Source organism: Pelophylax lessonae (genome assembly GCF_965119305.1).
Source record: "Pelophylax lessonae genome assembly, chromosome: 3".
NCBI classification, from domain to species: domain Eukaryota; kingdom Metazoa; phylum Chordata; class Amphibia; order Anura; family Ranidae; genus Pelophylax; species Pelophylax lessonae.
Genome location: NC_138770.1, coordinates 142,057,679 through 142,337,704, shown reverse-complemented (window position 1 = coordinate 142,337,704; position 280,026 = coordinate 142,057,679). Strand labels below are relative to the sequence as shown.

At 43.0% G+C, this 280,026-nt stretch overlaps 1 protein-coding gene and 1 pseudogene across 2 annotated transcripts; both read left to right on the top strand.

Annotated features, from left to right (window-relative positions):
- Window positions 1-12,998: 12,998 nt before the first annotated feature.
- Window positions 12,999-14,235, top strand: LOC309550409 (protein arginine N-methyltransferase 1-A-like; annotated as a pseudogene). The gene is made up of 2 exons: window positions 12,999-13,008; window positions 13,417-14,235. The product of its transcript is annotated as a protein arginine N-methyltransferase 1-A-like (transcript).
- Window positions 14,236-51,985: 37,750 nt separating this feature from the next.
- On the top strand, window positions 51,986-279,425 carry GREB1 (growth regulating estrogen receptor binding 1). The gene is made up of 33 exons (XM_082252227.1): window positions 51,986-52,123; window positions 124,252-124,408; window positions 143,408-143,521; window positions 144,946-145,122; window positions 163,178-163,360; window positions 164,091-164,222; window positions 165,365-165,478; window positions 170,784-170,900; window positions 172,478-172,615; window positions 178,539-178,724; window positions 179,464-179,814; window positions 183,823-183,951; window positions 184,286-184,390; window positions 189,571-189,768; window positions 192,390-192,570; window positions 205,556-205,748; window positions 207,749-207,885; window positions 208,706-209,045; window positions 213,296-213,411; window positions 213,563-213,765; window positions 214,983-215,072; window positions 218,431-219,008; window positions 232,279-232,381; window positions 234,880-235,038; window positions 246,790-246,932; window positions 250,075-250,236; window positions 250,513-250,717; window positions 266,615-266,789; window positions 271,010-271,228; window positions 272,565-272,700; window positions 274,845-275,045; window positions 277,031-277,169; window positions 279,100-279,425. Exons 2-33 carry the CDS (start codon window positions 124,252-124,254, stop codon window positions 279,261-279,263), a joined length of 5,745 nt encoding a protein of 1,914 aa, XP_082108353.1. The 5' UTR covers window positions 51,986-52,123; the 3' UTR covers window positions 279,264-279,425.
- Window positions 279,426-280,026: the final 601 nt, after the last annotated feature.

Genomic DNA, 280,026 nt, shown 5'->3' with positions numbered 1-280,026 from the left:
GACATAAAGTGTAAAGCATTTTTATGACAGATTCTCTTTAATGAGACATCAGGCTGTCTAAAAGATCCCTGATGTCTTATGTGTCCTCCAATGAAGCTGATGGAATGTAGATTGCGTTCTATTAGCTTCTTTCCTGGCCATATTGGCTGGGGAATGTGACACAGGGACCTGGAAGTGACATTTTACATGTCACTTCCAGGTCAGCAATATAAAGGGGAGGCCAGCAAATTGACGTTTGCTAGTCTCTGTCCCTTCTACCTGGTGACACCCACTGTGTTCATGCTAGGTCCACCGATAGGCACATGCATTTGTAGCGCCCTACAGATAGGTGCTAGGTAAATGTATATTGGGCTTTGTCTGCCTTACAGCAGGGCCATGATTGCTTTTTGGCTAGGGTGTCATGGCTTCCAGGTGTGTCTGCTGAGGGGAAGTCTCCCCACTGGCTCTCTGGGATGCTCCTCATAGGGAAGTGGAGGAAACCCAATCAGGGACACATTCAGGCTTGTAACTACCCCAGTTGGCAGTTTCTGCTGCAAAGTATTCTGGGAGTGGGTATAAGTCTGAGGGGAGTGCGTGACTCAGCGTCTTTGGCGGGAAGCAGAGTCCCAGGAGGTAGAGTACAGCTGTCTATCCTCTTGTTTGAGGAAGTGGATGTCTCGGGGTGCTGACTGAGAATCCAGAGAGTGCTGAGTTGAGCTGAGGAGGATCGGGTGTGCCTAGAACCAGCAGGGGGAAAGAGGGGTCCAGTCCCAGGAAAGCCTACACAGGTCATGAGTACTGAGGATTGCCCTTGGGGGTCTGCCTAGTGTCAGTGGGGACCAATCCGGAGGAAGTTCTAGGATCCGAGTGTCAGCTAGCTGTAAAGAGGGGAACCTAGTCAGAGGACCCTGAAGTGACAGAGGGGGTACCTAGTCAGGGGACCCTAAAGAGTTAAAGGGGGCGCCTGCAGTTTGGGCCCTGAAGAGTCAGTGCACAGTGTGAGTGCATCAGTTGAGAGTTGCAGCCATACAGGAATTCACAACAAGCTACCTCAAGCCAGTGCAAGGCAGGATGGAGTAGTCAGTGACTTGTGAGTGCCAGCTACATAGTTACATAGTTAGTGAGGTTGAAAAAAGACATCAGTCCATCCAGTTCAACCTATGATGTGTGTGTGTGTGTTTGCTGTTAACCATACATTGTATGCCCCTGTATGTTGTGGTCTTTAAGGTGCCCATCTAATAGTTTTTTGAAACTATCAATGCTCCCTGCTGATACGACTGCTTGTGGAAGAGAATTCCACATCCTTACTGCTCTGAGAGTGAAGAACCCCCTGCCTATTTTAAGGTTAAACCGCCTTTCCTCTAGTTTTAGTGAGTGGCCACGTGTCTTATTGTATTTCCTTTCTCTGAATAGGTTTTTCCATATGCTAGGGTTGCCAGTACAGTATTTGTACATTGATATCATATCCCCCCTCAATTGTCTCTTCTCCAGAGAGAATAGGTTCAGTGCTTGTAGTCTTTCCTCATAGCTGATGTCCTCCATTCCCCTAATTATTTTTGTTGCCCTTCTCTGGACTTTCTCCAGTTCCAGCACATCCTTCCTGAGGACCGGTGCCCAGAACTGGACAGCATACTCCAGATGTGGCCGGACCAGAGTCTTGTAGAGTGGGAGAATAATCTCTTTATTTCTGGAGTGAATTCCCTTTTTTATACATGCCAGTATTCTGTTGGCTTTGCTTGCCGCGGCTTGGCATTGCATGCCACTGCCAAGCCTGTTGTCTACCAGTACCCCCAGGTCTTTTTCCATCTTAGATTCACCCAGAGGTTCCCCCCCTAGTGAGTAGCTTGCTTTCTGGTTTCTGGCACCCAAGTGCATTACTTTACATTTTTCAACATTAAACCTCATCTGCCATGTAGTTGCCCACCCCATTATTTTGTTCAGGTCCGCTTGTAAGGTTTCCACATCCTGCCCAGAAGATATTGGCCTGCTTAGTTTAGTATCATCCACAAATACTGAGATTTTACTCGATATCCCCTCCTTTAGATCATTTATGAATAAATTAAACAGGATTGGTCCCAGGACAGAACCCTGGGGGACCCCGCTTTCCACACCCGCCCAATCTGAGTACTCCCCATTAATCACCACCCTTTGCAACCTCCCCTGGAGCCAGTTCTCTATCCAGGTACTCACCTTATGGTCCATACCTACCTTCCTTAGTTTGAACAGTAAGCGTTTGTGGGGAACGGTGTCAAAGGCCTTTGCAAAATCCAGGTACACCACATCCACATGCTTACCTTTATCTAGGTGGCAGCTCACTTCATCATAGAAGGTTAATAGATTGGTTTGGCAAGAACGATTTTTCATGAATCCATGCTGATTACTACTAATAATACAGTTTTCATTACTAAAGTCTTGTATGTGGTCCCTTAACATCCCCTCAAAAATTTTGAAGACTACTGATGTTAGGCTAACCGGCCTATAGTTAACCCGGGATATATCTCAGCCCCTTTTTAAATATTGGTACCACGTTGGCTTTTTTACAATCAGCTGGCACCATACCCGTCTGTAAACTATCCTTAAAGATCAAGAATAATGGTCTGGCAATCACCTGGCTGAGCTCTTTAAGAACCCTCGGGTGCAAGCCATCCGGTCCCGGTGATTTATTTATGTTAAGTTTTTCTAGTTTAGTTCTAAGTCTATCTTCTGTTAGCCATGGCGGTATTTCCTGAGGTGTGTTGTTTAGTTTGGCCTTACAAGCTGGGTTAGTGTAGCCCCCCAATTATTTTGTTAAGACTGAAGAGAAGAAATTATGTAACACTACCGCCTTTTCCCTGTCCTCTGTGGCCAAAACTCCCTTATCGTCTTTTATGGGGCCAATGTGTTCTGGCCTCACTTTCTTACTGTTTATATACTTAAAGAACTTCTTGGGGTTCTTTTTACTCTCCTCCGCTATATGTCTCTCGTGTTCTATTTTAGCCGCCCTGATTTCGTCTTTACATTTCTTATTACACTCTTTGTAATGCTTGAATGCTGCCAATGACCCCTCAGTCTTGTATTTTTTGAAGGCCTTTCCTTCAGCATTAATATGCATTTTTATGTTGGAGTTTAGCCACCCAGGGTTTAATTTTGCTCTTTTAAATTTATTTCCCTTTGGAATGCACTGGCCAATCCCTTTGTTAATTTTGCTCTTGAGGCACTCCCATTTTTCCTCCGTGTTATTTGTTCCCAGGGTTCTATCCCATTTGATATTTTCTAGCAGAGAGCGCAGTTTTGGGAAATTGGCTCTTTTGAAATTCAGTGTCCTTATATTACCCTTCTGTTTCCTATTACTATAATTAATACTGAAACTAATTGACCTATGGTCACTATTTCCTAAGCTGTCCCGTATTTCTATATCCGTGAGCAGGTCTGTATTGTTGGTAATCAGTAGGTCAAGTACCACATTGTTTCTTGTTGGTGCATTCACCATCTGACCCATGAAATTGTCCTACAAAACATTTAGGAACTGCCGAGCCTTGGCTAAATGTGCGGTTCCTTCTGCCCAGTCTATATCTGGATAATTAAAGTCCCCCATTATAATGACATTTCCCATCCTTGCTGCCAATCCTGTCTGTAAAAGGAGGTCCGCCTCCCCCTCCTCCTTCTGGTTGGGGGGCCTATAGCATACGCCCAATATTACCTTCCCCACAGTGCCTTCCCTTTGAAGTTCTACCCATAGGGATTCTGCCTCGTCCATAGCGCCATTATAAATATCATCCCTCATATTTACCTGTACACTGTTCTTAATATACAGACATACCCCTCCCCCTTTTTTACCTTCTCTATCTCTGCAATAAAGGGAATACCCCTGAATGGTCGCCATCCAGTCATGAGAGCTGTCAAACCACGTCTCTGTTATCCCCACAAAATCTAAGTCCTCCTCAAACATCAGTAGCTCCAGCTCTCCCATCTCCCACGTCAGAAGTACAATGTTCTACAGTCCTGGATCTTCTGGACTTAAGTTGGATTTCCAGCACAGCTTTCAGAGATACAGTGTATTCAAAGCGCCAGTAAACGTTGGCTAGCGTCGGCTGGTGTCAAGACAGCGCTAATGGACATTTTTTCTATAAAAGGTCCAGAATTGTACATAGTCGAGCCAAAGGAGTATCCCACTCATTTCCTTCTCCCATCACCTAAAACTACAATAAAACAACCAAACAAAGATGCCGGAGTTGTCGATGTCTCAGTTCTCACACCCAGGGTCGCAGCTCACATGGGCTGGAGAGGTAACCGGTAACAATGGCAGACCCACATCAGGCCCAATGCCTGGAAAACCTGCTACACATTGCTCCAAACTGTCCCTGATTTGGAGGGACTGTCCCTGATTCGGAACAAAGTCCCTCTTTCTTCCTTATTTTTGTCTGATCTATATAGTTGTATATAAAATGCACCTTTTTTTTTTTTTTCAAAAAGTGTTTCCCAGTGCTAAACCTTTTATCTGATTTCTAAATTGCTACGTTTGTTAGTTTCAAAAGCCAGTATAAAGGAAAAGTACTGGTAAAATTAAAAGTACTTGTGGGTTTATTTAATCTTTTTTTTGTTTATTTCTCCTTCAAAGAGGGCGTGGGAGGGGGTGTGTCCTATGCCTACATACTTTTGTTAATAGGTGTCCCTCTTTCCCATCTCAAAAAAGATAGGAGGTATGCTCATGGAGCCCAGAAAGCATGATTGGGGTGCACAGAGGGGGCAGCTGTTACCAGGGTGTCTAGAAGTGATTCAGCAGCTGCACAGCCGCTGGATCGCTTATGTCTGGCAGTCAACAGTTGGCTTGTCAGATTTACACACAATGCAGCAGCTAGGAATGTGTGTAAACCCCCACTGCTGCAGTAGAAGGGTTAATGGACATTTACTGTGTTTCCCCGAAAATAAGACCTACCCTGAAAGTAAGACCCACTGTTATTTTCGGGGAGGGCTGCAATATAAGCCCTACCCGGAAAATAAGCCCTAATTTAAAGTAGATGTAAAATTGTAAAATCCTAGAATCCACTCTATTACTGTTTTATATAATGTTCAATGTGTGTTTCTGTTTTACAACAGTGTGAAATGCCTTCGGTACAGTCACTCTTCCCCCGCTGACAGCTGGGGGAAGAGAAGAAGAGCAGCGGGAGATCAGCTGAGTGCCCAGCGGCGCTGTACTGAAGGTATTTCACACAATTATAATACAGGCACTGGACATTATATTAAACAGTATTAGAGTGGATTCTAGGATTTTACGAACACTTAGGCTACGTTCACATTTTGGCGTTGCTATTACAGGTTTTTTTATGGGCATTTTTTCAGGCGTTTTTATGGGTGTTTTTGCAGGCGTTTTACATGCGTTTTTACAGGCGTTTTTAGATTGACTAGAGACCAATGGAAAACGCCTGTAATCTGCCCAAAAAGAAGCTCATGTACTTTTTTGAGCGTTGGGCGTTTTGCTCACGGCGTCAAAACGCTCAGATGTGAACAGGGGCCATTGAAATGAATAGGATTTGTCTTGTTGGGCGTTTTGAGAGCTGATCCTAGAGCAGAAAAACGCCCCCAAAACGCCTACATGTGAACGGAGCCTTATACTAGGTTCACAAAGGGGATTCCTGACAGGCAGGGAGGGAGAGAAGATAGCACATTACACAATAAGACCTACCCCAAAAATAAACCCTACTATGTCTTTTGGTGCCAAAATGAATGTAAGACCCGGTCTTATTTTCGGGGGAAACACGGTACTGCTGCGTACCTGTGTACCACCTGCCATACAAATGAAAGGCTGTACACTGCCTGACTCTTGTAATCACCAATGCTTCCTTGCATTGCCATTTACCTGAGCATGTACGTCCAACATGTAGCACTGTCCCCATAGGGCTTGCTGTGTGATGCCTTTTTGGGCCCCCTCTGATTACCAGCACACAGTCACTTAGGAACAGTTCACACATTCACCCTTACTCCTGATGGCTCGTCACTCAATAAACAGTCCAGGGGCTTTGGTTTTTGATATTTATTGTGGAACTTGGATGGGAGAAGGGAATAGTGGGATACTCTAACTGGAACTATATACATTGTATAAGGACAACTCTCACTTGCCCTCACCAGGTTGCTTGTGGAAGTAGTCTGCAGGAGGAGGCAGCGGGCATGGTACAGGAGATGCAGAGGCTGCGGACATGGTACAGGAGGAGGCAGCGGGCATGGTACAGAAGATGCATGGGCTGCGGGCATGGTACAGGAGGAGGCAGCGAGCATGGCGCAGGAGATCCATGGGTTTAAGGCATTGTACAGGAGATGCAGGGGCTGCGGGCATGGTACAGGAGATGCAGGGGCTGCAGGCATGGTACAGGAGATGCAGGGGCAGCAGACATGGTACAGAAGGAGGCAGAGGTTGCGGACATGGTACTGGAGGAGGCAGCGGGCATGGTACAGGAGATGCGGGCATGGTACAGGAGATGTCAGAGGCTGCAGAGGTGTCTTATTGGGCTGTGATGAGCCGTACGCCTCCGCTGGATGGAACACCACTGCTGCCTTACATTTAAAAATGGCACCGCCCTGTGCCATTATGTCACTGCGCATGCGCCCGCATGTCCGAGAATGGCCGAGCATGTACGGGCTTTCCCAAGCAGCGGTGCATGTGCAGTTGACATGTCAGCCTGAGTCTGGCCTAAGCCATATTTTTTATGGGCACTGTTGCCCTCAAATCAGCCCCAGGGCAGGTGGCCATGCTGGCCTACTGGGAAATTTACCAGTATCCCAGTAGGCCAGTCCGGCCCTGGGTCTCCTTGCTCTTTCTCCAGCAATAGACTTGGTGATCTTTGTACTTTATCTTCAGGACACTCACTAGCATCCCCTTTACTGACGCCTGTTCACTTACTCTTCTAGCTGCAGGAATGGCCCCCCTCAGTTCAGGTCCCTTGACACAGATCTGTACTCATTGTATGTAGAATCAGATCCTTCCAGTGTCTCCCCTCCTAGTCCGCTTTACAGAACCTCCAGGTTCAGTTCCTCTCTAGCTCTTTAGGCCCTCAGGTCAACCACCTGAGGCCGCATGGCACGTCTAGAGAGGAGGAGGCAGCCGCCCCCTCCCTCCGGGACTCTGATATCCAGCTGAAAGTCCCTGAGCACATGTGCTCCTGGCATTTATACAGTATCCCAACATTCACCGAGGCATTTTCCTCTGCCAAATCACCAGGGCTGTAATAAACGCCTGTGCACTCATTTGTCAGGTTTCCTCCCACTGTCCAATATGCCTCCCTTTTGGACCAGTGTGAAACACTCTGCAGACAGACCGACAGTTGCACCTGAGCACATTAAGAAGACCTCACTAGCAGATCCTGCTCTCTGGTAGGCAGAGAACAATATAGATTTACCTGCAATCCCTCTGATAAGCAGAAAGGATACAAAGCTATACTCTCTCTCTAGCACCTACCTAGCAGGGTGCTGCAAACATATTTTCTGAGCGCAAAAGTTACACAATCAGAAAAGAAGTTGGATACATGGGTAAATGAAGATGCAAAGAAGCATCAAAGTTTACAAGAGCACAGCCATTCACATGTATGGCAGGCTGTAGGTGGCATGTGTGTCTCCCCAGGGGCAAGAGCTGGGAAATTACGCTATGCGTATAAAATGTGCATGCACCTTGCAACAGGGGAGAAGAGGAAAAATCTCTAGTTTTTGGCCAGTGACATTACAAGAGTATTAGTTGTAGAATGTTGTGTAGATGGTCTTTAGACTTTTGGGACCATGATGGATCAATTGTCTATTTTCTGCTCTGTATTGGCCACATGTGTCCCGGAAGAGCAGTCTCAACAGGGACACAACAATCTAATTTCTTATACAGGAAAGCGAACGCCGCACAAAAGTCAAAGCCTATCTAAAGCTAGAAAATTTTTCCTCAGTTTGGATAGAGTAGAGGAGGGTTACAACCGCTGTCAGTTTTTTGTTTTCCATCTGTATCTTTTTAAAGTGGAACTAATGGTAACTTTTGTAACAAGCTTACTTCCAGCTTGCAATTTTTTCAGATAGTGGAAAAACCCGCAGCACACTCAGTGCTGCACCCAGTCACCTGAAGAAAAGAAAAAAAAACTTTGAATCTGCTGTCAAGTTTATGGTGCATTATGTACAGAGGTGAACAGATGTGCAGGAGGGGGGTTTGGGGGTACAGAGGGGAACAGATGTGCAGGAGGCGGGTTTGGAGGTACAGAGGGTAAAAGATGTGTGGGGGGGAGTTGGGGGGTGCAGAGGAGAACAGATGTGCAGGGGTTTGGGGGTACAGAGGGGAACAGATGTGCAGAGGGGGTTGAGGGGTACAGAGGGGAACAGATGTGCAGCGGGGTTGGGGGGTACAGAGGGTAACAGATGTGCAGGGGGGGTTGATGGGTACAGAGGGGAACAGATGTGCCGGGGGGGTTGGGCGGTACAAAGAGGAACAGATGTGCGGGGGGTTGAGAGGGAACAGAGGGTACCAGATGTGCAGAAGGGGGTTTGGGGGTCTTTAATATTGATTGGACCCTGGGCAAACATTTTCTTGGGCCCTCCCAAATGCACTTATCAACTATTTGCAGGCAGTGCGGGCTCAAGAGGCAGCCGCTTCAGGCCCCACAACAATGACTGGTCCCAGGGCAGCTGCCCCTTTTGCCCTGTGTTAAAGGGGTACAGAGGGTAACAGATGTGCAGGGGGGGTTGGGGGTACAGAGAACAGATTTGTGGGGGGGGGTACAGAGGGGAACAGATGTGTGGGTGGGATACAGTGGGGAACAGAGATGTGGGGGGGATACAGAGGGAAACAGGGGTGCGAGGAGGGGGAGGGTACAGAGGTGCAGGTACAGGCTGAAGAAATAAATGGAGAGGTGCTGCAAAAATCTCCACCCCCGCCACTGGAGTCAGGGGCGAAGCCAAAGGGGGAGGGGGGGGGGAAATTAGGTTTTGCCCAGGGTGTCAACAATCCTTGCACCAGTCCTGCATGCAAAGTATCAAGTGGGTTATACAGAGAGCACTATCAATCTTTTATGCTTCTTTCATATATGACCCGTGAGTGTGCCTGCTTTCTTGGACCAGACTCCATTGAGCATTTATACCCCGGGGACGACGACAAGCCTGTTAGTTCTTTCTGTTCACTCAGGGGTCATAAGTCTGAGGTGAGCAGCCAATCCTTACCTTGGTGTTGGTAGTGTGTCACCTTAGATATTTAGTTATAATTAGACATTAATTGGATCCTGTATAAAATTGGCCCTACTATGTATGTATGAATGTGAGTTAGGGACCTTAGAGTGTACGCTCCTCGAGGGCAGGGACTGATGTTAATGTATATGTAAAGCGCTGCGTAAATTGACAGCGCTATATAAGTACCTGAAATAATAATAATAAGGTGAATTATGATGATATTTCAAATAAACATGTGCTATGTAATCCTCCACCGCTTGTGCAATGATCCACCACCGCATGCAAATCTGCTTACCAGATAGCATAGGTAATGGAGCCAAACAGCCAATATGATGGTATGCCGATGTTCAATGGGCTCAAAAGGACTACCAACAAGATGGAGATATAGGGATTTACCCAGAGGAGTACCACTATCAGAGGAAGGAGGCTGTATGTGTTACCAGTAAGCCAGCACTCATCCCACGCTCATGGATCCAGAGGGCTCCAGACATCCGCCATAAAAGGAAACAATAGGGGCTCCATAGTGTAAATCAATAAAAACATTTATTGGAAATGAAAAGAAATCCACCTACAAAAATGCAGATCAATGAACGCTAAAAGAAACAAGCTGGCTGGCTTAACGCTTTGCCCATCCTTCCAGGTAACGCTGGTGACGTCAGCACGCACCCCATAGCCTGACGCGTTTTGTCACAAATGACGTCTTCCTGGGGTGCAGGTGGCGTGCTGACTCCACCATACTTATACAGATGCAACACAATGGCCCCCGCCTCGGTCTGAGCCATGGAGACACTCCAGTATCGCCATTTTAAAGATGGGAATAGTGCAAGTTATCAAATAACCGCCAATTAAAAAGTAAGAATCAAGCAAATTCATACAGTAACTTGCCCATACAGAATATGGAACTTAAAGCAAATGATGTAAGAATACATATATAGAGAGGCTACGCAAACTCAATGATCAAAAAGCGTAGCACAGTGGCCCAGCGGTAAACTAAACATGGAGAATTAACTCTTAAGCTGTCATTTGAATAAAGGCCACTATAACAATAGCTCTCATAAATAAAAATAAGAATAAAGCCACGAAAAAATTGGCTCAGATAAATGTTCACATATTTAAGAAAAATCAACAAATTTAATAGAAAATTACATAGATATACAGTATAATGAAAAATATATGAATAAAATTGGTGAAAAAAACAAAAAACAAAACAAAAGAAAAAACAAAAAGAGGATGATATCAATTATATATGAAGTATCAATTCACCTATAATGATGAATAAAAAACTAGAGTTCCGTGGCTCAAACAGAGTTCACACTAGGCAAAAATAAACCACATACTAAAAAAGACAGAATATCTGAAACAGTATATAAAACACCAGGGTCACTATCATGAATTATCAATAAATGCACTGACATTGACATCAATATTTACACCAAAAGGTGCAAAAGTCTTAACCCTATGTATCCAGGACATCTCCAACCTGGATAGTCCTCTCACTAAGGGTTTCCCTCTCCAATGATCGCTAAATTTGTCAATGGCCAAGAAAATGGGGTAATAGGATCCTTATTATGAGCTACAAAGTAGTGTTTGGAAACATAATGCTGTCTAAAGCCCTTTCTGATGTTAGTTATATGTTCATTCAAGCACACCTGTAGGGGGCGCTTGGTCCTACCTATATATTGTAACATTGTGTTGCGTCTGTATAAGTATGGTGGAGTCAGCACGCCGCCCTCACCCAAGGAAGCGATGAAACGCGCAGGGTTACGGCGTGCTGACGTCACCAGCGTTACCCGAAAGGACATTCAGAGCATTAAGCCGGCCGGCTTGTTTCCTGTTAGTGTTCATTGATCTACATTTTTGTAAGTGGATTTCATTTTACAGTAAAACCTTGGATTGCGAGCATAATTCGTTCTGGAAACATGCTTGTAATCCAAAGCACTCTTATATCAAAGCAAATTTCCCCATAAGAAATAATGGAAACTCAGATGATTCGTTCCACAAGTCCTTTAGTTTATAGTCTATATACAAAGATTATAGCAATGTGATAGGTTGTGTAACCATAAAATGTCCATCCACAATATGCAGCCTTCCCAAGGGGATTAGAAGCAAAATCTAGCAGAGCTGCAGAATATAAGAGAGATGAGAGGCGCATCTAAGTGTAGCAATATGGTTACATTTAATGAAGGTTCAACATTTAGCAACTCACATGGTTGATGATTAAAATAGGCACATCTAAGTATGCAGGCATCTGGGGTAAAGCTGTCCACATAGACCATCTTCTGAACCACCGGCTCTCACCACTGTCAGTCTGCAATCGTGACCGGGAAGAATAGCCTGCAGTAGAGTGATCTGAAAGTGAGGCTTTGAATCACTCGTGGAGTGCAGCGGAGAAGGGATGATGAAGATGGCTGTGTAGAGGATGGTCTATGTGGACAGCTTTACCCCGGATGCCTGCATACTTAGATGTTCCTGTTTTAATCATCAACCATGTGAGTTGCTAAATATTGAACCTTCATTAAATGTAACCATATTGCTACACTTTAAAGGCTCCGCTTTTCTTTTTTTATACATGACGCTACTTGTATATCAAGACATCGCTTGTATATCAAGTCAAAATGTATTTAAAAAATGTGCTTGTCTTGCAAAGCGCTCTCAAGCCAAGGTTTTACTGTATTTCCAATAAATGTTTTTATTGATTTACACTATGGAGCCCCTATTGTTTCCTTTTATGGCGGATGTCTGGAGCCCTCTGGATCTCTGGTGACACATACCGCCTCCTTCCTCTGACAGTGGTACTCCTCTGGGTAAATCCCTATATCTCCTATCGTATCCCCCTGATATTCTCTCCTTCCTCCCTTCCTAGCTAAGCAAAGACATACTGTACAATCAAGGCTGGAAATGCACACATTTTAAATACAGAGATTGGCAAATAGGTTTAGAGACCAAGGAGAGGGGGACAGTTCTCAGTAAGGAAGTGACTGCTCTGGGCTTCAACAAAATGGTGGCCTCTGGCAGGAAGAAACAGAGCCAGTTCCAGAGGCAATTTACAACACATGCTAATTTTGCTAACATAATTATGAAGGTGGAGACTATGTTCTTTTGTTAAAGAACACAAATTGCTATTAAACTGTTATGGTTAAAGTTCCATTTTAAGCAAAACATTGTTTGTGTCCTCCTTTAGTTGCCCATTGGGCTACCTATCTGCTAGACCATATAGTTCTAACATTCTCACAAAACCCCAGGCGTTAAAGTAATGTGTGATAAAACTTGTGTTTCACCTGCTGTTACCATGACGTGTGTGTGTTGAGGGGTCCTCACACTTATACAGTAACTGACATTTTTTATGCTTATATTTTGCCTTCCTTGGTCCTCTTTGCATCAACATGCTAATGACATTTAGAAAAAACCTTTCTGTTTTCATTACCTTTTTTTTTTAGACCCTTTGACATAATCACTGGGTCTCTATGTCTATACAATGGAAGCAGATAATGGTTGTTGGAAGGGACTGCCAGGGTGTTGTTTACACCTTCCTGACAACATCACAGCACCCTGCCTAAGTACACCTCTCAAGAACCCTCAGTCCTAATGCAAGCAGTAGGTCGGCTCTTGTAAGAGATTATGCAAATATCAAAATGATTTGATGGGTGGATTTCAGTCCAGGGCAGAAGTAAGCATCTGTGGCCCTTGAGCTGTTGTAGCAGCATTGCAAGACTGACAGTTACACGCATGACTCCCAGAGGCACAGTCATGATGGGACCTGAAGTTCCGCACCAGTTAGTGGGTCGCAGTTGCCCACTCCTCAGGAATGGGTGTTCCATATGCATGCAGACCTTTCTAGGTAATGCCCACATGCAATGATGAGTCCCGGTAAATGTAAGAAGGAAAGGGATAGATGGGGCTGGACTATCATCCAGCCAGGAAATGAGGCAGGCTCCATCTGACTTGCTGCAGTGGTGGGCGGAGCTCTCTGAGGATATAGAGCGAGGCCTTGACGCATGTCGCAGTTCTCTCACAGGAATCCTGTTTTCCATTTATAGGCCCCAGACTGTGTGGAGTGCAGAAGGCAAGGGAGACTTGGTACTGGCAACATGGTGGAAGCAAGCACCTGTAGCATGGAGGTTCTCTGTACCCAACCAGAGAGCAGCGTCAAACCATCAGCTGAAGAGATGACTTCTACAGACCACTACTTTTTTTTTTTTTTTTCTTTTTTTTTCAGACCACTACTTTTAATCATTTGAAAACTTTGGTATCCACAAGTAATCATTGAAGCGTAAGTTCGGACCTATTTGACCTATCAAAACTCAATGTTTCACAATAGACACATGTTCAAGGACAAAGTTGTTTACAGCTAACGCTGGGACAAAAAAGTAAGATTAGGTGCTCAAGTATTTCGGACTACGTCATCAAGATTGTAAAGGCAAACAATCTAGGTCGTGTTGTAACAATCATCAAGGGCAAGGTGGAGGAATTGGAGCTGCCAGTCAAAATAGTTGACATAATAATCAGTGAATGGATGGGATGTTCTCTGCTCTATGAATCAATGATCAACACTGTTACTGAGCAAATGGCTGACTCCTGATGGTCTCATATTTTCTGATCATGCAACACTTTATGCGGCTACTGAAGAAGATAGACCGTACAAAGACTGCAAGGTTGTGGGAGAATGTGTATCAAGGATGTAGCCATCAAGGAACCTCTTGTTGGCGTGGTTGATCACAAGCAATAGTCACAAACTCCTGTCACATTAGGAAGGTGGATATCTACACTGTTAAGGTTGATAACCTCAGCTTCAACTCTCCATTTTGTCTCCAAGTAAAACGATTACCATGCCCTGGTGGCTTATTTCAACATAAAATTCACACGCTACCATAGGAGGACAGGCTTATCTACAAGTCCAGAGTGTCCATACACTCATTGGAAACAGTCAGACTTTTACATGGAAGATTGACTGACTGGTAAAACTGGGGAGGAGATTTTTGCAACAGTAGGCATGATGCCAAATATCATGAATAATTGTGACTTGGACTTTACCACTTTGACTTCAAAAGCCAGCTCTGTGAGCTTTCATGTACTACAGACTACAGAATGCACTGATACAAAGAACTGACCGGCCCGATGAAACCCATTACGTATTCATTTAGCTGTGTGGTTCTATTTACATATAACATACACCATTTTAGCCTTTTCTGCAAGCCTGTGAGCAGATGGGTCTTTTAGAATCCATGACTAGTCCTGAATGTCACAGCTGCACTGATGATGTGGACTCAAGCCTCGTAAATACTAGTCGTTTTTTTTTATTCAACCCAGTAGCATTATAAATATGATAATTTTCTGCACCTAGCTAAAATAAATCAAACATCAATAAAAGCGAAAAAACACAAGATCTTGAATGTAGCAAGAGATCGTTCAAACAGTAAAAATAGGTGTAGCGCTAATCAATAAGTAAAGTCAGTGTCCACATCCAAGGGGAAAAAAAGGGAACCAAACAAAGGGTGTAGGATTGAACCCAGTAGGACTGAAAAAAAAAATCTGACAGCTCGGGAAGAGCCGCTGTACTAACTATGCAACGTTAGTACAGCAATCTCCCCTGCTGTTCTTTTGTGTTCTGACAGGAGGATGCTCCTCCCCCACCTGCCAGAACACTTTAGTCAGTGCTCTCAGCTGAGAGTGCTGATTGGGAGCAGATCGGCAGAACTTTTTCTATCATGCTTCTTTGACAGTAGCCAGCCAAATGACCGACTTCTGTCGGGCCGACTACAGTACACATGGGCCGAATGTCAGCTGGTTTCTTTTGAACTAGCTGATGCTGCCCAACATTCGGCCCAAGTGTACGAGGCTTTAAGCCCCATACACACTAGTAGTTTCTTCTCCATTCAACCCAGCAGGGCTGAATGAAAGAAAAACTGACAGCTCAGGAAGAGCCGCTGTACTAACTATCTGACATTAGTACAGCAATCTCCCCTACTGTTCTGTTGTGTTCTGACCCCCCCCCCCCCCGCCAGAACACTCTGGTTAGTGCTCTCAGCCATTGGCTGAGGGCACTGATCGGGAGCTGATCGGCAGACCTTTTTTGGTCATGCCTCTTCGATAGAAGCTGGACAAAAGGCCTGCGTGTACTCGGCTTTACCCGTCAGAAAACGTCTGCAAGATTTACAGGGAACCTCGGTCAACCACCGAATCTATAAACAAATAAGCTTTTAACGCACAGTGTGAGAAGCTCATAGTGTGCAGTGAAATCAGAGTAAGCAATTTCAGTACAGGAGGGGAGCCTGTAAAACTGCAAGACTGGAGGGAAGGCTGGAGTCCATATTTAAAGCTCAACTCTATCTAAACTGTTTTATTTTTGGATGGAGTGGTGAAGGGTTAGGAGTCGGACATCTGTCAAGTTTTAAATGTGCTCTCAGTTTAATTTAGATTTTTCTATCAGATTGCAAATGTCTCTAGCATTCACTTCCTGCAGCTGCTGCAAGGGAAGTTAACCTCTTAATATGAGCCCCTTCCATCATAACTACTGTTGCCATCATCCGGTAATATACACATTACCACATCAAAGCATGCATGTTGACTGTGCTTGTGAGTGATTAGGGAAAATTACCATTATTTACTTCAAGCCTCTTAAAATAAAGGAAGACATTATAATTGTAATATAAGATAGATTGGATTTTACTTCCCAACATTCCATGCAATATAACCCATGTAGCATTGTCAGTTAGCTTTATTTCCAGTAGAGGGCAGTAAAGACCAGTATAACTGATTTAACATACTTCTATACAGTAATAGCTCCAGTTTTCTTTAATTCAGTTCCCTGGCCCCAACACATTGGAATGTTTTATCTTATTTGAAAGTATTTTCTTTCATTGCTACATGTGTTTGTTGTTTTGTTTTCATTCCCGTCAAAAGCTAAAGCATGTACACTATCAGGTTTTTACTATCAGGGTCATCAATAGACAAGTTCCCCTTATTTACTGTCACTAGGCAAGAACTGACAGAAAGTATTCAACAGAAGCAAAGACAGCAAAAAAAAAAAAAAAAAAGCTGACAGGGGTTCTTAACTTCCCCTTAGCTTAGTCAAAGAGGGGCGAAACATGTTGGGGTGTGTGGCCTGGATGGAGTTAGGTTGAGGCTGCTTTCATTTATTACACGCTGGGCTTGTATGATGTGTAGTGGCTGAGATTTTTCTCTGTTTGTCTGTGAATTACATGGAGTCAGGGAGGACTCCTAGCTGACCTAGACCCTCAGTGGAACACACCAAATGGGGGACATAGATGCCGGAGCGGAGACCTTAAAGTTGGTTTCGGTGCACCATATGTGATACATTTTTATAGCTGGATTTCTGTGTTCCTGCTCCTCCAAAAGTTGTTGCAGTCAGCAACTATCAGAATCCCAGAAACAGCGGCTGCGTCTGATTGGATGCAGCCACTGTTCAACCAAAACATTTCTGTCTGGCTCTTTGAGTTTTCATTTGAAGAATGTCAGGTGGGAGGCAAGTGACAGTTTGGGCAGGCCACTTGCCCTGCACGTGGGGGTACCTTTTACTGTGCACGTGCTCATCAATTCCCGGGATCAGGTGGGGACTGTGATCATGTAAGATTCAAGAATTAAGTAGTTCCCCAACGTAGAGATGAACCATGTCAATGTGTGCAGTACTAAAAGTACAGAGTTCCTCTAAAAAGTGCACCTCCATGTCACTACACACTGTTGCCTGGTGTATGTTGCATTAGGAGGGATGTGCTGAGCCAGCGTACCTCTGTTACCCCAATCCCAGTAAGAGAATTGGGTCCTGCCGTGCACATAGCCTGGACCTCATATGTCCACATGTTAACTCCTTCCTTTCCGTGCCATGTCACGGGTCTCCATAAGGCAGGTTCGATCCCGGTTGCTACAGGAGACTGCCAGTTGGGGAGGGAGCAAGATCACTGACCCCCTCGCTACCGGTTGACCCATTACCTACACAGGTACCACGCTTCATGACTGGCTGTGATGTGCCTTGCGCTCGTTTTTGGTTATCTATAGCAACTGCATTACTCCTCATGCTTGTCTTGCCGAATAGACCTTTGTAGAAGCTTTGCTTCATACCCCACAAGTGCATTACTTACTCAAGTTCTTTTGATATGCCAGAAACAACATGCACTCCTTTGAATGATTTGGGACCAGACTTAGAACAGTTGATGCAACTTTACTTAAAAGTCTCTTGGCATAACAGTTCAACATTAGCATTAGAAAGTCCCTATCTAATTCTAGTTGGCTGCCCAGGCATACCTCCAAAAGGTAGTAGTCCATTGCTGGCATTCTGCTAGTCTTGGCTGGATCCCTGGTGCCTCAGACGGACTGCAAGGTGCAGCAGTCCTCCTCCACAGCAATCACAGCATGTCCTGCTCAATGCAGCCCAAAAGCCCATTAATCCATTCCTCCCACATATTAATATCACCGGTGGGTAAGCTAGATCCAAAAAGCCCAGGAACAGCAGCACAGACATTATTACTATATACGTACACATGGTCCAAAAACAGGAACCGGCTGACTTTGGGCCTGTGTGTACAGCTCCTCGTCCAACAGAAGCTAGCCTCACAACCGGCTTCTGTTGAACAAGCATGCTGGAATACCTGTGTCCGATCAGTGTGTTCTGGGGGGGGGGGGGGCAGGGGGGCAGAACACAAAAGCTCAGCAGGGGAGATTGCTGCACTAACATCGGATGTGTGAGTACGGTGATCTGTAAGTTTTTTTTTCCTTCAGGCTTGAACAAAATAAATGTATAGGGTGTACCAGGCTTAAAGGGAAACTGAATTTTTCCTGTTAATAGTATGTTAAATATCTTTATCTTTGATATTATTCATTTTCTGGCTAGCTGCTTGCGTAGCTTAGAAAGTCTTATCTAAACTGGACAATCAGCTTCTTCCTGTTCTTCACCGACAACGCTATCTCCCCTTATCTGAATTTGCTAAGCTGTATTTAATTTCCTGAAAAGGTTGTCGTTCTTTCTTAGACAGACATGCCAAGACCTACCCAGCCCCACCCCCATCCCTCCTATCCCTCCCATCCCTCTTATCCCTCCATCCCTCCTATCCCTCCCATCCCTCCCCTCCCTCCCACCTGTCCCATCCCTCCCATCATCCCTCTTATCCTTCACCATGATCTTCTCCTGTCTTCATTGCCTCGTTCGTTTAGGCCAGCAGCTTCTCCAGAGAAAGAGAGAGGGGGGCGGGGGGGGGGGGGGGGTCGCACAATATATGTATTTATATATCCATTTACAAATCCATTTATATTGCTCATTACATGTGAGTAATGAGTTTTAGGCTCCATTTCCACTAGTGCGACTTGTCATGCGACTTTGGACACACAGTCGCATGACAAGTCACAGCCCATTGATTTCAATGGCACTCGTTCCCATCTATGCGACTTTGAAAATCAGTGACTTTGAAAAGGTACTTTTGATGTGACTTTTTTAATGCAACTTTTGATGCGACATTGATCCAGAGTGTAAAGTTGGATCAAAATCACATGACAAGTCACACTATTGTTCTCTATGTCAAGAACAATATAAAGGTGCTAGAAAGGAGTGACATTACGGATGGGATGAGCATGGATTTAGAATCTGTGTGGGTTGAACTCGATAGGGAAGAAGATAAGGGAAAAGTAGTTGTGGGGGTTTGCTATAGGCCACCTAACCAAGGGGAGGAGGTAGAGCTGGAATTTTTAGCACTAATAGGTAAAGCGGCAAAACTAGGATCAGTCATCATATTGGGGGACTTCAATTATCCCGACATTGACTGGGAAGAGGGGACTGCACACTCGCATAAGGCCCGGCTATTCACGGAAACCTTACAGGATAACTACATGTCGCAGTTGGTGGATTCCCCTACTAGAGAGAATGCTATCCTGGATCTATTGATCACTAATGACCCAGACATAATCTCGGAGGTAGGAGTCCAGGACAACCTGGGCTCTAGCGATCACAGGATGATCACATTTAGTATAAATAACAATATAAAAAGGCAAGTGGGGAACATAAGAACCCTAAACTTCAGAAGGGCAGACTTTCCAAAATTGTACTCATTGATGGAAAGGGTAAACTGGGACCAAACCCTGGGATCACTGACCACAGAGGAAAAATGGGAATGCTTTAGAACAATATTAAGCAAAGGCATCTTGCAGTGCATTCCTATGGGGAATAAATTTAGAAGAGACAAAGCCAAACCTGGCTGGCTAAACCGTAGCGTTAAAAAACTTATTAGGGGAAAAAAAATTGGCCTTCAAGAAATATAAATCAGAGGGCACCGTATCGGCCTTCCAGCAATACAAGGAGGAAAATAAGAAGTGTAAACACGAAATCAAGATGGCTAAAATCAACTTTGAGAGACAAATAGCGGAGGATAGTAAAAAAAACCCAAAGAAATTCTTTAAATATATCAACAGCAAAAAAACTAGGGCAGAGCATATTGCACACATAATTAGCGATGATGGGAGGATGGTTACAGAGGACACTGAAAAAGCAACCGTGCTGAATTCTTTTTTCTCGTCAGTCTTTACGCAGGAAAAGGAAGGGTACACTGACCATGACTGTATGGTTAGTAGTAATACACAGGACTTGCCACTATGGCTAACAGAGGGGGAAATCAGGGAAAGACTGGATAAACTTAACACAAACAAATCACCAGGCCCGGATGGCGTACATCCGAGAGTGCTCAAGGAACTCAGTATGGTTATATCTAGACCACTGTTCCTGATCTTTGCTGACAGTATTAGGACAGGAGATGTACCAGGGGATTGGAGGAAGGCTAACGTGATTCCGATATTCAAAAAGGGCCAGAGACATATCCCGGGAAATTATAGGCCTGTCAGTCTGACATCAATAATATGTAAACTTTTGGAGGGGATGATAAGGGACTATATCGTAGAGTATGCTAAAGACAACAACATCATCAGTAGTAACCAGCACGGGTTTACAAATGGGCGATCTTGTCAAACAAATCTCTTAGCATTCTACGAGGAAGTGAGCTGTGAGCTAGATAGGGGGAGACCAGTGGATGTGGTGTACTTGGATTTCGCTAAGGCGTTTGATACAGTTCCCCACAAGCGCTTAATTTATAAAATAAGGTCTGCAGGTATCGACAGCAGGGTTTGCTCTTGGATACGGAATTGGCTAAAAGGCCGTGTCCAAAGGGTAGTAATAAACAGCGCATACTCAGACTGGTCTGAGGTAGTAAGCGGGGTGCCCCAGGGCTCAGTCCTGGGACCAACCTTGTTCAATTTATTCATAAACAGCATTGAGGAAGGGATCAGTAGTTCGTTATCAGTTTTTGCAGATGACACAAAATTGGCCAGGGCAATAACTGCACAGCATGAAGCAGATATCCTACAGAATGACCTGGACAAAATTACGGAGTGGGCAACGACATGGCAAATGAGGTTTAACGTGGAGAAGTGTAAGGTTTTGCACTTGGGGACCAAAAACATAAAAACACAATACACGTTAGGAGGGGAACCCTTGGGGGAATCAAAAATGGAGAAAGATCTGGGAGTCTTAGTTGATGATAGATTAGGCAACAGCATGCAATGCCAAGCGGCAGCTTCCAAAGCCAACAGAATATTAGCATGCATAAAGAAAGGGATGTATTCCAGAGATAAGACTATAATCCTTCCACTTTATAAAACTCTGGTCCGACCGCATCTGGAGTATTCTGTCCAGTTCTGGTCGCCAGTCCTCAGGAGGGATGTGTTGGAGCTGGAGAAAGTCCAGAGAAGGGCAACTAAACTGATTAGGGGGTTGGAGGACCTTACCTATGAAGAGCGGCTGCAATCGCTCGATTTATTTTCCCTGGAGAAAAGACGTCTGAGAGGGGACATGATAGCAATTTATAAATATCTTAATGGGGATCTCAGCTTAGAAGAAAAGCTGTTCATTCGAAGGAATTACATGAGGACTCGAGGACATACAATGCGATTAGAGGAGAAGCGTTTTAACCTCAGGCAACGTGGGGGGTTCTTTACTGTTAGGGCTACAAGATTGTGGAATTGTCTACCACAAGAGGTGGTTTCTGCGGGTAGTATGGTGACTTTCAAAAGACTCTTAGACTTACATCTCAAGGATCAGGAGATTGAGGGCTATGTTAGATGATTACAGTCACACACACCTACACAGGTTGAACTGGATGGACTATTGTCTTTATTCAACCTCACCTACTATGTAACTATGTAACTATGTAACTAGTGAAAATGGAGCTTTAGTCTACATTTCCACTATTGCCATATAGAGTGCGACTTTGAAGCAACTCTGATCCAACTTTTCACTCTCTGGATCAAAGTCGCATAAAAGTTGCGTCAAAGTAGTGCAGGTACCTTTTCAAAGGCCCTGATTTTAAAAATCGCATAGATGGGAATGGGTGCCATTGAAATCAATGGGCTATGACTTGTTATGCGACTTTGTGTGTGGAAACTGAGCTTTAGTCTACAAGTCCACTATTGTGACCCCAAAGTCACATGATTTAGAGTGTGACTTTGATCCAACTTTACACTCTGGATCAAAGTCGCATCAAAAGTTGCATGAAAAAGTCACATCAAAAGCACCTTTTCACTGATTTTCAAAGTCACTGATTTTCTCGGGATCAAAGTCGCATCAAAGTAGTGCAGGCACCTTTCCAAAGTCGCTAATTTTCAAAGTGGCATAGATGGGAACGGGTGCCATTGAAATCAATGGGCTGTGACCTGTCATGCTACTTTGTGTGTCCAAAGTCTCATGACAAGTCGCTCTAGTGGAAACGTAGACTAAAGGCCCGTACACACGATAAGAAAAGCTGTAGGGAAAATTCATCCGACGACCGATCTGTTGATTTTCGGATTGTTAGTATGGTGCTTTCGACAGCCAACTCCGTCTTTTCGGCTGACAAAATCCTGATGTGCAGGCTATATAATTTTTATCGTCCTTCAACACAACGTCCGATTTTCGTCTCATTGGTACAGTTTTCAATGGAAAAAAATCTTAAGAGCAACACTAGGCATGCTCAGAGACGAAAGAATACATACAAAGCAATCCAGCACATGACATCACTTCTGAAGTAGAATTCTGTCGTACGGGAAAATTCGTATGAAAATAACCTCTTCACTTTCCACATCAGACTAGCATGCCACAAAAAACAGACGACAGATCGTTCGATAATCTGATCGTGTGTACGGGGCTTTAGTGTGGTTGCCTGTACTATGATCATTTATATTAAAAAAGAATAGCGCAACCATGCAAAAGAAATGACTATTAAATATGGAGACAATCCATAAATAAAAAATTTTTTGCTTGTTTACTATGATCATTGTAGACTGTGAGCGGAGACCCCCGAACACTTCCAGCTACACTGACAGTCCCCCCCTCCCCGTGTCCTGTGTGAATTATTTCTTCATTTTCTCATTAATTAGGATGTACAATGCACCGTCACTGATGAGAGAACACTGGGCGGGAACCTATGATTAGCTCCTCCCATCCTGTATATGCCCACTGGCTCCACAGGAACAGTGCCCCTCCCTGGAAGTGATGTCACTAGCTTTCAGTAACCACACCCACTTGCTACTCTTGGACTCAGGAAGAGGAATTGAAGTCATGTGACAGCACTGAATACTGCAAAATAAAGGTAGAAAAAACTGTGATTTTTTTCATTTTGACACATAAGGCTGAATTCCGCTCACATTAATGATTGCAGGGGAGAATTTAAAGTATTAGGCTGTACTTCCGCTTTAACTGTTTCCCCCCCAGCCTGGGCCAGCCTCCAACTAAACCAACACTTCTGTCGGCAACCAGCCTACAGACAGGCTCACCCACAGAGCTAATATTGGCCAGTTGATGAGGAACTGACTGAAACTTTACTAGTCTAGTGTTCCCTAGTAGTGGATGATAATAAGGAAATTATTAAGGAAATGACCACACAAAATCTACATATGCAGACATTGAAGAGTGTTTACCCACCCTTTGCAGCTATAACAGCTTCAACTCTTCTGGGAAGGCTGTCCACAAGGTTTAGGAGTGTGTCTATGGGAGTGTTTGACCATTCTTCCAGAAGCGCATTTGTGAGGTCAGGCACCGATGTTGGAGAGAAGGCCTGGCTCGCAATCTGCGCTCTAATTCATCCCAAAGGTGTTTTATCAGGTTGAGGTCAGGGCTCTGTGCAGTCCAGTCAAGTTCCTCCACCCCAAACTCACTCATCCATGTCCATGAACCATAGATAGGAGCACAGTGGCGAAGTGGTAGCACCTTTGCCTTGCAGAACTAGTGTCCCAACCATGGCACTACCTGCCTAGAGTTTGCATTTTCTCCCTGTGCCTGTGTGGGTTTCCTCCCACACTCCAAAGACATACTGGTAGGTTAATTGGATCCTGTCTAAATTGGCCCTAGTATGTGTGTGTATGAATGTGAGTTAGGGACCTGCGATTGTAAGCACTTTGAGGGCAGGGACTGATGTCAATGAACAATATATACACTGTTAAAAAGAATTAAAGGAACACTTTTAAAACACAGCAGATTTCAATGGGTAACATAAAATCATGCCAGATATCTATACTGATATGGACTGGGTAATGTGTTAGGAGTGAAAGGATGCCACATCGTTTGATGGAAATGAAAATTTTCACCCTACAGTGGACTGAATTCAAAGAGACACCCTGAAAATCAAAGTGAAAAAATGATGCAGCAGGGCATGCCTGACATGCGTGACAACTTCAGGGCATGCTCCTAATAAGACAACAGATGGTATCCTGGGGAATTTCCTCCCAGGTCTGGACCAGGGCAACACTGAGCTCCTGAACAGACTGAGGTGCAACCTAGCGGTGTCAGATGGCCCAAAACATAATGTCCCAGAGGAGTTCTGTTGGATTAAGGTCAGGCGAGCGTGGGGGGGGGGGGGGCATTCAGTGGTATCAATTCCATCGTCCTCCAGGAACTGGCTGTACACTCTCACCACATGAGACCAGACATTGTCGTGCACCAGACATTGTCGAGGAACCCAGGACCCACTGCACCAGTGTAGGGCCTGACAACGGGCCCAAGGATTTCATCCTGATTCCTAATGGCAGTCAGGGTGCCATTGTCTAGCCTGTAGAGGTCTGTGCATCCCTCCATGGATATGCCTCCCCAGCAGTGGCGGCCCGTGCATAGGGGGCGCCAGGGCGCCGCCCCCCTTAAAAAAAGGAAAAAAAAATGACAAAAAAGAACAATAAAGCTAGGAAAAAAAAATCGGTTCGTCTGCCTGACCGGCCTATGTGGTGGCTAAAGGGGGGGTGGGGTTTACGACCCAGAAAGGCGCCGATTGGCTGCCTTCTGGGGGCGTAACCTGGGCGCAGGAAAGAGCGCTTGGCCTCCCCCACCTTCGTGATGTCCTGGCTGTGATTGGTCCAGTCTCCAGCCTGGACCAATCATCATCCAGGACATCCGATCACTGACGTCACAATGGGGGCGGTGCCGGCGCGTGCGTCAGTCACTCACCGTCACCGCCGCTCAGAGGACGTGGGAGAAGCCGCTCACCTTCCCGCCGCAGAAGAGGACGAACTGGATCGAGGAGGGGAGAACCCGCCGCCGCCAGGTAAGTGCATTAAATTGAAGGGAGCATGCACGCTGGTCTCTGCATTGATTGGGGGACAATGCTGTGGGCACTCTGCAATCATTGGGGTACGATGCTGTGGCACTCTGCAATCATTGGGGTACAATTCTGTGGCACTCTGCAATCATTGGGGTACAATGCTGTGGCACTCTGCAATCATTGGGGTACAATGCTGTGGGCACTCTGCAATCATTGGGGTACAATGCTGTGGCACTCTGCAATCATTGGGGTACAATTCTGTGGCACTCTGCAATCATTGGGGTACAATGCTGTGGCACTCTGCAATCATTGGGGTACAATTCTGTGGCACTCTGCAATCATTGGGGTACAATGGTGTGGGCACTCTGCAATCATTGGGGTACAATGCTGTGGGCACTCTGCAATCATTAAGGTACAATGCTGTGGCACTCTGCAATCATTGGGGTACAATTCTGTGGCACTCTGCAATCATTGGGGTACAATTCTGTGGGCACTCTGCAATCATTGGGGTACAATGCTGTGGCACTCTGCAATCATTGGGGACAATGCTGTGGGCACTCTGCAATCATTGGGGTACAATGCTGTGGCGCTCTGCAGTGATTGGGGACAATGCTGTGGCGCTCTGCAGTGATTGGGTGACAATGCTGTGGAGCTCTGCATTGAAAGGGGCTCGCACGCTGAACTCTGCATTGATGGGGGCACGGAACAGTGTTCATTGCATTGAAGGGGTCACAGCACAGTGTTCATTGCATTGAAGGGGTCACAGCACAGTGTTAATTGCATTGAAGGGGGCACAGCACAGTGTTTATTGCATTGAAGGGGGCACAGCACAGTGTTCATTGCATTGAAGGGGGAACGCACGCTGATCTCTGCATTAAAGGGGGCACGCACGCTGGTCTCTGCATTGAAAGGGGGCATGTACGCTGGTCTCTGCATTGAAAGGGGGCATGTACGCTGGTCTCTGCATTGAAAGGGGGCATGTACGCTGGTCTCTGCATTGAAAGGGGGCATATACCATCTCCTGTACCATGACCTGTGACATGCCTATACCATATCTGTGCCATGCCTATACCATATCTGTGCCATGCCTATACCATATCTGTGCCATGCCTATACCATCTCCTGTACCATCACCTATGCCATGCCTATACCATCACCTGTGCCATGCCTGTACCATGACTTCAAAGTCACGCAATTTTTTACTGCGTTTTTTGGCGCGAAGCAATACCTATTACATTTTTCTTTTTGCGCCCCCCCAAAAATTTTGAGCACCAGCCGCCACTGCTCCCCAGACCATCACTGACCCACCACCAAACAGGTCATGCTGAACGATGTTACAGGCAGAATAACATTCTCCCCGGCTTCTTCAGACCCTTTCACATCTGTCACATGTGCTCAGGGTGAACCTGCTCTCATCTGTGAAAAACACAGGGTGCCAGTGGCAGACCTACAAATTCTGATGTTTAATGGCAAATGCCAATTGAGCTCCACTGTACCGGGCAGTGAGCACAGGGCCCACTAGAGGATGTAGGGCCCTCAGGCCACCCTCATGAAGTCTGTTTCTGATTGTCTGGTCAGAGACATTCACACCAGTGGCCTTCTGGAGTTAATTTTGTAGGGCTCTGGCAGTGCTCCTCCTGTTCCTCTTTGCGCAAAGGAGCAGATACCGGTCCTGCTGATGGGTTAAGTACCTTCTATGGCCTCGTCCAGCTCTCCTAGAGTAACTGACTGTCTCTTGGAATCTCCGCTATGCTCTTGAGACGGTGCTGGGAGACAGAGCATACCTTCTGGTAATGACACATATTGATCTGCCATCCTGGAGGAGTTGGACTGACTGTGCAACCTCTATAGGGTCCAGGTATCGCCTCATGCTACCAGTAGTAACACTGACCCTAGCCAAAAGCAAACCTAATGAAAAACAGAAAAAATTAGTCGGGTAAAAAAATTTCAGTGGCCTCCACCTGTAAAACCATTCCTGTTTCGGAGGTTGTCTCATTGTTGCCCATCTAGTAAACATTTTGTTAATTTCATTAATACCAAAGAAACTGAAACTGATTAACCATTTACCTATTGGGCACTTAAACCCTCTTCCTAACCAGACCAATTTTCAGCTTTCAGTGCTCTCACACTTTGAATGACAATTACTCAGTCATGCAACACTGTACCCATATGATATTATTTTTTTGCGCTATAAATTAAAAAAGACCAAAAATTTTGCAAATCTAGTCATTTTTCTCTATAAATTTTGGTCGAAATGTATACTGCTACATATCTTTAGTAAAAATAACCCAAATAAGTATACATTTTCTGGTCTTTTGTGAAGGTTATAGAGCTATGGTGCCAATCATTGAAAATTGATCACACCTAATGAGCTGATGGCCTATCTAATTTCTTGAGACCCTAACAAGCCAATAAAGTACAAATATCCCCCCAAATGACCCCTTTTTTTGGAAAGTAGACATTCCAAGGTATTTAGTAAGAGGCATGGTGAGTTTTTTTAAATTGTATTTTTTTTTGTCCAATTTGGTCATATTACCAAGGTATTTCTTACACACTTTATTGACATACTTGCAACTACAACCCAAAATACATTCTGCTACTCCTCCTGAGTATGGCGATACCACATGTGTGGGACTTTTTCACAGCCTGACCACATACGGAGGCCCAACATCCAAGTAGCACCTTAAGGCGTTCTAGGAGCATAAATTACACATACTGTATAATTTCCTGACAACCTATTACTCTTTTGAAGGCCCTGGAGCACCAGGACAATGGAAACGCCCACAAAATGACCCCATTTTGTAAAATAAACACCTCAACACATAATCTAGGAGGCATAATGAGTCTTTTGAACACGTCATTTTTTTCTACAAGTTTTTGGAAAATGTGAAAAGAAAATGAAAACGCATTTTCTTTTTTTACACAAAGTTGTCAATTTATAGGATATTTCTAACACATAGCATGTACATTGCAACAATTACATCCCAAAATACATTCTGCTACTCCACCTGAGTATAGCGATACCACATGTTTGACACTTTTCCACAGCCTGACCACATACGGAGGCCCAACATGCAGGGAGCACCGTCATTTCCTGAATTCCCATTACAATTTTGTGAGGCACTGTCGGGCATCTACAGTTCTTATCACTAAGCACTGTAGTGGCCCTGATGTGGCACGGATGAGCACTGATGTGGCATAGATGTGGCATGGATGAGCACTGATGTGGCATGGATGTGGCTCAGATGAGCATTGACATGGCACGGATGAGCACTGATGTGGCACAGATGAGCACTGACGTGGCATGGATGTGGCACGGATGAGCACTGACATGGCATGGATATGGCACAGATGAGCACTGATGTGGCGTGGATGGGGCACGAATGAGCACTGATATGGCATGGATGCGGCACGGATGAGCACTGACATAGCATGGATGTGGCACGGATGAGCACTGATGTGGTACTGATGAGCACTGATGTGGCACGAAGGTGGCATTGATGTGGCACGGATGAGCACTGACTTGGCATGGATGTGGCACAGATGAGCACTGACGTGGTATGAATGTGGCACGGATTAACACTGAAGTGGCATGGATGAGCACTGACGTGGCATGGATGTGGTACGGATAAGCACTGACGTGGCATCGATGAGCACTGACGTGGCATGGATGAGAAATGTGGTATGGATGAGCACTGGCGTGGCATGTATGAGCACTGATGTGGCATGGATGAGCCCTGAGGTGGCATGGGTGGGCACAGATGTGGCACGGATGGACATGGATGAGGCATGGATGTGGCGTGAATAAGGCACGGATGGGCAAAATTTGGGTATGGAGGTATGGAGGAGGCAGAGGAGGGCTGCAGTTTCTCTCCTCTCCTTGCGCACCGCATACTAGCTTATTATGAAATACTTACCTTAGAACGAGCCCCCGCCGTGCCGCCCGCTCACCTGTATAACAGGCGACATGTCCAGTCGCCTGTCTTCCGGGATCGCGGCATCCGGCATCTGATTGGCCGGAGCCGCGGTGACGTCTCTCCCGCGCACGCTGACCATCCTTCTCTCTCAGCGGGGAGCGATCGCGGGTGTCAAGTGGCAATCGGAGCCGCCTGACACACGCATCGGCTTCCCCACTGCCAAGTGGGGGCTGGAGCAAACCGGCGGCGGCCCCCTAGCTTCACTTACCCCTACGTCGGTTTGCGCAGGAGAGCCAGCCTGCCGCAGTATATATGCGGTAAACGGTCGGCAAGTTGTTAACTGATCAGATCAATATCCCAGGAGTTTAATTGACTTGATGCTATACTCTGATTAAAAAGTATAGGGGGTAGGGTTAATACCAGCGCTATGGAGTTTCAGTACCTTGATTGGACTAGGATAAACAATGTGATGTAAGCTGCCACCAACCTACCTCTGAGGTAGTGAAAAGTGAAAAAGTGCAGGGTTGTTGGGGTCGGCGCTATCACATATAAAATATTCAAAGATAAAAAATTCAAAGATAAAAAAATTCAAAGATAAAAAGATAAAAAAATCCAACCGGGGCCCATGTCACACCTCAACTCCGAACACAGGATATAATAGAGAGCATCCCATACACCCCTCATCATCACTACTACTACCACCATCATCCGATCTGATCCCAGCACACAGCACGGCCAACCCTGTGCCGGCCGATATGTGACCGAAGAACTTTGAGTCATCTGCCTAAGTGTGCGGTAAGCAGTGGTTGTACTTGGTGGGGACCCACAAGCGCCATGTTTATTATTTAAAGGCACACAACCACACACGTGGTGCAATATAACACAGGTGTATAAATCAGCACTCAGCACTTTTTGTGTATATATGGCATATGATATGGTTTATTAAGCACAATTTATGCACTTTATTGATGTTTTAAAGATATCAGCACCAAGCACTTTGCATCTAAGTGGCGATAGTACCAAACGCACTATATGCACTATATGCACTTTCCTAAAGACGTATGGTTTTATATATTTTATCTTCACCAATACGCACATCACACAATTTTTTATCTTTGAATATTTTATATGTGATAGCGCCGACCCCAACAACCCTGCACTTTTTCACTTCTCTGATTAAAAAGTGTTCCTTTAATTTTTGGAGCAGTGTATATATAAGGACCTGTAATAAAAAAGAAAATGGGAAGTGTTGGGAATAGAAATAAAACTGCAGCGAAGCTGGGAATAAATAGAAGGGTGCAAAAATAAAATAAAGGAAGGATGCTGAATGATGGAGCAAAGGGAATAGAAAAAAAGGGGAAAAGAAGAAAGGTAAAGTAATGGCCAACTGTCTTGTGCTGATCAACTCCTAGCCATTTGTCATAGCTACTGTATATAGGGCAGATTCAGGCTGTAAGAGACAGTTTTCCCATGTTTTGGAACTAATAACTATAAGAATACCTCACCCTTCTCTGCTAGTATTTGGGTTTTGAGTCTACTGACCCAAAGTGTGTGATTGTAAGCACAGAATACACTCCTCCACCAAAACAAATACACAAACTTTGCAGGGACAGCAACAATGAGGATCAGTCCTAACAAAGAATAGACACTGTGTCCACTAAAAACTTCTTTCCTTTATTCCAAATCAGCACAGGTCAGAGGACACAGTGCTTTATCTTGTACTGTGCTAATGAGCAGTGAGGCAATCACATGAGCAGGGAGTTATAGTACAGGGGGGCTGTTGTACACAGTGTACAGAACATCCCCAGTATTGCCATGGAGGCAAGCGGGTTGCAGATTTAAAAAAGAAAGGTCATTTTTACTGTTTAATTGCAAAACTGCTTGTGTAGCAATTATGTACGTTATACCATTTTTTATTTTCATGCTTTAAAAATAATAGCTATGCAAAGTAATGCAGACTTATTTACAAAGATTAGTATATATGTCAAATCACATGTCAAATCTGAGCCAGTTGCCAGCAAAGGCACCGTTTCAATCAGAACGACGCCAACTTTGTGGTGCCGCACCAATTCCCACAAGTAGTTTTTGTACTACTTTTGGCAACTTGGGGGGGGGGGGGCAATTTCCAGCTGAACTCACTCGATTTTAAAACGGCCTCAGTGTGAATCTGGGCACAAACTAGTAATAAAATCTAAGACCCCTTTCACACTTGTGCGACTTGTCCTGTGACTTTGGGCTGCAAAGTCACATGAAAAGTCATACTTCATGATTTCCAATGAGTACTATTCGTATCTGTGCGACTTCAAGTCACAACGACTTCAAAGTAGTCCCTGCACTACTTTGGTCAAACTTTGATGCGTTTTGAGGTCCGACCTCAAGATTACACAGGCATTGGTTCAAGTCCAGGCAAAATCGGGCGAAAAAGTGTGAAAGAACCCCAAAGGCTCGATTCACACCTATGCATGTTGCTTTTGAGCATTTCTGTAGTGCTTTGTGCTGTGCTTTCTATGTTTTTTAATCATGATTTTACCATGATTTTGCTGCGATCTTTCCATGATTTGCGTTTTTTATGCTTTTTTTGGGAAATTTGTTGAGCAGATTTAAAAATGCAAATCATGGCAAAAATCACGGTAAAATTGCGGAAAAAAAACGCAATACTTGCATTTCAGATGCAGGTCCATTAAAGTATAATACATGCAAAACGCTGCATTTTGCAGGAAAGAAAGTCCCCGACCCTTTCCAAAAACGAGGAGCCACAAAAATGCATTGATGTGAACGTGTTCCATACAAACCCATGTTTAAAAAAATGAAATGCATTTCTGTAAAAAGCATGAACATACGCATTAGTGTGAATAGAGCCAGATGGCAGATTCATCCACGTGCAAGATTAGACCTGTTTGCATCTGGTGTATATTAAGGAGTGTCTAATGGACCTGAACCAGCGACAGTGCTAAGTGATGGGAAGACTTAAGAAAGCAATGTTTGGTCCATTTTCTCCACATTCTGTCCAGATGCTTTTTTGAGACTGTAGCCATTTAGGAGAGGCAGGGAGCGCTAGGGAAACAATGTATTTTCTATTTCAGCTAGGTCAGCAGGGATAGCTGGCCTGGAAAGGGAGGCAGAAAAGTAATTGATCCCATGGGCTGACACCAAATGGCTGTGCAGGCCTCCCTCAAGGCAGCCAATGCACATAATGAGTTTTCTTACATCAGATCCATGTGTCTAGTGTGTTAGAATTTATATTGCATATGTTGCAAAGAAGATGACAAAATGTCAACAAACCAAAAAAAAGCACAACATGCAGGACTCATTCCTAACGTTTCCTAAAGAATAAACAGTATATATAGTGTAGCACGACCCCCTTGGGGGCTGCTTGGTAATAGAACCTCCTCTGCACTCCCTGGACCCTGAGGAACCTCCGACCCGCTTGGCACTACAGGTTCAGTCATTTTTCTAGATAGTAATACTCTTGACACTTAAATACCAGTGTAACTGTTTACTGGAACAAAGTAATGGCAACAGGTACAAGAATAACACACCAGAGTAGGCAATCAAGATCAATAGGGTGTTAGTCTCCCAAATCTCAGTAAGGCCCCTTTCACACATACTAACCGTTTGTCCGTTTTTCATCCATCCGTTGATGGATGAAAAACGGACATCAATGCATCTCTATGTAAAAACGGATGACAACGGATGATCATCCTTTAACATCCGTTTTCATCTGCTTCCGTCAATGTCCGTTTTTTTGAACGGATGAATGCCCTATTTGGCCCCTTTCACACAGGGGGATCGTTCAGATCCGCCTGTTCGTTTTTTTGGCGGATCTGAACGGTCCCCCCATGCATTCCTATGGGGCATCGGATGGCAGCAGAGACATGTCTGCTGACATCCGACCCGATCCGTCAAATCTGGACGGATGGAAACCCTATTTTCCATCCGTCCAGCGGATCGGATGGGATCGGATGAGAACGGACAGACGGTCCGTTCCCATCCGATTTCCCCCATAGAGATGCATGGGGAACTGACAGCTGTGTCTCCGCACACAGCGCGGAGACACAGCTGTCCTCCTGCTGCTCATCCGACGGACGGATAGTGTGAAAGGGGCCTTTTTCATCCGTCAAAAAAACGGATCGGACGAAAAACGGATTACAACGGATGAAAAACGGATGAAAAGGGATGAAAATGGATGACAACGGATGAAAAACGGATGACAACGGATGAAAAACAGATAACTACTGACGAAAAACGGATGAAAAACGGATAACAACTGACGAAAAACGGATGAAAAACGGATGAAAAACTGATACATTTTGACGTGACTGAACTGATGAACTGAACGGACCGTATGTGTGAAAGGGGCCTTAATCACGTGGAACCTGAGGGACAAACACCAGTTTAGATCAAACACTTAACAATATATATATTTATAGTAAATGGGAATGACTGTAAAGTAATACTATAATATCCACTACAAGGCAACTCAGACTAAAATATCCTCAGCTAATAACTGTTACTTCCTTTCTAGCTATAAGAATCAGTCTAGTTAACTGGCATAGACACTCTAGAACTGGGGGCCCCCTTTAGGATTAACCAATGTAGTCACTAAACTAGCAAGGCCTTGCGTTTCTTCGCCACCAGTTGGAGCTCTTAATGACTTATTTAAGTGATATTTGTAATCCACAGAGGGGGTAGGTGTTATAAGGATCCTAATGGCAGATGTATGCTGTGTACAGTTATGTGTATACTTGCGGATTCCCAAAGATCAACAGGCACTTTACTGCAGCGTCAGTGTCCAGCAGTGTTCTTCTTATCCTCCTGCAATTCTGCTCTCTCTCCGGTGCTGCGTCACAGGCAATGATCTCAGCACTCTCAGTACTAGGCCGCTCTCTCAGCGCCACTCACTGTCTTTCCAACCTCCACACTGGACTGGTCACCGCTCCGTGACTCCCGCTGTCCTCCTCAGTCAGGAATGTGCTCTCCGCACTCTAGGACTCGATTCCAGGCCTCTCTCCTGTCACCCTGCCCATGGCCCACACTTAAAACATCCATTTTCTTGCACATGCTCAGTTTCTCAAATTTGGGTGATGCTCGGATCTCGGGACATAGCATCATCAGGACAGAGCACCTGTGCTGTAAAATCCAGGAAGTTGGCATATACAGGTGCATCTAATAAAAATAGAATATCATCCAAAAGTTAATTTATTTTCAGTAATTAAATTCTAAAAGTGAAACCCATATATTTTATATAGATGCGTTACTCACAGAGTGATATATTTCAAGCATTTCTTTCTTTTAATTTTGATGATTATGGAGTACAGCTAATGAAAACCTAAATATCAGTATCTCAGAAAATTAGAATATTTCATAAGACCAAAAAAAAAAAAATGTAATACAGAAATGTTGGCTTACTGAAAAGTATGTCCATGTACAGTATAGTATGCACTAAATACTTGGGTGGGACTCCTTTTGCATGAATTACTGCATCAATGCGGCGTGGCATGGAGGCGATCAGCCTGTGGCACTGCAGAGGTTTTATGGAAGCCCAGGTGTCTTTGATAGTGGCTTTCAGCTCATCTGCATTGTTGGGTCTGGTGTCTCATCTTCCTCTTGATAATACCCCACAGATTCTCTATGGGGTTTAGGTCAGGCGAGTTTGCTGGTCAATCAAGCACAGTGATACCATGATCATTAAAGCAGTTATTGGTACTTTTGGCAGTGTGGGCAGGTGCCAAGTACTGCTGGAAAATTAAATCAGCATCTCCAAAAAGCTGGTCAGCAGAGGGAAGGATGAAGTGCTCTAGAATTTCCTGGTAGAGGGCTGCGCTGACTTTGGACTTGATAAAACACAGTGGACCAACACCAGCAGATAACATGGCTCCCCAAATCATCATGGACTGAGTGCATACTATACTGTACATGGACACATTTTTCAGAAAGCCAACATTTCTGTATAAAAATCCTTTTTTTTTAAATTGGTCTTATGTAATATTCTTTTTTTTTTCTTTATGATAATATAATCTTTATTTATTTTAGATTCAAACATATATATCACATAAAAAAAACTAAAGCCAGGTAATCTAGGGCATACACCCTTCATCGTATTTCAAAACATATGATACACTTTGTAAATCAACGAAACAGTACAAAGAGATGTACGAGGAACAAATGCAAAATAACAACAATTAGATGAGTACACAAGAGGAGGAGAGGGGAAGAAAAGAAAGGAAAATAAAAAGGGAATGTTATCATTCGCATTTCAGGTTAGCACATAGAGCTAGTCAGTATAAGGGAGCTCTCCTCGGTCATGGGCATTCGAACCCTATAAACACAACTCCTACTCAAACTGGGGGAGGAGTGGAAAGCCCACACATTTGGACATAGTCTTACTTGGCTGTATAGCTCATAAGACAAACAAGGCTCCAACATAATTAAACCACTTAGTGATTGGGCTCTTGTCTCCTGGTGAGGCCATAGTCATAGTGCTCAAACCTGGTTCACAGCTGGTTTAGTTCAGTAACTGAAAGATTGTCAACCATGAGATTTCGGTCTGCTTGTACCAGATGTTTATAGGTATGGTCTGCCAAGGCTCGTAGGGCTATATCTAAGCTGGAAGATACTGAGGTCAAGCCTGATGTGGGCTTTTTCCATTGTTCCCAAGTGGAGCCAAATCTTTTTGGAGTATCCCTTCAAGTGGCGAGTCACTCCCCTGCTTCCATAATTTCACCCACCTTCCCGAGCCATTCTGCTTCACTCGGGATATGTGAACTTTTCCAGTAGATAGGTATGAGACGCTTGATGGCACTAAGAAGGTGGGGGAGAGCACTACATTTATAGTGAGAAAGAGGCATATGGGGGATTGCAGGAGAAAAGGTTTTGGAGAGTTGGGAAGGTCTATCCCAAGGCCATCCAACACATTTTTATGAACCATTACCCAAAAAGGTTGAACTAATGGGCAGTCCCACCATATGTGAAGGAACGTTCCCCTCTGTCCACATCCCCTCCAACACTGATCGGAGATCGAGGGGCAAATTCTGACAAGAGTCATGGCTACACTATACCATCTGGATAGTAACATATAATTATTTTCCTGCGCTTTGGACTCCACTGAGCTAGAGTCATATGATACAAATGCTGCGGCTGTCCTTTAGTTAACTCGCACTGTAGGTCTGATGAAGTTTGGGGGTAGATTTGGCTGCATTTAATAGTTTGTATAGGGCCGAGATCATATGAAGCAGGGGATCTTGTGCTGCCCGAAAGCATTCAAACTCCATAAGACTGGATCTAATCTGCGATTCATGATGTTTTGAAGCAGTAAAATTTGCTAGCTGGCGGTCCCTCCAGAAATCAAAGGGGTAGCTGTCATAACGTTCCCTAAGGGTGACCAGATGGACTATGGTATGGCCTTCTACGAAGCGCACCAAGCTGACAATCCCGTCGCTCGCCCAAGTTCCAAGAGCCAAGAGAGGTCAGCCGCTCACTGGGGGTAAACCAGGGGAATTCCCCCACTGGGGCTAGCAAGGATGTTGGGGGAGCCAAGGTCAAAGACCTGTTCAGTCTATCCCAAAGTCGCAAAGAGTGAGTGGTCTACGGTGACACCCAATCAGATAGACTTCTGTCCTCTGATGGAACCCAGGGAGCATACGACAAGTTACGGCCTGAGATAGTCTTTTCCAGTGATACCCATAATTTAAAGGAAACATGGAATTTCCAATCGAGTACATGTTGCAAAGCTATTGCTTGGTAATATTGAAGAACGTAAGGCAGACCCAGGCCTCCGTTTTGCTTAGGCCGCTGTAGCTGTAGCAACATTATAGCTAGTCGTGGTTTCTTGCCTCTCCACACAAATCCTATAAAAATACTCCGGAGATCGGTAAAGAAGCGCCTAGGTAAGGAGACGGGTACCATCTGCAGGAGAAACAGTATGGGGGGGGGGGGGGGGGGAGAATTGACATCTTTAGGAATTAGGATGTTCATACGACCAACCCATGTGAAAGTCACCTTATCCCAAGATTGTAGGTCTAGTCTAATCTTCTTAAGTAAGGGAGTATAATTATGTGTGTACAGAGCGTCTAAGCTCCCAGTGAGTTGGATGTCTAGGTATCGCATGGAGGAGGATGCCCAAGTAAAAAGAAAGCCTCTTTCAAATCTGAGGACAGGGTCGGAGGTATAGTATGGGGTAAGATTTTGGATTTGGCAAAGTTGATCTTAAAATGTTATACCCGGCTATAAGCCGCTAGTTCCTTCGTCAGGTTAGGCAACAAAACAGTGGGGTTCACCACATAAAAAAGAACATCATTCACGTAAGCAGAGATCTTTTATTCCACAGAGCCCACGAGGACCCCTCTAATGTTTTGATTAGCTCGTATCTTTCTGAGCAGAGGTTCCAAGACCAACGCAAACAAGAGGGGCGAAAGTGGACACCCCTGCCTCGTGCCGTTCCCGATAGGGAACATGGAATATAAGCAACCGTTCACTTTAACCTGAGCGGTCGGGGATGTATACAACACAGAAATCCAACGCAACATATGTGGGCCTAAGCCTAGCTTCACCAGTACCGCATTAAGGAACTCCCAGTCCACGTGATTGAACATCTTCTTGGCATCTGTGAAAAGGATCTGGTAGGGAGGCTGAGGCTTGCGTGCACGGACCCAATGCAGTAGTTGTCTTCGAGGAAACTGACAGGAGAGCCGCCTGCCTATGTAAATAAGGCAGGCGGCTCTCCTGTCAGACAGGCACAGTGAGGTTGTGTGTCTCAGCTAAGCTGAAACACCGATCTCTGTGTGCCTGTCACAGAGCCCTACCCCCCCCCCCCCCCCCACAGTTAGCAAGCACAATTAGGCTCACACTTAACCCCTTGATCACCCCCAGTATTAACCACTTCCGTGCCAGTGTCATTTATACATTAACAGTGCATATTATTTAGCACTGATCACTTTAATGGTGTCACTGGTCCTCAAAAAGTGATTTGTCCGCCGCAATGTCGCAGTTCTGCTAAAAATCGCTGATCCCCGCCATTACTAATAAAAACAACAACAAAAAATAAAAAGTCCAAAAATCTATCCCATAGTTTGTAAACGCTATAACTTTTGCGTAAACCAACTAATATACGCTTTTTTTTATTTTTTTTACCAAAAACATGTAGCAGAATGCAAATTGGCCTAAACTGATAAGAAAATTAGATTTTTATTTTTTTTTTATTGGGAATGTTTTATACCAGAAAGTAAAACATAATTTGTTTTTTTCTCTTTTTTTTGTTTATAGCGCAAAATCTAAAAACCGAAAATGCATGAAAATGCAATTGTTAAAGTAACGCAGTGCAGAATCGCAAAAAATCACCTGGTCATTAAGGGGGTAAAACCTTCCGTAGCTGAAGTTTTTCTTTCTGTCAGTGTTCCAACCTCCTGTAGGTGGCAGTATAATCCAAATGCATTAGAATTTACAACTTCCTGTGCCCCTGAATGGACTTCAAGAAAAAGATTGTATGGTAAGATTTTTTTATTTTTTCTAATATTTGGTCCAATACATTAAATTAGAACTATAAGCAAAACATTTTTATTTTATTTTGGATAGACAAATGAAGGGTTATCCCCTGTCAGATGTTTGCCATCTTTGTCCCATTGAGATAATGGCTAAACAGGAAGAGAGGAAATCCCTGCAAATTAAGGGAATTCCTTGGGGACTCCAAAGTCACAAGAACTAGTGTCCCCATTGAAAGATTTCCACCTTTATTACTTTTCTGGGGACAACCCAAAATGTGGGATTTTTTTTTACTTTCACTTTTTAATGATAATGATATTGGTAAACAGGACAAAAGGGGGGGGGGGATCTCCCAATGAAGGCACAGACAGCAATAAAAACTGACAAGTGTTCTAATCCTTCTCCATTCCATCCAAAACCTAAAAAAAAAGTTTTGCCTTTAGTTATACTTTAACCACTTGCCGACTGCTGCACGACTATATACGGCGGTAGTCAGCCCCTCACAGGCAAAGTGACGAAGGGGTACGTCATTAGCCTGTGAGGCTCTAGGGGGCGAGCGTGTGCCGCCGGAGGCGTGCTCCCGCCCCTGCTCATACGCGGACCCCCCCACTCGTGTGACCGGCGGACCCGATGTCCGCCAGTCACTCGTGAACGTCGGATGGAGAAGGAGAAAGGCAGGCGGCTAATGTAAACAAAGCTGCCTGTCATTCTCCCCTGTGTAAGAACAGAGATCATACGGTCCTGCTATGTAGGATTGTATTTCTCTGTTGTTACACAAACAGCCACATCCCTTCACAGTTAGAAGCACTCCCCTAGGGACACACTTAACCCCTCCTTCTCCAATAAAGTTAACTGCTTCCCTGCCAGTGTCATTTTTACAGTAACAGTGCATATTTTTAGCACTGATTACTGTAGCAATTTCACTGGTACTCCCAAAAGTGTCAAAAATGTCAGTCAAGGGTCCAATCTGTCCACCGCAATGTCGCAGTCCCGCAAAAAAAATCGCAGATCGCCGCCATTACTCGTTAAAAAAAAAAATAAATAAAAATGACAAAAATCTTTCCCTTAGTTAGTAAATGCAGTAACTTTTGCGAAACCAATCAAAATACGCTTATTGCGATTTTTTTTACCAAACATAGGTAGCAGAAAACAAAAATGTTAAAAAATTTTGATTATTAAATTTTTTTTTTTCGGGAATTTCATATAAAGAAATGTGAAAAATATTGTTATTTTTTTCAAAATTGTCGCTCTTTTTTTGTTTATAGCGCATGATCAAAAAATCGCACAGGTGATCAAATACCACCAAAAGAAAGCTCTGTTTATGGGGAAAAAAGGGACGTCAATTTAATTTGGGTATAGAGTCGCATGACCGTGCAATTGTCCATTAACTTCACGCAGTGCTGAACCACAAAATAGGCCCTGGTCAGGAAGGGGGTAAAATCTTCCGGGGCTTAAGTGTTTAACCTCCCTGGCGGTATGATTCTTTCCGATTTTAGGTGCTGAAAGCGGTACAATTATTTTGCATGTAATTAAGAATGAGCAGCCCAAACCAACTATTTACATATGATTTTTTCTTTACTGTGCGTTCTTCTTCATAACATCTCGGGTATGATAAAGTTTGAAACACAAAATCATAAATTATAATATAATAAATGACTATAAATAAGTTAAAGTATATATATATATATATATATATATATATATTTACGTATACATATTATATATATATATATATATATATATATATATATATGTGTGTGTATGTATATATATATATATATATATATATATATATGAAGTATAGTAAAACTTTAGGAAAGGGCACTGGGGGGCAATCTAATGTGAATTTATTTCAATGTATCAGTGTGTTTGGTGTGTTTTACTTTTGAATTTGCCGCCGGTTCCACCCCCCTGCGAACGTCACGTCGCAGGAGAGGGAAGCCGTGGCACAGAGAGCATCGGGAGGAATATCCGCCGCCGTACACCGCCCACATATATCGCTGGATCCCGGTGACAAGGTAAGTAACCTCTCTACCATGATCCAGCGATGCTTCTGGCGGTACCCCTAGTGTGGCTCGGGGTTACCGCTTTTTGCACTGAAATGTAACCCTGAGCCACACTCGGGAATACCGCTAGGAAGGTTAACATGTTCAATTTAGCAAGAATAAAATACCCTTCATACATTTTGAAATAATTTGCATGGCCAGTTTGATCTATGTACCATCAAGGGTAGTATTTGTTACATATATGGTTTTCTTGTGTCCCCACTGACAGCAACATATGCCTCGTTTCCACTGAGCGGAACGGTTCGGATCGGTTCGGTACGGTACGCTATTTTTGGTGTTTCCATTATGAAAGTGGCCCATACAACCGAACCAAACCGCACCATTCGTGGTCCTCCTTCAGATGTAGGGCCATAGGAAATGGTACGGTACGGTTAGGGCGGAGCTACTGGTGTCACACGATACATTCCACTGATTGGTGGACAGGAAAACGTCACTGCTGTCGTCAAACGGAAGCGCAGCTCAGTCCAGATATAGGAGAAGGATGCCTGCAAATAACAGCAGGGTCTGGTCAACTCAGGAACTATCCACTTTCCTTACTATAATTGCGGACAGTGTTATTCAGAGTGAGCTTGATGGATCAGTGAGGAATGAAAAGGTGTATAAAGATATTTCCCAGCGGATGGCAGCCGAGGGATTTGAACGGACGTCGGGTCAGTGTAGGGCAAAGCTTAAGAAGCTTAAAGGCCAATATAAAAAAATTAAGGATGCCAACAGCTGTAGTGGAAACAGTCGAAGTACTTGGAAGTGGTACGATGCCATGGACGCCATTTACGGGCATAGGCCAGCAAACCAAGGCAGGGAAGGAGGTCTGGACTCTGCATCTTCATCTGCATCTGCACTTCTCGAATCCATGATAGATCCTGTTGGTAAGTTTTATTTTTTTTCCTGCTTGGCATTGGCTTTCCCTATGCTAACCATTTAAAAAAAATAACTGCACAAAACCATTAACTCTGCACCAAAAATGTAATTGTATTTGTGCAGTGGACTGAAAGAAAATGGTAGGGAGTAGCGCTGCACTGTTTTGTATAATTAATGAAAAATGCGTGACTGGTGTTTTGCTTAATTAGTATGGGCTTGATAATATCAATGGGGGCTGAATATGCATAAAAATACTATTAAAGGCTATCATGCATGATTTCAAGCAGCCACAGTGCACTTTAACCAAGTAAAGTTAATTTCAGAATGGATAGGGAAATGTACTGTCTGTATAAACCAGCCCCTATTTTTGAGAAAAAAGACAACTGTAGAAAAGATAATGGAGATTTCTGATGCTCTCATTGTACCTTAGCCTTTAAACTGATATAGTTCCATTATTTTTTATTTAAATACCTGTACAGAAGAGTATAGGCATCTCATTTTTTTACCCACTCTGCATCCCATTGTTTACTACCTGATGATAACTGCCATAAGATAGTACACTGTGTCTTCTTCTCGTTTGTGTATAAAACCCTTGATATGTGCATTTTCAGATACTGTGGATGGACTCTCCAATGATACCTCTAACTTTTCAGACGATGGTCCATCGACATCTTTCAGCAGCACCAGTACGATTGTGTCAACACCAAGCCTACCACAGAGTACGCCAAATGCACCACGTCACACAGGTAAGACATTATGATCAGAGTGAAAGTTATAATTGTGCATTTTCTTAAATCAATATTCTGGTATTTTGTATATTCCAGGTGAAAGGAGACGGTTGCAGCTGGATCTGCGCACAGTTATTGATGATATGAGGGCAGTAGAGGAAAGACAACAGGAAAGGATGGAGACCCTTTCTGAGCGGTGGTTTCAGGCACTGCGTCAGGATGCCCAGGAAGCTATGCGCCAGGAGGCTGAGATTGCCCGGCAGCAGATGGAGCAGTTGTCTACCTTCAACCAGGCCTTCCTTGGTGTCCTAGGGCAGCTTGTTCAAGTGCTGGGAGCCAGTCGTGATCCCAGGCCACCGCCAAGGCAATAGTGCCTGTCAGCCAGCACAGGACCTGTACCCTTTGTTTTTTGGTAATTTTTCAGTTTTGTTTTGTAAAAATGTTTTATTTTTTTGAATTCTTACTTGTAAGAAAATATAGAAAGAATATTTTTGTTGCTGAATAAAAGAGATTTTATAAGAGACTTTGGGTGTGTCTGATTCATTAATGTAAAACTTTATTAAAACTTTAAAACAATCATGGTAAAAAATTAGGTGTTGAGGTGACGCATCAGAGCCTGACGTATTTCATTGCACTCATCTTCAATATCCTGTGCTATTACCCTTACTGGCTCTTCTGCAGACGTATTCCAATCCTGGTGGAAGTCTTCTCCATGACTTTCACAAAGATTGTGAAGAGCACAGCAAGTAAGCACCATGGATTTGACAAGTTGAATGTCACTGTCATTCCTCTTCATAAGACACCGCCACCTACCTTTAAGTCTTCCAAAAGCATTTTCAACTACGACCCGTGCCCTGGATGTTTTCTTGTTGTAGGTTTGTTGTTCTGGTGTCAGGCGGCCATTGTCAGGAAATGGTTTCAGGAGCCAATTTTGTAAAGGGTAGGCAGAGTCCCCGAGCACATAATAGCCAACATTCACCCCCCAAATGTTCTTAGTGGAAAGAGGGTACAGCCCTCCCTGCCCAACCCAATCCCAAAATGTGGACAATCGTAGAACCCGAGCATCATGCAAACTCCCAGGTTTTCCAACATTCACACTCCAGAATAGTCCTTTTCCATCCACCACTCCCTGGAGGATGATGGAATGCCAGCCCTTTCTGTTGAAGTAGTCAGTGTGGTATTCTTGTGGTGCTATTATTGGTATGTGTGACCCATCAATAGCACCAACACACTGTGGAAGACCCCACCTGTTTTCAAAGTAGTCAGCCATGTCTTTAAGCTTTTCCCTGTCTGGAAAATGAACAATTTCAGGAGCTAGCGATGTGCAGACAGCCTTACAGAAGTCCTGCACACAACGGCACACTGATGATTTACTGACACCAAAAAGATGACCTATACTTCTGTATTCACTGTTGGTAGCCAGCTTCCACAGTGCAATGGCTACTCTTTTCCTCACTGGCAAACTGGCTCGGAAGTTTGTGCTTTGCTTCTCCATCGCTGGACGTAGCCTTGCACAAAGGTATGAAAAGGTTTCCTCCGACATTCGGAAATTGTGCACCCACTGTGTGTGTGTGAATCCTGGGACGGTCACATCCCACCACTCATTGGCACGGGGGAGAGCCCAAATGACTGGTCGGCGGCGCTGCTTTGACAAAAGGAGAAGCATCTTTAAAAGAAGAAAACGCAGATGTTACCATATCACAAATAATAAAAACATATTAATACAACATACTATATTTTACAAGGTCAGATAGCATCATGTATAAAAGTGAGCAATGAGTACACATTGCAAGTATTACACCTTATACATAAATAAAAAAATACAGAATCTGCAAAGATCTAATATAAGATGGGAAGGATATACAGTACATTATGTATTCAACAACATACATGTTGCACACGTATGTAAACATGCACATTTGAAGTATTACACCTCATACATAAATACTCATTATACTACTAATGATTTGTTATGCATTTGATTTAATACTTCAAATGTGCATGTTTACATACGTGTGCAACATGAATGTTGTTAAGTACATATGTACTGTATATCCTTCCCATCTTATATTAGATTTTGTCATATTCTGTATTATTTTACTTTTTAATACGGGTAGAAATAAATGACAATTGGCATAATGTTGCTTACCCTATAACGCTGCCGTCTTTGTCTTTGCCGCACAAAGGTGTACTTCTCCTCCTGACTCAAGACCCAAGCCAAAAGTTTTCTTCTCTTTTCTGCTGTGTTTCGCTTTGCCGCTCGTAACCTTCTCTCACACTGTGTGGCATGTATTTTGATTACTAAGAACCAAAAGCCAAGTAGAGCAAAGACGAGCTGCTGGATGACCTCCATTGTTGTTGTTGTTGTAGCGTCACGTCTGTTGTCGCACTAGTGTGACGCCACGCCGCAACGCTAGGCATTTGGTGTACGCCCCGCATGGACCCTAGAGGTCCGACTTCCAGTGGAAACGCTCAACTGAATAGACCGGACCATTATCAGCCTGCCGATCTGTCCCGATCCGAACCGTTCCGCTCAGTGGAAACGAGGCAATAGTCTCTTCTTACAATGACTAGTGTAACAATCTTATTGTGCTAGGGCTGTAATTACAGCACTTCTAACTTTGGCTTCTATTATAGTACTACATTTTAACTGGAAAAAATGCTGTATAATAAGTGAAAAGAAAAATTACAGTACAAAGTTAGACAGTGTTTACCACTACTATTTTTCAGACAGTGTTAATTTTGGCAGCAAATTTTGATTTCGTTTTAATCATAGTCCTTTGACTAAAATGCCATTTTAGTTTTAGTCGTATTTAGTCTTTTGACTAAAATGCTATCTTAGTTTTAGTCGTATTTTAGTCATCTGAATTGTTTTAGTTTTAGTCATATTTTAGTCGACTAAAATCTCCAGTGCATTTTAGTCAACTAAAATCTCATACATTTTAGTCAACTACAAATCTAATGGGTTTAAGTAAATTGTAATGCATTATTTAAACATTTCTCTAGAATTTCCAAACTAATTATATACTCCTGGAGTAAAAATCCATATCCAATAATATGTTATTATTTATGGTATTAAGGTTGGAACATGCACTACAGACACAGATTTAGCAATTGTGATATATAACATCTTTATAAATTAAACCAAATTTCATAAACAAAAATATTGCTTTTTGACAAACAGAAGTACAACTGTAAAATACAAAAAAAAAACTGTAAACTCTATTGGCTATAATGTCATTGCACATATTACCTGAATATATTACCATCATTAAATATTAAGAAAAAATATAAGCAAAGCCTTTTTCTTATTTTTCTTTTCAGCAGCTTAGTAGATGCCCCTTCCTTTTGCCATGTGCGGTAGTGCAATACATGTTTAGACTTTAATATGCTATTATTACAGGCTCTGGATGGAATTGCGTTGCCAATTTAGAAATGGCCAGCAGAGTATTGTTCATTTTTATGTCAATTTTCAATTTCGTTTTAGTCATAGTCTTTTGACTAAAATGCCATTTTTATTTTAGTCGTATTTTAGTCTTATGACAAAAATGCCATTTTAGTTTTAGTCATATTTTAGTCATCTGAGTTGTTTTTGTTTTAGTCATATTTTAGTAGACTAAAATAGTGGTATCTAAGTAAATTATTTTGGTCAATGAAATTAACACTTTTTGCAGAACTGGGTCCTGGATTCAGTTTAAACCAGGAAATTATCTGCATTGAGTTTTTATGTTTTTCAGATATTTGTGTATAGAGCATACTTCAAATTAAAATATTCCAACATTTCTGTTATTGTTAGGTTGACCTCTGTTGAACTGGAATGTTGGGAAATTTTTATTTCGATCAGCGTCTGCAGCCAATCAGGTATCCAGGGCCGGTGCTTCCACTAGGCAAACTAGGCAGCCGCCTAGGGCGCATTGCCACCTAGGGGCGCAGCCAGGAGTCGGCACTCTCTCTCCATCATGAATGATTATTGTGAGCTGAGGGGAGAGGTGGCGGTAGGGGAGGAAGAAGGGACAGAGAAAGATGCCAGGTGTCTTGGGCAGTGGCGGAACTATCAGGCCCTGGCTTTCCACCACTGTAGGATGGGCCCCAAGAGGCAGGAATGGAGCCCACCAGAGTGCTGCCTGCATTATGATCCTCTTCAGCTGGAGCTTAACGGCCTTAACCCCAGGCAGGAAGTGACTCTCTGCACTGAGCTGGTAGGCAGCCGTTCATTTCCCTGTGTTGGTATTAAGCAGGGAGCGGAGGAGAGCTGAACCTGAGCCAGAGCTTGGCACTGGAGGGCGGAACCTTTACTGGGGCAGAAGCGACGAGCTGCCGGAATGGTCTGAGGAGGTTGGTGATGAAGGACATGCGGAGCTCTCTGACTGCTGCTTTTCCCTCCACCAGGAGACAGCTGGAGCTGTGGTGAGCACTGTGGTCCAGGAGAGGAGCGTCCTGGGAGAAGGAATCAGCAGGATCACCGTGAAGGAGGGCAGAGTGGGGGCCACTCTCTTCATACCGCCCAGTTAGCGTCCCCAGAACAGGGGATCAGGGTCCCTGGGTGTTACATGGAGCATCACTGTTATGAAAGGGAATCGGGATCACCAGGTGTGCCATGGGGAATCAGAGTCACCAGGTGTGACATGGAGGATAGGGGTCAATGGGTGTAACAGGAGTTCGGGGTCACCAGGTGTGCCATGAGGAATTGGGGTCCCTGGGTGTGCCATGTGGGATTGGGGTCCCCAAGTGTGACACGGAGGAACATCAGGGTCCCCAGGTGTGACATGGAGGAACATCAGGGTCCCCAACTGTGACATGGAAAAACATCAGGGTCTGACAAAGAGGAACATTGGGGTCACTGAGTATGACAGCATGACATGGAGGAACACATGGGTCCCTGGGTGTGACATGGAGGAACATCAGGGTCAGTGGGTATGACAGCATGACATGGAGGAATATTGGGGTCCAAGGGTGTGACATGGAAAAACATCAAAGTCCCTGGGTGTGACACGGAGGGACATTAGGGTCCCAGAGTGTGACATGGAGGAATATGGGGGGTCACTGGGTATGAAAGCATAACATGGAGGAACCATCGGATCAGGGTCACTGGGTATGACATAGATGAGTTTTTAACCCTTTCCCTTTTTTTTTTGGGGGGGGGGGTGCAAGTAGCTGGCCTTGCCTAGGGCGTAAAATAGTCTAGTACCGGCCCTGGGTACAGCACTGATCAGTGTATTTTGACAGCATAGGAATTCCAGCTGTCAGCATACAATAGCAGAGTGGGGGAGGTTTCCTCCATCCACCTCATTTGTGTGGATAGGGGAAACCGTTCGTTTTTTTATGCTCAGCCTAACATTAAACTCCAGACAGATATAAAACATACAAATAATGTAGCTCTGTATTCATACAAGCACCTGAATTTGACTTGGTGTGTTATTAGGTGATAGGTTGTTTACCACTTGCCGACCAGCCGCCGTAGTTTTACTGCGGCAGGTTGGCTCTATTAGGCGAAACGACGTACCTGTATGTCGCTTCGTGTAACAGACAGTGGGGGCTCGCCGATTGGCCAGAGGGGGAGCCAATCAGTGGGTCTGGCAGACGCGATGTCTGCGGGCCACGCGCGATCGCTCCCCATGGAGACAGAACAGCGGTCTGCCAATATAAACAAGGCAGACCGCTGTTCTGTCAGTGATGAACACAGGGATCCTGTGTTCCTCCTATTTAGGAACACAGGTCTCTGTGCTCATCCAGTGAGTCAATTCCCCACACAGTAAGAAAGCATCTCCTAGGGACACATTTAACCCTTTGATCCCCTCTGGTGTTTACCCCTTCCCTGCCAGTGTCATTAGTACAGTAACAGTGCATATCTTTAGCACTGATTAGTGTCACTGGTCCACCCAAAAGTGTCAGGTGTCTGATCTGTCTCCCGCATTGTCACAGTCCCTCTAAAAATTGTATATAAATTCTTTTTTTTCTCACCAGCGGGGGGGGGGGGGGGGGGTAGGTGGATGGGTGATGCACGGGGCAGGCGGCTCCGATTGCTGCCTGACACCCGCGATCTTTCCCTGCTGAGAGAGAAGGACAGTCGGCTGTTGTAAACACAGTTGACCGTTCTTCTCCCTGAAATGATCACAGAGCTCATGTGATCCTTCTATATAGGAACACATGTCTCTATGGTCATTTCACAAACCACGCCCCCCCCCCCCACAGTTAGAATCACTCCCCTGGGCTCACAATTAACCCCTTGATCCCCCATAATGCTAACCCCATTCCCTGCCAGTGTCATTATTACAGTAACTGCAAATTTTTAGCACTGATTACTGCAGTAATGTCACTGGTACCCCCAAAAGTGTCAAAAATGTCAGGGGTCTGATGTGTCCGCCGCAATGTCGCAGTCCCCCAAAAAATCACACATTGCCGCCATTACTAGTAAAAAGAAAAAAAAAAACAATAAAAATGACATAAATCTTTCCCGTAGATAGTAGACGTGATAGCTTTTGCGCAAACCAATCAAAATACGCTTATTGCGATTTTTTTTTGACAAAAATATGTAGCAGAAAACAAATTGGGCTAAAATGTTAAAAAATTTTGATTTTTACATTTTTTTTTTGAGAATGTTATATAGCAGAATGTGAAAAATATTGTTTTTTTTTTTCAAAATCGTCACTCTTTTTATGTTTAATAGTGCAAAAAATAAAAATCGCACAGGGGATCAAATACCACCAAAAGAAAGCTCTTTTTGTGGGGAAAAAGGACGTTAATTTTATTTCGGTACAGCGTCGCACAATTGCGCAATTGTCTGTTAAAGTAACGCGGTGGCGAATCGCAAAATAGGGCCTGGTCATTAACCACCTCCCACCCGGGCCATTGTACATATACGGCCGGGTGGGAGTCTCGTCCTTCTGATCGGATGTTCCGGAACGTCCTTCAGAAGGAGAGAGATTGCGCCGCCGCGGGCACGCGCAGCGGCGCGATCCCGATGTGCCTGTGTCCCTAGGACACAGAGCAACAAGACTCGGTAGGAGGGCCCTGTGATTGGCCCTCCTGATCACATGACGGCTGTGTCCAATCACAGCCGTCATGTAATGTCAATACAGCCGTTGTAACGGCTTCGATCTCTTCTCCTCCTGACAGATCCTGTCAGTGAGGAGAAGAGGAGAGGATCGATTCTGCAGCCGGGGTGATCAGTGAGTATTTCTAATTACTCACTGATCACAGGGGGGGGTCTGTGCTGGTAATCAGATGATTGATTACCAGTGCAGCCCTGGGGGGAGGGGGTGCCACTAGAGCCACCAGGGATGCCCACCCATAACCACCAGGGATGCCCACCATGGCCACCAGGGATGGCAAACAGGGCTCAGAGAGCCTGCCAGTGGTGCCCCCTTATCAGTGCTGCCCACCAATGCCATCTATCAGTGCTGCCCACCAGTGCCCGTTATTGCCATCTATCAGTGCCGCCCACCAGTGCCCATTATTGCCCACCAGTGCTGCCTATATGTGCCCATCAGTGCCCCCCATCAGTGCCGATCAGTGCCGCCCATCAGTGCCACCTATCAGTGGCCATCAGTGCCGCCTATCAGTGCCCATCAGTGCCGCCAATCAGTCCCCATCAGTGCTGCCTATCAGTGCCCATCAGCGCTGCCTATCAGTGCCCACCAATGCTGCATATCAGTGCTATCTATCAGTGCCACATATCAGTGCCCATCAGTGCTGCATATCAGTGCTACCTATCAGTGCCCATCAGTGCTGCATATCAGTGCCACCCCATCAGTGCCACCCAATCAGTGCCACCCCATCAGTGTCTCCTCATCAGTGCCTGTCAGTGCGGCATCATCAGTGCAGGAAAAAACGTATCTATTTACAAAATTTTATAACCTAAACAAAAAAACTTTTTTTTTTTTCAAACTTTTTGGTCTTCTTTTATTTGTGCACCAAAAAAGAAAAAAACCTGGCGGTGATCAAATACCACCAAAAGAAAGCTCTATTTGTGGGGAAAAAATGACACAAATTTGGTTTAGGTACAGTGTTGCATGACCGCGCAATTGTCATTCAAAATGCAACAACGCTAAAAGCTGAAAATTGGTCTGGGAAGGAAGGGGGTTTAAGTGCCCAGTATTGAGGTGGTTAAGGGGGAAAATCCTTCCGGTTTTAAAGTGGTTAAGTGGTTGAGAGAGGGAGTAAGAGTAGTAGCACAGGTAGCCAGTCAGGTCTGCTGCAGTGCGAGGAGAATGCTGATAGGAGGGGGGAGCAGAGTGAAAGAGAGCTGATCTTATCGGTATGGCTCAAAACATGGGTATTAGGGATAAGCGTTACTTTGTTTTTTACTACCTCATTTTTAAACTACAGCAAAAGCTAATCTTTTTTTTTTTTAACTGGTTGCTGGTGTGAAATATTTCTTTCCTTTTCACCAGGCATTGCTCAAAGTGTGCGCTCAAGAGTTACAAGTATTTCAATGACAAGGGGTGCAGAGACCAGGGGAGAATGGTATGAAATGGTATTATTGGAATGAAAGTTGAAGATACAATGACTAGAAAGAAATGGTATGGAAGCTGAAGATGTATAGACTAGGGGGTTATTGTATGGAAGTGTAGAATGCAAGGACTTGGAGAGAATGGCATGAAAATTGAGGATGAAGGAAACAGTGGAAAGTGGAACAGAAGACTGATGTGAATGTATAATACATACAGTATGTAAAGCGCTGTGTAAATTGACGTTGCTATACAAGTACCTTAAATAAATAATTACAAATAAGTTGTAGCTATAAGGACTGTGGAGGGAGGATATAGAAGCTAATGATCAGGGACTAGGGAAGAATGATATGGAAACTGAGGATCCAAATTCCAGGGGAGAATGTTATGGTCATTAAGGATAAAAGGACCAGGGGAGAATGGAATGGGAACTGAGGATGCAAGGACTAGGGGAAAATGATACAGGAGATGTGGATTCAAAGACTAGGGGGAAATCATATAGGAGTTGTGGATGCAGGGACTAGAGAAGAATAGTATAAAACTCTGGGTGCAAAGACTATGGTAGAATGGGGTATAAGCTGAGGGTTCAGGGATTAGGGGGAGTTTGTATTGAAGCAAAGGATGCAAGGACTAGGAAAGAATGGTATAAAAAATGGGGGTGCAGGGACAGGGGGGAATGTTATGAAGCTAAAACTGCAAAGGCGAAGGGACCATGTCATAAGGATGCAATGATAGGGGTAGAATGGTGTAGCAATGTCCCCGTAGGGCTTTCTGTATGATGACTTGTTGGGCCTCCTCTGATTACCAGCATACAGTCACTTAGGGTACAGTTCACACATTCATCCTTACTCCCAATGGCTCATTGCTCAATAAACAGTCCAGGGGTTTTGGTTGTTGGTGTTTATTTTGGAACTTGGATGGGAGAAGGAAATAGTGGGATACTCCAACTGTAACTATGTACATTGGATAAGGATAACTCTCACTTGGCCTCACCAGGTTGCTTGTGAAAGCAGCTGCACTGCTTGAACCATACATATGTATGGCCAGCTTAAGACTTATACACAATTTAACTCCCAGCAGTTCCATAACGTATCCAGTGCCCCTCTTTCTGATGCCCTCTGTGACTTCCAGTGTGCCCAGTGTTGACCATAGAGCATCTTTACATGTCTTGACTTACTCAAGTGATGCTCCCAATTTGAGCATCGTTTTCAAACATTTTGGGGATTTTATAGGGGATAATAACGTTCTTCTGACCATCAGATAGTCATTAGAAAATGAGTACAGTTAAGGGGTAAAATGATGAGAGAAAGTGAGGGCAGACCATGGTGACCTATCTATATGAATGAGAGAGGGCAGATGTCTCATTACCTGTCATAAGACATCTGCACCATGCCTATGGTCAGCCTAGTAATCCCTAGTAATGTGGAGCCAGGTGGTCATTCAATATTCCTTCTCTTTATTTCCATGACATCCTCTTGTCAGATCTTTTCTTTCCTTGGCTGGCCTAATGGTGGGAATATGTGTTAGTGCACATTTCTGGTCTGTGAGCTATTGTCATCCGGTGATGGGACTAGCCAGGTTCTGTCACTGCCTCCCTGACCCCTGGCTGTAAGGTCTCAGCCTGCCCCTGGGGGCAGCCCTCCTTCATCACTCTCTACACCTTTCTCCCTAATGTCCAGCATCCCCCACCCCCTCCTCCTCTACTCCCCCCTCCTGAGAAGTCCTGCATCTTTCCCAGCAAACAAGAACAGCTAGTTCTAGAGGAGGTGGGGGAGCAAGAGGGCAGGGGGGGAGGGGAGCAGCAGCAACAGGAGGCTTTCACATGCAGCATCTATGAGCCTTCCATGGGCTCTCTGGCCAGCACTGTAAACTTTGCTCCTGTGTACCCTGTTCTTCTACTGAGGAGCCAGACTAGCAGGGGAGACCCCAGAGGTGAGTGCCCTCCATATTATTATAGGAGAGCTATCAGGTGTATTATGTCCGGATCACTGCAATGGTGAAAGTCTCTGCACTGTGCTATATAGTTCAGCATGTCTGTGCTGGTAGCAGCCTGCAGGGCTAGGGGAGTTACAAAGTGGACTGACTGCTGGTCATTTCATAAAAGTGACCCCTTGCCGTGATCACCACTCTTTGTGTGGACAAAGTGCTGGGTAAAATATGTACAGTAACTGGTTAACAACTAACTGCTGCCTTCTGGGCTCCGCTGGCCAATCACAACTTTTAAAGAAACCCACATTTTCTAAATGTGGTGACAGAGGTGTTAACAAACCTTGTATGAATCATGTCACTGTTGTCACAGCTTGCCAACATGTTCACCCTTAAAATGTGTTAGCATTAGTCATCTATTTTTTTATTTTTTGCTAAATCTTTTTTTTTGTGTGAATTTCATTTTTTTGGTTTTAATGTGTTTTGTAAATAATATTTTTAAAAAATGTTTTTTAAAATAGCTCAATCATAGCACTCTACTGCAGAGTGTAAAATAAGCATACACTACCAGCAAATACTTAATATATACAATATATAAATATATGCAATATATACTGCAGGTAAGTATATTGAGAGTCTTTTTGTTTTTTAAATCTTACACTACTACTAATATTATTATTGTTGTCATTCTGACAGTTTTATTGTCTGCATAGATTGCTTGCACACATTAACATCTACAAAACTGGAAAATTATAACAAGTAAAACAAACTAAGTTGAGTAGTGAGTTACTGTTGATAAACCTATACAAAAGCTAAATAATGTCATATAATAATCATAAACTATTGGTATTATTATCTATATATAGTATATATGTGCATATATATATATAAATGACAGTTATGACAAGTAAAACAATCTAAAATAAGTGAGTTACTGTTGATAAACCTATTCAAAAGCTAAAGAAATGTAAAAACAAATGATACTAATATTATTATTATTATTATTATTATTATAATTTTTATTATTATATGTATATATAGTGTTATATATATATATATATATATATATATATATATATATATATATATATGCACACAAATATATAATTTTTTTTTTGGTCATTCTTATTAACAGCATAGTTTGCTTGTACACCTTAACATCAACAAATCTTGGACCACAATAATGATAAGTACAACAAACTAAGGCTGGCCATACATTGGCCGAATTTAGAAATACTTTTCTTTCGAAAATCTTATCTAATAATTTTCGTTTGAATTTCGCACCATTAGTGGGCCACGGCAACAGCCGATTTTCATGCAGTCATCAAATTTGAGTGATCGGGCATGTTGGAAATTTTTTTGAAAAATGAACGATTTTCTAATTAATGATGGCAGAATTGTGCGAAAAAATATAATTGAAAAAGAAATGCGCATGAGTGCAAGAAAAGAAGATTCCCAGCCACGAAAATTACTTTCTGTAGCAATATGAGGTGAAATTGAAGGCTTGGTTGGTCAAATTTCGAAATCAATGGTGGCACCATCGAATTACAAAACTCCCAAAATTTCTGATTTTCGAAAGAATATTCTTTCGAAATTCGACCCATGTATGGGCAGCCTAAGAACAGTAAAGAATTGCAGTTGATAAACATTCACATAAGCTGAACAATGTAATCTCTTTTTCATTTATTGCACTTCCAATTTTTCTTTATAGGAAAAAAAGAAAAAAGTGCTGCCTTAAGAATCAGGATATAAAGTGACTTATACCAACTAAAACTGTTAAAGTGACGTATAACAATTGAATGAAATATTGTGGCACGTCACATAAATAGATCCAAGTTAAAAAGTCTACACATGTATAGTGTAAACAATGAAAGTCTATAAGTGACAATAAACAAATCAGTCCATGTAGGTGAAAACCACAGGTGTTTTAGAGCCCATTCACATTAGCGCGACTTGTCAGGCGACTTGTCAGCCTGACAAGTTGCGGTATGTCGCGGTCCATTGAGTAGTACAGGACCCGTTCTAATAGGGGCGACCTCGGAGCGACTTGCATAGACTTCCATTATGTGAAGTCTCTGCAAGTCGCGCTGAAGTCGCGGTGCACAGTGGTGCACGCGACTTCACAGGTCACCCCCCAAAGTCGTGTCGCGCTAGTCTGAATGGGCTCTTAGACTTCAGTGTTGATAGAAGGTGACCTTGCAAATCAAACCCAGAAATCACCCTGGTGTAGATAGCCGCCACCAATGCAGATGGTTAAATGCCCTTACCAGACTACGTGGATTCCAATGTTATTGGCACTGAGTCAAGTAGGCATCATGAGAATAAGCTCTCCCAAATGTAATTCTCTGGGACAGGACAACCCTTCCGATTCCACAACAGTCAGGGGAAAGTTCTCTTTCAATCCAGTAGGTCAATCATCATAACAACAAAGGAAATTTCCACATAGTATAAAATCTCATACGAAAAAAAACAGGCATTTCATCTCATAATCCAAAAGGCTGGGTTGCAGATATGTGGAACGCAGTGTTTGAATAAGCCTCAACCCAACATGTTTCGTCCTTAGCATCTACAAATCTTGGACCACAGTTGTGATAAGTAAAACAAACTAAGATCAGTAATGAATTGCTGTTAATAAACATACACATAAGCTGAAAGATGTCATCTAGTTTTCATTCATTGCACTACCAATATTTAATTATAGCTGTCATTATATTGATATTTGTGGAAAAAAAAGTGTTTAGTAGCTGTCAGAATGTATAATTATAAAATATGCCCCTCTTTACTAGTGTCAATGTTACAATATTTTATTTCCCATGTTTCTATAGCGGGCAATGCTAGACAGTGGAGTTGATTTACTAAAGGCAAATAGACTGTGGTCTTTACAAGTGCAGTTGCACTTTGCAATTGCATTTGCTCCAGAGCTAAGTAAATGAGGTGAAGCTTCACTTGGCAAAGTAAATACCCAATCGTATGCAAAGAAAATAAAAAACAAAAATGTGTTCCCCTCATTTACTATGCTCAGAGGCAAATTCCTTTGCAGAGTGTAGCTGCACCTGCAAGGTGCACAGTCTATTTGCCTTTAGTAAATCAACCCCTGTGTTTTCCAGAATACTTTTTACGATTCTGATAATGAAAGTGGTATTTAAGATTATAGCACACTTGGGAAACTTGGTCGATATGTGTCAGGTCTGGCACAGTTGTGCAGTTCTGTTAGCTCTAATGTTGGTACGTTATGTCACAGGGCTAAGAAAACCAGCTGTGGTTTATCTATAGGCTTTAAGAGTGTTTTATGTCTCCTGTGTCCAGGGACTGTTGTTATTTAGCTAGAGGAATGCGAAAGTTGGTTTTATAACCCTAATGACAGGCTGTCTGGCTGGAGATCTCAGCATTCATGCCGGTAGCCATCAATAGGATGACGCACTGGGAGTCTTCCTAAATATAACATGTCTATAGCCCTTTACAGGAAATAAGAGACCTATTCTGATTTCTGATTACTATTTAGGGTGTGTACTGTTGTGTGTTTTTGTGTGTGTGTGTGTGTGTATAATATAAAAATACTATATATATATATATATATACACAGTATCTCACAGTACACCCCTCACATTTTTGTAAATATTTTATTATATCTTTTCATGTGACAACACTGAAGAAATTGCACTTTGCTGCAATGTAAAGTAGTGAGTGTACAGCTTGTATAATAGTGTAAATTTGCTGTCCCCTCAAAATAACTCAACACACAGTTGTTATGGTCTAATCCGCTGGCAACAAAAGTGAGTACACCCCTAAGTGACAATGTCCAAATTGGGTCCAAAGTGTCAATACTTTGTGTGGCCACCATTGATTTCCAGCACTGCCTTAACCCTCTTGGGCATGAAGTTCACCAGAGATTCATAGGTTGCCACTGGAGTCCTCTTCCACTCCTCCATGACGATATCATGGAGCTGGTGGATGTTAGAGACCTTGTGCTCCTCCACCTTCCGTTTGAGGATGCCCCAAAGATGCTCAATAGGGTTTAGGTCTGGAGACATGCTTGGCCAATCTATCAACTTTACCACTACTTTACATTGTAGCAAAGTGTAATTTATTCAGTGTTGCCACATGAAAAGATATAATAAAATAGTTACAAAACTGTGAGGGTTGTACTCACTTTTGTGAATACTGTATGTGTGTGTATATATATATATATATATATATATATATGCTTTTATAGATACACATTACAATTCTGTTATCCAGCACAGTTGAAAATTGTAGTATGGTATGTATGATCAAACTTATGAAAACTTTGGATGCCCAAGTACGATGAAATGCCACTCAGACTGTTTGTCTAATAGTGTACAGCCCTATACCTTCAGCTCATAGACAATTTAATGGTTGCAGTAGCTTAAGCTGGCCATACACAAAGATAATTTTGGCTGGTTAATAATGAAAATTGTTGAGTATAAAATTGTAGGCCAAAAAGCAACTGCATCCAGCCAGATACAGCCACGGATTGAGTATTCTGACAGTCATGAGTGACAACTTTCAGAATAAAAAAGCTAGCAGGGGATATTCCTCCAGTCCATGCTGTTTAGTGTTGATGGGGGAATCAAACAGAATGTCACAGACAGAAATCCTACAGTTTATGGTTTAGCTTTAGTAAGTACATGTGGGCAAAATTCTCATTCCTAGTTGTTCCAGCACGCATGCATGTTTTGGCATAGTTACAGCTTCATATACAGTATATGTGCTTTCCCCGGGTTTAAATCAATCATATTGCTCCTGAAACTGCCCTGTGTGTGGCTGACCTTTTATATTCCTTTAAATTATTGCAGCTGTACCTGAAATAAGGTTGAAGCATAGCATGGTTGAAGGAACAGATTGATTGTTCTCATTCAGAGAAATCTAAAAGTGTATAACATTAAATTGCCGAAGAACATGTTGGAAGATTTTCCTTGATAATCAGCTGCAGCCAATCAGCAGGTGCCGTTGTCCCCCCCCCCCCCCCCCGGGTGCTGATTGGTGTGTTCTGATGGGGGGGCATCTCCCTGTCAGAACACAACAGCTCAGTTGGGGAGATCGCTATTCTAACGTTGGATCATTAGTACAGTGGCTCTGACCGGAGCTGACAGTTTTTTTTGTTCAAGCTGCTGGTTGAACGAAAATATCTTCATAGTGTGTACTAGGCTTTAGTGTATAAGGATTCAAGTCACCAAAGTGTTGGGAGATTAAGTGTCGAGAATTCCCCCTTTAACAGGGCACAAAGAATAATTTCTTAAAGGCTATTGAATTCAACAAAATGCAAAGACAAAATGCTGCAAAGGATTTGGTACGTGTGATGTAAATTAGCACTTTGGGCTGTAGTTACAGATGGGTTGGGGATGCCAAAGTTTAGGTTTACCACAACATTTTGGTTCCCCTAAATTGTAGAGTTGTAAAGTTCTGTACTTGCCCCATATAAGCTACTAAAGTGAAAATATAAATAAAATGCAAGCCCCCTAAAACATTTTCTCAAATGACTCCAAGAACCCTGAAAGCCAGGAAGACTAATATGTCAATTCTGACCTTTCAAGGTAAAACAGAGCATTTACCTCTCCCCTTTCATCTTCCACACCTTTATTTTGGTCAGTTGAGCCACCATATTGGATAAAAATCTCACAGTCAGGTTAGCACCATAAAAAGAGAGAATCTCATCTAGGTTCATTGGTAAATTGTTATAGTCTTTAATTAGGAGAAGGGGTTTTCTTGGTTATCAACACAAAGGGTGTCCCTAGTGAGAATTAAACTCAGGATCTCGGTGGTGCAAGTCAAGAGTGCTTCTAAGGCAAAGTATATTATGCAGTAGGAAGTCATCATATGCCAAGGTTTTTTACTCTGTGTTATTGTACAAATCAAGCAAAGATGAGGAGGAACTAAAGGGCAATACACACTATACAATTTTCTTTAGATTTTTTCCTTCAGACTTACCAAAACCATACAATATGAGGTCAAACCTAAACACTTTCAATTTGAATGCAATCAGGCAGGCCCTTGTACTACATAGAAAAGGTAAATCTGAAGTAAATCTGACAACAAAAGTTGTATAGTGTGTATCCAGCTTTAGTGTTAATCAGGCAGCCTATTGAAAGGTTGGATGGAAATCGCTGATACGGCACAGGTATTACCTCTCTAGAGGCACATTTGAAAGAAATAACTTTTTTACAACATTCTGGATAACAGTTTTCACACCAGTCTGTATCCAGCTGCATAGACTGTTCTATTAAACTGTGTACTTAGAGGTATAGAGCTTTCTATTGGTTCTCAACAGTTAGAAACTTCTTCTGTAAAATTCATCATGCCAAGAATCTGATTTATCTATGGTGGCTCTTTTAACCCGGATAAGCTGAAACGGTATGTCTTCAACACTTAATAACAATCCAGGCAGCTTTTCATTTCCTGTTACTGACGCTATATATTCACACCCCGTTCTTTCTTATGTAGTACATTTGGTGGCTTGTCCATGTATATGGAAGTTATAGACATAGTTCAAGTGGATCTAAATCTGGCCATAGATGGATTGAAATTCAGTCAGTTTAGCAGATTCATCTTTGACTATTCCCACTCCATAGAAGTCGATCTAATTAACCAGAATGATGGTTTTTGGCAATTTTTTTTTGATCAGTGTATTCTAAGAGTGGAGAAGCCTCATGGTCAAAATACGACGGCACAGTTGTGTAAATGGGGAAATGTATTTTTTTTCATAAATAAATAAATAGAAGCCTCATGGTCAAAATACAACGGCACAGTTGTGTAAGGCTCGGTTTCCACTAGTGTGACTTGCGGTGCGACTTGACACATGTCAAGTCGCACAGCAAGTCAAAACCCATTGTTTTCAATGGGGCCCGTTTCCACTGCCGCGGCTTCAGTTGCGGCGACTTCAAAAGTAGATTGTGCACTACTTTTGAGCCGTCTTCAGTGCGACTTCCCTCTATATATGAGGGACAAGTCTCACTGAAGCCACAGTTTACTTTCGCTACGAAGTTGTGCTAGAAGTAGCACGACTTCGTAGCCGCACTAGTGGAAACCGAGGCTAAATGGGGAAATGTGTTTTTTTTTTCATAAATAAATAAATAAAAAAACTTGAGAAAAACACCTGTAGGGGGTAAAACGTTAAATTCCACCTATCTTTCCTTTAGCTTTTGCCCCTGGCGCCTAGGTGAGGGTGATGCCATCCTTCTTTTAGGTGAGACCCTGCGGAATGTTGAGTAGCCCAAATAAATACAAATTCTTATATCACTGATAAGAAAATCCTGCACTACTCACAAGCTTTGGAGTATGCAGCATTCTCCAGGACCTTTGCCCCTGTACTACAGAAACTGTGGGAAAGCTAAATATATTATCTCATACCTCCCCCCACAGGTTTTTTTATTTTTTATTAATTTCAGTACCACAGCAAGGTGGATGGGGTCTACATTTAAACAGAGATCCTTGAACGGATTACTGCTTTTAAAGTGATTCTAAATGTAGAAATAAATAGAAAGAAAAAAAATGTTATACTTACCTGCTCTGTGCAATGGTTTTTCATAGAGCAGTGCAAACCTTTTCTTTTTGAGTCCCCCGCTGGTGGTCCTGGCTCTTCTGCCCTGCTGAGTGCCCCCAATAGCAATCCTTTTGCTATGGGGGCACTCAAGCAGACTTTCTCCCAAGTGCTGTCCATTCACACACAAAGTGCTGCTCAGCCCCACCCCCGGCTCTCTCCTTATTTGTTCACTGGCTGTGATTGGCATCAGCAGGAGCCAATGGCTCCCACTTCTGTGTGAACCATTGAGGAGAGAGACTTGGCAGGCCCACTGCTCTCATGTACATTGCTGGATCAAGATGGAGCTCAGGTACGTATAAGGGGGGCTGGGGGGGAGGAAGCTGCACCCAGAAGATTTCTTACCTTAATGCAAAGAATGCATTGAAGTAAAAAAAACCTTCTGCCTTTACAACCACTTTAAGAATCTATGGCACCTTATGCATGGTATGCGAACCGGAGAATAAACTTTTCTTAGCATTCCTCTAGTTGTTATTTTTTTTTGTTTTTCTACACAGAAGTTGCAACTTTGTGAAAAAGAGTGAAGCCAATATTTTTTCAGTCTTTATATGTAGGCAGTTTAAGAATACTTACATACAGTACTGATGTACAAATGCAAGGATGGGCTGTATAACACTTGTGCATATGCATACAGATGTGTAAAAAATTCTTCCAGCTTTATTTAATTAAGAGATTGATTTCTGTAATTTTTTTCTGTAAGGCACCTTTCACACATAGGGGCTGATTGGATCCGCCTGTCAGTTTTTTGGGTAGACCTTATAGGACCATCCATTGCCCTCTATGGTGTGGTGGATGTAAACCGACATGTGTCTGTTGACACCCACGACATCCAATTTGATCTACTAAAAACAGATGGATCGGGGATCCATTCCTCATCCGTCTGGAAAATCGGATCAGATGGTAGTAGGTGTAAACGGACAGGCGGTCTCTTTACATCCATCCACCCATAGAAGAAATGGCTTTGTCTGTGTCGTTTTTCATAAGCAGAATGGACACGGACCTGTCATCCGCCTGCTCAGCGTGGATCAGCAGAGAGATCCCCCGCATATGCTGGCAGAGTCAGCCAGTGTGAAACAGCCCTAAAAGGCAAACAGCTACAGTATATACACCAATGAAATAAATATATGGAAGCTGTTTTGCCTGTGAAGGATTAGTATTTCTGTCCATCCATTGCTGAGATTTAAAAGGCTTTTCCACAAAACACAGTCCTGTTTGACAGGGGAGGAGACCTGATTTTTCTCTTTTCCATTTCAGTGACATTTGCAGATCTTGTCTCTTTCCCCGCTTATGACTGGACACTGCAAGTGGAAGCAGCAGACTGATTAGCTCATCTCTCTGCTCTCACCTCCTATCAGCATGTTCATTATTAGCACATGAGCACTGCAGGGCAAATGACTGGCTCCTTGTGCTGCTTCTCCCTCTCACATTCTGTGCTCTACTGTACAGAGATTGCAGGGGGCTGGTACCAAGTCAATATGAGGTACTTACACTGCTTGTATTTTTTAAAAAAAAGTACATTTATTGATGCATTAATGAATACAGCGCTGCATTCATTTGTGTCTTTTATATCTCTCTGGAATTCAGATTTAAAGAGGAGCTCCAGCCCCCCCCACCAAAAAATTTAAATGTAGCAGCTACAGATACCGTAGCGGCTGACTCTAATTATTAGGATACTTACCTGTCCTGGGATTCCACAATGTTGGCATCCCAGCCGATTTTTGCCAGGCTCTCGGGTGCTGCCGACGCCATTCCTTATAAGGGAAACCGGCAGTGACAGCTGGTTCCCTACTGCACATGCCTAAAGCGTGCTGCTCTTTGTGAATAGCCTGGCGGCAGGGGAAGGAGGAGGGGGGCTGATCTTCCAGGGGACCCAGAAGTGGGGACGGGTACCTGTCAAAAAAAAAAAGCCCTCTGAAAGGTGGCAGCGGAGTGTGGGGGGGGGGGGGGGGAACAAACAAGTGGAGCTTTCCCTTTTAGGTGGAGCTACGCTTTAAGTCCTTTTGGTGAAGCCAGATGGAACAACCCCAATGCCTGCAGAGCTGGCCACCCAAAAATGACAAATACCTGAGGGAACCCTGTTGTAGTGCCTCTGGTCAGTGGGCCTGCTACCTCTGACTGTGTGTGATGTTTCCCTGTCTGAAGGTCACTGCAGCTCTCTGTCTCCCATTGGAAAAGTAACATTCCTGATAGACGTAAATAGGGAAGTATCATTGTCATTCGCAGACGCATCGGCCTTGTGTCCTATTCACTGTGCTCCTCCTACGTCCTGGTAATTGACTGTACCAGCCAAGGACTGACTTTTAAAGTGTTATGTGATAAGCCTTCAACGCCAAGGTGCTGAAATCTCAGCCTTCATTTCCTTTTTGTAAGCATGCTTTTTGATCCTTTGTTCCCAGGCTCAGGCAATAAAGCAGCTAGTGTCAAGCTTGTGTCTATACTATTGTGCACCCTGCCTGTAGACTGCCTGCCTACAAAACTGCAGGTATTTGAATTTCGCTTTGTCCTAACCATAGCTGCTCCTTTGATGCCGATGTATTGCTTGCAGTGATGGTTAGGTTATTGCTTTTGAAGCAGGAACACTGGGGCACAGTGACAAAGCTGGCTTGTTCTTAAAGGGAAAGAATAAAACTGCGGAACTGCACATTGCCTAATTGTAAATGTTGGGGCTATTCTAATGTTAAGTGTTCCCTGATTTCTAGGAACAGTCCCATGTTTTGCCTATTAGTCCATTGAATGTTCCTGGTTTTCACATCTTACTGCCTACACCAGGGATGTCAAACTCGATTTCATCACGGGCCGCATCAGCATTATGGTTGCCCTCAAAGGGCAGGTTGTATCTGTAAGACTATATAAATGTATCTACTATACTGCAAGTCAGAAAAGGATGGTTGCACACACCGCTGGTATTATGCAGAAGAAACTTTACTAGAGACTGCTCAGAGAGAACATGGTTCTGCCATGGTGTTCTGTCTGAGGTCTCCAATAACGTTTCTTGTGGAAGATACCAGCAGTGTGTGCAACCCTCCTTTTCAACTGGCATAGAATAATAGTATTCTCATAATACTTTTAAGCAGATGTCCAGAGCACCCCACCCCACTTTACATCAAATGGCAAGAGCCCCCCCACCATCAGAAGTCAAGAACCCTCCCTTACATCACAGTGCACCCCCTTACCATGTGCTGCTGCCGAGAAAAAGCTAGGGGTGGAACTGCAGGAGAGGTGTGAGGGCAATATGAAATGTAGGTACATGCCTCTCATCCCCATTGGAGTGAGCGCTTGGGTGATTTCGTTGTTTGCCATATGAAATGGCCTGGAGGGCTGCATTCGGCCGCCGGGCCTTGTGTTTTGACACATGTGGCCTACACTAGGGATGCACCAGTCCGACTTTTTTGGACCCGATACCGATATCTGGCGTTGTGAAATCGGCGATACCGATACCGGAACCGATCCGGAGCTACACACAAAGCAAGCGGCTGCAGTACAGAGCAAAGCCACTGCTTCATGTGTGTGGCTCCTCCATTCACAGGCGGAGTGCATCTGATATCACTCCGCCTGTGAGCCGGACCTATACAGGAAGTAGCGGCTTCCATCCCATACTACTACTGCACCTAGTAAGGGATGGCTGAGCCGTTACTCAGCAAAAACCGGATCGGCCAGTGGATCGGTCAATGTTACCGATCCCCCGATCCATCTAAAATGGCTATATCGGCGCCGATATCGGATCGGTGCATCCCTAGCCTACACCATAAAATCCCTATTCTCGCTGCAGGGTAACTTAGAGCTGCACTAGCAACACGGTCCCTTTGAGGGATAAATGTGGTCCATTGTAAAAGCCTGACGTTTTTTCTCATCTAGGGAGCCACAGGTGGCACATACAGGCAGCCATAGAAGTGAATGACTGTACACAGCCATACTCTGATGTTTTTGTGCATCTGTATAAACAAACACGTGCGTATGACATACACTCAGCGGCCAATTTTTTAGGTACACCTGTTCAATTGTTTGGCAACACAAATTGCTAATCAGCCAATTACATGGCAGCAAATCAATGCATTTAGGCTTGGCGATGTGGTAAGGACAACTTCTGAAGTTCATACCGAGCATCCGAATGTGGAAGAAAGGGGATTTAGGTGACTTTGAACATGGGATGGTTGTTGGTGTCAGATGGGCTGGTCTGAGTATTTCAAAAACTGCTGATCTACTGGGATTTTCACGCACAACCATCTCTAGGGCTTACAGAGAATGGTCTGAAAGAGAGAAAATATCTAATGAGATAGTAGTCAGATTTGTGGGTTAGAGGAGAATGAGCAGACTGGTTTGAGATGATAGAAAGGCAACAGTAACTCAAATAACCACTCGTTACAACCGAGGTATGCAGAATACCAGCTCTGAATGCATAACACAGCGAACCTTGAAGCAGATGGCTACAGCAGCAAAAGACCACACCGGGTGCCACTCCTTTTCATAAGAACAGCAAACTGAGGCTACAATTCGCACAGGCTCACCAAAACGGCACAATAGAAGATTTGAAATACGTTGCCTGGTCTGATGAGTCTCGATTTTAACTGCAACATTCAGATGGTAGGGTCAGAATTTGGCATAAACAACATGAAAGCATGAATCCATCATGCCTTGTATCAACGGTTCAGGCTGGTGGTGTGATGGTGTGGGGGATACTTTCTTGGCACATTTTGGGCCCTTTAGTACCAATTGAGCATTGATTAAATGCTCAATTGGTACTGAGTATTGTTACTCAGTATTGTTGCTCAGTTGGTTCTGATACTGAGTATTGTAGCTGACAATGTCCATCCCTTTATGGCTACAGTGTACCCATCTTCTCATGGCTTCTTCCAGCAGGCTAATGCATCATGTCAAAGCTCAAATCATCTTACCACTGGTTTCTTCAACATGACAATGAGGTCACTGTACTCCAATGGCCTCCACAGTCACTAGATCTTAATCCAATAGAGCACCTTTAGGATGTGGTGGAACGGGAGATACGCATCATGGATGTGCAGCTGACAAATCTGCAGCAAATGCGTGACGCTATCATGTGAATGTAGCAGGTTTTCCATGCCTGTTACCTGATGTGGGTCTGCCATCGGTACCGGTTACATCTCCAGCCTATGTGGGCTGAGGCCTTGGGTGTGAGCACTGACACATAGACAACTCCGGCATCTTTGTTTTGTAGTTTTATTGTAGAAAAGGGGATGGGAGAAGGGAATGAGTGGTATACTCCTTGTAGGCTTCAACTGTATACACTTGGGACTTTCTCCAAAAAATGTCTGTTAACGCTGTCCTGATGCCAGCCGACACTAGCCAGCGCTCACTGACGCTTAGTAACACACTGTAACTTGAAAGAAGTGCTAGATCCCCGACTTTAAGTCCAGCAGATCCAGGACTGCATAATAGAGCACTTCTGACACTGTTTGACTTGCAGAGTCCCTGACTTTACTCCCCAGCCTTGCTCTGACTTGTAGTAAACTGCTAAAGGTTCCTGTATGAATGCAATTCTCAACCAACCCTCTGTACAATTCAGGGCCCTACCGCAGGCGCCCCCTTCACACTTGTTACTCTTCAGGGTCCACTGACCATATACCCCCTCTGTAACTTCAGGGTCCTCAACCTAGGCACCCCCTTTACCGCTAGCTGGCACTGGATCCCAGAACCTCCCCGGAGTGGTCTCTTGTAACACTTCAGGCAGACCCCCAGGGGCAATCCTCAGTACTCACGACATGTGTAGGCTTTCCTGGGACTGAACCCCTCTCGCTCTCCGCTGGTTCTCAGCACACCGGATCCTCCTCAGTTCACTCAGTACTCTCTGGATTCTCAGGCGACACTCCGAGACATACGCTTCCTCAGACAGGAGGGGAGGCAGCTGTTCTCTCTCTCCTGGGACTCTGCTCCCGCCAAAGACACCTGCGTCCATTGCTCCCCCAAACTTATACCCACTCCCAGAATTGCTTGCAGCATAATCTGTTTTCTTGGGTAGCTATAAGCCTGGATGTGTCCCCTGATTGGGCTTCCTCCACTGCCCTATGAGAAACCTCTCACAGGAGCCAGTGGGGAGACTTCCCCTTCAGCTCAACACATCTGGAACTCATGACACCTTACTACAGAATTCATGGCCCTGCTGTTAGGCAGACAAGGCCCACTATACATTTACCTAGCACCTACTGTACCTGTAGGGTGCTACATGAATATGGGCCAAAATATCTGAGGAATGTTTCCAACAAATTGTTGATTCTATGCCATTAAGAATTAGGGCAGTTCTGAAGGCAAAAGGGGGTCCAACTTGGTACTAGCATGGTGTACCAAATAAAGTGGCCGGTTAGGCTATTTCTCAAAGGCAAAACTTCTGTGTTTTCGAGAATTCGCATATGCACAATTGATTTTACACTATAGCATATTTTAAGCCTCAAACTGACAGTAAGCATGAGGCCTAAATCTGTCTGCCGCTGAAAGAATTAAAGAATATTCTTACTTTTATTCACTCTGTACAGTACAGTTAGAGCTGGAAGTCCAGCATTGAAACTTAAAGCGGAGTTCCACCCTGGATTTTTTATTTTTTTTTTTAATACCCCCGGGACAGTCAGGGCTAGTGCATTCCACAATGGCTAGCCTCTGATCTGTCCCGGGTTGCACTTACCTGTTAGGACAAATACTTACCTTGCAAACGTCTTGTCCAGCGCTGCCATCTCAGATGTGGGCAGCTTGAAGCCAGCGAGATCCTCTTCGGCGTCTTCTTCCGCCTTCTTTGGTCCCACGATGCTCTGCGCCCGCCCCGACGTCACTTCCGGGTCGCGCGCGTCATCCCTCTACAGCTTCTGGGCATGACCAGAAGCTGTTTAGAAGGGGATGACGCGCGCGACCCGGAACTGACGTCGGGGCCGGTGCAGGCGCAATGATTCCTGGGAGCTATGACGTCCAGCTCCCAGGAATCATTGCAGAGCCAGGAAGTGACGACGGGCCGCGGCCGAGGAAGGAGGAAGAAGGAAGTAAGGTAAGTATTTTTTCTTCGCTACGAGGTAAGTAAAAAAAAAAAAAATATGCGATTATCCATTTCTTTTTCAGGTGACCCGGAGCGAGAAGATGGAGGTAAGTATAAAAATAGGGTGGAACTCCACTTTAAAGTGGTTTTAAACCTCAGACATACAATATGAATATAGCGGTACCCCCGCAGGAGCTGCTTAGGTAAAACAGCCCCCAAATCCCAAGAACAACTCCTGCCCCTCTGGCACACCTGGTAATAGTGTAAGTGCAAAGACCAATGAAAACACACACGTTATGATAAAACACCGAAATGTCTTTACTATAAGGTTTCTGTGTAAAAAAACAAAAAAAACAAACAGCAATAATGTATTCTTGAATTAATTAGCTGAGGAACAATCACTGAGATTAGAAGCAATATAACTCAATGTATCAGGCTGCCTCTCAGGGATTCCACAACTGCAAACTACCCCAGAATCAGAGGCAAGCACTTAAACAACAATGAACCACAATGTAATAACCTTGCACAAGCTTGGCTACCTCTGCTTGAATTGGCGCTATGAATCAGGGGAGGAGGAGAGCAGGAGAATGATTTTCACCTATGCCAGACCTCTCTCTTTTCTCCCCTAACACCACAGGCCCAACTACAAACACTGTACCTATTTCAGTGCTAAGTGACTTAACTCCCAAGTCAGAGTACCCCGCACATACACTACATATACAGAGCCCAGGGTATGTGTGTGCGTGCCCGTATGGCACCAGTAACTTCAGTCCCTTGGAAGAATGATGAGGCCTTGTATCTTCGGCTAGCCACTTTAGTTGGTACACTTAGAACTCCTGCTTGGCAAAGTGTAACTGTGGTATGCTGGCTGTATGCGGATAGCAAAGCAGACCTTGTGACTTCTTAACAGGGCTTCAATAAGACCCAGGTTCTGGCAAGTGAGGGCATAGAGAAGTAACTCTGTGTCTGTGTGCAGTGTCCTTGTTTCCTGCAGATGGGCAAGTGTCCTTTCACCAATCCTGCGGTCAAGGCCCAAACGAATGTCTTGGAACAGGCAGTCTCTTCTGGTAACCTGACTGGTCACCTCACACTGGAATGCTTCCGTCGGTACAGGTGCTCCTGTACCGTGTACCTGGGATCCCCTTTTCTCAGGCTGGATGTCCCCAACTGGCCATGGCTGCCTCAACGCGGTGGACTGACCCGGGAGGCAACACCTCTCCCCTGGGTCCAGTCTCTTCTCCTGCCTTGTGGTGACTGAATTCCCCTTAGCAGACAAGATGGTGTCCTTCATTCCTTCCTTGCCAGAGAATCCTGGGGTGTGGAGTCTCCTCATATAAATCTATGGAGCCGTTTTTAGTGGGGACTTCATGCCCCAGAATGCTTTGCTGATTGCTGCTGATTGGCTCTCTTCTCCATGACATTTTTTGTGAACTCTCAGACTAGCTTTTTAAATTCAGCACTTTGAACAGATGTAGAGAAGAGGGGACTGCAAATAAACAGGTATAACTTTTGCAGGAGGATTTGTTTTATCCCTGTGAATCACCTAAGCTCAGTTACTTTATTGGGTATACTGTATGTAAGGGTTTACAACCACTTTAAGCTGGCCATATACTATGCAAATTAGCCAGTCAAAAGTTGCTCTGTTGGTGGCCCTGTTACCACCCACTGGACATCCTTCAATTGAAAAATTGAAGGAATTGGATGGTAAATTTTCAGCTGAACAGCCACTGGCACAGGCTGTTAGAATGCAATAGGGGCAGCTTTAAAATTCCAGCTTGAGTACACAAATCATAGCAGGTCAATCGCTCTGCAGCCTGTCCATTTTAAAAAACGTCTTGTAGTTTTATCAATGAATGGTATGCAATCTGTGATTGGAGAAGGTGCAGATCAATGATGTGATCTCCCTTCCTGCAGCACAGCGCTTATAACTATGTCATTTGTGGACACTGATTATCAATTCTGACCTGCCAGTAGAAAATATGTTATACTGCAAGACGCATGCTGAGGTGACCCCTTCTTTTAGAGATCAGACCTATCTCAGCTTCAGATGGTGGAGGCCCCTGAGTATTCCATGGTGCAAAACACAACTGTATAGCAAGTCTGATAGAATACATAGAAAAAAGTGTAGGGGTAGGTTAAAGCGGAGTTCCGGCTTCAAAATCGAAAAAATCGATTATGGGCCATCCGCTTGCCTGAAAAAGAAATGGATGCTCCCAATTTTTGTTTTTGTTCACTTACCTTGTTTTAGAAGAAAATATACTCACCTTCCTTCCACTTCCTCCCTCTGCGGCCTCAGCCCGCGCCGTCACTTCCAGCTTGCGATGACTCCTGGGAGCTGAATGTCATCGCTCCCAGGAGTCAATGCGCCTGCACCGGCCCCACTCGTCACTTCCGGTGCAGGTGCATCATTCCCTGCTAAACAGCTTCTGGGCATGCACCGGTAGTGACGAGCGGGGCCAGTGCAGGACATTCTGGGACTCCAACGTCACCGAAGAGGAGGCAGAAGAAGATGCGCTGGCTTCAGCGCCCACACCTGAGATGGCAGTGCTGGAGAAGAAAATATCAAGGTAAGTATTTCTTCTAAAAGGTAAGTGCAACCCGGGACAGTTCAGAGGCTATCCATTATGGAATGTACTAGCCCTGACTGTGTCGGGGGTATTTTTAGCTAAAATTCACCCCTGAGGCCGGAACTCCGCTTTAAATGGATTAAGGTGACAGTAGGAGAGAGATAGCCCGCAATCACATCAATGAGTGGTCAAGAAAGATGTTTTCACCAAGTGAATATACAATTCTGTATTTTTGTATAGACGATAGAGTCTTAGGTGAGGGTCTTGATATCATCCATTTAAAAAATCCATGGGGTCCATTAAGTTTGAAATGTTTTTTTAATTGGTGGTGGAATTGATAATATATATATATATATAAATATATATATATATATATATATATATGATATAATACTGAGCTCACAAAAATGAACTACCTTAAATTTATTTTACAGAGAATCTCTGGAAGTCTAAAGCCCCGTACACAGGTGTCGAATATTGGCAGGGAATTTTCGTCCGACGACCGATCTGCCGATTTTCGGCTTGTTAGTATGATGCTTCCGACAACCAACTCCGACTTTTCAGCCGAAAAAAATCTGGTGTGCAGACTATAAAATTTTTGTTGGCCGTCAACACAACGGCCGATTTTCGTGCAGTCAGTACAGATTTCGACAGGGAAAAATCTGATGAGCAAGTCTGGGCATGCTCAGTGAAGAAAGAACACAAAGAAAGTAAACCAGAACATGACATCACTTCTGAAGTAGAATTTTGTTGGGCGAGAAAATTCGTGTGCAGTCTAGGCACATTCCAACCAACAAAACACCACTCTGGACAAAAGACGGACGATCGGTTGGCCGATAATCATTGCGTGTGTACGGGGCTTTAGGCTGGCCATCCATGATCCAATTTTCTGTCCAATTTTCTGTCCAATTTTCTTGAAATTTACCTTCAAGTATGTAGTACGAAGGCCTGCCTAATTAGATACAAGTGAATGTGTTGTTTAGCTTTGACCTCACATTATGTGGTTTGTGGGAGATCTAACAGGAAATTGTACAACAAAAGTTGAAAATGTATGGCCAGCCTTAAGGGCCATACACACTATAAATTTTTCTGAAGACTTTTTCCTTTAGACTTAAGCCCCGTACACACGTACCGATGGTCGGCTTACAAATGTTCCTCTTTTCTCCCCGGGATGTCGGTGTCTGCTGAAAAGTGCAAAGACAGCACAAGGACAGCACAAGAATTTTGTCCGCCGACTGCAGAAGTGATGTCATGTAATGGTTAACTTTCCCTGTGTTTTCTATTTTCTGAGCATGCCCAGTCTTGCAAATCTGCGGTCTGTCGGCCGAATTGTGTACTGACAGGCGAACAATCGTCCGTTCTGGTGTCGGCATACAAATATTTTCATGTTTGCACGAAAGACTTTTGTCCGCGGATTGTGCGCAGACATCTGTCGGAGGCACCATACTAACACGCGTACAATCGGCAGATCCTTCGTCCACCGACGTTTGTATGCCGACGATCGGTACGTGTGTACGGGCCTTTACCAAAACCATATAATATGAGGTCAAACCTAAACACTTTCAATTTGTATGCAATCAGGCAGGCCCTTGCACTACATAGAAAAGGTAAATCTAAAGAAAAACTAACCACAAAAGTTGGATAGTGTGTATCCAGCTTTAGACTGCAGACAGATTTAGAGAAATTGTCTCTCGTGTTCTAAAAGTGATGTAGCATTCGCCAAATTCATGTAACTGTCTAGAACTCGTACTCCAATTTTGCGCACACTGTTCCACTTTTAGAATGTATGCAAGACACTTTTGCAAAATCTGTCTGCGCCACTTTCTCACTCTATTTGTCAAAAGAGAGTTGGTCTGAATTAGCTCCACTTTCGTAAGATATGAACTGCCGGTGTTTTATTTTGAATTTAGTGCATTCATTGCACTACAATGTAAAAGTGGAGCATTTCAGAACTACCTGAACGTGGTGCAGGAGTCATTGTCAGAACCAAAAGTGACGCAAGTGCTTCATGAATGCGGCGCAATACATTAACAAGAGGGATTAAAGTGGAGCAGCAGCTCTACTGAATCCCCCTAATATGTTTTGGCCTTACTACATAAGTTGTTTTTTTTTTTTGCCATGACAAAGACAGCGCGAATCAGCCTGGATGGCCGTTTTGGTAAGAGCTCTTGACATAACTGAGACTAGTTCACACAGAGGCTTTGTGCCAGGGGTCATGGGTCATCTATAGAAAGCTCAGATAGATGGTGAGAAGCGCATTTCCCAGTGGCTCTATTGTCTGAAGTGGTCACTTGCCATGACTTATGTGTGCAGCCTTCAAAGAAGCACTAAGCACGGCTATTTCACCCCTTCCCATGCCTCCTGCCTACATTATTGCTATTTGGTAGGGTAAGGTTTGTGAAAAGATTTCAAGATTAGCAGAGCTGTCCCACTTTATTGATATAGTGATTAGACAGGTGTAAGTTAAACAATGCTTCCCACATTTGTCAGTTACCATATGAATAACTTGATAGGCACAATCCCTAGAAAATGGCTGCAGTTATTCAGCCACAACTGCACTGTACAATATACAAAGACCCACTAGAAGAGAAACTTGATGACGTAGTTATCAAAATATGGTTCAGCAAGTATGTAAGTGTAAAAATCCAGATTCAAGCCAAACACAAACCCTTGGGTTACCCTTGAATGCATACAGGCAACTCTGGCGCTGTCTTATCCTGAAAGAAATACCAAGTAAACAACATTTTCTAACTGGTCTGACTCTGATCACTGTTTCTCCTGAAGTCCTCTGGCCTGCTTCAGGTGGACATAGACTTGAAATACCAGTATTATTTTTCAGTTAAGATGGTCATTTTATGTCTTTAGCTACACAAATACACATTATGCCCCGTACACACGTGCAGATTATCTGAAGACTTTTGTCTGCAGACTTACCTTTTCTATGTAGTGCAAGGGCCTGCCGGATTGCATACAAATTGAAAGTGTTTAGGTTTGACCTCATATTATATGGTTTTGGTAAGTCTACAGACAAAAGTCTTCAGATAATCTGCACGTGTGTACGGGGCATTAGTTCCAGTGAAGGGAACTCTTAAAGCGTCAGCATACCAAGACGTTTTGGACAATTTCATGCTCCCAACTTTTGGGGACAGTTTGGGGATGGCCCTTTCCTGTTCCAACATGACTGTGCACCAGTGCACAAATCAAGGTCCATAAAGGCATGGATGAGCAAGTTTGGGGTGGAGGAACTTGACTGGCCTGCACAAAGTCCTGGCCTCAACCCGATAGAACGCCTTTGGGATGAATTAGAGTGGAGACTGCGAGCCAGGCCTTCTCATCCAACATCAGTGCCTGACTTCACAAATGCGCTTCTGGTAGAATGGTCAAAGTTTCCATAGACACACTCTTAAACCTTGTAGACAGCCTTCCCAGAAGAGTTAAGCCCCATACACACACGCAGATCGTCGTCATACAAACGTCGGCGGACGAAAGATCTGCCGATTGTATGCGTGTTAGTATGGTGCCTCCGACAGCTGTCTGCACACAATCTGCGGACAAGAGTCTTTCTTGCAAACATGAAAATTTTTGTCTGCGGACACCAGAACGGACAATTGTTTGCCTGTCAGTACAGAAATCAGCCGACAGACCGCAGATTTGCAAGACTGGGCATGCTCAGAAAATAAAAAACACAGGGAAAGTTAACCATTATGCCCCATACACACGTGCAGATTATCTGCAGACTTTTGTCTGCAGACTTACCAAAACCATATAATATGAGGTCAAATCTAAACACTTTCAATTTGTATGCAATCCGGCAGGCCCTTGCACTACATAGAAAAGGTAAGTCTGCAGACAAAAGTCTGCAGATAATCTGCACGTGTGTATGGGGCATTAAAGTTGTTATAGCTGCAATGGGTGGGCTAACTCAATATGAACTCTACGGACTAAGACTGGGATGCTATTAAAGTTCATGTGCGTGTAAAGGCAGGCGTCCCAATACTTTTGACAATACAGTTTACATTAGATGGCAGTTGGCAGGTATGCTGCCTGTCTGCACCCTGCAGGGGTGTGGGGGAATGTATGTTTATCAATTGAAATTTCACATAAATTCAACGTTGCAATTTATCTATAATAGTGTCTAAAATAAGGCTTGCATGCACTGCCCAGAGTAGCCTATTCTAGTCAAACCTCTCTGGCAATTACCAATTTGAAGAGGAAATTTAGAATGTTAATTGCTGTGGGTCTTGGTCAATGTAAAGTGAGCCAATGTTTTTCTCTTGTCTTGGGTATTCATAAATAATAGCCTTAGATTTCTCACTGCCATTCACTTTAAGAACATATATTTTAAGTGTTCTGATGTGTCAATACGCTTATTGATTACAACAGCCTTAAAGTAGTACTAAAGGCTAAGCTCTTTTTGCCATAATGCATTCACAACATTAAAGTGATTGTAAAGCTATATTTAAAAAAATTAAAATAACAGTTATTAAAATACTCTGTGTAATAGTATTGCACAGAGTTGCTCCAAACCTTCTTTTTTGGGGTCCCCTACTGGTGCTCTAGGCTCCTCTTCTGTGAGTGTCCCCATAGCAAGCCACTTGCTGTGAGGACACTCATGCAGGCATGCTCATGAGCCAGGCTGCGTGCATCCACAGACACACACAGCACAGCTTGGCCCAGCTCCCCAGCCAATGACTCCTGCTGCTCTCAGTAAAGCATGTGAATGCAGGAAGAAAGCAGAGCAGGGCTTCTGTTGGGGACATCGCTGGATCGAGAGTCTTTGGGGGGGGGGGCACAAACGGCAGAAATGCATAAAATGTATTAAAGCGGAGTTCCACCCTAGTTGTACATTTTTTAATAAAAATACCCCCGGGACAGTCAGGGCTAGCACATTCCACAATGGCTAGCCTCTGATCTGTCCCGGGTTGCACTTACCTTTCAGGAGAAATACTTACCTTGAAATTGTCTTCTCCAGCGCTGCCATCTCGGGTGTGGGCAGCTTGAAGCCAGCGCGATCCTCTTCCGCGTCCTCTTCGGTCCTCTTCCTCCTTCTTCGGTCCCACGATGCACTGCACCGGCCCCGACGTCACTTCCGGGTCGCGCGCGTCATCCCTCCACAGCTTCTGGGCATGCCCAGAAGCTGTTTAGAAGGGAATGACGCGCGCGCCCCGGAACTGACGTCGGGGCCGGTGCAGGCGCAATGATTCCTGGGAGCGATGACGTTCAGCTCCCAGGAATCATTGCAAAAGCCAGGAAGTGACGAATCGCCGTGGCCGCCGAGGGGAGGAAGAAGGAAGTAAGGTGAGTATATTTTCTCTAAAAGGTAAGTGAAAAAAAAAAAAAAATTGCGATTATCCATTTGTTTTTCAGGTGACCGGGAGCGAGAAGATGGAGGTAAGTATAAATTTCGGGTGGAACTCCGCTTTAAAGTGATTCTAAAGCATTCTATGCATTGAGGTGGAAAATCTTCTATAATGCAGAATCCCCCTCAAACCCCCACCTTTATCTTACCTGAGCCTGATCTGATCCAGCGATGTGCATGAGAGCAGAGGCTCTTGTCTCTGTCTCCCTCTTTCCTGAGCAGATTGATAGCAGCGGGAGCCATTGGCTGCCACTGCTGTCAATCAAATGCTGTCCAGTCCCAGAGGCCGACTTATCAGTAGAAACACGTCAGGGGGAGCCAGCCGTGCTGCTGCATGTCCCGGATCGCACTGCGGGCGACCGTGACCATACCGAGTATATGTTGTTTACCGTTTTGGATCTTGTAAGTGTCTTTTCACCATATTTTATTAATAAACTTGGAGGTAATGCACTGTTAGTCCCTTCTTCTTTTTGGTGTGGTCTCCCTGTTGGCATCCTCACCCCTGGAAGCCTATAGATCCCCCCAACCGGGAAGTTGATGATCCATCCATCCCATTTGAGATTCCATCCCATCTGGCTGACCAAGTGGATTCCCTGGCACCACAGTATACGCTCCAATCTCTCTCAAATGTGGTAAAAGTCCACTCACATCACCGGGTGTCACCACAAAATTGTATTTTTTGTTTAAAGTCACGTTTATGGATTGCTTTTTGGTAAGAGGCTAATTCACTTATTCCTCATCACCCATTATTCATCAGTTGGTTTTCCTGCAATATCACCTTGGGAACACCTTTCTTCTGGATGAAAAAGACTTTATTTCAAATTTTTGATTCATTTTGATTTCACATATATGGACATTATTGTTCTCTTGTTTTATATTAGTGCACTTTTATAACCTATTTCATATGTTACCTATTCTTTTGCAATCAAATGCTGTGCCCAGCGAGCGGGAGGCAGGGCTGAGCCACCCGTTCTTTTTCAATAGATGCAGACGGGGCAGCTCGGGAGCAAGCCTGCACGGGTGCCCCCATGGAAAATGGCTTTCCATGGGGGCACTGGATGAAGAGGGGGAGGCAGGTGCTTCGGCGGAGGACCCCAGAAGAAGAGGATTTGGGCTGCTCTGTGCAAAACCATTGCACAGAGCAGATAAGTATAACATGTTTGTTATCTTAATTAAAAAAATAAAAATAAAGCTTTAATATCGCTTTAAGGTAAAAAAAAAAAAACGTTCTGCCTTTAGAACCAGTTTAAGAAAAAACATGGGCCCGTACATTCACAAAGTCCCACCCCATTCCCAAACGTTTACCCAGTGGTGTATTTAGGTTTTGTGCTGCCCTAGACCTGACTAAGTTTGTGCACCCCCTAATTTAAATATGACCCACCCCTTCCTGTAAAAGCCACACCCTTCCTGTTTATTACCCGCTCTGAAAGCTGTACATCGCAGACCACAACCACAATCTATCTGTGCCCATCAGCATAGCCTTATCGGTTCCCATAAGTTCAGCCTCATCAGTTGCCATCAGTACAGCCCCATCAGTGGCCACCAGTGTAGCCTATCAGTGCCCATTAGTGCAGCCTATCATACCGGCTGGTAGCAGTGTGACTGCTTTATGGGGTTGCCAGACTAATTTGCCTCCTGGACCCTGCCCTCTGGCTCAATTCGACCCATAATATTGGCACGAAAAAGTGTAGCGCAAGTGGGCAGGGACCCTTTTCATGCGGGAGGCGGGAGGAGTCTGTTTTTTTCATGCAGTGTGCAGCTTTTTTGCTGCCCCCCCTGCAAAGTGCCACCCTAGGCCTGGGCCTTGTCGGCCTAGGCCAAGATACAGCACTGCGTTTACCTTCTGTCTTCTCTCACCAACACCAGGTCCCTTTATGATCTGTGCCATTCACCAAATTTTCAACATGTATAGAAGAGAAAGGGGAAGGGGTATGGCTTGCCAGGTGCTGTGTGTTTCACTAGATTCACATAGCCCTGGCCAGGGGTGTGCATGCTCAGGTATTCCCTTACCAGATGGTTAGCTGAAGGAGATACCCGTAAATAGGAGGGGGGGGGGGTGATGGCAGCAGTTTGGGGGACCGGCCAGGAGAACAAAAAGGGCACATTTCAATGAAGCAGACTCTGTACATACTATGTAAGCAGAATAATCATATTATATATACCGTACATACTTCCTTGAAAAAGTTTGAAAAAATATGGTTTTGTATCACTTTATTGTAAAAAGCAATTTTGACACTTCTCTACAATTCTGCATTTATGCCTGTTAGTATAGAGTGCTATAGAGTAAAGCAAATTGCAAGATCATCAGAGGCAATTGGCACTGCATTGTTAGTGAGTGATGTGTGGGATACACACTGTCTGCAGTCTGTTTTATTGCTGTATCTATGAGTGACAGCATGTTAGCAAAGGCATTAGCCCCAGACTGGATCTCCAGGGACTTGTACCCTCATAGCACCTGGAGGAAAGGTTGTGTTAATTGTCATGCTAATGCTTCCTTATGGTTTGTTTTGGGTGAGAGGGCCAGACGCTGGAATCACATTACACTTGGAAGGGAGCTAACTGTTCTTTCCCATGTCTCTATTATACAGGATATAACGTCTGCTCCCTGTGTCCCAGGGGTGAGGATTATATTGACCTTTCCTTGCCTTTGGGTCAGCTGTTCTGCTTTGTAAGCTAAGGAGATGAGATCCCATGGTCACTCTAATTTATTTATGTATTAAACCTAAAAGCAAACATTTATTATATTGCAGCTTACCAATTCCTAAATCTGATAGCTATATTTGTTTCCTTTTTTTAGGCTTTCTTTGTTCTGTTTTCTGTGATGCAGCCAGTAAGTCGTGTAGATAAGCTCTCTTGCAGTTACAGGGTTGAGACAAACCATTTAACTCTGGCAGGGGTGCTTAAAACGATCAGCTTTTATTTATTTGTGTAAAACCTTTATCCCAAAAGGAGAAAAACTGTTTGCTTTAACTGAATATAAAGTATAAGCGGGAGTTTGGCTTCAATTTGGTAGGCTGGCCATATATGGTTATATATGGTTTGAATCTCGGCTGGTTCAGCAGGAACCGGCTAAGATTTGAACCTTTAATGGGCATACTGAATGTACCAAGAATGTACCAAGTTGATCGATCAATCAACTTGGGTACAACCAGCCTGCCGGATTCACTTGCGATTATCTGCAGCTACCCCTGCCCGACCATTATAACCTTGGCAGACTGACAACACCAGAAAGATTAAAAGACATAGCCGCGCACTTGAGCAACTGAGGCGTAAAAGCTAATCACAGCAAGCATTCACCCTATAAAAATCCGCCTTCTTAAAGCGGAGTTCCACCCAGTGAACTTTTTTTTTAATAAAAATACCCCGGGACAGTCAGGGCTAGTGCATTCCACAATGGCTAGCCTCTGATCTGTCCCGGGTTGCACTTACCTGCAAGACGAAATACTTACCTTGAAAATGTTTTCTCCAGCGCTGCCATCTCAGGTGTGGGCAGCTTGAAGCCAGCGCGATCCTCTTCTGTGTCCTCTTCCATCTTCTTCGGTCCCACGATGCACTGCACCGGCCCCGCCGTCACTTCTGGTGCCGCAGCGTCATTCCTGCACAGCTTCTGGGCATGCCCAGAAGCTGTTTTGCAAGGTATGACTGCGCCTGCACCGGAACTGACATCGGGGCCGGTGCAGGCACATTGATTCCTGGGAGCGATGACGTTCAGCTCCCAGGAATCATTGCATGCCAGGAAGTGACGAATCGCCATGGCCGCCGAGGGGAGGAAGAAGGAAGTAAGGTGAGTATAATATCTTCTAAACTAGGTAAGTAAAAAAAAAAAAAAAATTTGATTATCCATTTGTTTTTCAGGTGACCCCGGGCATGAAGATGGAGGTAAGTATCATTTTAGGGTGGAACTCCACTTTAAATTACAATTCCTCCTTTTTTGCCACCAAACAAGCCTACTTTTCACTCTCATTAATACTCTTTCCTCCAGTCGTCTCTTCTCTACTTTTAACTCTCTACTTTCTTTACCACCACCTCCACTTAGTAACTCGCTCACTGCTCATGATATTGCCAATCACTTCAAAAACAAGATTGATGCAATTTATGGGGGAATCTCCACTGCACAGACATCTATCCCACTTAACATACCCTGTACAAAATCACACTCAACACTTTCCTCTTTTGTCTTTGCTGCTACCAAAGAGGTCGCTAAGGTTTTCTCAGAAACCCACCTTACCACCTATCCCCTAATTTTGTTCCCTCACAACTACTACGGTCACCCTCTTCTTCTATCCTACGCTCCCTCACTCACATCTTCAATCTCTCCATCTCTGCTGACACCTTCCCCTCCCATCTAAAACATGCGCTGATCACCCCCACACTTAAGAAGCCCTTACTGGACCCCACCAGCCTGAACAACTTAAGACCAATCTCCTTGCTCCCGCTTACCTCTAAACTTTTAGAACGCTTAGTCTACAACCGTCTGAGCTCCTGCTTCTCTGACACCATCCTTCTTGACCCCTTACAGTCTAGCTTTCGCATGCAACACTCCACTGAAACTGTCCTACTAAAACTCACTAATGACCTACTAACTGTTAAAGCCAATGGCCACTATTCCATACTCCTTCTACTAGACCTCTCTGCAGCCTTTGACACTGTTGACCATCCCCTCCTCCTCAGAAAATGTCACTCTTTTGGCCTTCAAGACTCTCCTATTTCCTCGTTCTCCTCCTACCCATCACAAAACTCCTTCAGCATTACTTAACTCAATCTCCTCCTCTCCACTTCCTCTTTCTGTAGGGGTCTCCCAAGGTTCTGTCTTCGAACCAAACTGGTAACGTGATAAACTCGTGATAAACTCGTGATAAACTGATGACACACAAATCTATCTCTCTACTCCTCCTCTCACTCCTTCAGTCTCCTTTTTATTACTTTTTAATTACTAACTTACTAACTAACTGGCATATCAGCATGGATGTCACACCACTTCCTCAAACTTATTCTTTCTAAAACTGAGCTCATAATATTTCCCCTTGCTCATGCCCGCTCCCCTGACTTCTCCATTAAGATCAATAATGAGTAATCCTGGACTCTGGCCTGTCCTTTCATTCCCAAATCCAAACATTATCCAAATATTTCAGACTTCACCTCCTTAACATCTCCAAAATACGCCCCTTTTTAACCATTGAAACAATTAAGCAGCTTATTCACTCCTTCGTTGTCTTTTGGCCTAACTATTGTAACTCCCTCCTGATTGGCCTACCTCTTCAAAGGTTATTCCCTTTTCAGACCATCATGAATGCTGCTGCCAGATTCATCCACCCTACCAACCATTTAGTATTTATCCCTCTCTGCCAATCCCTACACTGGCTTCCCATTGCCCAACGTATGCAATTCAAAACACTAACAATATTATACAGAGTCATTTACAACTCTGCCCCGAGCTACATCACCAAGCTTGTCTCCAAATATCACCAAAACCATGCTCTCCACTCCTCTCAAGACTTCCTGCTTCCTAGCTCACTTGTCTCCTCCTCCCATGCTCGTCTCCAGGACCTCCCCAAAGCCCCCCCCCCATCCTTTGGAACTCACTACCCCAATCTGTCCAGCTATCTCCGGGGGTTTCCAAGGTATGTGTAGTCATGGCTAGGTAGAACAATTTGTTCTGTTGCCAAGATCTTGAGGTTGAACTTGCCCGACTTTCAGCACCAATATACCGCAAAAGATTAACGCTATCCTTGAGATATTAGAGTGAGGTTCTCTTCCCAATATAAATTTTGGCCAGGCCATAATTGGGAAGACAGTGGATACAGACTCTCCACGAGAATAAGTTAAATTAGAAGATGCTAACTTTATTAAATACAAAAATTCAGATAGTGTATTTATATATACAAATGCATAGAATCACCCCCCTTTCCATCATAAAAAGAGGGCAAGGACGTCCAAAACCCATGAACTTACAACCCTCTATCTGACTCTGGCTGTCCAGAGTAGCTCATGAGGGAAGTTTGACTCCTCGAGGGTTAAGTTAGTGTTGGGGTTTTTTTTTAGATTAAAGTGGTAGTAAACTCTTTCTCCCTGCAAGGCAATATCATAATGTACTAGTATGAACCGCATTCTAGCACATTATGACAGACTTACTTTAAAACAAATCCCTCTAGTACCCCGGTTACCAATAACAGGACTTCCTTCCGGGTTTGTGGGCTGCGGCAGCTTGAATGGCTAAGCCACGATGATGTCACTCCTGCACGTGCCCACAGGAGTCTCAACTGTGACACACAGCTCTGAAGGAAAGGCACGGGTATGCCATTCCTTCTTAGCGCCTGCGCCGGTGATATCACCAGCTGCTGCTCGCTAGAATTTCTCCTAAACGGTGCACATTTAGGAGATATTCATTTTACCTACAGGTAAGCTTTATTATAAGCTTACCAGTAGGTAAAAATAGAAAATGAGAGTTTACTACTACTTTAACCACTTGCCGACCGCCGCACGCCGATCTACGTCGGCGGTCAGCCCCTCACAGGCAAAGTGACGTAGGGCTACGTCACTAGCTTGTGAGGGTCTAGGGAGCGAGCGCGCGCCGCCGGAGGCGCGCTCCCGCGTGGTCACGGACCCCCCCGCGCGTGTGACCGGCGGACCCGATGTCCGCCGGCCACTCTGCGATCGGCGGGGGAGAGGGAGAAAGTCAGGCAGCTTGTGTAAACAAGCTGCCTGTCATTCTCCCCTCCGTATGAGAGCTGATCATATGGATCTACTATGTAGATCCGTTGATCACTCTGCATACAGCTGAAGCCACAGCCAATCACAGTAAGAATCACGCCCCTAGGGACACACACAGCCCCTCCCTCTCAAATAAAGTTAACCCCTTCACTACCAGTGTATTTTTACAGTAACAGTGCATATATATAGCACTGATTACTGTAGAAATGTCACTGGTAACCCCAAAAGTGTAAAAAATGTCAGTCAAGGGTCCGATCTGTCCGCCCCAATGTCGCAGTACCGCAAAAAAAATCGCAGATCGCCGCCATTACGCGTTAAAAAAAAAAACAACAAAAATGACAAAAATCTTTCCCTTAGTCAGTAAACGCAATAACTTTTGCGCAAACCAATCAAAATACGCTTTTTGCGATTTTTTTTACCAAACATAGGTAGCATAAAACAAATTGGCCGAAAATGTTAAAAAAATTTTGATTTTTACATTTTTTTGGGGGGGAATTTCATATAAAAAAAAGGGAAAAATATTGCTATTTTTGCAAAATTGACGCTCTTTTTTTGTTTATAGCGCGTGATCAAAAAATCGCACAGGTGATCAAATACCGCCAAAAGAAAGCTCTGTTTGTGGGAAAAAAAGGACGCCAAATTCGTTTAGGTACAGCGTCGCACGACAGCGCAATTGTCCGTTAAAGTCACGCAGTGCCGAATCGCAAAATAGCCCCTGGTCGTTTAGCAGCCAAATCCTCCGGGGCTTAAGTGGTTAAGGTTTAAGTGCTGTTTGGCAGGGTTACTTGTATTTCAAAACTGGCTGAACAGAATTACAAAAGCTTTGGAAGTTAAGCCAGTTCACATACTATATACTGTATGTAGTTTAAAAGTGTATTTAGCTGTTTGGAGTTTGACTTTAACCACTTGCCGACCGCCGCAAGTACATATACTGCGGGGGTCAGCCCCTCACAGGCAAAGTGACGTATATATACGTCACTAGCCTGTGAGGCTCTGGGGAGCTCCCGCGCGCTGCCGGAGGCGCGCTCCCGCGCGGTCACGGACCCCCCCCCGCTCGTGTGACCGGCGGACCCGATGTCCGCCATTACGCGTTAAAAAAAAAAAAAAATGACAAAAATCTTTCCCTTTGTTAGTAAACGCGATAACTTTTGCGCAAACCAATCAAAATACGCTTTTTGCGATTTTTTTTTTTACCAAACATATGTAGCATAAAACAAATTGGCCGAAAATGTTAAAAAAGTTTGATTTTTAAATTTTTTTGGGGGGAATTTCGTATATTCGTTTACGTACAGCGTCACACGTGCAATTGTCCGTTAAAGTCACGCAGTGCTGAATCGCAAAATACCCCCTGGTCAGGAAGGGGGTAAAATCTTCCGGGGCTTAAGTGGTTAAAGGATCAGGGATAGTTTAGAGGTCAGAGACAATCAGGGATATCCTTTTATTTGTGATTACAAAAGCCAATTTCAAAAAGCAACTTACTGACCTTGTGTGCTGTCATTAAGCCCATTTACTAAGATAAAATATCCTCCCTTTGCAGTGGGGCTGCTCTGCACTGCAAAGGTTTAGTCCTGGCTCACACCGAATTCATTGTTGAAATCAGGCAATTTCACTTGAAGTTGCATGTCAGTGCGACTTCAGGGGAGACTTGGCTGACATCTGTGTGACTTCGTATGCACAGGTGTCTATGCAAGTCGCACCTAAAATCGTCAAAAGGAGTGCAGGAACTACTTTTGAAATCGGTGCAGCACCGCAAAGTTGGCGGTGCACCAATTTCAACAGTTCAATTTGCGACAATAGGGTGCAACTTGTCATTGAATTTGGACCTGTCAAATCGCATGACAAGTCGCGCCGGTGTGATAGAGGGCTTTAATGCTCCTGTAGGTCTAAAGGACAGAAAAGCAGTTTTACTTACCTGATTCTCCACTGCCACGGTAGCCAGCGCTCTGCTCTACTCCCCTATGCTCTAGAAATGGGCTGTCCTCCATGTTCTCACATCCAATGCAGGGCTAGAGACTCTGCATTAGATTTGAGGTCAGGTGACCTGTGACTGCTGGAGCGTAGGAGAGAAGAGGCTGTAGGGACTGGTTTTACAGTGTGGAGGTAGTCTGCAGGAGCAGAGGTTTAAGTAAGTAAAAATGCATTCCCCCTAGACTTAGGGAAGTCCCTATAAAAGGGAGCTTTTTTATGGGGCCCATTGATTCGATACTTGACTAATGATCCCTGGACCATACCGACTGGGGTCTTGCCTGGATGAGATGCAGGGATAGGCACGGACCAAGGCTGTGGCAGACATTTTACAAAGTACAGACCTTAGTGAAGGACACCAAGGTACATTTCAAATTAAAACCATCAAAATCACTCTGTCTACTCTCTGGCCCATCAGGTACTCCAGGCTTTCCCTGCAAAGAATATATATATTTAGCCAACATGATCCCCTTTAGAGCAGACCAGGGTCCCCATAGATCCCTCTTTACAGCAGGCCAGGGTCCCCCATAGATCCCCTTTAGAGCAGGGTCCACATAGATCCCCCTTTAAAGCAGGCGAGGCCAGGATCCCCCATAGATCCCCTTTAGAGCAGACAAGGGTCCCCATAGAACCCCTTTAGAGCAGGCCAAGCCAGGGTCCCCTGCCATAGATCCCCCTTTAGAACAGGCCAGGCCAGGGTCCCCCATATAGATTCCCCTTTAGAGCAGGCCAAGGTAGGTCCTCCATGAATCCCTCTTTAGAGCAGGCCAGGCCAGGGTCCCCTATATTCATCCCCCTTTAGAGCAGGCCAGGGCAGGTCCCCCATAGATCTCCTTTAGTGCAGGCAGGTCCCCTATAGATCCCCTTTAGAGCAGGCAGGTCTCCCAAAGACCCCCCTTAGAGCAGGCCAGGCCAGCCATTGTTCCCCCATATAGATCCCCCTTTGAGCAGGCAAGGGTCCCCCTCCCATATAGATCCCCCTTAGAGCAGGTCAAGGTCCCCCACCCATATAGATCCCCCTTTGAGCAGGCCAGGGTCCCCCTACCATATAGATCCCTCTTAGAGCAGGCCAGGCTCCCCTTTCCATATAGATCCCTCTTAGAGCAGGCCTGGCTCCCCTTTCCATATAGATCCCCCTTAGAGCAGGCCAGGGCCCCCCTCCCATATAGATCTCCCTTAGAGCTGGCCAGGGTCCCCCTCCCATATAGATCCCCCTTAGAGCAGGCCAGGGCCTCCTCCCATATAGATCCCTCTTAGAGCAGGCCAGGCCAGGGCAGGTCCCCCTCCCATATAGATCCCTCTTAGAGCAGGCCAGGGTCCCCCTCCCATATAGATCCCCCTTAGAGCAGACCAGGGTCCCTCTCCCATATAGAACCCATATAGGACAGGCCAGGGTAGGTCCCCCATAGAATAAATCCCCCTTAGTGACTTGACTTCTTACTTCACTTCTCTTACCTTTTCCTCCAGTCCAGTCCATTGTCCACCACAACTGTTCTGAGTCTTCCTTCTTCTCCTTCACTGAGTCTGTTCTCTTCCAGTTCCCCCGCGCTGGGTGCACAGTCTACAGAGACAGTCCCTCCCCCAGCTGTGGCCCAGACAGAGATCATTCCGCTGCCACGCAGTCGTGCAGGCAGGTCTCTCGCCATCACCATTCCACTTTGTTGGTGGCACCGGCCAGATAGAGCCAAACGGGAGGCGGGAGCCACCGAGCCGATGAAGGCCCGAGGCCCCTGCCCCCGAGCCATCGCATGGGGATTGGTCGTCTGAGTCTCTGAGACTCTTACTGCAGTGAGTCAGAGACTAAAAAGTTTGCAGCGGAACAGCAGACCCGGCAAGGACCGCTCACAGACACCAGTGTCAGTATGCGAACACCTTGTCAACCTCTGATGAGTTGGACCAGATTGTGGAGTCTTTTCCTCTTCCCCTCTTCCCTTCCTTCTCTCTTGTCCTCCTATTTTCCTACTTTTCTTTTTTTCTTCTTGCTTTTGTGATTAAGGGATTCGGTCTGGGTAATTCTGTGGTTGTAGGAGGTTGGAGCATCCCTCTCTCGCTGGTTGAGAGGATTTGCACCTCCTGTGGTGTAGGACGTAGTCTGAACCCTATCAAATCACATTGCTATCATACAATAGAAATACATGCAGGACATTTATGTTTTATGGCCTTTCTACAAACTACCAGATTAAATTGTGGTTCATTGAGAATTGATTATGTAACTTGCAGTTCTATATCTCAGCTATGTGCCGAGGGCAGCTATTTTAGAGGGGACGGTCCCTTGGAAATGGGAGGAATGTTGTAATTAGGGATGATCGAACTTTTGAAAAGTTTGGTTCGACCAGAACACCCGAACTTCCCGAAAGTTCGGGTCTGGATTCCAGAACCCCATTGAAATCAATGGGACCCGAACTTCGGTAATCAAAAAATACCATTTTGAAGCCATAAAACCCAATAAATGCCCCTAAAAAGTGCCTAGTGTTCTGGGTCATGCCCCAGGGACTATTAATCACACAAAAAAAAGTTCTTAAAAATTGTCGTTTTTGATAGAGAGCCAATTATTGAAAAAATTATTGAAAAAAAAAAGAGATTTCTTTGGATTTAGTGTCTGGGGGGTCTAAAAAGTTTACCTGTGAAGTTTCAGCTCTGTAGCATGTCCAGAACCAGAAAAAAAAGATTGTTTGTCTTAAAATTGCAGTAGAGCAGGGATAGGGCTCCGCTACTTTCACACCTGGCCGTTTTTGTTGCAGGCGTTTATTGGGCTTTTTTGTGGACGTCTTTGGAGGCAGGCATGACATCTGAACTTCTGTGTAGGGGTATATACACACACACATATATGTATATATACACATACACACATATAGGTGTGATAGGAGCGGAGCCACATGTCTGCAAATAATTTCATTAGCGCAGGCATAGGGTTCTGCTACTTTCACACCTATATGTGTGTATGTGTATATATACATATATGTGTGTGTGTATATATACCCCTACACAGAAGTTCAGATGTTATGTCTGCCTCCAAAGACGTCCACAAAAAAGCCCAATAAATGCCTGCAACAAAAACGGCCAGGTGTGAAAGTAGCGGAGCCCTATGCCTGCTCTACTGCAATTCTAAGACAAACAATCTTTTTTCTATGGCGGTCACCCTAACATGGAAGAGTTTGGTCACCCTGCCATAGCAGTCAGAGTCAGTTCACCCTACACTACACTACGGTCACCCTGACACTTAACACTTTCCCTACAGAAACTATAATATTGAATCTAACTATAGTGGAAAATAGTACCCTAACTACACTAGATATCCCTTTCCTCACACTAATAATTGCTAAATGACACTTTTGCAGCAGTAGTAACAGAACTGCTTCCACTCTCTTCCACAGCCCCTGTATTACAGTGCTAGAGATTTGGCGGGGCTATGTTATATACTGGGGGGCGTATTCACTACTGATTGGCCTCTGGACCCCCTAGTCACTCCAGTCACATTCCTAGCATCCTTCTGCCCCTTCAATTGGCTTTTACTAATGTTTCTGGTCCAATCACGGGCTTTTAAAGCCCAGTTCCTGTCCCATTGCATTTTGGTCGGTTCTGGTTGCCAAATTCCGAACTTTTTCCGCAAAAAGTTCGGAATTCGGCCAAATTTCGAACAGTCAATGTTCGGGTCGAACCGATGGTCGACCCGAACCGTTCGATCATCCCTAGTTGTAATGTCTTTCGCTCAGTAATAATGCAATTACACTAAAGCTTTGTGGTTTTATAGGGTTTTATTTTCTATGCAATTTAAGTTGTGGGTATTGCGTATTGTTCGAAATTAATATTGGAAGTTACTTTATTTGTGAAAACCTTTAATAAAAAATATTGAAACAGAAAGGGAGCTTTTTTGCTTTTCCTGGAGTTCAGCTTCAATATTCTGCTGACACTTTACATTTACACTTTATATCTGAAGAAAGTACATGGCGTGTTGTCCTTAAAAAATGTCCTTTGCTAAGTTCTCACAGCCAAAATATGAACAATTGGCAAGTATTCCTAACATTCTATGACATCCTCCACTCTGCATGTTGTGTCTAGGTCTGCAGGTGATAGTATTACAGCAGAGAAAACAAAGAAAAGTACAGTGTGAGTTACAATGACAGCAAGGAAAATAAAGAAACATACAATGTGAGTCAGGCTGGCTATACATTATGTAATTTTCTTTTCTTCAACCACTGGTTGAAGGATAGAAAATAGCTTGATTCACTTATCAACACAGGACGTGTAGATGGAGGAATCCCTCCCGTTGTGTGGGAAAACCTCCATGGCCAGCAGCAGCAATTGTATAAAACAGGGCTTTTTTTCTCAGAGAATAGGTGCAGAAACCCACCCTACCCAGTTAAATCCCCAGCCAACCCGCCCCTTTCCCTGCCCCCATTCCTGCTCCCATTCCCGCTATTCCTTAGGAAATAAAGTGTTGCAAAATAATCAAATAATAGATGTCGTCAAGGCTTACCTTGTCTCCCTCATCCACAGCCTACCTTCTCTCCCCATCCACAGCTCACCCTCTCCCCCCTTGTTCACAGCTCCCCCCCACTGGTCACCTTTTCTCCTTTCGTCCACAGCTCACCCTCTCTCCCCCATCCACAGCTCACCCTCTCTCCCCTGTCCACAGCTCTCCCTCTCTCCCCTGTCCACAGCTTACCCTCTCTCCCCTGTCCACAGCTCACCCTCTCCCCCCTGTCCACAGCTCACCCTCTACCCCCAGTCCACAGCTTACCCTTTCCCCCTGTCCACCTTTTACCCTTTCTCCCCTGTCCACAGCTCATCCTCTCCCCAATGTTCACAGCTCACCCTCTCTCCCCTGTTCACAGCTCACCCTCTCCCCCTGTTCAGAGCTCACCCTCTCTCCCCTGTCCACAGCTCACCTTCTCTACCCTGTCCACAGCTCACCCTCTGCCCCCTGTCTACAGCTCACCTTCTCTCTCCTGTCCACAGCTCACCCTCTCTCCCCTTTCCACAGCTCACCCTCTCTCCCCTGTCCACAGGTCACCATCTCCTCCCTGTCCACATTTTACCCTCTCTCCCCAATCCACAGCTCACCCTCTCCCCCTGTCCACCTTTTATCCTCTCTCCCATGTCCACAGCTCACCCTTTCCCCCCTGTTCACAGCTCACCCTCTCCCCCCTGTTCACAGCTCTCCCTCGTGTTCATAACTCACCCTCTCTTCCCTGCCCACAGCTGACCCTCTCTCCCCTGTCCACATTTTACCCTTTTCCCCCTGTCCACATTTTACCCTCTCCCCCCTGTCAACATCTTACCCTTTCCCCCCTGTCCACAACTCACTCTCTCCCCCTGTCCACATTTTACCGTCTCCGCTTTGTCCACAGCTTACCCTCTCTCCCCTGTCCACAGCTCACCCTCTCCCCCCTGTCCACAGATCACCCTCTTCCCCCTGACCACATTTTACCCTCTCCCCCCTGTCCACATTTTACCCTCTCCCCCCTGTCCACATTTTACCCTCTCCCCCCTGTCCACAGCTTACCCTCTCCCCCCCTGTCCACATTTTACCATCTCCCCTTTGTCCACAGCTTACCCTCTCTCCCCTGTCCACAGCTTACACTCTCCCCCCACATTCCAAAATTCACCTTAGCATGCACCCCACATCCAAAATCCCCTTTTTACCCTCTGTCAACATGTCACCTCTGCAATCCCCCCTTTCATCCACAGCTTACACCCCCAGTCCACAACCACCTCTGCACCCCCATCCACAGCTTATCTCTCCCCTCTCCATATTTCACTTCTGCACCCCTATGTACAGCTCTCAACCTCTGGAACCCCCCATCTTTTACCTCTGCAAATCCCAATGCCCACAGCTCTCACTTTACACAATCATATGCCCCCCCAGGTCGTGATCTCTGCAGAACATCCTCAAAGTCTTCACTGTCTCTCTGAACAAACCCCCCTCCTCTCCCCTTTCCCTCTGCAGCTCTCTAACCTGTTTTTGCATTAGAGAAGTGCAGTAGACTTCGAGCTATTAGGTAGAGAGGGCTTTTTTTTTCTCAGCCTATTGCAGTCCCATCAGTACAGCTCCGCCTGTCTGATCAGCAGGGCCGGACTGGGAATAAAAACCAGCCCTGGAAATAATTTAATACCAGCCCCATAGCATTTTTATACCGGCCCAACAGCATAGCGTCATTTTTTTGATTATAAAAGGGAAAACCATGCATTTTAAAGCACATGTGAAGTGTGTATTATATGTAGATAAGACAGATATATATATATATATATATATATATATATATATATATATATATATATATATATAAACATACATACATATACATATATATATATACATACATACATACATACGAGCAAATTCCAGTTAAAAGTGGAGCAATTATCAAGAACAGTCCACTTATTGCGATGGTGATATATTACCAGAATAAAAAATACTCAAAGTTTGCCTTTACATGAGGGTCCGCAGAGTTCCCCCTTGCACTGTAATGGGGAATGCTGCAGACTCTGATGTAAAGGGGAACCCCAGGAACTCTGGAAATGTGACCATAGACCACCTTCCGCAGAAAGAAGGGGGGTTACTGATATAAGGGGGGCCTTTATATCAATGCCCCCCCTTACATTACTGTATTTATTTCCCCCTTACATCACTGACCCCCACTCAGACAGGTCTGGCGGAAGTGTCACTGACCTCCTCTCAGGGGGACCGTGCAGGGCTCAGTCAGTTGGCTCCCTTGTTGGCTCTGGGTTTATCCTATAGTCTTCTCTCCACAGTCCACAGACATTTGACTTTTCCCGTGACCCCCATCCCGGTGGCACTCCCACTCCTGACTCCTCTCCAGACTCCCCCTCAGAGACTGCAGACATGAAAATGACATAAAAGACAAGAGATGGTCATAGGCTGTGCGGACATGGTACAGGAGATGTCAGAGGTTGCAGACATGGTACAGGAGATGTCAGAGGTGGCAGACATGGTACAGGAGATGTCAGAGGTTGCAGACATGGTACAGGAGATGTCAGAGGTTGCAGACATGGTACAGGAGATGTCAAAGGCTGTGCGGACATGGTACAGGAGATGTCAGGGGCTGTGTGGACATGGTACAGGAGATGTCTTAGGCTGTGCGGACATGGTACAGGAGATGTCAGAGGTTGTGTGGACATGGTACAGGAGATGTCAGAGGCTGTGCGGACATGGTACAGGAGATGTCAGAGGCTGTGAGGACATGGTACAGGAGATGTCAGAGGCTGTGAGGACATGGTGCAGGAGATGTCAGAGGCTGTGAGGACATGGTACAGGAGATGTCAGAGGTTGCAGACATGGTACAGGAGATGTCAGAGGTTGCAGACATGGTACAGGAGATGTCAAAGGCTGTGCGGACATGGTACAGGAGATGTCAGGGGCTGTGTGGACATGGTACAGGAGATGTCTTAGGCTGTGCGGACATGGTACAGGAGATGTCAGAGGTTGTGTGGACATGGTACAGGAGATGTCAGAGGCTGTGCGGACATGGTACAGGAGATGTCAGGGGCTGTGCGGACATGGTACAGGAGATGTCAGGGGCTGTGTGGACATGGTACAGGAGATGTCTTAGGCTGTGCGGACATGGTACAGGAGATGTCAGAGGTTGTGTGGACATGGTACAGGAGATGTCAGAGGCTGTGCGGACATGGTACAGGAGATGTCAGAGGCTGTGAGGACATGGTGCAGGAGATGTCAGAGGCTGTGAGGACATGGTGCAGGAGATGTCAGAGGCTGTGCGGACATGGTACAGGAGATGTCAGAGGCTGGGCGGACATGGTACAGGAGATGTCAGAGGTTGCAGACATGGTACAGGAGATGTCAGAGGTTGCAGACATGATGAGGGGGGTGGGATGAGTGGCAGCAGGGGTGGTGGTGAGGGGGGTGGAATCAGTGGAAGCAGTGGTGATAGTGAGGGGGGGGGGTTGTGGCAGTGGTGGTGGTGAGGGGGGTGGGATCAGTGGCAGCGGTGATGGTGAGGGGGGTGGGATCGGTGGCAGCAGGGTTGGTGGTGAGGGGGGGTGCGATCGGTGGCAGCAGGGGTGGTGGTGATGAGGGGGGTGGGATCGGTGGCAGCGGTGGTGGTGATGAGGGGGTGCGATCGGTGGCAGCGGTGGTGGTGATGAGGGGGGTGGGGTCGGTGGAAGCGGTGGTGGTGATAAGGGGGGTGGGGTTGGTGGCAGCGGTGGTGGTGAGGGGGGTGGGGTTGGTGGCAGGGGTGGTGGTGAGGGGGGTGGGATCGGTGGCAGTGGTGGTGGTGAGGGGGATGGGATCAGTGGCAGGGATGGTGGGATCAGTGGCAGTGGTGGTGGGGGGGGATCAGTAGTGGTGGTGAGATCAGTGGAAGCTATAGTGGTGAGGGGAGATTAGTGGCAGTGGTGATGGGGGGGGGGTGCCATCCTCCCCACCGCCACTGCTCCCCCCCCCCCATCCTATCAGGAATAAGATCTGTGGGGGTGGTGAGATCAGCAAGGGCAGTGGTGGGTGGTTGTCTGGACTGGTGGAGGTTGGAGGATGGGATCAATAATTGCAATTTGCACTGCAGATTTTTCTTACTAACTTGGTGGTCAGTCGGACTTGATTCCCGGGTGCTATCATGCTGCTGGCGTCTGTGTAGTACACACTGTGTACTGTGTGTTGGGTACTCTTGGAGCAGTGACTGTCCGTCTTGCTGACAGTCACATAATCCACCGCCGGCTCCGCACAGCCGCTCCCGCCGGCGCCAGATGTGACGTCATGCCGCTCATAGCGGCTGACGTAGGAAAGACTGTCTTCACCAGGGCTGCAGCGGCCATCACAGCGCGGCCGCGGCGCGGTAACCAATAGCGGCCGCGGCGCGGTAACCAATAGCGGCCGCGGCGCGGTAACCAATAGCGGCCGCGGCGCGGCAACCAATAGCGGCCGCGGCGCGGCAACCAATAGCGGCCGCGGCGCGGTAACCAATAGCGGCCACAATCTTAAAGCGGCCCCAGGGCCGGCGGCCCACCGGGAAATTTCCCGCTATCCCGGTAGGCCAGTCCGGCCCTGCTGATCAGTGTAGCACAGAGCCGAGGCACCATACTATACTGATCTGACAGGCAGCAAACGAGGATAGAAGCTACAGTATGTCACAAAAGTGAGTACACCCCTCACATTTTTGTAAATATTTTATTATATCTTTTCATGTGACAACACTGAAGAAATGACACTTTGCTACAATGTAAAGTAGTGAGTGTACAGCTTGTATAACAGTGTAAAACCGCAGGAAACAGAAGTGAGTACACCCCTAAGTGAAAATTTAAAAATTGGGCCCAATTAGCCATTTTCTCTCCCCAGTGTCATTTGACCCGTTAGTGTTACAAGGTCTCAGGTGTGTTAAATTTGGTGTTATCGCTCTCACTCTCTCATACTGGGTCACTGGAAGTTCAACATGGCACCTCATGGCAAAGAACTCGCTGAGCATCTGAAAAAAATAATTGTTCCTCTACATAAAGATGGCCTAGGCCAGTGATGGCGAACCTTGGCACCCCAGATGTTTTGGAACTACATTTCCCATGATGCTCATGCACGCTGCAGTGTAGTTGAGCATCATGGGAAATGTAGTTCCAAAACATCTGGGGTGCCAAGGTTCGCCATCACTGGCCTAGGCTAAGAAGATTACCAAGACCCTGAAACTGAGCTGCAGCACAGTGGCCAAGACCATACAGCGGTTTAACAGGACAGGTTCCACTCAGAACAGGCCTCGCCATGGTCGACCAAAGAAGTTGAGTGCACGTGCTCAGCGTCATATCCAGAGGTTGTCTTTGGGAAATATTCTGCCAGCATTGCTACAGAGGTTGAAGGGGTGGGGGCCCAGCCTGTGAGTGCTCAGACCATACACCGCACACTGCATCAAATTGGTCCGCATGGCTGTCGTCCCAGAAGGAAGCCTCTTCTCAAGATGATGCATAAGGAATCCTGCAAACAGTTTGCTGAAGACAAACAGAATAAGGACATTGATTACTGGAACTGATGAGACCAAGATAAACCTATTTGGTTCAGATGGTGTCAAGCGTGTGTGGCGGCAACCAGGTGAGGAGTACAAAGACAAGTGTGTCTTGGCTACAGTCAAGCATGGTAGTGAGAGTGTCATGGTCTGGGGCTGCATGAGTACTTCCAGCACTGGGGAGCTACAGTTTATTGAGGAAACCATGAATGCCAACATGTACTGTGACATACTGAAGCAGAGCATAAACCCTCCAGTATTCCAACATAATAATGACCCCAAACACACCTCCAAGATGACCACTGCCTTGCTAAAGAAGCTGAAGGTAAAGGTGATGGACTGGCCAAGCATGTCTCCAGACCTAAACCCTATTAGGCATCTGTGGGGCATCCTCAAACAGAAGGTGGAGGAGCACAAGGTCTGGAATCCCACAACAGCAACAACTGTGGCTTCTGGACCCGTTATAGGGGTACCCATCAAGCAGATGTGGGACATGAGTTCCAGCACTAGCATACAGAAGTCGGTGGAGGAAGTGAGTGGCATAGAAAACTTTCTCTACTGACTTTTGCATTATGCAACAAGCTGAAGAGGAGAGGGCTGCCGTAGGTGGCGAGGACGGCGTCCCGCCTAGTTTCGGCAGTAAAAAAGCCCTGGTATAAAAAAAAGTTGACATGCTAGTTTAAGCTGGGTGCCAGGGCTGCTGACAAGGGGGTACCACCAGTCCTCCTGTACAGGGCCCAGGCCAGCAGGGGGGCCTGGGCAGCATGGGTAATCAGATGTGGGCAGAGAGGGTGATAGGTGGGCAGAGTGGATTTGATATAAATCAAGTCGATTTAAACCACAATTTAAATCCGGATATAAATCACTAGTAAAAAGACTTGATGTAAATCAACTCAATTTAAATCATACGTTTTAAAGAGCAACTGTCATCTCTGTCCCGCAGCGACTCCTCCGCAAACCCACTGTTGACTCCATTCACTTTAATGGAATGGCTGGTGATGCGGCAGTGACACAACAAGGTGAGGGGCATGGCGGCAACAGGTGAGTGGATGCCCGCTAACAGGCGCTGCCATGATGGATCTGAAATGACAGGTGCTCTTTAAATGTAAGGACTTATTCTTGCTGGTAGTTAGAATGTTTAATACTTGCAAACAAAATGAAGGTTTCCTATTTGGAATAATAGGCTGTCAGGTTAGTAAAACAGCGATATCAGAACCGATTTTAGGTAAATAGGTTAATCACACATAGTTGGAGGACTACTCAAATTCTTTTATTTAATTAAAACAATAACACTGCCACTGCATGTTATCTCAGCTTGCAGAGCTTGGATTAAAAAAAAGGAGTTTACAAAAAATGAAAATATTGCAGAACATACAGCCTCATGCTACATAACTAAGCTCCATTTCATGCTAAATAAACAGAATTATTAATGTATCTTAAATAAAAAAACTATCTTTATATAGCTTATTACTCCAAAAGCATTTTATTAAAATAAATTTGATAAAAATAACATTTGATTTAAATTTAAAAAAATCTGCTTTTTTCTATATAAAAAAAGAAATCATCGTTTTTTGTCCACCCTGTGGGTGAGGAAGTTACAAGAACCTGCTCTCGCTGCAGCAGCTTTAAGCCAGCTTCTCCTCTCCCTCCCACCAGCTTTCAGTTGCTGCAAGGAAAGCCACACAGGACATTGGTTCCTGCAATTGCCCCCCCTGCTGCACCCATCATCCTATCAGCCCACTTCCAATTCCCCTGCTGCCCGAGCCCCCCTATGTATAAAAATAAGCATATATTAAGTAGTTTACATGAAAGCTATAGTGTCTACTAAACAATGGAATATATACTGGAATTTTTTTTTATATACTAGCAATGGGGGCGATCAGCGACTTATAGTGGGACTGTGATAGTGGCACTAACTGCCACTTTGTGGGAACTGACTAACTGCCACTGACCTTACCAGTGACACTAATACTGTGATTAATAATAATGCTATACACTGTCACTGTACTAATGACACTGGCTGGGAAGGGGTTAACATCTAGGGGCAATCAAGAGGTTAATTATGTGCCTAACAATGTGCAATGTATGTATTGCGTGCTGATTTTTAACGCAGATTGATTTGTTTATTTTCCTTGCTTTGTAGATAGAAGAAACAAAGCAACCATTCCCTTTGTACAGAGCCCTCCCAGGGGAGTTGACGGTTGAGGGCATGCACCTGAAACAGGCAGCGATGTATGGGTACGCTGCAGTGCCTGTAGTTACAGCCCTGTTGCAGTATATGTACTGCGGCAGGTGGGCAGGGGGTTAATTACCAATGGTAATTGTAATATGCAGCATGAAGGGGGTTAATATATTGCCACTGGCCACTAATGCATTAGTGACCAGTGTTGGAAAATTAACCCCTTTGTGCTGCATTAGTGGCAGTGTTTATAAACCCCTACATGCTGCAGCATAAAGGGGTTAATGTAAACTGATACTAGTGGCACTAATGCAGCACAAAGGGGTTCATTTTCTGACACTGGTCACTAATGCATTAGTGGCCAGTGGCAATACATTAACCCCCTTCATGCTGCATATTGCCATTGGTGATTAAATAACCTCTGCCCCCCCCCCACCCCCCAAGTAAGCCAATTCAACTGTAGATGCAAATCTGCTTACTTTTTGGATGCACTGGCTGGCTGATTCCTACTTTAGGTCGCACTCACTGCACTGCCTGGCGGCTCTTTATGGTCCTCTCCGATCCCACCTCCCGGCCGGCCTCTCAGTGATGTCACATCTCGCCGGGACTCGTAAGCACCTGTCAGGTGGAGATTACCCTGCAACTCCGCCTGACGGAGAAGTGAAGGCCGGGTCGTAGGCTTGTGCCAGGTGCAGGAGCGCACTCGGCACATCCTTACAGCTCTGCAGTATTGTAGCGCGGCCGGGAGTAGTCAATTGTTGCCCAGAAAAATGTTATCACATTGTCAGCACTTCACCAGCGCTGCGCCCCCCCCCCTTCCTACAATAAATTGTTCCACCCAGAGCATCTGCCCCTTCCGCCCCTTCTGCCTACCCCTTGTACTGGCCCTGTGTACAGCTGCTGCCTCCAATTAGCGTAACATAAGCTGCCTGCACACAGCCCCAGCCACATCAAAAAAATTAATGAATCATACTGTACAGGCCTTAGCGCCCATGTGAATGAGCCCCAAGACCTCATTCACACATAGAGCTTTATTAACTCCATACATTTCTATATTTTAGACTTGGCAAGATCTTTGTTAGATATGTTGTTTGTATATTTGTCTATTAATAATGATTTTAGTGTATTTTTAAAAATATTGTTTTGATATTTTTTTTGGGGGGGGGGGTTGACCTGTATGTAGGCGGTAAGGGGCCCCATGAGTTCTAACAGCAGCCCTGGTGGGCGCACACAGCTAGCCTGCCCATATATGGATCGAAATTCGTCCACTCCCGGCTGAACCAGCTGAATTTGGGTCCATGTACGCTGGCCTAACAGATTCCTGCATCCATACAGGATGCAGGGAATTCCCACTGTCAGAATACACTGATCAACAAAGCACCAGATTGGCTGCAAGCCAACGATTGAAAGAGGTTTTCCAGCTGAACCGTTTGACCGTTCGATCTAACAATTGGAATTGTTAACAATTGGAATTTGGCCAGTACCTGCTGAATCGGCCAATTTTCAATGTGTTCAGTGTGTACCCAGGTTTACAATGACATTCTCCACTACAGCAAGGAATATAGAGAAAATATCAAATTATATTTTCGTTAAAATACACTATAGTTATTATTGGTGGACATAAACACAACAAAATTTCTGCTAAATCTAAAAGATAAAACTGATGTGAGTTAATAAAGCTCTGTGTGGGAATGAGGTCTTGGGGCTCGTGTACATGGGTGCTGCGGCCTGTACAATGTGAATCCTTCCTGCTCGGTGGGTGCTCTGCTCTATATCAGTGTCCGACACAAGGCCATCCAGCGCCCAGGGCAAAGATGCCAAACTGCGCCCCCCCCCTCCATTATTGTTAGGGTCAGGGTGCCCCATTCTTTGCAAATAAACCATTGCGCCCAGGGCAACCGTCCCTCCTGCCCACCCCTTGTCCCAGCCCTGTCAGTGTCCCTGACCCAGGGGGAAGGATTCCCTTATCCGCATTGAGTGTATTAATGGTGGAATCTGGTCATTTTGTTTTCCTTCAACCCACTAGTTGAGCGAAAAAAAATGAATTATGTTTGGCCTGCCCTTACAATTACAGTCTTCACTACAGCAAGGAAATTGAAAATAAAGTGTGAGTTACAATGACAATCTTCAACTTTAGATTTTCAATGACATTCAGCACGGAAAATAGCAAATAATGCAGTGAGTTACAATGCCAGTCTTCACTACAGCAAGGAAAATAGAGAATAATACAATGTGAGTTTCAATGAGTGTCTTCACAACAAGGAATTTAGCAAAAGAAGACAATAGCTCCACCTGCAAGCTGGATAGAAAACTACATGATTTTATTATGCAAATTCATACCTACTTGATTGAAAAAAATTGTCCTGACCATAATAAACATAGAAAGAAAAAATGTACAAAGCATCTATATATTCGTTATTCACATTCCATTCAATATTTATCTAAACTGACAGACCTTTAGTTGGTTGTAGATCTAAAAGTGATTTTATGTTAGATTGTATAATGCATAAAACCATTACATGGCTGGTGTCATAACTGTCAAAAGTGTCAAAGGGAGGCTAAGATGGCAGCTACCTTGGCTGAAAAGGATAGGAGGGTTTAGTTCCTGCCTCATATGTCCAACATTATGACATGGCAGGAGCTTTAAAACCTGACATGCGAGCAATTACAATGACCCTGTAATGACTTAAGGGGCTGGTGGGAGGAGCCACAGCGTGTGACAGGAGGAGCAGGTATTCTCACACCTGGATGTATTGAATACCTGCAGCAGCCAGGGATCAGCATTACAGTGGCATTTCAGTTTCTGAATTGCCAGAAGGTGAGTATAGCGCATCTTCTATTCACAGGTATGCCTTACTGCTGTTTTGACACTTTAGTGGGTCACTTTACCCGCTTGCCGACCCCACACAGTAATATTACTGCGGCAGTGAGGCCTTTCTGCATCCAGTCACGTAGTACTACGTGACTGGAGTGCATGTGATTACGATTGGAGAGAAGACCCGCCTGCTCATGTAAACAAAGCAGGCGGATCTTCTGTGAGACAGGCAGGGAGAGATCAGCAGTTTCAGCCAAGCTGAAACTGTGACCTGTCTGTGCCTATCACAGACCCCCCCCCCCCCACAGTTAGTAAGCATATAGGCATACATCAACCCCTTTAATCACCCACAGGGTTAACCCTTTCCCTGCCAATGGCATTATTACAGTAACAGTGCCCATTGTTAGCACTGATTACTGTAGTAATGTCACTGGTACCCCCAAAAGTGTCAAAGATGTCAGTTAGGGGTCCGATCTGTCCACCTCAATGTCGCAATCCCGCTAAAAATAAAAGATCACTGCCATTACCAGTAAAAAAAAAAAAACAATAAAAAGGACATAAAACTTTCCCGTAGTTAGTAGACGCGATAACCAATCAAAAAACGCTTATTGTGATTTTTTTTTTAAATATAATATATGTAGCACAAAACAAATTGGCCTAAAATGTTAAAAAATTGTAATTTTTACATTTTTTTTGGGAATGTCCTATAGCAGAATGTAAAAAATATTGTTTTTTTTCACAATTGTCGCTCTTTTTTTGTTTATATAAAAATTGCACAGGTGATCAAATACCACCAAAACAAAGCTCTATTTGTGGGGAAAAAAAGGACGTAAATTCCGTTTGGGTACAGCATTGTATGACCGCACAATTGTCCGTTAAAGTAACGCAGAGCCGAATTGCAAAATAAGGCCTGGTCAGGAAGGGGGTAAAACCTTTCCGAGGCCGAAGTGGTTAAAGAACTAGACAGTGGTTATATAAAATGGATCTGTTTGAGAATCAGGCTGCAATTGTAATGCTTAGTTCTGATGCATTAGCGTTAAAAATCTACATAGGAGCCACAGTAAATGTTTACTTTTCATGAACACCTGAACTTCCCTTTATCCTCATAGCATAAGGGGGAAGAATTATGAGTAGCACTACTCCCACGGGAGCTGCTGGTTATGGGTTCCCCTGGGTTACCATTAGCAACAGCATGACAATTAGGCATTTTCCAAGTGATTATGGCTCAGTCAGGAAACAGTCCAGTAGCTTTGGTTGTAGGTATGTTTTATTTGGAACTTGGATGGGAGAAGGACCATTTTCCTGATGTGTTAAGGTGGGTATGGTGTTGACAGGGGGATCCCTCTCGCCGAGCCATTGTATTCTCCCTGCTGGGGGCGGGGGAAGCTGTCACTCCTTTTGTGTTACTTTGCTAAGGGACTGAAGGTTCCGCCCTGTAATGGGCCGCTGCTGAGCTTACAATAGACTGTTAGTTCCCTCAGGAATGAACCAGCAGAAGCTGTACAAAGAGAAACAAAGTCTGTGCAAGAGGAAAGTAAAAGAGGAGTCTGCCAATAGGGAGGAAGTGTCCCTGAAGTATTGTTGTTTTCACATTGGGCACCCCAAAACCCACTACTCCATCCAAGTTATCATCCCCTAATAAAACTAAAAAAAAAAAAAAAAAAAAAAAAGCCAAAGATTTCTGTGTCCAGATGAAAGAAGGAAATGCTGTGGGACAGGATGTGCAACAGTGGGGAACCCTGACTTCAGCAACTCCTTGGGGGAAGGGGGGGGGGTAGTGCAACAATTCCAGGCAGACACGATGATGTTGAGATCAGGGCTCTGAGGGGGCCAAACCATCACTTCCAGGACTGCTTGTTCTTCTGTATACTGAAGATAGTTCTTAAAGACATTAGCTGGATGTTTGGAGTGGTTGTCATGCTGCAGAATAAATTTAGGGCCTGTATTTTTCAACACAGAGAACACAATTGATTCTGACTTAATCTCTAACTCCTTTTGCAGAAATGCAGCCCCAAGGAACCTCCACCATGCTTTACTGTTGCTTGTATTATTGTGCCGCTCTGCAGACCATTGGGAACAAACTGCCTCCTGCTACAGTCAAATATTTCAAATTTTGACTCCTCAGCCCAAAGCACCTGCTGCCATTTTTTCTGCACCCCAGTTCCTATGTTTTCATGCATAGTTGAGTCCCTTAGACTTATTTCTACAACAGAGTTATGGCTTTTTTGGCCGCAATTCTTCCATGAAGACCACTCCTGGCCACACCTCTCCTGACAGTAGATAGGTGTACCTGGGTCCCACTGGTTTCCACAAGTTCTGTGCTGATGGCACTGCTGGACATCTTTCGATTTCGAAGGGAAGTAAGCATAATGTGTCTTTCATCTGCTGCATTGTTTCCTTGGACAACTACTGTGTCTATGGTCCTCACTGTTGCCTGTTTCTTTGTACTTCTTCAAAAGAGCTTGAACAGCACATCTTGAAACCCCAGTTTGCTTGGAAACTTTTGCCTGGGAGAGACCTTGCTGATGCAATGTAAGTACTTTGCTGTGCTCAGTCTTCCCATGGTGTATGACCTGTGACATGACCCGCCTTCCACAATCTCACCTTAGTAGCAGAGTTTGTCTGTTGCTCACTCAGTTTTAAGCCTCCTACACAGCTATTTGTTTCAGTTAATGACTGTGTTTCAACTTACATATGAAATTGATGATCATTAGCATCTGCTTGGTATAATTGGTTAATCATACACCTGACTCTGATCCTACAAACTCCCTGACTTTGTGCAAGTGTACTGTACAAAGCGTGCAAGTGTAAGAACTGGTGCTGCTATGAAGCGAAAGGGTAGTCACACCAAATATTGATTCAATTTAGATTTTTCTTCTGTTCGATTACTTTGCATTTTGTAAATTGAAAAGTAAAAAATAAACAACTAAAATCTATATTTTTTAAACAATTCTTAGTTTACGGTATTTTACACCTGTCTAAAGCTTTTGCACAGTACTGTATATACATATATATATAAATATATAATATACTGTATCTTATTTGTTTCCAGATTTACACTTTAAGTGTCCCTTTTTGGTTAGTGGTCTTCATTGTTCATTCATTCATTTGTTCATTCGTTCACTACAACAACATATGATAAACTATGACTTTCGGCTGCGTTTGTTAGACTCAGGAATGGTTTGTGCTATTCTCGGCAAAGCCATTAAGAAAGGCAGTCATGAGTTTACTCATCAATCACAATGGCTGTGCTTTAGGTGGTTGGCCCAGCACAGCTTGACCCAGCCAAATGTTTGAGTGTTAAAGAGACGTTAAATCTTCCTATTAAGCAGACAAAGCCCCGGGTACGCACATTTACAGAAAACATTTCTCTCGTATTGTGGCGTGTTTTTTTTGTTGTTGTTCAGGCTGAATAGATAGCTTTGAAAATGTCTCCTACGCTGTGGGGACCAAAGTACATTCATGTCATGACGACCTGACTGAATATTTAGCAGCTTTCTACTCTTAGCAAGAAGCGTTACGTGATTATAGGCACAGCACCTGGAACAGCGGCTAAAATTGTCTAATTTATGACTGACACTTGCCTGGGGTGCAAGGAAAACCTCTGTAGATGAAGGGAGAAATGTTTTTAAAGTACGGGCAGCTTAACTTATTTTTTTTTTCGTCCTCTACATTTACATCTCAATCTTCAACACTATACAAGCTGAGTGCACTTTCTGATTAAGTATACTTGCCCACCTTTCCTAGCCCACACAATCTACACTACTCAACTTCTTACCTACCTAAGTGGGACAACCATAACAGGCAAAAATGTTTACATCCAATCTTCCTTACTAATGGCCTAACACATACAGTGAGCTCTGAAAGATTCCATTCAACCTTCTCCCAAAGTCCCTGGAAGTCTATGAGGGCTCATTGCCCACAAACAACCAGTGGAAAGAATATTTGGCAATAGCTGGAGGTGGTGGAGGAAGAAGGCTGCTTAGTGTAAATCAGGGGCCTACCAAGGGCATGCACATGCAGTTTTCCAACAAATGCATTGATATGCCTTTACCCACCTCATCTGAGTAGTAATTATAAACATAGCTTGCATACAGACTTGTCCCATTGCCCTGCTTGGCCCAGTTGGGTGAAGTGTTTATACTTTGTGAGCTGATAACCCCTGCAGTTTTGGGCATTCTCAGGTACTAGTCATAATGTTTCCATACTTGGCAAAGGAATATGGGCACAGGCATTATACTCTTTGATGTACAGTACAATGGCACCTGTGCAGAATTTGCAGACACTGCCAGCTTTAAGCCAATTGTAAAAACTGCCCAGCCCTGGAATGGTTAGGATAGTGTGAAATTGTATCTGCATCATCTTGCATATTGTTAATATTTTGATGTGGCGAGGGGGGTATGGTGGTTTTTCCTCAACTACTTGCATGTGTTAATGTCTTGCTTTATGCAGTAGTAAGAAATGTTAACTACACGGAAAAGCAATGAGTTACTGTAGTTATACTAGTACTCAAAAGTAAGTCACATGCAGAAAACTTTCAGGGGAAAATGGCTTGGCCTAAACCTGTATCAACAGGCTTTGAGCTTGTGTTGAAGGGATTTTGACATCAGATTAAGATGTCACTGAGATATTTTATAATTCATTGGCAGGTGCAATATATTTGAATTTGATCTCCTTCTGACCTGCATTTGACCTGCTTTTGCATTCTAATTCTAGACTTCTGGTAGAAAAGTAGTTCTCATGCAACCAAAAAAATCCATTGAAAAAGACCCTTTGAGGCTAGTTTGACTTGCATTTGTTTGAATCTTAATTGACTTGTGTGTACAGTATATTAGGACATTCTAAATGTAATCTGATGTGAAGCAAAGCATGGTAAATAGTGTAAAAGGCTTCCAGATCAAAATTCAAACATACTTTCCAACTCTTTTCTATTCTGCTTCACAAATGCATGTCAAAAGCAAAAAACAAACACCCAAGTGCCAATGTGCCAAAGACGGCATTATGAATCAAAGTTTTCCCCATTAAGATTTGCAATCCTTTTCAGCACCAATTAGTATCAGATCTTTCCTGAAATCTTTAATTTGAATGGTGGCTGTGGGTTAATACCGTCAGTTCTTAGCTAGAGCACATTAGCATAAGACTCATAACAAATGCCTTTTAACAAGAAGATTCATGCAACACTTTTTATTGCAGTTTGTTATATTTCTTCGTAGGATGTTTATATTCTTATGCTTGTACAAGTATTGTAAACTGTATTTGGTACTGTTTTACTGGTTTCCTATATGCTGGATTTCCTGCATCTATTGTCTGTTTATCGAATTCCGTCTTTTAATGCAATCTTAATTACTGTAAGATGTAGTTTATAGTATGTTAATGTATGTACGTAGATTGTTTCTTAAACCCAAGCAAGTTAATTAAAAAAGCAGATTCAAACTTTCATTCTCTGTGTAACCTGCATAAATACCAGAAAATGACTTGGTATCTCCTGCCTGTACACACATGTCTAATAAGCATCTGATTTGCTTGGGCTTTGAGGGACATCTTTTCAGGTCTGTCCTGGATTTCATTATCAAGGAGGCTACTGGTGGTGTCACAGTCAGGGGTTAGGCTCGGAGACCAGTAGCTATAGCAGTAGAGCGGCTCCCCCCAACCAGCTTCATAAGTACAGTAGCAGTTGACCTTGGTGGATGATACAGGCTCACCTGTTGCGAAGAGTCTAAGCACTACCAGTGTTCACCAGAGCTCCTGATGATGGAGATGGGTTTTGCTGCTTGTTAGTACCAGGTCACAGTCCTTAGAATCGCTCCACAAGGAGGTGAGCAAGCTGGGGTAACGTAGAAGGTATAGCGGGTAGGAATTAAGCAGAAGTATAGTCAGTACCAAGACAAAGGTTTATAACAAGTACAAGCATAGACGAGAAACAAACTAAAGGTCGGTAATGAGTGGTAGCAAAGATATACGACTGTCAGGAGAAGTGACAAGAGCAATATATTGGCTGGAAAGAGCACACTAATCTGGCAAACAGGAAGTGCAAGGGCATGGCTAAAAAAAGGAAGTTCATTGTAGGAGAAAATAATTTAAAGTTCAAGAGAAAGTACTTTTCTTCCTCAGTGAAAGAAGCCTAAGGTACAGACTGAAACGTTTTTTTTTTTTTTTGCTCTTCATCTTTTAATCCCTTTTGGTTTTCTAGTCCTCCATCATCCCTATCCAACTCCCTCAAGCTTGGCTCCCACTCCACTTGCAAACTTTGTTTTATAAAAGCAGTGGGCCTGTATGCAAGATCATACAAACCCAATTCCAAAAAAAGTTGGGACACTGTACAAATTGTGAGTAAAAAAGGAATGAACTAATTTACAAATCTCATAAACTTATATTTTATTCACAATATAATATAGATAACATATAAAATGTTGAAACTGAGACATTTTGAAATGCCATGCCAAATATTGGCTCATTTTGGATTTCATGAGAGCAACACATTCCAAAAAAGTTGGGACAGGTAGCAATAAGAGGCCGGAAAAGTTATATGCACATATAAGGAACAACTGGAGGACCAATTTGCAACTTATTAGGTCAATTGGCAACATGATTGGGTATAAAAAGAGCCTCTCAGAGTGGCAGTGTCTCTAAGAACTCAAGATGTGCAGAGGATCACCAATTCCCCCAATGTTGCGGTGAAAAATAGTGGAGCAATATCAGAAAGGAGTTTCTCAGAGAAAAATTGCAAAGAGTTTGAAGTTATCATTATCTACAGTGCATAATATCATCCAAAGATTCAGAGAATCTGGAACAATCTCTGTGCGTAAGGGTCAAGGCCGGAACACCATACTGGATGCCCGCGATCGTCTGGCCCTTAGACGGCACTGCATCACATACAGGAATGCTACTGTAATGGAAATCACAACATGGGCTCAGGAATACTTCCAGAAAACATTGTCGGTGAACACAATCCACCGTGCCATTCGCCGTTGCCAGCTAAAACTCTATAGGCCAAAAAAGAAGCCATATCTAAAAATGATCCAGAAGCGCAGGCGTTTTCTCTGGGCCAAGGCTCATTTAAAATGGACTGTGGCAAAGTGGAAAACTGTTCTGTGGTCAGACGAATCAAAATTTGAAGTTCTTTTTGGAAAACTGGGACGCCATGTCATCCGGACTAAAGAGGACAAGGACAACCCAAGTTGTTATCAGTGCTCAGTTCAGAAGCCTGCATCTCTGAGGGTATGGGGTTGCATGAGTGCGTGTAGCATGGGCAGCTTACACATCTGGAAAGGCACCATCAATGCTGAAAGGTATATTCAAGTTCTAGAACAACATATGCTCCCATCCAGACGTCATCTCTTTCAGGGAAGACCTTGCATTTTCCAACATGACAATGCCAGTCCACATACTGCATCAATTCCAACATCATGGCTGCGTAGAAGAAGGATCCGGGTACTGAAATGGCCAGCCTGCAATCCATATCTTTCACCCATAGAAAACATTTGGCGCATCATAAAGAGGAAGATGCGACAAAGAAGACATAAGACAGTTGAGCAACTAAAAACCTGTATTAGACAAGAATGGGACAACATTAATATTCCTAAACTTGAGCAACTTGTCTCCTCAGTCCCCAGACGTTTGTAGACTGTTATAGAAAGAAGAGGGGATGCCACACAGTGCTAAACATGGCCTTGTCCCAACTTTTTTGAGATTTGTTGATTCCATGAAATTTAAAATCAACTTATTTTTCCCTTAAAATTATACATTTTCTCAGTTTAAACATTTGACATGTCATCTATGTTGTATGCTGAATAAAATATTGAAATTTTAAACTTTCACATCATTGCATTCTGTTTTTATTCACAATTTGTACAGTGTCCCAACTTTTTTGGAATCGGGTTTGTATATTGGGCCCTTCTGCCCGAAAAAATGACACAGCAAAAAATTAGATTTTTGGTTTTATTTAGCTTTCTGTGGCGTAAATTAGTGCCTGCTGGTAACATAGTAAAATAAAGATGCCTGGCAGTTGTCGCGTTAATTGCTTTGTGCAGTTGTATTGCTGCTGTTATTAATGTCCTGGTCCCTATGACAGTTCAAGTGTGTTTGTTGGGTCTGGTGGGAGAGGTGGTGCCGTCTACAGTTCTCAGAACTCTTCTTAATATTCTACTGTTCTATGCCCGCAAAGCTATTCTCCTACAGTGGAAGAAACTGGATGCCCCCACTTTGTCCTATTGGAAGGGCTTGGTCAACTCTATGATCCCATTCTATAGAGCCAGGTATATATCCCGAGGTTGCGAAAGGAAACTTACCAAGGTGTGGCAGGCTTGGTTAGACACCTCTGTTACTGCAGGATGAGCACACAATTCTGGTCATGATGTAGAAATTAAATCTAAGCAGAATTAGGTAATTTATGGGGCTGAAGTTTTGATGACACATTTGTAGGGTGAGTGGCTAGGCCCTCTTTCATCTCACAGGGTAATTACTACTGATTTGGTCTCCTCTTCTTTCTGACATAAGAATATCACATTACGCACCTTAGATTGAGTGCTGGTGCTGTGGGTGGTGCAGGGACATTAATGCTTTTATGATCACAGTGCATTAAACCTCCTAAAATATATATCTGGAACTGGAAGGGGGTTGAGTTGGTACATGGGGGTGGGGGGAGGGGGGGAATGAAATGTTTTCACTAAAAATACACTAAAATCATTATTAGCTGGAAAAAACAAAAAAATTCCACCTAAACTCATAAATAACAAATATTAAATTGTGCCTTTTTGTGAAATGGTGAAAATCGAAGGAATGAAAAACTGTAAGCAATTTAGTCTAAAAATCTGAAGGTTATAATTTTCCACTTACATCTTAGTTTGTTAAAGCACCCCCACCCCTTTCTAAAAGTAGATGACCTGCAGATAAATAAAATGTTACTTACAAAATTCCTGCTAAATTCTTACTAAGGCCTCACTCACATGGGGCAAACTAAAGCATTAGCCCATGCCAGGCTGTGTTTGACTGCATGAGGATGCACAGGTTTTTCATTGATCCCCATGCAGGCGGGCCCGTTCATGTAAATTGGGACATAGTGGCTGCACAGACAGAGCCACTGCTCCCAATATGACACCCGTGAGGGTGAGAGTGCATAGCCCCAAACACAGACAGTTCGAATTCAGGGATATGTACCTGCAACCACTCAGATGTCATACTGGGAGTACATACTTGCCAACTGTCCTGTTTTTCCAGGGACAGTCCCTGCAAATAGGAGCCTGTCCCGGGTAATTTACATTGTCCCTGGAAGGGCCCGTTAATCGTGCTGCACGTAAATGTTACGCAGAAGTAGTGCAGCTGAATGGGAGAATTATTCCAACTCTGCTACTTTGGCCTCAAGTTTGAAATTCCCTTTTTAATTTCCTGTAATTCTCTCTATATAAGTAGGCAATTATTAATTATGCAGAGTGGGCGGATCTTCAGGGAATTGGGTGTGGTAAGTAATTGATAGCTGTGCTGCAAAGTGTCCCTGGAAATTTTTTTCAAATGTTGGCAACTATGGGAGTAGCATGTGTATCCGAGGAGCTGCTGTGTCACAGTTTACATCAATGGAACTGCCTGCACAGAGACGCATGAAATACCTGTGCATCCCTATGCAGGTAAACACAACCTCGCATGGGTGTTCACTGTAGTTTGCTCTGTGGGAATGAGGCATTACCATGTTTCTTTTTTCTTTATTATTCTTTATTACTTTTGTTTTATTTTTTTTTGGGGGGGGGGGGGCTTTGGTGAAACTTCAGGGGTCTGAACAGAGGACATAGAATCCCCATTAGGTGTAAGTGGGGGGTGACCAGCGCTATAGAGTAATGGAGGCAAATATATATAGGCGCAGAAGCTGCCACTAACCAGCCCCTAAAATAGTTAGGAGCCAACAGTGTTTGGGAAAAAATGGAGAGGTTGGATATATATATACATATATATATTGTAGCAGAGACCCTAGAGAATAAATTTGCATTTTTGCAATATTTTATGTCTCACTATATTCGCACAGCGGTCTTTCAAAAGCAATTTTTGGGGAAAAAATACACTTCAATGAATTAAAAAAAAAAAAACGAAACAGTACAGTTGGCCCAATTTTTTTCTATAATGTGAACGATAATGTTAGGCCGAAAATCGTGAGTGAATTGTCATCTGTATTCTAAGCCAAAAGAATTGTGATTCTCATTTTATCCTGAATCGTGCAGCTCTAATGCCGGCTTGATGATACGCCACTGGTCTGGGGTTCAAAATCTGCCAAATCCTTAGACTAACCTTCCTCAGCATAAACAGGCTTTTCCACTTTCCAGAGTGGGAGATGTTTTGTGAAAGTGGTAGTATACTCCACTTTTACATTTTACCTACAGGCAAGCCTATAATAAGGCTTACTTGTAGGTAAAATTAATATCTCCTAAACCTGCACGGTTTAGGAGATATTCACCCTTCATGCAGCCGCTGACACCAGCGGCGCATGCGCTCTGAAGGTCTGGCGTATCTTGGTGGACCTTCAGAGCTCCTTGCCGGAAAGTGAACTCCCGTGCACATGGGCGGGAGTGACGTCAATGCGGCCCTGGCCACTCACAGCGCCGGAGCGGCCGAACCCAGAAAAGATGCCGAGGGGACATGTTAGCTCCCTCAGCGGTGTCCGGGCCACCGTATGGGGGCTTCGTTCTAAGGTTAGAATTTCATAATGTGCTAGTATGTGATGCATACTAGCATATTATGCCATTGTCCTACAGGGGATACAACCGCTTTAACTATTGTGGACAAGTAGATGGCCTACAGGTGCCTGGGTGCAAGAGGTTGCCTCCATGGTCTTGGTTTCTCCCCAACGTTCCTGTGTCATTGCACAGATTAGCAGATTTAAATGAAGGCCTTCTCAGGTCTTTTAGATCAGGGTTTCATTTCCCCATTTCATGTGACAGAATGTTTCCTGGCTTAATTTTCTGTTTTACTTCCAAGCCCTATTATGGATCACAAGGTTAAAAAATTCTTCAGTCAAGATCAGAAATTCTTTGAGCTATCATCACTGGGAGAGTTTCTGGCATCTGTGGACATCAAACTAAAAAGGAAATGTGATATATTGCGCAAACCATAAAAACATATAACAGCTAGCACACTCAACTGACATAAGTTGAAACAAGCATAAATATATATATAAAAAATGTGCAGCGCTAAGAGAATGATGTATGCAGATAATCATTCAAATAAACAATAAATGGTGAAATAAATAACTAAAGAGAGTCCCAAGTGAAGAGCGTGATAATACAACTAAAGGGTGATGTGTGGTCCCAATGGACATCAGATCCCAACGCCGACAGGAGAAATTATAAATATATGCGCTCACCAGAAGGGCTGGACCCAAAATGTCATACGACAAAAGGGTCTGATGGGCTCATACAATGACATGTGGATCTCCAAACAGAAACTGCAGTCCCAGATGTCCAAGTTTGCGATCACAGGGTGAATGAAGTAAGGTGAAAAACTCTCATTCCCCACGTGACATGTAAAGGATAATCCAAGACATAGTGTAACTCCGCTTGAGAACTTTTTTTTTTTTTTCCCACTTGAGAACTGTTATTAAAAAATTAGTAAAGATATACACTTACAAACATCCAGGAACAAAGGCAGTATGTACAAGATACACAGATCAGGCAGTCTTTGGCATGGTCCTGGCTGTCTAAGGCAAAGTGCTGACGCGTTTCATCAAATGTGACTTTATCAAAGGTAAATGTAAGTGTATCCCTTTACTAATTTTTTAATAAAAGCGGAGTTACACTATGTTTGCTTTGTCTTGGATTATCCTTTACATGTCACTTGGGGAATGAGAGTTTTTCACCTTACTTCATTCATCCTGTGATCGCAAACTTGGACATCTGGGACTGCAGTTTCTGTTTGGAGATCAACATGTCATTGTATGAGCCCATCTGACCCTTTTGTCGTGTGACATTTTGGGTTCAGCCCTTCTGGTGAGCGCATATATTTATAATTTCTCCTTTCGGTGTTGGGATCTGATGTCCACTGGGACCACACACATCACCCTGGAGTTGTATTATCACGCTCTTCACTTGGGACTCTCTTTAGTTATTTATTTCACCATTTGTTGTTTATTTGAATGATTATCTGCATACATCATTCTCTTAGCGCTGCACGTTTTATATATATATATATATATATATATATATATATATATATACTGTGTATATATACAGTATATTGTATCTGTGGACATCAAGTATGCATACATACATGTTTTCATTTTTCCTGTGCATCAGAATTTCCCCAGCACTACCAATTTGTGACCCTGCTCTTTGGCCTTTCATCTGCTCCAGCAGAGTTTGAAGTATCTGGGTCTAGTCCTGGACACAGCTCAAGCCAGAATGTTTCTTCCACAAATAGAAACTCCAGTCTTAAATGCAAGCTCTAAAGTCCAGGACTTGTGTGATTCTCTGCTCTTGAATTAATTGTTGGTCTGAGGGTAGCCAACAAAAAAGCCAACATGTTTTGGGGGTCAGAAAAAACTCCCCTTTCATCAGGGCTTTAGTTAAAGTAAGAAGCTTTAATGAACTCAAAATAAGGCTTTCCTGAGTAAATCTATGTAGGGAAGCTAATTGTTTGACCCCTTAAAGGGATTCCAGTTTGCCAAGTTTCACTTCAGACCTTTACTGGAACGTTTGTTGCAGTGTAATCTTTACTGCAACATCCTGTCATCATGGGACAAGTCAGTTTCAGTCCCTACAGACTGATTCATTTGTCACTGAAGACCAGATTGTCCGTGGCCTTATGGCTTAAGAATACAGGCTCTAGAATAGTCTTTTACTCCCCGTCATTTGGAAGGTCCTCATGATGGGTGTCATCCTATTGGACTTGGGGGAAAGTCCTGGACAGCCTGCCGATGCAGGGGACTTGGTTGCAGGAGAAGTCATATCTCCAAACAGGGCCGGCCTTAAATTTTTCAGGCGCCCTGTGCGAGCTAATCTTGTGGCACCCCCCATCCTCACCCCTTGCCCCTCGCCCCCTGGTCACCTAAACATACACAAAGAGGAAAAAAATATTTGTAACAAATGAGAGTGATGCAGGGGCTGCAGGCATGGTACAGGAGATGCAGGGGCTGCGAGCATGGTGCAGGAGATGCAGAGGCTGTGGGCATGATGCAGAGGCTGCGGGTATGGTGCAGGAGATGCAGGGGCTGCGGGCATGGTGTAGGAGATGCAGGGGCCGTGGGCATGGTGCAGGAAATGCAGGGGCTTAAGGCATGGTGTAGGAGATGCAGGGCTGTGGGCATGGTACATGCAGGGCTGTGGGCATGGTACAGGAGAGGCAGTTCTGCGGGCATTTTACAGATGCAGAGGCTGGAAGCATGGTGCAGGAGATGCAGGGGCATGGTACAGGTGGTGCAGGAGATGCAGAGGCTGCGGGCATGGTGCAGGAGATGCTGGGGCTGTGGGCATGATGCAGGAGATGCAGGGGCTGCAGGCATGGTGTAGGAGATGCAGGGCTGTGGGCATGATGCAGGGGCTGCGGGCATGGTGCAGGAGATGCAGGGGCTGCGGGCATGGTGCAGGAGATGCAGGGTCTGCAGGCATGGTGCAGGAGATGCAGGGGCTGCAGGCATGGTGCAGGGGCTGCGGGCATGGTGCAGGAGATGCAGGGGCTGCGGGTATGGTGCAGGAGATGCAGGGGCTGCGGACATGGTACAGGAGATGCAGGGGCTGCGGGCATGGTATGATGCAGGGCTGTGCCCTTGACCCTCGCCCCCTGGTCACCTAAACATATACAAAGAGGAAAAAAACATTTGTAACAAATGAGAGAGTGATGCAGGGGCTGCAGGCATGGTACAGGAGATGCAGGGGCTGCGAGCATGGTACAGGAGATGCAGTGGCTGTGGGCATGATGCAGGGGCTGTGGGCATGGTACAGGAGATGCAGGGGCTGCGGGCATAGTGCAGGAGATGCAGAGGCTGCAGGCATGATGCAGGGGCTGCGGGCATGGTGCAGGAGATGCAGGGGCTGCAGGCATGGTGTAGGAGATGCAGGTCTGTGGGCATGGTACATGCAGGGTTGTGGGCATGGTACAGTAGAGGCAGTGCTGCTGGCATAGTACATAAGATGCAGGGGCTGCGAGCATGGTGCAGGAGATGCAGTGGCTGTGGGCATGATGCAGGGGCTGCGGGCATAGTGCAGGAGATGCAGAGGCTGGAGGCATGATGCAGGGGCTGCGGTCATGGTGCAGGAGATGCAGGGGCTGCGGGCATGGTGCAGGAGATGCAGGGGCTGCAAACATGGTTCCGGAGATACAGAGGCTGCGGGCATGGTGCAGGGGCTGCGGGCATGGTGCAGGAGATGCAGGGGCTGCAGGCATGATGCAGGGGCTGCGGGCATGGTGCTGGAGATGCAGGGGCTGCAGGCATGGTGTAGGAGATGCAGGGCTGTGGGCATGATGCAGGACTGTGGGCATGGTACATGCAGGGCTGTGGGCATGGTGCAGGAGAGGCAGTGCTGCGGGCATAGTACAGAAGATGCAATTCTGAGGGCATGGCACAGGAGATTCTTCTGGAGAATCTCCTTTACCATGCATGCAGCACTGCATCTCCTGAGGAGATGCAGGGGCTGTGGAGGGGTCTCACTTACCATTTGGTGAGGTGCCTTGCATTTAAAAATGGCGTTGCCCGGTACCAACATGTCACCACGCATATGCCGTCTGCCGGAGAATAGCCGAGCGTGTACAAGCTTTCCCAAGTGGCGGCGGTGCATGCACAGTGTTCCTGTTGGGCCGGCCGTGGTCATTTTTTTTTTCAGGTGCGTTGATCTTCAGCCAGCCCCATCTTCAGACAGTCCTGCTGTGACTCGTCCTGGCTGTGAGTAATTGACTGCTGCAAGCTTTGATGGCCGCATGGCCTGTTGCCCATGGCGCCCTGTGCGACTGCACAGCCCGCACACCCCAAAGGCTGGCCCTGTCTCCAAATCAACATCCTGATTTGGCTGTCTTTGCAGCATTCAACCATCCTGCTGGAAGTAATTTATTTCTTGTGTCCCTCAATGAAGAAGACGGAAATTGGACTTTTGCACCGATTGTAAAATCCTTTTTTTGGAGTCTACCAACCGACACAGGTCCCACCGTTCTGTATTTATGGTCATGCAAATACATTGCTACTGAACTGAGGCATGCCGGAAGAAGGGAGTTATTTAGGACTGGCCTAAAGTTTTTTTTGTTTGCCAGTGTCCAGCCCTCCTGTAACCTGAAGGTGAGTGGCTTCCTATGTCCCTCAGTGGACTCCAAGAAAATGATTTTACAGTGAGTACAAAAACCCCATTTATCATGCACAGGGATGTATAGAAGTATTGCTGTGCAGTAATACAGTACATACAGTATAGTTAGGATTTACAGTATACAGTATAGTTAGGATTTATTTTTAGGATGATTCTGGTAGGATCTCTTTTAATGCTTAATCTTGTTAATTGAAAGTTTACAAAGATGATAAGCATTCAAGATCATAGTAGATTATGTATAACCAAATAAGTGGATCATAGCATATATAGCACAGAAACATGAAAAATAGGTCACACAAATTAAAGATAAAATAGTGGATAACAATGCCGACAAAAAATCAAGTCTTAATTATTATATACGAAACCCACTAGTCATGAGACAGGACAAGTAAGGTCTCTTGCACACGATACTCCTCTTTGAACATCTACTTTTTCAGCCTCTTTTTTTGTATGTAATTGCGTGTATTTTCGTGCATATGCGTTCGTGCAATTTCACGCACATGTGCATTTTGGCGCAAATGCACGAAAGCTTATTCTCATGTTCTTGTTCTGCACAGTATGTAAATGGACATTTGCGCATATTTGTGCGCATAAGGCGTAAATTACTGATCAAAAATGCAGATTTTTCAATTTTTTTTTTACTGAAGAATGCACAGTGCTTGTTTATGCGCCTGTGTGCAATTAATGGGCTGTATTTTAGCTCAGTAAAAAAATAAAGCAGTAGCTGTACTGAGCTTTTTCAAGTTGCAATATGCAAGAGGCCTAATAGGTTCATAATAGCAAGCATAAAGTATTAGATTCAAACCCAAACAATGTTAATAACAGGTATGTAAAGACAATTGGCTTTTAGGCCTGATAACCAACAAGTATAAATAATTATAGAACAAAAGAAAAAAGAGGAAATAGAAGAGAGGGCACAAAAAGAAAACACAAGAGGGGGGGGGGGGGAATGGCAAGAAACCCATGGGATGCCCCCTATGTTGTCTGTGTCTCACAGTGGTGTAGAGACCAATGAGTTAAATTGGAGGAATATCATAAGTAAGACCATGCTCTCCACGTGTGGTTATATAATTCTGAGTTGTCCTCATCCCAGGTGACCATATGCTCTAAGTGATCAATTGTATCCATTTCACAAGCCCATTCAGCCATCGAATGGACCTCTGAACACTCCCAGTGTCTAGCTATCATAGAGTGTGCAGCGGTACTAAAGTGTCTGCTAAGACTGCGCTTGACTTGTCTGTAGGATCCCGGCAGCAAAGACAGCACAGTATACAGAGTCTTATTCATAGGTTTGATTCTGGTAAGTTTATTATGTAAATGCAATATTTTGTTCCAGAACAGGATAATTTTTGGATAAGTGCCCCAAATGTGTGACATAGCGCCAGGAGCCTGCAAACTGTGCCAACAGGTATTGGGAACAGAGGGATCAATCTTGTGTAAAATTGTAGGGCAGCGATACCATCTAGACAGGACACGATAATTGCGCTCTTGCGCATGGGGGGAAATTGACAATTTGTAAGAGACTTCAGTATTTTGTCCCAGTCCACATCCTCCGCAGACACCTGGAGCTCTTATTCCCATTTCAACAGAAATGGAGGCGGGTCAGGATATGACTCTCTCAACAAAAGACTGTAGATTTGGTATAGGTAGTGGTCGGAAGGCTGCAAGAGTAACGTCCGTGATAGGCCTTGTCAGGGAATCTATGAAAGATGGTTTGCCCAAGTAATGCTACAGCTGTGTATACTCCAACCATGCATTAGAGCAGGGATTCCCAAACTACGGCCCTGCAGTTGTTCAGGAACAACAATTCCCATCATGCCTAGTCATGTATGTGAATGGCAGAGCTTTACAATGCCTCATGGGATGTGTAGTTCTGCAACAGCTGCAGGGCCGTAGTTTGGGATTATGACAAGTGGGTACTAATTGAGAAAGGGGGATAAGGGTTCTACCCCTAAGAACCTAACTCAACCAAGGATTATCCCTTTGTCACCAAGCAAGGAACTTAGTGCTGAGGACCATTGGGGAAAAGGAGGCATTACCAAACATCAGGGTTAAAGGGCTCGGCCTAGAAGAGAGTAGACTTATATTAAAAAATGCATTCTACACCTGTGAAATAGCATGAACCATAAGAGGGAAGAAGTCTTTAGAAATATTGTGGGTAGGATCTGTCCAGGGCAAGAAAGTGCCGAAGAGATAAGATCCTGTTCTATGTGGGTTCACAATTTAGTATGCTGACTATGATACCAATCAACCACCCTAACTAAGGAAGCAACATGGAAATACAAGGACAAGACAGTATGTATGCAGTTGGATTTCTCTTTCCCTAAATGTACATTCTCTACTCAGAACTACTGGGAAGATTTCACCAAACACTACAGATAACAAAAGCCTTACTGTATGTACACTTTAAATGAAATACATTGTAGAAACCCAAGAACCCTGCCTTACAGTAGACATAATACATCAAATTTTTCTTCACTATAACAAATAGAAGTGGAGAGAACTTTGTGTTCCTCTGAACAAGAACAGTATGTTCTAATGACGTGAGGAGAAGACTTCATCTCCCTAATGCTACCAAATAATGTGTATGTCTTGAGATCTCTCTCTGTCCACAAAATGGGGCAGTGATAGCTGGGATTAACAGAGGATAATGCATTGTTCACAATAATGGAACATTTATGGCATCCATTCTGTCACTGTACTGCTTATTGAGCTGTGTCGATGGTTCTCTGGTATTCAAGGGCACATGTTTATGTGTTTCTCAGCAACAGATTGCCTTGGGGTGGTCTGGTCCTCGTTAAAGTGGAACTCCAGCCATATTTCCTCACATTTTTGTAGATAGATGTAGATAGAGGAAGAAGGGTTAGAATATCTGTCAGGTTTTTATTGCTGTGTCACATAATTTCCCCTAGTTACCTTTTCTGTCTTTAGAACAGGGAGCAAGGAACAGCAGTAAATCTTTTCAGACGGTTGTGTCCCCCTCACTACTAAAAGCAAAAAGTTTATTTGCTGTATATGTCCTTTTGAATATATTTCCCCTGATTTCCTGTGTCTATGATGGTAAGTACTCGGGGAGTGGGAGTACTCGGATTGGGCGGGTGTGGAAAGTGGAGTCCCCCAGCCAAGGATCTGTCCTGAGACCCCCAAGGATCTGTCCTGGGACCAATCCTGTTTAATTTATTCATAAACGATCTAGAGGAGGGGATATCCAGCAAAATCTCTGTATTTGTGGATGATACTAAGCTAAGCAGGCCAATAACTTCTATGCAGGATGTGGAAACCTTACAAGCGGGCCTGAACAAAATAATGGGATGGGCAACTACATGGCAGATGAGGTTTAATGTTGAAAAATGTAAGGTAATGCACTTGGGCGTCAGAAACACGAAAGAAAGCTACTTGCTTGGGGGGGGAACCTTTGGGTGAAAGATGGAAAAGGACCTGGGGGTACTGGTGGACAACAGGCTTGGCAATGCAATACCAAGCCACTGCAAGCAAAACCAACACAATACTGGGATGTATAAAAAAGGGGATTCACTCCTGAAATAAAGAGATTATTCTCCCACTCTACAAGACTCTGGTCCAGCCACATCTGGAGTATGCCGTCCAGATCTGGTCCACAGAAATTATGTGCTAGAACTGGACAGAGTCCAGAGCAGGGCAACAAAAATAATTAGGGGAATGGAGGATCTCAGCTATGAGGAAATACTGCAAGCATTGAACTTATTCTCTCTGGAGAAGAGACGCTTGAGAAAAAATATGATATCAATGTACAAATACTGTACTGGTGATGACCACAGCATAAGGAACAAACTTTTCAGAGAAAGGGAATACAATAAGACACATGGCCACTCACTAAAACTAGAGGAAAACAGTTTAACCTTAAAATACGTAAGGGGTTCTTTACTGTCAGAGCAGTAAGGATGTGGAATTCTCTTCCACAAGCAGTCGTATCAACAGGGAGCATCGTTTAAAAAAACTATTAGATGGGCACCTTAAAGACCACAACATAAAGGGGTATACAATGTATGGTTAACAGCAAACACACACATCATAGGTTGAACTGGATGGACTGATGTCTTTTTTCAACCTCACAAACTATGTACATATGTAAGTAGACTTCTGCCCAGAGGAGACACAGACGGCCTTAAAAGAGCAGAATGGCCAATTCTTTTTTGGTTTTTGAGGCCTGTTTTCTGGCGTGTTCTTCATTTTTCATGCAAGTTTTTGATGCATTGTACGTTTTTTGGGATGTGTTAATGTTGCTAGGAGGAGGTGTCTGATGTAAATGCATTTTCGATGCATTTTTGATGCCATTCGATTGAAGTCCAAGGAGCCAAAAACGCACTGTGTAAAAAAGACCCTGCACCTTTTCCAAAAGATGCATTTCTGCATAGTAATGCTATGTATAGATGTGAACGTGACCCATAGTAAGTACTGTTAAACAGACTGTAGTGCATTATTGCAAATCTGCAAAAGCACTGCAAAATGCATAGGTGCAAACCTAGCCTAAAATAGGGGAGTTGATTAGTCCCCAACAGGTTTACAAGTCTCTACAAATTAACCAAATGAACCTGCCGGTTTGCGTCAAAACAGGGGTTTAGTTAGCACACATTTGCAAACGCATGTGTAAGCTGCAGAACCCCTGTTTCGACGCAAACTGTTAGACAGGTTAATTCTGTTGCTAAGCAAACTGGTTAGCAAATTGAACTGGGAATTTTTATCTTTGTTTGTCTCATGTGCGTTGCCCTTCCATGTGTTCTTTGCTATGAAGGCCAGTTATAAGTGGGGGCAGAGGCCATCTTCCTTGCATATCAGGGGGGCCTGATTATTTAGTTAGGCTGTCACATGTTTCCAGGTGTGACCTGTTGAGCCTGGGGAGTCTCCCCACTGTTTCCAATGAGGGTTCTTATTGGACAGTGGAGGAAACCTAGCCAATAGCACACCAGGGCTTATGGCTATCTCAGTGGGCGGAATTTGCCGCAATGCACCCTGGGATGAGTTATACGTCTGAGGGGAGCATGTGACAGGGCGTCTTTGGCGGGAAGCAGAGTCCCAGGAGGAGGGGGATGGCTGTCTCTCCTCCTGTCAGCGGTAGTTAAAGTGTCCTGGGCAGTCGGCCTAAAGGACGAAGGTTGAGCTGAGCTGCAGAGGAGGGATCCAGAGTGCTGTGGACCGAGTGGAGCTGCTGGGCAGAGGTTTCGGGGAAAAACAGTGTTGTGAGTACTCGAAACTGCCCAGGGGTCTGCCTAGGAGAGAGGACCACTCCAGAAGGTCAGAGGGATTCGGGAGCCAGCTACCCAGTAGAGAAGGCTTAGAGAAAGGGGGTGCCAGTGTCTAAGCTCTGAAGATAAAGGAGAGAAAGAGGGTGCCGGTGTGGGCCCTAAAGTATTTAGCTGCGCAGCAGTAGTACAAGTAGCTACCTCAGCAAGGAGTGCTTAAGGGAGCTCAAGAGGACTTCTTTATGCAAGGAAAGCAGTCCAGAGTCAGTTTGGAGTTAATAGGCAGCAAGCCAGCGTTGACCGGCATTTAGCCAGCGTCAAGTCAGCGCCAAACGGCATTTTCAGTTGTCCCTAGCAAATTGTGCATAGTTGAGCCAAAGGAGTATCCCACTCATCCCTTCTCCCATCCAAGTTCTCAAATAAACCTAAAAACCCAAAGATACTGGACTGGTCATTGTCTCAGTGCTCACACTTGGGGAAACATGCACAAAGGTACTTTTGTTGCAACCGGTGACCCAGGGGGGCCCATATCAAGCAAAACGGCTTGGAATCCGGCTTCACTTAAATTTGCATGCGCCCGTGAAATTGCAACAAACTTCAGTACCCTATATTTTCCATAGGCAACCCTTTAAAAGCCCCCTATAGGTCATCAGTTAAGCGCTACGGAGAAGGTCTGGTGCTAGAAATAAGGCTCTCACTCCAGTGTGCATTGCAGTCAGCGTTTTCATGTGTAGGCGCCCATGACGGGGGATTTTATGTGCTTGGGTGTAACTTTAATTGTTTATAACTAACAATTTTTTTTTTGTACTTAACCCTAACCCTAACCCTGTAACGATTTTCCGGTGACAGGTTTTCTTTAACCACTTCCCGACCACCCGACCGTCCTTCTCCCTGAAATGATCACAGAGCTCATGTGATCCTTCTATATAGGATCACAGGTCTCTATGGTCATCTCAGAAGCCACACCCCCCCCACAGTTAAAATCACTCCCCTAGGGTCACATTTAACCCCTTGATCACCTATACTGTTAACCCCTTCCCTGCCAGTGTCATTATTACAGTAACAGTGCATATTTTTAGCACTGATTACTGTAGTAATGTCACTGGTCCCCCCAAAAGTGTCAAAAATGTCAGTTAGGGGTCCGATCTGTCCGCCGCAATGTCGCAGTCCCGCAAAAAATCCCAGAGCGCCGCCATTACTAGTAAAAAAACAATAAAAATTACATAAATCTTTCCCGTAGTTAGTAGACGCGATAACTTTTGCGCAAAGCAATCAAAATACGCTTATTGCGATATTTTTTTTTTTTGTTTTACCAAAAATATGTAGCAGAAAACAAATTGGCCTAAAATTTTAAAATATTTTGATTTTTACATTTTTTTTTTTTTTTTGAGAATGTCATATAGCAGAATGTGAAAAATATTGTTTTTTTTTTTCAAAATTGTTGCTATTTTTTTGTTTATAGCGCTAAAAATAAAAATCGCACAGGTGATCAAATACCACCAAAAGAAAGCTCTATTTGTGGGAAAAAAAAGGACATCAATTTTATTTGGGTACGACCACGCAATTGTCCGTTAAAATAACACAGTGCCGAATCGCAAAATAGGGTCTGGTCATTAAGGGGGCAAATCCTTCCGGTCTTAAAGTGGTTAACCACTTGACCTCAAGAAGATTTACTCCCCCTCATGACCAGGCCATTATTTTGTGGTATAGCAGTGCGTTACTTTAACTGACAGTTGCGTGGTCATGCAAGTCTGTACCCAAATAAAACTTACATCACTTTTTTTTACAAGTAGAGCTTTCTTTTGGTTATATTTGATCACCACCATGTTTTTTATTTTTTGCGCTATAAATTAAAAAAAAAAAAGAAAAAAAAAATCATGGGTGCCCGGCGGCAATCGCAGCTGCCGGCCCCGCTTTCCCACTGGCGAATTGACGCTCGCCCCCACAATCGCTCCCATGAAGCGACATACCGATATAGCGTTTCACGGGTACCTGCCGCCGTATATCTGCGGCGGCTGGTCGGCAAGTGGTTAAACCAATTAGCATTGAGCATTTCTCCTGTGTATATGATATAGCCAAATAAGTGCCGGTTCACATATATGCAGGAACCCTGGGAATCCACTGCGTGTGCCTGCATCGCATTCAAATCGCAGGCAGTTCACACCCATGCGATCCGATTCTGCTGCAGACCCAAAAAACGGTCCTGTGCATGTTGTGTCCGAATCTGATGCAAATTCAGCCATACAATTTGTAAGGCTGAATTCGCATCAAGCAGACATCGCATGTGATTTTCAGAGCAGTGTGCTCCGAATCATATGCGATGTCTGCCATCACTATAGTGTGAATTGGGACTTAAGGATAATACTAAGGAGTTATCAAGTTGATTGCTGAATTTCTGCTTTGGATGTTGGTAAAGGGGGTGGGGGTTCCCCCACCCTGAGCACCAAATCTCACCAAGTATTTCTCAATTGTGCGGTTGAGCTTGGGGATTTTCTGCTTGTATTAAAACCAATTACATTTAGTCTCGATTCACACTAGCGCGACTTGTCAGGCGACTTGTCAGCCTGACAAGTCGCGCTCCCTCGCGGTCCATTGACTGCTACAGGACCCGTTCTAATAGGAGCGACACAAGTCGCTCCGACTTAGAAAAAGGGTCCTGTACTACTTCGGAGCGACCTTGGAGCGACTTGCATAGACTTCCATTATGTGAAGTCCCTGCAAGTCGCTCCGAAGTCGTGGTGCATGGGAATGCACAAGTCGCCCCCGAAGTAGTACAGAGTCGTGTCGCCCCAGTGTGAACCGACTCTAAAAATACATGTACAGTAAAACCTTGGATTGAGAGTAACTTGGTTTGAGAGCGCTTTGCAAGACAAGCAAATTTTTTAAATAAATTTTGACTTGATATACAAGCGATGTCTTGATATACAAGTAGCGTCATGTATAAAAAAGAAGAGAGGAGCCTCTAAAGTGTAGCAATATGGTTACATTTAATGAAGGTTCAATATTTAGCAACTCACATGGTTGATGATTAAAACAGGCACATCTAAGTATGCAGGCATCTGGGGTAAAGCTGTCCACATAGACCATCCTCTGCACTGCCATCTTCATCACACCCTTCCCCGCTGCACTCCACGAGTGATTCAAAGCCTCACTTTCAGATCACTCTACTGCAGGCTATTCTTCCCGGTCAGGATTGCAGACTGCCAGAGAGCCGGTGGTTCAGAAGATGGTCTATGTGGACAGCTTTACTCCGGATGCCTGCATACTTAGGTGTGCCTATTTTAATCATCAACCATGTGAGTTGCTAAATGTTGAGCCTTCATTAAATGTAACCATATTGCTACACTTAGAGGCTCCTCTCATCTCTCTTATATTCTGCAGCTCTGCCAGATTTTGCTTTTAATCCCCTTGGGAAGGCTGCATATTGTGGATGGACATTTTATGGTTACACAACCTATCACATTGCTATAATCTTTGTATATAGACTATAAACCGAAGGACTTGTGGAACGAATCATCTGAGTTTCCATTATTTCTTATGGGGAAATTCGCTTTGATATGCTTTGGATTACAAGCATGTTTCCAGAACGAATTATGCTCGCAATCCAAGGTTTAAGACCCCGTTCACACTGGGGCGACCTGTCAGACGACCTGGTCGCCTGACAGGTCGCCGTAGGTCGCCTGCCATAGAGAAGCTGTGGACCCGTTCTAATAGGAGCGACACAAGTCGCTCCGACTTACAAAAAGGGCTTCTTTGGGGCGACCTGGAGCGACCTGCATTGACTTCAATGTTATGAAGTCCGTGCCGGGCGCTGCGAGGTTGCGGTGGTAGCTGCGCGCCGTGACCTGTGAGGTCGCCCCGGCAAGTCGGATCGCCCCAGTGTGAACGGGGTCTTACTGTAATTGTTTTTTTTTTTTTTTTTTTTTAAATAAATATATAACTGAACTCAGTAGGGTTTTTTAAATAAATATATAACTGCACTCAGTAGGGTTTTTTAAATAAATATATAACTGCACTCAGTGGTTTTTTTTAAAATAAATATATAACTGCACTCAGTAGGGTTTTTTAAATAAATATATAACTGCAGTCAGTAGGGTTTTTTAAATAAATATAAAACTGTACACAGTAGGGTTTTTTAAATAAATATAAAACTGCACTCAGTAGGGTTTTTTAAATAAATATAAAACTGCACTCAGTAGGGTTTTTTAAATAAATATACAACTGCACTCAGTAGGGTTTTTTAAATAAATATATAACTGCACTCAGTAGGATTTTTTAAATACATATATAACTGCACTCAGTAGGGTTTTTTAAATAAATATATAACTGCACTCAGTAGGGTTTTTAAAATAAATATATAACTGCACTCAGTAGGGTTTTTTTAAATAAATACATAACTGCACACAATAGGGTTTTTTTAAATAAAAATATAACTGCACTCAGTAGGGTTTTTTAAATAAATATATAACTGCACTCAGTAGGGTTTTTTAAATAAATATAAAACTGCACTCAGTAGGGTTTTTTAAAATACATATATAACTGCACTCAGTAGGGTTTTTTAAATAAATACATAACTGCACTCAGTAGGGTTTTTTAAATAAAAATATAACTGCACTCAGTAGGGTTTTTTAAATAAATATATAACTGCACTCAGTAGGGATTTTTAAATAAAAATATAACTGCAGTCAGTAGGGTTTTTTAAATAAATATATAACTGCACTCTGTAGGGTTTTTTAAATAAATATATAACTGCACTCTGTAGGGTTTTTAAAATAAATATATAACTGCACTCAGTAGGGATTTTTAAATAAATATATAACTGCACTCAGTAGGGTTTTTTCTTTCTTTTTTTCATATCTACGTTGAGTTCAGTTTTAAACATTGTGCAGATGTCTGTGCTTGAATCATCAGAACAGAAAAAAGTGTGAAGAAAAACACATTTTGTTTCGAAAAAGTATTTTGCAATTTAGAAAAAAAAAAAAGCTTTGTGTTTTAGGACATGCTGTTTTTGTATAGGACACCCAGCAATTACAGCGGCTCATCTCAGATGTAGCAATGACGTTGTCAGCTCTTAATGAGAAAGACTAGCTTTGTGTGTCTGCGCAAATCGACTGCTATCTCCTTTAGAAGCAATAGGAAGTGTATTGTGAGACACAGAGTTCTTACTGTGATGTTCCTGTACAGATTGTAAACAGTGGGGAGCCTCCAGGATCACAGGCACTCTAATGTCTTTTAGAAGGTGTCAGCCTGTGGTCATTGGTGACTTGGAAGTGGCTGCTGGCAGGCTGTTTCCTGTAATATATCAAACCACACAGGGTCAGATCACACAGTAAAAGAGGAGGAATCCTCTGCCTCACTGCAGATTCTCATTGCAGTGTTCCTACTCACATCACTCTATCTCCTTCTATCACTATGAGAACTGTTAACCAGCACCCTTATACGTGACCTTACAGGATTATATATTGTCTGAATCCATTGGAACTGTTACCTTTTTTTTTTTCGAAAAGCTAATGTTATTTTTTTTCCACTCCTATGGAAGATGGGGAATTCGTATGCTGGGCAGCTCAAGACAACGCGTTTTGAGGAAGTTTTGCACAATTCCATCGAGGCATCTCTGAGGTCAAACAACTTGGTCCCCCGACCCATCTTTTCACAGCTGTATTTGGAAGCTGAACAGCACCTCTCCTGCTTGGAAGGTAAGAGATTGCAAGCCTGTATACACGGCTGCTGTCATTTTAGAGTTTCCAGATTCTAAAATAGATTGAATTTATTGTGTACACTGCTTACATCAATGAAAGAAGCAATAGACATATTTGTATTTTGTAGTGAATTGGCTTTAACAAGTGTGTGTTATATGGAGGTACTGCAAACAAGGGTCCAGATCAGCCTTTTTTCAACCAGGGTTCCATGGTTCCACCAGAGTTTGCTAGAAAGCTATGGCAGATTGACCTTCTGCTTTTAAATAAAATAATATCCAAAATATTTTGGAGTGAATTGTTTTTAACAAGTGTGTGTTTTATGAGGATACTCCAAACTGTATTCACATCAGCCTTTTTCAATAAAGGTTCTGTGGATTCTTGGGGTTCCTCCAGAGACTGCTAGGGGTTCCTTAATGAGAAAGCTATAGCCAGATTGATCTTCTGCCATAAAAGCAATAATATATTTAAATGTTTTTTAGTGAATTGCTTTTAACAAATGTGTGTTATATGAAGTGCTTTAAGTGGCCCAAAAGAGGTGCCGGTACTCTATTATAGCCTATAAATTCCCCCCCCACCACACATCAGGGTCCCCACAGAGCACCCCCCCTGGCCTGGGCTGGGACTCCGGAGCAGGGGGACTCACTGGTGGTGACTGGTCTGGCTCTGGAGTGGGAAATATTCTTGGGGGGGGGGGGCAATTGAGGGCGCAGATGTCCATAATGAGCGTACTGGTGTGCTAAGGCGCATGGAGAGGCGGCGGTATGCTCTAGAGCCATATTTGGAAGTGGCGGTACTGAGTACCAGTGCATACCGGTCCACTTAAAGCACTGGTTATATGGGGATACTGCAAACAAGAATCCACCCTTGCCCTTCGCAAAAGATGTTATTTGGATTCCTGGGGTTCCTTCAGAGATTGCTAGAGGTTCCTTGATGAGAAAGCTATAGCCAGATTGATCTTCTGCCTATAAAAGCACTCATTTACATAAATGTTTTGTAGTGAATTGTTTTTAACAAGTATGTGTTATATGGGGATACTGCAAACAACAGTCCACCCCAGCCCTTCTCAATAAATGTTATTTGGATTCCTGGGGTTCCTCTAGACAGGTTGCTAGGGGTTTATTGATGATAAAGCTATGGTGGGATTGATCTTTTACCTTCAAAAGCAATACAGTAAACCCCGCTCCATCGCGGTTCAGTTTTTGCGGTCCCGGTATATTGTGTTGTTTTTTGTAATGTTATTTTACTATATAAATCATTAAAAATGAAATATTTTTGTGTTTTCCATAGCTCTTGCTATGTCTCTCAGTATCTTTTATGTGTTTAAATGAGTTTCTATTGTTTTAAAAGTGTTTTAAAGACCTTAAAATGCTTTTACACGTACAGTGACAGTAAAAAAACATGCCTACAGTGCATTTTATAAGGGGTTTTCTATTTCGCGGATTTTCACTTTTCGCGGCTGGGTCCGAAACGTAACCCCGGCAATGGAGGAGGGTTTACTGTATTATAAATCGAAATATTCTGCATTGAATTGTTTTTATCGGGTGTGTGGTATATGGGTATACTGCAAAGAAAAGTCCCGATTAAGCTTTTCTTAACCAGGATTCAATGGAACCTTGGGGTTCTTCCAGAGGTTGTTAGGGGTTTCTTGAAGAGAAAGCTATGGCACACTGACTTTCTGCATTTAACCTCCCTGGCGGTATGATTGTTTCCGATTTTAGGTGCTGAAAGCGGTACCATTATTTTTCTAGTAATTCTTAAGGATGAGCAGCCCAAACCAACTATTTACATATGACTTTTTTTTTTACTGTGCGTTCTTCTTTATAACATCTCGGGTATGATAAAGTTTGAAACACAAAATCATAAATTATAATATAATAAATAACTATAAAAAGGTTAAAGTATCTATATATATATATATATATATATATATATATATATATATATATATATTTATATATATGTTTATATATATATATGTATATGTATATATATATATATATATAAACAGTATGTGTGTGTATACATATATATATATATATAGATATACATGTGTATATATATATATATATATATATATATATATATATATATATATATATATATATATAAAGTACAGTAAAACTGCAGGAAAGGGCACTGGGGGGCAAACTAATGTAAATTTATTTTATTTTGTAATGTAATCCAACAGGATTACAATATGTCAGTGTGTTTGTGTGTTATACTTTTCAAATTTGCCGTTGGTTCCAACCCCCTGCGAGCGTCACGTCGCAGGAGACGGAAGCCGGGGGTCACAGCATCGGGTGGAAGATTCGGCCACCGTATGCTGCAGTGACACATCGCGGGATCCCGGGAACAAGGTAAGTAACCTCTACCAGGATCTAGCGATGCTCCCTGGCGGTACCCTGAGTGTGGCTCGGGGTTACCGCTAATGGCACTAAAATTCCACCCCGAGCCACACTCGGAAATACCGCCAGGGAGGTTAAAAGCAATAATATATATTTATATTATTATTTTGTAGTGAATTTTTTTTAACAGATGTGTGTTATATGGGGATGCTGCAAACAAGAGTCCAGACCAGCCTCTCCTAACAAGGGTTCCATTGAGCCTTTGGGTTTCTCCAGAGGTTTCTAGGAGTGCCTTAACCTAAAGCAGAAGATGCTCATCTCCTCTTCAACGGTCCAATGTTCACAAGGTCCCTTGCCAATGTTGGCATTTTCTCCCCAGCTTCTTCTGGGGGACAGTCTTTGGCTGTCTTGATCAGTAATTGACATGCATCCGCAGAAGTTAGATATCCTGGCACACTGGTACTGTGCAGAAAATGTAAACATGCGCAGCTCTGTGTACATTGTAGAGAGGACTGCGAGTATGCAGGTAGGTTTATTTTATTGCAGGAGGGACATAGCATTTCTCTTCTGCGGTAAATAGCCTGTCTGCTCGCAAGATTCTTTGTTTGACTTTAGTTCTGCTTTCATTAAAATTTTACTGTTCTTTTGTGGCCATTATTACCATTTACTTAATGTCATGATTTTTACCGAAGATAATTTTGCCATATAGAATATGGGGAGGGGGGTTAAGTAAACCTCATTATTTATTCTTTTACTTAAAACTTTACTAAAAAGCTATACAGATATATATATATATATATATATATATATATATATATATATACACAGTATATATATATATATATATATATATATGTATATAACATGTTATACTTACCTGCAATCCTGCAGTACCTGCTGTATTGCACAGAGCAGCCCTGAACCTCCTCATCGGGGGTCCTAGGCCAGAACTCTCAGCTCCTCCTCTTTGCTTCCTATGGGGGTGCACATGCAGACATCCACCCAAACCGGGCTGTGTGCATGTATTGACACACACAGTGCGGCTCGCCTACCACCCCCCATGCTCCCTCCTCACAGCATTCAGTTGACAGCAGCAGGAGCCAATGGCTCCTGCTGCTGTCTCTGAGCCTGTGAGGGGGGAGAGAGAGAACCAACTCTGCATCAGACGATCACAGTGCTGGATTGATACAGGGCTCAGGTAAGTATTTAGGAAGGGGAGTGGAGGGTGCAACTAGTGGAAGGTATTTTACCTTAATGCAGGTAATATATTAAGGTAAAAAACATTCTGGTTATAGAACCGTTTTAGGCATGAAGCTAGGTTTGCACTAGCCTGCATGGTAAAACATGGTTTTACTGTTCAGGCTGGTACAGTGTAAAGTTTTACAGCTTTATTTAATGTAGTGACACTTCGTTCATGTCACTGCACTTCTTTTCTGTGTGCCCTAGCAACGAGGACACTATAATATGTATTGTGTTTTCTGTTTTGTGGGAAAAAAATGTTTTCCATCCACATGACTGTGCCTTGGGAAAGATTTTAAAATACTGCACAGAGCAGATCAATTAAAATTCCCATTTTAAATCATGACTGAGTTAAATAATGTGTCTAAAAAAAATATGCAAGGCTCGTATGTAAAATGGGATAGCACCTATAAAAACTTGTGCTGGCATAAATGTTACACAAATGTGCTACTGCATACACAGAGATGGGAAAAGAAGTATATAAAGATCCAGGAATATGTAAAAGTAGAAAAGAAAGAAGAGGATAGAAAAGAAAAAGAAGGGAATAACTAAAGAAATACAAGACAGATTAGCAAGGAGCAAAACTATATATATTTATATAATATTTGTCATGTGCTATGTAAGTAGAATAACTTTTGTGCATAGCCTGTATGTTTTTTATACAACTGCAGCTTTTATATTTGAAGCTAGGAATAACTACAGTGTTTAATTAAAAACCGTCAAGAGAGAAGTGTAGGAATGCCATTGCTAGCCTCCTCTTCTGAAATGTTGTCTACCTGTCATAGTGATCCTTATGCTTCAATACACACTAACCCAAAACAAGTGTGCAGATAAGAACGTGCCTCCGACTTTAAGGCCCCATGCACACGGGGCGTTAGAAAAAACGTACGTCAAAGTTAGTTCTGACGCCGGAAAAAGCAGCTGTAAAAACGTGCTTTCAGTAGCTTTTTCCATTGGCGTTATTGCACGTTTTGCCACGTTGCTTTTAGCAGCGTTTTTTTTTCTTCCATTCAAAATCAATGGTTCCCTATGGGAGCCTATTGATTTGAATGGAGGTCGCACCGCAACACCGCAAGTCGGATCCGACTTGCGGGGTGACTTGCGCTGTGGGAATCTTGAGGGGGAACTCCACGCCAAAATGTGAAAAAAACGGCGTGGGGTCCCCCCCCAAGGTTCCAAACCAGGCCCTTCGGGTCTGTTATGGAATTTGAGGGTAGCCCCATGCCGAAAAAACGGCGTGGGGTCCCCCCCAAAATCCATACCAGACCGTTATCCGAGCATGCAGCCTGGCAGGCCAGGAAAGGGGAGGGGACGAGCGAGCGGCCCCACCCCCCCTGGACCACACCAGGCCACATGCCCTCAACATGGGGGGGTGTTGGTGCTTTGGGGCAGGGGGAGCTCTGCACCCCCCACCTCAAAGCACCTTGCCCCCATGTTGATGAGGACAAGGGCCTCATCCCCACAACCCTGGCCGGTGGTTGTGGGGGTCTGCGGGCAGGGGGCTCATCGGAATCTGGAAGCACCCTTTAACAAGGGGGCCCCCCAGATCCCGGACCCCCTCCCTATGTGAATGGGTATGGGGTACACTGTACCCCTACCCATTCACCCCATAAAAGGCAGTGTATGGAAATAACGACAAGAGACGTTTTGGAAAGTTTATTAAAAATCTTCATCCGACTCTTCTTGTCTTCTCCTCTCCGGGGTCTTCTCCGGGGTCTTCTGCTCTTTTGCTGTCCGCCCTTCTTGTCTTCTCCTCTCCGGGGTCTTCTGCTCTTTTGCTGTCCGCCCTTCTTGTCTTCTCCTCTCCGGGGTCTTCTGCTCTTTTGCTGTCCCCCTCTTCTTGTGTTCTTCTCTCCGGGGTCTTCTGCTGTCCCCTCTTCTGCTGTCCCCCTCTTCTTTTCTTCTCCTCTCCGGTCTTCTGCTCTTTAGCTGTCGGCTGTCGGCTGTCTTCTTCCTCCGGTCCTTCTCCTCCGACGTCTCCGCTGATTATGCCTATCTCCGGTCTCTTCAGCTTATTATATAGCCATTAGGGGCGTGGCCCCGATGACGTCATCGGGAGGCCCCGCCCCCCTCATGTCACAGACGTCTGTGACATGAGGGGGGCGGGGCCTCCCGATGACGTCATCGGGGCCACGCCCCTAATGGCTATATAATAAGCTGAAGAGACCGGAGATAGGCATAATCAGCGGAGACGTCGGAGGAGAAGGACCGGAGGAAGAAGACAGCCGACAGCCGACAGCTAAAGAGCAGAAGACCGGAGAGGAGAAGAAAAGAAGAGGGGGACAGCAGAAGAGGGGACAGCAGAAGACCCCGGAGAGAAGAACACAAGAAGAGGGGGACAGCAAAAGAGCAGAAGACCCCGGAGAGGAGAAGACAAGAAGGGCGGACAGCAAAAGAGCAGAAGACCCCGGAGAGGAGAAGACAAGAAGGGCGGACAGCAAAAGAGCAGAAGACCCCGGAGAAGACCCCGGAGAGGAGAAGACAAGAAGAGTCGGATGAAGATTTTTAATAAACTTTCCAAAACGTCTCTTGTCGTTATTTCCATACACTGCCTTTTATGGGGTGAATGGGTAGGGGTACAGTGTACCCCATACCCATTCACATAGGGAGGGGGTCCGGGATCTGGGGGGCCCCCTTGTTAAAGGGTGCTTCCAGATTCCGATGAGCCCCCTGCCCGCAGACCCCCACAACCACCGGCCAGGGTTGTGGGGATGAGGCCCTTGTCCTCATCAACATGGGGGCAAGGTGCTTTGAGGTGGGGGGTGCAGAGCTCCCCCTGCCCCAAAGCACCAACACCCCCCCATGTTGAGGGCATGTGGCCTGGTGTGGTCCAGGGGGGGTGGGGCCGCTCGCTCGTCCCCTCCCCTTTCCTGGCCTGCCAGGCTGCATGCTCGGATAACGGTCTGGTATGGATTTTGGGGGGGACCCCACGCCGTTTTTTCGGCATGGGGCTACCCTCAAATTCCATAACAGACCCGAAGGGCCTGGTTTGGAACCTTGGGGGGGGACCCCACGCCGTTTTTTTCACATTTTGGCGTGGAGTTCCCCCTCAAGATTCCCACAGCGCAAGTCACCCCGCAAGTCGGATCCGACTTGCGGTGTTGCGGTGCGACCTCCATTCAAATCAATAGGCTCCCATAGGGAACCATTGATTTTGAATGGAAGAAAAAAAAACGTATAACGTGGCTTAACGCACGTTAAGCAACGTTATAGCAAAGTTATTCAGCTTTTAGCAGCGTCAGGCGTTTTTAACGCTGTAACGCTGGTCCTCAGAACGCGCAGGTGGTGGGTTCTTGTTGCAGCCTAAAAACGCCTAAGCCACTTACAGCTCAAAAACGTCTGAGTGTGCATGAGGCCATAGAATAACATGGAGAGGCGTTTTTAGGCTGCAAAAAGAAAACGTCTGACGCTGCTTACAGCAGCGTTAAAAACGTCCCGTGTGCATGGGGCCTAAGACTTTTAAGACTTTAAGTTCCAGATCAGGGATCCATACTGTATTAAAGCCAGGGGTGCAGCATAACAGCCACATAACGTACTAGCATACCTCCCAACTTTTTGAGATGGGAATGAGGGACACCTATTAGCAAAAGGATGTAGGCATAGAACACACCTCCTGCCACGCCCCCTTAAAGGAGAATTACACATTAAAAAAATGATTAGTTAAACCTACAAGTGCTTTTTTTAATACTTTTCCTTTATATTGGCTTTTAAAATTGACAAATTCAGCCATTTAGAAATTGGATGGAAAATTTAGCACTTGGAAACACTTTTTGAAAGATAAAAAGTGCATTTTATATACAACTGTATAGATCAGACCAAAATGAGGGAGAAATAAGGAGGAAAGAAGGACAGAGGGACTTTGTTCCAAATCAGGGACAGTCCCTCGAAATCAGGGACAGTTGGGAGCTATGTACTAGCAGCAGGAGGTCAGAGTCAGCAGCCCCATATTCATGACAGGTTTACTTTTCAAAGCCAGCCCTGACATGCTTGATTTTTTTGGATTTGCTTAATTAATATTTGAACGTATAAGAAGGATGCAAAGCATTTATTGCATCATGAATGTTATTTTATTTTAATTCACCAAGACTATAAAATCCGTAAATCGTCTGGTTGGATCCCATACAGGAAACTCACCTCTTCGAAAAGGACACATTGTCATAGATACAGTGGCTGTGATGACCCGTTGTATGAATGGGTGTGATGGCAGCACAGTGGCTTGGTGGTTAGTACTTTAACCTTGCAGCACTGGTGCGCTCAGTCTAAATTCTGCCCAGTACACTATCTGCTCGGAGTTTGTATGTTCTCCCTATGCTTGTGTGAGTTCCTTCCCGCACTCCAAAGACATATTACAAGGTAAACGGCCATAGTATGTGTACGTATGCATGTGAGGTAGGGACCTTAGGGTGTAAGCTCCTCGAGTATAGGAACTAATGTGAATATATAGTGTGTAAAGTGCTGTGTAAATTGTTGGTGCTTTATAAATACTTGTAATAAATAAAAAAATGAATTTAACAGCTAAATCTGATGCTGTAAAACCATTTTTCTTGTGATTTCAGCGGTCATTACTAATATGTTTGTGCTCTGGTGATCCCAGTCAACCAACTCTTAATTTCCTTTTGTATTTATATCAGGTAAAAATTTGTATTTCCAAACAATATCCTGGACTTTGGAAAGTACAGCTTTTATCACTTTAGGTTTAAATATTGCTGTTTACTTCACTTAATTTAATGGAAGCCTCTTTCAACCACCTAATAACCTGTAAAGCATCAGCATTTACTGAATGGGTTAAACTATTCCCATAATTCCCTGTTCCCAATGAGGTTAAACGCTAATCTTTAACACAGCGATATGGACGTTTTTCTTCAGTTAAATACCATACCTGTGTGTTTTTGGGTTGAGAAGGAAATGAACACAAACACAGGAAAAGCATGCAAACTCCATGCAGAGTGTGTCCATGCTGGGTACTGAAACCAGGACTTTGCCAAAAGTGCATACCAACAGACTGTACTTACAAATAAAATAAACAAGAAGAGTATTGTCAGAGGAAAGCTCACAAGCACCGCATCCCTTAAATAAACATAGAGCACAAAAAAGGGTTGCTCCCTCGGGAGCTGTGATTTTTTAGGTGCCAATAACTAAATGCTGACAAAAAAATGTATATAAAATTCAATATAACTTATTTGATTGGTTAAAAGTTCTTTTTAGAAATAGAACACATATACACGTTAAAATCACTCCATCTTGACATTTTGGAGAAAGTTTAGTATAATCAAGCAGTTCAGTGATACTTCTAGGCAGATAATCCCGACGTGTTTCGCCGATAATGTTGGCTTCCTCAGAGGATGTTTTCTATCACACTTATATCAATAAATAAATCAAAGCATAATCAATAATATGTATACAGACATTTTTATCACCTCAGATTGATTAACTTAGTCTGAATATTAACTTCTATAGACCATATATATCAAGACATATAAATAAAGCTCAATACTGAACATTGAAAACAATGCATCAATACATTGTAACAAGATATGTGAACATTGATAAGGGGCTACTTACCACTGTGGTTTGACTAAATATTCATCCAGATTGCAACTTGTTTTATGGAATATGGCAATTCCTAGTCAAGAGGTGCTCAAGCGAGAAAATGGCAGTTGGTTGCAAAAACGGGACACTCATATATGCTGGCCTGCAGAAGGGAGGTTTCAGAACCGATTTTATTATTGATAATATATTTGATAAATATTCGTATATGTAGATCTATTAAAAGAATCTCTCCAAACCCTGAATCTCCCAAATAATGAATAAGAATATAAGCCCAATACAAATGTTATAAGTATTAGATGAGTTATTAGGAATATTAATGTAGGACAGACATAAAGAAAATCAGATGTAAAACAGAAAGCATCCATAGCATAATAAATCAATTTAATAGCATTAAAATTGAATAATGAAAAAGAAAATCTATATATATATCCATGGGTTAGATTCCCCCCAAAAAATATATCTATTTATTTCCCAAAAACACACCTCAGAAAGAGATGGTTATTTCCTAAATCCATTCACAGAACACTGTTGAGGGAGAAGAAGAAGAGAATTCCCAGCTGGAATCTGATAGCGAGATTCCTATTTAAATAGGGCATTGATCTCTAAACCCTTTAGCTGTTGCAGAACTACACGTACCATGAAGCATTGTAAAACTCTGACATACACAGACATGACTAGGCATGATGGGAATTGTAGTTCCTGAACAGCAGAAGGGTTATAGTTTGGAGACCCCTGATAATGGGGATCAGGATTCCTAGACTGTAGCATCCAGTTTCGGCTAAATTCCACATTCGGACACAGCAGTATCCCGTGCTATGGCCACATAGAAGCTGGACGAATAACTGCGTCTGGTTTGTTTGCGACCACAACCGCTGGCCCTGGATGCAAACTAGAGCTGGCAAAAGCAATATTTGCATGTAACTTCTGGTCGGATCGTTTTGCTGCATAAGACTTGCTATCTGCCTCCTTCTACTGGAATTTCCTAGCTATGGTATTACAATTCTGTATTTATAATCTTAATAATACAGTGGGTACGGAAAGTATTCAGACCCCCTTACATTTTTCACTCTTTGTTATATTGCAGCCATTTGCTAAAATCATTTAGGTTCATTCTTCTTCCTCATGAATGTACACATAGCACCCCATACTGACAGAAAAACACAGAATTGTTGACATTGTTGCAGATTTATTAAAAAAGAAAAACTGAAATATCACATGGTCCTAAGTATTCAGACCCTTTGCTGTGACACTCATATATTTAACTCAGGTGCTTTCCATTTCTTCTGATCATCCTTGAGATGGTTCTACACCTTCATTTGAGTCCAGCTGTGTTTGATTATACTGATTGGACTTGATTAGGAAAGCCACACACCTGTCTATATAAGACCTTCCAGATCACAATGCATGTCAGAGCAAATGAGAATCATGAGGTCAAAGGAACTGCCTGAAGAGCTCAGAGACAGAATTGTGGCAAGGCACAGATCTGGCCAAGGTTACAAAAAGATTTCTGCTGCACTTAAGATTCCTAAGAGCACAGTGGCCTCCATAATCCTCAAATAGAAGACGTTTGGGACGACCAGAACCCTTCCTAGAGCTGGCCGTCCGGCCAAACTGAGCTATCGGGGGAGAAGAGCCTTGGTGAGAGAGGTAAAGAAGAACCCAAAGATCACTGTGGCTGAGCTCCAGAGATGCAGTCAGGAGATGGGAGAAAGTTGTAGAAAGTCAACCATCACTGCAGCCCTCCACCAGTCAGGGCTTTATGGCAGAGTGGCCCGACGGAAGCCTTTCCTCAGTGTAAGACACATGAAAGCCCGCATGGAGTTTGCTAAAAAACACCTGAATGACTCCAAGATGGTGAGAAATAAGATTCTCTGGTCTCTCTAGAACTTTTTGGCCTTAATTCTAAGCGGTATGTGTGGAGAAAAGCAGGCACTGCTCATCACCTGTCCAATACAGTCCCAACAGTGAAGCATGGTGGTGGCAGCATCATGCTGTGGGGGTGTTTTTCAGCTGCAGGGACAGGACGACTGGTTGCAATCGAGGGAAAGATGAATGCGGCCAAGTACAGGGATATCCTGGACAAAAACCTTCTCCAGAGTGCTCTGGACCTCAGACTGGGCCGAAGGTTTACCTTCCAACAAGACAATGACCCTAAGCACACAGCTAAAATAACGAAGGAGTGGCTTCACAACAACTCTGTGACTGTTCTTGAATGGCCCAGCCAGAGCCCTGACTTAAACCCAATTGAGCATCTCTGGAGAGACCTAAAAATGGCTGCCCACCAACGTTTACCATCCAACCTGACAGAACTGGAGAGGATCTGCAAGGAGGAATGGCAGAGGATCCCCAAATCCAGGTGTGAAAGACTTGTTGCATCTTTCCCAAAAAGACTCCTGGCTGTATTAGATCAAAAGGGGGCTTCTACTAAATACTGAGCAAAGGGTCTGAATACTTAGGACCATGTGATATTTCAGTTTTTCTTTTTTAATAAATCTGCAACAATGTCAACAATTCTGTGTTTTTCTGTCAGTATGGGGTGCTATGTGTACATTCATGAGGAAGAAGAATGAACCTAAATGATTTTAGCAAATGGCTGCAATATAACAAAGAGTGAAAAATTTAAGGGGGTCTGAATACTTTCCGTACCCACTGTATATGATGTTGAACATCAGATAATAGGAGAAATGTGGCTTGCTTTGCAATCGCTGTGTCCACCATACACAGCGAAATGCGGTGCTCAGTATCAGGCCACTGTGTGTTGCTGTGCGATCATATGACATAAGGTTAATAAGAGTCATAAATGGAATCTATTCATGACATCATTGTTTACTGCTGTGTTTGATCTGTGATTGGTCACCATTTATCACATGGTACCTGGGCCAATCACCCCTGTACCATATGATAGCTGTGGGCCAATCACAGCATCACAATAGTAAACAATGAATAAAAGCCATTCATGACAGCTCAAATGATTGCTGTTAGAGTGATCATCACTGTAACAAGCAGTCAAATCAAAAAAAATAAAATCCTTGATTACCCCTTAGAGTAGTACAGTGACACAACTACTCTGATGGGAGTATGTAAATTACAACTTTAAAAACTCACCATGCCTCTTAATAAATACCTTGGACTGCTGTCCAAAAAGAGGTCATTTGGGGGATATTTGTACTGTCCTGGAACTTTAGGGCCTCAAGAAATGAGATAGTCCATCAGGAGCAAAATTGTGTAACAAAAACTTAAGAAAAGCGTTCTTTTTTTTTTTTTGTTCATATTTTTATTTTTTTGTTTTTATAACAAAAAAATAAAAAAATCCAGTGGTGATTAAATACCACCAAAAAAACATCTATTTGTTAAAAAAAAAAAGATATAATCTTCATTTGTGTACAGTGTTGCATGAACGAGCAAGACCGAGCATCATATATTTGTACTTGTACTGGCAGCTACACATTTCTACAAGAAGAATGCTGTTAAAATACACTGCATATGGGAATGTGTATATCGGCAAACTTAACCACTTGACCCATGAAAGATTTACCCCCCATCCTTCATGAGCAGGCCATTTTTTACTATATGGCACTACATTACTTTAACTGACAGTATTGCAGTCATACAACGCTTTACACAGATGAAATTTATGTAATTTCTTTTCCACAAATAGAACCTTCTTTTGCTGGTATTTTACTTTCTGCTATAAAACATATGCAGTAAAAAAATAAAAAAAAAATCGAATTTCTTTATTCATTTTTGGTAAAAAAAAATCTCAAAATGCGTATATTGATTGGTTTGGGCGAAAACTATGGTACATATACTGGAATTTTTACTTTTTTTATACTAGTAATGGTGGCGATCAATGGGACTGCGATATTGCAGCAGACAATCTGACGTTAACTGACACTTTTGACACTTTGTGGGAACCAGTGACACTAATACAGTGATCAGTGCTAAAAATATACACTGTCACTGCACTAATGATACTGGCTGGAAAGGGGTTAAACATCTAAGGCGATCATAGCGGTAAATATGTGCCTTACCAGTGTTTATGTGTGTAGTGTGAGGTGCTTTCACTAAGGGATTTGCTGGTTTTTATTCCTGACTTTGCAGGAAAACAAAAACCAGCACAACCCTGCTCACAGGACAGAACTCTGTATTGTTTACATACACAGAGCTCTGTCCTGTCTTCCTCCTCGGCGCTTAGCGGGTGCTGGTGATCATCCATTGGTCGGCACCCGCTGATTGGCTTGTGCTGTGACGAATCACAGCACAGCCGACACGCCAGCGCCACCAGCACCTGCCCCCTACCTGGAAGAGCAGAAACACTGATATATATGTGATTCTGCACAGTTGTCCCACAATGTAGCATTAAATCTACAGTGAGGTCGGCAATTGGTTAAAGCGGAGTTCCACCCTGAAATTTTTTTTTCCCTGTCCACTTGCTCTAAATTACCTGTAAAAGAATTGGATAATTCATTTTTTTTTTTTTATTCACTTACCTTGTTTTTAAAGAAAATATACTTACCTTACTTCCTCTTCCTCCCTCTACGGACACGGCCGCCGCCGTCACTTCCTTCTTGCATTGACTCCTGGGAGCTGAACGTCATCGCTCCCAGGAATCAATACGCCCTGCTCGTCAGTTCCGGCGCAGGCGCGTCATTCCCTGCTTAACTTTTTCATACAAGTACATGGTACAGCAGGCACATATCAAGAATATGAAATTTTGGGTTTACATAATCTTGAAATGTGTCCTGAACTGTTTGTTCTGTATTGATTATATTTTTTATCCAAGCTTGTTGCACGTAGCCTGAATAGACCAGTTCCTAAATGAGCTTTAACAACTCTGGAGGTGTAGCATTCTTGAAAAAACCGACCACAGGAGAAGGAGCACTTTGCCTTGTGATCAGTGTTTTGTAACAATTGATTGAAGAAGGACTCCTGTAGACACAAAAAAACTTTATATGCTTCTGTGCTTTCAAAGCACCTTTTCATAAGCATTGCTCTGACTTCCTCCTCCTCCTCCCATTACATGGTTTAGGAGCTGGAATTAGCATTTTCTTTAAGATCCCAAAAGCCTGGTCTGATCACAAAGCTTGTTCTGGGTCCTTTTCACTGACTAATTTCCACTAAACACTTTCAAACAGACTATCATTATACCATAGCAGGGTTCTGAATTTTAAGGTTTTTAGGGCTTTATGGCCTGTGGTACTCATAGTACTAATACTGTAGTATAAGGTGGCTTGATTTTAGGAGAAGAGCAAGTTGTTGTCTTTGTGACTCTTCCATAATCCTACAAGTTGGTATCCGTTAAGGAATATTATTACACTTTTATTATTATTATTATGCAGGATTTATATAGTGCCAACAGTTTGCGCAGAGGTTTACAATGTAGAGGGGGGATAGTACAATTACCGTACAGTTCAATACAGAAGGAATGGGAGGGCTTACAATCTAAAGGGAGGGGGAGGTGGTACAAAAGGTAATAGCTGTGAGGGTGATCTGATGGAGGGGGCTCAGGTACAGTTCTAAGGTGGAGGTGGGGAAGGGTTCCCTGAATAAATTAGTTTTCAGGGATTGGCTAAAGGTGGACAGGGTAAGGGCTGACTGGACATACTGAGGCAGGGAGTTCCAGAGGATGGGAGAGGCTCTGGAGAAGTCCTGGAGGTGAGCATGGGATTAGGTAACAAGGAAGCTAGAGAGCAGGAGGTCTTGGAAGGAGCGGGGAGGACAATTGGGGTGATATCTGCAATACACTTTCATGAATTAAAAAAAAAAAAAAACAAACAGTAAAGTTAGCCCAATTTTTTGTATAATGTGAAAGATGATGTTACGCCGAGTAAATAGATACCTAACATGTCATGCTTTAAAATTGCGCACACTCGTTTAATGGCAACAAACTTTGATACTTAAAGGGAAACTCCAGTCAAAAATGCAATTTTTCCTGTTAATAGTATGTTAAATATCTTTATCTTTGATATTATTCATTTTCTGGCTAGCTGCTTATATTGCTTAGAAAGTCTTATATAAGCTGGACAATCAGCTTCTTCCTGTTCTTCACCGACAACGCTATCTCCCTTTATCTGAATTTGCTAAGCTGTTTTTCACTTCCTGAAAAGGTTGTCAGTCTTTCATAGACAGACATGCCTCGACCTGCCCAGCCCCACCCCAATCCCTCTTATCCCTCCCATCCCTCTTATCCCTCCCATCCCTCCTATTCCTCCCATCCCTCCTATCCTTCCTATCCCTCCTATCCCTCTCATCCCTCCCATCTTGCCTATCCTTCCTATCCCTCTCATCCCTCCCATCCCTCTCATCCTTCCTATCACTCTCAACCCTCCCATACCTCCCATCCTTCCTATCCCTCTCATCCCTCCCATCCTTCCTACCCCTCCCATCTATCCCATTCTTCCCATCCCTCCTATCACTCCCATCCCTCCCATCCTTCCTATCCCTCCCATCCTTCCCATCCCTGCCATCCTTCCTATCCTTTCTATCCCTCCCATCCCTTCCATCCCTCCTATCCCTCCCATCCTTCCCATACTTCCCATCCCTCTTATCCCTCCCATCCTTTCTGTCCCTCCTATCCCTTCTATCCCTCCCATCTCTCCTATCCTTCCCATCCCTCCCATCCTTCCTATCCCTTTTATCCCACCCATCCCTCTTATCCTTCACATGATCTCCTGTCTTCCTAACCTCGTTTAGACCAGCAGATTCTCCTGAGAGAGAGAGGGGGGCAGGGTGTCACATGACCGCCACAATATATGAAAGAAATAAGGTACAAAGGAACATTTTTGAAAGTTTAGAAGGATACAGACCAATTGCTATTGCGCATTACACGTGACTAATGAGTTTTAGGCTCTGTTTTCACTAGTGCGACTTGGCAAGCTACTTTAAACACTTAAAATTGCACGTCAAGTCACAGCCCATTGATTTCACTGGCACCTGTTCCCATCTATACAACTTTAAAAATCAGCGACTTTGAAAAGGTGTCTGCAATACTTTGATGCGACTTTGATCCAGAGTGTAAAGTTGGATCAAAGCTGCACTCAAAGTCGCACTCTAAATCACATCAAAAGTTGCATTTAAGTAGTGCAGGTATCTTTTCAAAGTCGCTGATTTTTAAAGTCGCATAGATGGGAATGGGTGCCATTGAAATCAATGGGCTGTGACTTTGATGTAACTTTGATCCAATTTTACACTCTCTGGCTCAAAGTTGCATCAAAAGTTGCATCAAAGTAGTGCAGGTACCTTTTCAAAGTTGCTGATTTTAAAGTCATATAGACTGACAGGCAGATCTGATCAGATCGCCCGTGTGAAAGGACCCTAAGGAAGCAGGGCCCTCTGATTCCTCCTGTATTGAATTGTATTGTAACTATATTGTCTGCGCTGTAAAGCACTGCGCAAACTGTTGGCGCTATATAAATCCTGCATAATAATAATAAATAAAAATATGTGCAAATAAAATAAAAAAAATCCCAGTTGAAAAAATTCTATGGCAAAATTGATGCATGTAAACTCCCGGGTAATCCTTGGAGTCTTGAACAGAAGTAAAAAATAAAAAGAAGTAAAAACTATTAAACTGTCAATTTTCTTTCCTCACCAACATTTGCAAAGACAATAAGGAATAATTACACAAGAAATGCATTTTTGTGCGAGGTTTTTAAAAAAAAAAAAACACTATGCTACTACTACCTGTACCCTGCAGAAATCATTATAATTATCAATAATGATGTATTAATAAACATTACTATGGGGCCCGTTCACATAGCAGCGACTCTACTTCCCGGGGCGACCTCTGAGGTCGCGGCGCGCTGCTCGCCCCGCGACCTCGGAGCGGCCGGCACGGACTTCATAACATTGAAGTCTATGACGGTCGCTCCGGGTCGCCCCAAAGAAGCTCCGGACCCTTTTTCTAAGTCGGAGCGACTTGTGTCGCTCCTATTAGAACGGGTCCGCAGCTTCCCTATGGAAGGCGACCTACGGCGACCTGTGAGGCGACCAGGTCGCCTCACAGGTCGCCCCAGTGTGAACGGGGACTTACAGTGCTGCTACACATCATTTCTCATATACATTTCTGTTTGCACTAAAATCTAGTTGGTTTCTCCATTTTACTAATTATTACTTAACTATTATTACTTATGTTGCAAAAAATTGTTCTCAATATAGAATTATCAGTATCAGATCTCCCTGTAAGGCTTGGTTCAAAATGATGCGACATTGTAAGACCCCAAGCCGGATGACATGTGAAATTCAGTGTTTCCCTATGAGAGCTGTTTTAACTGATACTACACAAATCTGTCCAACTTTAGAAAAGGTTCCTGCACTACTTTGGTCCGACTGTGATACGACTTCAAAGTATAAAAGGTCACATCAAAGTCGTATCAAATTTGGACTCCAAGGTTGCACTGAAAGTCACGTGACGTTGGAGTTGGGCTCGTGTGAGCCAAGCCTAATACTTGATTTGTAACAATTTGTAATTGTAGCCCTTCTGTAGAAGTGTGATCATTAAAGTAGACCTTTACTTCCTAACACAGCCTTTCTGAATCTGAACTAGGGTACCTCCAGAGGTTGCTAGGGGTTTCTTGAAAAATGTCTGCCTCCCAGATAATTAACTACTGAGAACATTAATCTTTTTTTAGCCATATGTAAAGGGGGTAATCTGCTCAATGACAAGTATAAAGCTGGCAATACATGGATCAAAATTCAGCCCGTTCAGCGGAAGTGATTGTGCTTGTGTACAGCCAACCTGTTGGAAAATATTTCTCGATCAGTGCTGCCAGCTATAGCCAGCAGTGCTGATCAGTGTATTCTGACAGTGGGGAAGTCTCCCTACTGTCAGAATACAATAGTGCAGTAGGAGGGATTCACTGATCCTCACATCCATTGGTTGAGCGAAGAAATAAAAAAAAAAAAATGACTCATGTATAGCCAGACTTCGGAGTATTCTTCCCAGTGAACATCACACATTATGTACCATGAGCTGTAGATATAGTAATTATTAGCAGGGGTTTCCTGAAACCGGAAAGTTATTTCAAGGGTTGCTCGTTAAAAAATTTACAAAAGGCTGGTTTAACATGCAGTGCCGGGACAAGGTCATCCAGCGCCCAGGGCGAGGATGCCAAACTGTGCCCCCCCTTCCCTTAGGCTTAAGGTCAAGGCACCCCCCATCCCTGCAATAAAACATTGCACCCAGGGCAGCCATCCCTCTTGCCCACCCCTTGTCCCGGCCCTGCTAACATGTTTCCCACATACAATGTCTTGTTAGCTACTTATAGTTTTATCCTTTTCTGTACAAAAAATGCAGCAAACCCCACTAATTACCTGTCCTCATAGGACCTTCGTGCTGCACATATGCCTTTCAGTCCACATTCTCGACATCAGGGAGATGCTGTAATAAAGTTGGTTCTAACGTTTTAACGAATGTACAGTGGTGATGTAATTTAAAATTACGTGCGTGATTCTTTAGCCGCTCCCTTGTGCTACTGTAGTTTAATACATTCTCTGTGAGCATCTCAGAAAGTTCAGCCTTTGTTTGGTGCAGCTGCAGGATTGGGGCAACGTCAGTGGTCACTCCACCAGCATCAGAAGATGGTCCTTGAATACATTCACTTTTCATTAGGAGAGAAGATAAGGCTACAACATTTTTATTGTTCTACAAAAAAGTAAAAATGTAGAATAGGAATAACTGAGCCTACAAACATGTAATTCTTATGAATATTTTATCTTGTAAATGTATTTCAGAGGTTCTGTACATAACCTCCTTCATCAGCATTAGAAGCAGAAAAAAACGAATGTCCCATCCAGAAAAGATGCATGTTAGAAGATGACATGAAATGTCTTATAAAGTTTTAATGTGTTGTGTTCTTGACAGGTGGCCGTTTGGATAATGACGATGAAGAGGAAGACGATGACGGGTCTGAATCAAGCAGTCCACCTCACTCATATCAGAACAAACCTCCCCCTGAAGGCTGCTGTACAACAGACGGTAAGTGCTACAGACTTTATGTACTAACCAGTCAGGTGTATTGGTGTAAAGATAACCAAACTTATTGTAATGATTACTGTATTTACTATGTTGTCGGCTTAGTTTTGCATGTTCAATAATACACTGTAACCAAGCAGAAAGGTCTGAATGGGCCCTAAAGTTTAATGAGTAAAAAAATAAAATGAGTAAAAAAAAACAAAAAACCCAAAACATGTTGTAAACACACACACACATATATATATATATATATATATATATATATATATATATATACTGTATATATATATAAAAATGAAGTTGACTAAACTATATATATATATATATTTATATATACTGTGTATATATATATGTATATGTAGCAGGATTCCCAGCTGTTTTGCTGGATATGGGTCCCCCTGGGCCACCGGGTGCAATGTTTCTCTAAGTGTGAGCACTGAGACAATGACCAGTCCAGTATCTTTGGAGTTTTGTATTTATTTTGTAACTTGGATAGGAGAAGGGATAAGTGGGATACTCCTTTGGCTCAACTATATACAACTTAGCGGAGACACTTGAAAAATGCTGATTGGCGCAGACTGAACAGTGGCTGGATGCAGGTCAATGCTGGCTAATGCTGGTTAATGCTGGTTAACGCTGGTCAACGCTGGCAGGATGCCTGTTAACGCTGATTTGACTTAGGACTGCTTTCTCACATAAACAAGTCCTCTTTAAACTCCCTTAAGCACCCCTTGCTGAGGTAGCTACTTGTATACACTGCTGCACTGCTGAACGCTTCAGGGCCCACACCGGCACCTTCTTTCTTACTTGCTTAACTTCAGGGCTTAGACACTGGCACCCCCTTTCTAAGCCTTCTCTACCGGTTAACTGGCTCTGGATCCCTCTGACCTTCTGGAGTGCTTCCCTCTCCTAGGCAGACCCCTGGGCGATTTCAAGTACTCACGACACTGGTTTTCCCCCGAAACTTCTGCCCAGCAGCTCCAAAGCACTCTGGATCCCTCTCTGCAGCCCAGTTTAACCTTCATCCTCTAGGCCGGCTGCCCAGGACACCTTCACTACCGCTGACAGGAGGAGAGACAGCCGTCACCCTCCTCCTGGGACTCTGCGTCATGTGCTCCCCTCAAACTTATACCCTACCCCAGGATGCATTGCGGCAGACTCTGCCCTCTGGGGTAGATACAAGCCCTGGAGTGCTATTGGCTAGGTTTCCTCCACTGTCCAAAAAGAGCCCTCACCCTCATTGGACACAGCGGGGAGACTCCCCAGACACAACAGTCACCCCTGGAAACACATGACAGCCTAGCTGAACAATTAGGCCCCCCTGATAAGCAGACAGGGCCTCCCTAATGGTTTTCTAGCACCTACCTAGGAGGGTGCTACATATATATGTAAAAATCAGTTTACTAAACTCTTGTTTCTTGTTTTAGGATTTTGCCAAGCTGGTAAAGACCTGAGATTGGCAACTGTGTGTACAGAACAGTTTGAAGTGCCCCCCGGATTCCTGTTGGTTGGAGCCAAGTCCCCTAGTTTACCGGACCATATTCTAGTGTGCGCTGTGGATAAGAGGTTTCTCCCTGATGACAATGGTCGCAATGCGCTCTTGGGTATGTCATTAACTGGATGCTCTATAAATATCTGACTTGTTGAGATTGTGATTTGTCCTGATGGCTGCTGAATGGTAACATATTGTGATTAGAGTGCAGTAGGAAGTCAGGGCAGTGTGACTTCTTCCTGAGACAAAGCCAGAGCTAAAAAAAGATCAGATACAGAGAGCATGAATGTGCAATAATCCAGAAGAGATGTTCATTGGAGACCATGACTGAAATGTATGACCTGTATAATTTATCTCCTCTGAGATCATTGTGTGTGCATTGGTGTTTTTATGTACTGTACATATGTTTGTGTGGTGTGTGTGTTGTATGCTACAGGGGTTATACCTAAAGCTGAACTCCAGGAAAATAACCTAAATGCACACATGAAATATGTAGAAGGGATCCCCGTTACCTGCCAAAGGATTTGTATTTCTGTCTATCCAGTCTTGAGATTTACACTGCTCTGCATTAAAGCACAGCCCTGTCTGGCAGTGTAAGACACCTGATTTTATTCTACTGCAGTTAAAAAATATAACTAGCTCCTGTCCTTTTCCTCACCTGTAACTGGACAGAGAAGGAGAAGGAACACACTGATGTTGTTATCTCTCTGTAACCCTGCTTTTCTCTCCAATCATCATACTCGTTGTTAGCATGTCAGTACTGCAGCACAATTGCTTCTCCCTCTTCCAGCTTGAGCTCTGCTGTATAGGGGACCGTGAGAGACTAATAACTGGTCAAATTTAGGTACTTACATTACTTGCTTTTATGTAATATACTTAATGACGCATTGATTAACACAGAGCTGCAGTAATGTGTCTTTTATATCTGCCTGGAGTTTAGCTTTAAATAGATTGAGTAGACATCTTGGTAATAATGGGAAGTGTAGCTGAAAATCATTTTACTGAGCTATACAGTATTTCGTTAACGTCTTTTCATATACAGAAATGTCGATTTTGGATTAAGCTCTGTGTCAGACAATTGGCATGCTTACTGAAAGTTACTCAATAGGCTGCATAGATCCTGATGGCATGTAGGACACCTTAAGGTACACTAGAGGCAAGCTAAAGTGGCTTTTTAAACCGGTATTATTGTATTTGATTTTAAGTATGCCATAAATAATATTTATCTCTCCCTGGGTGATATTGCAACTTAAAGTGGTTGTAAAAGCAGAAGGTTTTTTATCTTACTGCATTCTATGGCAGACAATCTGCCTTGTTTACATAGGTAGATTGTCGTTCTGCCTGTGTCATGTGTAATCGGCGGATGCTGCCCAGCGGACATCAAGTCCACGGTACTGGCCGCTGGGCTCCCGCTGTGTGTGATCGTAGTGGGAGCGGGTTTCTGACAACATGTGCACCCCAGACCCGGAAGTGTTACTGGCACAGAGAGGCCGCCTTGCTGCAGTAAATGTACGGTGGGTGGTCCGCAAGTGGTTAAGCTTTAACAGAAAATCCTGGAAGCTGATTGGTTTCTATGCAGAGCTGTACCAAATTATGCTCTCTTCACAGTTACTAATTCCACCCCACAGTGTTGTTAAAAGACGAGGGGATGCTACATCACGGTAAACATGGGTTCTTCCAGCTAATTCCTTGTTAGTACCACTTACTTTGCCTGCTTTTTGTTGCCCTGCCATAACTTTTTTGAGCCATCATTTTCAAAATTACCATTTTTCTTTAAAATACTACATTTTATCAGTTTAAACTCTTAGCGCCGAGAGTACGCAAATATGTGGCCTCTCAGGGGGTGGGCCCTGATGCCAAGAGGCCACATATTTGTGTACCAAAATGTAAACAAACCTGCACCGAGAGCAGAGTTATTTGACATCGGGAGCTTTCTGATCATGTGACTGCTGTGCCAATTACGGCGGTCACATATGATCATAAACCCCGCCTCCTGACATCAGAAATCCCTTAAATGGTCGGGAAGCACCGGCATTAGGGGTTAAACATTTGACATGTTTTCTAAATTCTGTTATGAATAAAAAATGGATTTATGAGAAAATTGCATTCTGTTTTTATGTAGATTTTACACAGCATTCCAACTTTTTTCGAATTAGGGTTGTAGATTATTGTGAGAAGGGAAGGGTAAAGAAATCAAAAAGCCCTCTAATCAGTGCATTGGACAGTAAGGCTCCATTCACACCTGGATGTTTTTGAGCGTTTTTCAGCTCCAAAAACGCTAAAAAAAACCGTTCCAAAACGCCCCAAAAAGTAAAACCCCATTCATTTAAATGGCCCCTGTTCCCATCTGAGCGTTTTAACGCCTGAAGCAAAACGCCTGTAGCTGAAAAGTACATGAGCTTCTTTTTGGGCTGATTACCAGCGTTTTTGATAGATGTCAATGCCTGCCTCCAAAAACGCCTGAAAAAAACGCCTGAAAATTGCTGTAAAAATCGCTGTAAAAAACACGTGAAAATGCTACGCTCAAGTGTGAATGCAGCCTAAGACCGCATTCACACTGGTACGACTTAGACCGTGACTTGTCAGCCTGACAAGTCGCGGTCCTCACGCTCCCATTTTGTAGTACAGGAGCCGTTCTAATAGGAGCGACACAAGTCGCTCCGACTTAGAAAAAGGGTCCTGTACTCCTTCGGGGCGACCTGGAGGCGACTTGCATTGACTTCCATTATGTGAAGTCCGTGCAAGTCGCGCCAAAGTCGCGCTGCACCGACTTCACAGGTCGCCCCCTAAGTCAGAGAGACCTAATGTGAACGGAGGCTGAAGCTTTCTGAGAACAGAAGGTATTCATATGTCTCATTCCATCACATATCCCAAAAATAAGAGGATTAGAGCATATGGGATGGACTGGGACATGTGAATACCTTCTGTGTGCTATGGATGAAAAAAAATCTTTTGAATACCTGATAATTTCTAATTTCAAAATCCAGACTTCTGTTACAGGTACAGCTTTATACAATATATCACTTCCTCAGTGACAGCATTGATCCTGTATTGTATGGCCTCTTCCACTTTCTGCTGTAGATAATAAAATGTAAGTGAAACTTAGATCAGTCTTTGACTTGAAAGCCAGCAATTAGTGTTAAGGAAGTATTTGTATTAATTGCACTTTAAACAGAGACACAAAAGAGCAATAATGGGGAATAGTCCAAGGCAGGCCACCAATAAGGCAGCTGTAGACAGACTTTTATCCCCCTCACTTCCTCAATAAACATGTCTGCTGATTCCTTTGTCCACATTCCAGACTGGGACAGAAAGGCCAGGTAATGTAGACAAGGTATGCAGCCAAGATAGTAACTGTAAACACTGAGCAACATCTGGACAATAGTGAGAAGTCTACATTGTTTATTGCTGGAAGGCACTATATATATATATATATATATATATATATATATACATACAGTACCTCACAAAAGTGAGTACACCCCTCACATTTTTGTAAATATTTTATTATTTCTTTTCATGTGACAACACTGAAGAAATTACACTTTGCTACAATGTAAAGTAGTGAGTGTACAGCTTGTATAACAGTGTCAATTTGCTGTCCCCTCAAAATAATTTAACACACAGCCATAAAAAAGTCCAAATTGGGCCCAAAGTGTCAATATTTTGTGTGGCCACCATTATTTTCCAGCACTGCCTTAACCCTCTTGGGCAAGGAGTTCACCAGAGCTTCACAGGTTGCCACTGTAGTCCTTCTCCACTCCTCCATGATGAGCTGGTGGATGTTGGCGACCTTGCGCACCTCTAACTTCCGTTTTAGGATGCCCAACAGATGCTCAATAGGGTTTAGGTCTGGAGACATGCTTGGCCAGTCCATCACCTTTACCCTCAGCTCCTTTAGCAAGGCAGTGATCGTCTTGGAGGTGTGTTTGGGGTCATTCTCATGTTGGAACACTGCCCTGCGGCCCAGTCTCCGAAGGGAGGGGGATCATGCTGTTCTTCAGTATGTCACAGTACATGATGGCATTCATGGTTCCCTCAATCAATGTTGCCAACCGTCAGTATTTCTACTGGCAACCAGTAAAAAATGGGCACTTTTCTCCTGCCAGTAAATGCCAGCGACAGGAAACGGTTGCCAGTAAAAACTATGGCTGTGACGCTCGGCTGCCTGCCAAGACCACCCGAGGCCCTGCTACAGTGTTTTTGGGCAGCTGGGGGTGGTTTTGGCAGAGGTGGTGCCTGAGTGTGTCGTGTGATGTCATGGTGCAGGAAAGCTGAGCCGAACGGTCGGAGCCTCGTTCGTGGGACGGGAGCAAGTCAAGCTGGTAGAGGGACTGCCAAGTCCTGTTTGGACTGTAGTGGGCTAAAGGGACCACCTGGTGTGAAGAGACACTGTCACTGTCACTCAGGAGGGGACGTGTCGGTGAGGTGTCATCGTTATCTGTTCTGCTGCACACTGCTGTCTGTCACTGTGAGAGTCCATTTCATGGTGTGTGTGCCCATTCTAATTTCTTGCCCTCCTGGGTCCTGTCCCTGAGCTACTTACTATATCTGAAAAAAAATATATATATATATGTTTTTGACTTAATATCTACCTTAAATCTGATTGTTAATTGCATATTGTACTTGTTTTTAACCTAAATACTGAAATTTGCACTTAAAACTGTAATTTTGTAGCTTTTGGAAATGTCAGTAAAAACTTGGCTCTGCCAGTAAATTTTGGTGTCGTGTCAGTAAGTTCTAATCTGGTAGGTTGGCAACACTGCCCTCAATGAACTGTAGCTCCCCAGTGCCGGCAGCACTCATGCAGCCCCAGACCATGACACTTCCCACCACCATGCTTGACTGTAGGCAAGACACACTTGTCTTTGTACTCCTCATCTGGTTGCTGCCAGACACGCTTAACACCGTCTGAACCAAATAAGTTTATCTTGGTCTCATGAGACCACGGGACATGGTTCCAGTAATCCATGTCCTTAGTCTGATTGTCTTCAGCAAACTGTTTGCAGGTTTTTTTGTGCATCATCTTTAGAAGAGGCTTCCTTCCGGGACGACAGCCATGCAGACCAATTTGATGCAGTGTGTGGCGTCTGAGCACTGACAGGTGACTCCCCACCTCTTCACCCTCTGCAGCAATGCTGGCGGCACTCATACATCTATTTCCCAAAGACAACCTCTGGATATGACGCTGAGCACGTGCACTCAACTTCTTTGGTCGACCTAGGCAAGGCCTGTTCTGAGTGGAACCTGTCCTGGTTAACCGCTGTATTGTCTTGGCCACCGTGCTGCAGCTCAGTTTTTGAATCTTGGCAATCTTGTTAAAGCCTAGGCCATCTTTATATAGAGCAACAATTCTTTTTTTTTTTTTAGATCCTCAGATAATTCTTTGCCATGAGGTACCATGTTGAACTTCCAGTGACCAGTATGAGAGAGTGAGAGCGATAGCACCAAATTTAACACACCTGCTCCCCATTCACACCTGAGACCTTGTTACACTAACGAGTCACATAACATGGGGAGGGAAATTGGCTAATTGGGCCCAATTAAGGACATTTTCACTTAGGGGTGTACTCACTTTTGTTGCCAGCAGTTTAGACATTAATGGCTGTGTGTTGAGTTATTTTGAGGGGACTGCATATTTACACTGTTCACTACTTTACATTGTAGCAAAGTGTAATTTCTTCAGTGTTGTCGCATGAAAAGATATAATAAAATATTTACAAAAATGTGAGGGGTGTACTGTGAGTCCCCGTTCACACTAAAGCGACCTGTGAGGCGACCTGGTCGCCTCACAGGTCGCCGTAGGTCGCCTTTCATAGGGAAGCTGCGGACCCGTTCTAATAGGAGCGACACAAGTCGCTCCGACTTAGAAAAAGGGTCCGGAGCTTCTTTGGGGCGACCCGAAGGCGACCGCCATAGACTTCAATCTTATGAAGTCCGTGGCGGCCGCTCCGAGGTCGCGGCGCGCTTCTCGCACCGCGACCTCGGAGGTCGCCCCCCCAAGTCGGATCGCGGCAATGTGAACGGGGCCTGAGATACTGTATATATATATTATTATTATTATTATTATTATACAGGATTTATATAGCGCCAATAGTTTGCGCAGCACTTTACAATGTGAGGGTAGACAATACAGTTACAATACAGTTCAAAACAGGAGGAACTAGAGGGCCCTGCTCATTAGAGCTTACAATCTAGAATATATATATATATATATATCTATATATATATAGATATATATACACACACACACACACACACACAAAATGGGAAATTTATGAAAACTTGAGCAGATGGAGCAGCTGTGCGTGGCAACCAATCAGCTTCTATCTTCAGCTTGTTTCTTCTATAAAAGATAGAAGCTGATTTGTCGCCATATACAGCTGCTTCAGATTTTGCCTGCTCCAGCTTTATTAAATTCTCCGCCAACGAGAACATTTCACATAAATCCCTTATTCAAGAGGTTCATACGATTTATAATCCCTACCACTGTGATACACACATGTTTTTGGGAGTTCTTATTTGTGATACTTTTTTGTATGTACAGAAATGTTACACACAGGCACAAGATCCCTGGGCTATTATCGGCACCAGGAGCTGGTTCTTGTTGTCATCGGCCACTAGCATAGTCTACACCCTATGAGTAAGCTTCTGCATACCCAATAGATCGGTCTGTGTGTTGGAAGATACTATGAAAGTGTTCCGAGGTTTTTATTTGGTGGGCAGTTCCTCTTTTTCCATTGGATCTTGGTATAGACCTTTATTGTATGATCCTATTTAAAAATACAGCTATACCAGGGAAAGTGGAGGTAACAAAGACCTCTTCTATGTGTCAGATGTGTAATTATTGTGTTTTATCTTTGAGACAATTCTGCCAAAATTCTGAAGCTTGTTCCATTTTTCTGACCATTTTCCATATTACACCCATATTTGGTCACATTCCCTAATTGCTACCCTGAAACTGTGCCCCCCCCCCTCCCATCCACAGGTTTGTTCTTCTTGCTTGTCCTCTGTTTTCATTTTATTTTGGCATGGCTATGCATGGCTCTGCTGGCACAGACACTTTCTCCATTCACTGAGATTTATGAATGGAGAGACTGCAAGTTCCATCTGCCACTGCGGTTTGGTGACATCACTGCACTTGTAGTCCAGTGTTTACTTCCAGCCCCATAACTGGAGGTCCATACCGAAAGGAAGAGCCTATAGGAGCCTGTGCATTGACCTCTGATCCATTAATTGTGGGTACAATGCTCTAAAGGCGATATCTCAAAACTGAGGCCCCTTGTTTGCCTTTATCTGGCCCTTAGGGCACTGTTTCTCCCACTTTTTGAGGCACCATTAGAGCCATCTTACACTACCAGTGATGAGGCATATACCTCCCCTACATTTTCCAGCTGCTGCAGATTAGCACGATGACAAGGGTACACAAATATTTCAAAACCTTTAAGAATATGCATTCCTTTTGTTTTGTGAAGCATACAGTCAGGACCATAAATATTGGAACATCGACACAATTCTAATCTTTTTGGCTCTGTACACCACCACAATGGATTTGAAATGAAACAAACAAACTGCTTTAACTGCAGACCAGACTTTCAGCTTTAATTTGAGGGTATTTACATTCAAACCAGGTGAAAGGTGTAGGAATTACAACAGTTTGTATATGTGCCTCCCACTTTTTAAGGGACCAAAAGTAATGGGACAATTGGCTGCTCAGCTGTTCCATGGCCAGGTGTGTGTTATTCCCTCATTATCCCATTTACAAGGAGCAGATAAAAGGTCCAGAGTTCATTTCAAGTGTGCTATTTGCATTTGGAATCTGTTGCTGTCAACTCTCAATATGAGATCCAAAGAGCTGTCACTATCAGTGATGCAAGCCATCATTAGGCTAAAAAAACAAAACAAACCTATCAGAGATAGCAAAAACATTAGGTGTGGCCAAATCAACTGTTTGGAACGTCCTTAAAAAGAAATAATGCACCGGTGAGCTCAGCAACACCAAAATACCCGGAAGACCACGGAAAACAACTGTGGTGGATGACCGAAGAATTCTTTTCCTGGTGAAGAAAACACCCTTCACAAAGTTGGCCAGATCAAGAACACTCTCCAGGAGGTAGGTGTATGTGTGTCAAAGTCAACAATCAAGAGAAGACTTCACCAGAGTGAATACAGAGGGTTCACCATAAGATGTAAACCACTGGTGAGCCTCAAAAACAGGAAGGCCAGATTAGAGTTTGCCAACAACATCTAAAAAAGCCTTCACAGTTCTGGAATAACATCCTATGGACAGATGAGACCAAGATCAACTTGTACCAGAGTGATGGGAAGAGAAGAGTATGGAGAAGGAAAGGAACTGCTCATGATCCAAAACATACCACCTCATCAGTGAAACATGGTGGTGGTAGTGTCATGGCGTGGGCATGTATGGCTGCCAATGGACCTGGTTCTCTTGTATTTATTGATGATGTAACTGCTGACAAAAGCAGCAGGATGAATTCTGAAGTGTTTCGGGCAATATTATCTGCTCATATTCAGCCAAATGCTTCAGAACTCATTGGACGGCGCTTCAGAGTGCAGATGGACAATGACCCGAAGCATACTGCGCAACCAAAGAGTTTTTTAAGGGAAAGAAGTGGAATGTTATGCAATGGCCAAGTCAATCACCTGACCTGAATCCGATTGAGCATGCATTTCACTTGCTGAAGACAAAACTGAAGGGAAAATGCCCAAAGGACAAGCAGGAACTGAAAACAGTAGAGGCCTGGCAGAGCATCACCAGGGATATGCGTTCCAGACTTCAGGCTGTAATTGACTGCAAAGGATTTGCAACCAAGTATTAAAAAGTGAAAGTTTGATTTAGGATTGTTAATCTGTCCCATTACTTTTGGTCCCTTAAAAAGTGGGAGGCACATATACAAACTGTTGTAATTCCTACACCGTCCACCTGATTTGGATGTAAATACCCTCAATTTAAAGCTAAAAGTCTGCAGTTAAAGCACATTTTGTTTATTTCATTTCAAATCCATTGTGGTGGTGTATAGAGCCAAAAAGATTAGAATTGTGTCGATCGATGTCCCAATATTTATGGACCTGACTGTATATGTATATAAACCTAAAAAAGAACACATTCCCCATAGCAAACCAATTCGTTTCAAGCTGTCATTTTTGTTATAAAAGTTGTAAAAACAAATGGCAGGCTTTCTGAGAACTGTTCAACAGCCTGCTGTAGAATTGCAGATGTAATATTGTATTTTACCCCTTTTCTTACTGTAAAGCGCAGCTAATGTCGGCGTGTATGATTTAATTTCACAGTTCTGTATTTCCTTTATTTTATGACCCGGTACTCAGATATAATGTTCCACAGGGCTCACCAGTTCCTGCTGCCTTTTCCGTGGGATGTTAAGCAGATGGCTTGCAAATACCTTGATTAGCACCACGGATTGTTCTGCTGTGTCGGGTTGGCTTGACCTAAGAAGTCACTGTGACCTGTAGCAACCTGTATAACATAACATGTGATGCTACCTCCTGCATCCATTAATGCTTCCAGCACTGCCTGGTACCCATAGAAACCAGACTGGCTGCTCTATGAATGAAATCTATTAAAATGCCATCTAAATGAAGACGAAAACATCAAAGCACCACTGTGTTTCAGTATACATTGATTTTTAAATTAGGTTCAGAGTGAGTTTTCTGATTTGACTTGCTGTACCACCTTGTAAAAAAAATCACCCTTTTTTATTCAGTATTTAAAGGGATAGTTCACCTTTACCACAAAACTCCCTATGCAGATAAGGGGCATCTGTAGATAAAGAAAAAGAAAACTGTGTAGCTCTGACTAAAGTTGAAAAAACCCTTGCTATAGGTGTAGGCCATTTACAAATCTTATTAAGCCTGACTGGAATACTCCCAGTATGTTGCTAATTGAGGTCTAGTCTCTAGGTGGATTTGAGAGTGAGCTCTCAAATGCTGAACTCAGAGCTACTGCATCAGGGGAGATAAAGAGTATGTGAGGGGGTTTGAATCTGAGAAAGAGCTCACTCCTGTGATGGTGGAGGTGAGCAGTGACGACTAGGCCTCCCATACCAACATCCTGGGAGTACTTAGCGACACCCTGGGAGTGTTCCAGTCAGGCTTTATATGGTATATGAATGGCCTATACCTATAGCAAGCGTATTATTCGTCTTTAATAAAAATATTGGCTGGGCCTTTCCTAGCCATCAAAGCAGATCGACTATGTCACCCGACTCCGCCCAACGCGTGTCGTCACACTCACGTGACTTCCTCAGGAGTCATTTATTTTGATTAATTTATTTTGATGAATTGTATGCATACACATGGTGAGGTTTATTCTGCTTGACGGCTAGGAAAGGCACAGCCAATATTTTTATTGAATTTTTGTTTAGCAGTTGTGGGAACACAATCATTTGGTTTGCTGTCATCTAATAGAACACAGGAACACACAGGAAAATGGAGCGCAGGATAACACACTCTGAATTATTTATCTTTGGTGAGAGCTGCACAGTTTGTTTTAATCTTCAAACATACCTTATCTGTATAGGGCAGTTTTTTGTAAAGGTGAACTTTCATTTTAGAGGAATGTACTGCTTTATAGTAAACTCAGTACTGAATGGAACTAAATTCACCTTATAATAACATATTTTTGCAGGAAAAAAACGTCCATTGATTATTTTTTCTGACAGGAGCCTGCAGAGTATTACATCCATATTCAGTGGATCACTGGTACATTGTAAGGCTCCTGCACACTCTTCTTTCCAGCTTTCTGCCTGTATCTCGGGCTTCGGTTAGAAAGCTGGAGGAAGAGTGAATGAAATACAGATGTGCTGATCACCACACTCATAGTCCATAGGAACAACAAGTCTGTTTGCTGCCGTTGAAGACAGGACTTGTAGTTTATGTATTCACAGTTCTCTGTCCTGCACAGCCATGCCAATTTTAAATGTGACAATGGCTGCAGAGGAAAGGAACCCCTGCCCGCTGTCCAGGGGGTTGGGGGTGCTTAGGAATGGAACCCTAAATATGGGTGTAGCAATATTTCCAGGCCTGGGGCCTGAGGTGAGTCTGCCATCAGTAGTGGTAACACTTCCAACACATTTAAGTTGTGAACCCAGGTGTGTGAAATGAGACAATGACCATTCCGGCATCTTTGGTTTGTTTTGTTTTATGGCATTTAGGGGATGGGAGAAGGGAATGAGTGGGATACTCCTCTGGCTCTTCTAGGCTTAACTGGGACTTTGTACAAAAAATGCTCACTAACGCTGTCTTTGGTGCCAGCTGAATGCCGACCAGCGCTTCCTGACGCTTCAAATTCTGCTTGACTGAATTAGTGCTGGAACCTCGACTTTAACTTGTTTGTTAGTTCAAAAGCTCCAGGACTGTAGAACTCTTGACTCCTGATACTCGATTTAGCTCAAAAGTCACTGAACAGCTCCCTCCAACCCTTCACTGGCTAAGGTAGCTCCTTGACACTACTTGTGCTGCTGCAACTCTCAACTCTGTACACTTCACACTGTAGACTTACTCTTCAGGGCCCAACCACTGGTACCCCCTCTAATACTTCAGGGTCCTCTGACTAGGTACCCCATCTAATACTTCAGGGTCCTCTGACTAGGCACCCCCTTTAACAGTTAGCTGACTCTTGGATCCCTAGAACCTTCTCAGGAGTTGTCCTCTCTGACACTAGACAGACCCCTAGGGGCAGTCCACAGTACTCACAACCTTTGTAGGCTTTCCTGGAACTGGACCCCTCTCTCTCTCTCCGCTGGTTCTCGGCACACCGGATCCCCTCTGCAGCTCAGCTCCGCACTCTTTGGTTCCCAGGCTGCCACCCGGGACACCCGTTTCCTCTAACAGGAGGAGAGACAGCCGTACTCTCTCCCTCCTGGGACTCTGCTTCCCGCCAAAGACACTGCGTCATGTGTTCCTTCAGAACTTATACCCACACCCAGAATCCTCTGCTGCAGAATCTGCCTTCTGGGGTAGATACAGGCCTGAGTGTGTCTCTTGATTGGGTTTCCTCCACTGTCCAATGAGAATCCTCTCATGGAGCCAGTGGGGAGACTCCCCTCTCAGCAGACACACCTGGGAGACATGACAGCCAGCTGAAATTATGGCTCTGCTGTTAGGCAGCCAAGGTCCACTATACTTTTACCTAGCACCTACCAGTAGGGTGCTATATGGGTGTAGCATGTAACATGTCCTAAAAGGTGAACTTAGCCTTTAAAATGGAACCAAACCCATCAATTTAACTGTTTCCCAAAACAGTTACATTCAAGGGTTGCTATGAATAATAACTGACACAGTTGCCTGTTCTCCTAAGCAAACCATCAAGCCATTAAGTGGCTGGTATCATAACTAACCACATGTGTGGCACCATGACAACTGCAGATCAAACAGAAGCTAAGATGGTAGCTTCCATGGATGTAAAGGAAATGAGGGGTTAGGTCCACTTCAAAAGGGGGTATATTTATAAAGCAGTAAATGGTAAATTTGACTTTCACCAAACATGGTGAACCAATTACTGTTACCAGGATGATTTGCTTAAGGTGATTGTTTGTTGAGTGTCAGATTCACTGCTTCATAATTATTCCAATAGTGTAGCTTTACTTTTCAACTTAAAGGGTTAGTTCATCTTTACAAAAAACTTCCTATGTAGGCAAGCAGTGTTTGTAGATAAAAACAAACTGTGAAACTCTGACTGAAGTTGAAGAATGCCCTTACTATAGGTGTAGGCCATTTACATACCTTCTGTAGCCTAACTGGAATACTCCCATTGTGTTGTTAGGACATTGTTAGGCCTGGTTGTAGCTTCTCACCTCCACCATCACAGGAGCCAGGTCTCAAATGCTGAGTTTAGTGCTCCTGCATCAGGAAAGAGCAAGTAGTGCATGTGAGGGGGTTTAATTCAGAGAAAAAGCTTGCTCCTGTAATGGTTGAGGTGAGAAGTTACAAGTAGGCCTCACTTAGCAATGTCCTAGCAACATCCTGGAAATATTCCAGTTAGGCTTCGGAAGGTATGTAAATGGCCTACATCTATAGCAAGGGCATTATTCAGTTAGGTGAGGTAACCCTTTAGGATCCTGCTATTTGGGCTAGGTTTAGATAGGTGCTAGAGGGGTGGGAAAAACAGGCAGTCGATTAATGTTTTTACTGCCCATCTCCAAATGAAAACAGCGGCCGCTGAGGTGAGTATACTTTACCACAGCCACAATCTTTAGATTCGCAGGGTGGCAGTTTTAACTTGGTATGTTGAGCTTGACAGGAGGCACTGCCTGTCAAACTCACCCATGGAAGTCAATGCAACCACAACGAAAATGCGAGCCAATCATTTGGCTTACCGTTTTGCGTGGTATTTTAGTGCGGAAAGACTTCCCTGCTGTCAGAATATCCTGATCGGTGCTCTTGGCTATTGCTGGTGGCACTACAGTAATCGTTTGGGGACAACCAACCTGCCCATACATGGATTAAAATTCGAACCAGCCAAGTTTCGATCCATGTATGGCCGTCCAGGTTTACATATATTTTAATGGAGATAATGATAGCTATAGAATAGATATGGTGGGGGGGGGGGTAAAGTTTATCCTCTGACATGCCGGTAACTGCGGTAACTGTTGCTATCGTGACATGTGTTCTGCAAACAGACAGATGCAGCACATCAGAAGTAGGACTGCATTTACTGGTCATGTATTTACCTGGGTATTTACTGAAATCATAACATTTTGCTGTGCTTGGCTCATGGTACATATTCCAGTCCATGCAAATTAGTATTTTAGGTTGAAATCCTCATTTCTAGTACAGTATATATGTGCAGTGTTTAGTATGCAGAACTGAACACAGCTGGTTTCTCAAAGAATGCCTAACCTTTTAAAAACAGCAATGTTTCAAAGCAATCGGGTCCAACAAATGTCACATTTTCCACATTATAAATACATCAAGAATGGGGAATACAGATGTTGGACAAATGGTGGAAAATGTGATCTGAGTAATTGCCTGGACAAATGTGCTGAATGTGCTTCATAAATGCAGCATATCTTCCAATGGGTGCTTGGCATTAGCGGGTGATCAGCAAATATTTAATCTTTCACTTTTATAAATATTCCCTAATGTGCTCTTTTTGCATTTTTAAAGAAAACCATTTCTGTTAATATGTTTATATGCTGCATTGCAGTGGCGGCTGGTGAAGTTTTAAGATGGGGGGGCGCAAGACCCCGCCCTTCTATTTTGACCCCTCCCATTTATCAGAAGCCCCACCCCTTATAGACTCCACCCATTTTGTCCCCTATATTTTGCTTGCGTGAACAAATTCTCCCAATATATCACATATTAAGGGGTCTCTCAGTACTAGTATATCCCATAATAGGGAGCAGGGGCCCTATTATGGCATATACTGTGAGAGACACCCTATTATGGGATACACTGACTGAGAGTGGCACAAACCCCACAGTACAGACCCCGCCAGCACTAATCCCACAGTACAGGCCTCCTAGCACAAACCCCACAGTACAGGCCCCCTAGCACAAACCCCACAGTACAGGCCCCCTAGCACTAATCCCACAGTACAGGCCCCCTAGCACAAACCCCACAGTACAGGCCCCCTAGCACAAACCCCACAGTACAGACCCCCTAGCACTAATCCCACAGTACAGGCCCCCTAGCACAAACCCCACAGTACAGGCCCCCTAGCACAAACCCCACAGTACAGGCCCCCTAGCACTAATCCCACAGTACAGGCCCCCTAGCACTAATCCCACAGTACAGGCCCCCTAGCACTAATCCCACAGTACAGGCCCTCTAGCACTAACCCCACAGTACATGCCCCCTTTCAATGTAGTGACCAGTGTGCATGCCCCCTTTCAATGTAGTGACCAGTGTGCATGCCCCCTTTCAATGTAGTGACCAGCGTACATGTCCCTTTCAATGCAGTGACCAGCGTACATGCCCCCTTTCAATGTAGTGACCAGCGTACAGGCCCCTTTCAATGTAGTGACCAGCGTACATGTCCCTTTCAATGTAGTGACCAGCATACATGTCCCTTTCAATGTAGTGACCAGCGTACATGCCCCCTTTCAATGTAGTGACCAGCATGCATGTCCCTTTCAATGCAGTGACCAGCGTACATGCCCCCTTTCAATGTAGTGACCAGCATACATGTCCCTTTCAATGTAGTGACCAGTGTACATGCCCCCTTTCAATGTAGTGACCAGCGTACAGGCCCCTTTCAATGTAGTGACCAGCGTACATGTCCCTTTCAATGTAGTGACCAGCATACATGTCCCTTTCAATGTAGTGACCAGCATACATGTCCCTTTCAATGTAGTGACCAGTGTACATGCCCCCTTTCAATGTAGTGACCAGCGTACATGCCCCTTTCAATGTAGTGACCAGCATACATGTCCCTTTCAATGTAGTGACCAGCTTACATGCCCCTTTCAATGTAGTGACCAGCGTACATGCCCCCTTTCAATGCAGTGACCAGCATACATGCCCCTTTCAATGTAGTGACCAGCATACATGCCCCTTTCAATGTAGTGACCAGCTTACATGTCCCTTTCAATGTAGTGACCAGCATACATGTCCCTTTCAATGTAGTGACCAGCATACATGTCCCTTTCAATGTAGTGACCAGCGTACATGCCCCTTTCAATGTAGTGACCAGCGTACATGCCCCCTTTCAATGTAGTGACCAGCGTACATGCCCCCTTTCAATGTAGTGACCAGCGTACATGCCCCTTTCAATGTAGTGACCAGCGTACATGTCCCTTTCAATGTAGTGACCAGCGTACATGTCCCTTTCAATGTAGTGACCAGCATAAATGTCCCTTTCAATGTAGTGACCAGTATACATGTCCTGCCTGTACCTACCTGTTCTGGCCTGGGTCTATCCATCCATCATGGATGAATGGACCCAAGCCAGGCCAGAACAGGTAGGTACAGGCAGGTCACCGTGCAAGATTTATCAAGTTACCCAGGCCGGGCCCAGACCAGAGTGTGCAGATATCATTATCATCATGGATGCATGGATGGATGGATGGATGGACCCAGGCCAGGCCAGAACAGGTAGGTACAGGCAGGTCACGGTGCAAGAATAATATCCCAAGCCAGGCCCAGACCAGAGTGTGCAGATATCATTATATATATCATCATGGATGGATGGATCATCCATCCATCCATGATGATATATATAATGATATCTGCACACTCTGGTCTGGGCCCGGCCTGGGTAACTTGATAAATCTTGCACCGTGACCTGCCTGTACCTACCTGTTCTGGCCTGGGTCCGTCCATCTATCCATCCATGATGATGATATCTGCAGCAGATATCATTATCATCATGGATGGCATGGCAGGCAATGGATGGCAATGGCATGGATGGCAGGCAATGGATGGCAATGGCATGGATGGCAGGCAATGGATGGCAATGGCATGGATGGCAGGCAATGGATGGCAATGGCATTGCATGGATGGCAGGCAATGGATGGCAATGGATGGCAATGGCATGGCATGGATGGCAATGGCATGGCATGGATGGCAGGCAATGGATGGCAATGGCATGGCATGGATGGCAGGCAATGGATGGCAATGGCATGGCATGGATGGCAGGCAATGGATGGCAATGACATGGATGGCATGGCATGGATGGCAGGCAATGGCATGGCATGGATGGCAGGCAATGGCATGGCATGCATGGCAGGCAATGGATGGCAATGGCATGGATGGCAATGGCATGGATGGATGGCAAAGGCATGGATGGATGGATGGCAATGGCATGGATGGCAATGGCATGGATGGATGGCAATGGCATGGATGGCAATGGCATGGATGGATGGCAATGGCATGGATGGCAATGGCATGGATGGGAATGGCATGGATGGATGGCATGGATGGATGGCATGGATGGATGGCTGGCAATGGCATGGATGGCAATGGCATGGATGGCAATGGCATGGATGGATGGCTGGCAATGGCATGGATGGCAATGGCATGGATGGCTGGCAATGGCATGGATGGCAATGGCATGGATGGATGGCAATGGCATGGATGGCAATGGCATGGATGGCAATGGCATGGATGGCAATGGCATGGATGGATGGCAATGGCATGGATGGCAATGGCATGGATGGCAATGGCATGGATGGATGGCAATGGCATGGATGGCAATGGCATGGATGGATGGCTGGCAATGGCATGGATGGCAATAGCATGGATGGCAATGGCAAGGCATGCATTTTTTTGTGAGTGGACAGAGGCCTGAGGAGGAGGAGGACGACTGAGGACTTACCGGGCTGCTGCTGCACAGGGCTGGACTCTTCTCTCTCTTCCGACCTGAGGCCTGGATCCGAATGCTGTCTGCCGTCCGTCCACTTAGAAGGCCCGCCGCCGCCGCCCGATCCGACTCCTGGTCTCCTCCTGGTCCTGCACTGGTCCTCCTGGTCAGGCGCCGACTCAGCGTCGGCGAGTGCTCTGAGCGGATGGGACTCGGGAGTCTTCTATCTTCTCTCAGCCACGGCCCGGGAAGGAATGGAACCCGGAAGGCGGAAGCGGTGTCGGTGATCTTGACGCCGGGGCAGTGCACCGCCCCACGCATCACGTGACCAGATGATGTCCTTCTGTGATTGGTCCAGGCTGGAGTCTGGACCAATCACAGCCAGGTGGGGGTGGTCAAGCGCTCTTTTCTGCGCCCAGGTTACGCCCCAGAAGGCAGCCAATCGGCGCCTCTTCTGGGTCGTAAACCCCACCCCCCCTTTAGCCACCACATAAGCCGGTCAGGCCGGCGAACCCAATTTTTTTTTTTCCTAACTTTATTGTTTTTTTTTTTGTCTTTTTTTTTTTTTTTTTTTTCCTTTTTTTTTTAGGGGGGCGGCGCCCTGGCGCCCCCTATGCACGGGCCGCCACTGCTGCATTGGTGTGCACAGCCTATTGCATTACAATAGATTCCCCAGCAGCCAGCATCAATAGACCCTCCAGCACACCCCTTGCCATTACATACATTCAGTGCTGGAGGTGCTGGAACTGCGTTCCCTTGTGTTCCCGCTGAAAAAAAGCCCTCTTATGCATACATGTTTTTGTATTATTGTGGAGAATATTCCCCTATAATATTTTGGGGAAAAAAATGATAATCATATATCTTCTGTCTTTTTCCTCCTATACAGGATTTAGCGGCAATTGTGTTGGATGTGGAGAGAAAGGGTTCCGCTATTTTACTGAGTTTTCCAATCATATTAACCTCAAGCTGACCACCCAGCCCAAAAAGCAGAAACACTTGAAGTATTATCTGGTCAGGAATACCCAGGGGTGCCTGATGAAAGGTGCTCTGATATCCTGGAAGGGTACAGGTGAGCCAGTGTCAGACCCAAAGCATGCCTAAAGTGTTAGTTCACCTTAACAGAAAAAAGGGGAACTAACATCCAACACTCTGCCCACCCTATTGGTCCCTGCTGTACTTGTTTCCTGGTTGCTAAACTGTCAGCTGCCCCGCAGCCGGTCCGGGGATTTAAAATGCCTGCTCTTCTCTCTCTGGTCTGTGCAGCACTTCCCTGTGCAGCACTTCCGGGACAGACCATGCATTTCTGATTGGTCAGCGCTGCACAGTGAATCAATCTGGTCCGTCTTGCATGGAGAAGAGGGAGGAGAGTGGGGATTTCAAGTCCCTAGACTTCTGGACCGGCTGTGGGGGCTCAACAAACTCAGAGGTAAGTACAGCAGGGACAGGGTGGGGGATATCCAGTGTTAGTTCACCTTTATGTTTTTTCTGCAAAGGTGAGCTTACACTTTGAAGGAAATGCATAGTGTTTTAAATTTTATATAAAAAGATGGAGTTTTATTTAAAATTGACATTGACCTATTTGTTTTCTCTGTATGATAATAATGAGGTTTTGTCTAGCTATCAGTGTGTCATTGAGATAGTCTACAATTTTTTTTTTTTTTAGGCAAACATTTTCTCATGTCTTTTTGAACTGTTATATTTGCACATCTTGTCATTGCCGTTAGACCGGTCTTCTGAGAGATGAAAGTCTATGGTGTCATTGGAACTAATAAAAAAATGTTCATTTTATCTTCTTAAAGAGGTGCGGAGCCGGCACTCTTCATCCAGTATGTGCTCTAGCACCGGGTTAGCTCTGCAGGACTCTACAAATCCCATGGTGAGCAAACTGGGTGACCTCACTCCACAAATGACCAGCACCAACTCTCCAGCAGGTAAAGGACAAGCCAAGAACTCAAGATACTTTTACTATATTACATATAAAGTCAGTGCAAAAAGAAAAATTATGGAAAATTATGTTTAGTCTATACTGATCTTTTAAGTACACCAGTAGAATAAATATAGGGAACACATAGTGTTCACAAAATAAAAAGTTGGGACTTTAAATGAGGTGTGGCCAGTGCGCACATAATGATTATTTGATCTGCCTGCTCCTGATGAGTGAAATACATTCTTTCACGAAACGCGTCGGGCTTTATAGGCCACGTATATCCAATATCCATTTCAGCATGCATCCAATCAATATATAGATTATATTATATGTCTGTTGGTTTATTATCAGTTTTGTTGCTGTGTATTACTATTTATTATGATTTTACAATAATACCCAATTATATACTGTTTATGTCCCCCCTGACCGATTGTATCTATTGTACCTATGCTAACTGCTACCAGCGAAAGTATATGTACTATCAAATAATCATTATGTGCGCACTGGCCACACCTCATTTAAAGTCCCAACTTTTTATTTTGTGAACACTATGTGTTCCCTATATTTATTCAATATAACAGGGATGGAGACTCTATAGCAGGAGTCTCATCTAAAGTCCCATTTTCCTTTATATTTTCCCTTTTCCCGAGTCCCCCTCCCTTCCCCATGTTTTCATTAATTCCCAATTCAACATATCCACCAGTAGAATAGTAAAATGCACAAATCCTGTGGTATAATAATAATGATAATAATAAATCTTTTTCTTATAGGTCATATAAGTTATACCATGGCACAATGATATTGGCTCTATGTTATAGGTGATATACTGTAGGTTATAGCAGAAGAATGGCACAATGCTGGTACTGTAATTTTGGCTTTTAGGTGATACAGTATCTTATAACATGTCAGAATACTAATAGCTCTATGTTATAGGTGATATCTTATAGGTTCTAACATGGCGGAATGCTAATAGCTCTGTGTTATGGGTGACATATTATAGGGTATAACATGGCACAATGTTATTGGAAAGGTGATACCCTATAGGTTGTAACCTGGTACAATACTAATAGCTATATCTTATTGGTAATGCATTTTAGGTTATACTGGTAGAATGGCACAATGTTAATATCTCTCTCTCTGATACAGGCGATAATGGTTATCTACAGGCACAAACTGGAGTGCCATATCAGAATGTTAATGGAACATGTACCCAGCAGTTAAATAAAGTGATTTCAACTGCTACCAAATCCATGGTATTAGGTAGGTTCATCACATACTAATTCATGCAGAACGCAGGATAGGGTTACCAGTTGTCTGCATTGACATGCTCACCTTGTCTTTGTTTAGTCTCTTTAAAGTACTAATCAATTACTAATTCATATATACAATGCTAAAAAAAATACTTAATAAGTGTCCAAATACATAGTCAAAGTGCAAAAAAAAAAAACAGAATGAATATATAAATATATATACAAACCTGATTCCAAAAAAGTTGGGACACTACAAATTGTGAATAAAAACAGAATGCAATGATGTGGATTTTTCAAATTTCAATATTTTATTCAGAATACAACATAGATGACATATCATCAAATGTTTAAACTGAGAAAATGTATAATTTTAAGGGAAAAAAATAAAAATTTAAATTGTATGGCATCAACACATCTCAAAAAAGTTGGGACAAGGCTATGTTTAGCACTGTGTGGCATCCCCTCTTCATTTTATAACAGTCTGCAAATGTCTGGGGACTGAGGAGACAAGTTCCCCAAGTTTAGGAATAGGAATGTTTTCCCATTCTTGTCTAATACAGGTTTTTATTTGCTCAACTGGCGTAGGTCTTCTTTGTTGCATCTTCCTCTTTATGATGCGCCAAATGTTTTCTATGGTGAAAGATCTGGACCGCAGGCTGGCCATTTCAGTACCCGGATGCTTCTTCTACGCAGCCATGATGTTGTAATTGATGCAGTATGTGGTCCGGCATTGTCATGTTGGAAAATGCAAGGTCTTCCCTGAAAGAGACGACGTCTGGATGGGAGCATATGTTGTTCTAGAACTTGGATATACCTTTCAGCATTGATGGTGCCTTTCCAGATGTGTAAGCTGCCCATGCCACACGCACTCATGCAACTCCATTCCATCAGAGATGCAGGCTTCTGAACTGAGCGCTGATAACAACTTGGGTTGTCCTTGTCCTCTTTAGTCCGGATGACATGTCGTCCCAGTTTTCCAAAAAGAACTTCAAATTTTGATTGGTCTGACCACAGAACAGTTTTCCACTTTGCCACAGTCCATTTTAAATGAGCCTTGGCCCAGAGAAAATGCCTGCGCTTCTGGATCATGTTTAGATTTGGCTTATTTTTTGGCCTATAGAGTTTCAGCTGGCAACGGTGAATGGCACGGTGGATTGTGTTCACCGACAATGTTTTCTGGAAGTATTCCTGAGCCCATGTTGTGATTTCCATTACAGTAGCATTCCTGTATGTGATACATTGCCGTCTAAGGGCCCGAAAATCACGGGCATCCAGTATGGTTTTCCAGCCTTGACCCTTACACACAGATATTGTTCCAGATTCTCTGAATCTTTGGATGATGTTATACACTATAGATGATGATAACTTCAAACTCTTTGCAATTTTTCTCTGAGAAACTCCTTTCTGATATTGCTCCACTATTTTTCGCCGCAGCATTAGGGGAATTTGTGATCCTCTTCACATCTTGACTTCTGAGAGACACTGCCACTCTGAGAGGCTCTTTTTATATCCAATCATGTTGCCAATTGACCTAATAAGTTGCAAATTGGTCCTCCAGCTGTTCCTTATATGTACATTTAACTTTTCCGGCCTCTTTTTGCTACCTGTCCTGACTTTTTTGGAATGTGTAGCTCGCATGAAATCCAAAATGAGCCAATATTTGGCATGACATTTCAAAATGTCTCACTTTCAACATTTGATATGTTATCTATATTACATTGTGAATAAAATATACGTTTATGAGATTTGTAAATTAGTCCATTCCTTTTTTACTAAAAATTTGTACAGTGTCCTAACTTTTTTGGAATTGGGTTTATATTTAAATGTCAGTTTTTTTTTATCTTCCTACAAAGTGAGAAACCTCAGACAAAAAAATTCATCATTCAAAAAAAATAAATAAAAAAAATTCCATCCAGGTGCTGAAACAAAAGTGCTCTGTGCCCAAAAATCATACAGAAGGTGCTTCAGTGCCAGAGACATGCTCCTTAAGCCAAAGAGGCTACTTACCGGACTGATATGATCTCACAAAGTAAGATCATCAGCGCTTTCATATATTCCACATTGGAGAACCAACACTATCACTATGGGATCTCACAGAGACTCTGCGACCACATGAGAGGCCTCCATCTGTAGTCCCCACGGTGCAAGAGTGATACTTGTTTTTTGTTAATGATGAATTTTTCGTTTGAGGTTTCCCACTTTGAAGATACAAACGTATATTTAGTCATATTTATTTATATATTCATAAATTGTCTTGCACTTTAACTATGTATTTGGACACTTTTTAAGTATTTTTTTTTTAGCATTGTATATAATTGGTAAATGGTCAGTATTTCTGTCACTTTGTATTGCAATTTTGCACATGATTTTATTGTAGATAATCTAAGATATTGCATATCACTTGAATGTGAATTGCTTACTGGTTGGAGTGTGTAATATTTAAAGAGAGTGCATTTTTTTGGGTTATGTTCATGTGGGTCCTGTTTTCAGGATCTTGCTAAGTGTGGCAGTCTCGCTCCATTAGTGGCTGAGCGCGAGTTCCATATTTTATATAAAGAACAGAATACTCTCTTTAAAGGCCAGGTAGGGCCATGGTGCAAAATATACTGTTTGGCCTTTGAGCTCATTATGTCTATAAATTGGTTTCTGTGTTTTGATTTATTGATAAACCTATTGAGCATTGAGCTCTGGGCTGATCATATCTATAATTCTATAATTTGGGTTTTATTCTATCTATCTATCTATCTATCTATCTATCTATCTATCTATCTATCTATCTATCTATCTATCTATCTATCTATCTATCTATCTATCTATCTATCTATCTATCTATCTATCTATCTATCTATCTATCTATCTATCTATCTATCTATCTATCTATCTATCTATCTATCTATCTATCTATCTATCTATCTATCTCTCTACCTATCTATCTATCTATCTCTCTATCTATCTATCTATCTATCTATCTATCTATCTATCTATCTATCTATCTATCTATCTATCTATCTATCTATCTATCTATCTATCTATCTATCTATCTATCTATCTATCTATCTATCTATCTATCTATCTATCTATCTATCTATCTATCTATCTATCTATCTATCTATCTATCTATCTATCTATCTATCTCTCTATCTCTCTACCTATCTATCTATACAGTATATATACATATACAATGAACTGGTGAGCTGCATGTAATCCACCTAATGCAATGTGTGTGCAAGCATCCAGTGTGCTCCCATCCAACAGTGACACATAAAATTCAAACAAAAGGGATGTGGATGGGTACTCTTGAACTTTTCTTTATTCACTTCATTCTGCAATGGAACAATAGCACTGTTCTATAGCTCCAGATTGGATTTAAGTGAACTAAAGAAAAAGCAGTACCTATGCTGCCATTTGAAATACATAAATTTCAATATTTTCTCATCACACCATCAGGCTCTGCTTTCTAAATGTGCCTTGCTCCCCATATCTTAATGAATTTTACCAGAGTCTGTTTAGTTAAAGAATAGACTTTCTGCTTTCTTTAAAGTGGAGTTCCACTCGTTTTTGTGTTTATTAAAAGTCAGCAGCTACAAAAAGTATATCTGCTGACTCTTAATAAACACACATTCACCTGTCCCATGGTCCAGCGATGCGGCCGGTGGGAGGCTTTGGTTCTCTCCCTCCTCTCCCTGCAGCGCCAGCATCTCTAGTGTGGGCACCAGGCTGTGACAGCGTGTGGCTTCACAGCCGGGTGCGCACTGCACATGTGAAAGTGGCGCTGCGCGTCCTGAGTGGACGGGCAATCTTCTGGTGCCAGAAGATTGCAGGGAGGGAGGGGGAGAGGAGGACTTCCTCTTGAGCCGCCTAGGCGGCCCAAGCGGAAGTGGGAGCGGATACTTGTCAAAACAAGGTACCTGCTCCCCGGCCCCAAAATAAATGACATGCCAAATGTGGCATGTCAGGGGGCCAGGAGGCCTTAAAGCGGAAGTTCCATTTTTGGGTGGAACTCCGCTTTAATGAGTGGCATGTCTATGTTCATATTCACTTTTACCTCGGCTTTAGACTGGCCATAAATGGTTTGAATCTAGGCTGGTTCAGCAGGAATCGGCTGAGATTCGAACTATGTATGGGCAGGCTGAATGTGCCCAAAATGATTGATCAACTTGGGTACAACCAGCCTGCCGCATCCTGTTGCGATTATCGCTAGCAGCTGCTATAGCCGCTAGCAAAAATTACTGCATACAGTTTATGCATTACCCTTTAACCAAGTCTAAAAAATACAGACGATTTGGAAAAGGTATTTATTTTTTATTCACTTGGAAATATTCATGGTAATAACCTAAACACTAATAAATCGGTATTAAACTCAAAGCCAAACATGTAATATATTGCAGAGTACCAATCATTAGATGTGGAGGCTGTATTAGTTTACTTTATTTAGCCTTTTGTCTCAACCCTGTAACTGCAAGAGAGCTTTTCTGTTGAAAAGCAACAGACTAATCAGATGAAAATAGAAGAAAGAAAGCCTAAAAATAGAAACCAATGCAGCCATCACATCTAAGAATTGGTAAGCTGCAAAATAATATTTTTTTTGCTTTTAGGTTTAATGCCGCTTTATTACTGGCTAACATATTTACACTGCAGAAGGAATCAGTTACATTGTTTATATGTACCAAGATTTCCTGCTCATCTCATAAGTTAATAAATATACAAGCTATTGGGATGTATGAAGATTTCTATGAAGCCTGGATCAAGGCATCCCAACAATAATAACTTCACTCAGCCAATTAAGGGTATCATGTGCCGTACCGTAACAACAAACTTTCTAAATTAATGGCAACACAGTACAATGCTCTACTGAGCTGGCTGTCGGTAAATCTTACCCAGTACTAATTTGCTGCCACCATGTGGACAGTTTTGTTTACAGCAGGATTATAGCATTTTCTGATGGTGATCACTGATCAGCAAAGCTTCCATATTTCTCAGTGCAGGTGTTTCTATTTTTAGATGTCCACCTTAAACTCTTTCAATTAACTTCTTCTATTAACATTTTTCTAACTTTCTATTAAAGAGGAAAACTGCTTTCTGATTCAAAGATTTTCTCAGCATTTTCAAAGAGAGATTGTACAGATAATAAAATACAGTAAAAATAACTTGGGTACAATGCCAATTTGTTTCCACAAATACATTGTAAATGTAAAACTTCTTTAATCACCTTAAATCTATAGTTAATCTATTATTTACAAAGCCTGGATAAAATGATAAAATTGTGATACCATTTTCTCTGTTGTGTTCTGATCATGTATTACTTTAATTTAAAGGAAATGTAACAAATTCTGGGCCTCCGAAAAAAAGACATAAGGGTTGGTCTCCAGAGTCCCCTTCTTCCACAGACTCAGGCTTCCTGCAAAACAGCACAATTACTGGTGGAAAAGTTGGTAAGCAAACAATTGTGTATTTTTATTTTTTTAGGACCATTAGGAAATGATTTGTTTGTTTAAAGTGAAAGCTGTTTTGAGATGAATCTAGCTATTCTTTTCTAGACTTTTTCAAGACTAATTTGCAAGCTATTGTTAAAAAGGGCTGGGCACACAGCCACAAAAGACATGTACCAATTAAAAAAAATACAAACTATTCAGCGAGGAGAGGGTATTTCCGTGTAGCTTAAGGTGGTTGTAGACCCTTACACAAGGAAGAAAACATCTCCCTTGGGACTTTGTTGCAGCCAAAAGAATACAACAATAAATGTAAAAGGCAAATTTGTATTTTTACAAACAAGTATAAAAAGCAAATCTGGTCTCTGTACATGTGCAATAGGATACCCTTACAGAATGGGCACATGAAACATCAATGTATAACTAGACAGAGTACTAATGAGCCACAAAACTCCCAATGCGTTTTGAATATTGAGAAACCTTAATCCAGATGATAGTTTTGGGGGAGCCTAAGTACATAAACAGAATAGTAGAATACAGAAAAAGAGAACATATTGCCAATATACTGTATATGCAATCAGGAACTTTACAGGCCATCATGGACATGGGATCCTTCCAGGACAGTTTTTAAAGCGGAGTTCCACCCTATTTTTGAACTTTGCAGTTTTTGTTAGATAAAAACATCCTGAAAAAGAATTAGATAGTTATTTTTTTTGTTTCACTTACCTGATTTTTTATGAAAATTAACTTACCTTCCTTCCACTTCCTCCTCCTGCGGCCGCGGCCCCCGACGTCACTTCCTCCTTGCATTGACTCCTGGGAGATGAGCGTCATCAATCCCAGGAGTCAATGCGCCTGCATCGGTGTCCCTTGTCACTTCCGGTGCAGGGGCGTCATTCTCTACCGATGGATTAGAACAACTTCTGGGCATGCGCAGAACCCGCTGCGGGATGACGCGCCTGCACCGGAAGTGATGAGCAGGGCATTCTGGGACTCCGACATCACAGAAGAGGACACGAAGAGGGACGCTTCGGCTGCCCACACCGGAGATGGCATCGCTGGACAAGACATTTTCAAGGTAAGTTTTTCTTACAGATAAGCTAAACAGGGGACAGGTCAGAGGCTATTGTTGCTTAAATGCAGTAGCCCCGACTGTCCTAGGGGTATTTTTTGTTAAAAAAATTTTTTTAGGGTGAAACTCCGCTTTAATACTCAACTTTTTTGCTCTGGTAATCCATGTAAGTCATTTATATTTGTAAAGTGCCTGATTGCATATCTACTAGTTCCTGAAGCAGATTTGTTTCTTTCCTGATTTCAGATTAGGTCAGCTAAGATACATGGGAAAAATAAATGACCACACACAGCCTATTTTTTTTTTTTAATTCTTCTACATGGCCCTAACTAGTAGAGCCAGGGTTATTGTTTTCTTATATTGCACTGGGGCTATGTTTTATGTTCAGTTATGGACAAGAAATCCCTCCCATCAAAAAATGTTCTTGCAAGTAAATGGATATTATTCATTTGAGCATAGTTTTATTTCATATGATTTATTGAATTACTCTAAATACCCTTTATTATAGATTCTTTATCTCAGCTCTGTGCTCCACCAACCACAGCTGGGAACATACTCTCTTCTTCTCTGGTGGCTACAGGAGAGCCAGTCTCCATCCCTGACAACCTTTTTAAGTCATGTATGATCACTCCGGTCATATTTAAAGGTATGTATTCCACTGATTTAAAGTATAACTGTCAGTAGAATATTCTTCCTTAACTGGAATAAGGGCTCAAATGTGCTCTAATATGCAAATAGCACATACTGCAGAAACTCCATAGCGATGCTGAAAGCTACCCTCGCTTTTGTATCCTTCATAAGTTTAAGGTGGTGCAAGGCCCGATTCTAGAAAATGTTGGAATTTTGCATATTAGAGCACTTTGGCCTTAAAGGATGCAAAGGTGATCACAAAGAGACCTAGATGTATGAGCAGGCCCTCTAACTGCCTGCATTTGAATTGTAGGGGTTATTTTTAAACTGTGTACTGTAAAGGAAATGTTAACCTATTAAAATTTCAGATTTTAGTAGATGCCAAATGGTAAACCACCTGACAATTTCTTATATGTTTTGGGGATTCTAGTAAAAAATTTGCTCTGTCACCAGTGGGGTTTTTCCTGTCTTGTATAGGCAGTGTGCCGCACTGCTTTCCTGGCTTTGTCTTTGGTCTGAGAGCGGTGGTGGATGATGTCACAGGGGGTGAGGAGACATGGCGGCGTGGGGTAGTGACCGCCAGTCACCAAGGAGCAGCCTAAACAGTCTTAGAGCCGGCATAGGAACTGGTTTCTCTCCTCTCTCTACAGTCCTGCCAGTTTTCTCTTATGAGGTAAAGACTTGTTGCTGTTTGCTCCCTTGCTGTGCTGTACTGTGTTCCCGGGGGGTTAGACAGTCTGACTGGTATTGTCTCAGATTATGTGTCTCCTGTCTGTATCTGGAAGGACTGCCTGGGCTCACCTTCTGTCTGCCTCTGGAGGGGCTGCCTGGCCTCACCTGCTGCTGCTTCTGAAGTAAGTAGATGAAAGCAGATGGGTCTAAAAGGGACAGAGTATCTGTTTTTTCTTGGTGAGAGAATTATGATTTTTTTCCATATTTCTTTTTTGCATAAGCTCACCACACCTGTCAGTGGCACAGAAGACTAGCAAAGGTAGGAGGGGGCAGCGTTGGACATATTTTTAAAAGAGCGCTTAAGGAATGCTCAAGGAATGTAAAGTATGGTGTTTTGCATTATTTTAGGAGCAGAAGCCCTAAACCCAAACACTCCAGAAAACATAAGACCCGCCACTGGTCATCTCCCGACCAGGACAATCTGCATTCCTCAGATTCCCACACAGGGCGGCTTTCATGCCCCTTTAAGCAGCTCACATGGTAATGGCTCACATGCGCTTAAATCAGCGCAATAGAAAATGCCTTGCCCAGCCCTGGATGCATGTTGGACCTGCATGCATTCTGCAATGACGGGGAATTAATTTGCATGGATTGCCTCAAATGACAAGGGCTAAGGAAGCGGATGCACAAAATTCGAAGCCTAAAGGCTGTAGCAGAAAGCATGGAGCAAATATCCATGCCACAGGCAAGACGCAGACCCAACATCACGAAAAGCATGCAGATATTTCCAAATGTGAAAAAGGAAGGGCCTTCTTTTCCCACAATGACAGAGTTAATATCTCAATGATGAGGAATGGGAGAGATCTGATAAGAAGACCAAATTACAGTCTCCAAGCTTTATCCAATGAAGCTGTTTAAACAAAGCACTTCCAGGAGTGGATGGGGCCTGCCAGCATCTGGTGTGCAAGTATTTTTGCCTTTCAATACCTTTAGGGATACTATGTTTTGAAAAATGGACTAGGTTCACACCAGATGCAGTCCAATGCATTTTTATTCTGAGTCAAGGATGCATGAACAGTGTTTACCATTGATTCTAATGGCCTACACCACACCAGTGCAGTGTTTTCCAGTACAGCCAACTAAAGGAGAACATGTTGCATTATTTCTGTATGGAACACATCTGTAACATGGCAAAATGCATTAAAAAAGCACCTGAACACTTCAAAATGTGCATGCAGAAAGGCACCTTCAACTCAGAAGTTGTGGTGAACTGGCCTGCAGAAAATTTTTCCTGTTGACTAGCAACAGCGTTAACTATGATGTTTAAAGCATTAAGAAATGGCCTTTAATTCAAGTGGAACATGCAGGAGTGGGCATGGTTCTGAAGGACTTGAACCTGTCTGCTGACTTTTAGCTAAGGCTTCAATAGACCTAGTTTTAGAGCTGGCACATTAAGTCACACTGATAAGAGCTTTGTGGTTGTGCCACTGGAGGGTGGATGAAGCTTCCACACAAGCCCTTTGTAGCATACTCCATAAGAGAAGGTCATTGTATGGCAAAACGCTGGACGAAGCGAGTGACTGACAGACGAAATGTCAAGATTGTGGCCACAGTCTAACAAGAGGAAGCAGCCATCTTTTATCGCAAATCAGTCAATCTTCAGAAGGGTTCAGGAGGCCAAATCTTATAGGCCAGGCTGAAACTTACCAGATCACAGTGAAGGGAGTTCGAACTTCCTTTTTATATGGAATCAAATCCAGAGCAGGCTGCTAGACATCTGGAAAGTCTTTTGAAGGTGGGCCCAACCAGTGTCTTCCAGTGGGAGCCAGGATAGCCTATTTTTTGGAGAGTTTGGGCGACAAACATCAAAGACATTTAGCTGGGAGTACAATCACCATATCCTTTCATTCATGATCAGAAGAAGAAATTGAATGGGTACATACACAACAAAAGGTTCAAGATGGAGTCCATGCAAACAGTCATGGCGATAGTTCAGCATGAGGACCGGTTACAGTCAATGGACCTGGCTGACGTACAGTATATTTTCATGTACCAATCGGTGCGTAACACCAGAGACATCTGAGATTTGCAGTGACCGGCTGTCACTTCCAGTTCAGGTGTTTGCCATTTTTAGAATTGGCACAGCACCAAGAAACGTTTTGAACATTTTGTTGGCAGTAGTGGCAGTAATTCGTCTTTGGGGATAAGGCTCTACCACTACTTGGAGGACGTTTTGATTGTTGCATGTGTAAGCCAGGAGCTGGCAAAGCATCACAACCTTGTCCTAGAAATCCTTTTCCAAGTTTAGTCGACTAGTGAACAAACAGGAAAAGAAGTTAAACCCTCCCTAATCTGTTAAGCATCTTGGAGTAGTTTTTCATGCCCAAATAAGTCAAGTGTTTTTCCAAAACGCCAAAAATTAGCAAATTGAAAATTTGCATACAAAGAGTCATAAGACAGTATTTATGCAGTGTCCCTATTGGGACGTTTTACAGCAGTTATTCCAGTGCTGCCTTGGGCCAGGTGGCACATGAGGGTTTTTCAATTTGCCTTACTTAGTCAATGGGGTGGGCTGCCTATGGATCAGAAGGTCTTTACGTCTGCACAAATTAGCAAGAACTGGAGTTTTGGACACCAGTGTGCCTCTTTTGTGGCGTGCCTCTCAGCCCAGGAGATGGAATAATTCTGGCGTCCGATGCCACTCTGCCTCCAGTCTGAGGAGACAAGTGCAAGCCATTGGAGCCTAGTGGAATGCATATGCTCTTGAATGTAAGGCAGTTTTTTCTAGAATTGCAAGCCTTTCATGACCTTGCTCCAAGGGGCCCAAGTGAAGTTGATGATTGACAACAAGACAGCAATAGCCTACATTGCCCACCAAGGGGGCACCAAGTGTCTGTCTTTTCCTGTTACTTTTCGTAACATAACATTTTCGCTGGACAGAGAGCCACTTACAGGTAGTTAATGGCAGTCTACTTACTGGGAAAGCAGGATCCACTAACAGATCAGTTAGGCAAATTATTTTCCAACAATATGTATCTCAACTTGTATTAGCTCTATGGGGCATTCCAGTGGTAGTTCCCCATAGGGTGTCCACTGAACTCACAACTTCCGGTATATGTAACAAGGTACAAAGGTGAAGTGACAGAAGGTGGATTCACAGTGCCATGGAATTTTTTCCATTGGTGTTCGTATTCCTCCAGTGTCCTTGATTATGAAGATTCTTCGGAACATTTGGACAGAGCACATTTATACCATACAGGTGCTTTCCACCTGCCAAGGGGGCTTTACTTTTTAATTGCTCCCCAGATATCATCCGCACCACTAATCCCGATTCTGGTCAAACAAGATCTTTTATGCCAAGGTCAATGGCAGCACCCCAATCCAATGAGACTCTTAATAGCCTGGCCATAGAATTGGCTGGACTAGAGGTACAGGGATTCTCATCTGAGGTGGTTTATACCTTGGTAAAGATCACAAGACCATGAATGCTACATATAAGAGGATATGAAGGAAGTTTTTTCTCTTTGCTCACCAAAGTTTTTTCTCTCTTTTGTCCCCAGCTCTAGCCAATATCCTCGACATTTTTACATTCAGCGCTTGAGGTTGGTCTGGCATACAACTCATTTAAAGTACAGGTCTCTTCCTTTTTTTCAAGCTGCAGATGGGTGGAAGAGCCATTGAACAAATGCTTCATGCAGGCTATAATCCATATAAGACCACTAAGGAAATCCTTGTTTACTTCATGGGATTTAGGCTTGGCTCTGAAAGCACTAGTACAGGCATCCTTTGCTTCAATAGCATTATTTTCATTGGGGTTCCCAGTGGTAAAACTAGTTCCTCTGCCAGCAGTTGCTTCAGACAGAAAGATGTTGGAGATTGAAGCACTTTCCTGCAAAGATTCCTTTTGTTTCTTTTTACCAGAAATAGTGATACTACATCCATCTCCAAGTGGTATCCAGTTTCCAGGAAAACCTGGGGGCAGTCCCTCCAAGCATTCACATGGAGTCACTGAGTACACAGCAGGAAGACTTCAGGTCCTTACACAAGTAACCATGTACATGGAAAGGTCAAAGACATGAGGAAAGTGGATAATCTTTTTATTTTGCCGTCAGGTTCTTGAGTCTTCTTCTATTGGTTTACCAGGAAGTAGGTCTTTCTTCTCAGGAAAAGGGCAAGCTCCTTCGATCGGAGAGGTGGCAGCCTTTGGGGAAGTTATGCCAGGATTTCAGTGAAGGATATATGAGAGATGGCCCTTCATTTGACTTTACAAGCTAGGTGCGCAGTCAGCAAGTTCTGTAAAGTTTGGGACGAGACATATAAATTATTTTTGTCTTTGGCAGCTTTTCTTGGATTGTCAATGTTTCTTTTCATGTGTTCTCTCCTGCCCATTTATTCGGCTAGTTATATCCCATTGTGTGCTGACGTGAGGTAGGGCCAGGAATATAGAAAATTGTTATCAAATACTTACTGTAATTTTTCTTTCCTAGCCTATCCTCACGTCAGCACAGTACTCCCTCCCTAGCGGCCTGTCGCAGGCTAGGTTATCGAACACTTCAGTGGGGGAGGGGCTGTCTTTTATTTAGCTAGGAAGAGCTGGTCCTGTGGGCTCCAGTGGAGGTGTTAACCCATTGTGTGGTGACGTGAGGATAGGCCATGAAAGGAAAATTACGGTAAGTATTTAATAACAATTTTCCATATTACGATCCCCTTGGAGGGTCCTCTCTAATTTCCTTTTGTGGCTTGACTGAAAAAGGTAAAGCTGAACTATATTCACTTCTACCCCAGTGATTCAGTGTCCTGGAGCTTCCTGCTGGACGCTGACATCTTCTGCAGGTCTGCTTCCAGGTTTTGGTCTTCAGATGTTCTGACTAGTCAGATGGAGATAATGTCACTCCTGCGCATACGCGGGAGTTCATTCTTTAGGGCAGATGCCGAAACTATACACAGATCTGCACCTGCGCAGCTTAGTGTACAGTGTGAACAGGCAAGTAAGAATACTTTATGCAGAAGAGGCATAGCATGATTCTTCTATATTAAAAAAGCCTGCCAGTCAACTTTTTCTTTTACATTTTGATTAAAGTTCCACTTTGGGGAAAAGTGACACAGACATAAAAAAATAAAACACATACACGAAAACAAAACAAAAAACTCAGGGGTTTGAACCACGTCCCACTTCTTCCAAAAGTAAAAAATTAAGTTTTAGAGTTAGTTATATTTGAATTATCGTAAAAATTACACATGTTAACGTTGTTTTTATGGCTTTACAGGTCATGGGAACTTCCCTTACCTTTGTGGTAATGTGAATGATGTTATTGTCAGCCCTCTCTTATATAACTGCTACAAGAACTCCCAGTCTATGCCAAAGACCTACGAACAGTATGGGCCTACCACCATTCAGCCCATTTCAGAAGAAATGCAGCTTTTGCTGACTGTTTATTATCTTGTTCAGCTTGGTAAGTAAAGACCCATAATAATTTCAGCATATTTAGGCTCAATCCAGTGCTCCTAGTCTGGAGTTTTTATTTCATATGCAACACACTCTGCGCGCTTTCTGCACACCCTATCGATAGCATCTTAGTGATGTAACATCCACCCAATAACTCTATAATCCTAAATTCCAATGCACTCATAAAATAAATCTTACTAAATAACGCAAAAAATATCAATAAGCAACAAAAGTCCCTCATAGCTGTAACAATAACCCCAATAATAAAATGTTCACATTTATCAGCATCCAGTCATATCCTCAGTGCCTAGAAATTAAAATGTGCTCAATCCTCCAAACAAATGTGCTCTAAAAATGAATATTTATGCATCAGCTTACTTTCTGTTTAATTTGCTGAAATACACTGCTGACACCTCCCTATCCACAGACTGCTGAGTGGGCAGTAAAGGAACAGCATCAGATAAGGTCATCTCTCTGCTCTCTCTGCTTTCTCTTCCTATCAGTATGTTCCTTGTCAGCATATTTGCATGTGACACACCTGATTGACTTTTAAAGCTTTTACATAAGTTGCATTAAAAAATGCAGTTAATGATTTAATATTAAATATCCATTAATGTGTTTATCACCTTTGGCTTTAGGTCCACAAGCTCAGGAGTGTTGGCCAGAACACAGTTACTTGTATTTCTAAGCATGTTTGCAGTGTAGAAGAAGAGCTGAAAATATATAATACTATTTTCTTGTTTCAGCTTCAGACCAGGTGCCTCTTATAGAAGATCTAGAACAGATTTTCATGCGATCCTGGCGGGAGACACACCTTGCCGAAATTCGTCAGTACCAAGAAACCATGTCGCAGGCCTTTCCTCACTTCCCAAGCCCCATTACGGCAGTGACCGCCTCTCAGCTGCCCTGGTTGGCTGGTCTGGCTGCCAGTTCTTGTAATGAGAGTGTGAAGATCATTGAGTGCAGCTATTCCTTAGCAGAAGGTTTGTCTGAAATGTTTAAACTGTTGATGGATGGAAAACTGACCAAGACCAACTATGTGGTAATAATCTGCACGTCAAGACCCAACTGCATTGACTCCTGCATTGCTATAACAGGTAGTTTGCATCATCTGTTGACATCTGACTCTGAAAAAGTATTTATTTGGTGTGATATTCATAAAAACCTTTATTTTAAGTTTTTGTGGATTGATTTTATAGGATTTTAAGGTTGGATACATCAGTGACATGTAAACCGAAAACTAAACACAGCTGAGGCATAAGGTGGCACGAGAGAGAATGTTTTAAGTTTATGAAGTCAAGATTATTTTTCCATGTGGGCAGAGTGCAATATAAATGTGGTGGTGAAAAGTAGAAATGGGAGAAGAACCCAATATCGTGACCTGTCAAAGTCATGTGACAGTCTTCTTCAATCACAGAGTTTTCACGGCTGCATTAAGAGAAAAAGAGAGCTCCGTAAGATGCCACAGGCTCATACCAGAACCGTAAAATGCAGGCCACTGTGTAGAGCAGGCGTCTCCAAACTATGACCCTCCAGTTGTTTAGGAACTACAATTCCCATCATGCCTAGTCTTGTCTGGGAATGTAAGCGTTTTACAATGCCTCATGGGATGTGTAGTTCTGCAACAGTTGGAGGGCCGTATTTTCGAGATCCCTGGTGTAGGGTCCCTTGCAAAGTAAAATGTAGCCTTTTCTGTTGCAAATAAGTCCCTTTGTGAATATACTGTACATGTAGCAAGTGAACTCATTGCAGCTGATTTAGTTATTATATTATATTATATGATATGTATATATATATATATATATATATATATATATATACATACTGTATATATACAGTATATATATATATATATATATATATATATATATATATATATTGTAACATGGGGGACAATTAGCTCAGCAGTAGATGCATTTCTTCAGTGATTCACTGCAGTCAGGTATACATTTTTAAGGGCATGGCAGCCCACTATTATTAAAAGGCAAACGTAAACAATAAGGAAAGTCCATAACATAGTTTCCCATGCAGGGGTTCTTCGCCAGTAAATACAAAACAAAATACTAGCCCACCTGGCTCTCTCGCTCTCGTGCAGTTTTTTCCCTCAGCAATACCTCTGCACTTTATGCTGGTCCCCAGACCATGGACTCCTCGAAGCTAACCGCTTCACTGTGGCCTCTGTCTCTTCAGACACGCACACACACACACATGTGCTACGGCTGCCACCTGCAGCCACTGACTCCCGGAGAGTATCGGAGTCCTCCTGACTCCCCACGAACAGACCTCCTGTCTGCTGGCTGGAACAGTCTCCAACTGGGAGCCCTGATGTCTTCCTAGACCTTCATTATAAGGGCTGTGTGCACCTAACTGAGCACACACCCTGCTGGTCATCAACAAAACATGGACACAGAGTTGGAGATTCCGTCCCTCCCAAGACACTTTGAAATCTCCAAACTACAGAGCCCCTTTCAGGTAAACCAAAACCTGGGGAAAGCTGCAACAGCAGTTTTCTCCACTGCACATCTATGCTCTGTAGTCCTGCACAGAGCCAATGTGCACACTCTGTGTCCTTTAAATGACCACTTTCTCTGTGACAGAGTCTCCACCTGTCACAATATATATATATATATATATATATATATATATATATATATATATATATACAGTCAGGTCCATAAATATTGGGACATCAACACAATACTAATCTTTTTGGCTCTATACACCACCACAATGTATTTGAAATAAAACAAACAAGATGAGCTTTAACTGCAGACTTTCAGCTTTAATTTGAGGGTTTTTACATCTTTTTTTTTACATTTACATCCAAATCAGGTGAACGGTGTAGGAATTACAACAGTTTGTATATGTGCCTCCCACTTTTTAAGGGACCAATTAACAATCATAAATCAAACTTTCACTTTTTAATATTTGGTTGCAAATCCTTTGCAGTCAATTACAGCCTGAAGTCTGGAACGCATAGACATCACCAGACGCTGAGTTTCATCCCTGGTGATGCTCTGCCAGGCCTCTACTGCAACTGTCTTCAGTTCCTGCTTGTTCTTGGGGCATTTTCCCTTCAGTTTTGTCTTCAGCAAGTGAAATGCATGCTCAATCTGATTCAGGTCAGGTGATTGACTTGGCCATTGCATAACATTCCACTTCTTTCCCTTAAAAAACTCTTTGGTTGCTTTTGCAGTATGCTTCGGGTCATTGTCCATCTGCACTGTGAAGCGCCGTCCAATGAGTTTTGAAGCATTTGGCTGAATATGAGCAGATGATATTGCCCGAAACACTTCAGAATTCATCCTGCTGCTTTTGTCAGAAGTCACATCATCAATAAATACAAGAGAACCAGTTCCATTGGCAGCCATACATGCCCACGCCATGACACTACCACCACCATGCTTCACTGATGAGGTGGTATGCTTTGGATCATGAGCAGTTCCTTTCTTTCTCCATACTCTTCTCTTCCCATCACTCTGGTACAAGTTGATCTTGGTCTCATCTGTCTATAGAATGTTGTTCCGGAACTTTTAGGTGTTGTTTGGCAAACTCTAATCTGGCCTTCCTGTTTTTTGAGGCTCACCAATGGTTTACATCTTGTGGTGAACGCTCTGTATTCACTCTGGTGAAGTCTTCTCTTGATTGTTGACTTTGACACACATACACCTACCTCCTGGAGAGTGTTCTTGATGGTTGTGAAGGGTGTTTTCTTCATCAGGGAAAGAATTCTTCAGTCATCCAGCACAGTTGTTTTCCATGGTCTTCTGGGTCTTTTGGTGTTGCTGAGCTCACTGGTGCATTCTTTTTTTAAGGATGTTCCAAACAGTTGATTTGGCCACACCTAATGTTTTTGCTATCTCTCTGATGGGTTTGTTTTGTTTTTTTTTCAGCCTAATGATGGCTTGCTTCACTGATAGTGACAGTTCTTTGGATCTCACATTGAGAGTTGGCAGCAACAGATTCCAAATGCAAATAGCACACTTGAAATTAAATCTGGACCTTTTATCTGCTCCTTGTAAATGGGATAATGAGGGAATAACACACACCTGGCCATGGAACAGCTGAGCAGCCAATTGTCCCATTACTTTTGGTCCCTTAAAAAGTGGGAGGCAAGGATAAAAACTGTTGTAATTCCTACACCTTTCACCTGATTTGGATAAATACCCTCAAATTAAAGCTGACAGTCTGCAGTTAAAGAACGTCCTGTCTGTTTCATTTTAAATCCATTGTGGTGGTGTATAGAGCCAAAAAGATTATAAATGTGTTGATGTCCCAATATTTATGGACCTCACTGTATATATAATATTATATATTATATATTTCTGACTAATCATTTAGTCATGTTCAAAGGGAATTCCTCATTTTTAAATTTACGCACATGGCTGCAAATTCCTAATGAGCACAGGATGACTTGGCTAAATAGAAGAACCAGGAGCAGCCAAAGTAGACGGAGACATTCCAAAAAAGGAGCCTAAAAAGGAGAAAAATCAAGCAAATCAAACTGCTATAATAGCAAGGGGGGGGGGGGGTGGTAGTAGTAGGCTCCTTTTTTGGAGAGTATCTTGTGTATATATATAATTTTTATGTTTTGAATGAATAGAACATGATGTGATTTTTGAATCAAGTTGTCTGTTTATATGAGTAATGAAATAGTCAATTTCCCTCCCATTCATCTAGTGACCATGGGGGATGATCTCTGGTTTCTTTGCACAACCTCTTTTTGGGTTGAATAGGCTAATAATTAATTAATATTAACTATACCATTTACATACATTTACCGGTACGTAGTTGTGTTTTTTATTTTATACATAGTTAAATACTGTCCTTTTAATACCGTGGGCAGGTAAACTTCTGACAATCCACAACTAGCTCAAGAGTTTAGGTGACAGTTTCTCTTTTTCCTCTTTTTCCCCAAAAGCTGTGTAAATATTACAAATATTTGGTTTCTTCTGGAATAGGTGTGAGAAAGGGATGCTGGCATTTTATTTATGATATACATAGAAAAATATGTTTGTGGAAAGGTTTTGAAGGGAAAGCCATCTTGAACCCCTAAAACGTATTGTTTTGTTATTTTAATGTGTAACCTCCATTGACCCCTTCAGGAAAATATCAGTCAAGGATGTTAATGGAAAGTATGTACACACCAGCGGAATTCCTGAAAGAGGTCAACTATGAGCTGGTCAGTGGCAAGGTGGAATCTCTAGGAACCTTCTTCAGCAGTCTTTGTCCAGGTACTTCTGGCTAACTGTACATCATTGTAGACCTGTCTGTGTAATTAAGAACTACAAGAAAAACACGAAAATACAGACAAAGATAAATATATAAAGTTAAAAGTATTTTTCTTTTTTTTTTTTTTGTTTTTAATTACTATTCTTTGAAGCCTTGAAACAAAATCGATTGAACCTACTCCTAACTCTCCTAATCATATTCATATTATAATGAAATAACCCATTCATAGTCAACACCTACTGTTTGTGGTATGTAAATAACGGGTTTTCCAATGCCCATATGGATAATGTGCTGTGTGTCTTACTTGATTGAATTGGTTATCTACTTTGTCTATAGATGGGGACATAGATGTTCTGCTGGACAAATATTATCAGGAAAACCTTGGCATCATTTCTTCAACAACGAAAAAAAATGTAGATCCCAGACCGGCTACGTGTACTAGTAAGTGGCAGCTGCAGTTTCTTTAATATGGTTATATGTATCTCATTATAAAACTTAAGCTGGCTGTACATGGATTGAGATTCAGCCAGTTCAGCAGGGCCTGGCCCAGTTTCGATCCATGTATGGCCACTGTGGTGGAACAGAAGTTGATCTATCAATCAAACTCTGTTCAACTGCCTTGTTGGAAAAAGATGCTTGATCAGTGCTGCAGGAATACAATAGAATACAATAGTGCAGCGGGAAGGATTCCCCCACCTATCTTGAATATGTGGATGGGGGAATTGGGTCAGTCTTTTCATTCAACCTGCTATTTGAATGAAAAAACTGACCATGTGTATGGCCAGCTATACTTCTCAGTTATGAGTCTTTCACAAGGGTGGACAGCAGGCAGTAAAAAGAAGGCGGTTGAGACACAGCTTTAAAATCCCCACCAAATACCCACCTAAACAAGGGCATACAGCTGCTTAGGGCTGTACACATGCTGCCACCATGCCAAAAATTAAACAGCATGCCCATTTAGATGGTGGCACAACCCATACAAGTGAATGGGGCTGCACTGCAACCGCCCCGTGATGCCACTGAGTTGGCAATTTCAGGGCTAACACAAGCAGTGAGGAGGCGACATATCACTTCCTCACTGCTTTTCAAATACCTTTGGCTGCAGGGAAACATTGGAATATTGGAAAAGTTCTTTGATCCCTTGCAGATTTTGTAAGTTTGCCCATTGACAAAGAAATGAAGGGTCTATAATTTTTTTATCATAGGTGTATATTAAATGACAGAGACAGAATGTCAACCAAAAATCCAGAAAAAGACACATCATACAAATGTTATAAATTGAGTAGCAGTTCAGTAAGTAAAATAAGTATTTGATCCCCAAGCAAAACATGGCTTAGTACTTGGTGGAAAACCCCTTGTTGGCAAGTACAGAGGTAAGACGTTTCTTGTAGTTGGTTACCAGGTTTGCACACATCTCAGGAGGGATTTTGGTCCACTCTTCTTTACAGATCTTCTCTAAATCCTTAAGGTTTCTTGGCTGTCACCAAGAAACGTCTTACCTCTGTGCTTACCAACAAGAGTTTCTCCACTAAGTACTAAGTCATGTTTTCTTGGGAATCAAATACTTCTTTTACTCACTGAACTGCACATTAATTTATAGCATTTGTTTGACCCCTGACAGAACTGCCCCTAACAGAACTGATATATATGTATACACATAGACAGTGACTTGCACTTCTGCATTTCAGCGCTGGGTTGGAATCCCAACCATTGCACTATCTGCATGGAGTTTGCATGTTTTCCCTGTGTTTGTGTGGGTTTTCTCCCACATTTGAAAGACATGCTGATAGGGTTCATCAGCTCCTGTTTAAATTGGCCCTAGCATGTATGTGAGGTAGGGATCTTATATCGCAAGCTCTTTGAGACCAGGGACTGATGTGAATGTACAATATGAAAAGTGCTGCATAAATTGTCAACACTAAATAAATACCTAGAATAAATAGACCTCTCCCTGCGCTTTCACATGTTACCACCAGATGGAGCTCAGACACTAAAAAAAATGCTTTCAGTCATTTAAAACACAGTTTTGCTATGTGCACAAACTGCTAAAATTTGTTCCAGTCTGTGTTTCACTTAAATAAGTCTTTATATTAATTGGCAGCACCCTTTAAATTTGTTTTATTATTTTTTTTCAAACACTCCCTAATTTTAAAAATGATTCATTGAATTTTTTTGATACAACTGTTCAACCACTTCACATCATTATGCTATTTTGAAATGTCCTAGACTTGAAGTTGTTAGCAACAGTCACCAGGGCCTCTGCTTTCAGAGAATATGTAATTGTTTGGGGTTCTAAGTAATTTTCTAGCAAAGAATGCTGCTTTGTGTGAAAATGTAAAATGGCCCTGGACACAAAGTGGTTATTCAAGTTTTTGCAATTATTCTAACTGCTTAACGAACACATGCCGCAGATGTACTGCGGCAGGCAGCCGCTCCCAGGCAAATCGCCGTACATGTATGCCGCTAGCTCTCAGTAGGCTAGGGGGCAAGCGCGTGGTTGCAAACACAGCTGACCGTTCTTCTCCCTGAAATGATCATAGAGCCCATGTGGTTCTTCTGTATAGGATCACATGTCTCTACAGTCATTTCAGAAGCCACCCCCCCCCCCCCACACAGTTAGAATCACTCCACTAGCCTCACATTTAAACCATTGATCACCCATAATGTTAACCCCTTCCCTGCCAATGTCATTATTACAGTAACAGTGCATATTTTTTAGCACTGATTACTGTAGTAATGTCACTGGTCCCCCCAAAAGTGTCAAAAATGTCAGTGAGGGGTCTGCAATGTCGCAGTCCCGCAAAAAATTGCAGATTGCCACCATTACTAGTAAAAAAAAAAAAAACAATAAAATGACATACATCTTTCCCATAGTTAGTTGACGCAACAACTTTTGCGCAAACCAATCAAAATACGCTTATTGCGATTTTTTTTAACAAAAATATGTAGCAGAAAACAAATTGCCCTAAAATGTTAAAAAATGTTGATTTTTACTTTTTTTTCTTTTTGGGAATGTCACATAGCAGAATGTGAAAAATATTGTTTTTTTCAGAATTGTCACTCTTTTTTTGTTTATAGCGCAAAAAATAAAAATCGCACAGGTGATCAAATACCACCAAAAGAAAGCTCTATTTGTGGGAAAAAAGGACATCAATTTTATTTGGGTACAGCGTTGCACAACGCACAATTGTCCGTTAAAGTAACAAAGTGCCGAATCGCAAAATAGGGCCTTGTCAGAAAGAGGGAAAATCCTTCCAATCTTAAAGTTGTTAATTGACAAATCCTTTTTTTAGTGCACACATCCTTTTCTAATTTCCCTTCCTCTGTGCCTTTTGGAAAATGTCATATTTACCTGTAAGATGGCTGCAAAACGTATAAATTGCACTAAAGAGGAACAGCGTTCTGTCATATGCTTTTTGTGGGCAGAAGGTGTTGCGGGAACACAAATGAATCTTTGCATGTGTGCTCAGTCTGGGAATAAAGTTCTCTCGTAGAGTTGTTTAAGTGTTGGAGTTTATGGAACACCAAGCTTATAGTCTGCATTTAGCAACATCTGATTTCCACCTTTTTGGACCGCTCAAAGAAGCTTTAAGGGGATAAAGATTTTGATGTGATGATGATGTGAAAGCAGTAGTGCATCTGTGGCTATGCATTCAACCAAAAACATTTTGTGCTGATGGCATTAAAAAGTTGGTACAATGCTGGGAAAATGCATCACAAAGGAAGGTGACTAGGTAGAAAAGTGATGTCATTTTTGAAATTCTTTATAATTAGAGTTAAATAAATTGTGGAAACTTTTTGAGGAACCCTCGTATAAGATCTAGTTTGAAATATTCGAAAGGGGGGGGGGGGGGGGTTACAGGTAAAAAAGATCTTGTATGAAAAACTTGGCAATTACGGCTACATACATATACCAATTACAGATAAACAAGATCTACTATTAAATACTTGGGAGAGAATGGTTACAGATAAATAAGATATACAAGGGTTTTAGAAAAATATGTAAACACAAGATGATTAGTAGGTGTGAAAGAGACAACATGTTTCCAGTGCCATCTTAGGAGCATTAAAGGGCCACGGGCAATGCAGTGCACTGGGGCCCCGCCTACACAATCCCCACAAGAATAAAAATGCAAATTATTGATAAGGCGATATTTATTGGTACAGCAGTGCCAGGCTAATGACAGCTTCCAAGTTGGGCGGCTGGGCTGGGTGAACACACACACGGACGGGAGTCAGACTCGACTGTCCTGTGTGTGCCTGTCCCCGTGGAGGCGGACAGGAATTCCTGCAGTTGTGGGCTCCCCCTCCATGGCCCAAGTGGCCTGAGAGCAGCGCAGGGACGACAGGCGCTTGCCACCTGCTATGTTCGGAGGCGGGATGCACATGGGAATCAGGACTAATGCTTGGCTGGGGCTGGGTCGCTGGGCAGGTGGGGCCCCCAGGGCAAGTGGGGCCCCCTGGCAACTGCCCAGCGTGCCCATTCGTTAAGATGGCCCTGCATGTTTCACATTGAAAGCGGAAGTGATGTAACATTCTTTTGTTTTTGCTATGTGATGAAACACCTAGATAACATATGGGAAGCCTCACTTTTGTTAATTACTGCATGCTTTGCTAACAATATGGAGTCATGTCAGAGCTTACTGAGTTTCAAAGAGAGCAAATTGTTAGTGCCCACTTAGCTGGTGCCTCTGTGACTGAAGTTGCCAATTTATTTGCGGTGCTGTGTGGTAAACATAAGTGCGGTCGACATGGTTAACTGACCGAATGAGACAAAGGGACATTGCACAAGATTTTTGCATGAAGAGTGGTATCAAATTCCATTATCCATGGTCATACAAGACTTATATATGTCAATTCCGAGTAGAACCCAGTCCAACACCATATTAGGTAAAAATCTCATTCTTTTACCATACTTGTTTCCACAATTTTATCCAACCCTTCTAGTATGAAAGATTTGGAAGAATATGGTTATATATAAATAATATCCAATAGGAAAACTTGTAAAACATTGTTACAGGTAAATAGTATCTGTTATAAAAAGACTTGGGAGAGTATAGTTACAGATCAGATTATAAATTATGTTATAGAACAATTGTATGGTTACAGATAAATAAGATCTAGTATGAAAAGACAGTGGGTTGAATTACTAAAACTAGAGAGCGTAAAATCTGGTGTAGCTGTGCATAGAAACCAATCAGCTTCCAGGTTTTTTTTGTCAAAGTTTTGTCAAAGTTTAATTGAACAGGCTGAAGTTAGAAGCTCATTGGCTACCATGCACCTCTGCACCAGTTTTTGCACTCTTCAGTTTTAGTAAATCAACTCCAGTGTGTATCCAAGGTCATGTGTTTACGTAAGTACCAGTGTATATCTGCCATACAGACATTGATTTCTTTGGACTGCCGTACACAGAACCTTCCAGGAGGGGACATAACTCTGAATTTTACATACAGTCCCTGGCGTCTGTGTGTACGAGGCCTAAAGCATTTGTTAGAAAGAAAGAGATATTGTGGATCTCTAGTTTGCATTCTGCATGTTGGTCAAAAGCAGTTTCGTTTCAGCCCTTCTTTATAAATCATAAAATGTGCTTCATTACAGCAAATAAATGTTCTTAATTGCAGGTTATAATTTGGAGTGGCATCAGCTCCGTCCCTCCCAGCTGGCTGTGGCACAGAAGTTGTTATCACATGTGTGCTCCATTGCGGACTCCAGCACCCAGAACCTGGACCTGGGCTCCTTTGAGAAAGTTGAATTTCTTATCTGTGTCCCTCCATCTGAAGTCACTTATCAGCAAACACTTTCTCACGTGTGGAATTCAGGTAAGGAATAGTCAGACTTTTGTCACTGAAAAGGATTTCTGAGATCAAGTCTTTCTGCAGCCAATGTCAAAATTTATTATGGAAACACATGTATAGGATATTCATCCTACCTGCACAGTGCTTCTTTTTTTGAATTCTGACATTGTTTTAGAATGCCAGGTATAAAATAGTGTAGTTGGTGCCAATTGGGTATTCTTGGGAAACGTCATCCCAAGCCTACAATTCTGTGGGCAACGGATTCTCAGCTCCCCATTACGAATCCAAGCTTAATCTGGCACTCATAATGTTATTAGAATTGCTGGATGTTCTGATGTTAACATGGCTTACATTGTCAGATATGCAGATTACCTCTAGAAAGAGAAATTACAAAATTGTTTAAGAAATACAGTAAACAGAAATATGGCACGGCATCCAAGCAAGCTTGGTAAAAATTACTTTTAGGCAATTACAATATAACTTAATTTACTCCTTTGCTTGACAGGTGCAGTGCATTTTTTAGCACGTTTTACAATTTATCCCCATGGATGGTGTGTTTTCATGGGTTTTTTTTTAAATTACACTTTCAACATTCCAAAAAGCAGAAATATGAATGCTGGTTATCATGTAGAAAAAGGTTTATTCAGTAAAGCATAATGCACGCAGCATTTTAAATATTGTAATTTGTAACTGCAAATCATATTTTTAATTTACTATAGGTTTTATGCACATTAAATTATCAGTTTTGCATTAATTTGTGAGACAGTTCACAAAAATTACTCATGCGTTATTACTCCATAAAGAAATAAAGTCGTAGGAGAATATGGGATGCTATTGCTGACCTCCCCTATTTATCATGCTCATCCAGTAGCTTTTTTCTGAGGCCCAGATCTGAAAGAAAGACACAGATCAGTTCTGACGTCATTCTAATTTCTCAATCTGGGTGCTTGCTTTGAGTCAGGGACTCAGAACCTATTATAGCTAAAGCCAGCCTGTCAACTAGTATTCTTATACTAGTTCAGCACTGGCCACCCATTTATTTATTCTTTAAAATGCCAATATCCTCTGGCAATCTAAAATTGTAACTTTATATTTATTGCCACGAAGGAAAGCAGGACAATTACATATTTTTAGGAGTAATAACATAGAATTTTGTAAGATCAAATATTAACTAATTTGACATAAAAGTAACAATTCCACACTTAAAGTGGATGTAAACCCCATTCATGAAATCTGACCTGGGTACATAAATCTGTAGGGTTTACCAATGCCTCTCCAAAGCCCTAAGTCCCATATCTTGCTGCTGCTCCATCCCTCTGTTATCAGCATGATAATTTTTGACAAGCTCTCCGACACAGGAGATAAAGACAGCTGAAAATTTGTGCCGGGGAAGGGACTTAGAGACAGATAAGCAGAGAGCTGGTCTATTCACAGCACAGCTTTGCAAGTTTATTCATTCCTCTGCCTATGTGGAGGTGGGGTGTGTGCCTTTCCTCCAATCAGCTCACACATAGTTTATGCTTAGACTCCTCTCCCACTGCTGAAACATGAAGAAAAATTTCTAAAACCATGTACACTTTTTAAAACAAAGAATCCCGTGGGCAACCTCCCTAAATATAACAAATAAAATGCCGCAAGTACTTCACTTCTCATATAAGTGGGAAAAATCTTATGAATAAATAAATAGTGTCGCATATCTAAAACCTAATATTCAGTGATAACAATAAATAATAATAGATACAAAATATCTTCTTCGGTACATACATTGTACGAACGGCTTTTTAAAGGTGCATGGATGCACCTTCACATGTGAGTGCACTTGATTTTATATGAATAAAGGTCTTTTAAAAGGATTTTAGCACTATTGTCAGTTTGCTTACATTTGCATATGACGTTGGATTGCGGATACTGGCTGGATTGCTGCCGTTGGGGTTGAGCCATTCTGATGTACCTGTATGAGATCCCCTGCTTATATGCTCGTATACATCTTAAATGAAGGTGAGCACCCACTCATAGGGGGGTGCATAGTTGTCGCTGGGCTGTGACACTTCGGTCACTCACTGTTTGGGATACACCAGCCACTCTGAGGTGGCCTGAGCACTTTATTTGGAACTTTTTGTTTATCACCAATACACTGTTGGGACTATTTTTATGGATTGGATCAAAATAATATTGCTACACTTTTGCACTTTTATTGTCAATATTATATTGGACTTGATTTTTATTTATTCACAATTTTAATCATAATTTATTGAAGATTTATTGATTTCTGCTGAGCTTTTGTAATTTTAATATTGGCTATTTGTCATCACTTATTTATTTGAAGGTACACTGATCATCATTATTTATTCACTTATATATTTTTTATCTATTATTATTTATTGTTATCACTGAATATTAGGTTTTAGATATGCGCAACACTATTTATTTATTCATGTACCCTTTTTAAAGAATATATAAGCTGAAGACAGCAGATTTGCATGTAAAACTTATGTAGGGAGATTTGTCTCATCTCTGTGTATCATCTGAGGCTGTTCACTTCACTGGGTATATGTGAGGGTTTACATCCAGTTTAAGCAACAGGGACCAGCCTGGATGAAGATACTGTATTGTATTTGTATAATTTTGTGTCTTTGTGTATACAGGTGTTCTTGCAGAAATTGGCATTGAGAGGAAGCAACTCACTAAGAGTTGTTTAGAGCAGTACATCATGAAGTTGGATACAGAGGCTCCCAGTAAATTTAAATCTTTTCTACAAAAAGCCATGCAGAATCCGCACACACTGTTTGTCTTGCTTCATGACCACGCTCACTGGGATCTCACCAGGTATTCTTCATTTGCATATTAGGAGATGCAAAGACAACTGCTTGACTGGCCTCCTGACTTAGAGAAATGGAATATAATCAAACAGTTACTATTTTTCTTTTACGCTAATAAATTTATTTCAATCCATTATTTTTTCAAAGTTTACCAGTCTAACAGTTATATAGTTTGGCTACGTTAAACCAATAGACAAAAAAATAAATGAATAAAAAACCTGCATCCACAAAGCCCTAAGCAACTGATTTATAGGAAGGCAAAAATAATTTTTAAATTGTGGTCCAATTATCTTCAACAGAAAAAAAATCCCTTTCTGATCCCCTAATGCAATTGGATACTACCTGGATTGACAATATACGGCAGCCTTTCTCAACCTTTTTCACATGGATAAACCCTGGAAATAACTTTCAGGCCTCGAGGAACTCCTGAAAATAATTACTACATCTACAGCTCGCTGTATATCATTAGTATGATGGTCACTGGGATGAATGCTTCTTACACTAGTGGTTAGTGGAAAAAAATCCCCCCTTACAGATATCTGTAGGTCATTGGTGTCAAAAGTTACATGTATATGAAAGGCAGAAATTACTTATTGCTCACGGAAAAGCTTTTCAACGCAGAGGAACCCTCGAAATAGCTTTTCGTTCCTAGGGAACCCCTGCTAAAAATGACTATATCTACAACTCATTATTAGTGTGATGGTCAGTGGGAAGAATGCTATTTACTCTTGTGATCATTGGGAAGAATTACCCCCTTACAGATAGCTAAAAAGATCAGTGGTGTCAGTGGGAAATTATCTGAGAGGCAAAAATTGCTCATTGTTTAACCACTTGCCGACCGCCGCACGACTATCTACGTCGGCGGTCAGCCCCTCACAGGCAAACTAACGTAGGGCTACGTTGCTTGCTTGTGAGGGTCTAGGGAGCGAGCGCGCGCCCCCGGAGGCGCGCTCCCGCGTGGTCACAGACCCCCCCGCGCGTGTGACCAGCGGACCCGATGTCTGCCGGCCACTCGGCGATCGGCGGGAGAGAGGGAGAATGTCAGGCAGCTTGTGTAAACAAGCTGCCTGTCATTCTCCTCGCTGCAAAGACACTGATCACATGGATCTACTATGTAGATCCGTTGATCAGTATCCTTACAGCTGAAGCCACAGCCAATCACAGTAGAAACACGCCCCTAGGGACACACACAGCCCCTCCCTCCCAAATAAAGTTAACCCCTTCACTACCAGTGTATTTTTACAGTAACAGTGCATATATATAGCACTGATTACTGTAGAAATGTCACTGGTAACCCCAAAAGTGTCAAAAATGTCAGTCAAGGGTCCGATCTGTCCGCCGCAATGTCGCAGTACCGCAAAAAAAATCGCAGATCGCCGCCATTACGCGTTAAAAAAAAAAACAACAAAAATCTTTCCCTTTGTTAGTAAACGCGATAACTTTTGCGCAAACCAATCAAAATACGCTTTTTGCGATTTTTTTTACCAAACATAGGTAGCATAAAACAAATTGGCCGAAAATGTTATAAAATTTTGATTTTTACATTTTTTTTTGGGGGAATTTCATATAAAAAAATGTGAAAAATATTGTTATTTTTGCAAAATTGACGCTCTTTTTTTGTTTATAGCGCGTGATCAAAAAATCGCACAGGTGATCAAATACCACCAAAAGAAAGCTCTGTTTGTGGGAAAAAAAGGACGCCAAATTCGTTTAGCGTCGAACGACCGCGCAATTGTCCGTTAAAGTCACGCAGTGCCGAATCGCAAAATACCCCCTGGTCGGAATGGGGGTAAAATCTTCCGGGGCTTAAGTGGTTAAGGAACCCCTAACAACCACTGGAAGAACCCTAGTTGAGAAACCCTGCCCTAGAGGAACCTTAGGTTTTCTTCAAAACATGGTTGAGAAAGACTGATCCACTGTGTTTTTTGTTTTTAATATTACCAACCAGTTATATCCTGTGCAATTAGAAACCCATGCAGCCTTCATTGAAACACTTTACAGAGAACTAACTCCTCCATGCCTCAGTTTTGCTGCTCTTCTCTGCTTTTTCTCCAGTTCCCCGATATTTTTTTTGTAAACTGGTGCCCGAAACTGAACTGTATAGTTCAGATGAGGACTTTCTAATGTTTTGTAAAGAGGCATAATTAGATTTTACTTTTTTTAGACCCCATTCACACATTTGCAAATGAAACCATTTGTGATTATCCACAGTAGACCCAGTGGGGATCCATGCAAATAGGTGTGGTGCAATTCCCATGTAATTGCTTATACAGCGATTACCTGTGGATGATCAGAGCTCGTCCTACCAGGTCCAGATTGCCAGTAATTGACCATGAGCTGTCTTTAACAGAACAGTGTAGATGAAGAGCTCCCTAGCACAAAATGGGGAAGCATATATGCGGTAGGTGGACCTTAATATCTGCCCCCGCATTAATGAGTAATACTGTTGTAAAGGAGTTAATTAACCAATGTATCCACAATTGCAGTTATCGGATGGGCACATATTAGTTACAGCATATACACTTCCTGAGCTATATCACCTATCATACTTTAACCAGTTACCGACCCCCCACCGCAGTTTTATTGTGGCAAGGTGGCTCAGCTGCAAGAACCAATGTAACTGTACATCGGCCGCACGCGGGGCTAAGGGGCGCACGTGCGTGCCCGCATGCACCCAATGTCCCTGCCATGTTCTGATTTGGTTTAGAACCAATCATTCATCAGGTCCAGGCCAATAATTTTGGTGGCCTGGATCTGGTGATCAGTTCTGACCAATTGCAGAACGTCCTGCGCCTGTGTAATGTAAACACAGGCACAGGAAATGATGCAATCTTCTCCCCTGGAGCCCTTTTTGGTTCCAGCGTGAAAGGAGAGAACATAAACCGTGAGTTCACAAGCACTACACTGACAACAGTACACATAGGCACACATTTAACCCCCTGATCCCCCGGAAAACATGGATATAGGCTTGATATCATCTTTTTTTGGTCCTCTTGTCCTGGCCAACCTGGTCTCTGCATCGGGGACTGTTTCAGTCGCTACCACACACTAGTATAGTATTAGTATAGGGTACAGAATGGCACAGTCTATGGCACACTTTCACAAAGGGCCTCGAAAGATGTTAGACGGCTATCACATTTTGAGAGATCCTAACCTGAAACGTTTAAGGTTTTTTTTACAGTAACAAAAAAAGTTTAAAAAAAAGTTACAAATTTTTTTTTAAAAAATTTAAAATTAAAAAAGCCAAAAATAGTTGTATATAATTGAGTTGATTTTTTGTTCTTACTCTACTTTTCTACTCTTTCTACTTTTACTGTACTTTATAATATAATGTTATACTGTAATGTTTTATTGTTACTGTTTTTCATTGTTAACTATAATTTTCTTTGCAGATACCACAATGCTACTGTTTTTCTGCACTGTATACTATTATATTGTAATGTTTTATTGTTACTGTATTTTATCGTTAACCATTGTTTAATTTTTTTCTGACAGCAACAGGGTTTGCTCTCAGCACATACGTAAATCAATGATTGCAGCCCTGTAGCAGGTGATTTCACCACCGCAGTTAAAAAAGCATATAAGGCGAAGCATAGGGGATGAGGTGGACACAGAGGGTGGCTCTCCCCTATGCTTCGCCATATATTTTTTAACACTGTTTTTGTCAGAGATTTCTTCATCCACATTGATCGGTGCGAATGGAGGAATCTGCTGCGTTCTTTTTTTTTTTCCTTCAGTCCATGGGCTGAAGGAAAAAAAATAACATTGCATGTATGCCCATCATTAGAAGTGGGTAGATGCTGGGAGGTCTAATGGTGGGCATACCAAATACCGGCAGAGATTTCTTCATCCACATTGATCGATGTGAATGGAGGAATCTGTTCTCTTTCAGCCCACAGGCTGCATGGAAAAAAAACGGAAAATTGTTTCATACTTACCGTAATTTTCCTTTCCTGGTGCCTATCCATGGCAGCATACTAGTGATAGAGCCCCGCCTCTACTCCTCCCTCAGGACTAGTGAGTAGCATAAAAGAAAGGCCCAGCCCCCTGTCCCATCATTCTCTGTCATATAGAATACCAAGGGTGGGAGCATATGCTGCCATGGATAGGCACCAGGAAAGGAAAATTACGGTAAGTATGAAACAATTTTCCGTTTTCCTGGTGCCTCCATGGCAGCATACTAGTGATAAATAACTAGCAAGACAAATGGGTGGGTAATGCTAAATATGCAAATCTTTAATTGGGCAAAGACATGGCTGACTGAATAGTCCTTCTGCCGAACTCTACAGTTGTAAGCGACCCTGGGTCGATACGATAATGTTTGAAGAATGTATGACGTGATGACCATGAGGCGGCCCTGCAAACCGTCTCTAAGGAAACGTTGGCCCTTGCCGCCCAGGAAGCCGAGACTGCCCTAGTAGAATGAGCTCTTACTTGTGAAGGTGGAGATAGCCCCTTGACTTTATAGGTTTTCTGGATGAGTTTGATGATCCATGATGATAGAGTCCTTTTGGTGGACTCTTTGCCCCTGTTTTTCCCAAAGGGGATGACAAACAAACTGTCAGATTGTCTGAATGAACTTGTGATTTCCAGATAGGCTCGAAGAACTCTAGAGATGTCTAGGTCGTGCTGAGTTGCATCCGCGTTTTGGAAAACCGGAAGGGCCCAAGGTTCTAGAAGATGGGAAGAGGAGGAGACCTTGGGGATGAACCCCTGTCTAGGGCGAAGTTCAACCCTGTCCGGAAAAAAGGTGATGTGATCCTCACTTATTCCCAGGGCATGTAGCTCGGAGACTCGTCTGCCGGAGGTGATGGCCAAGAGGAAGGCAGTTTGTAATGACAAATTCCAAAGAGAAGCCTGTTCCACTGGAGAAAATGGGGGGTTGCAAAGAACTTCCAGGACCAGGGAGAGATCCCACTGTGGAAACGAGCGTCTAACGGGAGGGCGAATTTTCAACACTCCTCTTAAAAAGGTAACCACTAGAGGATCTTCGGCCCATCTCTTGTTGGTTGCAGCCGAGATTGCCGCTACCTGTACTTTGAGGGAGCTTAGTCCCAATCCTAAATCCAGTCCTGTCTGTAAGAAGGCTAAGACTTGAGAGGTAGAGGGGAGGACGGGGTTGAAGTCCTGCCCCGCGGCAAACGCTAGGAATTTGTTCCACACTTTTGAATAGACCGCGTTGGTAGAGGGCTTCCTGGCTTTCAAAAGTGTCGTGATGACTTCAGGGGTACACCCTAAGGCCTGAAACCTTTGCCTTTCAGTTTCCAAACCCGTAGATCTAATCTCTGCGGGTTCGGATGAAATAGTCCCTGCTGGGACAGTAGGTTGGGAAAAAGTGGAATCCTGATGGGGGGTTCCACACTGAGATGGATGGCTAGAGGGAACCATGGTCTCTTCGGGCAAAAAGGGAGTATCGCCAGGACTTGTACTGATTCTGTGAGAAGTCTCCGGAGAAACTTCAGAATCAGTGGGCGGGGAGGAAAGGCATAGGCTGTCGAGAAATTCCACGGGCATGTCAGGGCATCGACTGCTTCCGACTGAGAGCAGGGGAGACGAGAGTAGAATCTGGGCAGTTTCGAGTTGTCCGGAGTGGCAAACATGTCCACTTGAGGAGGGTACCAGAGGTTGGTGATTTGGAGAAAAACTTGTGGATGTAGGGACCACTCGTTGTTGTCTGCGAACCTCCTGGATAAAGCGTCTGCCACTGTGTTCAGCCGGCCCGGAATGTAAACGGCCCTGAGATCTCGTAGGTTCCTCTCTGCCCACAGCATGATGGGTTCGACCTCTCGGAGGAGGGTCCTGCTGCGAGTACCTCCTTGTCTCAGCAGGTATGCCACTGCTGTCTTGTTGTCTAATCTCAGGAGGACTCTGTGGCCTTGGAGGAGGGGTGCCAAGGAAATCAGAGCTAGAAATGCCGCTCTTAGTTCCAGTACATTGGATACCACCCCTTTGGTTGAGTGGTACCATCTTCCCTGAAGCTTGACCTCCCCGCAATGGGCGCCCCATCCGTGCCCACTCGCATCGGACGTAAGGATGGTCCAGTTGAATGAGCCTAGGTGACGGGGGTTGGCAAGATTTTCCTTCTTCGTCCACCAAAACAAGCTTCTGCGCATTAAGGCGGTCACTTGGATTTTCTGGGAGAGGTGTTGTTTTCTCCATTGTGACAGAAAACCTGTTTGGAAAAACCTCAGGTGCCAGTGGGACCATGGCACCATGGGAATACAAGAGGACATTGTGCCGACTAGACTCAGACACTGAGAGGCCGTCAGATGAGTACTCCGAATTACAGTGAACATCCTCCGTATGATAATATCCATCTTCTGGCTGGGTAAGGACACTGTCCCCACTTGGGTATTGAACATGGCTCCCAGGTAAACCATCTGTTGTGTCGGAGACAAGTTGCTTTTTTGAAAATTTATGAGCCAGCTGAACTCCTGTAAGGTCTGAAGGAGAATTTCCCTGTGGGATCTGAGTTGATCTGGATTGCTTGCCAACAGGAGAATGTCGTCTAGATAGTGGTACACTCTCAACCCCTTTTCCCTGAGGGGGGCTAGGACAGTTATCAAGGTCTTGGTGAACACTCGCGGAGACGTGCAGAGCCCGAATGGCAGGGCCTTGAACTGAAGGTGTATCTCGCCCACAGCGAACCTCAGAAATCTCTGATAAGTTGGGAAGATTGGGATGTGCAGGTAAGCATCTTGTAGATCGAGAGATATCAACCAATCTCCTGGCTGAATGACCTGAATGATAGTTTGCAGGGATTCCATTTTGAAGCTCTCGAGTTCTATATATCGGTTGAGCCTCTTGAGGTCTATCACCGGCCTCCAACCTCCCGTCCTTTTTGGCACTAAGAAGAGTGGAGAATAGAAACCGGTGTAACGCTCCGCCAATGGAACCGGTATAGCTGCACCTTGAAGCTGAAGATCTGTCAGGAATTGGGATAATGCCAATGCTTTTGATGGCGAGGTTGGTATTCTTGACTCCTGAAATGATGCATGAGGAGGAGGATGAGCAAACACCCACCGGTGACCCTGATGGATTGTTGACAGAACCCAGGGGTCCTGACAACGCGAAGCCCAAATTGGGAGAAAAGCCTGTAGCCTGGCTCCGACTGGGAGGGGTTGCGATCTTCTGGCGTCAAAAAGGCTTCGTTGCCTCCTGGGGAGTGGTGAAAGCCTTGGTTTTGCGTGTGTTCAAAAAAGAGGCCTGGGTGCCTCTCCAGGGTCTCCTGTTATCCCTGTTCTGTCTGGTTTGCCTAAAATCTCTGGAATTTGAGGGCCGGAATCTAGACGAATAGACTCTTGTTCTCTTGACTTTCCTGTCTTGTGGCAGGAGACCAGACTTGCCTCCAGTTACCCTGGAAATGGCCTTGTCCATTTTTTCTCCGAAGAGGGTTTTGCCGTCGAACGGAATCTTACACCAACTCTGTTTGGACGCAAGGTCGGCTGGCCAGGTAGCTCCTTTTTAGGTCCAGATCTATTTTCCGATCTAGCGGATCTTTGAATGATGCTGCATCTTCCATAGGTAGTGTCACGTTTTTGGCGAGCCGAATGACTGCAGCATCCACCACCGGCATGGAATTTAATGATTGCGCTTCAGCCTCGGCTAGAGGGTAGAGTTTATTAAGACGGCCCAATGAAAACTTTTTATACGTCTTCTTCCATTCCTCTTCGATAATCTCTCTTATCTCGCCCATAAGAGGAAAGAATACTTGTTTCCTCTTAAGGAAGGGAAAATATGTTTTTGACTTAGGAGTGGGTTCTTCAGGATCCTCCCAGGCAATTGCTGTTTTAACTGCCTGAATAAAAGGTGGGATTAAGGCATAGTTAAAGCCTGACGGGTCCGACTCCTCTATGGATTCTTCTGAAAGGTGACCTGAAGATGCCTCTCCAAGTAATGGAGCCGCAGCGCGTGAAGGGTTTAGCCCAGAGGGGCCTGGAGCGCTATCATCCCTGTCCGGAACTTGAGCTGCAGAGGGAGCCGCCTGTGCGGGTACTAGAGTTGTCAACTCCGAAAGGGAATCTTTCATTGTCTGCTTTAGCAGATCCACCACTTGTTGGTTTTCCAACTCCCGGTTGGCTGCGTAGTCCCGAAAACAGTCCTGGCAGACTAGTTTTCTAGGTAAGGGTACTGCGCCACAAGCCCAGCACTTCTTCCTTGATGAATGTGATGGCGGAGAAGGAGAGCGACGGTATCTTGACCTAGATCTTTCTGAAGATCTAAAGTGGGAAGATCTTGATCTGCGATCTGGACTGTCATGGTCGCGGTGCCTCGAAGACTTCCCGGATCTTTTGGAGTGTGTTGGGCTGGAACAAAGGACACTTGTTAGTCCATACAAGCACTCTTTTTCTTCTTACTTCAATACTTACAGAAAGGTGGTCCCATACCTATTGTGAGGATCTTGGTTACGTGATGAGTGGCTCATCGTAGGGCGTTGCAGAAGGACCGGCTGTGAGAAAAAAACGCAAGAAGGAAAACAGAAAAAGGGAGAAGAAAAGAAGGGCAAAAAAAAAAAAAAAGGTTTTATTGAAGACAAATAACAACTGAATAAATGGAAATGATGACGGAGGAAAAAAAAAAAAAAAAAAAGTATTATAAAATGCTACCTACCAAGGGCTTTAACAAGTCGGTAGGAGCAGGGAAAGATGCTGTCTTTCGGGTGGACAGCAGGTGGAATGGCCCTTTAATAGGCAGAGCAGCCTAAGAGAGCACAAAACCCCTCCCCTTAGCTTCTGTGGGAACTCAGGGCAAAATTACACCTGGTTCCCACATCCAAGATGGCCGCCCGAGCCTCAGCCGTACTGCGCATGCGCCCGCGCATGCGCAGACCATTCCTCGTGCACGGCCCTACTCCCCGCCCTACGAGGCGGTCCGCAGAGACGCCGAGACTCTGTGGAGCAAGGGGCGGCCTCGATTTGCATGGCGCTGCAGGGGGAATCCCAGGACTGGGAGCCATGTACACAGGATCGGATGTTTTCATAGAAAACTTAAAGGGACAGGCTGAAAAGGTAAGACAAAAGGCAAGAAGGGAAAAGAAAAAGAGGGAAAGAGAAGGGGAAGATGACAATGAAAACGAACACAAACAAACAAACACACAAATAAGTACTGGGAAACCTAAAGGGGAATCCAAGCTGAAAAGAGGGAGAAAAAAAAAAAAAAAAAAAGACGGTCCTTGTGCAAAATCCTGCAAAGCCAAACATTTAAAGATTTTTAAAGAGACAGTAGCAGTATGCGTTCCTATGAGGAAACACTGCAGTTTTTACCCCAAAGATCCACAGAAGGGGGTTCCCGGCCTTATTAGTGCTTTGAGCGACCCAAGAACCGAGACTGCGCACAGGAGAGGCTGAACCCGGCGGAAAGCTGCCTGGAGGCAGAGGTATGGACATACTGCTTATTCTTCACCAGTCAGGAAGGTATGAGGAAAAAAAGGAGAATGATGGGACAGGGGGCTGGGCCTTTCTTTTATGCTACTCACTAGTCCTGAGGGAGGAGTAGAGGCGGGGCTCTATCACTAGTATGCTGCCATGGAGGCACCAGGAAAATAACCTTACAATGTATGCTCAACAAGGACCAGCAATGTACTAGTACGTCGCTGGACTTTAAATGGTCATACCAGGATGATGCCTGCAGATTTAGGCATCATTTTGCTATAGTTTTTTTACAGCCGGCAGTCGGCTTTCATGTAAAAGCAATCCTAGCGGATAATTACCCGCTGGACTGCTTTTACAAGCAGTGGGAGGGGACTCCCCCCTCCCAGCGCCTTCCACAGGTTTCTCAGGCTCTCCTGTCCCACCGGGGTAACCCGAGACTGCAGCCAGTGGTTCCGCCAGCTGACCATAGAGCTGATTGGAGACCAGAATGGCCCCCGTTATCTCTTTGGCCTTAGAAACCTAGACGCTACGAGCATTTCATAACTTCAGTTTCGCCAGATATAAACAGCGCCATTGGGAAATTGGGAAAGCATTTTATCACACCAATCTTGGTGTGGTCAGATGCTATAAAGGCAGAGGAGAAATCTAGAGTCTAATAGACCCCATTTTTTTTAAAATAAGAGTACCTATCACTACTTATTGCTGTCATAGGGGATATTTACATTCCCTGTGATAATAAAAATAACAAAAAAAAATGAAAGGTAAGGTGTCAAAATAAAATAAAAAAGCAAAATAAATATTAATATGAAAACAATAAATAAATGAAAGTACCCCTGTCCCCCTTGTTTGTGCGCCAAGGCGAATGCAAGCATCGGTCTTGTGCCATATGTAAACAGCAATTGCACCATGCATGTGAAGTATTGCCATGAATGTCAGATCAAGGGCAGTAATTCTTGTTGTAGACCTCCTATGCAAATTTAAAGTGGTAACCAGTAAAGGCTTTTAAATGTTTTTAAAAATGTACGTAGTTTGCTGCCGCTGCACGGGCGTGTGCAATTTTAAAGCATGTCATGCTTGGTATCTATGTACTCCGCATAAGCTTATCCTTTATATTTTACCAAACAATTGGGCAATATATAGTGTATATGTGCAAATATCGTGTAACAAAAAAAATTGCAACACCCACCATTTTGTTCTGTAGGGCCTCTTCTTTAAAAAATATATATATAATATTTGGGGTTTCAAAGTAAGTATCTAGTAAAAAAGAAAACAATTTTCATGTAAACAAAAGGCTTGGTCTTCAAGTGGTTGGAAGAGTGGGGAATGTGTGACATAAGGGAAAGGGAATGTGTGACATAAGGGAAAATTAAATTTTTTTTTTTTTTTGTTACACAAAGTTGTCACTAAATTATATATTGTTAACATGCCATGGATATATGTGGAATTACACCCCAAATTACATTCTGCTGCTGCTCCTGAGTACAGGGATACCCCATGTGTGAGACTTTTTGGGAGCCTAGCTGTGTACAGAACCCCGAAAACCAATCACTGCCTTCAGGTTTTCTAAGAGTGTAAATTGCTTATTTTACTTCCTCACTACCTATCACAGTTTTGGAGGCCCTGAAATGTCAAGATAGTACAACCCCCTCCCCCCCAAATGACCCCTTTTCGGAAAGTAGACACCCCAAGGTATTTGCTAAGAGGCATGGTGAGTATTTTGCAGCTCTCATTTGTTTTGGAAAATAAAGAAAGAAAAGGAATTTTTTTTTTTTTGTCATAATTTGGGGGGGTTTTTACTGCCCTGCCATTTTAGCACTTCAAGAAATTAAATAGGCAGTCAGAAAGTAAAAGCTGTGTGTGTAAATTACAGTAAATACACCATAGTTTGTAGACGGTAAAACTTTTGCGCAAACCAATAAATATACGCTTATTGAGATTTTTTATTTATTTATTTCGTTTATTGGATATTTTTTATAAGAAAAAGTAGAAAATTTAATTTTTTTCTCAAAATTTCTGGTATTTTTTCTTTTATATCGCAAAAAATAAAAACCGAAGAGGTGATCAAATAACACCAAAAGAATGCTCTATTTGTGGGGGAAAAAAAGGACATCATTTTTGTTTGGGTACAGCATTGCATGACTGGGCAATTACAAGTTAAATTTACGCTGTGCCAAATTGCAAACAAAAGCTTGGTCATTAAGGGGGTTAAAGAAGAAGAAGTGGTTTTGGAGACCGGAAGGTTTTACCCCCTTAATGACTAAGCCATTTTTTGCGATACTGCACTGCGTTAGTTTAACTGACAATTGCGCAGTCATGTGATGCTGTACCCAAATAAAATGTATATCCTTTTTCCCACAAATTTATTATTACAAAGCTTTTATTCTTTGCGCCAAAAACAAGAAAAGAGCATCAGTTTTGAAAGAACAAAAAAAACAAAATATTTTACTCTCTGCTATAAAACAGAGCCAATAATAAAATGTAAAAAATCTATTTTTAAACCAGTTTAGGCCAATATGTATTCTGCTACATATTTTTGGTAAAAAAAATTCCAATAAGTGAATATTGATTGGTTTGCGCAAAAGTTTTAGCGTCTACAAACGATGCAATATTTTTATAACATTTTTATTTATTTGATTATTTTTTTACTTGTAATGGCAGCAATCAGTGATTTTTAGTGGGACTGCAACATTGCAGCGGACAAATCAGACATCTAGCTGACACTTTTTACACTTTTTGGGGGCCAGTGACATTATTACAGTGATCAGTGCTAAAAAAAATGCATTGTCACTGCACTAATGACACTGGCAGTGAAGGGGTTAACATCAGGGGTGATCAAAGGGTTAAGTGTTTGCCTAGGGTGTGCTTGCTAACTGTGTGGGGGATGGACTCACTGGATGTATACAGAAATTTGTGTTCCTGCTTAGCAGGAACACAAGATCACTGTGTTCATCCCCAGCAGAACGGCAATCTACTTTGTTTACATAGGCAAATTGCCGTTCTGCCTCTCCCGGGGATTATCACAGGTGACCCGTTGATTGACATCCCTGCTAGTCAATCAAGGCGCAGTCAAGCCTCTGGTGACGCGATCTCGCCATCTAGTGGCTATTGAATGAAACGCTGTATAGGTACGTAGATTTGCGCAATAGAGTCACACTGCCACAGTAAAAACATGGCGAACGGTCGGCAAGTGGTTAATAGGTTAGTCACCTGATATGTACTGAAAATTTTTGGAACGTACCAGTCAGTCATGACAACGCACTAGATACAGGGACAGAAGGAGGGTAAAAATAAGCAGTAACATAAACATATGTATTTTTTCCCCTCTAACTGTGTATAATAAAACCTTTGTATTGATGGTCAGGAAACAATGACACTGACAATCAGACGTCTAGTGTGCTCACTTACCCAAAAGCCACTTCACTACCTGACCTGTCATTACTAAGTGAACATTCAAGGTACAAGTCACGTTCCTTGTCACAATGACATACATGCATTAGTGGGAAATGCTCTGCAGCCTGCCTCCCACATTAGAATGATATGCAGTAAATGTGTGTCTACACTTCCTTTCAATCAATGGACATTACATCTCACTGTAACCCCTTCATGTCTTTTCCTGTCCAGCTCTTTATACAGTCCATACCCTCAGAATGAGTCCTCCTTCGGGCTGGTGGACCGGCTGCTGAACTGCAGGGAAGTCAGAGATTCTCCCAACATTCTGATTCTTCATGTAACCTCCTGCCCCTACACTCTGCAGACTCAGAACACCCATATCAGCCCATATAACGAGATCCATTGGCCGTCCTCTCAAAGCCATGTAGGTATTGTGTAAAAAGAAATGGAATGTATCCATCGTAAATTTCTGTGTTGACATGGGGTGGGAAAAGGGATGAGTGCAGGCAATATGGGAACGTTGCTGATGTCTTTTACTGATAGAGCTGTTTACATCTAATTTATTACCTATTTTGTCTTACTTCAGAAGAGTGACTAATATGCAAATCATCTTATATGCAAGCCAGACACCCATAAACATCTTTTTTTTTTTTTTGTGGCCTCCAGACACTTTTTGAAAAAAGTTTTGCAGCTTATCCTAATGATCAACTTCTGTTTAACAGGGCTGGCGACACATGGATCAAATTTGAATCTTTTTCAAATTTGAATTCTCTATTATAGAATATTTGACACAGTCCTGACCTCAGTATCTGAGGAAAGGGATTTAGGAGTAATTATTTCAGAAGACTTAAAGGTGGGAAGACAATGTAATAGAGCAGCACGAAATGCCAGCAGAATGCTTGGATGTATAGGGAGAGGTATAAGCAGTAGAAAGAGAGAAGTGCTTATGCCGCTGTACAGAACACTGGTGAGACCTCACTTGGAGTATTGTGCGCAGTACTGGAGGCCATATCTCCAGAAGGATATAGATACTCTAGAGAGAGTTCAGAGAAGAGCTACTAAACTAGTACATGGATTGCAGGAAAAAACTTACCAGGAAAGGTTAAAGGACCTTAACATGTATAGCTTGGAAGAAAGAAGAGACAGAGGGGATATGATAGAAACTTTTAAATACATAAAGGGAATCAACTCGGTAAAGGAGGAGAGCATATTTAAAAGAAGAAAAACTACCACAAGAGGACACAGTTTTAAAGTAATATGAGGAAGTATTACTTTACTGAGAGAGTAGTGAATGCATGGAATAACCTTCCTGCAGAAGTGGTAGCTGCAAATACAGTGAAGGAGTTTAAGCATGCATGGGATAGGCATAAGGCTATCCTTCATATAAGATAGGGCCAGGGACTATTCATAGGATTCAGATATATTGGGCAGACTAGATGGCCCAAATGGTTCTTATCTGCCGACACATTCTATGTTTCTATGTTATGTTTCTATGAATCTGTCTATGGCCCGCCTAATTTTTGTATACAGTAGTGGAGGGTTAGAATCCTAAGTCAGGTTTTTATTGTTAGGGGAACATGCACTATACAATCTACCTATAATGTACCATTAGCTATGTATTAGAGGGGCTTGTCTAATTTGATACTAATTGAATAAATTGTTTAGATGTGTCCTCATATTACATAGTATGGTAAATCTAAAGCCAGCCATAGACGGTTTAAATCTTGGCTGGTTCAGCAGGGACCGGTCGAGATTCTAACCATTTATGGGCAGGTTGAATGTACCCAAGTTGATTGATCAATCAACATGGGCACAACCAGCCTGCCAGATTGTACATGTGATTATTGCTAGAGGCTGTTCTCCCGGCGGGGACGGCTTCCCCCACCCCTCCATCGGGAGAAGACAATGGGTCCTCGGGAGAGATTCCCCTGTCAACACTGTCTATGTTAATGGGAAATTGAGTGATTTTCTTTCCTGCAACCTATGTCTATAGCCAGACTAAAGTAGATTGTACAATCAGAGTGACCCCCTGTCCCCAGGATTAAAAGTATAAGAAAATCCTAAATTTTACTTTGCCAAATGTAACAGAGATAGAGTGGGAATCCTCCAATGGGGGCACTTTTTCATTGACAAATGTCCAAGGGCCCATTCACACTATTGCATTGTAGTAAAGGTAAGTGGACAGAGGTCTTATAAGAGGATTTCTTTCACTCTGAAGTCAATAAGAATTGAAGGGAAATATTTCTAGTGGAACAAGAATGGCTGGATTTTTTCTTTAAGTATACTGTAGCATAGATATGTTTGTAATTATAGGATGTAAAAATGGCTACAGAGAATGACCATGTCTACAGTATATTCTGGCATATATTATGTACGTGCTCTGAGATAAAAGTTTTCATTATGGTTCACTATGTGTTCCTGCAGGGAATGGATCTGTACAATGAAAAAAGGAAATACTTTGGTCTGTCTCAGTACATCGAATCCACACTGTCAGGGCACAGTCTTCCTTTATTACGCCATGACAACTCTTTTGAAGGCATTGTGATGGCATTAGGAAAAAGGTCAGATGCTTTCCTTTCCTGAAGTTAAAGTCTAGATTTTTGTCACATTAACAGAAATATGTTGTATTTTCACACTGACCTATACAAAATATTCAAAACCTTAAATCATCCATTTGTATCTTATCCATGTTATGTGTCATTTTTTTTTTCTCTTTAACTATTTATATTATTGGCGCTGGTGCTGCTTTAGGAACAAATCAGACTGCCCTGAACATTTAGCTGCTTGGAGTGATCTGACATGCTCCCCATTGAGTCATAGCCAAAGCTTTGCAATCAGCAATGTTCAAGCTCCGTGCTGTTTGCACAGCCCTAGCTGTGACTTGGCAGGTGGCAAATCATAACACTACGCTCACACAGAGAGCAGGGGCCCTCTCAGTGCAATGCCTGGGGGACAGATTGATTTGTTCCTAATGCAGAACTAGTGACCCTTAAATAAAGCACTAGTGCTTAGAAATTGACTGTTCAGGAATCTCAACTCTAATACTCGTATACTCCATCGATTTGGTAAACAAAAAAGCAAAGGAGCTTGCAGCTACAACTTCTATCATCCCCTTGCCTCAGCTCTTCCTCATTGGTAGCTTTAGGAACAGCAGGAGCTGCCGTAGGAGGAGTTTGGAGGAACCCCACAGTGCTGGATCCTAGTAGTAGGACTACAAACTTAGTTGACTGTAAAGTATATTTTAACATGCAGGTTTAGGTACAGATTACTCTGCACCAATAACTGTGATTAAAATTCTTCTTTAATTAGTCTCATCATCTTTCCGTATCGCAAGGGTTTGTGATTGATTTCATTATCTAATGCAGAAATCATTTATGGTAGGTTTCCCAAGCTCCACAGTGCCGTGATACGGACATTTCTTCTCATCCAGCATTACTCGTCGGCTATGATGGCTGTGTGCGGTTTTTCTCAGATGAAGAATTATACCTCGGTGGAAACCCTGGAGATTGTTCAGAACCTCCTGAATGCTCCCAAGCAGTGCGCCAGCAGACACGGGCTGATGGTTTTCTTACGGATTCCTGGCATTCCACTGGCCACTTTGGCTTATGAACGTCTCTGCCATGTAAGAGAACGTCTCGGTCTACAACATCGATTTGAGGTTATTCTGGGAAAAGCCAATTCATCATTCACTACTGGAAAGCACTTTGTAGACCAGCTGAAGGTATCTATCTTAACCATATATAGTGATGAATAAAGCTATCATAGGCTCTAGGCCACAGATCATCAGTTCAAATAAAATTACCATGCCTTGTCATCTAACAAAAAAGTCCCCATCTTTAGGGTGCTTTGACAGTTTTGTTTTTGTCAAAAAAAAAAGAAAGACTAAAATAAAAGGCAGATGCATTTACTTAAACCGTAATCTGCTTTTCAAGAAATTTTTATTTGTTTTTGCAAACAAATTTTGCAGGTACATTTTCAGTGGTTCTAAAAAAGGATTAGAGACAGATTGAAAATACCCTTTTTTTAATTGAAAAGAAAACACATATTAAAGAAAATGTAATGTGAGCATATGAGCACACAAGGTAAAAAAATAAATATAACATAGACTAAACTCAATAAAATGGTAGTTAACCACTTGACCACCGGAGGATTTTGCTGTCTTCCGTCCAGGCCACTTTTTGCGATTCGGCGCTGTGCGACTTTAACTGACAATTGCGCGGTCGTGCGACGCCGTACCCAAACGAAATTTACGTCCTTTTTTTTCCACAAACAGAGCTTTCTTTTGGTGGTATTTGATCACCTGTGCGATTTTTACTTTTTGCGCTATAAACAAAAAAAGAGCGTTTATTTTGAAAAAATAACAATATTTTTAACATTTTTTTATATGAAATTCCCCCCCCCAAAAAATGTAAAAATCTATTTTTTTTTTAAATTTTTGGCCAATTTGTTTTCTGCTACCTATGTTTGGTAAAAAAAATCGCAATAAGCGTATTTTGATTGGTTTGCGCAAAAGTTATTGCGTTTACTAACAAAGGGAAAGATTTCTGTCATTTTTGGTGTTTTTTTTTTAAACGCGTAATGGCGGTGATCTGCGATTTTTTTTGCGGGACTGCGACATTGCGGCGGACAGATCGGACCCTTGACTGACATTTTTGACACTTTTGGGGTTACCAGTGACATTACTGCAGTAATCAGTGCTATACATATGCACTGTTACTGTAAAAATGACACTGGCAGTGAAGGGGTTAATTTTATTGGAGAGGGAGGGGTTAATGTATGCCTGGTGCTTACTGACGTGTGGGGGGGGGGGAGGTGACTGAGTGACAGAAGGACAGATCGGATGTTCAGCTATGCTGAACACTCCGATCTGTCAGTCCCTGTCACTATGGAGATCCGCCCGCTCTGTTTACACAGGCGGGCGGATCTCCTCACTCGATTCCCCGACGATCGGGGCAGAGCAGCGGCGATCGCCGCTGCTCTTCCCCTGGCCCGACTCCTGCTGTGAATGAAAACAGCGGGAGCGCGCCTCCGGCGGCGCGCGAGCGCCACCTACAGGGGAAGGAGTCCAGCGACATAGGTCTACGTCGCTGGACGGGAACGAGCCACTTTGCCGCAGTACGCTCCATGTGAGCGGTCGGCAAGTGGTTAAACAGCAAATGAAATGCATCCTGTGGATTCGGAGAATCACTGTAGTAGTCAACAGTGCTAAAGTGATCAGTTCTGTCTACCAGCTACCGCACAGAATGCCTTGCATCTTTTTTTTAATGAATGCTAAGTGTTCTCTGATTGAACTAAGAGGTAAGGCAGGACGGTGATGGCGCAATCTCCACCTCATTCAGATAATTTGGGACCCAGAAGACAGCAGCAACAGTGGCAACTACAGTGATTCTCTGCTTCTGCAGCAGTCCCGCAGATATTATTGCATATGCCTAATTATATTGGTTGGAGCTTGACCAATGTAACTATGCAATACAATGTAACTATGCTGCAAAATCCATACATGGAATTCAGCTTAATCAGCATTACTTATAGGTGTCTGGAAAAGCAAACAAAATTTGTAGGTGAATAAAAAGTATTACCCCTGTATATAATTGGTAAGACCACATTTAGAATGCAAGGTATATTTTGTGCAAGACGCTATAAAAAAAAACATAGGGGTTTTGGAGAAGGTTCAGGGAGGCCGCTAAATAAATAAGAGGAATGAAAAATCTCACTTATAATAAAAGGTTATAAAAACTGAGTATAATAAATTTTAGAAAGACGTGGCTCATCTGTTTATTTATCTGCATATCCAAAATCAGAAAAAATTTTACACACAAGCTAATATCACTTGCAGAAGAAAATGTTACTGCCAGTTAAGGAAATGGTTCTAACCAGAAAGAGTGGTTGAACTGCAGAATGCTCAACTGCAAGTAGTAATGGCGGAAATCAATAATGGATTTTAAAAAATGGCTGGATGATTTTGTAGTATTACCAATATCCACAGAGTTACCAGATGAAGCCTTTCTCGTGGGAGAAAGTAGAATTCTTACCCTCAGATGAAAAGTGTGGCTCCAGAGCTTGCTTTGTCTAATATAGAAATAAAAGACAATACATTTGTACTCTGAAGCTCAACATGCTAGGAATTTATCTAAGTAAAATGTAAAAGACATAACCCTCTAAAACGTTTCACACCGTATGTGGATATTTATAGAGAGCAAGGCCTCCTGCACACCTTTTCTTCCTCTAAACACCACTCCATATTAATCTATGTGTCCATACACACGCAGGAGTTTTGAGGCAGAAAAAAAGCCATCACTTGTGCGTTCAGGAGAGGACCTTCTGAGCATAAAAATGCTCAAAAACGCCTAAATGCGCATAAACGCGTGTTAATGCTACGTGTGTGTAGGCGCATTTCTGCATTATTGGTCAGAATTCTGGTCAATAGAATGTAATAATGGCAGATGTGTGAACACGCAGGCATATAGGTGGCTTTTTACCACATTTTTGCTGCTGCTAAATTGTAGGAGGAAAAAACATTAAAGAGGTTGTAAACTCTGCAAAAAAAAAGAAAAAAAAAGAAAATACCCTGTAAGACAAAGGCATAATGAGCTAGTATGCATCGCATACTAGCTTATTATGTAATAGTTACCTTGGAACGAAGCTGTTTCAGCGGCGCCCGCACACCGCTGACATGGCTGACACTTTCACCGGGGTTTCTTACAGGTTTGCAGGCTCCGGGACTGTGATTGGCTGGAACTGCAATGATGTCACTCCCGCGCATGAGAGCTGGAGCCGCCGTTCATGGCACGGGGCTCGAAAGGAACGGCACCGGTACACGCTTAGCAGATATTTTCATTACCTATAAGTAAGCCTTATTATAGGCTTACCTATAGGTAAATATCTGCAGAAGAAGTTTACTTCCTCTTTAATAGAATACAGCGTGCATGAAGTCTTAGTGTGATTAAGCAGTGTGATTTCCTTTTACGTAAAATAGATATAAACCCTAACTATTGTAGATTACTTTTAGTTGCTAAAGCACTGTACATCCTAAGCAATTGCTATTTTTTCATTAACTGCTTGTCATTACATTGTGTGAGTATGTATGGTGGAATATGCCTGTGCATTGTGCAGAAGCACATGTGACAGGCTGATAACACAAGAGAGCCATTAGGAGAAATGTTATGAGCGTTGTTACCTCATAACCGGAAGTGCCTGAACAAGGAACTTTATGGTAGGATCACCAGGTAATATTTTAATAAAAGTTGGAGATTTAGAAAAATGTAAAATTATAAAAAAAAAAATGATTTATCATGGTATGTAAGATTTTAGTGGTTGGGTTTACATCTACTGTAAAGCTAGACTTCAAGCAAACAGTTGTTATAGATACTGTATAAGGAAGCTGCTTTATTTTCTCAGAGATTTGTATTTCTGTCTTTCTAGCCCTGAGATTAGGGGTTTATTCACATGGCTACAGAACCATGTATAGTGCGGAGCGCCATTTGTCTATCTTTTTGTACTAGCATGCAGCTGGTGCCAGCAGCTTATTTAAGCGAATGGATATACATTGGGGTTGATATACTAAAACTAGAGAGCAAAATCTGGTGCGCTGAGCATTGTAGTCAATCAGATTCTAACTTCAGCTTGTTCAATTAGGCTTTGACAAAAAAAACTGGAAGCTGATTGGTTTCTATGCAGAGCTGCACCAGATTTAGCATTTTCCAGTTTTAGTAAATCAACCCCATTGGCTGTATGGACTTACCCGCACAGCCGAGTTTGACAGGTTCGCAGGACTGGGTGCAGAACCCCTAAAGATGCACAGAGTCTGCTATAAGGATAGATCACCTCCCTGCCTGAGTCTGTAGTTGGACAGTGAAAAAGAAGCAGCAGTTCACTTTTATGTTCACATTGCACCCCTCTAACTCCCAACATGTTCCTTGTTCGCATATGTGTACATTTTTTTATTTCTAGGTCACTTTTTTTTTTATATAGATCTGGCAGAAAATTGAGGATGAAGACTGGCAGCCTCGGACTTATCTAGAACTAGAGGGTCTTCCTTGTATTCTGATAAGCAGTGGCATGGAACCTCTTGGAGAATCTCTGCCAAGGTATGAATGCCCCTGTTTTGGTAGAACTCTTTCCAGAATTGAAAAGGGGTAGAATTTAGCCAAAACTGATAGCCTGGAACAGGATGTGGACAAGTTGGAGATGGACCTATAATGCTTTTTTGTAAAATGTTTTATTCAATGTTTTGTCCAGATCATTGAGGTACTGTGACCTCCGTTTAGTCCAGTTCAGTACATGGGAAAGAACAAGAGTGGAGCAAGAGCTGGGATTTGCGTCATGCTTTATAGACACTGTTATGTCTCAGGACCAAGGGCTTGGAAGGGAAATAAGGCTGGACAGTGACCCAGACAAGCTAAGCAGCACAGATAATGAGGATGAAGAAATGATGACTGATGGTAAGCTCTTCTCTGATTGTAAGCTCTTCTCTAACTGTAATGGATCTATTATCGTAGCAGCATCTTTAGCTGGTACAAATCCTATGTGAAAAAAAGACCAGTTGCCCACTCCTCCCATCTTGTCACAAGTCTTGTTTTAGGGACCCTATGTATGCTTCACACAGCACCATTAGCACATTCATTATAACTCAACTAAACATTCAGCCTAAATCTACTAAATACATTCCATGTGCATAAAATAAAAGGACCTTTGCTCTTTGTGTGGAAGCAGTGGTCTCTCTGCAGTGGTCCAGCACTCCCCTGCTGAGTCAGAGCTAGAGCTCTCCAATCAGCAAAGAGTATGTTGGACCTCTGCAGAGACAGTGGTGACTGGACAGTGAAGTAGCAGCAGCAGACTAATGATGAAGTCATTCTGCTCTCTCCTCCTGCCAGCTTGTTCCTTTGCAGCAGATGTTTATACAGCATACAGCATTGGTTTCTAGTGCTGCCTTTCTATCTCCCAGCTTGACTTCTTTGATTCAGGGGATAGCAGGAGGTTTTATTTAACTACCTGTACTGGTTAGAATTAAATATAAATTGAATACATTTTTTTTTTTTTACACAAATTTGAACAAAAAACAAAAATGCTTTTTTAATATCTGCCTATAGTTCGTTTTTTAAACAAAATCCCCAACCTTTGAAGGCATAAAGTAAGTCTTGAATGGTGGGGCCAAAGAAATAGCAAACATTGCCCCTACCAAGAGTAGTATTCCCTGTTAACAAAGCTGCAGTAGAAAAAAAAATTATTAATATCCCCCTAATAGATTTAAAATCTCTTTTCTTGAAAAGTGACAGAACTTGTCATAGTAGCAGTAATTAAGAACCAGTCACTTTGTTCCAGGTTCATGCCATTTCTAAGACACGTATACTACTGAGCCCGCAAATTCCATGGAACATCAAAGGTTCAATTAAATTGGCAATTTAATTTGTCCCCATTTCCTAATGACTTTACCGATGTTATATTCCATTTTCTACATAAATGACATCCATTATGAGTTTTAAAATTAATTTGGCCAAATGTTGTGTTAGGATACATGCGTAATTGGCGATTATTGAAAGATGACATCTAGAAAGCACTAGATATGTAATTGCTCACTGCTCTGCAGGTCAAGGGGATAATGACTTTGTATATGGCTCCAGCAATATTAATAGGTTTTCTGTTCTTTCCACTGAACCAGGGTCTAATTCAGAGAAGCAGAGCCCTGGTAAAAGGCAGAGATCTCAGTCAAATGATTCCTCCTCTTCATCTGTGATTTCTAAAGCTTCTGGTAAGATTCTGCCTACTTTCAACATGGGGGCAAATTCATAAAAACTGAAATAAAGAAATTAGCATACAAGTGAAATTTTATTTTTTATTGTATAGAAACAAATATGAATTCTGATTTGGTTGCTATGGTTATCTACTCCGCTTATTTTCTTTTCTCTATTTCATGTCAAATCAACTTAAAGTGGAACTAAACTGCATCTGAGCACCACAAACCAAAAACGCTATTTAATTCTTTTTAATATACAAAACACATTTACCCATCCATCCATGTCTCCATGCTTTATTATGTATAGAAGGCACTTTGAAAAACACCCTCCTAGCATTTCTAGCTATGACACACTTGAGTAAGGGCAGATGATTGATGTAGCATTTACTTCTTGGAATTCATCTGTCCTTATCTCAGGCATGCAGGCAGGAGGGTGCGCTTAGCTGAGAAAACCCCTCCTCCCCTCCTGAAGACTCCTGGAATGTATGACATAATTTGCTGAGGTCTGCAAAACCTGAAGAAATGTAAAAAAAAAAAGGTTTAGAACAAGTAATTGTGATATACTTTCCTTTCTATTTACTAATGCTAGCAGCAAAAGGATTAAAAATACCTGATGGTAATTGAGAGAGTGAAGTTCCGCTTTAATAAGTTGAAGGATAATTCCAGGCTAAGCATGTTGATCATAGTTACATGTAACTATATATGACATACCTGGCGATGCTCCAGTGATCTCCACTTGCTTCAGGGTCCCATGCTGTGTGGCCGGCTTGATGTCTGGTGAACACAGGAGGTTGGCCACTCCTCATGGATACCATTCAGAGAATGTTTTGCATTTTTTGAATGAATGCAAAATGTTCTCTGATTGGATGAGGTGGAGAGGCGGGTAGGTGACATCAAGCTCTCCACTTCATCCAATCAGAGAACACTTTGCATTCAATCAGCAAAATGGCAGTAGCCATACAGGGAGCTCAGTTCACAGGGTGACAATGTTGTCACTGCATGCAGGGTATAGAAAGGTAGTGTTGTCACTCATAGGCCTTGTTTACACATGCAGCTGTCCTCTGAAAAGCAGTTGGCAGTGGATTGCTTATCAGAGGCATTTGAGGCTAGGTTCACACTGCTGCAATCCGATTTTGATGTGACTCTCAGTGCAATTATGTAGTGCAACTTGGATGCAACTTTAATGCTACTTTGATGCTACCTTGGAGTGGTTTGCAAATTCTATGGGGCCAAAATCATGCTGGAATCGCACCAAAGTAATACAAGAACCTTTTCCAAAATTGCACTGTGCTGAGTTGCATTGAAGCGAACAGGCATCCATTGTCATGCGATTTTGTGCGGCTCAAGTAACATCTGAAATTGCACTAGTGTGAACGGAGCCTGACATGTGTCTCGGAGGTGACTCCATAAGTCCCAATGTGATCAGTTCATGAACCAAAGATTTCCCAAGGACCCTGAATACACTGACATACAATTCCAACATAGATCATCCAATGAAGATCCAACGGTGCTCCACCACCGTGTGGATTGGCTGCTCACGTTAAAAACATTTGACCCAAAACATAGGTCTAGATTGTGCTCTGGGATTCCCCTTTAAGGCAGGACTCAACTTCCCTCTCTGGTCCCCACTGTTCCCCACGGGGTTTCTATTATTTTTACTAGTCTATGTAGTGCAAGGGCCTGCCTGATTGCAAACAAATGGAAAGTGTTTAGGTCTGACCTCATATTATATGGTTTTGATAAATCTAAAGGTAAATTGTACAAGAGAATTGTATAATGTATATCCAGCTTCATACACACAGCCTCACAGCCACCTTCTGGCTGATTCCACTACCTTTTTCGGCCTCCCTTGAAGGTGGGTTAACTCGTGGGAATCAGAGCTGCCTCTCCTGTTGTTCTCCTTAAAGGGACCCCAATCCAAACAACGGGGAAACATATCTGCATTCCAGGACCCTGGTGTCCTGTACACTGTGGTAACTATTAAAAGCATGAAGCTCTGGACTGCAACCTCCTGCATGACTAAGGCACCCCAGATGTAATTATCATACTTACCATAAACGTTATCCCAAAAATCCCAACCCCTTACTTAAACTTCCTGCAATAAATACGCAGACACCGTTACTGGAGTAAAATTGGCCGAAGTGGCCATTTATTAACCAGTAACAAAATTATACATATAACACATTCCTTAGAACAGGAACCAAAATAATATAATAAAAGATAACATAAGGTTGCCGATCTTTGGAGGCCCCAAATATCAAGTACCATTTTGTATCTGTGTAACTCTTAACTGTCCCCAGCCGCACCACCGGCTCAGGGATGACCTCAACACACAGCAGATACCTCCCAATTTAAACTACCAGTTAACCCATCTATTAACCGGCATTCCCCAGGTGACTCTATACCTTAGATGGGTCCCTCAGCTGATAAGCACAGCAGGTTTTACCAGAAACACCTCCAAAGACCCCAACCGTCAAATCTGCAAACAATAACATTTCACAGACATTCCAATGTAGGGGCGGGCGGGCAGGAACGCTCCTCCACCCACGCTGAACTGATGCCCGGGAAACTGCAGGACGGCTAACTCCCCCCCTCTACGGCCCCTCCCCACAACTAACAGTAGCCAATAGGAGAGAAACCCCACAAAGTGCCTTTCTTTATTAACCCCTACTAGGCCAATTACACTGCTGTCCCAGTCATGCTAGCCTTGTGCCTATTTTTGTTATTTTGCTCCGGGCTGTACTTTACATGCATTTGTGGCACAGTCAGATGCACTTTAATGGACCATGTTTGACGGCGGTAGTGCCTGCCAAAGAAAATAGGTTGTAAAATTTTCACCATGCCACAGCTGTGCACTGTCATTGCTGCTGGTCATAATAATTTGCAGCTGGCCTTTTGGGGGAGATGACAATACAGCTCAACCACCTATATGTACTGGTTCTCAACTGCCCATGTAAACAAGGCCTTATAGAGGAATTGTCAGGAACTGAATTTTTACGTATATATACAGTCGTTTTGAGGTTTAAAGTCAAAATTTAGTCAAAGCATTTTTAGTTTTGGATATAGTGAAAAAGGAGTAGAATCTCTAGTTTCTATTTCTGTCTGTGATCTTATTATCAAAATGTTCCTGCATTTCCTGATGTGTCACTTGGGCAAGAAGTGAAGAAAATGTTAGTAGTAGAGTAGGGAAGGGTTAGAACCTCAATCAGGTGTCTCCTTACTTCCTCTTTGGTGACCTCACAGAAAATGGGAAAACGTCTTCTCAACATGGGCACAGACAGCAAGATAGACAGCCAACAGAAGTTATAACATTTGCCCACTCCATTCAAAGCTAAAAAAAAAGAAATTCACTTTGTATTGTATTTTTTTTTAGGTTCCATAGCAGACAGTGAGTCCTCATTTTCCCCTATGGCAGAAGACAATGCAAAGCTGACTCAGCATTCAGGGGTTTCTAATAGTGAAGACTGCACAGCTGCATCAGAGAAAATAAAATTGTCAACTGATAGGAACGCCAAGGTTGTCACATGTGAACAGCTGGACAGCAATAGCTCTGCCAAGTCCATGAAGAATCCAAGCTCCATATCCACCACTTCTTCATCGTCATCATCTTGCTTTAACGGTGCCAATGGCCTGCAAATCTACCAGTGTCCTTTGGCCAAGGCTTACAAACAGCCACCTGTGGTGTTCCTCTCCAAACTAGTGTATGATATTATCACCTCCACTGACCGCAGTGGTCTTTCTAAGTCATCATCTTTCTTGCCGCACTGTGATGTGGCCTGGGCCAGCTCGTTCCGCCCACTTCTGAGTAAAATGATGACTTGTACGGAACAATCTTTGTACTACCGCCAGTGGACGGTGCCAAAACCAAGGCACATGGACTACAGCAATGTAAATGAAGGTAGAATGGACACCTTCCATCCAAGAAGACTGTTGCTTAGTGGGCCACCTCAGGTACCTAGTCTGTTTCCCAAAAAGTGCACAGTATATAAGGAAATGTAATATATATTCTACTTAAAGGGGTAGCCACTCATATGTGATATTTTATTCATATGTTTTTTCTAAGAAACTAGCCAGCACCTACCAATACCTTGGTGGACTAAGCCCAGTGAGTGCATAGACGTGGTCATGTCACAACTAAAGTACTAATAATAGGTTTAGGGAGAATAACTCTTTAACCGCCTTAGCGGTATCCCCGAGCGTGACTCGGGGTAGGAATTTTCTGCTATTAGCGGTATCCCCGAGTCACGCTCGGGGTCAATGGGCAGAGCGTGCAGACAGCGCAGCGGAGCTTCTCTTACCTTATCCTGGCGATCCAGCGATGAGCTCTCATTGCTGTGACCGCCAGTGAGATCTCCGCCGCTCGTCTGTCGGTAGGAGGACTTCCTAGTTCCGTTCCCTGCAGCAGTAATGCTGCATGGGAGCGGAACTAGGGAGGGAAATTCAAAAAAAAAAAAAAAAAAACGTTGCACAAAACACATAACACATTTTATATTATATATATGCATATATATATATATATATATATATATATATATATATGCATATATATATATGCATATATATATATATATATATATATATATATATATATATATATATACCTATATACACACACACATATATATATATATATATATATATATATATATATATATATATATATATATATATGCATATATATATATATATAAAATTATATTATTGATTCGATTATAATTCATGCGTTATATATATATATATACACACACACACATATATATATATATATATATCTATATACACATATATATATATATATATATATATATATATATATATATACACACATATATATAAAATATATAACGCATGAATTATAATCTAATCAATAATATAATTTTATTATATATATTATATATTAAATAATAAAATAATATTATTGATTCGATTATAATTCACTTGTTTGTGTTTCAAATTTATCACATCTGGGATGTCTACTAGAGTCTTGTTTTGGTCAGGTTTAAGTCAGTAATTACTAAGAATTGTAGGCCTATAATACATAACGCCAAATTTCCATGAAAAGAATTGTACCGCTTTTGGAACAGAATTCCTGACAGAATCATACCGCCAGGGAGGTTAATAAGTACATAGATCTATTCAAATTACATCTAAAATGTCAGTCTTGGGTGGACTGAGCCTTTAAAATAAGGTCAGTTTTATGAGGCACTCAATGACAGACTCTTCTCATACTATTTTATTTTTTTTACTTTTTTTTTGCCAACCATGGTGGAAGGACACAGTATTATTATGTCTTTGTTTTTCTCCTGTACTTGTGTACAAAAACCGGGAATAGAAACAGCTGAAAAAAGTGAGAGATAAGAAAGATCTCACTGCTTTACTTTGTCTTCTCCTGGTTTCGTACAAACTTTTCCTCAAAGACTACAGGGAAAGCCCAGGTTATTAGATTTGTCAATCTGCACTCATTTTGGTGACAGTGTAAGGGTAGGTGTCAGCTTCCCTCCAAGTTGGACACCAAGCAAGGGTCACAATAGCCTACCTCGGGTGGGTTCTTCAGGGCTACGCTAGGCACTTTGTTTAGGGTCTCCACACTACACCAGGGGTACCTTTACTTGAACAACCGACTGAACTCCAATAAACTCTCCTGATGTATTATGCATCACCACAGTCACTTGTGCATTTAGAAGGGACACATAGAGCCCATGCCCTCTCCACCTGTCCAGCGTATTACCACTACCTCATTCCCAGTAACAGTATGGGGTCCTGCCATGCACCTAGTGCAGACTCCATGTGTGTACTTCACTTAGCTCTTTCTCTTAGTTCCATACCTATGTAAAGGATAAATGCCCAAGCGATGTAGGTCTGCTCACATTGCTATGGGAGACAGATCACGACTGAAGGAGTGCTAACAACATCTTCCTTGCTGTAAAAGGCTATCTCACCTGTCACATGATAGGCTGCTAGGGACACCTTCATTATCCCTGGTAAACACTGTATCTTCACATTGTATTAACTATAAAAACTGTATTTTTTCTTGCACATGATTGGATGGTGGAAGTCAGCAGAGCCTCTGCTCATTTAATAATCTCTGGAGCAACTTCACTTGCAAAGTGCGGTTTATTTGCCTTTAGTAAATCAACTCCTTAAGGTCACCACTGCCTATCTTTTTTTTTCATTATATGCTCAGTTTAAAATGACCATGTTCTTACCAGGTTTACCTTTAGGTATTATGTGTAAAACAAAGAGAAAGGAGGTCACTCTATCTATGCATATTGTCTTGCAAAGAACTGGCTTAGAAAGATAGACTTAATTTACAGTTAAAGTGTTACTAAACCCACAACAATAAAATCAGTCTGTATATGCAGTAAAGCATGCTCACTGTGAAACCTAAGGGGTTAATCCTGCATACTGTGTAAAAAGGCTGTTTGATCCTGTCTTCTCTGATCCTCCCCTTCTTCCACTGTCACCAATCCATCTCCTGATAGGACAGAGAATTGGAGTCACTCTGCACATGCACAGTTTGGTGTGTATTGCTAAATAGTTTTTGTTTCTTCATAGGGCGCATGTGATCAGCAAAGGGCCAATCAGCACTGTCCAGACAGAGGGTCAGGGGTCCTGCAGCCTCATAAGACAGTCAGAGGAGAATGAAAACTCCTCCTACAAGCTTTAACCAGACACTGATAGAAGTCACAAGACTGCTACTGTATATACTGCTGATGTGTAAAAGCTATTTAACAGTTTATATTTACTAAGATAATTGCATTTCCACGTTCTGTGTACTGTGGGAGACCAGATATAGTGAACGCAGGGTCCTGGGTTTAGTTACACTTTTAGTTTGAATATCTTGTAAGGCTTGTGCTAAGCTGGCCATAGGCGGTTTGAATATAGGACGGTTCAGCAGGAACCGGCCTGCATTTGAACCATTTATGTGCAGGCTGAATGTACCCATGTTGATCAATCAACTTAAGTACAACCAGCCTGCCGGATTTAACATGCAATTATTGCTAGCGGCTGTTACAGCCGCTAACAATAATCACTGTGTTCTCCCAACGGGGACGGCTTCCCCTGCCCTCCCCCCCTCTGCTGGGAGAACACAATGGCTCTGCGGGAGTGATTCCATCATCAACACTGTGTTGATGGGGGATTGCACAAAAGAAAATTGCTCCATCTATGGCCAGCTTTAGGCCATTGTTTCTAAATAAATGTATCCTTCTTTTCTACTTTTAAGAGCCTCTCCTTTATTACATGTATTTTACTTAAGCAGATTTCTGTGTTTAGGTTTTGAGCAAGTTTGGCATCACTGAAAATGATGTCCTGAGATGCCAAAAACAACTGTTTCTCACAGGGGTGTTTTCTGAAAGCAGTGGGCCTGTGTGCAAGGTCATTCGTTGGGCCCTCCTGCTTAAAAAAAAGAAAGTGTGGTATAAAAAAATTGGGTGTGGTTTTGATTGCACTGGATATTGCCCGTGGCTTAACCACTTAAGGACTGGAAGGTTTTACCCCCAAGGCCATTTTTTGCAATTTGGCACTGCGTGACTTACACTGGTAATTGCGCAGTCACACAATATGTCCTTTTTTTTCCCCAGAAATAGAGCTTTCTTTTGGTAGTATTTGATCACCTTTGCAGTTTTTATTTTTTGCGATATAAATAAAAAAAATTAAATTTTCTACTTTTTCTTATAAAAAATATCCAAAAAACTCAATTTTTGTCATACATTTAGGCCAAAATGTATTTAGCTACTTATCTTTGATAAAAAAATCGCAATAAGCGTATATTTATTGGTTTGCGCAAAAGTTATAGTGTCTGCAAACTATGGTGTATATCCTGAAATGTACACAGCTTTTACGTTCTGACTATCTCATTTCTTGAAGTGCTAAAATGGCAGGGCAGTACAAAACAACCCCAAATTACCCCTTTTTGGAAAGTAGACACCCCAAGGAATTTCCTGAGAGGCATGTTGAGCCCATTGAATATTAAATTTTTTTTTGTCACAGAGGTTTGTGAAATGACAAAATAAATACAGTAAATAAATAAATACATTTTTTTTACACAAAGTTGACATTGAAATGATATAATGTTTACGCATGCCATGGGTATATGCAGTTGTGCTCATAAGTTTACATACCCTGGCAGAATTTATGATTTCTTGGCCATTTTTCCGAGAATATAAATGATAACACAAAAACTTTTCTTTCACTCATGGTTAATGTTTGGCTGAAGCCATTTATTATCGTTTTCAATCTTATTTTATTAGAAAATACAAGTAAACACAAGAAAAAATGTATTATCAATCGACTGTGTTTACTCTTTTAAATCATCTTTTTAAATCATAATGACAACAGAAACTACCCAAATGACCCTGATCAAAAGATTACATTCCCTGGTGATTTTGACATAATAACAAGCACACAAGTTGACACAAAGGGGTCTGAATGGCTATTAAAGATAGCCATCCTCACCTGTGATCAGTTTGCTTGTAATTAGTGTGTGTGTATAAAACCTGACAGACCCTTGCATTTTTCATCCACTGCTGCGCTGACGTTTCTGGATTCGGAGTCATGGGGAAAGCAAAAGAATTGTCAAAGGATCTGCGGGAAAAGCTAGTTGAACTGTATAAAACAGGAAAGGGATATAAAAAGATATTCAAGGAATTGAGAATGCCAATCAGCAGTGTTAAAAATCTAATCAAGAAGTGGAAAATGAGGGTTTCTGTTGAAACCAAACCACGGTCAGGTAGACCAACTAAAATTTCAGCCACAACTGCCAGGAAAGTTGTTCTGGATGCAATGAAAAACCCACAAATTACTTCAGGTGAAATACAGGACTCTCTGAAAACATGTGGTGTGGCTGTTTCAAAATGCACTATAAGGATGCACTTGAAGAAAGATGGGCTGCATGGTCGAGTCGCCAAAAGAAAGCCATTACTACACAAATGCCACAAAGTATCTCGCTTACAATACGCCAAACACTACAGAGAAAAGCCTCAAACCTTCTGGCACAAAGTCATTTGGAGTGATGAGACCAAAATTGAGCATTTTGGCCACAACCATAAACGCTGCATTAGGAGAGGAGTCAACAAGGTCTATGATGAAAGGTACACCATTCCTACTGTGAAACACGGAGGTGGATCGCTGATGTTTTGGGGATGCGTGAGCTACAAAGGCACAGGACATTTGGTCAGAATTGATGGCAAGGTGAATGCAGTATGTTATCAAAAAATACTGGAGGAAAATTTGCATTCATCAGCCCCGGAAGCTGCGCATGGGACGTACTTGGACATTCCAACATGACAATGATCCTAAATACAAGGTCAACTCGACCTGTCATTGGCTACAAGCAGAATAAAGTGAAGGTTCTGGAGTGGCCATCGCAGTCTCCTGACCTCAATATCATTGAGCCACTCTGGGGAGATCTCAAACATGCAGTTCATGCAAGACAGCCCAAGAATTTACAGGAACTGGGGGCTTTTTGCCAGGAAGAATGGGCAGCTTTACCATCTGAAAAGATAAAGAGCCTCATCCACAAATACCACAAAGGACTTCAAGCTGTCATTGATGTTAAAGGGGGCAATACACAGTATTAAGAACTGGGGTATGAAAACTTTTGATCAGGGTTATTTGGGTAGTTTTTGTTGTCATTATAATTTAAAAAGAGTAAACACAGTTGATTTATAATAAATCGCTTCAGTCAAACATTAACCATAAGTGAAAGAAAAGTTTTTGTGTTATCATTCATATTCTCTGAAAAATGGTCAAGAAATCATAAATTCTGCCAGGGTATGTAAACTTATGAGCACAACTGTATATGAGTACGGAGATACCACAAGTATGAGAATTTTTGGCTTCACTCCTCACTACCTATCACAGTTTCAGAGGCCTAAAATGCCAAGATAGCACAACCCCCCCCCCCCAAATTACCCATATACAGAAAGTAGACACCCTAAGCTATTTGCTGAGAGGTATGTTGAGTATTTTGCAGATCTCGCTTTTTGTCACAAAGTTTTGAAAATGTAAAAAAAATAAATAAATTCATTTTCCAAAACAAATGAGAGCTGCAAAATACTCACCATGCCTCTTAGCAAATACCTTGGGGTGTCTAATTTCCGAAAAAGGGGTAATTTGGGGGGGGGGGGGGGGGTTTGTGCTACCTTGGCACTTCATGGCGAACAATTAACGCCCTTAGAAAGCCTGAAGGTGGTGATTGATTTTTGGGGTCCTGAACGTGGCTAGACTGCCAAAAAGTCTCACACATGTGGTATCCCCATACTCAGGAGAAGCAGCAGAATGCAGGGCCGAGACAAGGGGTGGGCAGAAGGGGAAGCTGCCCTGGGCGCAATGGGTTATTGCAGTGATGGGGGCACCCTGACCCTAACCCTAAATTAAGGGGGGGGGGGTGCAGTTTGGTATATTTGCCCTGGGCGTTGGATGACCTTGTCCTGGCATTGGCAGAATGTATTTTGGGGTGTAATTTTACATGTTTGAGCAACATTTAATTTAAGTGACAACTTTGTTTAAAAAAAAAAATTGTGTCATATTACCATAACTTGTGGCAAAATATTCCATGAACAAATAGCTTGGAGTGTCTACTTTCCAAAATGCGGGGGGGGGGGGGGGGGGTTGTGCTATCTTGACATTTCAGGGCCTCCAAAACTGTGACAGGTAGTGAGGGAGTAGAATTAGCAATTTTTGCCCTTAGAAAACCTGAAGGCAGTGATTGGTTTTCGGGGTCCCGTACACGGCTAGGCTCCCAAAAAGTCTCACACACATGGTATCCCTGTACTCAGGAGAAGCAGCAGAATGTACTTTGCGGTGTAATTCCACATATACCCATTGCATGTGTGAGAAATACATCATTTAGTGACAACTTTGTGTAAAAATTTAAATAAAATTGTAATTTTCCCGAAACCTGGGGCAAAATATTAAATATTTAATGGACTCAACATGCCTCTCAGCAAAAAGCTTGGGTGTGTTCTTTCCAAAAAGGGGTCATTTGGGGGGTGTTTGAACTGTCCTGGGATTTTATACCCAATATTAGAAGCTTATGCCACACATCACCCACTCTTCTAACCACTTGAAGACCAAGCCTTTTCTGACACTTATGGTTTACATGGAAAACATTTATTTTTTTTACTAGAAAATTACCCCAAACATTATATATATATTTTAAATCAGATGAGGCCCCACAAAATAAAATGGTGGGTGTTGCGGTATTCGCGCAGAGATTTTCCAAACTCAGTTTTTTTGAAAAAAAAAAAACACTTTTTAAAATGTAATGCACAAATACACTATATATTGCCCAATTGTTTGGTACAGTAAAAAAGATATACTTATGCCGAGTAAATAGATACCAAACATGACATGCTTTAAAATTGCACACGCCGGTGCAGCGATGACAAACTATGTACATTTTTAAAAGTCTTTAAAAGCCTTTACAGGTTACCACTTTAGATTTACAGAGCAGTTCTACTGCTAGAATTACTGCCCTCGATCTGACGTTCACGGCGATACCTCCCATGAATGGTGCAATTGCTGTTTACATATGACAAGAGACCGATGCTTGCATTCGCCTTTGCGCGCAAACACGGGGGGGGGGGGGGGGATACAGGGGTGCTTTAATTTTTTTATTATTAGTATTTTTTTTTTTTTGCTTTTTTATTTTATTTTGACACCTTACGTTTCATTTTTTTTTTTATCATTTTTATTATCACAGGGAATGTAAATGTCCCCTATGATAGCAATAAGTAGTGACAGGTACACTTTTTTGAAAAAATTGGGGTCTATTAGACTCTAGATCTCTCCTCTGCCCTTAAAGCATCTGACCACACCAAGATTGGTGTGATAAGATGCTTTCCCAATTTCCCAATGGCGCTGTTTATGTCTGGCAAAACAGAAGTCATGAAATGCTTGTAGCTTCTGGTATCTTAGGCCATAGAGATGATTGGAGCCATTCTGGTCTTCAATCAGATCTATGGTCAGCTGATGGAACCACCGGCTGCAGTCTCAGGTTACCCAGTGGGACAGGAGAGCCCGAGTAAACTGTGAAAGGCGGCAGGAGGGGGGAGTACCCCCCCCCCACTGCTTGCAAAAGCAGTCCAGCGGCTAATTACCATAGCCGCTAGGATTGCTTTTACATGGAAGCCGACCTCTGGCTGTAAAAAACGATACCAAGATGATGCCTAAATCTGCAGGCATAGTGAAGGCTTCTGGGAGATGGCTAACAGGTAGTGAATGCTGAGACACAATCTGCAGGAAGAGATGGAATCTGAAAATCATTTTAAAATATCAAAAAACCTGACAAGATTTTAAACCATCCGTGGATAAGGGTTTAACTGTGATGTCTTAAAGTCCCTGGCTTGGTATTAAGCCACAAGTGTTACTGACATCCGGTAACGGAGTCAATGTGAGCTGGTAAGAGACCATTTCAGTCTTTGGTGGTGGTGGTGGCGTTGGTATTAGTGCCTACCTATGGTGACAGAGAGTGGTTTTCTTCACATCAAGGATTTTCTTACAACTTCACTCATGGATTGTTTCTTGATCTTTATGGACACTCATTCTTTTTTAGCACAACTTATATCTTTCCTATTTTTGTATCATCCTGGTTTGACCACTTAAAGTCCAGCAACGTACCAGTATATATTGTTCTTTTTTTTTTTTTTCATGCAGCCTGTATGACTCCTATATTCACATCGATCAATGTGGATGATGAAATCTCTGCCAGAAAGTGTGTGGTATGCCCACCATTAGCCCTCCCAGCATCCACTCATTTCTAATGATGGGCATACATGCAATGTTCTTTTTTTTCCGTTCAGCTCATGAGAACATAACAGATTCATCTATTCACATCGATCGATGTGGATGAAGAAATCTCTGCCAAGAAAAGTGTTAAAAAATATATGACGAAGCAAAGGGGAGATCCGCTGTCTGTGTCCACCCCATCCCCTATGCTTCACCATGTATGCTCTTTTTCTTAACTGAGGTGGTAAAATCACCTCCTACGGCTCTGCAGTCATTGATTTACGTATATGCCGAGAGCAAACGCTGTTGCTGTCAGGATAAACAAATCAGTGCTGCTGCGGATGGGCGCACCTGCAAAGCAAACAATGGTTAACAATAAAACAAAGTAACAATAAAACATTACAATATAATAGTATACAGTACAGTTAAACAGTAAGAAAATTAACTCAGTAAAATTACAACTATTTTTGGCTTTTTTATTTTATTTTTTTTGTTTTTGTAACTAAAAAAAAACTTAAAATGTTCCAGGCTAGGGTCTCTCAAAATGTGATAGCCATCTAACATCTTTCGGGGCCCTGTGTGAAAGTGTGCCCTAGACTGTGCCATGCTGTACCCCATACTAATACTCCACTAGTGTGTGGTAGTGATGGAAATAGTCCCCGATGCAGAGACCAGGTTGGCCAGGAGGGACAAAAATAGCGCCTATATCCGCATTTTCTACAGACATGACATCATCTTTGGGGTGCTCTTTGGGTAGGGGTACCAGGGAGGACATCTGGAAAATGCCTCTCATGCTGCTGGCTCACTGCATCTGGATTGTGAATTTGGGCCACAGCACCCTCTAGATACAGAAGGGCTGTGATGATCTCTTCCTGGATTTTTAGGAAGGATCCACTTCTTCCTAACGCTTTGTATAGCACATAAGCGTTCAGCAGAGCCAATTGGAAAAGGTTTACAGACACTTACTTACCAGCGTCTGGCCTTATGGCGATTAGGTACGGCGCCATCATCTGGTTGTTGAAATCCACCCCTCCCATGTTAAGATTGTATTCGTGGACACAGAGGGGCTTCTCAACAACACCAGTCGCCATTGTAATTTGGACAGTCGCATTTGTGAGAATGGAGAACAGAACTAAATTATTCTGTGTGTTCCTCCACTTCACTGCAATCAATTTATTACACTTCAAGCAGGCTCATCTAAGCTGGGAGTCTACACGCAGTTGAGGGTAGCCCCGGCAATGCGCCAATTTCAGAATCAAAAAGGTGACTAAAAAGTTTTGTAAAATAATTGTCCACGTATAAATGGTACCCCTTTCCAAATAAGGGTGACACCAAGTCCCAAACAATCTTGCCGCTGCTCCCTATGTAGTCTGGGCAGTCAAGAGGAGGGGGGGCTCCACATTGCTCCAGATTGCTATCTTTACCCTCGTAACTCCGGAAACGACATGTATAGCCTGTTGCCCTGTCATAGAGCTTATACATCTTGACCCTATATCTGGCACGCTTGCTGGGAAGAAACTGTTTGAAAACAAGGTGGCCAGAAAATGTAATCAGGGACTCATTAATGCAGACAGATTGTTGGGGCATATACAAGGCTGCAATTTTTTGGTTGAAGTGATTTACGAGGGGCCACATTTTGTGGAGCTGGCCATATCCAGGGTCACCCCGAGGACGACCGAGTTAATTGTCATTGAAATGTATAAAACTGCAAGATTTGCTCGTATCTAGTCCTGGCCATGGCAGCAGAGAATATGAGCATATGATGAATTGGTTCAGTGGACCAATATGACCGCAACTCACTCTTTTTAGTAATGCCCATGATGAGGGATAGGCCCAGAAAGGTTCTAAATTTGGAAACAGTGATACGTTTCCATGTAAATTCTCTGGCAAGGGTAAAATTTGGATTTGTGTCGATAAATTGATCGGCATATAAATTGCTTTGGTCCACAATAGATCTGTACAGATCTTCCGTGAAAAACAGCCAAATAAAACCAATGGGAGTAAAATTGACTGTTTCCACCTGAATTCCGGGTTGGCCAGTAAATGGGGGAAAAACAGGCGCTACAGAAGTTATGGGTTCCAAATCAAGATTTGCAAGCACATAAGGAAGGACACTATGGGCTCTACAGGCCTGTCTTCGAATTCTTGCTGGCTGTGGGACACTACTTGTGTTAGCCACCGTACCAGCTTGAACTACACTTATGGGACTCGCCACGTCACTGAGAATTACTGCAGTGTTGATTTGTCTACGAACAGGATGTACTAGGCCGCTGGTGCTTGCCAGTTCACCAGAAGGTTGAGCGGCACTAGTCCTGACACTCTGCTTCATACGAGAACCCTGCGATTGTTGAACCCCAGCAACAGAAGAACGGGGTCGGGTACACCTGACCTTAGCAGGGATCACCACTCCATTGTCAGAGCTATGTGTCAGGGTGCCGCTGCTCTATACAGGTTTGAATACTGAGCCTGATTCTGACAGTGAGGCTACCCCATCGCTCTCATCTCTCATGCTCAGCATCGTTTAGGCCTCTTCGCTAGTGTACCTCTGTTTGGACATTTTGCCCAATAAATTTATAGGTACCTAGTGTGACTCACAGGTAAAAAAGCACCTGGTTGTCAAGGACTGTTTAAATCGCTACCAAGAAATTGAACTGCTAGCGCTAGCAGAGATCAGGCCTGACTCTGCTAATGCTGCAGTTTTGTGTGCTGTGTATCGGAAGTGACAGTCATCTGCTGATACTGCACTTCTTGGGGGCTGGACGGAGGGGCTAAAGGCAGGTCCTGGCAGGTGCCAGGGCTGATCCTGCTAATGCTGCGTTTTGGGAACACCATACTATACTATTGGGGACACTAGTATATTTCTGATCTAATCAAAGATATTAATCCATTCAGACACTATACTAGTAATAAAGGTGTGTATCTGTGTGTCACTTACAATCAAAAGTTTAAAATGTATTACTAAATATGTGGCAGGCAATCTGATGATATCCTGGATTGCTGCTAATTAACGTTAACGTTTAGATCGATCAGAAAAAAGATCTATATACTATATTAGTGATTCTGTGACAGGGCAGTGAAGGGGTTAACTTGGGGTGATCAGGGGGTTAAATCTTTATTTGGGGATATATGGCAGGTACCCTAAACCTATCTGGGACAGACACTAACTACCACTAACTGCCACTCACACTAACTGGCATCACCAGTGACACTAATACAGTGATCAGTAAATTATCTGTATACTGTACATAGTGACACAGTGACAGGGAGTGAAAGGGTAACTATATGCCTATGTGTACTTGTTTCAGTGTAGTCCTCGTGTACTCACTGTCTGATGCTTTCTCCTCTCATGCTGGAACCGAAAATTTCCAGGGCCTGTGTTTACATTACACAGGCACAGGAAGTTCTGCCATTGGTCATAACCGATCACCAGGTCCAGGCCATAAATTATTGGACTAATATTGGAACTGAATCAGATCAGATCGACGTGGGGACATACAGGTACGTTGATTTGAGCAGCCGAGCCACCTTGCCACAGTAAAACTGTGGCGGGTGGTCAGCAACTGTTTAACGGGAGTGCAGGGGTTCAGTAGTAAGTGACGCAAAGGTGACAGCAGTGGTACATTCCCATCAGATCACAGGCATCATCACTCAATGGCAATTCACATCACATCAAGGGCATCATTATGGATATACAGGCATCAAATCCCTTCTTTCCTCATAAGTGTTGAATAAGGTAAAACTCGTGGGTAGTATCAATGGCATCAATGGTAATGTATATAAATGGGAGTTCCAACCATAGAAAGGGAGGAAAGGGCTCAGATAGTGAAGTATCGCTAAAAATGTTTTTATTAAGTATAAGCAAAAATACTCACAAACATGGGTAGATAATAGGCAGACAAAGTAGTGTATAACCGCTCAGATCCAAGATCGCGGTCAAGTGGACCGCGATCTTGGATCTGAGCGGTTATACGTGTTTTTTATTTTTTTTTCTTAAATGAGACTTTACAATCACTTTAAGAGCTTTATAACTGGAAGAACATAATTACTACATTCATTGTCTTTCCCTCCATTTTCACGTTTAGTTGACTATTAAGTTACAGGTGTGCTTTACTTCTAATCCTCAATATAGTATTTTATACTGTTGAAATATCAGTCATACTCTCACAGGTACTAGAAAGGTTAAATGGATCCCAGAAATTAAATTGTTTTGGTTTGGTAGGCAAAGAGGAAATTGGAGAAATCCCATGCGTCAAAGAGGCCTTTGCCGGCACCAATGAGATGTCTGTTTCCAGCTGACTGTCTAATGAACTTTGCAAATGCGTTTAATTAGCATAGACCATATGGTTCACAAATCCCTAATGAAACACCGCAAGTCGACAAATATTATCATTCTTTTTTTTATGTTGGATTAGTTGTGCGCTTTTATTTATTTTAGCTCCTCAGAAGATTCAGTAAGATGCCAGATTAACACATTATTGGTGCCTTATAGGTGGGAAAGACGGGAGCCTATCTGCAGTTTCTCAGTGTCCTGTCCAGAATGCTGATAAGACTGACTGAGGTGGATGTGTATGATGAGGAAGAGATAAATATCAGTGAGTTGTTTTTCCTTAATGACATATTATGGATTATTTCAGTTAATTATAGAAGCTTACAAGATGGTAAGCACTGCCGAGGTTTAAGCACAGTACCAGCAAACATGTTGGAAGCCTACACAGGTGCACGGCCTCACCAGCACTAAAGGAGAATGCATACTATTAATAGGACTTTGAATCAAAATTGATGTGTAGGAAGGCTGCAGAGAAAAAAAAAAGATGTACATGGAAGAGCTGGTGCAGAAAAACCTGAAGTGTTTATTATAACCAGCGAAGTGTGTCTAAAGCGCAAACTTTTTTTAATTTAGATTTCTATTTTTTTTTAACTCTGCATTGCCAAATGCTAGGGAGCACAACTTAACTAAAAGATTATGTATATGCTTGCATTGTGCCTCTCAGATGTGTCTATTTTGGGATGACAGACCCCTTGTTTTTTAAGATTTGTCCCATTATGGGCAGTTTGGGGCTTATGTTATTCATTCTTACAAAATAGAATGAATCAGGAAAATACTGCATTGTGGCCTCTAGATGATAATAGGAAATAAATACTTATTTACTATGATTGACAATAACCCCTGAGGATTGGGACTTTTGACGGCAAGAATCAGGACTTGAGTATGAAAAAATATAAATTTTATTCTACATATAATAAAGATAAATTATACATAATCACATATCAAGTATATAATAAAAACAAGGTCATAGATACGTCTTGGAACCAGAAGGGTCTGAGGTGTCTGGATCGGACTAGACGCGTTTCGGTCCAAATGCCTTTCTCAATGGTCCACAAAACACCAGAGCTCAGACAGATATGTAGGACCTCTGTGAAATCCAGGACGTGAGACCAAAAAGATGGGCCTTAGTGGATGAGAAAAAGGCCTTCAATTGACTGTGGCCGCAAATAGTATATGCTAATCAAATTAGGTCTATACAGGATAGACTAAAGCAATATGTTAATATTTGTATGGGTTTCCAGGGGAGATTTCAATATTTGTAAGCCAAATACACAGTGGTATGGCAAATGACAGTGAGAAAAGAGCTCCACGGACAGAAAATCCCACGAGGATCTCCAAAATGAGGTCAGAAACGCACAGGTCATCTGTAAAATAGTAGTAGGATAGGTATGTCCCCCAATGGATTTATGATGCTGGGACGTGTCCAGCCATGCACAGCGCGCCGCCATTACTCTTATGCACAGACCTATACAGGCTTGACATATTCCATGTCAACAGGGATGCATGGCTGGACACGTCCCAGCATCATAAATCCATTGGGGGACATACCTATCCTACTACTATTTTACAGATGACCTGTGCGTTTCTGACCTCATTTTGGAGATCCTCGTGGGATTTTCTGTCCGTGGAGCTCTTTTCTCACTGTCATTTGCCATACCACTGTGTATTTGGCTTACAAATATTGAAATCTCCCCTGGAAACCCATACAAATATTAACATATTGCTTTAGTCTATCCTGTATAGACCTAATTTGATTAGCATATACTATTTGCGGCCACAGTCAATTGAAGGCCTTTTTCTCATCCACTAAGGCCCATCTTTTTGGTCTCACGTCCTGGATTTCACAGAGGTCCTACATATCTGTCTGAGCTCTGGTGTTTTGTGGACCATTGAGAAAGGCATTTGGACCGAAACGCGTCTAGTCCGATCCAGACACCTCAGACCCTTCTGGTTCCAAGACGTATCTATGACCTTGTTTTTATTATATACTTGATATGTGATTATGTATAATTTATCTTTATTATATGTAGAATAAAATTTATATTTTTTCATACTCAAGTCCTGATTCTTGCCGTCAAAAGTCCCAATCCTCAGGGGTTATTGTTGTTCCATATTTATCAGGGATGTTGGCAAGATCCCAGGTTTAAAACACAGATTTCGAATTTATCTTCTCTATTTACTATGATTGTACACACCATCTCTTGCCCATAATGCAGTATTTCCCCCAAACACTCTATTTTTTTCTCAAATAATTTTTATTTAAAGTTTTGCAGTTTAAAAGAAAAAAAAAAAAATACCCACAATACAGTTTCAAAAAGTAGCACATTGCTTATAAATCTACTCTATTTTTAATAAATGACTAGCATTCAACCTGGAGGAAAAGAGCCTAACAACATTACGTTTTGCCAAATGCACAAAGAACAAAATTGCCAACAGTTTTATAGGACACATAGCTCAACAATATTTTTTTAGAAATACACCCTTTGTGTATAGACAGCAGCAACATTTGGTTCTATAGTACAAACAGAGCTATACCCACCTACAAATACTGCAATGTACACTGTTCATTCTGGCAGATATGCAAGATTGCCATTCTGGATATGGAGACAGATCATCTGGGTACAGAGAGATGCATTTTGAGTATGGGAGATCATTCTTGGGGCTTAAAATTCGATTTTAGACATCACTGTTGCTATTGTGTATCTAATATTAATTCAGCTCCTGTTCCTTTTCATGTTGGTGTATTTGTGTCTGCTTTTCCAGGCCTTATAAAGAAGTCTGAGCAGAATTTCCATCAGATCTTAGACATGTGGCCCAGTGAGGATTTAGTGAGGAAGATGGACTTTGACTACATGCTGCATGATCCTAAGTATGAAGATGCAAGCATCATCTCTTCTGATTTTCTCAATGCCAGCACTGAAGGTAAAATAATATATTGTTTATTCCTGGGCTTATTACATTAGAAAATACCAAAATGCATTTCTATATAAACTGCATTGAAATCATTGCAGTTATCGATCTACAGCATCTTTAATGAGCCAGGGGTTGATGATGTTGCTATGGGTTCCTTGAGCAGTGGGCAATAACAACTTTTACTTCTGCATTATTGTGCTAGCATTGTTTTGGTACCAGAGCCACTTAGCAAAACCAGCTGCAAGGGATCAGTAGAGCTTTCTCCTTTTGATTCTCATGTAGATAACCAATGACACCAATGATTATATTAGCTGTCTGTAAGGGTGGCATTCTTCCATCAATGTAAGAAGCATTCTTCCTCCTGGTCCCCAATGCTAGGAGTATTCTTCCCACTGACCAGTAATGTGAGGATCATTTTTCCTCCTGATCTGATGTAATGAGCATTTGTCCCACTGACCACCAATGAAAGAAATATTCTTCCCACTGACCACCAATGTAAAGAGTATTATTCCCACTGACCACCAATGTAAGGGGCATTCTTCCTCCTGGTCACCAATGTAAGGAATGTTCTTCCCTTTGACCACCAATATAGGGATCATTCTTCCTCCTTATGACCAATATAAGAAATTTTCTTCCCACCAACCGCCAGTATGAAGAGTATTCTTCCCAATGACTACCAGTGTAAGGAGCATCCGTCCCACTGATCACCATTGTAAGTAGCATTCTTTTCACTGGCTGGCAATGTAAGGAGCATTCTTCCTACTAATCACCAATGTAAGGAATACTCTTCCCACTGACCACCAATGTAAGGAATACTCTTCCCACTGACCATCAACATAAGGAACAATCTTTCCACTAACCACCACTGTAACAAGGCATTCTTTTCATTGTCCAGCGGGGTGAGGGGGCTCTTCTCCCATTGACCACCAGCGTGATAGGACTAATATACCATGAGCTGCAGATATAATTGTTTCTAGTTGGGGTTTCCTGAAAACCTGAACATTATTTGAAGGGTTTCTGCACAGTTAAATAGTTGAGAAAGCCAATCTAAAGTGTGTTTTTACATTTCCAACAAATCTCATTGTGTGAAGAAGGTGTGAATTTGAAAGTTAGCCAGCTCACCCACCATGTGTGTCAAGATAAAACGATCAACACATCAAACAAATTAAAGGTTGTCTTTTTACCCAGCAGAGGGTACAACACCTGGAAACTACCTACGTGTTTTAACTTCCTAGTTACCTATTGCTAGGAAACAACAGTAGACAACTGTGAAAGCAACCAACATTTTATATTTCTGCTAACACTGAATAATTTAACACTGTGTATGACCATAATGACGCTTGCTAGGTATTACATATTTTTTTTAGTATATGCTGTTACCACCCTAATTTATTATAACAGAGTTCAATTGGTTCACTATTATTTAATTATATTTTCCAGTTGAAAAAGGGTTACGTTATAAAAAAAAAAAATTCAGAGTTTCATAATGCTCTCTACTGTAATAATGGGAATATCTGTGCCGAAGTCTGATGGTGCCCACAGACATTAGAGTTCCATTGTCCTGTAATCATGACAGTCTCTTTTGACATCAGAATTATCCACAGGGATTGAACAGAATCTTTGACACACAAAGTTCTTCCAACTGGAGTTTTTGGAAATTTACCTACAACAAAGGGCTGAGCAGCAATTCACAGCCCACACAATTCTGAAAAATTGAGAAAGAAGTATATTCATTTCACAAATATTTCATGGTATTTCCTAATGAATGAGGTCTTTCTAATCTTCGTAACATAGTTCATCAACATATATACATTTATTAGTGTAGGCTTGCAAAAAATCTGTGATATTAAACTTCTAGGAACTGGTGGCTGTAATAATGAATGACAGTCAGCAGCTACATATACTTCCTACTGGCTTGCCTGCGGAGGAGGGAGGAGGGGGCCGAGCTTCTGAGGGACGGCACTGCGGCGCCGTATACGGAAAGTGGGGAAGGGTACCTGTCAAAAACAGGTACCCGTTTCCCCCTCCCCCCTGAAAGGTGCCAAATATGGCACCGGAGGGGGGGAGGAAACAAAAGAGCGGAAGTTCCACTTTTGGGTGGAACTCCGCTTTAATACCTGGTGCGCCTGCCATGACCATGTCACTTCCTGTTCTAGCATGACAAAACAAGTGGAAACATTATTTTATGAAAACAATTTCAAAGCTTCTATGAAGGGATTTCTAGAGAGCTAAGGAGAACGGTAGCAGGAAACAACACAGTAGCCTCCATTCACAAGTACTGTTAGCTGGAATGGCAAGAAGAATAGCAATGGTCACTTTAGTTTGCCCTTTTTTATTTGCACCAACAACCACATTTTCTGGACAAGCTTTCGAGTTATGTCCCCTTCTTCAAAGTCCAAGCAATACTAATACACAAAGTTTTAGCAGAATGTTAGTAAGACAATCAGAGGCGGCTCTAGGCTTTGTGAGGCCTTAGGCAAAACTTAAACATGAGGCCCCACTCATGCCCATAGTGGTAAAAATAATTCAAGCAATAAAAATTAACTGTATAAATTGCATTTATTAAGAGCCTAAATAAAAATAATACTTGAGATCCTCGGGAGGTTTTCCCAGCTTGAGATCCTTGTGCGGTGGATGGAGGGTTGACGTGCTCATACGCAAAACTCCTCATTGGCTGGCGGGTGTAACTTCAGAAGTCTTAGGTTACGCAAGAGGTGAGTGTGACAGGGCTCCTAATGCTGCCTGCGTACAGCAGCATTAAGGTGTCCTGTCACCTCTAAAATAAAGTCACGCTGCAAAATCAGCTGTTTGGTCGCCATGAGGTTCACTTAAGTGAGACAGAGCTCTTAATGCTGCCTGAGCACAGCAGTGCTAGGATGCCCTATCCCTCAAAACTAGGGTAACACGTTAGGCAAACTAGGCTGACGCAAGTTCCCTGTGAGCGCAAGGCCTAAAGCCTAGTACGCACAATAGCACAGCAGGGGAGATCACTGTACTAACGTCAATTAAGAGACTGGGGCGGAGGTTCACCTTCCAGCAGGACAACCACCCTAAAGATACAGCTAGAGCTACAAAAGAATGGTTTAGTTCAAAGCATATTCATGTGTTAGAATAGCCCAGTCAAAGTCCAAACCTAAATCCACTTTAATGGATTCAATTTAATTTTGAAGACTTGAAAATAGCTGTTTACAGATGCCCTGCATCCAATCTAAGAGGTGGAGCTATTTTGCAAAGAAGAATGGGGAAAAATTTCACTTTCTAGATGTGCAAATCTGGCAGAGACATACTCCAAAAGACTTGCAGCTGTAATTGCAGCGATAGCTGGTTCTACAAAGTATTGACTCAGGGGGGCTGAATACAAATGCACGCCACACTTTTCAGATATTTATTTGTTAAAAATTTTGAAAACCATTTATCATTTTCCTTTCACTTCACAATTATGTACCACTTTGTGTTGGTCCATCACAGAAAAATCCAAATAAAATACATTTCCTTTTTTGGTTGTAACGTGACAAAATTTCAAGGGTTATGAATACTTTTTTGAAGGCACTGTATAATCCTCTAATACTGAAGCTCCCTTTAGTTTGTGCGACACTTTAAATGATTTGGTTTGGCTGCACAGTTTGCAGCATTTTTTTGTTGCAGGGCCTAATTCCTTTAATTGTGACTTCATTATCAGAATTAAGTTTCCTGATGATTAGATTACAGTATCTCACAAAAGTGAGTACACTCCTTACATTTTTGTAAATATTTATTATATTTTTTCATGTGACAACAGTGAAGAGATGACACTTTGCTACAAAGTAGTAAGCGTACAGCTTGTATAACAGTGTAAATTTGCTGTCCCCTCAAAATAACTCAACACACAGCCATTAATGTCTAAACCGCTGGAAACAAAAGTGAGTACAACCCTAAGTGGAAATGTCCAAATTGGGCCCAAAGTGTCAATATTTTGTGTGGCCACCATTATTCTCCAGCACTGCCTTAACCCTCTTGGGCATTGAGTTCAGCAGAGCTTCACAGGTTGCCACTGGAGTCCTCTTCTGCTCCTCCATGACAACATCACGGAGCTGCTGGATGTTACAGACCTTGCACTCCTCCACCTTTCATTTGAGGTGAAAGATGCTCAATAGGGTTTAGGTCTGGAGACATGCTTGGCCAGTCCATCACCTTTACCCTCAGCTTCTTTAGCAAGGCAGTGGTCGTCTTGAAGGTGTGTTTGGAGTCTTTATCATGTTAGAATACTGCCCTGTGGCCCAGTCTCTGAAGGGAGGGGATCATTCTCTGCTTCAGTATGTCTACGTACATGTTGGCATTCATGCTTCCCTCAATGAACTGTAGCTCCCCAGTGCCGGCAGCACTCATGCAGCCCCAAACCATGAAACTCCCATCACCATGCTTGACTGTAGGCAAGGCACACCTGTTTTTGTACTCCTCACCCGGTTGCCGCCACACACGCTTGACACCATCTGAACCAAATAAGTTTATCTTGGTCTCATCAGACCAAAGGACATGGTTCCAGTAATCCATTTCCTTAGTCTGCTTGTCTTCAAGCTGTTTGCAGGCTTTCTTGTGTATTATCTTTGGAAGAGGTTTCTGGGATGACAACCATGAAGATCAATTTGATGTAGCGTGCGGCATATGGTCTGAGCACTGACAGGCTGGCCCCCCACCCCTTCAACCTCTGCAGCAATGCTGGCAGCACTCATACTTCTATTTTCCAAAGACAACTTCTGGATGTGCGCTGAGCACGTGCACTCAACCTCTTTGGTCGACCATGACGAGGCCTGTTCTGAGTGGAACCTGTCCTGTTAAACTGCTGTATAGTTTTGGCCACCATGCTGCAGCTCAGTTTCAGGGTCTTGGGAAACTTCTTATAACCTAGGCCAGTCATGGCGAACCTTGGCACCCCAGATGTTTTGAAACTACATTTCCCATGATGCTCATGTACTCTAAAGTGTGGTTGAGCATCATGGGAAGTGTAGTTCCAAAACATCTGGGGTGCCAAGGTTCGCCATCACTGTAAGCCATCTTTATGTAGAGCAACAATTCTTTTTTCAGATCCTCAGAGGGTTCTTTGCTATGAGGTGCCATGTTGATCTTCCAGTGACCAGTGTTAGAGAGTAAGAGCGATAACACCAAATTTAACACACCTGCTCCACATTCACACCTGTGACCTTGTAACACTAACGAGTCACATGACACCGGGGAGGGAAAATGGCTAATTGGGACCAATTTGGACATTTTCACTTAGAGGTGTACTCACTTTTGCTGCCAGCGGTTTTGACATTAACGACTTGCCAACCGCCCCACGCATATTTACTGCGGCAGGGTGGCTTGGCAGTGCATAATCGCGTAGATCTACGTGATTATGAGCACGTAATTTCGGTGGCGCGTGTCTAATAACAGCGGGCGGCAAACCGCAGGAGGAGCGGACTCGATCGCTGCCGGCCTCTCGCGATCTTCGGCAAAACTGACAGGAGAGCTATCTGGAATGTAAACAATGCAAGACGGCTCACCTGTCAGAGAGGCAGGAAAAGATTGTGTGATTCAGCTAAGCTGAATCACAGATCTCTATCTGCCTCTGTTCAATCCACCCCCCCCCCCACAGTTAGAAAGCACACATATAACCCCTTGATCACCCCCAGTGTTAACCCCTTCCCCGACAATGTAATTTATACAGTAACAGTGCATATTATTTAGCACTGATCACTCTATTAATGTCACTGGTCCCCAAAAAATTTCACTTAGTGTCAGATTTGTCTGCTGCAATGCCGCAGTCCCAATAAAAATCGCTGATCACCGCCATTACTAAAAAAAAAAAAAAATCCCCAAATCTATCCCGTGGTTTGTAAACGCTATAACTTTTGTGCAAACCAATTATTATACGCTTTTTGGCATTTTCTTTACCAAAAATATGTAGCAGAATACAAATTGGCCTAAACTGAGAAAAAAAAAATTATTGGGAATGTCTTATAGCAGAAAGTAGAAAATATTGTGTTTTTTTGAAAATTGACGCTCTTTTTTTTGTTTATAGCGCAAAAACAAAAAAATGCAGAGGTGATCAAATACCACCAAAAGAAAGCTCTATTTATGGGAAAAAAAGAACATCAATTGTATTTGGGTACAGCGTCGCAAGACTGCGCAATTCTCAGTTATAGCAACGCAGTGCCGAAGCGCAAAAAATGGCCTGGTCATTAAGGGGGTAAAACCTTCCGGTGCTGAAGTGGTTAATGGCTGTGTGTTGAGTTATTTTGAGGGGAAGTAAATTTACACTGTTATACAAGCTGTACACTTACTACTTTACATTGTAGCAAAGTGTCATTTCTTCAGTGTTGTCACATGAAAAGATATAATAAAATATTTACAAAAATGTGAGGGGGGTACTCACTTTTGTGAGATTCTGTATGTCTGAGTTGGGTGGTTGCCTGAAAGCCAGCATTGGGGGTTGTTGGAATATTTCTATCTGAGATTCATCCGCAGTTATGATGGGTTGCAAATCTTTGATTATCTTTCTTATCCCTTCTAGTGCTGGATTATATGTGGTTACTAGAGGCACTGGTATTGATGATTTTGTCATTGTAACGTTCATGTAGAAGGAGTCTACTAGTGTTCTGAGATGTTTATTTCTATTTTCTGGGCCATCAGATACCACTGAATATGCTCAGACTGAAGACAGAAATACACATTTCAGAAGACTATCAAACTCCTTCCACAAGAATGGTTACAAGGACAAAACCATCAATAGAAGCATAATCACAGCCCCGAAAACCCAAAGTGAAAATCTCCTACAATACAAAGAGAAAAGAACAAATAACCTGTATGCCTCTAGTAACCACATATAATTCAGCACTAGAAGGGATACGAAAGATAATCAAGGATTTGCACCTCATCACAACTGAAGATGAAACCCTTGAAAGAAACATTCAAACAAATCCCAATGCTGGCTTTCATCGCTCTCTCTCTCTGCCTTATCTCACTAACTCTCTACGTTTAATTACCATTCCTGTGTACGTTTGTGTTTTCTTTTTCCTCAGAGATTGTCTAATTCTGATAAAACTTTGTGTATTAGCACTGCTTGGACTTTAAAGAAGTTGTAAAAGCATAACGTTTTTTATCTTAATGTATTCAATGCATTAAGATAAAAAGCCTTCTGTGTGCAGCAGCCCCCCTCAGCCCCACTAACACTTACCTGGGGTCCCTCTCTGTCCAGCGATGTTAAGGAGTGTCTCAGTTCCGGGATTCTCCCTCCTGATTGGCTGAGATACAGCAGTGGCGCCATTGACTGATGCTGTCAAAGTCAACTAGCCAATCAGGGGAGAGAGGGGCTGGGCCCGGGTCAGGGGTCTGTGTCTGAATAGACACAGGGAGCTGTGAGCCGGCTCGGGTGTCCCCATAGCATATATTCTACTGTGATAGCACTGTCTGTCACATCCCTAATAATTCTATGCAAATACCAACCTTCTAAATGTTAGTATTTACTTAGGGTTAGGTGTGGGCCCTATGTGAGAGTTCTTGGGGTAGGGAGATGTGTAGCTCATGTACTAAGCATTGCAATAGGTGGGGTAATATCTAGACCACATGTGTCAAACACAAAGCCCACGGGCCAAATCCGGCCCTCTGGGCCATTTCATGTGGCCCTCCAGCCCTCCTCCAGTCCCTGTGCTTTCTACTTTCCAGCAATGCCTCCAGCTTCCTCCCATCAGCAGCACATGTTAAGGGTGGTGCACTGTAATGTAAGGGAGGGTGGAGGACTAAACTTCTGATTGAGGCTCCTGACGTCTTATGTAAGGGTAGGGGATGCTCTGAACATCTAGTTTTACAACCGGCCCTTTTGAGGGCAATTATATTGCTGATTCGGCCCTTGATTAAATTGAGTTTGCCACCCCTGATCTAGATGGTTCAGGAATTATGATTAAGACCTGGAATGAGTGAAATGCGTGGCCTCAGGTGGGAATTTTGTAGTGTGTGTTGGAGTGTTCTTCATGCTCAATAAACGTAGGCCGGCCATACACAATTCGGTTCAGCAGGAACGATCAACTTGGATACAACCAGCGTGCCAGATTCTCTTATGATTATCGCTAGCAGCTGTTATAGCCGCTAACAATAATCACTGTCTTCTCCCGGCAGGGAGAGCTTCCCCACGCCCGCAACCCCCCGCTGGGAGCAGACAACGACTCGGCAGGAGGGATTCCCTGTCAGCACTGTCTGTGTTGATGGGGGAATTCTGCAAATTTCTTTTGCAGAAAAGAAATTTGCACCATGTAATTTTGTAGTGTGTGCTGGAGTGTCCGTTCTAAATGCTCATTAAAGTTAGGCTGGACATACACGGTTTGAATTTTGGGTGGTTTAGCAGGAAGGAGATTTGAACTATTAATGAGCAAGCTGAATATACCAAGTTGAAATCCTGCCGGATTCTCTTGCGATTATCCCTAGTGGCTGCTATAGCCGCCCGCCAGGAGAGGACAATGGCCTGGCAAGAGGGAATCCTGCATCAACACTGTCTATTGCAGAAAAAAAAAAATGTTCCTGCTTGTATGGCCGGCGTTACTGGATATTCTATACGTCATCAGTGTGGGGCCTGATCCTTTTGGCTTAGGTGGGGTAAGTGGGCACATTCGCAACATAAAGAGATGGTTCAGGAATTATTTCACAGGGCTACCTTGACACTTTGGTTGGGAGATGTTGAGCTAGGATGTGACATTTTACGATGCTTTTGTCCACCATCACCCTTATTTTGCTTTGTTAGGTATCATTACATATCTCTTCTTAAAGCAGAGTTCCGGGCATGAAAACTTTTTTTCAGTGAACATACCCCCGGGACAGTCAGGGCTAGTACATTCCACAATGGCTAGCCTCTGATCTGTCCCGGTTCGCACTTACCTACAAGAAGAAATACTCACTTTTAAAATTTCTTCTCCAGCGTTGCCATCTCTGTTGTGGGCAGCTGAAGCCAGCGCGATCCTCTTCTGCGTCCTCTTCCGCGTCTTCTTGTCCCAGAATGCGCCTGCACCGGCCCCTCTCGTCACTTCCGGTGCGGCGCCGCATTCCTCCACAGCTTCTGGGCATGCCCAGAAGCTGTTTAGCAGGGAATGCGGCGTCGCCCCGGAAGTGACCAGCGGGGCCGGTGCCGTCGCTTTGATTCCTGGGAGCGATGACGTTCAGCTTCCAGGAATCATCGCAAGACAGGAAGTGACGTCGGAGCCGCGGCACCAAGGGAGAAAGTAGAGAATAGGTGAGTATTTTCAATCTCCAATTACAAGGTGAGTGAAAAAAAAATGCCTAACTATCCAATTCCTTTTCAGGTGAAGGAGACCAAGCGGATGGGCACAAAAAAAAAAGTTTGTTTTTGTGCCCGGACCTCCGCTTTAAGAAGTAACATTTGTATGTTCTTCAAGCTCAGTAAAACACATAGTATGTTATTATCATGCCTGATTAATAAAACAGTGCAAAGAACAAAGCGCACCATGCTGTATTTATAGCAACCAATCAGAATCCATCCTGTACTGGTCTGGCTTTCATAAAGTAAATTCTTGATTTAGCTTATTATAGACTTGCGTTTTGCTCCCTGCAGTATTTATTGAATAAGACTTGACACATTTCAGTAAAGATCTCCTTTAATTCATAGTGACAGCTACCTTGCCCTAGTCAGCAGGTGTCACGTAATGAGAATGTAACGGTAACAGTGTATACAGGAATGTACGTGTTCTCCTAGATAATGGATTTTGTGTAGCTGCCATGTCCTTATTCCCAGTAATTGGTTGTTCATCTCCTGGGAGATGTGTCCAGTGTACCATTCCATCATGATTTCAATCTATCTGCCTGCTTGTATCCCTTCAATCAGGTCTTTGCATTGGCTCATCTTCTTTTGAATGATTTGATGTGCATTGTTGTTTGGTCTTCCCATCTGACAAATAATCAAAGTGCAGAATTTTTCTGTGTGTCTTCTCTACTACCTTTCTTCTTTGTGTTATTTTTTGATATGGGCTTCTGATAGATTTACTAGCTATATTTAGAAACTTTTGTTATATTGTTACTTTATCTATTATTTTGTGTGAATGCATTTGGCAGTGTATATGGGTTGCATTGCTTATTGTGTCTTTTATTTGTGTAAGATGGAGGCAGATAGGCTGCCTATGATTGATGTAGCTATTCCCAAAAGTAATATATTTGATGGGTAGTATGGATGACACTCAGAGATTCCCAAGATTACCCATAATATGAATTTGTAAAATCTATTTCCTGAATGAACAATAAAGATAGCCTTCAGCCAAACATTAAAATGTTTAATTAACTGACTCATTGCACACAGCGTACCTTCTCAGTGGTTCACATTATGGCCATAGCATTTGTCTTCTATGTCCTTTTGTCCTGTTAGCTGAAGCCCTGTGGTTGCTATATCTTTTCTGTGAGCTCCATGCACTCCTGCACATCCTCTGAACTTTCTGTAGCCTCCTTAAGAGGGAGGTTACACGTCAGAAAATCCTGTAACCAGGGGCTGTAGTACTACCTAGCAGCATTGTATACAGTTCAATGAATACTGATTAGTGGAATTTCATGAAAAAAACATTTTTTCAAACTGAGTTGACCTTTTGACTTAAGTGCAGCTCACTGACTGCTAATGCTTAGCATGTGCTCTACTGATACATGAGACTTTAATGACAGGTCCACTTTATATTAAGTTGTGGTGACAAATTGAGCATAAGGGAAAAGTGGGACTTTATTAAGCCCCTTTTGAAAAATAATCATGCCCTCTTGATGAAGTCAACTCAAACCAGCCTTCAGTCCTGGATGTAATGATGTACAGTATACAGTAAATCCAGCCATAGACGGTTCGATTTTCTTTCCTGCAACCACAGGAATTCCTCCAGAGCTACTGTGTTCTCCCGGTGGGGGGTCATGGCGAGCTGTCCCTATCGGGAGAAAACACAGTGATAACCGGTGGTGGGTCACTGGGAGCTGTCCCTGTCGGGAGAACACACAGTGATTGCCGGTGGTGGGTCACTGGGAGCTGTCCCTGTCGGGAGAACACACAGTGATTGCCGTGGTGGGTCACGGGGAGCCGTCCCTGCCTGGAGAACACACAGTGATTATTGCTAGCAGCTATAACCGCTGGCAATAATCCCATAATCCAACATGCTGGTTGTACCTACGCCGAACAATGAATTGACTTGGGTACAATCAGCCTGCTCATAGATGGTTAGAATCTTGGCCACTCCCTGCTGAACCGGCCAAGATTTGAACCTTTTATGGCTGGCTTAAAGGCCCGTACACACGTACCGATCGTCGGCCGAAAAGCTTCGGCCGACGACCGATCTGCCGATTGTAGGCTTGTTAGTATGATGCCTCCGACAGCGCACATTCGGCCGAAAAGAATCTGTCATGCAAGCATTAAAATTTTTGTATGCCGACACCAGAGCGGCCGATTGTTCGCCAGTCAGTACAGAATTCGGCCGACAGACCGCAGATTTGCAAGACTGGGCATGCTCAGAAAAGGAAAAACACAGGGAAAGTTAACCATTACATGACATCACTTCTGCAGTCGGCAGACAAAATTCTTGTGCAGTCTTTTGCACTTTTCAACAGACACCGACAGTTCTGGACAAAAGACGGCCGATCGTTCGGCTGACGATCGGTACGTGTGTACGGGGCTTTAGTATTAATTTACTGGGAATAGATAAGATAAAAGGACTAAGCTCTAGATAAACTTTTTTTTTTTTTTTAAATGAAACACAATAATTATATCCTTTTTTCTCACAGATAAATCAACATATCGGAAAAATGAAGACATATATGTACAACGACCAACAACACGCATGCGATTATCAAAATATGCCTCTTATAATACTTACCACCATTGTGAGCAGTGCCATCAGTATATGGGATACAATCCAAGATTTCAGGTAAGTAACAGTAAGGAAATATAAATAATATGATCTATAGTTGTGAGTCTGTATAAATTGTATGGTATATAGGTATATGTTGTATTGAAGGGTTTAATAGCAATAGTGGTTCCAAAACCATATTTCTGTACCCTAGGCCAGGCACATTAAGGGCTTATGTGACAGACATGATTTGCATTCCCATACATTCCCTCTGGGAATGAGAAACCTTCTTGAAGCAGGTCAGAAAGAGATCAACTGCAGGTGAAATGCACCTGCCAATTAATTCTGATTGACCTCAGAAGCATCTCAAACTGATGGCATCGAAACAATCTCAAAGCCCATTGACACAGGCCATAAACTTTTTTTCTTTATTAGGATATTGTTTGTTATTAGGGTTCCTGTATTTTACATACAATTGAAACACATGTTAAATGCAGGTCAGGAAAATCCCATTGACTTTAATTGAGCAGTACAGATGAGAGTTCAGAGACTGAATTTGACGTGTTTTTATTTGCACTGCATTTCTTTGGACATGGCATGTCCTTCTGAGGTGTGTTTTAAACTGCAGGTCAAACGCAACCTCTTGTTGTCATATGTTGCATTTGCAATTCAAAAGAATGCTGTTAACACAAGTTCTTAGACTGGCTATACATGGAGCAAATTTATTTCCTGCAACCACGGGTTGCAAGAAAGAAATTTGCTTGATTTTCCCATCAACACAGACAGTATTGATGTGGGAATCCCTCCTGCCGAGCCATTGTCTTCTCCCAAGAGAATCACAAGAGAATCCAACAGGCTTGTTGTACCAAAGTTGATCGATCAATCAACTTGGTACATTCAGCCTGCCCAATAATGGTTCGAACCGTGTATGGCCAGCCTTACTCTTTGCAATGAACCTCTTTCAGATAGGGTAAAGCAAAATGTAGTAACTAAAAGCAGCTAATAAGGGATTAGGTTACTGTAGTCCATGGAAAGTGATGGAAGCTAATTGGCTGATTTTTTTTTTTTTTTTTTTACTGTATTCTGCACATACAACAATATTGAAAAAATATATCCAATGTCAAACATGTCACATGTCACTTCAGGCAAGATCAGGCTCCCTACTTCACAATCACATCTCAGGTGCTGGCTCAGCTTGTCTCCACTGAAGGAACTTCTTTTGAGTGACACGTGTCCCACAATTTTGTTTGCATGATTTTGCGGTGATTTGCCGTGCAACAATCGCGGCAAAATTGCACCGCGTTTAGGACATTAGTGCCATTAATAAATAATGTCATCGTAAATGCGTCCTGTGTTTTGCTGTGATTGGGTTCAAATTGCCTAGGTGTGAATGGAGCCTAAGTTAGCAGTTTCCATGGCTTTAAAGGATTAGAGGGTTTAGTTCCACCAAAGTGCAGCTGATCTCTTTCTTTAGTTCATGAACCCATAGAAACCAGCTTGGGTCTATGCAATTGAAGTCAGGACTATACAGAATGGATAGTTGATTGCTGTGGCTTATTGCTCAATGGAATTAGCAGTTAAAGCTGAAATTCAGAAATATATAACAGGCAAATAGATGCAGCTTATTCTTCATTAATACATCTTTAAAGTATAACTAAAGGCCAAAGATTTTTGGGGGTTTGGATAGATCAGTGAGAAATTAGAACCAATGTCAAGATTCTATCGTTGTCTGTGTCCCTGTTGGCAGGGGCGTAACTACAGGGATTGCAGGGGTTGCAATCGCAACCGGGCCCCATGCTCAAGGGGGCCCATGTGGCTCCCCTGTACACCTGAATAGGAGGGGCAGCGGGGGCAGCATGTAGAGAAATTACTGTCCTCCTTTTTTCCTTCTGTAGCTGCAGGAGGAAAATGGAGGAGATTGGTTCCTCTGTACGCTGCCCCCCGCCACCTCTCCTATCCAGTATACTTGTGTTCTGCTGTCTCTGGGCCCTGTGTGCTCCCCTGGTCCCCCCCCTTCTGTGCTGCCCCCCCCCCCTTCAGAATGCTCCCTTCCCTCTCCTGCCGGCTGCTGCAGGGGATGTGTCATAATAGAGAACCAGGAAGGGGTCGGTAAATATGTAATTTACAAGCTCCTTCCTTTTCTGAATGGACAGAGTCATAGTCAGTGACATTGTCAAAAAATTAAATAAAATGATAAAAATAATACAATTAAAATACCACAAAAAAAAAACTACTGACACCAGCGGGTGAACTTCCAGGATCGCAAAGGTCCCACTTGCGACAGGGCCCTGGCATTCCACCGCCGTGGGTAGGCAGGAAGGGGGCCCACTGCAGAACTTGTGAAAGGGTCCCGCTGCGGGACCGTAATAAAGGGCCCCACAACTAGAGTAAAGGGCCCCAGGGGTCCAGGGGGCCCTTCATGGTTTCTTGCACCGGGGCCCTGTAGGTTCTAGTTACGCCTCTGCCTGTTGGAGAAATTCACTTTCCCTGTCTTGATCACCAATGTCACCTGGAATGGTACTTTAAATCTTTAAATGTATTTTTAATATGCAAGCAGTGTAAGTACCTCATGCAATACCATGTACGGCAGAGCTTGGACTAGGAGAGGCAGAAACAACACAAAAGGGAAGATTTACCAAAATTGGTGCACGCAGAATCTGGTGCAGCTTCTGCATAGTAACCGATCAGATTCTAGGTTTTATTGTCAAAGCTTAAATTGAAAATGCGAAAGTTAGAAGCTGATTGGTTACTATGCAAATCTGCACCAAATTCTATGTGCACCAGTTTTAGTAAATCTCCCCCATTAGAGTCCATCAGTTGTGCTGTAGTGCTCAAATAGCTTATCAGTCTACTGCTTTTTTTTTACTGTCCAGTCACAGGCTAGGGAAGGGACAAGACTTGTAAGTGTTACTTAACAGGAGCAGAGAAAAATCAGGTCTCCTTTTCCTCCAGACAGGGCTGTGTGGCAGAGCTGTGTAAATCTCAGAACCGGATGCTTTCTTTGTATGTATTTCAACTATGTATATTTAGCTGTTTGCTTGGAGATTAGCGTTAAAACGTTTAACTCTATATTGAATAAGACCTCTTGTTTTTGGTCCATTGAAGATGTTAGCCCCCTATTAAATATGGATCTGTATTCCAAACCAGCAAAGAGCAGAAATGTTGATATATTTTCTTATAATATTACTCAATGAGCATTTCTTTTTACCTTTTCGGACAGATGTATGAATCCACATTACATGCTTTTGCATTCTCTTATTCCATGCTGGGAGAAGAAATACAGTTACACTTCATCATACCTAAATCCAAAGAGCACCATTTTGTGTTCAGTCAACCAGGCGGCCAGCTTGAAAGCATGAGATTACCACTTGTCTCAGATAAGGTAAGAGCAAAGATTTGTCCCTGGCCTTAGCTGTTGGATTGTAACTGTCAGATACAAGAGACTCTGTGGTCAAAGTATTGTATAGTACTGTGTGTTATGGGCTTTTGTAGAATTGCAACATATTCAATTTTACGTTTCAAGTGAATTTTACTCCAGACTTCTTAATAACTATGGCTCACCTCCCATGCATTAAATCTATTGTAAATTAGGTAGTTTGCAGTAATCCTGAGTATAGTTTTTTCTTATGTAACATAGATTTTCTTCTCTTATGACCAGAATGCTGACTGTGTGAAAAGCCCCATCTTCACACCCACGACGGGCCGCCATGAACATGGTCTGTTTAACTTGTATCATGCAATGGATGGCAGCAGCCATTTACACATCTTAGTTGTTAAGGAATATGAGATGGCGATCTATAAAAAGTATTGGCCCAACCACATTATGCTGGTCTTGCCTAGCATCTTCAATAGTTCCGGAGTGGGTAAGTGTCAACAGTAGCTAGCATTATGAAATCCTCTGTGTAAAGGGAATTTATAATGTATATCAGTGTACTTATATTCTAAGCCTTTACTGTAATGTTTACCATAGGGTGATTTTGAACTTCACTTTTTACATGCTTGCTGTACCATATTGCTGTTATTGCATTTCATATGCAGAGTTAAAGACGCTCCATGTAGCGGCTGAGCATATTTTTGCTTTATGTATTTGGCCTTCTGGATTTAAAGCTGCTAAGATAAAAATAAAGATTTAAAGGGGGGCATTGTTCCTGACCAGTCCCCAGATTGGAAAGCTTGCATTGTAGGAGAGGTTAGGGAACCCATAGGCTGGAATTTCTCAAACTGTCCACTGACTGTCTTGTGGCTTCGGTGCCTTCAGAAAGGCCCATCCAATGATTCTGTAGAGAGTAGGTTGGAGTAGACAGGTTAAAAAGCCTTGTTCCCATGCTTCTAAACTAGACTAGAGACACTATGCCACTGCTACCTTGTCCAATTGCTCTCTTTACAATAAGTTCTAACGGCAAAATATTTTTTCTCTTTCATTCATTGACGGACACAGCTCTTTATCTTCTTGACCATTGGTTATACTGCCCCCTACAGGAGTAGGACACTAGGCAGGAAAAAGCTTGACTACGCCTATGGGGCAGTCCCAGGGAGTATACTCCCACTCTCAGCTATAGGCACTCCATTTTTTTCTGCCTAGTCAGGAGTAAGGACCTAGTTCCTTGCTGGGATTTCTGGTCCTGGCAATTTTTTTGCTTTTAAATGGAATTTTTTACAACCTTTGTTATTTTGTTCCTGTGAGAATCTACAATCAACTGCCGGACTGGGCAACAAATTGGATAATATAGATTCAGAGGGTCCCCCTAGTCAGGCCAGCAAACGCACGCAGGCCTCAGCTCCACGCTAGGTCGACCGCGACATAGCCCCACTGGAAGGGGACTGGTCTGCGAGTTAAATGTCCCGCGAGTCCGCATACCACCTGGCCTTGCCCTAAGTTGCTGCGTTCTTCCTGGCCGACAGCCACCCACCCTGGTGTGGTAAAAAGCTGTCCCCCCTCTTCCCTTGGACGGTTTTGTGGTGAACGTTGGCCCCTCCCTGGGATGGTGGGGCCCCCGGGTTCCCCTGCTCCCCCCCCAGCCCCTCTAAATTTCGGTGGTCACTGTGGGTCTTCCGGACCCCTCCCTGGGTGAGGTTATGAGCTGGCTAGAGCACAATAGCCCCATGGGAGGGTTTCCCTCATCAATACTGCAGACTGTGTTGATGGGGGAATTGAGCAATTTTCTTTCCTGCAATCCATGATTTCAGAAAAGAAAATCGCTCCGTCTATGGCTGGCTTAAATAGAGGATGAGAAAATAGACAGTAACATCCACCTTTCCATTGTGGTTGTATCAAGGTGTTGGTCCTATTTATAGATAAAAATGTTTGGGGAATTTTCATGATACGAAGAAGTGATGCAAAGTTTGGATCATGGGCCCCTACCGAGATGTTGGAATCTATTGTTAATATGACTCTTAAATTGGTGGTAAGCTTCAGATGGCTTCCTGTTGATTACAAACCTAACTTTAACCCTAATGCTGAATCTAATAAATAAGGAGCGAATTTCCTGAAAAAGATAGTAAAAAAAATATAGTAATACTAATAATAATTTTGCTACTGTGAGAGGAGGTGGGTGGAGGTGGAATGGCAGAAAGTGGCCAGGGAAGTGAACCTTCTCTTTAAGAATAAAGACCTTTTTTAAATTTTTTTTATTTCTTTCCAGTAGAACCGTTTTTGTATTTATTTATCTGCAAAATGCTTTACAGTAAAGGGCTCAGCATGAATCAGAGCACAGACAGAGGTACAGCAGGGCAGAGAATTACATCGATTAATTGAAATCAGACTGTGGTGCAAGTTGTAATAACAGTGAGATGTTTGCTGATACTTGACATTCATTATCAGTTTTGTATTATTTGTCTCCTCATTACGCACACACAGCGGTGACACCTCTGACCTCTGAAACAAAACTGGACACCTTTTTTACTAACTTCTATTTCAGTCTTTTTCTCTCTTTCTTATATTCTATGTCTTTCACACTTTGTTAGTTAATTAAAGCTTTATCTCAACGGTATTGCTGAAAACTGTGAGTTTGTTTTAGGTAAATAATTGTTGGTATACTTGTCTATATAATCACACTGTCGGCAAGTATATAATCTTTTAGCTCTGGTATCTCAGTTGGAGTTCTCCTAGCTCTGGTCCATAGTGAAAACTAAAATCAGCAACAAAAATGACAACATAATTGTACAATCACTACACAATCTTCTCAATGTAGGCCAAGAGATTAGATATAAAATGAAGAAAGATATACCTGCACTCAAATCCCAATAGCTTCTACATGTACTGTATATAACCTGGCAGGTGCTAAAGGGGGGTTACCATACAGGGCAGCCATCAGAAATTGTGGGGCCCCTTACACAGCTATAGGCCTGGGCCCCCCCGGGCCTGACCACCAACATTCAGCAGGGCCTGCCCATGGGCCATCACACCAAATCCACCCACTAGCCATAACCGTGAGTCCTTCAGTGTACACGTTTATTTTAACACTTACAACGTAATATATGAAAATTCTATTCCAAGTCATCAGTGCTATCAAGATTTAACAGTAAGGAATTATATTTTGTCCAAAAAGATCCCAATTCAGCAGCTGTACGCATTCAGCCCCCCTCACATGTGAACGCATTCAGCCCCCCTCACACGTGTACGCACTCAGCCCCCCTCACACGTGTACGCACTCAGCCCCCCTCACACGTGTACGCACTCAGCCCCCCTCACACCTGTACGCACTCAGCCCCCCTCACACCTGTACGCATTCAGCCCCCCTCACACGTGTACGCACTCAGCCCCCCTCACACGTGTACGCACTCAGCCCCCCTCACACATGTACGCACTCAGCTCCCCTCACACGTGTACGCACTCAGCCCCCCTCACACGTGTACGCACTCATCCCCCCTCACACCTGTACGCATTCAGCCCCCCTCACACGTGTACGCACTCAGCCCCCCTCACACGTGTACACACTCAGCCCCCCTCACACCTGTACGCACTCAGCCACCCTCACACCTGTACGCATTCAGCCCCCCTCACACGTGTACGCACTCAGCCCCCCTCACACCTGTACGCATTCAGCCCCCCTCACACGTGTACGCACTCAGCCCCCCTCACACGTGTACGCACTCAGCCCCCCTCACACCTGTACGCACTCAGCCCCCCTCACACCTGTACGCATTCAGCCCCCCTCACACGTGTACGCACTCAGCCCCCCTCACACGTGTACGCACTCAGCCCCCCTCACACATGTACGCACTCAGCTCCCCTCACACGTGTACGCACTCAGCCCCCCTCACACGTGTACGCACTCATCCCCCCTCACACCTGTACGCATTCAGCCCCCCTCACACGTGTACGCACTCAGCCCCCCTCACACGTGTACACACTCAGCCCCCCTCACACCTGTACGCACTCAGCCACCCTCACACCTGTACGCATTCAGCCCCCCTCACACGTGTACGCACTCAGCCCCCCTCACACGTGTACGCACTCAGCCCCCCTCACACGTGTACGCACTCAGCCCCCCTCACACATGTACGCACTCAGCCCCCCTCACATGTGTACGAACTCAGCCCCCCTCACACGTGTACGCAATCAGCCCCCCTCAAACGTGTACGCACTCAGCCCCCCTCACAAGTGTACGCACTCAGCGCCCCTCACACGTGTACGCACTCAGCCCCCTTCACACGTGAGCCCCCCTCACACGTGTACGCACTCAGCGCCCCTCACACGTGTACGTACTCAGCCCCCTCACACCTGTACGCACTCAGCGCTCCTCGCATCTGTACGCACTCAGCCCCCCTCACACGTGTACGCACTCAGCGCCCATCACACACACGTACAGACACACACAGACATGTACACACACACACAGTCATGTGTACACACACATGTACACTCACAGATATATAAACACAGACATGTACAAACACACACACACATGTACGCACACAGACACAGACAGAGATGTACACACACACACACAGACATGTACGCACACAGACATGTACGCTCACAGACATGTACACACACAGACATGTACACACACACACACAGACATGTACACACACAGATACAGACAGACATGTACACACACACACAGACATGTACACACACACACAGACAGACATGTATGCACACACACACACACACACACACAGACATGTACGCACACACACACAGACATGTACGCACACAGACATGTACACACACACACACAGAAATATACGCACACAGACATGTACGCACACACACACAGACAGACATGTACGCACACACACACACACAGACACAGACATGTACGCACACAGACATGTATGCACACAGACATGTACACACACACACAGACAGACATGTACGCACACACACAGACATGTACACAGACAGACATGTACGCACACACACGCACACAGACACAGACATGTACACACACAGACATGTACACACACACACACAGACAGACAGACATGTACACACACAGACATGTACGCACACAGACATGTACACACACACAGACATGTACGCACACACACAGACATGTACACACACAGACATGTACGCACACACACACACACACACACACACAGACATGTACGCACACACACAGACATGTACACACACAGACATGCCAACAAACATACTCACAGACACACACCCACCATGTACACACACAGATACATACATACACACACATATACACACACATATACATACACAGACACACATGTACACAACCACCCCCCCCCCCTTCAGTTGTACAACAGCCCTTACTTGTAAGGTGGTCTTCCTAGCCCCCGCTCTTGTTTCCCCCATGTGTGTGTGTGACACAGAGATGATCTGCAGTCCAGGATACAGTACAGGCAGCACACACGAGGAGTGCAAATACAGGAAGTAGCCAGAGGTGGCAGCAAAGAGCCCGAAGTGAGCTCAATGAGACAGAGAAGCAGCAGCTGCCGACTTCCATTCAGAAAGCCAGCGCAGTCACGGAGCACCTCTACACACCACCCCGCCTTTTCCTATCCTCGCCGGGCCCGTCCAGATGATCGGGCCCCTTACAAGTGTATGGGCTGTACCCCCCTGATGGCGGCCCTGTTACCATATATTAAGACTAAAAATTCTGGAAGAACCCTCTGCACACTGCAACATACTCTCTCTGTAGGAAACTTTGCAATAAAAAAATGGGGATTTTTAGTTCACATACATTGCAATACATGTTTAAACTGGCCAGATGCATCAAAGTAATCTCTCTCTTGACAGTCCTACTCTGCTCTGCAAAATGCAAATGCTACATTGAATACAGTGCCATTGTTGGGCAGATAGGCACAAGTTGTAGGAGAGCTACAAGTCCCAGATCTTGTCACTGACCTCCAACGCAATAGAAGAAAGATATACCTTTGCTCAAATCCCAAAAGCTTCTACATGTTTGAGTGCAGGTACTGTATATCTTTCTTCTATTGCATTGCAGGTCAGTGACCAGACCAGGAACATGTAGCTCTCCTACAACCTGTGTCTATCTGCCCCATATTAGCACTGTATCTAATATAGCATTTGCATTTTGCAAAGCAGAGTAGGACTGGCCAGAGAGGGATTATTTTTATGCAGCTGGACAGCTTAAACATGTATTGCAATGTATGTGAACTAAAAATCCCCATTTTTTTATTGTAAAATTTGCTATAGAGAGTGCGTTGCAGTGTGCAGAGGATTCATCCAGAATTTTTGGAAAATATAAAATGAGGTGCATTTAGGTAGGCCCTTACACATCACAAAACAATGGAGTGCCAAGTAACATGTATTTCGTCCCTCAGGGTAGACTGACAAGGGCTCAAAGCCTTTCAGGGCCTCCTTTGGAGGATCCAAACGTACCTGGTCTTACAAACCAGGAGTGGCTTCTCCAGACCCGCGGACAAGGCTCCTTTAACATGAAGGTGTGCCCTTACCCGTATCGGGGGTAAGGGGACGTCTTCGCTGGTTTCCAGACCCGTGGACTTCCCTGGTACAACACAAGTGGGTCCACAAAGTAATTCACTCTAGTCCCCCGGCAAGGTTCTTTCCTTCCAACTTGCGCCTGTCCCCGGACCACTTACAGGGTCTGTTTGGCGCGGTAAAAGATCTGTTGCTTCAAGGGGTGATTATCCCAGTTCCAAATCCTGAACATTTTCAGGGTTTTTTCTCAAACCGGTTTACATTTCCCAGGAAGGAAGGCAATCATCTACCTCAAGGGGCTGAACTGCTTTGTGCGGGTGCAGAAGTTCAGAATTTCTATTCACACGGTGGTGGCATCCCTGCCTCAGGGGGATTTCCTTGCTTCTATCGGCATCAAGGCTGCCTACCTTCACATTCCAATATGTGCCAGTCACCAGCGCTTTCTCCGCTTTGCCGTGGGAGAAGAGGATTATAAGTTTGTGGCGTTACCCTTTGGTCTCGCCTCCGCTCCACGGGTCTTCACAAAAGTGTTAGCCCCAGTGCTATCTTTGTTACGCCAGCGGGGGATTGCGGTGCTGGGCTACTTGGATGATCTCCTTCTGCGAGCGGAGTCTCCTACTGCTTTGATGGAAAACCTGGAGATCACAATACGAACTCTGCAGGAGTTCGGCTGAATTCTGAATTTTCAGAAATCTACACTGGTTCCATTCACAAAGCTTGACTATCTGGGGCTGACTCTGGACTCCAGAGCGCTCCTTCCTCTGGACAAACTGCAGAAATTGCAGGCTGCAATTCGTCTCCTGCTGTCCAGCAGATGGTGATCCCTCCAGACTTGCATGTGGGTGCTGGGCCTGATGGTGTCTAGCTTCGAGGCAGTTCCATATGCACAGTTCCCTACGAGGTCCAAGCAAAGGGAGATTCTGGCCAAATGGGACAAGACTCCACAGTCTCTGGACAATCAGATCCGGCTAAGTCAGGGAACGAAGGAGTCCCTGATATGGTGGCTTCGTTCTCCGGCACTTCGGCTGGGCAAATCCTTCTTTCCCTTGTATTGGACAGGGGTCACCACGGATGCCAGGGGAATTCTGCTCCGGGGATCTGGACACTGGAAGAGTCCAGACTACCGATCAATGTCTTGGAACTCTGAGCAGTTAGACTGTGCCTGGACCATTGGACGGATCGTCTTCAGGGATGTCCAGTGCACATTTAATTGGACAATGCCACATGGCTTATGTCAATCACCAAGGGGGCGCAAAAAGTGTCCTGGGGGCTCTGGAGGCATGGCATTCTAAGGTGGGCAGAACTGTTAGTCCCAGCCCTCTCAGCCGTACACATTCCCGGGGTGGAAAACTGGCAGGCGGATTACCTCAGTTGGCAGGTGTTGGACCAAGGGGAGTGGTCCCTTCATCCGGAGGTGTTTTACCAGTGTGTCTCCTCCAGTGGGGCATCCCCGAGGTGGATCTGTTAGCATCTTGGCTCAAAAGAAAGGTGCATAGGTTTGTGGCTTGGTCATGGGATCCTCTGGCGGATGCCACAGATGCACTGTTGGCCCCGTGGGGTCAGTATCGTCTGATTTACTCCTTCCCTCCTCTCAAGCTTCTGCCAAGAATTCTACGCAGGATTGAGGCAGAAGGGATTATGGTCATCTTAGTGGCTCTGGACTGGCCTCGCCGAGCTTGGTACTCCGATCTGGTGTGGCTAGTCACCTGACGTTCCTTGGAAGCTTCTTCTCAGGGAGGGTCTGTTGTCCCAAGGACCGATCTTCCATCCTGCTTCACAGTCGCTGGCTTTGACGGCTTGGCTGTTGAACACTAGGTGCTGAAGGATAGAGGTTTATCTGAGTCGGTGATTCCTACACTGTTAAAAATTAGGAAGATCTACCATCTTACATGGAAGACGTACATTGCATAGTGTGAGTCTCTTAGGGTTCATCCTCGCTCCTTCTCGGTGGTTTGAATCTTGAACTTCCTTCAACGGGGGAGTTGAACAGAAATTGGCCTTGAGTACCATCAAGGGCCAGGTGTCGGCTTTGGCGGTCTTCTTTCAACGACCTATGGCCACACACTCCCTGGTGCGTACCTTTATTCTGGGTGTCCGACATTTGGTTCCTCCAGTGCAGTCTCCTCAATTTGGTGCTTTCGACCCTCCAGAAGCCTCCCTTTGAGAATTTTTTTGGGAGATTCCCCTCCTTACGCTGTCCCAGAAGGTGGCCTATTTTGGTAGCTATCACCTCTGCGTGCAGGGTTTCGGAATTGGCGGCGTTATAGTTTCATTCACTTGACCTGGTGATTTACAGAGACAAGATGGTTCTTCGCCCCTGTCCTAAGGAAATTGCCTTGCATGCCTTGGATATTGTCCAGGCAATTAGGGTGTACTTAGCAGCTACGGAGTTATTCAGGAAGTCAAACTCAATATTTGTGCTCGCGGATGGGCCTTGTAAAGGGTTGTCTTCTTCCTCTGCGTCCATTTCTAGATGGATAAGACAGACAGTGATTCAGGCCTATTCCATCAAGGGTCAGGTTCCTCCTTTCCCTGTTAAGGTGCACTCTACTAGGGCGCTTAGTGCCTCCTGGGCCCTCCGTCATCAGGCGTCAGTGACGCAAGTTTGCAAGGCTGCCACCTGGTCATCAGTGCACACTTTCACAATCTTATGAAGTGGATGTGTTGGCATCTGCGGATGCTTCTTTTGGCCGCAAGGTTTTGCAGGCTGCTGTTGGGAGGACCTGATCCTCTTTGAGGGTGTATTGTTTTTTTCTGCTTTGGGACATCCCAATGGTTAAGAACATCAGGCGCTGTGTCTGTCAATGGACGAAAGAGAAAATGGGATTTTTGACTTACCGTAAAATCCATTTTTCTGATGTTCATTGACAGACACAGCAGCCACCTCTCTGTGGAGTTGTATTCTTCTGACACTTCTTGTAACAAAACTGAGTACCTATAGCAGAGATAGGGAATATATCCCTTGGGACTGCCCATAGTCATAGCCAGACTTTTTTTCTGCCTAGTGTCCTACTCCTGAAGGGGGGCAGTATAGCCCAATGGTTAAGAATATCAGGAGCTGTGTCCATCAATGAACATCAGAGAAATGGATTTTACGGTAAGTCAAAAATCCAATTTTTCTTAGGTTTAGGAAAATGGGGATAGGATTTGAATCCACAGGCATAGCATGACAGACAGATGATCTGTCTCTTAAAGAGATGCAGATATTGACTTGTGAGAGCCTGTCCAGGCAGGAAAAGATGAATAGGAAAGGGTAAGCAATGAAGCTCAGCTGGATTTGGTCCACAAGAGCCAGATATTGGGGGTCTGGGCTGCTGAGCTGCTGCTGCAGTGGCAGCCAATGTGGAGGAAAGACAAAGGGCCCTAAGGCTGAGGGCCAGAGCTTAATCCAGGAGGCTGAATGTGTACTTTGGTAGAAGTACGCAAAATAACCCCTTACATAGGTAACTCTCCTTGTGTTATATGCTTTTTTTTTTTTCCTTTTAATGAAAGTAGGCAAGGAGCCCTTAAAAGTACTTTTCTGGCTGGAATTGAGTTCCTGGAAAGCTCTGTTCACAATAGTTACATAGTTATTCAGGTTGAAAATAATGACACAGGTCCACTGAGCTCAACCAAGCGACAAAAATAAAAAGCTTTTATCCTCAGAACCTAGGAACCCTGAACATCGCAGTTGGGTAGCTTCACGGGGATGTAGTCAACAGAGACACTGAAATAAATATTTCATCCCATAAAGATCTAAGAGAAAAATCTAGCCCTTCTCCTTTCTATCTAACACAAATAGTTTTGGTTGAGATCTAGCTTCACCTCCCTCGTTTCCTAAAAGTTACACTTTGGGATTTGGGGAAGGGGGCAGAAAATCCTGTTCCATTCTGTATTGACCGACTTAGTTTTACACTCTATTATTGTTATTAACGGTACTTATATAGTGCTTACACAGCACTTTATATATATATATATATATATATATATATATATATATATATATATATATATATGTACTGTGTATACAGTATATACAGTATACAGTATATGTGAGAAAAAGAGGTATTGATACCAAAACTGCGCAAATGGTGCATAAATATAAAATATAAATAATATAAATAAATAAATAAATAATTGGTGAGTAATTAATGCGGAATTTCTCCCACACTGTTAGCTGCTACATAAACGTGAAAACGTGATATTGGTGAATAAAGAAGAAATAGTAGCGCTCAACAGAATAAATAACATCAAATGAATAAATCAATATCGTGCAAATAAATCGTGCAAAATAAAGTCTCTAGTGTCCAAAGCAATTGGATGAATCAATCGGACCAACAGAAAAGACACAGACTTGATGGGGTGGTTCTTTAGCAAAGCCTTCACCTCCACACGATCACCCAGTGAGATATAAGTATATACCGCTTACCAGATCCACTGGACCCCTTAGTTACAGGGGGTCAAACACGCTTTGTATTCCAAATTCACTCTAATGCATCTCGTTTCCATAGATGTATATCATCAAAGCCAAAGCAATGCCAAAATCAGAAACCAAGCCATAGATAGGGACAAAGGAATAATCTCATGGTGCAGTATTTCTTAAAATTCAATCATTTATTTAGATGAATTGCACTTACTACACAATGATGCATTAAAAGCCTTCGATTATGCGGTTGTTTGCTGGGGACGGGAGACGCTGCTCCACGCTGCGCTCCTCAGACCTCAGACCCGGAAGTGTATGGTCTCACGTTCCCGACGTACGTTTCGTCAGTCACGGCTGACGTCATCAGGGGATCATGTGACCGTACCTTACTCTGCATTATTTATGCAGATCATGCTCGCATCCGCACCAATCACTTCCTTGGTGTATAGTCCTGAACCGCCCATGCCTCACGGCTTGTAAGTTCAGCCCCTATGTTTTTTCAGTCGCTACGGACATACTGATTACTGCACTCTGCCATTGTTACATTTTCGGAAATCTTCTAATTGCAATCCATTAATGCGGCACCCTCAGAACCAATGTAATCTATTAAATCCCAGATATGCCGCAAAGATTACATATATGAATAATGCCGAATGCTTTACCAGATTTTGGAAGTGAATGGGGGATTTAACATACATTAAAATGGAATTAAATAACAGTGGCATAGTATATATTAAACACTAATACATCTTTAATATTAAATTAATTAAAACCTTTTCAGTTAAAAGACTAAAAATGAACTCAGAATACATTTGGATAGCTAATAGGACTGAGGACTAAAATTATTATTAATAAATCTAATATTAATAATTAAAATGGATATTAAAATGGATATTAAAAATTGGATATATAACAATTTAAATCAATATCAAGGTTCAAACCTGCTGGATACAAAGTATTCATTTTATAGATCCACTCGGTTTCGTTCATAGAAACCTTCTTTGTCATGTTTCCTCCTCTCCAATGATTGTCCACTTTATCTATCCCACAAAAGGACATCAAAGTGGGATCTCTATTGTGGTACAAGCGAAAGTGGTTTGAGAGGCTATGTTTGGGGAACTCTTTTCTCACATTTGCTATGTGCTCGTTGATTCTAACAGATAACTTTCGAGTGGTTCTCCCAATGTACTGTAACCCACATGGACAAGTTATCATGTAGGTTACATGAGTGGATCTACAGGATATGAACTTCTTGATAGTGAAATTTTGTCCTGTGTCTTTGGATTGGAAGGTGGTTATTTTCCTTGGATTTTTCTTTGCAGTTCTGCACGCATTACACCTTTTGCACGGAAAAAAACCTGTTAAATCCAAAAAGGTGACTTTTTTGGTTGGAGGGTCAGGTATATTAAGAGCCAAATTATGTCTTAAACTTTGGGCCTGCCAAGGAGTGAATTATTAAAAACAAAAAAGAAAGAAAATGACAATAAGGGTGAAGTGGCCTTCTTGACTAATTTCAATAGAGACTATAAACAGATAGAGGGCATTATTAGAAAGCACTGGGCTATTTTGCAAAAAGATAAGACTTTAACTAAAATATTACCACCGAAGCCCACTTTCATATATCGGAAGGCCCAAAGTTTAAGACATAATTTGGCTCCTAATATACCTGACCCCCCAACCAAAAAAGTCACCTTTTTGGATTTAACAGGTTTTTTTCTGTGCAAAAGGTGTAATGCGTGCAGAACTGCAAAGAAAAATCCAAGGAAAATAACCACCTTCCAATCCAAAGACACAGGACAAAATTTCACTATCAAGAAGTTCATATCCTGTAGATCCACTCATGTAACCTACATGATAACTTATCCATGTGGGTTACAGTACATTGGGAGAACCACTCGAAAGTTATCTGTTAGAATCAAAGAGCACATAGCAAATGTGAGAAAAGGGTTCCCCAAACATAGCCTCTCGAACCACTTTCGCTTGTACCACAATAGAGATCCCACTTTGATGTCCTTTTGTGGGATAGATAAAGTGGACAATCATTGGAGAGGAGGAAACATGACAAAGAAGGTTTCTATGAACGAAACCGAGTGGATCTATAAAATGAATACTTTGTATCCAGCAGGTATGAACCTTGATATTGATTTAAATTGTTATATATCCAATTTTTAATATGCATTTTAATATCCATTTTAATTATTATTATATTTATTAATAATAATTTTAGTCCTCAGTCCTATTAGCTATCCAAATGTATTCTTTGGAAGGTGGTTATTTTCCTTGGATTTTTCTTTGCAGTTCTGCACGCATTACACCTTTTGCACAGAAAAAAACCTGTTAAATCCAAAAAGGTGACTTTTTTGGTTGGGGGGTCAGGTATATTAGGAGCCAAATTATGTCTTAAACTTTGGGCCTTCCGATATATGAAAGTGGGCTTCGGTGGTAATATTTTAGTTAAAGTCTTATCTTTTTGCAAAATAGCCCAGTGCTTTCTAATAATGCCCTCTATCTGTTTATAGTCTCTATTGAAATTAGTCAAGAAGGCCACTTCACCCTTATTGTCATTTTCTTTCTTTTTTGTTTTTAATAATTCACTCCTTGGCAGGCCCAAAGTTTAAGACATAATTTGGCTCTTAATATACCTGACCCTCCAACCAAAAAAGTCACCTTTTTGGATTTAACAGGTTTTTTTCCGTGCAAAAGGTGTAATGCGTGCAGAACTGCAAAGAAAAATCCAAGGAAAATAACCACCTTCCAATCCAAAGACACAGGACAAAATTTCACTATCAAGAAGTTCATATCCTGTAGATCCACTCATGTAACCTACATGATAACTTGTCCATGTGGGTTACAGTACATTGGGAGAACCACTCGAAAGTTATCTGTTAGAATCAACGAGCACATAGCAAATGTGAGAAAAGAGTTCCCCAAACATAGCCTCTCAAACCACTTTCGCTTGTACCACAATAGAGATCCCACTTTGATGTCCTTTTGTGGGATAGATAAAGTGGACAATCATTGGAGAGGAGGAAACATGACAAAGAAGGTTTCTATGAACGAAACCGAGTGGATCTATAAAATGAATACTTTGTATCCAGCAGGTTTGAACCTTGATATTGATTTAAATTGTTATATATCCAATTTTTAATATCCATTTTAATATCCATTTTAATTATTAATATTAGATTTATTAATAATAATTTTAGTCCTCAGTCCTATTAGCTATCCAAATGTATTCTGAGTTCATTTTTAGTCTTTTAACTGAAAAGGTTTTAATTAATTTAATATTAAAGATGTATTAGTGTTTAATATATACTATGCCACTGTTATTTAATTCCATTTTAATGTATGTTAAATCCCCCATTCACTTCCAAAATCTGGTAAAGCATTCGGCATTATTATTATTAAATCCCGGATATGTGGCATATCCGGGATTTAATAGATTACATTGGTTCTGAGGGTGCCGCAATAATGGATTGCAATTAGAAGATCCGAAAATGTAACAATGGCAGAGTGCAGTAATCAGTATGTCCGTAGCGACTGAAAAAACATAGGGGCTGAACTTACAAGCCGTGAGGCATGGGCGGTTCAGGACTATACACCAAGGAAGTGATTGGTGCGGATGCGAGCATGATCTGCATAAATAATGCAGAGTAAGGTACGGTCACTGATGACGTCAGCCGTGACTGACGAAACGTACGTCGGGAACGTGAGACCATACACTTCCGGGTCTGAGGTCTGAGGAGCGCAGCGTGGTGCGGCGTCTCCCGTCCCCAGCAAACAACCGCATAATCGAAGGCTTTTAATCCATCATTGTGTAGTAAGTGCAATTCATCTAAATAAATGATTGAATTTTAAGAAATACTGCACCATGAGATTATTCCTTTGTCCCTATCTATGGCTTGGTTTCTGATTTTGGCATCGCTTTGGCTTTGTTGATATACATCTATGGAAACGAGATGCATTAGAGTGAATTTGGAATACAAAGCGTGTTTGACCCCCTGTAACTAAGGGGTCCAGTGGATCTGGTAAACGGTATATACTTATATCTCACTGGGTGATCGTGTGGAGGTGAAGGCTTTGCTAAAGAACCACCCCATCAAGTCTGTGTCTTTTCTGTTGGTCCGATTGATTCATCCAATTGCTTTGGACACTAGAGACTTTATTTTGCACGATTTATTTGCATGAAATTTATTTGCACGATATTGATTTATTCATTTGATGTTATTTATTCTGTTGAGCGCTACTATTTCTTCTTTATTCACCAGTATACAGTATATATCTATATATATATATATTTAACATTTACATTAGTCCCTGTCCTCTAGGAGCTAAAGCCGGGTAAACATGGGCCAAAGGACCCTAAGTAGTGTGGAAAGAAACCCATGCAGGCACAGGGAGAACATGCACATTTCAGGCAGGTAGGGATTTAAACCGACAACTCTGGTGCTGCTAAGTGGAAGTGCTAACCAGTTAGCCACTGTGTTGCCATAGTTTATATATAAATGTAGAAAATGAGAGAAGTATTGTATTAGAGCTGTTACTGTAGTATTAGTTATTTTTTTCCCAGTTTAACAATAAAAATCCAAATTACCCTGAACGTTTTCTTTTATGGGTAAAATAATCCATCAGAGAAAACTTCCAGTCTGGGAGTTCTTACAGGGTTATCTACTATTTCTAGGAGCTTAGAGATCCCTTGAAGGTCAACCCTTGCTGCTGCTTGAAGTGGTTTCAATTAGGAATAGTGTGAATGTTCGGCTGCTTTTACATACTGCACAGGCAGGGATTCTTGGAATGACAAAGCTCAGAATGAGAAAGCCTTGTATGACCCTTGCTCACATTCTACTTGTCCTTCTTGTTTATTTTGTGATGTCTATCAGTGAATTTTTCCTGCTTATTGTACTGACTTTGTGCTGTTGCCAGCAGCAGATAGAGGGGCATGAAGAGCTATTTGAACATTTATTTTAGAGACTGAAAGCACACAGTAGAACCTTCACATTACAAGCGGAGACAGTATTTTGAGACTCTTTTTACTTCTTTATCTGTCACTATTCTTGACATAGACATATATTTGTCTGTGACCTGGGCAAGGACTTTCTATAAATCTTTACTTCCCGTTATTAGCCGTGATTTGCTTCCCTTTCCCACAGATCATAATGTACTCCTCTCACTGTCAGATATGTCAGGTCCCTAGGGTGAGTAAAAGCCTTTCTGACAATAAAGAAGGGTATGTGTGGGCAATAAGATGCCTAATGACAAACAGATGTAAGACACTAGTATGTTAGGCAGGTTGACTTTAATCCGTCTACCAGGTCATCAAGCAACAGGAAAATAGTAATAAATCATTTTTTGTGCACAGCTGAGTAAATGCACCTGCAATGTAGCATAACCTTTATTTTGTTTATATTGGTTTGTACAAGGATCTGTCATTTCAGCACAGTAATGCCCACTGTCTTGTTTGTTCCTTAGGAGCTGCTCATTTCCTCATCAAGGAGCTGTCTTTTCACAACCTGGAACTGGAGCGGAACAGACAGGCAGAGCTGGGGGTTCAGCCCCAAGATATCTGGCCTTTTGTAGTAGTAGCAGATGATTCTTGTGTGATGTGGAACGCCATGGATGTCAGTGTGACCGGAGACCATGCAAGGTACAAGCCAGAATGGACAGAATTGACACATTTCATTAGTCTCCATGTCTATAGTTCCCATAGTGCTACTCAAATGGTAATGCAAAGCTTCACTTGGCACTATTTTGCCTATAAAATTCCTGTGGGATTTTGGAAAAACAATATTACTTTTTTTTGTAAACAATCGGGTATGCAGGATTTACAATTAAAAGAGCAAACAATCAATTTTCCTTGAATACTGATTATGTGCGATAACAGCCATTACATGTATGTACAGTCAGAATAGTCAACAGTTATGAATAGTCTCTTTTGTATCCCTTTAATACACTGCTGGGACTTGGTTAAAGCTCAGCTCCGGCCAAAACATTCCTTTTAGATAGATTGGAGAAGGGTTGGAGCTCATGTAGGGCTTTAACTGCTGTCTCTCTTGAGGACATTTCCCCTCAATTTTGGATCTGCTTGACACCCCTCACCTAGACAAAAATTAAGAAAAATCTTTTTAAATCATAACTGAAGGAAAAACTTTTTTTTTTTCTTTTTAGTTTATTATAGAGTGGAGAGAAATTAGAACATCTGTCTGTTTTTATTGCTGTCTGTGCCCACCATTAGGGAGACTCACCCTCTCTATTTGTCCTGTTTATCATTATCATTGAAACTAAAAGAAAATCCCAAATATTGGGTTGTACCCAAAAAAGTAATAGGGGAAATCTTTCAATGGGGACGCTGGCTCTGTTGACCTGGGGGTCCCCAAGACATTCCCTTAATTCGCAGGGATTTCCTATCACTTCCTGTTTTGGCTATGGGATAGGAAGTAAAGGTAAATCTCCCCAATGGAACGCAGCTGGCAAAAAATGAACCCTCCCTTACTCTATCCAAAATGAAAAAAAAAAGTTTTACCTATAGTTCTACTTTAGGGGTTCTGCTTGACATCCACCACCTACCTGACACCCGGCACCTGCATAGCAAATGGGAAATCTCCTTCCTGAGGTTTTGCCTGACATTTGCCACTTGGACAGTAAATGAAGAGAAAACTTCAATTCACTTCAAAATGAAAACATTTTTTGCCTATAGTTCTACTTTAAGGGGTTCTGCTTGACATCCACCACCTGGATAGGAAATGGGGGAAATCTCCCTCATGGGGTTCTACCTTACACCCACCACCTGGATAGGAAATGGGGGAAATCTCCCTCATGGGGTTCTACCTGACACCAGGAACCTGCATTGGAAAGGTGGGGAAATCTCCCTGATCAATAGGTACGCAGACAATATCACTCTGACAGTGGTTCTAACCCTTCCCTACTCTGCTAGGAATTGTGTTTTTGTGTCCTTGTTTTATCTGATAGCCTTCCAAATAGATAGGATGTAGGAGATTTTCTAACTAACGGTTCTATCTGACACGGAATACATCAGCCACAGGGTGGTGACAAATAGAGACACAGACAGCAATAAATTGACATGTTTAAAACCCATCCAAACACCAAAAAAATCGCAAGGGTTTGGCTTCAAGCATTAAGGCCCCTTTCGCATGGGCCGAATCGGGTTTTGCTCAGCAGGGCATCTGTTCGTTGATCCTCTGCTAAGCTGAGCTGAGCAGAGTGACTGGAGGACAGGTTCGCTTATGCTGAGTGGGCACAGACAAAGCACTATGGGCAGCCAGATGTAAACGGACTGGCTGTCCGCTGCAGGTAGCTGGGTGTAAACAGACACAAGTTTTTTTCATCCAATTGCCCAAAAAGGAAAATGGAGGGTCTGATCGGGTCTGGCTGAAAATGGACAGCCGGAACCGATCGGACCTCTCCTGTGAAACGGGCCTGACTCAATGTAAGGATTGTCAAGGTTTGTGTATAGAAAAGAGCATGCGATGCATGGTGTGTAGATCATTGACATCTGTTATTGCTCTTGAAGAAGCTTACTTTGGTAGGGCCAATTTATGTGAGAGCTGATTAAAGAACGATACCTCTTCAAAGTTATATTTTATATTTTGGTAGATGTTGAACTCCAGGCAGATATAAAAGACAAACATTATTACCGCAGTTTGTTCAATATTACATCATTAACCACTTGCCTTCTGTGCACTTAAACACCCTTCCCATCCAGGCCAATTTTCAGCTTTCAGCGCTCTCACACTTTGAATGACAATTGCGCGGTCATGCTACACTGTACCCATATGAAATTTTTATCATTTTTTTCACACAAATAGAGATTTCTTTTGGTGGTATTTAATCATCTCTGGGTTTTTTATTTTTTACAAAAAAAAAAGAAAAAAGAGAAAATTTTGAAAAAAAAAAAAAGTTTTTCTTATTTTCTGCGAGTAAATTTTGAAAATAAATTTTTCTCCCTCACTGATGTGCGCTGATGAGGCGGCACTGATGGGCACTGATAGGCTGCACTTATGGGCACTGATAGGCTGCACTTATGGGCACTGATTGCGGGCATTGATGGGGGCACTGATGGCGGGCACTGTGGGCACTGATGGGGGGGCAATGTGTGTGTTTTTTTACCTTCAGTAATCAGGGCACTGGTGATCAGTGCCCTGATTACATGTCTCTGTGTCCCCATCGGCTGTCGGCTCCCCCTCCTTCCTCACACTGCAGTGTCTGTGTGAGGAAGGAGCGCCGGCAATGAGAGATGATCTCATATGTTCACATATGAGATCATCTCTCATTGGACGGCTTGATCACGTGGTGAATGGCCGCTGTGATTGGCCATTCACCACGATCTGTGATACGGCCGACACAGATTCTCCCCGCTGCGCGCTCGCAGGAGCGCGCGGGGGGGCGTGTCACTGGAGGCCGTTTAAAAACGGCCTCCCGAAAATTCGAGTCCGCGCTGCAGCCGTATATAGGCTGTAGCGCGGATGTGAGGAGGTTAACATTTTTTTTAATTTAAACAACATAAGCACATATATTAGACCTGGTTTTAGCAATCCCTGTACAGCAGAGCTCAGACTATAAAACAAGACCATAAGCATGTCAAGTATCTAATCAATAGTGTTGCAATGCTTGCTCATGCACTAACAGGAGGATAAAGCAAAGTGAAAGAAAGATAAGTTAATCAGTCTGCTGCTTCTCCTTTCTCGTCCTGTCACTGGTTGGGGGAGAGACAAGACTTGTAAGTATGACTTAACTGCAGCAGAGAAACGCAAGGTCTTCTGTCTTGCTGTGTAAATCTCATAACTGGATGGACAAGTATATAAATCCGTTTTCATGTAAATTAGCTCCATTGTATGTATTTTATCTATGTATCTAGCTTTTTGTCTAAACTTCAGCTTTAAAGTACATATCAGTTTTAAAATCTCTGAGAACCTCTGGAGGCAGGATCCCTGATTTAGAATTCCGAGTTCTGTACTTTTCCTACAAGGGGAGTTATAGAACTCCATGGTGGGGATTAATAAGGCCTTGCAGAGAGATTTCACCATAGGCATTTCTCAAGATTGATCCACATGTGTAGACTCTTTGGAGACGATAAGACCTTTATTTCTTATTAATTGGTATTTGATCTCTACATCACACTGCTCCAGTTTCTTCTCTACTGAATGAAAACTTCATACAAACTCAAAATTCGAGTTATTTCTGAAAAAAATTAAAACAATACAGCATTGTAATATCCAGTTATAATACCACTAGCACTTCTGCAGAGTCTAATCTTTGCTCTCTTGCAGAGCTAGACTTGCCGCTAGAATCTTTATCATCAAACTGTTTCAGATTGAAGCTCAGAAATGCTGTGCAAACTGTGCACTTTGAACAGCTGTAGAGGATAGAGGACTACAGGTAAACAGGTACAACTTATGTAGGAGGAATTGCTTCATCTCTATGTATCACCTAAGGCTAGTCACTTCACTTTGTATATGTAAAGGTTTACAACCACTTGAAAGTGGAAATAAATGTTGTGGGGCTGCACAGCATACTTGTACACTAGCTTGGCCCCCTGCAGTACTGACAGGTTTGCGCTTCCCCTTGTGGCTTTGTCTCTGCCACCATCTGATCTGATTCTTCTGCTTTTTTCCACCATTGGGCAGACACTGATAATATAACTGCTGTGCATTCCCACTAGAGTTAAATTATGCCACCAATTCATTGCTAGGAGAAAGAGAAAGGAGTTTTTGGCAGAAGAGACATGCAAAGTCTTCTCTTCCACATAATGCTACATTTGAACCATTGCTTATAATCCTTGTGAATTGACCCTTATGTGTCTTATGTTTATGACCTATATCTAATCATACCTACTTTAATATACCCCAGGGAGTGTTCGTGGACTGAAAGAAATGTATCTTTGAAGTACATCTTGCAGCAAATAGAGGGAACACAGAACATCACTCAGTACGCCATGCTGGGCATGCGGAAGTGGACCAGTAAAACTAAAAGCAGAGACCCAAGAGAACCTTTCTCCCGCTGTCACCTGCACGACTTCCTCCTCCTCAATGTGGATCTGACGCAGGATGTTCAGTATAACCAGAATAGGTAGGTGGGAAAACACAGCAAACGTATCTAATAATAAAGGAAAGGCTCTCAGAAATCTGCAACAAAGAGTCTGCAAATGAAATAGGAAGCTCTGCAATATTTTCTTCTAATAAAGAGCTTTTAGTACTGTAGGAGGTAACTTATAGCAAGCAGAGAACATGTTTCTCTATTTTCACAGCCTCCGGTCAGTTCCAGAGATCAATTAGTTAATACAGCTTAAAAATGGAGACAGAAATCTGATTAGTTTATTTGACAACACAAACACTTTTCTGGTCATTCAACCAACACGACCGGCCTTTGTAGCTAAATGTTTTGCCTTTAGGTCTATTGGGCCATGTTTTGTGGCAGTACTGCCCACCAGATATGACATGGGGTATCATTTTTACGGCAATACCTGAGCTACTGCATGTTATCTTTTAGATGGATGGGGCAATAAAACCACAGCTCAACAGCCTGTTTTCACAGCCCCTTAGCAATCTTCTCAGTGTATTTGCATATTTTACAAACGCAACCAGTACAGATCAACCCTATTATCTGGGTTTTTAAGCTGACCATACATGGATTGAAATTCAGCCAGTTTAGCAGGGACCGGACGAATTTCAATACCTCTATGGGCAGTTGATTGTACCCAAGTCGATTCATCGATCAGCTTGGGTACAAACAGCCTGTCTGGTTTTTCTACATGTGAGTACTGCCGTTGGTTTCAGCTGCTAGCAGTAATTATTGTATTCTTCAGGCCAGAAATGCTCCCTGAGAACCTCCCCATACCCCCTACACCAGCAGAATACAATAGCGCTGCCGGAGGCATTCCCCCATCAACGCTGACTGTGTTGGTGGTGGGGGGAGGGGGGGAATCAGGTGGAAGGAAAGAAAATCAAGTCACCTATGCCTATGCCTAGAGTGAAATTCCAGTTTTGCTGAAAAAATTGCAATGACTTAGCAATTAGGTTAATCTTGTTTCTTACCAAATGTTGCACTCCGGGTGCACTAGATCTAAAGCTATTGCCAAGGATGCTAGAATTTATGCAACCACTGCCTTCAATTTGTCATCTAGCTCTTTGCAGCGTCGGTGAGCCAATTATTGGAGCACAAATGTGGAGGTTTTGGGAAATCATTACAAATAAATACTGTCACCTTCATTGCAAGATATATATTGATTTATTTCAACATTTATAAGAATCATAGCTGGATTCAGTCTAAAACAGAATTATAATAGCATTGCATTACAACATTTTTTAGGTATTTTCCACTGTAAAAGTGGTATACAGTATATTTGCATTCATCTACACGTATCCTATAGGCTTATGATCTGTTTTTGTATTTACTCTTCCTCCAGGTATACTTGTGATGATGTGGACTTTAATCTCCGAGTGAACAGCTCTGGGCTGCTTATTTGTCGTTTTAATTGGTTTAGCGTCATGAAGAAGCAAATCGCTGTGGGAGGACACCGGTCTTTGCACATCAAACCCAAAGTGAGAACAATGACATATTCAATGTTCCAGCAAGCCGAATCTTAGTCTGCCAGAGCTTTATAAAGACAAACATGAAGGCTAATTTATAATAACTGAAAGAGGAGTTTGCTTTTATTATTTAACCTGTGCTAGAAAACTGCATTGTCCAGTGTAGCACATAAGTCTCCCTTTGCTTCAGCTTTTGTAACAGATTTTATGAATATTCACACAATGTAATATATTTATTAGTAATCAAAAATTATATACTTATTTTGCAGTGTTGATTACCTCAAAGGTTCAAATAGCCACATTTCCACAGATATACTGTACACTATATTACCAAAAGTATTGGGACGCCTGCCTTTACATGCACATGCATTTTAATGGCATCTCAGTCTTAGTCCGTAGGGTTCAATTTTGAGTTGGTCCATGCTTTGCAGCTATAACAGCTTCAACTCTTCTGGGAAGGCTGTCCACAAGGTTTAGGAGTGTGTCTATGGGAATGTTTGACCATTCTTTCAGAAGAACATTTGTGAGGTCAGGCACTGATGTTAGAGAGAAGGCCTGGCTCGCAGTCTCTGCTCTAATTCACCCCAAAGGTGTTCTAACGGGTTGAGGACAGGACTCTGTGCAGGCCAGTTAAGTTCCTCCACCCCAAACTCGCTCATCCATGTGTTTATAGACCTTGCTTTGTGCATTGGAGCAAATCATTTGGTGGAGGGGGAATATGGTGCGGGTTGTTTTTCAGGGGTTGGGCCTGGCCCCTTAATTCCAGTGAAGGGAACTCTTAAGGCGCCAGCATACTAAAATATTTTGAACAATTTCATGCTCCCAGCTTTGTGGGAACAGTTTGGGGGTGGTCCCTTCCTGGTCCCACATGACTAAAATGTACATAGTTTATTATGCATATATCATATCTATAAAACAGGAAGCTCATCCAGCTTACAAACAGATTAAAAGTAACCTTGACAATCAGACACACTATATAACCCCATTTCAATGTACATATACATATATGATGCATAGTTTACAAACCCCTTATAGGATGTCCCATACGTCTTTCTCAGGTCTCGCCCACCTCTTCAGGACGAAGGCAACTCAGACTGTATCATATAGTTTTCAAAATATTTACTGTATCTCCACAGGACATGTGTATAAGTAGGCATATTTCCAAAAATCACTTCCATCCAAAAGGGTCTGATCATGTGCACTTCCATCCACCACAGGCAAGGTCAAAGGAGCTGCCCAAAACATAAGATGAGTGAAAACATGAGTGGCCACAATATGTCCCCGTAAAGATCTCTTCCCAAGCTTTTCCACCAAGCCTGGAGAGGGGCCCTTAAGGGGACTGGGTATGGCCAGTGTGCTAAAATTCTGCAGTGATGCTTGCATTACCTGAAAGATTTCAATAATCATCTGATCCTACCAGCTTTAGTAGGACTGCACAATGATAGGAATATCTGTGGATACCTTGTCATTTTAGCAGGCAACCCCCGTTCCAGGGAATAGGGCTCAGAGAAAGCTGCGGATGAGTTGACTTTTTCTGAATGTTAGACTATTTTTACTTCCTGATAAAGCTCTGGCACTGCTATCAGCAGCCACTTACACGGAGCTATAAAAAGTGGGAAAAACTGCAATTAATAAAGGCAATGGTAAACACTCAGTATTGCCCCCTAGGGAAGACCAGGAGCTCAAATTCTTAATTAATCTTCAGAAGTTATGTTGGAACTGGGCACTTTGAGATAAGGATGTAAATGGCTTCTCCCAGGGAATAATAAAGGGAGAATGGGGCCACAGGCAAAGTAGCAGCTTTTGCCCCTGACATCCTCTTGATTGATTTCTGGTTTACTGCAGTATAATATATGTTGTATCTGGATAGCCTTTTGACCCTAGGCTTCTGTCTAGGTTGCCTTGTGGTTGATCTAGCTCTGACTGCACATATGCTTTATTTTAGCTGTTTATCCAAAAGTGTTGTTTTAGCCCAGCAGCACATGATATGATCCAGAGTGGCAATCATGGCAACATTATGCATATGCTGGAATATTAATGATCTCGAAAAGGCAGATATGAAATCTCTGTTTTCACCATTCTACCTTCTACCAGCTCTAAAACCCTTCCTGATAGCGTCTTGACAATGAATCTTGATTTCCATGTTTATTCTCCAGGCTCCTGATTCATCAATGTCAGTCTCGACAGCTCACTACATCTGTGCTCCTGACAGCAACCATACCGTCTTGGCTGCACCGGCTCATCTACTTCTAGAAAAATTCCTCCAATTTCACAGCCAGCAATTCTTTCCCCTGTCAGTGACTGACTCCAGCCACCCGGTGCTGGTGGTAGATTGCTATCTAAACCTTGGCCCTCAGGTACATAGAACTTCAACTTTCCCATTTGCATATCCTTGTATGTGATCCGTTTCCAAATTCTGTCACCTGCTCTGTAGGTTGGCAGCCAGTTTTTGTTTAGAATAACAATGCATGAGGCTGGAATACACTGGCTAGTTGGATTTACTGACATCACACATTTTGAAAATGTGAGATGTTTCGCAAACATTTCATGAATATTGACTCAGCCCATAATAGACTTCTTTTATGTGGTTAGACAGGTACACTTTGGGGAATATATATATAGTTTAGTTTATATATAGCTGTATATGAATATTCCATATGTAAATGTTAACCAGTCTAATCCTAATGACATCACTAAAAAGGGTTGTCTTTTACATAGCTCAAGCTCAAATAATGGGCATGGCTCTATGAGTTACTCTCTGCTATTCATTTGCCCTCTTGACTTGATCTGCAGGATTTCAAGAGAACGCAATTGAAAGCAAGCATTTTGAACTGTGAGATACAAAGTTTACAGGACTTACCAATGTATGTCTGCTAAAACAATATTAGCCTCTTCCTGCCGACAAGGCACATTTTTGCAGCCTCTCGGTTTGTTGGCGTTAACGCCAAGAGGCTGCATATATGTAGCCCTATGTAGCCTTTTGTAAAAACTTTTCTTTGCTGAGAGTGTGCATCCTGTCCTCTCCCAGCAGAGTCACTGGAAGGACTGAAGAGCTCCCAATGCATACTTGCAATCCGGAGCTTTCCAATCATGTGACTGCTCACATGACACGAATGCCCGCCTTTATCTCCTGGCATTTAAAAGCTTTTAAAGAACCAAGATGCAGCTGTGGGCTATCTCAGGCTACCAGTTCCTAGATGTAGTAGCATTAGAAGTTTTCCCTTTTTATTGTTACCTGCTGATCCTGCAGGTAACACACTCCCTGTCCTAGGGTGACAATAGTCACTGTACTGTATCTCTGGAGAAGCAGTGTTGTCACCCCAGGACAGGAAGTGTGTGTTAGGACTAGAGAAAACTTTCCTCGCTCCTTTCCCTCTCCTCAACATAGGGAGGAGTTGTTTTCTGGTACACAGAGGTGAACTTGGCAGGGTTGATAATACTGCTGTATCCACAGAAATCTATAAGCTCACTGGATTTCTGGCAAGATCATCTGCAGTTTTTTTATTCTTGAAGTTTTGTACCAGATATAGCAAAACGCTTTCAATGGCATATTTAACAGACCAAAAGGAAACAAATAAGAAAGGTAGTTGTTAGGGTTTACATTTTTAAATAGTGAAAACTTACTAATCTAATTAGTTGCACTAACTGCTTCCATAGAAAATGGTATACAATGGAATAAAACATACAGCGTCCCCTCATTCTTAAACTATTTTGTTTTAATTTGGTCACAGTAATATATTACAGCATTTCAGTATGTAATTTACACCCACATCAATCTGGGTCCAAGCAATCCCCAAGTTACAAACTAAAATGCTAAATTTAGTCTATGTAAATTGATGACTAAACCTTTAAATAAGAAAGGGATCACAGTGGTCATTCATTTGCTCTGTCTATAAATGGCAGCATGTAAGGTTTTCCAATGTAGCATTGATCTCAAAGGATTTGAACAGGTAGGTGAGCTGTTTCAGTAATGCCATTAACTACAGCCATGTAGAGTGAGATTACATTTCCCAGCAAGCTGTTTGAATATATATATATATGGTGTGTATACATTCTGTGCAAAAACAGAAATTCGGACTTCCTAGAAAACAGAACAAGTCAATGTATTATCTACAATCAGATTTTCTTCATCACCCCTATAATATCTTAATGGGTTTCCGTCATCTAGGACAGTATTAACTTGCCCACAACTTATTTTATATTATGGTCATATTGACCCTATTTTAAACAATGTAATCAATTTGGATCCAATTACAGAAATTAATCAATGAACTTTTTTTTACAATCAAAGGTTCATTTTTACCATGGACTCAAATGTAACTTTTTTTTTTTTAAATTTCAGATTACAGTGTGCTATGTCAGCTCTCGGCCTCACTCCATCAATGTAAACTGCACAGGGGTAACGTTTAGTGGACTCTTGCTCCACCTTTGCGATTCCTTTGTTGTAGCCAGTTTCTTGAAAAAATTCCAATTTCTGAAAGGTAAGCAATACACTGATGCCTTATACTGTAATTAGAGTCTATCTACTTTTGTTAGAGTGAGATACTGTTAAAATTTGTGTTAGATCGTTATTGTTAACTGTGGCTCCCCATTGTTCTCAGAACAGAAAGTGATGGGAAAGCCAAAATTTGATAGTTGACATCAAAACAGGGATAAATGGGAAATCTAATGGTGACACCTATTCCGATGACAACTGTCTAAAATGGGATTTCCTCTCACTTTGGAGAGATATACTTTTCTCTGTTGTGTTTCTAGGACAGACAGTGTAATCACCTTCAAAGGATCAGTTTGTTTAGACTGATAAATAGGAAATATTGCATTTTAATGTTTTGTGTTTTATTTTTAGCCAGCATTTTGAGCTTTAGGCTGCTTCCCTCCCAGCCGTGGCCGCTATCATGTTCACTGCAGAGCAAAAAGCTGTCAGAGGGGGAAGACACTCCGGGGGGGGGGGGTGAGGGGGATAATGTGATAAGGGACAGAGGACACTGCTCTGGGGGGTTGTGGGCAGAAGGGCAGAGGATATACAGTTGGGGGGGTGTGATGTAAAGGGAGCAGAGGACACTGCTTTGTGGAGCGGGGGGACAGAGGACACTGCTTTCAGGGGCCAGAGGAACAGAGGACACTTTTGGGGGGTATAGGACACTGCTATGGGGGGCAGAGGACACCATAAGGGGGGAGGGGTAATGTAAAGGGGGACAGGGAACACTGCTTTAGGGTAAGCACAGGACACTGCTATTGGGGGGGGGGAGGTAGAGGGTTAGAGGACACTACAGTGGGGAGGGGTTATGTGAAGGGGGCAGAGGACACTGCTTTGAGGGGCAGAGGGGCAGAAGACACTATAGTGGGGGATGATGTGAAGGGGACAGAGGACACTACTGTGGGGGGGCGATGTGGGGGGGTGGGAAGGGAGGCAGAGGATACTACTGTGGGGGGACCAGAGGACACTACTGTGACACTATGCATTCTTCATGCTGTCTTTTTATTGGAATTTATTTTTAAGGCACCGTCCAGCCATCCAATTCCCCCCCTCCCCTTTCTCCGGGATCTTTGATTTCCTCCATGTTATCCAGGTGGATCTCAATCTCTGAAAGATTGCCTACCCCTGGCTTAGAGCTTGTTAGAAAAAAAAAATTGTTTACAGACTTCAATTGCTCAAGATGAAAGTTACACGCAATTAAATATGCTATCAGAGCAATGATGGAATGCAGTGACAATTCCCTTTTAGGTGTGATTACTCATGTTGCTACAAGTGTTATGTTGCTATGGGTGCCATGTTGATATGCATGCCATGTTAAAAAAAAAATGCAGTATGTGTGTGTATATATATATATATATATATATATATATAATATATTGTGTATATATATATATATATATATATATATATATATATATATATATAGATATATATAGATATATATAGATATATATATATATATCCCTGGATGAATTCGTTTATGGGTGACTTCTTCACCTACCACTGCACTTTGACACAGAAATCAGGGGCACTTCTTATTTTGCGGTGGGCAGATAATTAGCTATCTCCTGTTCTTCCTAAGTGCATCCCAATTTTCTCATTTTTATGTTACTAAATATACAATGTACTGATCTTCACAATCTATTTGGCAATATGTAACAAAATGGTTGCCAAATGCTGGTGGAGAGGAACGCTTATTCCTGTTCAGCTACCAACTATGTCCTGTGTATGATTTAGAGGATTTTACATTTTAGCGCTGAAGGGGGCTCATCACAAAGGAGGAGGCAGCCCTCAGACACTGATTCTCCTAGCTTCAACTCTATTGTACCTGTTTGTAGTTCTGACCTTTTGCAGGCACTTTGTAAACACTTCCTTGCATATCATGACATCCAATACAAATAGAGGTGTACTGACTTTTTACATTCTCTTTTCAGATGCCACACTGTGTGTTGTGTGTCAGGACCGCAGCTCCCTTCGCCAGACAGTAGTTAGGTTAGAACTGGAAGATGAGTGGCAGTTTCGCCTACGGGATGAGTTCCAAACAGCCAATGCCAAGGAAGACAAACCCTTGTTCATCCTGACGGGGCGCCATGTTTAACACAAGTGGACTTTACCAGATGTTACTGTGGCAGAACATGCTCCAAGTGCATGCACTCCATAGCGTCTAAAAACACTGGTCTTATCTTCTGTTGCACTGAAGAAACACTGTATTGAAACAAGCAACAAAACCTTGCATAAAAGATATTACACAGTGGACACAAGCATTTATAAACTTTCCTACTGATACTTAGGGCCTGATTCATAGTACGGCGAATTGGCGTTTCGGCGTGATTTTGCGAAGCGGCGATTATTTAAGTCTGAAATTGGCATTCAAAGAACGGCGGGCGGAAAATAGCGCCTAGTGTGAGATTCATTAAGATGCAATATGGTCAGAGCGCGACTTAAAACCACGCCAGCTAAAAGCTCGACTAAAGTTTAGCCAAATTTTCCCCTGTACCCCCAAAAATCCCAAATCACTGTGGAAGGTGTGGAAGTCAATTTGGAGATGACTTGCGTTTAAAAAATCTCAAAAACTGACTTAGAAAGAGAGATATCTGCGAAAGTGTGGAAAGGTTAAACAGCTCCTCCAGCCGCGAGCTGCGAACTCGCGAATGTGCGCATGCGCAACGTCAAATTGGCTCAAAAAATTTCGCCAGCGCGATTTTGGGTCAATTTTTTTTTGAATACCGCTTGCAAATCCGCTGTCTCGCCCATAGAAAATGGCAAAAACCGGCGGAATTGGAAAAACATGCACACTTCCAACAAGGGATCCTTTAGTAAACACCATCACATTCCATACACCTTTCCTGCTAACTCCGAAA

Excerpts from the sequence above, each read along its gene's own strand:
- GREB1 (XM_082252227.1), top strand. The coding sequence starts at position 124,252 with ATGGGGAATTCGTATGCTGGGCAGCTCAAGACAACGCGTTTTGAGGAA. Across the intron at positions 178,725-179,463 it reads TTATTATCTTGTTCAGCTTG|CTTCAGACCAGGTGCCTCTT; the intron begins GTAAGTAAAGAC and ends TTCTTGTTTCAG. Across the intron at positions 272,701-274,844 it reads CTTTGCACATCAAACCCAAA|GCTCCTGATTCATCAATGTC; the intron begins GTGAGAACAATG and ends TTTATTCTCCAG.